At 43.4% G+C, this 288,358-nt stretch overlaps 1 protein-coding gene across 1 annotated transcript in view; it reads left to right on the forward strand.

Annotated features, from left to right (window-relative positions):
- Positions 1-279,370: 279,370 nt before the first annotated feature.
- Positions 279,371-288,358, forward strand: part of ATXN1 (ataxin 1) — a gene marked incomplete at both ends in the record, with an annotated part of 16,964 nt that continues 7,976 nt past the window's right edge. Inside the window, one exon of the mRNA XM_079713314.1 lies at positions 279,371-281,263. Coding sequence (XP_079569440.1) covers positions 279,371-281,263 — 1,893 coding nt within the window. The remainder of the gene's footprint in view (positions 281,264-288,358) is intronic.

Genomic DNA, 288,358 nt, shown 5'->3' on the forward strand with positions numbered 1-288,358 from the left:
AAAGACAATGAGTATGACTTTTCCAATCAAGTTGTATGTCATTATAATGCGGGAGGTTATTGGTGCTGAAGAGTATCACACAGCTTGTAGGAATAAAGCTAGGATTCAAACCCTGGACTCTCCCCCACCCCTTGCCTGGACTCTGCCATCACCCCCTCCCTCTGTCGAGCCACTTCTGATTTCCAGTCTCCACTAGGGTTGTCTCTTCCGCTGGTTTAAAGGGCACTCTGTTAGCACTCTGCTGCTTTCAGAGAAACCAAAGCCCTACAAGGACCTAATCTACTTTGTTGGAGTTGATAGGAAAGAATTTATTTTCAACTGTCCTCAGGACCAGCATCCTTCTAAATGACACTGCTAGCAGGTGGTCATTTCTAGGAGCCCATCAAATTAGCCACTTGTGTAAGAGCCTGGTGTCCTCTGTTGGGTTGCTGTGTCGAGTGAACTTGTCCTTCACAGTAAAATAGAGTTTGGGAGTGAGTACATTGCAAGAGCCTTAAATGCTTTGCTTCTTCCACCTGATTGAAACCAAATTTATGATACTAAAAACACTTAGCAACTGGCCCAGAGCAGCGTTTGCTTCCAAATGCTGCCTGGAATTTGGAGTGACATTTAGTGAAAGGGAAAGTTCAATTCCGACTATCAAAGGTAATGGCCAGTGAACCTACGAGCGCATATTATGCAAATTCAACCTAAATCTGTATTTATTAACTTGACAAATTTTGGAGCGGTTATCTGCTTTGTGAAATTGAGTAAGATCCTGCAAAGTATCAGATCATCCACTTAATGCATTTAAATCAGGACTTCTGAATATTTGGCACCCATGCTGGTGCCGACGTTCAGAAGTTTAAGCTCAGCTGCGGCTCTACCCCCTTTGCAGGAGTGGACATTTATTTCCTGGTGAGCATCCACACTGGTCTCACCCCTTTCCTTGCCTGTACGACTCTCATCCACTTGGGAGAGTCAGTGAACCAGCACTACTCTGACTTGGGGACCCAGCCATCAATCCAGCACGTGTCCTGAATTTTATTTTTAAATATATATATATGTATATATTTAATTGCAGTAAGTATATATAGCGTAAAATTGGCCACTTTAAACAATTTTAAGTGTACAATTCAGTGGTATTAAGTACATTCACAATATTATGCAACTCTCACCACTGTCCATTTCCAGAGCTTTCTCATCTTCCCAAACAGAAACTCTGTACCTATTAACCACTAACTCCCTGTTCCTCCCTCTCTCCAGCTCCTAGTAACATCTACTCTACTTTCTACCTCTGTGAGTTTGCCTACTTTGGGTACCACTTATACCTGGAAATCATACAATATTTGTCCCTTTGTGTCTGACCCCTAATCTGAGTTTTAGCACAGTGTTTCAGATTTCTTTTTGTGTGTATTTATTTTCAATACTATATTGTATCCATAATCATCGGTAAGATATAATTATTCTAATTTCAGAACCTAGATCCTATAAGAATATGGGTAAATAGAAAATATGGAAAAAATGTTTTTCTCATTAGTAACTGAAGAAAATAACATATCTAAGACAAAAATCAAACTCCTGTTAGTTTCACATGCCCTCTTTGCACAGATTCTTCCTCACTTTGGTTTTAGCCCCTCTTGGGCCTGATGAATCCTTTGCAGAATTTCTGCAAGCAGGCTTGCATTTCTGTAATGCCTACTAAGAAGAGTTCAGAATGTTTTAGATTCCGTCTTTTTTTTTTTTTTTTTTTTTTTTTTGCTATACGCGGGCCTCTCACTGTTGTGGTCTCTCCTGTTGCGGAGCACAGGTCCCGGACGCGCAGGCTCAGCGGCCATGGCTCACGGGCCCAGCCGCTCCGCGGCATGTGGGATCTTCCCGGACCGGGGCATGAACCCATGTCCCCTGCATCGGCAGGCGGACCCTCAACCACTGCGCCACCAGGAAAGCCCCTAGATTCCGTCTTTTGACCGACTTGCCTTTTCTTCTTCTTTTGGGCGATTTTTAAATTACTCATTCTGTCTACCTGCCTCTGTCCAACAACAGGCAGAAACACGTGACGGCTGCTCTTGGAAAAACTGGTGAATCGTAGCCCTCCACTTGCGGTGATATTACGCAAAGCACAAGTATTCCTTTTTGCATAGAAGCAGAAGCAGTGTCATTTTACTGCAGCAATGGAATTGTAGTAGAGGTGAACGTAATTCATCTTCTATTTACATCTTTAATGAGCCACAATTAAAAGTAGTGAGTTGACGTGTCAGAGCGATTGGTTTATTTTCAGATTTCTATTCTAGCCGCGGCTGCTGATCTAAGCGGTACTCCACTGGCACCCTGGAGCTCGGAGAGCCTTCAGAAAGAAAGCCCGGAAGGGGCTAATCTACTTCCTGAAAGTTAATGAAACAGTAATGACTTTCTGCTGGCCTAAGGTAGACATTTGCCTCTAATCCCAGAGGCCTGTGATTCTCGAATCTTCTTTCAGGGTACATTTTTTTTCTTCTGGGGCAGGGGCTCTGTGGATTGATTTCAAGTTGAGGTGCTCAGAGATTTTTCTCTCTTCTCATTTTCTCCGGCCGTAAGTAAGATGCTCTGGAGGGCTCTCCCTGCACTGGGTTCCTGGCGCAGGGCAGACCGTGTTGTAAATGGCCCTTTCACCAGCCGTGCCTGAGCCCAAACCTAAGCTCGTTGATTTCAGGGACACCGTTCCTCCCCCTGTCATCCACATTTCATTGTAACCACTGAGTTTAGTTACATGGTGACACTGATCTGAGATGCCCTCTCAGAAACCTTTAGATGGGTTTCCAGAGAATAGGCATCACTGCATAATCAATTACTGTGGATGACAGGTTTTCCTGCCACGGTAGTAAAGCCACATACTGGAATTCTTTTAACAGCTCATCTAAAACATACTGTTTAAACATTTCTGCTGTGGCCACCTGAACTCAGCAAAAATGTGTGCAGAAGTATTTATGATACACTTGATGTTGAAGAGGACTGTAATGAACTGTGTAGAGCTTGGCCATTTACAAGTGTCCCCACCCTTGTGATGGTCGCATATGTGCCAAGTGTATTACGGACCAGGCACAGTTGTCTCGAAGCTAATGCCACTTCAGCTTCAAAGCCTCTCACTTGTACAGGCCCCTTCTAAGGCCTGGTATCTAATTTTATGAACTCTTTTTTTAAAAGACCCACTCCTCCCCCTATTCACCCCTCCATCCCTTGCCTAACTTTATACGCTTCAGACCCTGCAAACTAGATCCACCTCTGATTAGGAACATATATAAATGTGCTTATGTGTATATTATTTAAATATATTCATTTCTCCTTCATACTAATATATGAAATTCCTCTGAATCTGCCAGTCCACAAAATAGGAAAATTAAGAGGCTGGGCATAGCCTTTCATACCTTCACCAGTTGTTTCCAAGGAAATTTATATCTTGGACACTTAGCAAATAATGATATGTTTAACTGATAGGAACTGTTTCCTAAATTCCCCAAACTGATGACTAACAATTATGATTCACATATTCCTGGGAATCTCTGTCCCCGCTGGCTTGCCATTTGCCTGGAGCGTGTACAGTGTATCAGAGTTTCTTAGGAGTTTTTAGTAAAATTGAACTATATCGCTTTTTTCTTGTTCCCCACGCCACCTAAAGAAAAATTAATTTAATGGCTATTTTGTGAAACTTTTTCCTAGCTTGACATGAAGGTAAATTATTTTCCCTACTAAGCAGGTACTTGTTCCTGGTAACTTTGATTTGAGAAGCAGCTGTTGATTTCTAGTGTGCTAAATTAGGTTCTTCCTTTTGCAAAGAGTTCTTTTATTGTTCCCAGTCTGTTGTTAGGTGTAAAAGCTGATTTACTTTAGGTTATTTTTTTAATGCACCTGGCATTCAAGGCATGACATTGCCTGCTGAATTAGCACTGTTATGACCTGGGGAGGAAAAGACCCCCAGAAAATATACCCATTTTTTAAAAAAAGAATAAAGTATCTGTCTATAAAAAGGGTTTTAAATTCATCGTGATATTATTTATTAGCCATTTAACTTTCTTATTAGTCAAGAATCCTAGGGAGATGTGGTGTCATAGACTATTAAGGGTGACTGACCGTTGGTGTAGGCAGAAGGTGGCTATGTGTGATGCAGAGCAGAGTGACCGCAGGGTAGAAAGAGCCAAGTGTATTTTGTCCTTCCAAAGCAAGGAGGCCTGTTCCAGTGGCCTGCTTGACAACAAAACTTACCTTGATGACTTAGCAGCCACAGTGAAGGGCTGGGAAGGGAGAGAAGCGAGCAGGCAGGATGCTGCAGAGTTGAAAACTCGATTGCTTTGGGAGGAGGGGACTGGTCACACAGTCCAGGTCTCAGTTCCTGCAATGCCACTACTTTTGTGACCTTTGGAGAATTACTAACGTCTCTGGAACAGTTTCCTCCTCTATAAGAGGAGGGCAGTAGTAGCCTGGATAATCCTTGGAAGTTCCCCTTTGCCTGGGACATTCTGTATCTGAAGATTAAGAGACATCTGACTTACAGGGGAAATGAAAATGGTACGAACAGAAGTGGAACAGGTGGAAGGAAGGCAGGAGTGCAGTGGTGGTCTAGAACACAGGTTGGAAATACCCCCAGTGTAATTCAGGTGGATGTCTCTCTCCATGGGCAGGTGGCTTTTACTGGGTGAACTGAGCACTGCCTGAGGTTCGAGTTGAGACCTGGGGTAACTAACTTGCACCTGGAAAACACCTTTCAAGGAACCGTATTTCCCTTGCATGGCCTGAGCTCCTTGCCCTTCCCCCAGCACAGAAGGCTTAGGTTTGTCTTAGTGCTCAGGGCTGGGCTGGCTTCCTTGCTATCTTCTGGCCTTTTCTTCAGTCATATCTTCAAGACGCTTCTGGAGATGTTCATAGGCCACAGTAGATTTTCTTTCTTGTTCTGAAGCCCTCTTACAATTCATTTCTCTGCAGGTTCAGACGTATTTATTTATCTTACCACTTCCCTGCTTAAAGAATCAGATACAATTGTATTTGCTTTTGCCTGAACTCACACATATGAATGAGCTTTTGTAATCAGCAGTGTAGGTTGAGTCTGAACTACCTGAGTCCTTGCCAAGTCGCTACTTAGTTGTTCAGTTAACACTTACTGAACTTCTGTCACGTCGTTAGTTTCAGGGCCCTGTGTAAAAATAGCTCCTTCTCAAGAATCTAGTAATCAAGTGGTGGAGACCAATAGGAACATAAGCACAAGTAACAGAGTAACAGTAATAATAGTCATGCTGTTGAAAGCAGGAGACATTGTCTGAGTACTTACTGCATACCCCACTACTGAATACTATGCTAAGCTCTTTGCGTGCCCTAAGTGCGTGTGTCCACGTACACACACACACACATTAAAAATAAATGTTTCATTCTCACAGCATAGGGATTCTTGTTATCTGCCTTCTACAGATGAGGAAACGGAGGCCCAGAAAAGAGCAGTAACTTGCCCAAAGTTACACATTAGTCATGAGTTGGATTAACATTTTCACTATAGAGACATCTGTGTCCATGGGAAATAAGATCTAAGTCTGTTGTTTGCGTGGATGCCAGAAGTATACAGGGTTGACTTGGATGGGATTAAGGGAGAAGGTGGTTTAAACTGTGTTTTATAGGAAGAAAGAGTCATGATGGTGTGAAGTGGAGGACAAAGGGGCATTTCAAGCCGGAGATGATTGCTTGTGAGGATTGGACATACAGAAGCTGGACAACAAATAGGTTTGTTTAGTTGGAGTGAAGAACATCCTTCCCTATGATGGCAGCTGGGTGATCCGAATCCAAAGAGTGAAGAGGTATTTTGTGAGCCGTGGTGTAGGCACTGCCGGAATTGGTAGCAGGTCAACACCTTATAAAGTCTCTCCAGAGAGTAGAGACATGTTTCTAAACGAAATGTGTTAGTCTGCAAAGCAAAGTGCAAGCATTAATGTCCTACCCTTAGGAGATTTCTCCTGGGGTTCTCTCTACCAGATGACATGAGCTTCACACCCTGGCTTTGAGCTGTCACCATCTTTGCTTCAGTTTCCATGAATTAGCTCCGAGTCTTAGGTCTGATCGCTTGAAGCTGCTCAGGATACTTGTTCCAACCCCCAGGACAGCGTGGGATATTTGCCTTTTCCGACATGTCCGTCTTGCCCTGGCAGCCACATTACACACTCTGGTGAGGCAGGTGCCTCTCGGGGAGGGGTGTGTCACAGCATCTGTTGGCAAACACAGAACACAGTGGCAGCCCCTTGAGGGCTCCGGATGGTAGGCTTTGGGTCAGGGATTTAAACTTGGGTGACCTGGATTTGTGGGTGCTTGGGGAAAATAATTAAAATGAGGAATTGTAGGTGTAGTAGGTCATGTTTGTTTCCAAGGTTTTTCCCTCCAAAACTGGAAAAAGAGGAAAAAAAAAAAAGCATTGGGAAGGATTTCCCCAGGCTTGTCAATGGCTGGTTTGTCTAATTAATTAATTAACTAATTACTTTGTTTATAATCTTCCTTGTTTGGAAAAGATTTATGGCAGTGCCTTAAATCTCTAAATCTGTCAAACAAGAAAATCTTATGAAGTGGCCAAGTTAGCTATACATGCCTCTTTTTTTTTTTTTTTTTTTTTTTTTTGTGGTACGCGGGCCTCTCACTGTTGTGGCCTCTCCCGTTGCGGAGCACAGGCTCCGGACGCGCAGGCTCAGCGGCCATGGCTCACGGGCCCAGCCGCTCCGCGGCATATGGGATCCTCCCAGACCGGGGCACGAACCCGTATCCCCTGCATCGGCAGGCGGACTCTCAACCACTGTGCCACCAGGGAGGCCCACATGCCTCTTTTTAAATGTTTCTTTATAACAAAATGACCGTCTATCAATAAGAGATTCTAAAAATGAGTATTTAATGTACTGACAGTTCTCATCTATTTTCCACTTTAAAAAAAATATGCTTTTCCTTTAACCTTCAGATTGTCTAGCAATTTCACATCTTCTGGTTTCTGTAGAGGTTGGTGTTTGTGAAACTCTAGTGCTGACATGGTAACTCTCGGTTTTTGTTTTTCTTAAAGCCCCTCCCGCCTTTTGGAGCGCTGTGAATGCAGCACTGCTGTGCAGCACAGCAATGCACACCTCTGACTGTGGGACTCTTACTGCCTCCCCGGGCTTCATTATCTAGTCTTGGTCTGCTTTGTTGCTTGGTTCCCTGGAAGCTTAAGTGGTTCTGGGTCATTGACAAAAATCTTGCCAGTAGGAATTCAGTTCAGAAGAAATTCAGCAGAGCAAAGACTCAGTGTCTTCCTCCTACCCACCAATCTCATGGAAATAATAGTGTAACCTAGCATTTTCCTCCTGCCTTAATTTATCAGGCATGTTGCCACGTGCATCCTGTTAACAGCTGTCTGTGTGCCTGTGGCAATATTCACAGAGGAGCAAATTTTGCAGGCCACCCTTACGGGGTGACAGGACCGACTCAATCCCTCCCCCACTGCCCCAGGAGGGATGCCTCCAGCCTGTGGGACACAGGCCAGGGGCTGGGGCTTATGTGAGGAGGCAGTGAGGGAAGAACAGTGATTAGGGGAAGTACACTCTTGGGCGACCAAAGAAAGCAGAAAAGGAAGGAACTTTACCCTTTCCTAGGCACCCCACTAGGAGCAGTACCTGTAACCTCCTATTTAAACCTCAAAACCACCCCAGGAGATGAGCGTTACTGCCTTTGTTTTACAGATGATACAAGACAAAGGTTAAATAATAAGATTAATAGCTACTGTGTGAGATATAGAACAAGGATTCGAAACCAGCTCTGTCTGACGTTAAACTCAGACTCTATTTTCAAGCATTAGAGGTTTTCATCTCTTCTTCTTTCCTCCTGATGTCAATTTCTAGTTATTTGATGGAGAATTCCTCAAAGGATGTATAGGGGAAATGAGTAAAGGTAGCTGAAACAAAACTGTTATCGATTGACCATTCTAATGAAGGTGTGTGGCTGAGATGGGAGTTTTACAGTCAATCACCCTGGGATTTCAGAGCACTGATTTTAATAATTGAGAACTAAGGAAGGGAGAGTCCTGTAGAAATGTAGATCATGAAACCAAGAATCTGACCGAGGAGTGGTGAGGAGGGAATCCAGTTGACTTCAGAGATTGATGGACTGTCCAGTGAGACCTCCGGGGTACGTAGGACAGATGATTTAGCTTTGGACTGATTTGGGATTTCGACTAGTGACACCCGTGTGATTTGAATACTTTGCACCATTTCAAGAGCTGGAGAGTGTGGCACCGATATCCAGGGGTCTCAGGTGGCAAATGTAGGTGCCACTGAGTGGGAGCAGATAGTGACATTTACACACAGGGGTTGCCAGATGTACCCACCTTTCTAGACCCATCTCTGCCTACACAGGCACTGTATACCTTCTGAAGCATCATGGTCGTGATACTGCCAGAGTTTGGACCATTTGATGTTCAGGGCTTGGGGTCCAGGAGGGAGACGAGAATTCAAATCCAGCCTCCACTTGTTAATAACCACGAGAACCCGGGGCAAGCGACTTCATTCTCTCAGCAATGAACCTGGGATAATAATCATGCCTCATAGGACTTCTACATGTAAAGTAGTCAGCACATAAATGTGCCTAATTATTATCATCATCTAAGAGTATATATTATTATAATCTAAGAGGAACTAAGGGCACAGGTGGTCTTTTTTATTGAGATCCTAAAAGCTATGGTATCCCAATGAAAGGGTCCCTCATAATTCAGTGAGAGAAATCCTTGACATTTCTGCTACTGCAAACATGCAAATGACTGCTTGGGGCATTTCAGGCGGACATAGAAGTCATTGCCATTAATTGCCATTTACATAATGAAACCTCCCTAATGTTATTTCTATTAAAAGCCATACTTCTAAGTATCAGTCTGACCGTTTTGTATTTAGAATCATTCTATGAACAGATCCCTTTTATTGGCTTGTCTTCTTAATATCTTCTGACAAGTATCATCTCCTTCTTACTTTCTATTCGAGTGTTTCGGATTTCATAAACTCTTAGAATGTTAGTTTTCTACCTAAGAAGCTAATTTTTAATAATGCATTATTTTAATGTCAGAACTTGGGAGGTGTGATCCTTGCTTGTTTTCTCTGGTGCAGATTTACAGATGAGCATATAGTACTCTGCCCAGCATGGTACTTGGAGATCTAGGCTCTCTATACCTTTATGCATTGAAGTGATTGCTTCTATCAGCTTTTCTCTAACAAATCCCCTGAGTCAACCTGTACAGTACTTCAGCATATGTTTGTGTGTACATTTGGCCCACACTGTCCTGTACTCACTTAGGCCCTTGGATTTCTTTATCTGTATGTGAGATATATTGTTAAGTGATAAGACTGATTCTTTAAATTGGCCTCACAACTTCAGCTTAACGACAGAGTGGCTTGTGTCCTCCTTTGGGAAGAACTCCTTTTGGGGCATATGTGGTTTTCTCCTGTTTGCCTCTGACCCCCAGGAGGAGAGTCACAAAATACAGAGGGGCTGAAATGCTTACTGAAGGAATGAATGAGTGAGAGAGACCTGGTGTTTGCCCATAGTTGGAAGGAAGTTGCCCCAGTAAGAGGAGTTCTAAGACCCAGTCTAGGTCCGTGATTCTATCAGTATGGACATGGCTTATCGGACAGGAACGTGGAAGGCACCCTCCCAGGAAACATTCTCATCTTCACCTTGATAATATCCAGTAAATGGTCAGGATATTTTAAAAAATTGCTTTTTCCACTAGAGGTTATAGAGGCTCTAAGCAGGCAACATTGATAAACATTTTTTTAAAACTAGGTTTTTATTTTAAAGAAAATCTTCCTGCTTGTCTGTTTTTGAAATATGGCTTTACTAATTAGTACTCTTTTTATTGCCTCATCAGAGGCAGCTTCAGAGAAACAGGGATTTTGATAAGAACATGAGGGTGTCTCATGGACTTTAGCAGAGGGTGGGGCAGCTGGGCCTTCTGTACTGGAAGACAAAACAAAACAAAGAAACCAAAACCCAGAATCAACAACCCACGGTGTATCTGGGGTTTGAATCATATAGTATGAACAGGACTGCTCCCACCTGTGTGTTTAGGCAATTTCCAGAAAAACAGATGCTGAACAGACAGTCCAGTGTGTGTCTGTACTGAGGCTGTACCAAGGGTGTGTGATTGTGTCTTTATCTTTACTTGTACTGCTGTTGAAGATTTTGTGATCATTAGTGTCAATATTGCTGGAGGAGAAGAATCATTTAAGATGTCTATCATTCTGTTGTGGTAATTTCTGCTTGCAGGGCTCATTAGCATCTTTGCTCAGAATGATCAGTTCCTTTCTGGTTAGAATATGCTAAAATCACCCTATGTGTGGAGCCATTCGTCAGCCTTTTCTTGTTTCTTCTTCACCTCTCTTCAGCTTGCTTCCACGAGTTGATCTTCCCCACATGCTGGGTGGTCCAGTGGAGCTGAGTGGCAGTGTCTGTCCCTTTTGTGATAGGAGATTTGCTGGGAGAGGATCTTGTACTTGGATGTTGGGTGATGTTAATGCAGTGGTTCAAGAAGCAGATGTAAAGTGATAGAGGAGCCCCCTGTACTGGCTGAATGTCGTGAAGGAAAAACAGACACACCTCCCTGTGGTTTCTGTCATATCCTAGAAGGCTGCCTTGAGTTCATCACATGGCTTCATACAGTTCTAGGTCACCTGAAACTTAGAGCTTGTGTGATCTCAACTGCTACCGTAAAAGGAGGAAACAGACCTGAAGAAGGAAAATGGCTTGACCAAGAGTTCAGACTGGAACCAGAAATGCGTAAATGGGCTCCTGGTTCCTGTCCTAGCACTCTCTTTCTGCTACTTCACATTGTCTTTCCAAAATGACTGTTCACAGGGCAATAGCTCTGTCCCTAGCAGGTACTCAGCATCTCTCATCGTCTGCCAGGGCTGCCATAACAAAGTACCCCAGACTGGGTGGCTTAAACAACAGACATTTATTTTCTCACAGTGCTAGAGGCTGGAAGTTCGAGATGAAGGTTTCAGCAGGGTGGTTTTTCCTGAGGCCTCTCTCCTTGTCTTGTAGACGGCCATCTTCTCCCTGTGTCTTCCCATGGTTTTCCCTCCCTGTCTGTGTGTTCTGATCTCCTCTAATGACACCAATTATATTGGACTAGGACCCTACCCATGTGACCTCATTTTACCTTAATTATCTCTTTAAAGGCCCTCTCTCCAAATACAGTCCCATTCTGAGGAACTGGGAGTTAGGACTTCAACCTAGCAAATTGGCGGGGAGGGGTGGGAGGGTTGGGGGGCAGGGGGGGTGCACAACACAGTTCAGCCCATAACAGTATCTGTAAATGGACTTGATTCATTCCTTGAATTCGTAATTGATTCATTATGGATTATATTCATCACCCAGTCTTTAAATGACCCTTTCAACAGGCTTTTCAGAGGTCAGTTTTACCATAATATGCAGCCAGCGAATCTAAAATGCTAATGTCATAAATGTTTTTAATAACTCACTCTGCAACAGGCATTGTGCACACAAGACTCTCTCCCTGCCTTTTTTGAGGTTAGGGTCTGTCAGGGAAGGCAGATTCCTTTCAAATATTCCATGGGGGCAAATTTGCATTAGGGTCGGCTGGTCATTTGCCTTTCAGTGGGTATTGGAGAATTCGTGTGTCTGGGACGCGCTGGTTCTAAGGAGGAAAGCATCAGAAGGTATCACTGTGTTCATTCCAAATATGTTTTCGTGGCCAGAATGCTCACTCAGTAATTGGATTACTTCTGTGTGCTCAGTACATTTTTTTTTTTTTTTTTTTTGGAGAGGGAAAATCTGCTATTTTTACCACCTAGTAGTGTTCTGAAGGCTCCATGATAAAACGGTTCTACACTGAACCCCATCTGTCTCTCTCCTGGGCCCACGTCTTAGTCATATTTTTGTCCTGAATGTCTGGGTGGAATGCCTGGCATTTAGTAGGTCTTCAGTAACTATTTGCTGAATAAATGTGTGTAAATTGAAAAATCGCCTACTATTACTAGCTTTCTGCACGTGATACGTGCCTTGCCTCCCCAGAAAGATTGTGGGCTTCTGAGCAGGAACACGGTGAGTCACACGCACTGTTTGTGTGACTCAGTGCCTTGTAATTGACAGGTAGGCTATGGTAACTCCTCAAGCCCCTTGAGAGTGGCTGGTCATCCCTGCATCAGGGACCATGGAAGATTCTTAGAGCAAAGATGGAAAAAACGGATACAAGTTATTGCACAGACATACATTAAAAACGTAATCTGTGCAAGATAGACTGACAGACATAGAAAACAAACCTACGGTTACCAAAGGGGAAAGTGGGGTAAGGGATAAATTTGGAATTTGGGATTGACAGATACACACTACTATATACAAAAGAGATAACAAGGAGTTACTGTATAGCACAGGGAACTATAGTGAATATCCTATAATAACCTATAATGGGAAAGAATCTGAAAAAGAATATATATAGTATATTATATATATATAATATATATAACTGACTATATATATATATAACTGAATCACTTTGCTATACACCTGAAACATTGTAAATCAATGATACTTCAATAAAAAAAATAAAAATTTAATTAAAAAATCATCTCGAGGAAAAAAAATGTAATCTGTGCAATTTACACTCTTTTAGATTTATGGACAGAAATTAACACTCCTTCCTTGCCCCCCGGGGGTAGACAGGATTCTCTTCTCCACTTCTGCTGTTATCACAGCTGTCTTCATTACAGAATCCCAGAGAAGTGAATTAAGGTGAACTTTGAAAGAAGGAAGAGATGTAGCTCACTTGATGGACGTGGGAGTGGGAGTGGGAAGGTTGTTCTAGGCATAAAGATGGCATCAAAAAAGGCTGGGCTGTTTTTCCATTTCCAGTCCCCGTTGACAGTTTTTATCGTTTAACATTTTTCAAAGTGTCCTCTGAACCTCAGTGCTGTTCAAAAACAAGTATTGCCTGGTAGAGATTATGTCAGACAATAAGAGATGCATTATATGATCAGTGGCAGAAACAAAGGTTGAAGCTGCAGTGTGATGAGAATTTAAACATACAGAAAGTCAAAAAATTCAGGAGTTAAACTGCAGGCGTGACTCAGTCCCCTCGGGCATATGGTAGTAGCATTTTCTGAATCGTGGCATATTTTGTTAAATTTAAGTCCTTGTTTTTGCAAAGTTGTCGTGTCAAGGGTGTAATGTGAGCAGTAACTTTAGACTCGATTTTTTTAAACCTTCTTCTCACCCACAGTATATGCTGCTGTACATTTGTGCACTGGAATTTGGTATTGCGTATGAAAATAAAAAAAGTGATGCAGTGCTCAATCTGTGGTGCACAGTCTCTGTGACTTTATGCAAAAATAACTTATATCTTTGCTTGAACATGACCTGATACTGAAACAAAAACAGCCACCTCCACTTCTGAGATATATATATACATATACATATATATATATATATATATATATATGGTAAAATACACACAACATAAAATGTACCGTCTTAACCATTTTAGAATGTAAAGTTCATTGGCATAAAACACGTTCACAGTGTCGTGCAACCATCACCACCATCCGTCTCCAGAACTCTTTCCATTTTGTAAAACCGAAACTCTGTACCCTTTAAACAATAACCCCCATTCCCTCCTCCCCCAGCCCCTGGCAACCACCATCCTACTTCCTGTCTCTATGAATTTGACTGCTCTAGGTACCTCATGTAAGTGGAATCATACAGTATTTGTCCTTTTGTGACTGGCTTATTTCACTTAGCTGCTATACTTTTAGCAACAGCTTTATTAAGATATTATTCACGGGGCTTCCCTGTTGGCGCAGTGGTTGAGAGTCCGCCTGCCGATGCAGGGGACACGGGTTCGTGCCCCGGTCCGGGAAGATCCCACATGCCGCGGAGCGGCTGGGCCTGTGAGCTATGGCCGCTGAGCCTGCGCATCCGGAGCCTGTGCTCTGCAACGGGAGAGGCCACAACAGTGAGAGGCCCGCGTACCACAAAAAAAAAAAAAAAAAAAAAAAGATATTATTCACATGCCATAAATTCATCCCTTAAAAGTATACAGTTCTATGGCTTTTAGTATATTCATAACTGATATATTTTTGAAGAGAGTAAATTCAATACTTTTTTTCCTTAAGGCACCCATGTTTTTTGTCTGGCAAGTCCAGTTATAAAAATGCCATGAAATAAAGGCACCTTTCTTTAATAAAGGGTTAGGCACAAATATCTAGATTATGCTTAGTTTGGTTCAGATCAATTCAGATACCCAAAATATTTTTGTAAGCATGTTTGCGTTAATTGAAACATCTTCATTTTGCATCCTGGCACCAGCAATATGTGATTATTTATTATTGTTCTTGTGGGGATATTGTTTGCTTGCAGAGTTGATGGTGATGAGTTAGCCAGAAATTCAACAGAACTGAAATTTCTTTAAGTCTGGATTTGTTCAAAGACCAGTTTTGAATTGACTGAGGCTATAGATGGAACTGGCACTTGAGTTATTTGAGGTCTGGAATCCCCTGTGGCAAAGAGGATATTTTGGTCTAAGTTAGAAAAATGACATTTCATGCTTATCTACTTCTGGTGGGAGTGTTAATTGGTACAAACATTTAGGAAAACAGTTAAGCATTATCCAGTAAAGATGAGTATATATACCCGATGACTAGGCTGTTTTCATTTTTAAATCTCTTCCCTAGGAAATCTTCTGTATATGTGTACCAGAAAACATGTATGCTGTCCACCACAGCTTTTCTGATATTAATAATGGTTTACAGAATAAACCCAAACCACCCAAATGTTTATCAGAGTAGAATGGATAAGTAAATTATAATATAATCAAATAATAGAATACCATGCAGCAGCGAAAATGAAATGATCTAAAACTTGGTAGAGCAATACAAATAAATCTCGACAACCTGATATTAAGCAAAAAAAAAAAAAAAGTTAGGTTGCAGAAAAATTCTTACCATATGAGTAAATCTGTTTGTAAAGTTTCAAAAATATCCATAACTAAAAAAGTAAAGTAGAATTTCATCCTGAGACAGTTGAGAAAAAGCTAAAAGCCTAGAAAGACATGTATTCAAACTCTTTCCCTCTGTCAGAGAGTATATGTGGAAATGAAAGCTAGCAGCATTTTCTGCCGTTTAAATGCTCCTATGAAATTTCTAAGTGCCCTGCATAGTAACTCTTTAAAATACCACATACACGCTACACTAGCAGACTAAAAACCAACAGGAAGATGGCTGGGTAGAAAACAAATCATGCATAAAGAATATTTTTATTAAAAAAATTTTACATTCCTGAAATAGAATTTTCAGAGAGAAGCTTTTCTAGAATGAAGTCAGATTAAAGGATAGAAGTAAAAATAGAGCTGCAATTTTTAATAACTGAATGTTAGTCTAGATTCTAATCAGTACTCCTGTGTTCAATACTAATTTTGTCACTCTGTTCCTTTAGTTAACATGGGCTGTGCCTATTCTCACATCCCTTGTGCTCTGTTGTTGGGTTATCGTTATGATGATCACCATCACCACCACCATCACCACCATCACCATCACTACCACCATCACCATCATCACCGTCATCGCTGTCATCATCACCATCATCATCTGCAGCACATGCTTTTTTGAGCCCTGAGCTAAAAAGCTTCTTACAAATATCCCATTGAATGCAAGCTTCTTCCTGCCTCAGAGTCTTTGCCTTACTGCTCTCTCTACTTGATTTCTTCCCCCTCCTGATGACTCTCTCTCTCTTGATTGAGGTGTCTGCTCAGGTGTCACTTTAACTGAAGTAACACCCCCATCACCTTCCATCCCTGTAGCTGGGTTAATGTTTCCTTATTGCCCTTACATATATTTCTTTGATTCTCTTCTTCCACTAAAATCTAAGAAAGACTTAGAGTCTATATACGTGGAGGCTATGGCTGTCTCTCTCACTCTTGTCGCTTCAGCATTTGGCACTGGGCCTGGCACATCTAGAAGCTCAGTAATTATGCACTGAGTGAATGAATGACTGAATCACTTCAGTAATTCTTTGAGATAGATATTGCTGCTACCATTCTCCACGTTTAATAAAATGGAGGTTCAGACAGCTTAAACTTCCTGCCCCTATTCATTCAGCTGGTGAGTGGTGAGGGCTGGAATTTAAAGCCAGAGTGTCTGACACCAAAGCCTATTCTAACGGCTCCACTCTTCCGCCTTCTGTCATCTGTCGCTGATTCTGATGTGACTTTTTTTTTTGCATAGAGCATCTTTCCTTCTTTTCAGATGAATGCCCCTGAATGCATCTTCATAACAAATAATTATGTCCCCTTTTAGGCCTACTTTTGTTTTGCATGTGCAAAGATCCCCCCCGCCCCATTTCAGATTCAGCCAATTTTGGGGGTTTTTTTTGGTCATCTTGCCTTTTGCAGCTAACATCCTATGCCCCGTTCAGCACCATTGTCTAGGCTCAGTGACCACAGTGGTTGTGTGAGAGCAGTAGATGAGACTTCGGGTGGGAACGATTCATAGATAACCCGCTGAGCTGTGTTATCTCCCAAATGCATGTGTCATTAGACCGTTTCTGATGGCATCTAATGACCTCGTCCTGAACATGTGCTGCCTTGTAATCTGCACTCATTTGTCACTTTTCTACCCCTGCTAGATTTACTGAAATAACACGGATGGAGAAAGCGAAATAAATATTATGGATGCCTGGAATGCTTTATTTATTCTTTTAATTTTCTTTGGCTTGTTTTGGGATACAGGAGCCGGCTTTGAAGTTACAAATAAAACAACTAATGTTCGAGGGTGTCACCCTTTTTAATAGAACCCCAGATCTTGATGGGGGCTCTGGAGAGTCCTCATTTGGTCACTGAGGAGAATGTATGGTCCTAGAACCTAGGTTGGTGGGGGTCCTAGAACCTGGGTGTCCTGACTCCATGTCTGGGGCTCCTTCCCCAGTGCTTTACTCACCCAGCTGTAAAGTCATGTGTGCCACGGAACAATAAAAGCCTTTTCTTGGATCACATGTTGGCCAGTTGGTTATCAGCAGCCTCTGTTCTCCTAGGTTATCTGGCTTCTTTATCAAAGCCATCTCTTTCTGACCTTGGTTGACCATGGTGGACTGCTGGCAGAGCTCAAATGATCTCCATTAAGGCTGCATATTAGTTGTTGCCCAAAACTTCTCAGGATTCTAGGACATGAGGACCTTAATCTTGGTGTGTGTGTGTGTTTGAGAGAGAGAGAGAGAGAGAGACAGGCAGGGAGAGAGAAAAAAGGGGAAAGGGAGTAAATATGAATATTTAACAATTTGGAGACTATACAACCTTTGAAGACTTCTAGTTTTCCTCTGGCATAGGAATAAATTCAAAGTTTCTTCTATTATAAAAGTGTTTTTGAAAGGGGAAGTGTGTAATTGTTGTTCTATAACCAAAATGATATTGGCTTGGCCAAAAAGTGCCTTCGGTTTTTAAGTAAAAATAAAAGACACATTTTTCATTTTCACCAAGAACTTTTGTTGAACAATGTATTCACCCTTTTGTTCCACTACCTTCTGCCATTTTTCAGGCAACTTCATAATTCCATCTTCCCAAAACTTTTAATATTTCTGAGCAAGGTACTGTTCCAGGTGCCTTTTACAGTCTTCCAGGGAATTGACATTTTTTCCATTAAGAGAATTTTGTAAAGACCGAAATAAATGGAAATTCGAAGGTGCAGTGTCTGGTGAATACGGCGGATGAATCAGAACTTCCCAGCCAAGCTCTAACGGTTTTTGCCTGGTCATCAAAGAAACATGCAGTCTTGCGTTATCCTGATGGAACATTATGCATTTTCTGTTTTCTAATTCTGGACACTTTTCTTCAAGTGCTGCTTTCAGTTGGTCTAATTGGGAGCAGTACTTGTTGGAATTAATCGTTTGGTTTTCCAGAAGGAGCTCATAATAGAGGACTTCTTCCAATCCCACCATATACACAACATCACCTTCTTTGGATGAAGACTGGCGTTTAGTGTGGTTGGTGGTGTTTCATTTTGCTTGCCCCACAGTCTCTTCCATTCCACCTTGTTGTACAGTATCCACTTTTCATCACCTGTCATAATTGTTTTAAAAACTGAACGTTTTCATATGTTTAAGTAGAGAATCGCATGCGGAAATACAGTCAAGAAGGTTTTTTTCACTTAGCTTATGTGGAACCCAAACATCAAAGCGACGAACATAACCAAGCTGGTGCAAATGATTTTCAGCACTTGATCTGGATATTCTGAGTATGTCAGCTATCTCCTGCGTGGTATAACATTGTTTGTTCTCAGTTAATGTCGCGATTTGATTGCTATCGACTTCAACTTGTCTACCTGACCATGGAGCATCGTCCAGTGAGAAATATCCAGCATGAAACTTCGAAAACCACTTTTGACACGTTCTATCAGTCACAGCACCTTCTCCATGCACTGCACAAAGCTTTTTTTGCATTTCGGTTGCATTTTTACCTTTCTTGAAATAATAAAGCGTAATATGCCAAAAATGTTGCTTTTTTTCCTGGCATCTCCAATATTAAAATGGCTGCACAAAAATTCTAAATTTTGATAAGTCTTTTTTTAAACGCACACTGATATGACAGCTGTCAGATACAATCTAACAAAATGGTTTTGAATGAAGTTAAAGACAACTAAGTGCTATTAGAGCCATCTTATGGAAGAAAACGAATGAACCTTTTGGCCAGCCCAATACTAATATTCATTGAGCATTTATTATGTTCCAGATACTGTACTAAGTGCACTATGGACACTGCTCCATCTCTTGTTCCCCTGATCACAGAAGTGAAGTATATTCATTTAGAAAGAAAAAAGACTGGAAATACAAAAGAGAATGAAGGGCAAATCACCCACAAGATAACCATGGACATTTTTAGTGTTTCTAGACATTATACATTTTTCAACAAAGGGATCACACTGATTGGACTGTTTGTGAGCCATCTTTATCACTGGTCCATATATTATGAACATGTTGCATTGCCATTTCAATCCCACATAGCATGATTTTATTGCCTGTATCATTTCATATTTGTAATAGATACTATAATTTACATACGTAACCTAATGTGCTGAACATTTAGTTCTCTAGACTTTTTGCTATTGTTAGTAAGGCTGTGCTGGATTTTCTTGAACGTCTGTCTTTTTTGGACATTTCTGATTGTTTCCTTAGGATTCCTTTCTAGAACTAGGACTGTTGGCCCAAACAGTAAGAGCCTTTATACAATTTTTGATATATATTATTCAAGTACTGCATTTTAGCCTTCAACAACCTGGAAAAAGAGTGTCCATGTGTCTGCACTCTTGGACGATACCAAGTACTATAATTAAAAAACAGAAACAAAGAAAAACCTTGCCGGGTGCTCTCATCTTCTGAGATGGCCCACACTTTGTCTGTGGAGTGTGTTTCTCTCTAAATAAATCCACTTCTTACCTAAAAAAAAAAAAAAGAAAAACCTTGCCAATTTGATAAGTTAAAAATTACATCTTGTTTTTTTTACTATTTGATATCACTGACTTTTTTTAAAAAATTGGGGTATAGTTGCTTTACAATGTTGTGTTAGTTTCTGCTGTACAACAAAGTGAATCAGCTATATGTATACATATAACCCCTCCCTCTTGGACCTCCCTCCCTGCCCCCATCCCACCCACCTAGGTCACCACTGAGCACTGAGCTGAGCTCCCTGCGCTATACAGCAGGTTCCCACTAGCTATCTGTTTTACACCTGGTAGTGTATATATGTCAGTCCCAATCTCCCAGTTCATCCCCTCCTTCCCCCACCCCGTGTCCACACATCCATTCTCTACATCTGTGCCTCTATTCATGCCCTGCAAATAGGTTCATCTGTACCATTTTTCTAGATTCCACATATATGCGTTAATATATGATATTTGTTTTTCTCTTTCTGACTTACTTCACTCTGTGTGACAGACTCTAGGTCCATCCACGTCTCTACAAATGAGCCAATTTCGTTCCTTTCTGTGGCTGAGTAATACTCCATTGTATGTATGTACCACATCTTCTTTATCCATTCATCTGTCGATGGACATTTAGGCTGCTTCCATGTCCTGGCTATTGTAAATAGTGCTGCAATGAACATTGTGGTACATGACTCTTTTTGAATTATGGTTTTCTCAGGGTACATGCCCAGTAGTGGGATTGCTGGGTCATATGGTAGTTCTATTTTTAGTTTTTTAAGGAACCTTCATACTGTTCTCCATAGTGGCTGTATCAATTTACATGCCCACCAACAGTGCAAGAGGGTTCCCTTTTCTCCACACCCTCTCCAGCATTTATTGTTTGTAGATTTTTGATGATGGCTATTCTGACTGGTGTGAGGTGATATCTCTAATGATTAGTGATGTTGAACACCTTTTCACGTGCCTCTTGTTTTAATTTGCTTTTCTTTTTGGTGTGGTTTTGAATGAGGTTGGACATTTATTCTTATGTTTTCTGTTTTTTATATTTCTTTCTTTTTTTTTTTTTTTTCTGCGGTACGTGGGCCTCTCACCGTTGCGGCCTCTCCCGCTGCAGAGCACAGGCTCCGGACGCGCAGGCTCAGCGGCCATGGCCCACGGGCCCAGCCGCTCCGCGGCATGCGGGATCCTCCCGGACCGGGGCACGAACCCATGTCCCCTGCATTGGCAGGCAGACTCTCAACCACTGCGCCACCAGGGAAGCCCTATATTTCTGTTTAAACTATGTTCTTTGCTTATTTTTGTGTTAGGACATATATCTTGAACTCATTATATGCATACTCATTTTATATATATATAAATTTCATTTCATAAATTTCATATATATACATTTCATATTAAGGCTATTAACTCTTCCTCAATGACATTACAAGCATTTTCTCACTTTGATATTTTCCTTTGAATTTTATTTATGGTGATTTTGATGTACAAATATTCAAAGCGTTTGTGTAGTGAAATGTGTTAATGATTTTTTTTGGCTTTTATACCTTAGAAAAGCATTCCATTCACTAGGATCAGATAAATAATCACCTATAATTTCTTCTAGTCTTTTATTTCTCCATAGTTTATATTTAGAGTTTATTTTGATGTGTGATCTCAGACATGAGAATCAAATGAACTTGTGCCAAACAGTTTATCAGTTCTTCTCATGCCATTTATTTCATACTCTTCCGCACTGATAGGAAACGCCACCTTTATCATGTACTAAATACTTTTATAAACTTGAGTATATTTTTGAGCTTTATATTCTGTTCTCTTGATCTTTGTGATTTTGCACATTAGGTATGGTTCTATAGTTTTAATAGTTTTTAACATAAGCAATCTTAGATTCTTGCGTATAATTTTTTTGCCCCAAATGAATCTCTCAGCTATTTTTAGACTATTCATTTATTCTTCCATGTGAACATAAGACTAATTTGGTCAGATTTTAAAACATTTTTTCAAAATAAACTTTAGTTGTCATAGATTACATGTTAAACTGGAGAGAATTCAAGTCTTTACACCCCTACTACTTTTTTTTTTTTTTTTTTTTTTTTTTTTTTGCGGTACGCGGGCCTCTCACTGTTGTGGCCTCTCCCGTTGCGGAGCACAGGCTCCGGACGCGCAGGCTCAGCAGCCATGGCTCACGGGCCCAGCCGCTCCGCGGCATGTGGGATCTTCCCGGATTGGGGCACGAACCCGTGTCCCCTGCATCGGCAGGCGGACTCTCAACCACTGCGCCACCAGGGAAGCCCACCCCTACTACTTTTGATCCATGTATTTACATAGTCGTATTCAAGACTTTCATTGTCCCTTCGTTTACATTCCTGTTTTCATAGGATATGAGTTCTTAAGTTTTCCTTAGAGATTTTACAGTGTTGGTTATGATTGTGTATTTGATCTTTATTTCACTTATATTTTTAGCTTATGGATGGTTTATAGAAAAACTGTGTGTGTGTGTGTGTGTGTGTATGTGTATGTCAGCGTGCATGCATGCACACTTGTGAATCTTCTAATAACTGGCCATCTTATTAACTTCACTAAGTTCTAGAAGTCTTGTGGCTAACTCCCTTAGATGTTCTAATTAGGCAATAATAGCATTTCTAATAATGAAAATATTGTCTCTTACATTTTATTTTATTTTATTTTTTATTTATTTTTTTTTTTTCGGTACGCGGGCCTCTCACTGCTGTGGCGGCCTCTCCCGTTGCGGAGCACAGGCTCCGGACGCGCAGGCTCAGCGGCCATGGCTCACGGACCCAGCTGCTCCGCGGCATGTGGGATCTTCCCAGACCGGGGCACGAACCCGTGTCCCCTGCATCGGCAAGCGGACTCTCAACCACTGCGCCACCAGGGAGGCCCTGTCTCTTACATTTTAATGCTTTTAGCTTTCATTTCTTCTAAAACATTCCAATGCCATGTCAAAGATTTTAATTTTTCTAGAAAATCTGCCATTTCTATATTTAAAATTTTACTAACAGAGTGTCAGATATTATACATTCTTAAAATTGAAAGTATCCTCAATATTTTTAGTTTTAGCCTACTTTTCATTTTTAAATTTGATTTCATTGTTCTTTTTTTGGAGCAGTCGTTTAGTTAACAGTAAATCTATTTTACTTAGGGATATTTTTAAGGACTGTCTTTTGAAATCTGTTTAAAATTTTGAACTTGTTTCTGTCATTATTTTTGTGTTTTTTACCTTCATTTTGCTTTGCCTAGGTTCATTTCCCTTTTCTAATTTCCTGAGTTGATTGTTCTTTTATTTTGAGCTTTTTTCCTTTTTTTTTAAATTTTTAAAGTCTTTGTTGAATTTGTTACAATGTTGCTTCTGCTTTGGCTTTTTGGCCATGAGGCACATGGGATCTTAGCTCCCAGGATGGAACCCTCACCCCCTGCATTGGAAGGCAAAGTCTCAACCACTGGACCACCAAGGAAGTACCAAGTTTTTCTTCATGATGAGAATATTTCAAGTCTTTGCCTCTGAGCATTGGTTGCCTACACTTTGATACATCATGTTCTCTTTATCTTTATTGTCTCAATCTGCAATTGCATAATTTAGTGTTTCTCAGACTCTAAACCTCTTTAAAAGAATATTTTTAAAATGTATATGTTTATTTGAATTGTTTTTGCTTTTGTTTATTATTGTGGAGGTTTTTTTTTACTGCATTGTGGTCACAGAACATCAAGACGTTGTAAAGTTTCTTTGACGTCCTGACACATGCTTAGTTTTTATTAGTGTTCCATGAGTCCCAGTACAGAAGATGCATGCTCTAATTACCAGGTTTATCTAGTCATCAGAAGAGCCTTATTTATTATTTTACCCTACTTCTCTGTATCTTTATTAAATTTTCATCTGCTTACTTTTCCAAGGACTAAAAGCAGTGGGGTAATTCAACAACTCTACTGGGTGTCTTTCAATCTCTGCTTATTTTCCTTTATATAGTTCTAAGCTATGTGATCTTGGCACATACAATTTTAACTTTTCTTTAGAATGTACCCCTTGTCAGGAAAAATGACATTCCTGTTTAATGCTTTCAGTGTTTAATTCTGATTTTATATTAACATTGTAACTCTTGCTTTTTAAATTTTTTTAAATAAATTTATTTATTTTGTTTATTTTTGGTTGTGTTGGGTCTTCGTTGCTGCGCACGGGCTTTCTCTAGTTGTGGCGAGCAGGGGCTACTCTTCGTTGCGGTGTGCAGGCTTCTCATCGTGGTGGATTCTCTTGTTACAGAGCACGAGCCCTAGGCGTGCAGGCTTCAGTAGTTGTGGCACATGGGCTCAGTAGTTGTGGCTTGCGGGCTCTAGAGCACAGGCTCAGTAGCTGTGGCACACGGGCTTAGTTGCTCTGCAGCATGTGGGATCTTCCTGGACCAGGGCTCAAACCCATGTCCCCTGCATTGGCAGGCGGATTCTTAACCACTGCGCCACCAGGGAAGCCCAGTAACTCTCTATTTTAAATGTTCGAGTTTCCTAGTATTCCTTTGCTCCAGTCCTTTTTCTTTTGACTTTTTTTTTTTTTTTTGGCCATGCCACCCAGCATGTGGGATCTTATTCCCCTGACCAGGGATCCAACCCATGCCCCCTGCAATGGAAGCATGGAGTCTTAACCACTAGACCACCAGGGAAGTCCCTTGGTGCTTTCTGTTTTTGTTTTTGTTTTTTTAATATTTATTTAATTTATTTATTATTTATTTTGGCTGCACTGGGTTTTAGTTGCAGCACATGGACTTCTTAGTTGCAGCATACAGGCTTCTTAGATGTGGCATATGGACTTATTAGTTGTGTGTGACATGCATGTGGGATCTAGTTCCCCGACCAGGGGTCGAACGTGGGCCCCCTGCATTGGGAGCGTGGAGTCTTACCCACTGGACCACGGGGGAAGTCCCTCTTTTAAATTTCATAGGTTTCTTGCAGACAGCATACAGGTCAATTTATGACTCTACCTGAGATTTTTAAAAAGAGAATTTAAACCTATCTTCCATGTTGATATCCTTGTTTGAATTTCTGTCATCATTTTATTCTTTTTGCTTTTATGATTCCTTGATGTTTCCATCATTTTCCACTTTGTGTGATATGGTTTATTCTCTAACAATTTTCAAGTTATACATTGTTTAACTTACTAGATATTTTCTTAAATTCGAAAAAAATAACCTGTATTTCTGAATGAACAATGTCAAGAAGTTTGCTGACCATACCTCCTCCTTGTGTAAGATGAGTTTAGCACATTTTCATTCGCCTTTGTGATTCTCCTTTCCTTTTCCATGATAGATATATAGATATTTGATCCATTTTATTATTATTTTGAAATATTATGCAGATTTTCTTATAAGAGTTATCTAGATCACCTACTGTCTGTTTTCTAGCTGTATTTAGTTGTTTGTAGTTTATATGGTTTGGTTATATACCATAAACTATTTTAAAGCACCTTTTGCTTTATTTTTTTTTAATTAAATTTTTTGGTTGACTAGAAACTTCTTCAAATAATGTTTTTATGACGTACATTTTCTTATTAATCCTTTACATCCCAGAATGCCTTGTTCATTTTTTAACTCTCACACCTCAACAGAAAAATTTAGTTTAGAATTCTTGTATCAAATCCCTTTTCCATCAGAACTGTACAGTTGTTGTTTTATTTCTTCCGTTGTCAAACGGAAGTCTGAAGTGAGCCTGATTTTTCTCAGTGACCTGGGTACTTCTATTTTGTCCCTTCCTCATTTGATACGATCTTACTTTGACCTCAAAATTCAAAAGTTGCACCAGAAGGTAAACAGAGGACAGTTTTCATTAATTTATGTACGTATATATATGTGTGTAAATGTCAGTTTTCATTAATTTTTTTCTTGTACAGAGTGAGGGTTTGTTTTGGTCTGTGAATTTCTTTAGGTCAGTTTAGAAAAGTTTTCTTACATCTTTAATGATTGCTTCTGTGGTGTTTGCTCTGATTCCTTCAGGAACCACAGATATCTGTATCCTGGCTTCCTACTCTGTCTTCAGTATCCATTACCATTTATCTTATTTTGTTATCCTTTTTGTCTTTTTGCTCGCCATTTTGGTATAGTTTTTTTACGTTTGTTCTTCACTGATATGATTTTCCAGAGTGTTGTCTTTCCTTTCCATTGGTCCTAATGTACTTGTAAATTATACTTTTGAAACATGAGCATTGAAGACATTCCTAATTTTTTTGTAACTCACTGTCTTCTTGGTTTCGTCCACTTGTCTTATCCTTCATGTCTTGTTACAGAGTCTGTATTTTCTTCTTCTTTCTCTTCCTCCTCCTCTTCTTCTTTTTGCAAAGCACAAATCAGATCTTCTCTGAAACTTATTTCTATTTCCAGTAGTAAATCTTTTTCAAAATTATCTTCTTCCTTCATTTCTTGGACTTTTAAAAAAAATGCTTGCATGTTTTGTCACCAAGTTCTTTTTTTGGGAGGGGGCCGTGCCTTGCAGCTTGCAGGATCTTAGTTTCCCAACCAGGGATTGAACCTGGGCCCCCTGCAGGGAAGCATGGAGTCCTAACCACGGGACTGCCAGGGAGTTTCCACCAAGTCTTTATAGGCCTGAGGTTGCCTATTCCTGGTATACTCATCATTGAATTGTGAAAGGTCTAGCCGAGCCTGGAATTTGTTCTTAAATGATCTCTGAACCTTCTGGAATAAACAGATTCCTCCTCTCCATCTGAAGCTGGAGGCTTGGTTCTTTACAATTTACCAGGCCTGGTGTGTGTTCCAGCAGCTGTACAGATGGGGAGGGAGCTGGAGCCATGGCAGTGTCTCTTGGGGTTCCTCTTTGCATGGTTTGTGCTTTGTGTTGGGTGAAACCACTGTACATGAGACAGTTTTGTAATCCTGGATTTCTCCCTGACCCTGACTTCACTCCAAGCCTCCTGTGTAATGATGAATGATTTCTTCTCATGTCCGAGCCCTGCTGTATAGGGAGACATCTCACAATACACTGGGTAACCACGGGCATGGTGGTGCTTATGCCTGGTTCTCCTATACCCTTGTGCCTTCTGCGTGCCAGTGACCTGGAGCCCAGAGAGTATCTTTATTTCCTAGCCAGTCCTCACCTCCTGCTTTCCCTCATCCAGTTTAGGACTATTACTCACTATTTTTCCATCAGCATCTCTTGTTTTCTTCTCATGATCCTACACCACTGTTTCAAGAAGGAGAATCACAAGTCACACCTCTGCATCAGCCTTTTATGTTATGCGTTCTGTGGTCTATCCAGCAAAAATGTCTGAACGATGATGGCTTATGCCTGATGCCCTTCCAGCACTGGGCATATTTCCCCCTATATTTGCATTCTTTTGTTACTAATATTGAGATTGATGATGTGCTCTAAAGGCAGAGAGAGTGGGGTGGACGGGGGAGATTTCTTGAAGAAAATCTGGTATTCAGAGATCTAAATTTCCAAAGCACAAATGGAGATGACTGAATTTTACCAAACATTGATGGGGTTCTTTGAAATAATGAACTCCCTCAGGGCACTCAGCACATACAGTAACGTCTAAAAGTTAGGCTTACACATAAGTACATCGTCAGACATGCAGTCTTTGTATATCCTAAGCTACACCTGTATCCTTTATCCTGTAATGGTCCTCACTAGGCTCAGGCTGCATGGTCCAATTAGATGCAGAACACCTGAGTAGCAACCAGTCGCTTCACCTTCAGTGATGTTGATGATTCCAAGAGATGCCCGTTTCACCCTGTGCACTTTTCCTGGCAGGGAGTGGCAGCTAGGTTCTGTTTTTTCAGCCTAGCAGATGATTGCTTCAGCCCAGAAGCTTCAGTGATCCTTGAAGTCCCTCTCCTAGAAGGAAGAGCAAGAATGCCAACGTGTTTTAAAGAAACAACAATAGTGTCATGTCTTTGAATAAGAGTGAAAAAAATAGTTTTCTCCACATCGGAACACAATATAGTCAGAAGCAACAAAAGTGAAGTGCACACGGGCAGAGGATGGGCCGGGGCTTAATGGATCCAGAGGAGCCTTATTTATTGGCTTGGGTTTTCTCCCCTTTCGCTGGTTCAGCTTCAATTATTGGCAACAAAGGTGACTCAGGAAAGAAAAACCTTGGAGAGAGAGAGAGAGTGTGTGTGTGTGAGAGAGAGAAGACAGAGGTAGAGCTGGTTTGCTTACTTGCTTGCCAGAACATCTAGGTCACAGACAGTTCTAGAACAGAGGGAAGGCAGTATTGCTGGGAGTGTGGGAACAGACCTGGACTAATGTTCAGGCCTGCAGACAGAATCAGAGGCTTCTGCTGAAATGTCACTGTGCATGTAGCAGTGTCAGCTGGGGATTTGTTGATAGCGTAAGACACAGACTCCTGATTTTTTTCCCTGAGACTTTAATCTCTCATTTACTGATAGAATTATATGTGGGGAGGAGATGTGATAAGAAGACAGACATAGAATCTTGTTGGCTCACTATGGGTTGAGAGGCCTTTCTCTGTGGACGGGGCAGTGCCTTACTCTTCTGCAGCCTTGGACGTTTCAAACCAGTTCATGGATCCTCAGAAGGACATGTTGTGAGCTGCCTTCCTGTGGTTAACCACGTTAAGATGTGTGATTGATTTTTTAGAGGACTTTGGATGTGAAAATGAGCAAGGATTCCCATCAGGGATTAAGAAGGCATAATTTGGGGATACCCTTAAACTGTGGTATCTTTGTTTTCTACAAGGACATTTTAGTGGAAAGCAAGAGGAGGTTCCTAATGGTTGATCAGGGTTGCCTGTGTTGTGACATTTCACAAGCCAGATGGAAACAGGCTTGGCTTTTACAACTCTCCCTTAAAGTTTCCATGCTGACATTCTAGTTTGAAGTTATCCATGAATATAACACTGACACTTTGGAACAAGGTTTACAAAGTTATCTGTGAAATAACATATACCTGGCCTTGGTCATCCAGTTATCCACCCAGTATGTTCAAAGGTGAGACTTTCTTAGTGGCACCAGGCAAGGAGACTATAGTAAAGAAATACTGAGAGGGCTTCCCTGGTGGCGCAGTGGTTGAGAGTCTGCCTGCCGATGCAGGGGACATGGGTTCGTGCCCCAGTCCGGGAAGATCCCACACGCTGCGGAGCGGCTGGGCCCGTGAGCCATGGCCGCTGAGCCTGCGCGTCCGGAGCCTGTGCTCCGCAACGGGAGAGGCCACAACAGTGAGAGGCCCGCGTACCGCAAAAAAAAATAAAAATAAAAAAAAGAAATACTGATAGAATGTTGAATATTGGTTGAGCACATGTGCTGTGCTAGATGTTCTTAATATATAATTTCATCTAATCTCACAACTCTTTGAATAAGTACCATTATTGCCCATTTTATGGCTGGAGGAATATAGGCTTGGAAAGTTTCTATAACTTGTCCTAGACCACACAGCTAGTAAGCTTTGCGGCTCATCCCGGGGTCTTTGACTGGTTAACCTCCGTTTTTCCTACTGTCCCACAGTGACCCTCCTCTTGATTTTCTTAACAGAGAGAGACTGTAAATTCTTCTAACGATCATGTCATCCAAAAGTCTCTTAACTGAAAGCTCCAACATCTCTATTCCTGAGCTTATCCCATTCCCTCAAGCATCCTGCCTCTTTTTCCAAGCTCCTTGAATAATTCTGAATTGTGAGCAAATGGTGTTGCAGAATGTGGGGAAAGGGGTTGTGTCCCTGCCGTGTTGTCCAGGCGCACAGCGTTTTAAGGATAGCCCCGGAGCGGGGCAGGGATCACGAGCAGCTCTTGTATCCCCTGCTCTAACCAAGTCCTCCTGTGGCCTTGGGAAAGCCGTACCCTCTCTAAACCCTGGCTTCTTCATCTCCGTTTCATCTTAAATGAAAGGGTTAGAGTCAGGGATGTCCCTAAGGTCCGTTCTAGCTCCCAGACACTGCAGTTATATGCGTCACAAAATCAGAAGCCTGAACATATAAAACAGAATTTAGTATTGTCATAAAATGTAACTTACACAAGTGAGTTAATCCAGTACACAGTTCATGATACATTTCATTGATATTGTGCTGCATGGTCATTGGGCATTAGTAGAAGCAGTTCACGTAAATGACTCTAATCTGTATTACTGTTTGTTTGTTTTTTTTTTTTGCGGTATGTGGACCTCTCACTGTTGTGGCCTCTCCCATTGCGGAGCACAGGCTCCGGATGCGCAGGCTCAGGGGCCATGGCTCACGGGCCCAGCCGCTCCGTGGCATGTGGGATCTTCCCAGACCGGGGCACGAACCTGTGTCCCCTGCATCGGCAGGCGGACTCTCAACCACTGCGCTACCAGGGAAGCCCTAATCTGTATTACTTTTACACAATTAAAATAATTTTGATCATTTTTCACTCCTTGATTTGCTTTCTGATGTCTATAATTAGTGCAGTTTTCTTTCTCCAGATACAGTATATAATATGATACATACACATGCATGGATGTAATCCACCTAGTATCACATATACCCGTCCCGGGTCCCACCTGTAACAGCTGGGGCTCCCCGTATCCACCTCTTCTCAAACCCAAGGGTGCAGCATTTTCTTGACGCTGCTCTTCTTTCTCTCTTTATTGAGGGGTTCTTGGGAAGCACTTGCAGCTGTTCCCCATTGTCTTGCCATATTCAGACCTGGTTAAAGGGCCTTGAGCAGTCTCCCTTCCGCAAGGTCTTATCCCAGGAGAGGACCAGACGAGGAGACCCCTGGTTTGTGGATTCTGCTTCCGTAGCCCTTCCCACCAAGTCCTGCTGCTGCTCCTAAAGGAGGCTGTGCTTCCAGATGCTGAGCTGGAAAACCCTTGCAGAGACACATCCCTCATGCTGCCGCCGACGTTGTGACTGAGAGCTCCCGGGGCGCTTCTTCCAAGCATCCCCTGCATTGCCTTCCGTGAATCTCGCCTTGGGGTGCCCTCCCTACCCCGACCTCTGCCCCAGTCCGGTTATTTCTCTCCCTTCACTGCTGCTTCCAGGCCAGTCTCTGCCCGGCAGCCTGTTTGCCCTACTCGGCATCCATGCCTCCCCTGTTTCTGGTCGAAGCCTCCCAGCTCTTTTGTGGTTTCGTCCTCTCCTGCCTCTCCAAACCTCGGCAAAATGGTGATATTTGATTTGTAAAATTTAGCTCAGACCTCCTCAAGAAGGCTGAGCCAAACCCAGTGCTTTGCAAGCCCCCCCACCCCCCGCCACCCCGCCCCGACTCCCATTCACCGTGCTGGGTCATCTGCTCATCTCGAAACGTGCCTTTCCTCGTGGGAAATTTGTTTTAAATCAGGCTCTGGCTGCCAGGGGCTCAAGGCTGTGTAAACTCAACTCGGGGGGCTCTTGGAGGTCTCCCCGTGAAAAATCCATTACAGGCAGACCTCAGAGATTCTGCGGGTTCGGTCCCAGACTTCCCCAATAAAGCGAGTATTGCAGTAAAGCCAGTCACACAAATTTAGAGGTTTCCCAGTGCATGTTGAATTTATGTCTATACTGCTACAGGGTAGAGGGTGGGGCCTGGGAAGGGGGTGGCACAGTGAGGAATGGCACGGTATCTCTAGGCTTTGGGACCAGGGGCGTGGGGAGGAGAGGAGTGGGAAAGGGCTGAGATGCTCTCAGGCAGGAAAAGAGCCGGATAAAAGAACAGTAACGGAGAAGGACTAACCCCAGGCCTGCCTTTAGGGGGCGCCTGGCTCCATGGCCTGAGGCCAGAAGCTTTGAGAAACCGGTAAGAATGATTGAGTTCCCAGGGATTCTGGCCCTTAGCAGATGTGGCTGGATCAACCCGGGGCTGCATTTAGCTGCACTTGGGAACCACTGTGTCCTTTCCGAGGATAGTTTAGCCTTTAGGATAGCAATGTGCCAGCTACTTTATATTCATTGACTCATAATTGTTATATTATATTCTGTGATAATAATTCCTATTTTATACATGAGTAACTGAGGCTGAGTAACAGAGTTTTTGCCCACGGTCAGAGTGGTGTATGAACCCCGCCTGCGATTTCAATGGATTCCCATCTTTACGGCAGGCCTGCACATGAAACAAAATAAGCTTTAAAAATAGGGGAGTTACCTTATCCTGTCTCCCAATTCAGAAGGCTGGCTGCTAGCTGATGCTGGAATTTAAAGGCAAGTAAAGCTTTTGATTCCTCAATTTAAAAATGAAAAGGTTTAAACGAATATTTTTTAGGAGGCAAAACAATGAATGACGTATATTCGTATTGAAACAATACGATGCCTCACTGGTGTTACCGTCCACAGCGTAGGGGTGGAAAAGGCTACGGACAGAGCAGAAACCCCTGGGGCCTAAGGGGAGGCACCTTAGGGGATGAGAGGGAACGGATCCTGTGACAGACTTTACCTACTTTACGATTTGAGTCTGGACAGCTCTGTTTCACCTTCCTCTGGGACCAGAAAAATAGATACTGGGGCACGTGCTTTGCTGCTTATGCTTAGCTCACCAAGGATAGCTTAGCATGGGGGTAATATTCATTCCCTTGGCATGAATTTTGAAAACTTCAAGATTTACGATTTGAGAACCCTTCCTCTGAAATGCATGAGAATTTTCTCATAGAAACAGATTCTGCTTGCCAAACAGATTCCACTTGCAAAAAATCTTCTGGTTACATTTCTCCTCTGAGTTATTGAAACAAATAGATTTTAAGTGTCTAGCTGGCTCACGGATTGCATCCTGTTAGAAGGTCACAATGGAAAAAAGATGGGTGTTACCAATGTTTCTGGAAGAATAAACTTGAAGCCCCCTGGGGAAACTCCAGGTTCCACCTCTCATCCAGTATCCTGCAGGCTCATTTTTTTTTCTCAATTCCAGCCCTGAGTAATTTACTCTAGGTGTCTCATTAGAGTGAAGACATTAATATTAAGAATTTCATCTTTAATTTTAGCGTTTTGATGGGGCTTTTCCTTTTTCTGTGTGTGTGACTACCTGTAATAATTTCAGGAACAAGCCCGGCTTTGTTATGCTTCCTTCATCTTACCTCACCTGGCCTAGATAACATGCATTCCCAATTGTATTGAGAGTTTGCAGTGAGGCAGCCAAGCAACAGGCCCTAACAGCTGGGTCATTTTCTAAGAATCAAAGGACATGAGTTCAGTTTCCAGGTCTGGCTTTGGCCTGGTTGGTGAGAGCCGACATTTAACCTGTCTTAGCCTGTGCGCTTGGGGATGATTAAAATTGCTTTGCCTGATTCATAACTTAGAGGCAATTAAACTTGCATTTTGAGGCCTTTTCTTTCACTCATTTATTCAAACAAACATTTATCATTGGATGAATGGTGACTTTGACTTAAAAACACTATACAGACATAAAACACTGGCAGCTTGTAGATGGCAGGTTTTTTTATTTGCTCTCTTAAAGGAATTTCATTACCAAATCCTCGTGCATCTTGAACCTCAAGAAGAATAATCCTTGCCTTTGTTGGAGTTTTAAATTTAGACTAATCAGACAATCGTGAAGCATTCTGTTCAAAGCATTCCATTTAGGCTACCCACTTATTATACTCTGCTCTTAAGAAGAGATGAATGTGATTAGCGTTGAACATTCAGTTGGTGTTTTTGCATATCTAATACCAGGGAGAAATTTTCAAAAAGTTGTGCCTGCTGTTTAATATTATTCTATAGTCAACTTTTAATTATCTCTGCTGATGGAATGTAATCAGTGATGTGTATACTCCAAAATCATTTCCTTTGGCTTTGGGAAGCATTGTATGTATGAAGCTTTTATTTACCTTCCATAATGGTTTTGCTCAACTAGTATTAAAATGATGCCAGATTCTTTGCGCACACAACTCATCAAAGGAAGGAAGGAGGGAATGGTCCAAAAGTATACTGGGGGTTAGGGAAAGGTTAACTGGAATTTTCACATTTGTAATAGATAATACACAGAATGAATCAACCCAAAGTTATTCATCTTGATTATTAGATAGAAAATAATGGCCAATAATTCACTACAGTTGCATAAAGAAAAACACAATAAACCACTTACAAGATTTCCACACACGTATATTGTTGTTTCCCACGTCTGTATTTTGAAATTTTCTAAAAGTGAATCTGCTGAAGTCACACTCCAGTAACCACTACAGCAGTAAACACTGTCAGTTTACTGATCTCCAAAATGTGGTCTGCAGATTACCAATGCTCCAAGGAGGCCTTTTGGGGAAACAGAAGGGCTGGTATCCGGACCTATTAATGTTTCTAAATAATGTTCCTGTTACTTGTATTAGCTATTACTGTTTATTGTTAAAAATCCCTCTCTCCTTCCTATTTGTTCAGGTTAAGCGTTATTTATTTATTTATTTATTTTTTGTGGCACGAGGGCCTCTCACTGTTGTGGCCTCTCCCGTTGCGGAGCACAGGCTCCGGACACGCAGGCTCAGCAGCCATGGCTCAGGGGCCCAGCCGCTCCACGGTATGTGGGATCTTCCCAGACTGGGGCACGAACCCGTGTCCCCTGCATCGGCAAGTGGACTCTCAACCACTGCGCCACCAGGGAAGCCCAGGTTAAGCTTATTTTTACGGGCAGCAATTAGAGAAGGAAATTTGGGGAAGATTTATCTTCTGCGTAGAAGCGTTTTAGATTTCGAAACTCTTCTCAGCCTAAAAATATATTTCTGCCTCAGCCTGCTCTAGAGCCCCTCCCCCCCTACCATTTTTAGCCCTCTCTGTTTGGTCCATTCACCTGAGAGACTGGTGAGATTGCTTAGCTCATGCCTTGGAAGTCAAGGATGGCTGGCTCTCCAGGGTGAGCTAAGGGGTGATCCCTAAGTGTGGAGATACTGATGCCTAGGAAAAGAAAACCATCTCTGGCTACACACTGTGGTGTGGGGCCTGTCCTTGGTAAGTTGGTAGGAAAGTCTCCAGTCCCACTGACCTGGCCTGTGGGTCAGTGGGGTCTGATTGACATCACTGGGCTTCAGCAAGTTGGAAGCTACATTTAGTCTCTGCTACTGGCTTGCCTGCCTGCCACCCGCTCATAGCTTCACCTAATCCACGCCCTTGCAGGTGACCCCGTAGGACAGCTGTTCAGATGCTCCCCAATGCTTCATTTCCCCAGCTGGACACCAAGCATGGGAGAGCCTTGGGAGGCGCTAGGCATGGCTCTTTGGCGAAGGCCAGTTTCTAAGTTCACAGCTTGCCAGCCAGTCTACATTGCAAATAAATGTCAGCCTGCAGCCACCATGTGCCCTTGAGCAGAAGCTGACCTCAGCACATTTGTGAAACAGATTCTGTCACTGGGTCCCAGGTGGCCCTTTCTCCTGCCACCGCCATCTCCATCTCTGCTGACCTCCTCATCATTTCCACATCAGGAAGCCAGCGTCCTCATGTTGTCCTCACTTGTTCCCCTATTATGACCTCTTCTGTAAAAAAGCAGAGGAAAACTAGTGTCTGAATGTCTGCTATGAGTGGGCCACATACTTTTATGTACATAATTGAACTTCAACTTTGCACCAACCTTCTGAGACAGGTGTTTGTCTCATTTCACAGCTGATGAACTTAAGAGTCAAGCCAGTAAATAACTTCCCCAAAGTTACAGAGCTGGGAAGTGGTAAAGCTCAGCTTTAATTCAAAACCTGTCCTCTTTCCATATATGTTTGTGTGTGTGTTTCTTTCTTTGGATGTCTGGATATTCCACTTCCAAGATAGCATATTATTCTGAAATTTAAAGAGAGAGAGAGAGGGAATCTTTAAACCAAAGGAAAGACTCTAATTTGGAATTTCAGGTATCCATGACTTTTTGGAGGGCTGTGATTTTAAAGCCACACCCCCTGGCAACCAGCCCCTGCAAGGTGTTGACAAGCTGTGTAACATGCATCAAAGCATAGTTCATAATTGACTGCTGCTTTTAGTTAATCCTAGACTGCTCCCTTGCTTCTATTTCCAGCACAATTTAGAACTCAACTGTTTCTCTTTGCTGTCGCTTGGCCAGGGATGTGTGCTTTCCTGGTTTTCTAATAAAACTTTAACCCGTGTTGGGAGCAAAATAGTCTACTTCCGGCCACGTCTCTCAAAGTGAATTTGGCAACACTGCATTTAGGAATCTGCTTTACCTACATTGAAAATAGCTTTATGTTGCTTATCTGGGGGCCCACAGTGACCTGGAACATGAGAGACATTCTTCCCCAAGAAATGTTTTCCTGCCCTGCTGCCTTGATTGTAACCAACAGAAGGGGCGGACCACACATGCCAGCGGGGTTAAGGGGCTTGGGTGAGCACATCTGTCTTCTACCGTGGAGACACTCACCGCTGACGAAGTTCCCTTACAAAGCCCAAAGGAATTTTCCTCCTTCCATCAGAGGAGGTGTTTATAACGTCTAATTTGCTTGCCATGGTTCTTGTAGAAATGAGTAGGAGCTCAAACCACTGGCACGCTGCCACGGAGCCACCGTGGGCCGGTGTCCCAGAGCGGTGGCACTCCCCTGTGGGTGCTGGGATGCAGATGGGGAGGAGGAAGGATTGGGGTTGGAGCAGCAGCCCCTGGGTCCCAACTTCCGCCCTGCTCCCTGGAGGTGTGCGCCTGGGCCAAGGGGACAGCCAATCAGGGAGCGGGAAGGGGCCGCGTGGCAGTAAGTAGAGGAGAGGGGATGAACTCGTGGGCGGGTGGTCCAGCGTCAGAACAGGTCCTTTGCAAGATCTTATACTAAAAGCTTAGCTTATTTATTTATTTATTTATTTGCGGTACGCGGGCCTCTCACTGCTGTGGCCTCTCCCGTTGCGGAGCACAGGCTCCGGACGCGCAGGCTCAGCGGCCATGGCTCATGGGCCCAGCCGCTCCGCGGCATGTGGGATCTTCCCGGACCGGGGCACGAACCCGTGTCCCCTGCATCGGCAGGCGGATCCTCAACCACTGCACCACCAGGGAAGCCCCAAAGCTTAGCTTTTTTGTTCTCCGGGCCTGCCAGTGAAGAACATAGCCCTGGCGGAAGATTTGTCCTCATACCTGTTTTGCCTCGGGAAAGCGCTGCCCTTTGCGCTGCTGTAGTGTTTGATGAGACCTCCACCTGGTGCTTTGAGCATGACCTCATTCCCCATAGGAATTTAAAGGGCCCGGGGTGGGGGGTGGGGTGGCGGGGAGGACTAATTAGTCCCTCCTTAAGCACTTACAACGAAGTACAGTAATTCTCCTGAAAAGATCATCTAGTCGCTGAATAGAAAGCCAGACACACTTTTAACATAACCTCGGAATACAAAGTCATTTTAAATAAAAGCTTTTTGTAGGTGTGGCAGATGACTGTGTTTTAATAGGATCTTTACATATCAGTGTTACAAAGGGATCCTGTAAAATGGGATGATCTTAGTACCTTTTTCTTTTAGATTTTTTTTTTGATGTCCATTTTAAATTCTCTATTCAATGTGTTAACAATATTGCTTCCGTTTTATGTTTTGGTTTTTTGGCCACGAGGCATGTAGGATCTTAGCTCCCCACCAGGGATGGAGCCCACACCCCCTGCATTGGAAGGTGAAGTCTTAACCACTGGACCGCCAGGGAAGTCCCTGATTTTAGTGTTTTTGCCAATCTTGAAAGCTGTCTCATAATCTGGAATTTCACCTGAGGTTACAGACACCTTTTTTTTTTTTTTCCTCATCTTATTTGGGGGCATCCAGCACCAGATACCAAATATCAAAATTTTGTTTACCATGCTCTTAGTAGAAAGTCAATGGGAGAGGAAGGAAGGAAAGAAAGGCTGATCAAGAAGGAAAGGCTGTTCTCTTAACACTGCCTGAGTAGGTTCCAGCTCTCTGGCCTAAACAGAGAGGGTATGACTGGTATGATTAAAATAAGGCCCCTTGGGGGCTTCCCTGGTGGCACAGTGGTTGAGAGTCCGCCTGCCGATGCAGGGGACACGGGTTCGTGCCCCGGTCCGGGAAGATCCCACATGCCGCGGAGCAGCTGGGCCCGTAAGCCATGGCCGCTGAGCCTGCGCGTCTGGAGCCTGTGCTCCACAACGGGAGAGGCCACAACAGTGAGAGGCCCGCGTACCACAAAAAAAAAAAAAAAAATAAGGCCATTTGGCCCTGCTTAATTAAAGCAGTGTGGGAGTCTAATAAGCATAATACCTCACTGATAGACAACGAAAAATCTCAAATAGGTGACTTAAGGCATTAATACCATTTGCTTGTCTGTTTGACTTTTTATCACATCTGGATGTTCAGAGACACCCATTGTATAGGTGAAGGTGCCCAACTGTACCTTCTCCCCTCACTGTCTGCTTTTCACAGATCTGTCTGCTTGTCGGGGTTAACCAGTAAGAAAGAGACCAGAATGGAGAAGGGATGCGAAAACATGGTCAAGATAATTTAAAATTCGGAGAGTGGTTACTACCAATAATAAATGGCTGTGGGGAAGAAAGTTGAAACTGTTGACAACAGTACTGGGTGAAGCTGACCAGGTTTCACAGACTGTTGCCTTGGTCTCTGTTCCTATTAGTCAAAGAAGGCAGACTAGTTATAGTTACTCTCCCAATTAACTTCAGGGTCTGCTATGGTGCTGTCCTGCAGTTGTTACCATTGTACCAGGAAGAGGTTCTGTTCATTGTATTCTTTGCCCTTCCTCATGCCCTTTATTTGCTAAATCTACACTCAGACCCAGCCAGGTCTGTAGATACCTGGGGGAAAGATGTAGAACTAGATGATTTGGACCTCACACTTGCAGTAGAGTAGCCTCCAGCTTTGACCTTGATTTTTTGGGAGGGAAGAAGCCTTTTCCTCTAAAACTGGCAAAACCTAATTACAAAGGTTTTTAAAACAATTTTGCTGTTTTAAAATAAAAGCTCATAAGGCTTTTCTTCATCTACTTCAGTTATTTATTCTTCTGTTTCTCTCTTTTTTTTTCTTCCACGTCTTTATTGGAGTCTAAATGCTTTACAATGATGTGTTAGTTTCCGGTGTACAACAAAGTGAATCAGCTATATGTATACGTATATCCCCATATCCCCTCCCTCTTGTGTCTCCCTCCCACCCTCCCTATCCCATCCCTCTAGGTGGTCACAAAGCACCGAGCTGATTTCCCTGTGCTATGCAGCAGCTTCCCACTAGTCATCCATTTTACACTTGGTAGTGTATATACGTCAATTCTACTCTCTCACTTCATCCCAGCTTCCCCTCCCCCCTTCCTGTGCTCTCAAGTCTGTTCTCTACGTCTGCATCTTTATTCCTGTCCTGCCACTAGGTTCATCAGTACCACTTTTAAAAATTCCATATGTATGCATTAGCATACGGTATTCGTTTTTCTCTTTCTGACTTACTTCACTCTGTATGACAGATTGTAGGTCCATCCACCTCACTACAAATAACCCAATTTCGTTCCTTTTTATGGCTGAGTAATATTCCATTGTATATATGTGCCACATCTTCTTTATCCATTCGTCTGTTAATGGACACTTAGGTTGCTTCCATGTCCTGGCTATTGTACATAGTGCTGCAGTGAACGTTGTGGTACATGTCTCTTTTTGAATTATGGTTTTCTCAGGGTATATGCCCAGTAGTGGGATTGCTGGGTCATATGGTAGTTCTATTTTTAGTTTTTTAAGGAACCTCCATACTGTTCTCCATAGTGGCTGTATGAATTTACATTCCCACCAACAATGTAGGAGGGTTCCCTTTTCTCCACACCCTCGCTGGCATTTATTGTTTGTAGATTTTTTGATGATGGCCCTTCTGACCGGTGTGAGGTGATACCTCATTGTGGTTTTGATTTGCATTTCTCTAATGATTAATGATATTGAGCATCTTTTCAGTTGAGCATCTTTTCATGCATTTGTTGGCCATCTGTATATCTTCTTTGGAGAAATGTCTGTTTAGGTCTTCTGCCCATTTTTGGATTGGGTTGTTTGTTTTTGTGATATTGAGCTGCATGAGCTGCTTGTATATTTAGAAATTAATCCTTTGTCAGTTGCAGCATTTGCAAATATTTTCTCCCATTCTGAGGGTTGTTGTTTCGTCTTGTTTATGGTTTCCTTTGCTGTGTAAAAGCTTTGAAGTTTCATTAGGTCCCACTTGTTTATTTTTGTTTTTATTTCCATTTCTTTTTTTTTTTTTTAAGGAACTCCTTTATTTATTTATTTATTTATTTATTTATTTATTTATTTATTTATTTATGGCTGTGTTGGGTCTTCGTTTCTGCGCGAGGGCTTTCTCCAGTTGCGGTGAGCGGGGGCCACTCTTCATCGCGGTGCGCGGGCCTCTCACTATTGCGGCCTCTCTTGTTGCGGAGCACAGGCTCCAGATGTGCAGGCTCAGTAGTTGTGGCTCACGGGCCTAGTTGCTCCGTGGCATGTGGGATCTTCCCAGACCAGGGCTCGAACCCGTGTCCCCTGCATTGGCAGGCAGATTCTCAACCACTGCACCACCAGGGAAGCCCTATTTCCATTTCTCTAGGAGATGGGTCAAAAAGGATCTTGCTGTGATTTATGCCATAGAGTGTTCTGCCTATGTTTTCCTCTAAGGGTTTTATAGTATCCGGCCTTACATTTAGGTCTTTAATCCGTTTTGAGTTTATTTTTGTGTATGGTGTTAGGGTGTGTTTTAATTTCATTCTTTTGCATGTAGCTGTCCATTTTTCCCAGCACCACTTATTGAAGAGGCTGTCTCTTCTCCATTGTATATTCTTGCCTCCTTTGTCAAAGATAAGGTGACCATATGTGTGTGGGTTTATCTCTGGGCTTTCTATCCTGTTCCATTGATCTATATTTCTGTTTTTGCCAGTACCATACTGTCTTGATTACTGTAGCTTTGTAGTATAGTCTGAAGTCATGGAGCCTGATTCCTGCAGCTCTGTTTTACTTTCCCAAGATTGCTTTTGCTATTTGGGGTCTTTTGTGTTTCTATACAAGTTGTAAAATTTCTTGTTCTAGTTCCGTGAAAAATGCCATTGGTTATTTGATAGGGATTGCATTAAACCTGTAGATTGCTTTGGGTAGTATAGTAATTTTTGCAATATTGATTCTTCCAATCCAGAAGCATGGTATATCTCCTCATCTGTTTATATTATCTTTGTTTTCTTTCATCAGTGTTTTATAATTTTCTGAGTACAGGTCCACTGTTTCTCTCTTAATATTGAAGGAAATTAAAGAATTCTCTCAATTTGCCATACTTTTGTGTAGTTTAAGTTTGTACATGACTTCCTGTTCCAAGTGGGCAGTTTTGGTCCCTGGGACCCTTAGTATTCTATATCATTCTTTGACACCTTTGGTAGCCGCCTTGCTTAAGAATTGAATGATTGGGAAATAAAGCCATGTGGAGCCTTCAAATCATTTATCCTCAGTCTAGTCTAAGTGGTTAGTTAATGCCCCATTTGAAGGTGGAAAAATAAACATCCTTAGGAAGTAGTTCTCATTTGCTGTGTTTAGTGAGGAACAAAATATAAACTCACCAGTGTGAGAGAGAGGTATACTATATTTATTTCTTTATGAATATTCATAACTTGGGCCAATAAAATAAGAACACTAGCTTTAAATCACATAGCTCTCCTTGATTTTAAAATGTTTTCACAGTTTAAAAAATGACGGATTGTACTGCTGGCAGGAGTGTAGATTGGCATAGCCATTTTGGAAAACAATATGGCAGCATTGTGTAAGAGTGAATATTTATATACCATGACCCAATCAATCCATTCCTAAGCAGTACCCCAGAGAAACTTTGCTTATGTGTATTGTTTCTACTGGAAACAACATTGTTTCTAGTAAAATAATTAAATAAAATGAACACTAGAAACTAAAAATCCATTAGCAGAACACTGAAAAATTCACACAATGAATATTATATAGCAGTGAAAATGAATGACCCACAGCTGCTACCAACAGCATAGTTAAATCTTAGAAGCAACATTATGTGCAAAAAAACTAACCACAGAAGTCTATATATAATAAGATAGAATGATTTATAAAGTTCAGAATCAAGCAAAATTAAATGATATATTTTAGGGAATGATACAAAGTTCAGGATTGTGGTTACCTCTGGAGAAGAGGTCGGGGAGAGCTTAGGGAAGTAGCAGATAGGTATATGCATCGTTATTGGTAATGTCTTAAATGAGATGGTACGTTTATGGGTGTTCATTTTATTGCTATGCTTCATAGATTATATACATGTCGTGTGCATCCTTTTGTAGATTTCAAATTTTGCATAATACAAAACATTTTTTTGGATTAAAAAATTTTTTACAGCTTTATTGAAGTACGCTCAGCTCTGCGGAAGTTTAGGGTGTACAGCATAATGATTTGACTTTACATGTATTGTGAAATGATTACCTCAATGTTTAGTTAACATTCATCATCTCATATGCATACAAAAAAGAAAAAGAAAGAATTATTTTTTCCTTGTGATGAAAACTCTTAGGATTTACTCTCTTAATAACTTTCATCTATATCATACAGCTGTGTTAAGTATAGTCATCATGTTGTACATTATTACATTTGTAAAATACAAATATTTTAAGGTGATGGCATAAACCAGAATTTCCCCTTGTTGCTCCCATATTCTACCTATTTCCTATCATAGTCCCTTTTTTTTAAAGTAATTTTATTTTAATTAATTAATTAATTTATTTTTTGGCTGCATTGGGTCTTCATTGCTGTGCACGGGCTTTCTCTCGTTGTGCTGAGCAAATGCTACTCTTTGTTGTGGTGCACGGGCTTCTCATTGTGGTGGCTTCTCTTGTTGCGGAGCCTGGGCTTTTCGCACGCGGGCTTCGGTAGCTGTGGAGTGTGGACTCAGTAGTTGTGGCTCGTGGTCTCTAAAACACAGGCTCAGTAGTTGTGGTGCACGGGCTTAGTTGCTTTGCGGCATGTGGGATCTTCCTGGACCAGGGCTCGAACCCGTGTCCTCTGCATTGGCAGGTGGATTCTTAACCAGTGCACCACCAGGGAAGTCCCTATAGTCCCTTTTCATAGTCCCCAGTGTCTTGACATTACACCTGAGTGTTTAAAAGATGTGGTATGACAGGGAAATCCTTGGGGTCCTTTGGGTGGCTGAGGATATAGGGTGAAGCTGACAATAACCCCGAAGTGGGATGAGATAGGAGACACAGAAGCCCTTTACTCCTCTTCCTACGGAATGCTTAGAGAATCTTCGGTCAGGGAGAAAAGAGAGCCCATTAAATAAGGCTTGGCGTGACCTTCTGGAAACTCCATATTTATTGTCCCAATGGTGATGAATAGTTCCGAATGTGGACAATCAGCTTGGATAGCTTATTAGGAGAAACTTGTTCTTTTGTTGCCCACTGTTCTTTTCTGAGCAGAACGTGGCCTTGAGTGAGGAGGGATTTGGCATGTGTATAATGATGTCATAGGTGACGCAGCCAGGCAAATTATCACAGAGGCTCAATCTTGAAAAATTGAAAGGCGATATGTGAGAGATTGGTCCATGCGGGAATAAGAATGACAGTGAAAGTGGAAAACATATGCCAGGACTGGTGTGGTGCCCCTCTGGGTACCAGAGTTCTCTCCTGCTCAGATGCATCATCATTAAAGTGCTGGCCCGTCTTGGAAGGCGAGGGCAGACGTCTCCAGGGGGTCCTCAGCTTACTTTTGAGCAGCTGCATAGAGTAATGTGTGGCATGCCCGTGTGGTGGAGGTTGAATCTTCCTCTGGATTTCCATTGAAGGAGTGTGTGGAATCAATACCCAACTGCACGTTTGTCCTGAGAACACCCAGAGGCCCCTGTGTGGCTTGGTATTTTTCAGACTAATTCTCCAAGAGGAAAATGTGCAGAATGTCTGTTTTCTAAAATAGTTTCAGCATCTTTTATGCAATGCTGATGCATCTGGAAGTGAAAATGCTAAGAGTTTCATTTCACTAAAAATGGATTTTTTTTCTTTAACCTTTAACTTTAGATCACAAGTAGCGACATTTTCACCATAGTCTTAAGGGTATCAAAATGTGTGTGTTCGTTGACACATTGAACCAGTCTTTACTGAGAATATTAATGTGCAAAGGAATGTGCAGTTTGTTACGAAAAATGCAGAGACCTGATAATGACTCTTAGGATCTCACAGTGTAGAGAGGGAAATGGGTCATTCATTACATGATAGGACAAATAACAGTATATGTGGAAGCATGTCACAGAGGAGGTGACATCTGAGCTGAATCTTAAAGGAAGAGTAACATTTGAATTAGTAAGAAGGGCATTCCCTATTGAGGGACCAGCATAAATAAAGAGGAATTTTGCCTTGTCAATTTCTAAGATTTCACCAGATTTTATGACGCAAACACAAGCATCATGATAATGAAATTAATAGGAAATTCAGAGAAATATTATCTAAGTAAATTAAAACTTTTTCTTTGCTAAATTTGTTTGTCCTACCTTTTCATCTTAATTATGTTGCAAAGCACAGATTTGCATTATGTTAAACTGGTTAATAGTTGTGCCCAATGCATAGAATTATAATTCAGTTTAAAAGTAGTTTAATATCCTACTGGTAAAACAGTTAAGAATTTAGCATTTAAGTAAATTTAGATAATTTAGAGTTTAGATAAATTTAGACAAATTTGAAGTTTGGGGTTAACAGATACACACTACTATATATAAAATAGATAAACAACAAGGACCTACTGTATAGCCCAGGGAACTATATTTAATATCTTGTAATAACCTATAATGGAAAAGAATCTGAAAAAGAGTATATATATACACACACACATATATGTATACATATAGATGAATCACTTTTCTGTATACCTGAAACTAACACAACATTGTAAATCCATTATACTTCAATAAGAAAAAGAAAAAAAAGAAGTTAGCATTTTTATATTTCCCCTTCGTAACTCTATTACTTCTCAGAAAATGGTTAAGCCCCAATTAGAAATCTAACTTGCTTTGGGTTTTATCATTTATCACAGAGATAAAGATGAATTGAGAATAGAAATCTCAAAATGCAATAATGATAGTACCTTATATTTCAGTAGCACACAGTATATATAAAATAGTTCAGTATTTGTTATTTAAATTCAGCAAGCGTGCAACAGAAAGAGCAATATAAGACTAAATTATAAGTTTGCTTTGCAGAATAAACTATTGCCAGTATATTCTGCTCAACTGTGTATTGGTAGCATTTGTAAACAGTTCATTCTTACATTATTTTTCCTAAAAAACCTGTTGAGGAATTATCTTGCTTCTTTCTCCCTCTTTGTTAAATTTTAGCAATTCTAAATCATAACAGCATCTAATAGACAATACGTGGAATGTGTTGGCTGTTAATTCAAACATTTTTATGGCATATTCATTAGACAAATACATAATATGTATAAAGTCTGTCCAGTAATTAAAAGAAATGGATGAATATGTATCACTCTCTTGTTTTTTTAGCAAAAGAAATAATTCACAGTAAGCATTTCTAATTATTTCAGCTAAACGTTTATAGTGCTTGAATGATAATATTTGTTGTTTCTATCATTTAGATTTTATAGATAATTTTTGGACAGAAATGCTTCTTTCGTGTTGAAGTGTCTGTGCCTTTACACATTCATTGCAGATTACTGAAACAATAATTTGCCCTTCCGCTGTAGTGAATAAAACTCTGCTTTATCCTTAGTTTGCTGAGGACCTCTCTGATCACCTTTCTATGTATGACCTTACAGAGATGCTAATGCTAATTAATGTTTTAATAGGAAAAAATGTTGGCAAATAAAACTGTTAAATTTGAAGCATGAATTACAAATTCATCTTGGTTGCCCTAATAATAATGTTTATAGAGTGCTTCCAGTATGCTGAACTCTGTACTAAATATTTTACTTATAGAGACTTCCCTGGCGGTCCAGTGGTTAAGGCTCTGCGCTTCCACTGCAGGGGGCACGGGTTTGATCCCTGGTTGGGGAACTAAGATCTCGCATGCCGTGCAGCCAAATAAAAAAATTTTTTTTTTACTTATATATAATTATATATATATATATATATATATATATACTTATATATATTATTATATGTATGATAATATATATACTTATATATTATTTGAATATAAATATTTTACATATATATGCTTATATATTATTATATGCATATGGTAATATATATACATATATATTATTTAATTTTCCCAATTACTGTGTGAGGTGGGTGTTATTATGCCCATTTTACAGATGAATTTGTAACCATTATGCCTCACAACATTTAATAATAATTTAAATATACTATATTAATAATATATTGATATTTTAGATATGCAACTCTGGAGCTTTACACATATTTCATATATCTATAAACTTTCTTTTGTTCATTCAACAGATATTTATTTACTGACTATTTATGTGCCAGGCTGCTATGCTAAACTCTGGGGAGAGTGGGATGAGGCAGGACCCACCCCCTCTTGCCTTTAAGGGACTTAACACTGTACTGGGAGAGATGAACTTGCCTAAGACACAAGTACAAGAAAATATGATAATTGCTTTAATAGGAGTAGGTACAGGGTATTGTAGAAAAATGGGAGAAGGGGACCTTAGCTCCCCAGAAGGTTTAAGAGAGGTCTTCACAGACAATCAGCCCTAGCTCTGAAACTTGAAGAGTGAGTCTGAGTTTGAAAAGATGATCAGAGGGAACAGAATAGACCAGGGTGTGGGCAGGAGCCGGAGCCAGGCAGGCTTGGTCAGCGAGCTACAGGGATTCAGAGGGGCTGAGTGTCAAGTGCAGCTGGAGGAGGGCCATCGTGGCTGAGGTCAGATCACAAGGAGGCTGGCCTGCTGTTCTAAGGAGGGCGGACCTTGTGCTCTGTGTGTTGAACAGCCATCAGCAGATTGATTCAACAAACACTCATTAAATTATGATAAGGGATGTCCTTCTCCCCTCCCTCCCTCCTCTTCTCATTTATTCATTCAGCAGATTTTTAGTGAGTGCCTATAACATGCCTAGCCTTGTGTTGAACAATGAGGATAAAAGCATGAGCAAGAACTTGACACAGTTCTGCCTTCCTGGAACTTACTAATTAGTGGGGGAAACAAGCATTCATCGTGAATTTAGCAAAAAAAAAAAAAGTAAAATTACAGAGGTGACCAGTGTAACAGGGAGAGAGTGATTCTGTAAAAGCATGCGGTGGGGGGTAGTGACCTGGCCGAGGAGATCAGGAAAGGCTCCCTTGAGGAGAAGAGGACTGAGCTAAAGGAGGAAGGAGTACAAGGTCATTTGATGAAGAAGGTGGGTGATTCGGGGAGAAGTCTCAGCAAGGAGGAGGTCATGTGCAAAGGGTCTGAGGCCTAGAAGAGCTAGGTGCTTTTCAGGAATGAAAAGTAAGGCAGAGGCACTGCATGCAGGCTGGAAAAGAAAGCAAGGGCTGGATCACACTGGGCCCTGGGAGCCGTGGTCAGAATCCGAGCTCTGTGGAAAGCCACTGCAGTGCTTTGGGCAGGTGCTGAGGATGGGCTGTAGGGTGGCAGGGAAGGAAGCAGGGAGACTAAATGGGAGGCCAGCAGAATAGTCCAGATGAGTCGGGATGATGGGCAGCCTGGAGCGGAGGTGGTGGTCGGGAGAGAAGGGGAAGGGTGTGTGCTGGTGGCAGACTCAGTGACTGGATGGTTGGGAATGGGGCATAGTTTGGAAAGGACAAGGTCAGGGTGACGTCAGTGCCATTGCTGAGCTAGGGAAACATAGGACGGGGGAAAACGCCCTCTGCTTGGATTCCCAGAAAGCGTCAGGAGAGCTGGAGAAAGACATCAAAAGGAATTGAGATTGGAGGTTGGCCTTGAAGAATGAGTAGGCATTTTCTAGTTGGCAGGGAGGGAAAAGGCATGCTAATCAGAGGGAGTGGCAGGTTCAGAGGCACAGAGGCATAACCAGAATAGCGCAAACAAAGAATGGCCTCCGCACACAGGTACAAAAGGGAGATTAATATGTGACCCATAAATAACTGTTGATTTCTTGATACGCTCATGTCTATTTTGTGCGCAGTCATCCTAAGACCTATAGTAGGTAGAGTTTGTAAATAGGTTAAAATGTTTAAGTGTTCTTTTTTATTCCATGGACATAATATAGAAATGCCTCTCTTTACTTCCATATTTTAAAGTAAGGATTCACATATGGCTCTTGATTTTATTATCTGCCTTCTTTCTAATGAAATTTAGCCATTTGGGTAGGACTTCGACTTTAGGTTTTTCCTTAGTGTTTTGGCATCTGCATTTGGGATTAATCAACATTTTAAATTTACTGAAATAACTATAAATTGACTCCTGATGGAAATATGATCATGTTGATTTCAGTTTAGCTTGGAAACTAAAATCAAAGGACAATCAAATCCAAAAAGAGTTAGTAATGCTAAGATGTAGGTGACATATTGACTCTGGGGAAAAATAAGGTGACATTGAATTAATATTTAACTTTTTTATAATAAGTACAAGAGTGTTGATAATCAGATCAATTTTGGAGACGTGATATAGCACTGAAATTATGAGCATAGCTTGCGTGAAAGATAGTGGCTTAAATACCGCCTTTAACGTCTGCTAGCCCTACAAATGCCCAGTTTTCTTGTCAATAAGAGAGATAACAATGATTACTAGCTACCTCACAGGGTGCAGTGGAGTGGAGTATTGTATGTAAAGCATTCGCACAGTGCCAGGAGCATAGTCAGTGTTCAATAAATGTCCGTGATGACTTTGAGTATCAGTGATACTGTGCTTCACCTGAGTCATCAACAGAGGGGCATGTACAGTTTCTAAAAGTGAAAGTCAGGGGCTTCCCTGGTGGTGCAGTGGTTGAGAGTCTGCCTGCCAATGCAGGGGACACGGGTTCGTGCCCCAGTCCGGAAAGATCCCACATGCTGCGGAGCGGCTGGGCCCGTGAGCCATGGCCACTGAGCCTGTGCGTCCGGAGCCTGTGCTCCACAACAAGAGAGGCCATGATAGTGAGAGGCCCGCGCACCGCGATGAAGAGTGGCCCCCACTCGCCGCAACTAGAGAAAGCCCTCGCACAGAAACGAAGACCCAACACAGCCCAAAATAAATAAATTAATTAATAAAATTAAAAAAAAATAAAGTGAAAGTCAGGCTGTTATGGTAAATACATGTACCAAACTTGCTTACCTTTGTGGCTAGAAAGAATCTTAGAAAGCGTCAGATTCAGTAATGTTTCTGACATTTTCTGGGAAAACTTCTCAGAAGTTTTGGGATCAGGAGGCAGAGGAGGGGAAGGAATAGGGTTATTTTGATGGTGTTAATTCCTAAGGTCAGGAGATGGGCTGGGAAGCAACCCCCCTGGCAGGCAGAGCCCTCTCATCCTCAGAGATGAGGACCTGCTATGTGTCTGCTTGCTGAGTTTTTGGTATTCTGAATTGTCTCGTGTGTGTTATCTCTCTCTGTGTGTGTGTATGTGTGTGTACATGTGTGACAGAGAGAAAGAGAGAGAGATAGGGAGGGAGAGCAATTATTCAAATATGTTTTTCTTCTCTGAGAATTCAGCTAATGTGAATGAGGACCACAGAAAACTGCCTAACTCAGTGGGAATATTGTTTTTGTAATTACAGGTCTAGGCGTTTTGTACTGAGTTTCTCTACTGTCTCCCCTTCTGCTCAAGCAAAATCTGTGTGAAAAGATCTGCTGGGAAGGAGCTGACTGCTTATGATTCTCCATTGTGATGAAAGCACATGGTACAGGTAAATATCTCCGAAATCTTTAGCCGAAAGTAACTATCATTTGATTGTAAAATCTCCAAGATAGTGGTGGGGATGTTTACATGTCTATTCACACACACACACAACATAAACATACATCTGTAGATTCATGTGTCCTCCATCTGTTTATTCTCTCCATCTCTTTATAAAAATGGAACCCTTGCTTTTTTGTGGGAAAGAAATTAACTTCTATTCATTTTGAGCTCACTGACTTGGATGATGACAAGGCATTAATAAGAAAGGGATAACTCTGATCATTGTGTTTATAACTTCAGCTAGAGAGACTACCATCAGATGGTAGTGGTGAACAAGGCAACATATGCTATCACCTAACCTTTTTCTTCCTCTTAGCAATGCAATAATGAACATCTTTTCATTACAAGTTATTTATCTACAAATATATAGCATACCACTGAATACATATTCAGTATGTATTACATACTGAATACATTTAATTGATCTTCTCTAGTTGGACATTTAAGTTGTTTCTAATTCTGTTTTTTTTTTTTTGCTTTTATGCTACCAAGAATGTTCTTATGGCTTCATGTCGGTTGCCATTATTAATGGTTTCCTTGGGATAGTTCCTTAGCAGTAAATTGCTGAATTTAAGAGCTTTCAAGTTTTAAGACTCTTGCTACTTGTTGCCAAATTACTTTCCAATAAAGTCAGACCAGTTTATATTTCCAGAGGCGCAGTATATGAGAGACCTACTTCCATATAGTTTTGCCAGTGCTGAGAATTTGGAAAACAAAAAGAGTCTTTGCCAGTTGATTCTGAGAAATGGTGCCTCTACGTGTCCCTTTTTTGGGGGTGGTGGTTGTGAGGGAGGGGGCATTTATTTGTAAATAATACTATTTTGAAGAACCTTTCTTCTGTAGACAGTAGCATGCTTGAAACTTACCAATAGTTAACATTTGAGAAATAATACTAAATCAAGAAGCATGGAAGGGTCCTAGACAACCATGAGATCACATACTTTTTCAATGGAAAACATAATTTTTTATTTTTTAATAAGAATAAAAAGGTATTTAATAAAAAGCAGCCATCATTAAACATGGATCTGAAGTTAATATACATGTATGTGTGTGTATATATATATATGTACATATGCAGGTGTGTATATGTATGTGTGCGTGTATATGTACGCACACACATACATATGTGTGTATGTATAACACTACACACATGTGTGTGTCTGTATACATACACATATACCCATTGAACATTGGGAGTAGGATGAAATATAATTATGGTCGTACCGTGTGATTCAGGGGCTGTGGATCACAGTCGATAAGACGGCAGACTCCAGACTGCCTCGGCTCAAACTCCAGCTCTGCTATTTTCTTGAAGTATGACCTTGGGCAACTTACTATACAGCTCAAAGTCTAAGTTTATAAAATTTAGATAATACTAGTACCCATCTCATAGGGTGTTTTTACAAGGAACTCTATGTGAGATCATTTAAAAGTCCTATTCCAAAAGAGTATTTAATGCTGTGAGAAGATGGTCACGATCAAAGTAAAAAAAGCAAAGTACGACACTAACCATGGTACAATCCCATTCTTGTAAAACTGTTTTTTCCCTTCCTCCTCCTTTGTTTCATCCTCCTCTGGGATCCAAAAAAGGTATAATATATTTCTGAATGGCTTTTATTAGAATTAATGGAGTAATCCCAGTTCTGGAGAAACTGGCTGACTGAAGTCTGCAAGTCAGAGACCCATTCGCCACAGAGCTATGAAGTCAAAACTGTCTGTGACACTGACCAGTGGGTCCCTTGGAGCAGCCCTTATGTGAGAACAGAGCCTCATCCCCACCCCCGGCTGCCTGACTCCTGAGATACAGCAAGGACCTTGGATAAGGCCAGCTTCCTGGCCCCTTGGAGCTGCACTGAATCTCTTAACGGTCCAGCTCCACATATGAGCTGCCCTGCTAGGCTCATCTTGTTCTCCCATTACTAAATAAGCTTCCTTTCACCAGGGCGAGTCCCTCAACCCTTGAACCACATCATAAGGTTGCAATGTAGAAGGAAAAAGAGTCAGAGCGTGATTTGGCATCAAGGAGACAAACCCACGGCGACTTGTCTGGTTTCAGCTAATGCTTTTCACCGGAGACTCTGCAAGTCTTGTGTGTGTACATTTGTTTTGGCCCAAATTTCCAGTCTAATTTGAACAGCTCTGTACTTTTCAGTAAAAGAGGAACATCTGAATTCCCAATTAAGACAGTTTAGCTTAAGAATTCCTCTTTAGTGGACCATAAATTATTCTCCTCGTAATGATTACGAGGACGCATAAGAAAATGAAACTTGTGTTTATGCACGTACATATGTTATTTCAACAAAATTAATAAGTTCACAAAGGGAGAGAGGACAGTGAATGTGTCAGCAAAAGAGTGCGTTGTGTTCTGCCAGACTCCAGCGAGCTGAGGTAGAAAGGCCGAGCATCTCTGTAGTAAGGGCGGTGATAACACCGCCATATGGGATGTTTGGTATTTGGATAGCACTTTGATTCCTCCCCAACTACAGAATCAATAGGGACTCAAACAGAGAGGAAGAAAGGATTCTCTAGCTGTGCATGCTGGTGTGCAGAAATGCAGACACGTTGATTAGTAGGGGCTTACCAGGATGAAATTTCTTTAGGGAGGCAGAAGAGTGGGGCATATTTAACCACATTTCACAGCAGTTTTGGGTTGTCTCCATAACCAGACCATTGTTGCAATCATGTGGGAAACTCCTCTGCAAGACCAGGCCAAATCATTCTTGAGAACTCAATTCAGGGTTGATTTGAGAACTCAAATCATTCTTGAGAACTCAACCCATAGGGCCTTTGGGGTGCCTTCGGGCTTTGCCAGAACAGAGTGAGAGCACAAATTTTGAATTGGAAGAAACTGAGATGATGTCTTTAAATTCTGATCTCATTTAGTCATTCATCCCTCATTTATTCATTCAGCAAATACCTCTTTGGGGGCTACTATGTGCTCACACAGTTCTAAACACTGGAGATATGGAATGGGACAAGGTAGACAAGGGGCCTGCCCTGATGGAGCTTTCATTTCTAAGGCAGATACCGTCGGCAGCATCAGAACCTGGTTTGGGTGAACAGGGGAGATGATCTGGACCATTCTAAAAGGAGGTTTAGAGTGCATCTGAAATGCGAGAGTGGAGAAACCAGTGGAGAAAAAGACCTGTTGATCTGGAAGGCTCAGGCAGAAAGAACCAGAGGAGGGGGACTAGCAGTGAGGTTGTGGTTACTGAAAGCAGGACCAGATTGGGATGCGAAGAAGGTACCGAGAGAAGACAAGTGTGAAACTTGACTTGAATGCACAATTGTCAGAGCCCATAAAAATCATGCAGCCATTGATCTCTCAATTTAGGTAATAGAAATAAAACTTGCTATCGATAATCTGTCTTTTAACAAATTGTGAAATGGGTGTTTTATTCTATGACTGTATAAACGTGAGACAGGAGAGTGGATGGCTCATGGTATAGGGTGGTGCTTTCTTTTTTCAACCACACCCAAAAGAAGAACTGAGGTGGTGGCTTCACCAGAACACATTGACCTTACTCTAACTTGGACTAATGACATCCCTATTCTTACCTTATCCACCATCCTTCACGTTGGAGAGCGAGATTAGTTCTATGATCAATTTTCCCTTCTGTGGGCAACCACAGTTAACTTTATTTAGTTAATTTTAAACAGATTTAACTTCTGGATCGAAATAATCTCTCCAGTTGTCACCTCTTGGCCTCTTTAGCATTTTGGTACCCTTCCACTCAGCTTGTTTGTGGGATTGTGGTTCTTCTTACCTTCCTCCCTCCATTCCTGGTTGCTTTTAGTGGTCTCTTAAATAATAAAATCCACTTAGAGGTTTATTTTATCTCCTTTGACCTTCAACATGGGTTTGGTAAAGGCTACATTTTTGGCTTTGGCTTTACTATCATTGAGGGACCCTTTTCTTCTGTATTATTGCTCCCTAGTCAGCTGCTTTATTCTGGGGCTCAAACTTCTACCATATATTTTACTCAAATACTTTTCCTTTCTTTGACAAGCCCAGTTCGTTTAGTTTAGTTGTCCATCCCACTCCCAACCTATTCCACCCAAGCCCCAACACACACACTGGGATTTGCAATGTACATTTCTACGGTTGAGAAAACCCAATTGATATTCATTAAATCTTTAAAATAGAGATCTTCTCCAAAATCATCTTTTAGCATAAATATGTTCTTTTCTTTTCCACTCTAGTTCCTTCAGTCTGAAGGTAGTCTGCATAACTCATAGCTAGTTTGGGGGAAGGTATTATTTTGAGACACTTTAATGATGTTTTTCATGGCAAAATGAAAAACGTAGAGACAGAGACTCCAGGGTGCATAGTGTTTTATATGTAGGCATAGCTTTTCAAAACTGTTTTGGAGTGTATTCGAATATCTAAAATAATTTACCAGACTTCTGTATAAAGCATTTTATTCTTTGAAAAATCTTATAAATAATATAATTTACTGTGTCAGTGTGCAAACATTCCCATAGTTCTCTTACCTTTCATAAAATGAGGTAGAATATTTTGTCATCTGACAGTAAAACACATGAGAAAATGGTTGATACCGAAGCCTACTGTTTTATTTATTTATTTTTTTTCTTTTCCACGCTGCGATGCTGAAGCATAATGCTGCGGAGATTTCCCCTCTCCTAATACACTAATGCTGCTGTCAGTGTTGGCAAACTGTACTATTCAAAGTGTGAGTGATGACTAGATGAAGAAATATCAAAGTGTCAGTGTTCTGTGGTACTTTTTAAATGACTCTCTTTTTTTCTCTTAGAGTTTATCAAATGAGATGAAGTATTTGAATATGTTTTCTAAATTCTAGAATATTACCTATTATAGCCGTTGGTGTTATAGTATTTAGTTGGTGTTATAGTATTTAGAGGTTGAAGGGAACATGAAGATCATTTAGTCCCCTTTTCCCCCAACTCAAGACCCCCTCAGATATCATTAGTGCCTTCCATTTCACCAGGGTTCAGATAGCGAGTCATTGATTGTTCATTGATTATTGAAAGAACCATTATCACTGTAAGATTTAGAAATAGTATATAGAAATTCGTGGGAGTAGTATACTCCTCTGTTTGAGTTAGCAAGAAACAAAAGATGCATGCCTCTAGATGCCAAGCGGTATCAAGGATTATGTCTTTAGATTAAATGAGAAGCGTATCATTGATATTTATTTAGATTTTCACTAAGTGTTTTGAGTAAAATTTGGGAAGGTTGTTTCTCTGACCTGTCAATTTACTCTGCCTCCTGTTTTCTCTTTGGAAGTATTCTTTCTTCTGTATCTTTCATTTTTCTTTTCTTTAAAGTGAGAACAACAGGTCACTGTGAAGATTACATGCATAATCAACTTTTAGAACATTTCCTGGCCTGGCACATGGTTAAAGCATCTGCTACTACTAATTCTATTCTGTTGTTTCTCCCTGCTACTTCACACTCTGTTTTTTCTGGTAGAGATTTTTCTTGAGTATCAAAAATAACTCAATATAACCAAACAAAACAAGAAATTAAGTACTGATATCATATGCTTTAGAAGCTGGCGTTGTGTTTGGTTCCCCTGGTGGAGATGTGACCCTCTGAGTGCATCCATGGCTGAACCCAAGTTCAAGTGGAACGCCCTGGGTCTGGGGATCAGGAGAGCTTTGAACAAGGTACTCATTTTGTGCCTCCAAGTTTTATATCTGTAACATGAGCGGACTACGCTCTGAGGCTTCTTCTGCTTCTGAAAAACATCATCATCTTACATCCTTGATGTTTTAAGGCTTTGAAGTCCCCATAGAAAAGAACCCATGAAAAGTCCCAGTCACCGTTTGTATTCTCTCCATGCATTTGTGTATATGTGTGGAGTGTTTTTTGGTTTGTTTCCTCCTTCATGTTCAGGTGGAGCTAATGACCTGCCCTCGAGTGATGATGGTAAAACAAAACAAAACACTTCTTTCCTGCACCAAGTCAAGGCGACCCCCTCCAGATGCTGAAGCTCTTAAGCTAGTATTCAGATGGCACAGAGAGAGCATCACTTCACTTGCCACTGAAGTACAGCCATCTCTGGAGTGAAATTTGGCAGCTGTGTAATAGTCAAGCTGCAGTACTTATATGACAGTTTGGGGAAAGGAGTGAGACAGAAATAGCAGATTCCAAAATAATCCAATTAAAAGAGCTGGGAAAGCAGAGCTGGGCAACAGGAAGGGAGGATGGGATGCCCTGAAGTTGGATTATCTCTTCGGGTTAGACAATGTGGACTTCGGCTCCTGAAGCTCGGTGGTGACCAATCACCTACACACACTAGAGAGGGGGCTTGTCTGATAGCCCATTTGGCTATAATCTTGTGAGTTTTCTCTCTCTTTTCCCAGTGATCTAATTATCAGGCTGTGTTGGCACATGACTAGATCTGTCTTTCAGAGCCACTTCCTCCTTTTGCTCCCTGCATAGGATAATATCATGGTGTAGTATTTATGACATCAGGATATACTACGCTGAGAAGTTGTTATGTTAAAGCACCTTTTTTAAATGGCTCAGGCAGGATGAACTTGCAGATAAGAAAGGACAACCCCTCCCCCCCCAAAAAAGAAAGGACAACCCTACTGTTTAATTCAAAGATCTTGGCAATAACAGTGACTGGGGAGGAAGATTCAAGAAATGTACCTGGTAGACAAATGCAGTTGAATAAAAATGGAGAATTCTTTAAGTTTTCTAGAATGGAAGTTACCATTGTGATTAATATTAGAGCAAGATCATGGATGTTGTAGTGGATAAAATTGAAACATACTAAGCAATGTGCACAGCGACAATTTTTTAAAAAGCACAGACGGAAGAGTTGTCAACACAGAAATAATCAGATCATCAGATAATAGGACATCAGATCTCTCAAAAGGGAGATTCCAGAGAATAATGGAAGCAGATACTAAAGGAACCAGGGCATTTCAATTTAACCAGAAAGGAGAGAATTTAAAATATATATGGGGAAAATTTTAAAATACATAGTTTCATTTAGAAGCATATAAAATTTTTAGGTAAGAAGCAGAGTTCGTATAGTCTACTATTATAAAATAGAACCAAAATGAAGTCAAGGAAAATTGAATTCATGTTGTGGAAAAAAAAAAAAGGAGATTTGGTAACAGAGATCCTGGTTTTGAGTTTCAGTTGTACAATTTATTTGCTTTGTAACCTTGGGGAAATCACTTAAAATCTGAGGTTTTTTTTTTTTTCTAAATCTGTAAAATAGAGATAATTATATCTAACAGGGGTGCTGTGAGGATCAAGTGTAGGAATGCATAAAAAATGTATGGTGAATTGTAAGGCCCTCCACATATGTTATTTCTGTAAATATGCACTGTTTATGGAGAAGCTCTTAGGGACAGTGATCACCTGTGTGTGTGAGGATAGCTTAGAGGACCAATCACATAGAGGAAAAATCTATTGTGAATAATTTTTAAATATACGTGAATTTTTTTTTCAGCTCCTCGTTTTTCTGGCCCAGAAATTCTTCTATGTTAATGGGATTTTTCTAAAAATTTTCCAGCCAGCTCTGTTAACAGAGTTGTCCACTATCTCTTGAGCTAGAAACCCCATGATTTTATAGTAAATATTGCTTCTGAGTAAACCTTGAATAACAGATTAAAGAAAAGAATGTTGTCTTGTTTTATTTAATAATCCTCATTTCAGGAGGTTTAGGCAGAAATAGGAGGGGGTCTGTGCGAGGGACAAGAGTCAAATAAGTAAGATGCTAAATGATGAAGACTTTGCAACGGAAAAGGTGAAGCACAGTAAATCTGTACAGAGTGTGGGCTGGCGCACTGAAATTCCTTTTGTGCGGCAGCCCATCTGTCTCATTAGCTTCTGTGCTTCTTAATCACAGACTCCATGAAGTGTCTACTTGGCTTTTTTTTTTTTTTTTTTTAGTATTTAATCTTAATCTCCTACAAAAGTTAATGAAAGGAAATCAACTGGATTAGATGCTGTTTGTGTGTATTCCCATGCAAGTCGGGGACTGCAACAAGCTCTATTTATAAGTGGATACTAACATACAGACTGGGGGCCAGTCCGTATGCGTATGAGTGTAGTTGCATGTTGCACTCATGAATATGTGTGCATTTGTGTGGATATCCACAGATATAGCACATATGTGCATCTGTTGTATGTACCCTCCCATGGAAAAGACACATCGACATTAATTAGAAAGGGTGATATGAAATAATGAAAGTAGAATTCCTTTCGGCAGCATTTACTATTAGAATTAAAGTGTTTGATGTAACATTGTGTGTGCTGGAGAGTTTGCTTATTCCTCCTTTAGAACAGTAGTAGGAGTTAAATATTAACAGATTTAAGTGTCAATAAGGGTCTAAAAATACACATTCTCTATTGTGTGCAGGTCTTGCGATACAGACGTGTCTCTGCTTGCTTGGAATTCAAAATGCTTCGGATAAAGAATATTGCAGAGTGAAATTTGTGGCAGAAAATGTGCCTGATTGTTTGTTTATTATTCCTGAGGGTGTTTGCAGGGCTGAACTATCACATGTAGAAAAGAACAGCTTTGTTTGGAAAATACAGTAGGAACAGTACAAGAAAATTGAATTAAGTAAAGAAACTTAGGGCGTCCATCTTTGATGGATGATGCTTCTTATTTGCTCTTCGTTATTTCCTGTGAAGGAATAAAAACTATGAAATTGGATTTGAAAACTGGATTAAGACAAATGGCTTCTCAGATTTTTTTTTTACCTAAACCGTTTGCAAATTTTCTAGTGAAGCACATAGTCACTATATAAAGAGTCTATGTTTACTACATTAAATCTTCCTAAAAAGTGTGCCCTTGAGGTGTTTGATTTTAGGAATTAGTTTAGAAGATTCAGAGGCAGAGTGTACCCGCTAACTGTATGATAGGATTTGTCTCTAGATATTTTATATGCCCACTATTTTTATAGAGTGAGCAATGGATTAAAAAGGAGAACAAAATGCTGTTTTTCTTAAGACAGTCTTTCCTGCCTGCCTGTCACCCTGCGTTTTCTTCTCCAGGTAAAATTTACAGTCTTGCCATTTGACCCATCACTGTACAGGTTTCCCTGCTATCCGAAAGTAGAGTGTTCCTGTGAAACCTTTCGTAAGCCGAAATGGCTTAAAGCGAAGAAGCAATTACCTTAGGACACATCTTGCTAACGGCTGCACAAAACAAATGGAGATAAAGCACAGATGCTCACAGACACAGTTCAAACCTGTGGTGTCTTGATGCTGAGATGCTTCCTGTAGTTCCAGGAAGGAGCTTGGTGGTGCCACTCTTCTGCTGGGGGTGTGTGCTGCCACTGTAACAGCTGCTGCAAAACCAGTGCTAAAACCATTTCCCCTTTTCACCTGCTTTCATAAAAGCCAAAATCCTCTTCAGATTTCTTTCCATTAGCAAAAATAGGTGCTGATATAGGTCTTTTGTAAAAGCAAAGTGCCATGAAGTGAACTTTTGAAAACTGGAGTATACTTGTACTCTCCAAATACTTTTATCAAGGACTTCTAGACATTCACATGAATTTCTAGTAACTAGGCTGTTAACATCTTGAAAAAAGGAACTGTTTTTTTTTTTTTTTTGCGGTACACGGGCCTCTCACTGCCGTGGCCTCTCCCGCCGCGGAGCACAGGCTCCGGACGCGCAGGCCCAGCAGCCATGGCTCACGGGCCCAGCCGCTCCACGGCACGTGGGATCTTCCCAGACTGGGGCAGGAACCCGCGCCCCCTGCATTGGCAGGCGGACTCCCAACCACTGCGCCACCAGGGGAAGCCCAAGGAACTGTTTTATTTGTTGTCAGTCTAGCACCTAAGACAAAGCCCTAAACATCATTTGTTTAATGAATGAATCAGTGACTCAATCAATCAATGAATCAGACACCTACTTTTCAAAAGTGTCAAGGTTCTTTAAAGATCAGGAAGGACTGAGGAATGGCCACAGATTGGAAGAGATGAAAGAGACATGGCAACTAAATGCAAGGTGAAATCCGAGATTGGATCCTGAAATAGAGGAAGACATTAGTGGAAAAACTGGTGACATCCTAGTACATTCTATAGTTTAGTTAGCAGTACTGACCAAGGTTAATTTTCTAGTTTTGATCATTGTTCTTTGGTTATGTAAGATGTTGACTTAAGGGGAAGCTGGATGAAGGGTACAAAGGAACATTCCTGCTTTTGCAGCTCTCTGTAAATCTAAAATTATCTTTATGAAAATCTTGCTGAAGGGTGCAATACCAATCCATGAGAAGCAAGTACAGAGCCATACATGACAGTATACAGCTAAGAACTTGTGATGGAGGGGCCAGCTCTGGGCTGAGTGGGTATTGAGGGGAAGGAGAGACGGCTGGGGACTGAAGTGGCCAGGAAGAGTTTCATTCGAGAAGGAAAACCCGATTTGCACCTTGAAAGGAGGGCTAGATATGATGGATGGGGCACACTGAGAAGTTGTTCTAGTTGCAGGGACAGCAGGGACAAAGGCACGAGGGAGGGATGCAGGTGACCTGTGTGGCTGAGTGATGTGTGTATTTTTGCTGGAGATCAGTGTGAAAGAAAGTTGGGCAGCTTTGGGGAAGACAGGAGGAGAGGAGAAGACCTGGCAGAGGAGTTGGAAGTTAATAGGGCAGGTGATGCAGAGTTGCAAGTTCTTGTTCAAGGAAATGACTCAGTGACACGATATATATCGTGCAACAAATGCATATATATATATATATATGGAGTTGGTGACAGGGTATCCAGGGTGGCTGGAGTTGGGAAAGATGGAGGTCGGAGGGTTAAGAGTTAGAAGTAGGTAATGAGAGCCTATTCATTTGAGGCCTGGGTTGGGAAGGATGGGGGGTCAGAAAAGGAAGAGCAAGCAACATATCCAAAAGCCTTTGAGGAGGTAGAATCATAGAATGTAGTGATTGATGAATATGGGAATGGAGGAGGAATCGTCGATGAAAATCCCTGGGTCAAGCTTACAGACAGGTGGTGCTGATGTCAGTAATTGAAGTCCTTCATTCTGCAGATATTTGAGTGCCTACATTGGAGAATTATGTATTCTAGGTGAAGAAGGAGGATTAAATAGAGTATAAACACAATGTCTGCCTACAGTGAGACTTGGAGCAGGAAGGTCCATGGCTTGAGCCGGACTGAATGAATTTATATGTGACCAGGTCAGACCCACCGAAGCGGTCCCTGTCTTGCAAATAAAAAGAAGGGAGAGGATTATTACTCTGTTTTTTAACAGCAGCCATGAACAATGGTAGAGTATTTTTCAAGTTGGCATTTCTCTCTGCTCGATAAAGATGTCAAGCCTACTGTTCAGACTCAATTCACAGAAAACCTCTCTATCAAATCACCATTTTATTGAGGAAAAGCCCACACGTACTCCTTTAACTCTGCCAGGGTAGAGGTCCCTGGGTCCCAGGGGTCCCAAACATAAAAGCTAAAATACCATAAAAGTACAATGAACTTTATGGAAGAAGAAATAGAAAAGGTAGGCTTGTGTGCTTAATTGAAGCTCCTCATCTTCAGGCTCTGTGTCTTTTTCACTTGTTGCTATAATGAGTGGGCTCATAATGAATGCTCTTCCGGTTGGGTTTAGTCATGTCATTCTTCTCTTCTCTTGGGCTTGTCCCTCAATCTGTGTAATTTAGGAAAGAGTTTCGGTAGTGTTCATTTCCTTGTTTTCCTCGGTTATTACATACATGTCCACAGATAGCTCAAAGATGACACTATTTTTGTATCTCTGCAGCAAGCTGGTAGCCTCCAAATCAGCAGTTGTGACCTGTTACCCCTACAGTCGGGAGTTAGTCTTGGGGCTTGGGTAACATCAGGGTAGGGGCACAATCGTCGGTGTCTTTCCCTTTTTCATACTTGGACTTACACATTTGATCATGGCTGGCAGTCATCAGATTTGTGTCTTAAAGGAAGGTCTCTGAAGGTTTCCATTCCTCTCTTAGTCAACATTTCAAGTTATGTTTCTAACACAGCCTTCTTTGATAGCAATCAAGGATTAGGCTAAATACATACTTTATTGACAATAGGCTACTGAAGAGAAGGTTAACCCCTTTTATGATTAACTATAAATGGAAGTTGCTTGATATTCTTGAAAAAACATAAAATTGTGGTTCTGATTCAAGCCCAGAATTGAGTATCACTTTTACAGCACGTAAACTTAATTTTCAAATATCTTTTTAATGATGAGAACTCTCCATGGAATGTGAGTTTGCCTACGGTGGGTTTAAAACATGGTTTAAATGGCAGTGTGTTTCATAATATGAATAGATGTTTTGTGGAGAATGTAAAAAGAAATGACATCTTTTGTAGAGTGGACTTTGGCAATGGCAGAACACTTGGGAAAGTGACTACGGGGCCCCCTTTGTGGGCCTGCGGTGGAGGCACATATGTTCAAACTGGCAGGATAAAGAAGCTTTTTATGTCCTTTTTAACTAATGTATTAACTTCAGGATTTTTTCGTAGGGAACTTATTTCAAAATTGTAATTGTAGAGACTTCCCTGGCGGTCCAGTGGTTAAGACTTCGCCTTCCATTGCAGGGGGTGCGGATTCGATCCCTGGTCGGGGAGCTAGGATCCCACATGCCTCACAGCCAAAAAAAAAAAAAAAAAAGAAAAAAGAAAAAAAAACAGAAAAAAACCAAAACATAAAACAGAAGCAATATTGTAACAAATTCAATAAAGACTATAAAAATGGTCCACATCAAAAAAATCTTTAAAAACATTGTAATCGTAGTCAATGGTTCTATGTAAAGATTCCATAGAAAAATACTTACTTTGTCCAGTGGGTCTTTCCACAGTCCCATAGAGGCCAGTCACTTTTCTGCCCTTTTCAGAGCGCCTGAAGCTTTTAAGTGCCTTTACCACAGTGAATGACTCGTTTTCTTTTGGCAGCAGAAGTGGAAGTCACATGCTGACCTTGGAGCACCATTTTGAACTTATTCTCAAAAAAGTTGCAAGGTAAAGGCAGATGGAATGTCTGCTCTGTAACCCTCAGGCGAGTTCCATAAGGATTGGGAAATCCATCAGGTCATCCTTTGTCAAAGACGTGGTGCACACACATCAAACAGGTTAATTCATTATTTCTTAAGATGTCACGTGGGAAGTGCATGACCATTCAACCTCGTGGGCCTTTCAGAGATGCAACAAAGAGATGAGGGTGGAAAGTGCCAGAAAATTGCTGCTGGAAGGAGTAAGGATAGAAATCCAAGTTTTAGGATTAGACAAAATCTGTTTAAATTTATATTAGAGTTTTACTGTACCTTATAACAACTCAATAATGAAATACGGGGGAGGTTTACAGAGCAAGAGGTGGGGGATGTTTATAGATTCTTTCCCTTTTCCACTCTCATCTTTCCTTCTTTAGTCTTTTTTCTCCCCTTTCCCATTAAAAGTAAACTGAATGAATGAATATATAAGAGGACGAAGTGAGCAAGCTGCTTTTAACAGAATTCAAGTGATGTCACTTCTGTGAATTTTGTCATAAATATGATACAATCCTAGCTTTCTTATCCAGCAGACATACTTCCACGACCCTAATCTACTTATGAGATCAGGAAATAATAAGAAAAAGCCTTCTCGGCAAAGAGAAAAATGAAAGACCCAAAATCCTGTACTTGACCCTGTAGGTGAGGCTCTGAGTATCTCAGGGTTGGCTTAGAAGGACACTCAAATGAAGGTTAATGATTTAACAAGTTTACTTATCTAGTTCTCCAAGCAGACTAAAAGGAGTAAGAAGGCTCTCTAGTGTTAAATATATAGACCACAGTGAAGGAAGAAGGAAAACTAGAAAAACTAGAAGCATAATAAAAATCTCAGCGGGGTGAGGCCATTTAGTTTGGAGACAGACCAGCTTAATGGATTATTCAGGGTAGGCGAACATAAAGGACTTTTCCTGAGATGCAACAAAAAGGTGATGGTGCAAGGGCAAGGATGTCGCAGTAAAAAACAACCCAACCCTCAGGGAGGAACACAATAGAAGTTTCTTTTTCAATCATGTTATAGTTAACTTGGGTTCCACAGTTGGGGGTGGAGGTCTCCACATGGTGGTGGTTCCCAGACCCAGAGTACTTCCATCTCACAGCTCAGCTGTTCCCTAGGGTCACTGGGAGAACATCGCGATCTTTTGTGGCAATTTGGCCAGCAGTTGGGGGGGAAAGAGAGAGAGTGAATGTTTTCATTGGAGGTTTGTTAGTGGACGTGGCGCACATCGTTCTCTTTCACGTTCCCTGGACCAGAATTTAGTCCCATGGACATACCTAATTGCAGGTAAAGCTGGGAAATGTCAACCTATATGTCAGGGAAGCTGGTTTGTTGAAACACAAACCAGCCTCTGCTTCAACTGGATACCTTCCCGAGCCGGGTGTCATCCTCTGCCTCCATCCCAGCTGCACCCTGGGTGTGTACGTGGGTGAATACCCAGTTATTTGCAGGATATCACAATACATCCGTCCTCGGAAAATCAGGATCCCACTGAGTCGATGTATCAGGACTCTGCCTCCTTCAAACCCTCTTGATCTGAACGTGCATTCCCTGATGTTATCTTCAGTGGGAAGAAGAGCAAGCAGTCGTGTGGCTTCACAAGGAAAGGCAAGGACCTTTGTACATGGTGCTCCTAGGAGATGGCGCCTCCACCGCCATCCCAGGCTTTTATTTGTGCCTGTTGGTCAGGAACCTACTTCTACTCTGTACGTCCCAGGAGCTGGGTCCTCTTCCTGTTAACATTACTAAGTAGCAAAGGAATTCCTGAAACTACCCCAGTCCTTCCAGATGGCTCACTGTCTGTGTTCTGTTCTCAGAATGTGGTGGTTTTCCCCACTCCGCTCTCCCAAGATTATATCTCCTGTGAAAACTCTGAAAACAACTGTTGGTTGAACTGAACTATTTATTGGCCTTTGATGGTCAGATGGCCGGACACAAGAAGGGGAGTTTGGGTAGAGGGGTTGAGGGTTACCTATATAAAATCATTTTCATGCTCTATTACATGGGCTCGGGTGAAGCATTTAGACAGAAGGTGGGGGTGTGTGTGGGGAGCACATAAAGAAAGGCAGGCAGATGCCAGAAAGAACTTAAAAGTTCCAGGTAAGGAAGAAGAAACCCTCTTCTCCCCCACCTCCTCCTGATTCTGGTACCTGTTGTTCCCTGCTTAGCATAGAGGCAGCTTGCCTGAGAGCTGTCAGTACTAGAATTTGTCTACATTATGGGCTTAATAGCTCTTGTTTGCCTTCCTATAAGATCAATCCTTATTTATAACATCGTTTCTCTGAGAAAATGAGTTTGGAGTTCCAAACAACTGACTTACAAATGAACTTTCTGTACGCAACTCATTTATAAGTTGAGGACTGCCTGTACTAGGCATATAACCCAGAGATAACATTTATCTGCACTTTATCAGTATGGGCTTGTCAAGTTAACTTGTGTTTACTTTTCTGTGCCTTCATTTTGATAATAGCCTCGCTCTTAAAATTTAATACTGTCTTTATGTGTGGAGAAACATTTCCTTTGGAGTAGCCTCAAATATTCTGTGAATTGGGATAGTGATTTTATTTTATCTCCCAATTTATCTTTAGTAGGATTCATAGCTATGAAAATCTTTTGCTCAGGCAGTCTTTAAATTGTAGAAAAATTGAGAGCTATTTAAAGGAAGTGGGGAAGAAAGGAATTCTCTTCTCATATTACCCTGGGCTGTCAGATATCTTGCAATATAATTATTGTGTTGGTTTGTAAAGGTTAGAGAACTGTGAAGTTTGTAATTCTCTTGTGTGTGTGTTTCACACATAAAGGGAAAAATCCAACTGATCACAGCAGAATGCCTTGTTAATGTAAAAGTTCTAAGCAGTTTATAGTTTGTCAGCACAGAGACATAATTCATGGATTTTATATTTGCTTTTACAAATATGTGACGAATCAGTTATTTGCTCCAGGGAGCCCATTTGCCAATTACGAACCTTGTTTATTTCTAATCCGTATGTTCGTGTAATGTGTGCACAGAAATATTCTTGCTAGCATTGTATTGTGAAGCAAAAAGATGGAACCCTGGTCTTAGAAATGCCCCTTCTTGGGGAACTTACTATCCATATACAAGTAAAAATTTCTGCTGTTAGCAGAGCAGCTGACAGAATATGATCATGAATGTTACTGATGTTGTTCTGTTCAGAGGTAGAATGCTGAGGACTGTGTAAGCTTGTCATAGTTACATTGTCAGGGTGAAGTGCTTCCATATTAAAAAGAATGCATTGTTCCCTGCCTTGAACATGCATGCGCCCCTGCAATGTTAAGAAACTGTTTCAGCTATTATTCTGACTTGTACTTGCAGGCTCAGATTTTGATTCTAGTGTAGTTAACACTTAGTGAATAGCAGGCATGTGTAATGATCTTTCCCTTCTGTTTAAAACCGTACTGCAGCCCATGTAAGAAACATTTCCTTTTGGTTTTAAGTTTGTCGTGTCTCTTGATGGTTTCTCTTTACTGTCAAAACTATGAGAATAATTTTGATGTCATGATCTTTCTGCCGTCTCCAGGCTGCAATCCCTTTCCCCCGAGCTGTCCTCATAGATTCCAGATCACCTTTATGTTAAATGTTCATTAATTGACTAATACTTTTGAAAGCATTTTATAGATATCGAACGGCAAAGCTGTAGCTGTGGTTTCGTACAAAGAAGCCCTTTATGAACGGTAGAGTACTATATAAAAGTGAGGCATTACAGTCAAACACTCTCAGGTTCTTACTGAGCATTGGCTGTCAAAACATATAAAAGACATATATATTTTCCCATAAGTACACTGTTGTTAATGTTACAAGAGTAGCTAGAAGTTATTCCAATATTGCAAGAGGATGTTTAGGGGAATTGAAGAGTTCTAAAATGCCAACAGAAATCATTAATTAAGAGGGAACTCTTGAAGCCACCTTTTTAAGACCCCACAAGAAACATGGTACCATCTGAATTTTTCAACCTTACCCAAGCAAAAGCAGAATAGGGTGCTGTACTTCTTAACATTTAGATGCAAAAACATGAAATGCCAAGTGTAGACTATAAATCATTGTTGAATGGATTTATGTTTTATGTGCAGCTCCAGTTTACAGATTTCTAGATACCTAGAGATACATGACAGATTTATTCTTGTTATTTGACTTAAATCTTATATAAACTTCTCTTAATTTCCAATGTCATGAAAAATCCTTTTTCTTGCTTCCTAGACACTCCCTCCCATCCCGCTACCCCCCATCTAGAGTCATGCATGCAGTTACCAGCTCCCATAGCTCTTGGATTCATTTGTAGGTTGTATACACCTAATGGGGTTGGCACCTCTTCGTGGGAATTGGGCCCAGTGGGCTACTTTACAGTTTCCTAATGTGCTTGTCTCAGTAGAAGTTTACATCTTATAGCTGGCATACCACTGACCAGAGTAACTTGTTATAAAACATGATGCTTTATCATTTGTTTCATATATTCAGCCTTGAACATTGAAGCTGAGACATGAAGAGACTAACATTTAAAAAGACTTCATTATGTTTTAAAATGGTTTACATGGAAATTCCTTGAGCAGTGCTTCCATATTTGATTCCTGGACTGTTCAAATAATAAAGGCATTTTGTGTGTGTGGACAAAAGCCAGCATTACCCAGAGACCCTCAGAGTCATGTGGAAATATATAATAATCATTATTATTGTTGTGATGGTTATTGTTGCAAAGGAATAAATTGGCCTTCTGATTTTTTAACATCAGTATTCCCTTAAAAACACTTGTGGACGTTTATGAAAAAGCTTGGTTTCCTGGAACCAATATTATTATGAGGTTACTTTTTAGGTAATTATTGGCATGTTTATCAGATAAATCAAACATCAAATGCACTGTGGGGAATGGTTTTTCAATACTTTCTCCTTGGAGTTTGTTCCCCAAAGAAAATGATGTTGGCTGTTCAGTGGAGTAGTTTGGAGGAAGTGCTGCTTTTAGGGACTCTGTCCTCATGGCGTGGGGAAGCCAAGAACCAATGCTTCAGAGCGCCCGCTCGGTATTTTTCAGGAGCTTTAAACTGTGTATAAAAGGCCTGTCCACCTTAAAGCTTTTGCCTGTGAAAGATCACGAAGATATTGATTTTTACCCACTGTACACCTGGGGAAAACAGAATGCAGTAGCCAAGATTGGAAGAAGCAGAGAGAAAGGAGAAGAGAAATAACCTCCCTGACACCTACCTGAGAATGTCTCTAGGAGGAGGATCAATATCTTCTGAGATTTATAAGGAAAGGAACTGCTGGAATGGTGCATTTCATATGCTCTGCCCATCAGGACCTCTCACCCGGGGAAGACGAAGAGTCTTTATTCAGGAGATGGGAAGCAGGAAGCATTCAGAACCATGTAGCTAACGTTTTTCTTTTTAAACTGTACACAGTGCTTTTTACTGTATTCAGAGAATTGTGCCACTTTCTAACCACAGTAAATTTTAGAACATTTTCGTCACCCCCAAAAGGAACCCTGTATCCGTTAGCAGTGAATTCCATTTTCCTCTGACCTTTCACCCCCAGCTCCTGGCAACCACAAATCTGTTTTCTTTACGTATAGATTTGACTGTTCTAGACATTTCATATAAATGGAATCATACAATATGTGGACTTTTGTGCCTGGCTCCTTTCACTTAGCATATTGTTTTCAAGGTCTGTCCACACTGTAGCTTGTTATCAGTACTCAGCGCTTGTTATGATAATGATATTCCATTGTATGGAGAGGCCACATTTTGTTTATCCATTCGTGAGTTGATGGTCACTTGAGTTGTTTCTGCTTTTTGGCTGTGATGAATAATGCCGCTATGAACATTCCTGAACAAGCTTTTGTGGGGACATGTTTTCATTTCTCTGGGTAGCTTACTTTTAAGCAGTTAGGAATTAAGATAATGATTTTTTCTCCTTTTCATACATTTGTTTGCTTCACTACTGTTTCTTCTCTTTTCTTACCTATCTCACTCTCTTAAAAATAATTGTCCTTGAGTACGTAGTTGTGTAAGAGTAAGAACATCAATTAACTACTAATCACAGACCACTAGCCTCTCTTCTTTTCTGAACCTACTTTTTATTTATTTATTTATATTTTATTTTATTATTTTATTTCTTTTTCTCTTTTTTTAAAATAAATTTATTTATTTTATTTTTGGCTGTGTTGGGTCTTCGTTGGTGCATGCAGGCTTTCTCTAGTTGCGGCGAGCGGGCTTCTCATTGCGGTGGCTTCTCTTGTTGCGGAGCACGGGCTCTAGGCGCGTGGGCTTCAGTAGTTGTGGCACGCGGGCTCAGTAGTTGTGGCTCACAGGCTCTAGAGCACAGGCTCAGTAGTTGTGGCGCATGGGCTTAGTTGCCCCATGGCACGTGGGATCTTCCCGGACCAGGGCTCAAACCCATGTCCCCTGCATTGGCAGGCGGATTCTTAACCACTGCACCACCAGGGAAGCCCTTCTCTTTTTTTTTGAATTTTATTTTGTTATTTATTTTATACAGCAGGTTCTTACTAGTTATCTATTTTATACATATTAGTGTGTTTTATGTCAATCCCAATCTCCCAATTCATCCCACCATCACCTCCCCACCCCGCTTTTCCCCCTTGGTGTCCATACGTTTGTTCTCTACATCTGTGTCTCTATTTCTGCCTTGCAAACCATTGAACCTACTTTTTAAAATTTAAGTGTAGTTGATTTACAATGTTGTGTTAGTTTCTAGTGTATGGCAAAGTAATTCAGTTATACATTCATATATATGTACATATATATTATTTTTCAGGTTCTTTTCCATTATAGTTTATTACAAGATACTGAATATAGTTCCCTGTCACCAGCCTCTCTTCTAAGCATCATGCATGTGTTGCAGTGTTTCTGCTTTACACATGTGATGGCTAAGGTTTAAAGAGGCTCCATAAAGCCTGAAGTGTCCAGCTTGGCAGTTGGAGGAGCTAGGATTTGGATCCACATCTATATACTCTTTTTTTTTTTTCTTTTTGCGCTACGTGGGCCTCTCACCGCTGTGGCCTCTCCCGTTGCCGAGCACAGGCTCCGGATGCGCAGGCCCAGCGGCCATGGCTCACGGGCCCAGCTGCTCCACGGCACGTGGGATCTTCCCAGACCGGGGCACGAACCCGTGTCCCCTCTATCGGCAGGCGGACTCTCAACCACTGCGCCACCAGGGAAGCCCCACATCTATATACTCTTAATCGCGCTGCTCTCTGTTGCCTCCATCATGATAATGTTTACCCAGGTCATGTACCTGCTCGTCTCTCAGAGAATTCTCTTCTGTTTAAGAGCCTTTCTCTGATTTGATTGTGAAAAGTCAGGGACATGGTTCCAATACTCTTCATCATGTGCCCTTGGACCTGGAGTAGCATTTGTGTTCCCCCTGACAAAAGGATGATGAAATATTCCCATTTGTTTGAGTGAGGGCGCATCATCGAAGCCTGGTGCTGACTGGCGTCAGGTCAACCTGACTCTTAACTCTCTGCCCTCCCGTTGCTCAGTCTCTTCATCTTGAGATTTGGTCTCTCCTTCACTTCAGCCACCTGCAGACACTGCCACGCCTACTACCTGTGTCTCAACTTGAAGCAGTATCCTTTGGACCTTTCTAAACCTTGAAACCTCCAACTCTGCAATTCGCCTCTCTGGTCACAGCCTCCGGACCCCCGCTTCCCCTCCCTTTTGCTGAATCCCGCAATCGCCCTCATATTCCAGCTGCCTTCAGGCTCACTGTCTCCATCCCCAGCCCAGGTCTCATGGCTTGTAAGTTTCACTGTGCTTTCCCAATAGTTGTGTCACACAGTCCTTTCCAGACACCAACCCTGGGTGATCCCCGCCACTTACACAGCTTCTCAGAGGTCCCCAAACCCAGTGTATTGGTCCTGATGTCAATCCTTGCTCTTCTATTTGGGACGGGTCCCCATGGCTTCATCTCTAGCAGATGCACTGTCACACTTCCCATGGAACCCGTTCCAAACTTTTCCTCTCTCTTCAAAACTTACCATGACTCTCGCTTTCTGTGGAGGAACATTTATTCCTCTTGCTTTTTGAAAATCTCGAGGGACCCCCGACGTGACTCCTCCACCTCTCTCCTTTTCCCTTGAATTTTGTGCATTGCCCCCGCCGACCCGCAGTCTTAGACCTACAAGTGGATCTGGTCCCTAGTATCCGATGTACTGCTAGATGTGCTAGATAACCGGGGCACCAAGGATTCAGAGGAATTTTCCCTGAAGCCCAGCTGGCTGGAAAGCCTGAGTTTTGTAGAATGTTTCTCAAACTTCTTTCAATTTTATTTCTTCAGCAGTTTCTCTAAGCTGCGTACAAGCCTCACTAATCACTCACCCCATTCTCTGCTCTGTGAACACAAGAGAAGGGAACATGAAAGGTGTTAATTTTCTAATCTACAAAAGAGGATGTTGGCACTTTTGACTAAACTAAAGTTGGGGTTTACCTGTGAATTTCAGCCACCCCTGCCCTCCATCCTATCCCATGGACAATGGAAAATCAGCTGTAATGGTTTAGGAAGGGCATAAAGGGGGGGAAAGTAAGCCTTGCCAGCTCTTTTGCCATGATAGATGTGCGTCTTCAAGGGAATCCAAAAAGTTCTGCTTGATAGGTGAGGTTAAAAATACACAGATATGCTGTACTCTCTGTGAGAGGGTTAATATGAAAAGTTTTGAATCCAGGATCCTGTATTTTTGATGACCCATTACCATGGACCAGTCTATTCTGCCTGAGCACCCAGGACTCCTTCCAAGGAGAGTCAGAGAGTAGCTGGGCGGAGCAGCGGGGTCTCCATCCTTTCATCTTTACACCTCCTCCCTCCACCCCCCTTAGAATAAGCACTTAAGGGAATGTCTGATGAATTCACTGTAGTGTTGGTCAGGACGTTTTTACAGCTATTTTGTTCTCAATTCAACTCATGGCCAATGGGAGACCTAACAATTCAGTGAGTAGAAATAGGCAAATTGGTCTTTTTCTTTGTGTCCTAAGGATAAATCTAAACGAACCTGTCTACTTGGCACATCTCCAGCTGCAGCAGAGGCCAAGTTTAAGTGAATTATGAAGAATGAATTAGACACGTGGTCTTGGAGGCAGCCCTGCCCACTCTGGAGGGGTGTATGTTGGTGGAGGTGGGAGTCTTACCTAAGGCCCATGTATAGGAAGCTTAGCTGAATGCATCTGTTTTGCGCAAGTCGAATCAGTCTCCTGGGTGATCCCTTGTAAGGGATTTTTAAAAGTTATTGATTTCTGGGGCTTCCCTGGTGGCGCAGTGGTTGAGAGTCCGCCTGCCGATGCAGGGGACACGGGTTCGTGCCCTGGTCCAGGAAGATCCCACATGCCGCGGAGCGGCTGGGCCCGTGAGCCATGGCCGCTGAGCCTGCGCGTCCGGAGCCTGTGCTCCGCAACGGGAGAGGCCACAGCAGTGAGAGGCCTGCGTACCGCAAAAAAAAAAAAAAAAAAAAAGTTATTGATTTCTTTCTTGAGTATACCTATGTTAAAAATAACCAAAAGAACTGTCCAGAATTAGACCACATATTTTGTTCACTTCATATTTCAGTATCCCTGTCATATTTGTTTCTCTTTTCTTTCTTTTAACTAAAAGAATTAACTGATTTGTTTTAAATCACTAAAAGCACAAAAGGGGTACAAAGAAAAATTAGTCTCTTATTTCTGTTCCCAAGTCACCCAAATTCACTCCTAGTGGCAAGCTTCATTACCATTTTCTTGTGGACCTGTTTAGGGATATTTTATAACAATAAAATATAAACTATAACTATAAAAATAGAAATAAAATAAAAAACATAAATATATGTATAAATAAAATATAAATATAGGGATATTTTGTAACTATAAAAACTTTAGGAGCAAAAATATGGGTTTTTTTAAACACATTTGTTTACACCATACACACTGTTCTGTTTTTTACCTTTTTTCACCTAACCATGTATCCTTGAAAACTTTTCTTGTCAGAACATAGGGAACAGCCTTATTCTTTTTAGTACCCAAATAGTATTCCATTGTAGGGTTTTGTCATAATTTACTCAGCCCCACATTGGTGGACTTTTGCTTGTTTCCAATCATTTTATACTATGCACGATGCTCTAGTGAATTACTCTCTGTAAATAACATTTTCTATATCAGTGAGGCTCTCTGGAGGAGAAATTGCTACAGTAGAATTGTTGGATCAGAAGGAATGTGCAGTTTTAATTTTGGTGAGCCTTGCCAAATTGCCCTCCGTTTTGGCATTTGTACTAATGTGCGCTCCCACTAGCGCTGTGGGCTTGTGCCTTTTCTCCACAGACAGTGTTATTAAACTTCATGATCTTTGCCAATCTAAGAGGTGCAAACTACTATCTTTTAGTAGCTTTAATATGAGTTTTGTTTGTTAGGGTGATGATCGAACATCTTTTCATATGTTTAAGAACCATTCCTATTTTCTTTTCTGAGAAATGTGTATTGACTTTCATTGCCCATTTTTTACTGGGTTTTTGGGCCTTTTCCAGCTAATTCATTTTTAGGAGCACAAAGTAGCTCAAAAAAACTAGTCCTTTTGTCTTGAATTTTTTTATTTTTCCATTTCTTTTTTGACTTCATATGCTTCTTTCTTGTAGGATTTGTTTTCAAAATTATATAGTCTTACTCATCAGACCTTTTTTTTTTTTTTGCTTTTAACTTTTTGACATACTTATGCCTTCTCCACTCAAACATTATGTTTTAAAGATTGTCTCATTTTTTCTTAGTACTTTTAAAATCATAGCGTTATTGAGATGTAATTTACATACCATAATTCATCCTTTTCATGTGTACAATTTAGTGGTTTTAGTATAGTTCCAGGATTGCACAACCATCACCACAATCTAATTTCAGAACATTTTCATCACCCCAAAAAGAAACCCCGTACTCATTAAATAGTCACACTCCTTTCCGTCTACCCCAAAGCCCCTGGTAACCACTAATCTGCTTTCTCTATGGATTTGCCTATTCTGGACATTTCATGTAAATAGAATCATACAATGTGTAATCCCATGTGACTGGCTTCTTTCACTTAATGTCAAGTTTTCAAGCTTTATCCTAATAACTTTTACATTTTCATTTTTCACATTTAAATCTTTGGTCGCTCTGGAATTTTAGTGTAGGATGTGAACTAGGGATCGGACTTTATTTCTTCCAGGAGGCCATCCAGTTATTTAAAGTCCTTCTTTCTTCCGCTAAAATGCACTGCCAACTTTGTCATGCACTGAATTCCAGTATGTATTTAGGTCTATTCCTTTTCTATTGATCTTGCTTTCTACTTGTGTGCCAGTGCATACTGATTTAATTTCTGGAACTTTATAGTATTTTAAATATCTGGTATGCTAGTCTTTCCTTATTTCTCGTTGCATCATTTTTTATGGCTATTCCTTCCTGTTTATTTTTCCATATGAACTTCAGAGTTAGCTTTCTCGTGGTGTTTTTGGACATCGTATCAAGTTTATTGATTACTTTGGGAAGAATTAGTGATTTCTTCTTCAAGGACAAGCAGGGTAGAGCTTTCCAGTTGACATATGTTCTCTGTCCTTCAGCAGTGTGAAACTTTTTTCTTTATCTAGATCTTGCATGTTTCTCATCAAGTTTATCTCTAGCCATTTTACATTTGTATCTCTGTTGTAAAAAATGGGATGTCTTCTTACTGGTCATCGCTTAGGAAGGCTATTGACTTTTGTATATTATTTTTGTTAGTTACCTTACAGAATTCTCTAATTGTCTATAACAGTTGTTTAGCCGACTCTTTCAGATTTGCAGTCACAGCCTATGCAAATAATGATCATTTTACTGCCTCTTTCCCAATTTTTAGACCTCTTATTTCTTTCTCTTATTCAATTGGCTACTTCCACCAGAATGCCTTTAATAGCAATGATGGCGGACAGCCTTGCGTGGGTCCCCAGTTTGACGGAACACTTCTTATGTTTCGCCATGTACAAGGACGCTGTCTTTGGGGTTTGGCATGTTTTATGTTCATTGGGCATTTACAGGGCTTTATCTTGAGCAGAAAGCCTTTTGGAAATGCTAGATGTGACTGAATGGTCTGCAGAGACAGAGGCCTGCTCTGCCAGCTCTTCTGCCGTGATAAAAGAGTAGACTGATTTTCCTCACTAGCACTGACAGGAGTTTGAGTGGGAAGTCCATGCTTAGAGGAAGAAGGCAGCAATTATACTCGAATCTCCTGCTATTTTTCTTTGTCAATCAAGTGAAAAGACTAAGAAGCCATACAAGGAGGTAGAACCAGGAGGATTAAGTAAAGGCTAAAGGGGAAAAGAAAGAAAGGAAGGGAGAATGGATGGAAAGAAAGAAGAGGTAAAAATATATACGACTTTTCTCACTCCCAAAGCAAGCCATGTGATAAACCAAAATACTTCTAGGGTAGTTTCCCCCCCCCCAAAATATTATTACCCAAAGAAAGGCACCAAACGCTAATTGTCTGGAAATATAGTAGTCTCAGAAAAGGCTTAGAAGAAATAGGGAAGTATTTTACCATTTGTAAGCAAAGCAGACTAATACAGTGTTCCAAATATTGAGAAATCACTGAAGGGAGAAAGAATGCCTGTTGAAACATGTTTACATGTTGATTCTTTTTGATGTTGCCATAAAAAAAAAGTGTTTTGATCTTTTGCAAAGAAACTGGAGAGGTATTTTATGTGCTAACCCCGAGCATGACATTACTCTAGTAGTAATAAATATGAGGACAGGCCGTCCCTTACATTAACAGAACTAGAAACCAAAACAAAAGATGGTAACAATTGAGGATTTGATGCTTGTTGGAAACATCTACCATGCAGAATTGGCGCAGTTGTGGTTAAAAACCAAAGAAATTTAGTCCGACTCCATAAAGCAGAGAGCTTGATGGATGCTGTTTGGGATTCACTACAAAATCGTCTCTATGACATGCAGGAAAGAGAAAATCCTGGGAAGCGCACAGACTGCCTGGGTGTGCCCACCCGGTTGATTTTGCACATGCACACCTTCAACTTGCACCTGCTGGTCCCATGTCAAAACCATGTGTGTGATTTTTCAGGTTGCAAGAAACACGAGGGTCTGGGCGGGAATCTTGGGCGAGTCTTCTCACCTTCTTGTGAGTTGGTGTGTTGAGAAGGAAGGAACAAGGGCTTGGAGCAGAAGCACCTGACTCTGCCACTGGCTGGCTGTGTGAACTTGACCGGGTTACTGAACCTTTCTGAGCTTAGTTTCTCATCTGCAAGTCACGTCTACAATTCAAGGGTCTCGTGTGGATTTATTAAGAGATGTTGTACCCAAAGCACCTAGCATAGCTCAGGGCCTGGTAGAGAGCAATTGCTAAGTAAGCATTCGTAGGTGGACCAGAGGAAGCAAGGGCGGAGGGAAGGAGGGGGAATTGCATGCGTCAAGTGCTACGACCCTGATATACAGAGGGTTCTGGGGAAACTCGTAAAGGCGATCACATGAGGACCAGGGATGAAGGGGTGTTTATAGGAAAGACTTCTCAGAGGGATGAGTTATGAAGACTAGGCAGGCAAGATGTTCTTGGGAAGTGCCTCTAGGTAGAAAAGGACAGCATTTTCAAAGGCATAGACTTGAAGGAGTCAAGGAGGCTTAAACCCAAGGAAGTGTGGGTAAGAGAGTATGGCGGAGTCCCAGGTTATGGGTGGGGAGTTGTGAGTGAAAGACAGGAGAGGTTTTCAGCCCTGGGACCGAGTAGGGTCCTGTCTGTCATGTTGGATTATGGTTACGATGGTGGTAGATGTAAACCTGAAGGGCCCTATTGCATTTGCATTTTGGAAACATGGCAGCAGCGTCAGTGGGGGGTGGGTTTAGAGACCAGCGAGAGGGAATGAGCTCCGGGCCATGGAGGTGATTCCTTCCACATTCTCTACAAATCCTGCACAGTGCTGAGTACATAGTAGGTTTTCAGGAAAAACTACATGATGGACTTGAACAAAAGCGGTTCTTTTGCCAAGATCGTCTTTTCCGTGATTCATTTGTTTTATCATTCATAGATTATTCTCCTGTGGATTTGATCATTTCCCCCCCAGTTATTTTTGACCCTCGATTAAATTATCGTAAATGACTGTGTGTTGTGGCATAAACTTACCCTAATCTATTTATAACTTATTGTGCAAGCATCTGTCTCATAAAAGATGTCTTCTTTTTTTTTTTTGCGGTACGCAGGCCTGTCACTGCTGTGGCCTCTCCCGTTGCGGAGCACAGGCTCCAGACGCACAGGCTCAGCGGCCATGGCTCACGGGCCCAGCCGCTCCGCGGCACGTGGGATCCTCCCAGACCGGGGCACGTACCCGTGTCCCCTGCATCGGCAGGCGGACTCTCAACCACTGCGCCACCAGGGAAGCCCAAGATGTCTTCTTATTTAAAGGGCGTTAGCCTAGAACCGCATGAGAATTGCCACTCATGGTGGTACCCCCTCCTCCCCAGAAATGGTTTCTGTGTTCCCAGCCCCAAGCGCTTTTGGCTTTGCCCAGACTCTCTTTTAAAGCGTTCCCTGTTTTAAGATTCTTTCAGGCCTCCAGGCGCTTTAGAAGGAGAAAAGCTCTAACAGCTTTGGGCTCCTGATTGACTTGAAGCAGAGCCAGCTCAGTGCCTTACTTTGGAGTAAGGACACTCTCCTAATTAAGGTGGCAAAAGCAGTAACCGTGATGGTGGGCCACGGGTAACTGTTGAGGGCCCTGGTTAGTGCTGAATGGAGTAAGAGGTAATTGTACCGATCGTGTACTGGATGGATAAATAGCAGTTATTCAGAGCATGCATTGTGTTTTCAGTCAGTCATTCAACTAACATTCTTTGAGATTCCACTAAGTGCCAAGTAGGGTGCTAAGTACTGAAATACTAAAGTAGGGCCAAAGGAAAAGGGTCCCTACCCCATGGTGCTAGGTTATAGTTATTTTAGTACAGTAGATTAAAAAGGAACTAGTCAATTACAAGCCATTGTGATAAGCATCATGAGAGGGAAACACAGGAAGTGGTGGAAGCATCTAGGAGGGGCACCTGACCCCCACTTGGGAGGCCAGGGAAGACTGTCATGAAGATCCAGAGTTTCCTGAACAGGAAGAGGAGTAAGATAGCCCTTAGAGAGTTTGCGGTGACAGTTTTTATCTATAAGGAAAAAAACAGGAGCCTCATGGATTTTATTATGGATTTATTACAGATATTTAATAAATCCATCAAAATAGCCTTTGAGCTGTACCATATTTGGAATGTATATTTGGCCGTTGTCATGTAGGTCTGTAGGGTCAGGTCTCTTATCAGACCCATAGTTTTCTTTACTGTGTGTCTCAGCACTGCCAATTGACCAAGAAGCACAGATCCTAGAGGTCAGTGGCCTGAAAGAAAGTAGAATCTGAATACTATCTCTGAGGAGTCTACAAGTCAGGGTATATGTGCAGCTGCCCACAGCAGCTTCTGCAGTTGAAGCCATTTTGCTGTCTGTGGTTTTAGCGATTTAGTATTACATCCTCTGGGATACACAGAGCAGCCCCACCCTTGAACAGAAGGGCCCAGGTCAAGTTACTGTCAGTGAGAATTCAGTGTACGATCAAGGTGCTCTGCTGAGTTGAATAGCTCGGGTGTGGACCAGCAGGTACAGAGGCATCAAGGTGACAGCACCCCAGGAGACCATGTTCTGGCCGGATCCTCTGGTCAAGACTGGACAGTGAGTAACGATGGTTTCTGTCCCAGCCAAGCTGAATGTTGGATGTGGGCCCATGGAGGTAGGCTTGTGAAAAGTGTATCTTTTATAAATTCAGAGTATGGCGTGGCAGCCCACCTACACTCTTAATTTTTGCTTTTGGAAGCTATGTCCAGAAAAGAGAAACGAAATTTCTCTGCCTTATAAACTGCACCTTATTCAAAACACACTGTGTGAGTTAGTGTGCCACTTCTGCTCTCTGCTAAAGGGAGGGTTTTCACAATATTGTTTCTTTGGCAGCAACAGAGGGAAAGTTTAACAGGTAAACACATTTACTCCTTGTATAGGGGCATCTTGAAGGCTCTTTACCCATGTTTTGGGGGAAACTCCCTACCACAGAGCCTCCTAGAAATTCAGGGGCTACTTGCTCCTTAGAAATGGTGTGAGTTGGCTAGAGATGAGCATGAGTTGTTTTGTGTCTAGAAGCATGGAATGCTTAAAATAGTTAGCAATGCAGGATTCATATTCTGTACTTGAATTGTTTCTAGAACCAGCCTCTCCAGGTGCAAGGGAGCAGCTTTGAGTGGCAAGAAAGCCATCCTGGCTTGTCATTGAGAGCATGTGTCCTTGGAGAATGCTTTAGTTCTGCCTCCTGGATACCCTCACCATGGACGCACGTGGCGTGTTCTCACACACGCTCAGATGTATTACTTAGTTAAGAGCCTGGGCACAGAGAGAGATGACGAACAGATTTTTTTTTTTTCTTCAGTTGAAGGACATTGCTCTTTTCCCCCTGCCTGTTGAATATGACTTCTCTGTTTTCTGTTTATTTTCAGTGTCCCCAAGGGAAAATGTCAATTTTAACTAGACTCATAGACTGTTAGGTCTGGAAGGAGCCGTAGAGTCCTAACATGCCCAGTTGGAAGTGCCAGCAGGACCCATCTAGAGATGCCCAGCAGGCGTTCTGAAAAACACATCTGGATCTCGGAAGAGAGGGCAGGGCTAGACTTGTGGCTTGGAGAGTCATTCACATAAAGGCAGTAGACACCGTGCCTCTGGATGAGGTCATTCCCCTGCTCCAACCCTTCTTAAACTCCTTCAGATTTTACGGAACCATCTCAGTTACTCAGAAAGACCTTTGAGATCCTCCATAACGTGGCTGCCACTTTTCTTTCCCGCCTCTTCTCCCACTGCCATGTCTCTACACACACCTCTCCAACTGCAATGGTCCATTGGCCATATTGGGACACATATGTCTGTTACCTCTCTTTTCTAAAACTGTTTATTCTTCTAGAATTAGCTCAGATTCCCTTCCTTCTGGAAGCCTTCTGTTATGAATTCAGGTGGTGAAAAACCAAAAGGAATCCTGGGTCCTGTGATGAACTAGAAAAAATATTTTCCCTCCTTCACCAGTCACAAGTCTCGTGTGACCTGCTTAGAACAGCCTTGTACTCGTTCTCAGGGGCATCAGTCATCATCTGGAATGGCCTCTCTCATGGCGCAGGGATCCGTCCCGACATCCACGACATATACATGTGCTGCTTCTGCCTGCACACGTATATATATGGAAATGTATCTGATTTTCTACTTTTTATCCTTCATTTACATTATTTTCTTTCCAGATGTTTCCTTTCCAAGGAAGTTGTATTGAATTTTCCTGTTTGTAAAATCATGCCAATTTTTGGGTTAGAATGCAGAGATTCTTACTCCAGCTCCTTGGTCAGCTCATTGGTTCATTTAGGCAAATTACATAACTTCTACCTTCATTTATCATCTGTAAAATGGGCCTAAGAATAACACACCTTGTTTTTATAAGGATACAAAAACCTAACATTGAAACATTTTGGAACATGTTTTAAATCGTGGAATATACAGAAGGCTTTATTCTTGCTACCATACTGCTTAGAGTCAAAAAAAAAAGAAAACTTTTAGTCCTTCTTGATAATTTAATATAGACTGTGTTATATTATGTATCATATAACATTGCAGAACCTGACATCAAAAGAGATGAATCCATATTTTGGTTCTGATATATGAGCGGTGAGTCCATTACTGAATTTCTTAACCTTTTTGAGCTTCACTTTCCTCCTCTGTAAATTGGGACTAATGATGCTGTTGCTATCAGAGTTGTTGAATAATTATGTTCTGCAACTATCATGCTTGAAAAACACTTTTAAAACTGCCAAAGAGCGTATTCAGCAATAACCTTCATGGTTTGTCTGGTGGCCTGATAATTGTGCTGGCTATAGAAAGAGGTCAAAAATATGTCCTGATTCCCTTTTCGGAGATACCTGTTGGCTTGCCCCAAATGTGCAAGGGATAAAAGGAGGAGGAACAAAAGCATGCTGAACACGTAGAAGAGGATGCAAAGTTGGCCGAAGCCTCTGATTGACTTCTCTCCTATCCTGAAGTTGAAGGGGGTCAAGTTGATAGGCAGATTGCATGGGAGCCACGTGACCAAAGCTGAGAATGGGTGCAGGAGGGAAGGCAGTGGAAAGGAGCCAAGATGGCATGTTAAAGCCAAGTGATGGTTTGCTAGGGTGTGTCCATGGGCATTGCATGCATATTCCTGAGTGTTCCTTCTCAGCGGTGGTGGGCCTCTTAGGGCACTGGTGGCATATTCAGTAGGACAGCAGGAACCTCCATGGGCGGTGGCTCAGCTTCCCCAATTACCTCCCTTAAGTTGGGTGGGGATGAAGCGGTGTTATATGTTGAACTGTGTCCCTCCAAAAAGATATGGAAGTCCTCACCCACAGTATCTGTGAGTGTGGCCTTATTTGGAAGTAGGGTCTTTGCAGATGACCAAGTTACGATGAGGTCACTGTGATGGGCTCCAATCCAGTATGACCGGTGTCCTTATAAAAAGAGGAAATTTGGACACCAAGACAGAGATGCTGGGAGAATGCCATATTAAGACTGGAGTTAGTCTGTCACAAGCCAGTGAACGCCAAGGATGGCTTGTGAACCACAAGAAGCTAGGATAGAGAGAGGCACGGGACAGATCCTTCCCTCACAGCCCTCAGAAGGAACCAGCCCTGCCTGATCTTGGACTTCTAGCCTTCAGAATGTGAGACCATAAATTTCTGTTGTTTAAGGGCCCCCATCTGTGGTACTTCGTTATGGCAGCCCCAGGAAACTAACACAGGCGGGTGGGCCGTTTCCCCAGACCCAACTGCTTCTGCATGACACTTGGTCCACAGTTTGGATTTTATGGTGAGGCTACATACAGCATGCATTTGTTGCCAGCCTATATTAAAAATGACAAGATACCCTGCGGCTTGGCTTTTGACAGCAAGTGCATTTAAAGTCTAATCTCAAGGTTTGGAGTTGACTTAGAATGGGGTTTCTTAAAAGTTACAATGACCTCACTCCCATCATCTCCTCAAATACAGTACCTTTCTGTGTGTTTGAGAAGGGAAAAGGGTGCCATCGAGTTGTATATTTCAGTCACTTACTCAAAACCCTGCGTTCTGTTATTATTTTTCCAGCATTGGGCACTTTCTTGGGAATATTTTGTGTTCTATTGTAAGTCTGCTTTGGTTAGAGTTTTGGCAAGCCCATGACAAAGAAAGGGAATGTTTCTTTTTTCTTTTCACTTTCCTTGGGCTTGCCTGTTTCTTCTCTAAAAGGTGCTGGACCTACCCTCCCCTCCTCTCCTGGGGCTGGAGTGGGGTAGGGGAAGGACTGCCTCTTTCCTCGCTGGGAAATGTTGATTCATATTATATGAAACACTTGTTTTTTCTAGAAACTTCCACTATGTTGAAATCGTTGGTTCTAATTTATATGTGAAAAATAAATAAACTTGTCATGGAAAGGCGCTGAGGGTACAGTTACATAATAATTATGTATCTGCCCGCCCCAACTTATTAACATAGGAGACCTCACCTCACAGTAGTTTTCTAAACTTTCATGGCTTCTAGCAACTTTTCCCAAACTCCATGAAAACATACTAAAAATAACTGTTATAAGTTGAAAGTCCACGATTTTTGTAAGTATGTCATAAGTAATTGTATCTCTTAGTGGCAATTTCATATCCCTACTTAATAGTTGGGGCAGTTAAGGTTCAGAAAAACAGCAAAGCTGAGATTAAAATTCAGGATTTCCTGATTTCCAACCAGTGTACTGCTTGTTTTCTGTGCTAACATTATGGCAGGCCAGGGTTCAGTTAAAACAGGTGGTAGGTGTTGTAAGGGCAGGAGGGACAGAGGGGCTCGGAGGAGAGACCACTCAGCCTCCAGTGAGAAGACCTGGGTTCCAGGCCGGCCTCTGTCACTGTCTGACAGCATGGCGCTGGGGCATTTGGCTTCTCAGGGACCTCAGGACAATGACGGAGCTTGAAAACTCTATACTTCGTACTGAAATATTTAGGGATTAAGTGATTTGTCTGGGATTTGCTTGAAGATGTAAGGGACCATGAGTTGATGATTCTTGATGCTGGGTAATGAATAGCCGGTGTTCTATTGAAAGTCTTTTGTACTGTGACATTTTCCATAAACAACTTCAGAAGAAATTTTATGCTTCTAAAACGTGTACCTTTGATTCTTCCCATCTCCTTTCCTACCCGACGCTATTGTTTAGTTCACTGATTTCTCCTGAACACAAACTCCTCTGAAAGAAAGCAAGCCCTTTCCTTTGGTCTGATCCTAATATGTATATTAATAAAGACGTTCTGACTCCTTCCTCATTTTTTCATTTTTTAGCAGATAATACGATGCCTGTGCTTTCATAATAAATTCCAAATCTGCTCTCTGTTCCTCACCAGTGTGAATTGTAGAAAAGAGTACAAAGGATTAGCGTACTTTAAAATAAATCTCGGCTAATTATACATACAGCCGCATTCACTGAATGTGAATATTTTCAGGGCTTTCTTTGCTACCAAGTGCCGCTTGCTCATGATGTAAATGAGAACAAATTTAGTTCCATTAAACAAAACACAGCAACTCTTCTCCTATAGCAAAAACTTCTTCAGGTCCTATTTTGGAAGTGGGAACCTAATTCTAGTGTTCCCTTGTTAGCGCTGGGCCTGTGTAAGCTCTGGGCCACAAGGTTGATGACTTGAATATTCGGCAATCTTGCTTTCAGAATTTTAGCAGGCAAACAGGTTGTGATGAAGTGGTTTGTGTTTTATAAGGATCCTTATGAACTCAATGGCATTTGAACTTGTGGTGCCAGCAATTTACCAGGCGGCCTGAATTGAGGGGTGCATGCCTTGGCTTTTGCAGTTCTTTGAGATACTTTACTATCTATTGCAAAGAAAAAAAGAGAGAGAGAAGAAGAAGGAGGAGGAGAAGGAGAAGGAGAGGAAGAAGAGAAAGAGGAGGGAGAAGAAGAAAAAGGAAATCTCAAAATGGTATGTTCTTGGCCCATACCATGGTCTCCCCAGAAGCTGCTGGACTCCACCTTGCTATCTTTTAAAGTTACAAGGTCATTTAAGAGGAATTCATTCATCTCCTATTAATCTGGAACATTCATGATCTCTGTAGGTCCAAAGAGGCTGTTTCTTTGGGATCTATGAAAGTTAAAACAGCATTCAAATCCAACGTGAATGACCAAACTCTTTCCCAAGAAAGCTTCTATGAGTGGCCTCATCTGTTACGTTTAGAAAGTGAAAAATCCCAGGGTATGGAGGGCACATTTTCCACACTCAGAGGAAAAGGATTTCCTTCCAACAGCCTCTTTGTCTCCAGCTATCTGGACCCCAAATCCTTGATGCTGTAGCCAGTATATTAAGAAAGGAGGAGGAAGCTGCTTATCTCTCCTGAAAGTCTTTATTTCTCCTAATCTTTTCTTCTCCCTCCACCCTTGCCCTAAATTCCTTTCCATTTTGCCCTTTCAAAAACTCCTCCCTCCTACAAAAGCTAAAAATAATGGTAATGCTTTCCAGTGATCCTCCCTTAATAGTAGCTCAGATGCAGGCTGCAGGCAACAAGGGAACCCTTCATGGTTGGTCCTGCTCAGAAGTGCATGTTTACAGACCTTGGCTCACCCCGAGATTTCCAGATGAGAATGTCATCTGAGATTTTCACTCTCACTTGAATCCCAGGATCTTTGCCTTAGTGTCAGAACGTGCCAGCATGCTTGGAAAATACCTACTAATTCTAGGTGACACCGACCCCATAGCACCCCAGAGAAGAGGTGCATAGACCCAGGAAGGTAAAGATATACCTGAATCCTCTAACTGTGATTAGGGGAAGTCCCAAATGGTGGTGGCTACACTCCAGATTTTAAACCCTCAGATGTTATTTAATAAAGATCACAGGCCTGTTCTGTGTGTGTGTGTGTGTGTGTGTGTGTGTGTGTGTTTGCGGTACGCGGGCCTCTCATTGTTGTGGCCTCTCCAGCTGCGGAGCACAGGTTCCGGACGCGCAGGCTCAGTGGCCATGGCTCATGGGCCCAGCCGCTCCGCAGCACGTGGGATCTTCCCAGACCGGGGCACGCACCCGCGTCCCCCGCATCGGCAGGCAGACTCTCAACCACTGCGCCACCAGGGAAGCCCACAGACCCTTTCTTATGTTCCCAGGATTGTGCCGACCTGCAGACAAGGGCCCTGAGGAAGGTGGGGAATCTGGAGACCCAGTCCTCCCAGTGGAGTTCCCAGTTGTGTGCGATCTTGCGCCCTAACTTGGCCGGCCGGCCTGGACAGCTGGCTCTGGTTACTGTGGGAACAGCGCAAGGAAGGCCGTTGTCACATTCCTCCGGGGCCAAAGGCACAACCTTCCTAAGACGCTCAGTCCCTGCTGGCAAAGGGAAAGCGGAGGAGCATGGAAGCTGAGGCTGGGAGTCTGTGACAGATTTTAGAAGTCCGTTAACCCCGTTGTTTTACTGATTGAGAAGCTGAGACCCAGAGAAGTTCTGTGACTTTCCATTGTCAAGTTGATGGCAGACCCAGGACTGGAGTTATCTAACTCAAGGTCCAGTGCTCTAATGCTTCTCTGAGCATCTTGTTTCAGACTCATAATGGAAAGGAATTATTGGTAAAGACATTAAATTTTGTGGTGTTTTCACATCCCGTAACTGAGTCAGCTTCAGGAGTGACCGTCTCTGTTACTTTTGGCCCAAGATGTTAAAGCACCACCAAGATGAGTCTAACCAGCAAGCAGCATCTTCGGTGACCCTAGTGGATGTCGTTGGCTTCTAGCCCCAAGCCCAGAAGTTAGGGTTAATTTTTAAGAGTTCATCTTTAACTCAAGCATGAAGCTCTAAAAGCACTCAAGTAGTAATGCTTGAAAACAGCTCAATTCCTCTGAGCTCTGACCACACTTGAACTCTTTCTTTAGAAAATAGCTGAAATTGTAGTGGTTAGGACATAGGAAAACAGAATGACTGGATAAAATTTGTCACATATGCCCTGGTTGGAGGGACATTGGAGAGTTGAATTTATAGGTAATTGAAGATCCTTTTTCTTTCAGCATGCTTTCCTTTACAGAGTCTCACGGGACCTTCCTTTAGCATAGGTGCAAGCTGATAAAAGATTTGCATTTAGGAAGATTTTTACTATTTTAAAAATACACAGGAGAAAAAAAAAATATCTGATCCCAAAGTGCGAAGAATTAGAAACGGCACTTTTACATATAAACTTCTAGATGATGGGATCAATTTTCCTTTCATGGGAAAAGGCACCATAAATCACTTTTCATCAGGAAAAGTGGTGCTCGGGTGACAGGCTGCTTCCCCAACAGAACGAGGGGTGGCCATAGTGGGAAGGAACAAGCAGAAACTGCTGTGGCCCCACGTGCTTGGCGTGTCCTATGTGTTTGAACGTCATTCCCAAAAGATCATGTGTGGACATGCCGTATTTTAATGCCTCTCTTTCTGTAAAGAATTTGTTGTTTGTTTCCCAGCGACCTCTTCCAGGTTCTGACACATGACTGTAGCCTTAAAATAAAAAAATTGTAGGCTTTTTCCTCCTTGTGAGTTATATTTGGCTGCTGTGAAGGCGCCAGGGTTCACCTAGAGTAGGACTTAGCAGAGGCTCCTGAGGTATTTGGGGCTGTGGAGGGCTACCATGTTTCCTTCTCACCGAGAGCCCTGCCATGAAACAACCAAGAGTCCCGTGAGGGGCAGGGCAGGTGTACGGGAGGGAAAAGATGAAGCTGCGGCACTTCCCTTGCCATGATCTTTTCTTTCCCCTTACTGAGGCAGAGTGCTCTGCTATATGAAGGGAGCGATTTAGATCTATATCGAGGAATGAACAAACAGGAGGCAGTGATGAAATCTCACCTGGAGCGAATGCAAATCGGGTATGCTAATGATGGCGTGGCCGTGTCACACATTCGAGCAGAAACAGGGAGCCCATCAGAAGCCTGGGTGCTTCTCCCGTCTCCCCCGTTCACCCACTAGATATTCCAGAGTGATGGAGGCCGTGGGAGAAGGTTATTTTTTTTGTTTTGAATGTGTCTCCACGTTGCACCTCACATTATAGGGCCTTAAAGCACTTGACGAGGCTTCAAGTAATTCTGAGTGGCGCAGTTTAGTTTTCCCAGATCTTAGAGATGGTTTCCACAGATGCGTACGTGAATTCAGTCCGATCCTGAGTGTTTTACTGCCTCTTATTATTTGACATGGCGAGAAAGTCCTTTTGGTTCCATCTGCGAGTCACCTCCTACTGTCAGAAGTCCCTAGTGGGAGCCATGCCTGTGTCTAGCTTTGGCCAAGTCACCTTACATGAGTGAGAGGCAGTTTGCCTGTTTGTTAAGTGGGAGGCTGGACCCACGGCTTTCCGAGGTCCCGTCCAGCTCAGACATTCTGCCTGCTGAGATTCCGCATGACAGGATGCAGGTCCGCCTGCAGCACTGTCCTTGAAAACTTGCTCCCTTCTCCCTGACCAACTTTCCCTCCACTGTGGAGTGAAGTCTGCCGTGGAAGAATTCCAGGTCTGCTCGAAGATGTTCAGTCCTCAGGAGCAGCTTGCAAAAGCCCTGAGCATGGGGCTTCCCTGGTGGCACAGTGGTTGAGAGTCCGCCTGCCGATGCAGGGGACACGGGTTCGTGCCCCGGTCCGGGAAGATCCCACATGCCGCGGAGCGGCTGGGCCCGTGAGCCATGGCCGCTGAGCCTGCGCGTCCGGAGCCTGTGCTCCGCAACAGGAGAGGCCACAACAGTGAGAGGCCTGCGTACCGCAAAAAAAAAAAAAAAAAAGCCCTGAGCATGCTTTGCCTTCTCCTGCTCTGGTTGGTGATAAAAAACTAGGTCACAAGAGGTTGCCCCCTTTCCAGTTACCAGTAGGGGAAACCCCCAGGGCTGCAACAGGAACAGATACAGAACAGCTCCAAAGAAGGAAACAGAAAGAGATGCATGAGAGGCGAAGAGTGGGTGAGCCTCGCCCTGTTGAGGGGGAAAGGAAGCGAACCCTGATGCTTAGGAAGGAGAAGGAATGCCATCCTGGGCCTCCTTCCGTGAGTCAGAAGATTTGTGGAACTTGAGGGAAAAGGTGGGTCACGCTCTCTAGGAGTTTAGGGGGCTTTGGGCAGAGTCCCCACTTCTCCCGTGCTTTGTTCTGGGTCGGGTGTCCTGGCAGCACTGCACGATGCTGTACTGCTTCTCCAAGTGCGTTCTGCAAAGCCCTGCAGGCTCCAGAGAGACCAGGCCCGTGCGCTGCACTTGGCCTCTCTCCTTTATCTCTGTTACATTTTGAGGTTATATAGATCTTGTTTTCTTAAAAAATGTCCCATGGGGGCTTCTCTGGTGGCGCAGTGGTTAGGAATCTGCCTGCCAATGCAGGGAACACGGGTTCGAGCCCTGGTCTAGGAGGATCCCACATGCCGCGGAGCAACTAAGCCTGTGAGCCACAACTGCTGAGCCTGCGCGTCTGGAGCCTGTGCTCCGGAACGGGAGAGGCCACGACAGTAAGAGGCCCACGCACCGTGATGAAGAGTGGCCCCCGCTCGCCACAACTGGAGAAAGCCCTCACACAGAAACGAAAACCCAACAGAGCAAAAAAAAAATAACTTAATTAATAAATTAAAAAATACTTTATCAGAAAAAAAAAGTCCCATGGTTTTTAAAATTTAAAAACCACTGGTAAATTGTGGAAGAGGGCATATTCTAGGCAATCTGACCTTGGACAAGTTGCTTGATTTCCCTGAGCCTCACTCTCCTTATCTGAAAACAAGGTGAATCGTAAGTTCTCCGTCTGTCTCACAGAATGAATGAAGGATTAATTAGAATCAGTGATTTGTCCCTTCATTCCACAAACATGCATTGAACATCTCCCCTGTGGAAGGCTCTGCTGGGAGAGAAATTCATAAGTAAATGTTTGTGACAGTTATTCCAAGAAGAGAGACAAAGCACGTGCAGAAAAAGCACAAAGATAACTTCTTGGTGCTGGTGCTGGTGGTGATGGTGTTAACTAGACAGTTTAATATAGTGACTCCAGAGCCTAACCGCTTGGGTTTGAATCCCAACTCCAACCACATACCAATGTGACTTCAGGCCCCATATTTAACTTCCTTGTGCCTCAGTGTTCCCATCTGTACAATGGGGATGATAATAGACCCTATGGCATTGGGTTGTGAGCGAGCTAAATTTAGAGCTAATATTTGTAAACTAACTAGAACAATGACTAATACATGGTGAGCAGTCTCCCACATTTATTATTGTTACTGTTATTGATTATTTCACCATGCCTTGTGAAATTGGTGCTGTAAGGCACGTTGTTAATGGATGTGCCAGGTGTGCTGTTTCTTGGCCCTCAGTATCACAGTCCCTTGTAATCGTACTTCCATTCTTATCTTCCCTCCTGCCTCGTGAGCCCCCAGAAGATGCATCCTGTGTTCGAGAGGAAAGACAAGAGAAACATCATGTCAAAGATTCTCTTTTCCCTCTCTTCTTTCTCCCTTTTTTTGAGGTTGGATTGGCGCTCCTCTCACACCGAACAAAGGCTTTGCCTTACAGAAAGGATCTTTCTGTGTTCCGTGTGTCATCTGCCTTTAAGGGTGTAATTTGTTTCTGATGTGTATGCAGGGCGCTCCCTGGAGAAGGCTTTGTTGACAATGTGCAGAGGCCTCCTGTATTGATCGGTGATATAACGGTTCTATAGTGGGTGAATGAGGTCATTCTCATCGTGTTACTCAAGTCGGTGACCTTGAGGCCCATCGGATGACTAAGCCACATAGGTGGATCCCTGGTTACAGAATGTTCTTGTTTAAAGATAAATCGGTGTGAGGGTGACATAGCTTTAAGGAAACTACTGCAAGCGAATTACATGCCCCTTGCTGAGAGGCAGTCCGTATTAATAAGCTCTCAGGCCACCCAGGCCTTCGTGGGACTGTTGGGGCTGATTTTTCAAGAATTCTTTTATCTGTGCTTCTCTCTTATCTCTTCTCATTAGACTTCATTTCTCTGTTAAACTGCCATGACAGTGTATAATACTGTCCATGTGAGGTCCAGAGCAAGATACTTAGTTCTGAGCTAGTTGGCTAGTGTGCTTTTTCTTTCCTTTTTTAAAAATTCAACGTGGGGTGGGATAGAGCAGAAGATGAAAAGATTTTTTAATACAAGGGAAGAGAGGAAGTAAGCATGATGATAAAATCTGCACGCAAAAAACCCTTGTTTAAAAAAGGAGAAGTGGGGCTTCCCTGGTGATGCAGTGGTTGAGAATCTGCCTGCTAATGCAGGGGACACGGGTTCGAGCCCTGGTCTGGGAAGATCCCACATGCCACGGAGCAACTAGGCCCATGAGCCACAGCTACTGAGCCTGCGCGTCTGGAGCCTGTGCTCCGCAACAAGAGAGGCCGTGATAGTGAGAGGCCCGCGCACCACGATGAAGAGTGGCCCCCGCTTGCCGCAACTAGAGAAAACCCTCACACAGAAACAAAGACCCAACACAGCCAAAAGTAAATTACTTAATTCAAAAAAAAAAAAAAAAAAGAATACGACTGTAAGCTGTTAAAAAAATAAAAAAGGAGAAGTAAACTCTATAGTTTTAGCTATACATTTAATCTGGATAAACACTTTAGCCTGGCAAATAAGAGTCTCTGTCTGCCAGCATCCCTGTGGTTGCAGACCAGGCCTTATGACATTGGAATAGGTGCAGGTCTTCAATGAACAGACTTTGAGCATGTAGGCAGGGGAAGGGCAGTAGGGGGTGGCGCAGGTAGTGGGGAGAGGGTAGGTTATAATACTTGTTTTGGAATCATTAGGTAGCCATTAGCTGTTTTGTTGTGTATGTTTATACAAATGCTTGTATAGTACTTATTATGTGCCAATACTGTTCTTAGTGCGTTTTAATGTATTAATCCTTTAATCCTTACAACCATTAATATGCAAATTCAGCGCCTGAGAACAATGAGGTTAAATAACTTGTCCAAGGTCATTCAAACCCAGGCTTAGGCTCCAGAGTTGGTGCCCTGACCACTTACAGCCTCTCACTGTCAGGGTATCAGGAGCACAGAGAAGGGGATTCCTGTCCCCAGGAGGTATATTTCTTGTGCAGGTAGAAGGAGCTTAATTCTTTCAAAGCGTTTCATCAAATGTCCTAATCTGGGAAGTTGCCTTTAAACTCATTGTAATCAGATTGGGAGAATGTGGAGAGTCTCAGCATCACTCCTGGGAAGTAAGACTTTTCCCTTCCTATACCAAGCGTCTATTTTTTTGCCTGTACCATGGTTGTATTCTGATTAGGAAGTCACTGCTAACGTACATACTCTTATGCACGAGAGCCCTTTTCTGAGGGTAAGCAGAGAGCTGGCTTTCGCCCTTGGTGGCATCACTTGGCAGAATAGAAATACTTTTTTTCCTGTGGCAGTTGGCGAGGCCATCGGTTTGCAGAGCAGGGAAATGTTCTAGGCAGCTTTACCATTTGCCGGCGCTAATGAATTTGTCAAGCATCTAAGCTCAGGACGGTGCACACTTAAAATGATCTGGAATAGACTTTAACTTTCATAAAAGATCATAACAATCTGGTATTGGAGTCAGAAGAGGCACATTTTCCCTAAATCATTTAGTTAACTCCTGTCTCTCAAGAAAAACTTCATGTGAAACAAAAAAAGTCCTAAAGTAGCGAAGATCAAGTAAGAATTGAAGGCCAAGTGAGTAAATAACCAAGTTCATGGAAATTATCAAAGAAATAGATATGTTTATTATGAATGCACTAGTTAAGATGTTTATTGACCAGAGCAGTAAGGATGTGTTTTTGATCTGTGATAAGGACAAGTGTTGAAATCCATCCAAGCCACAAACACGAGTTGGAGGGTCCGTGTGGAATATAAAACTCTGCAGTCTAGAGCTCATATCCTATATGGCTTTTTTGCTAATAAACATTGGTCTCATGTCTGTTACTTAACAGCCTAATTTGCAGCACGTTGGCAAAAGTGCCGTCTTTCACTGCTGATGGGGGAGGGGGTGGGATTTTCTGTGAAAGAGGTTAAAAGGAGAAATCATGAAACTAACTTTTTTTAATGAGATGCTCCAAAATAATCAGATACATTTGTATTTGGGTCAGATAAGCAATTTCTGAGAAACCTTTTTATGATGATCAGCCTCGGCGGTGCAACCCTGAACAATTCACCTTGCCTCTCTGAGCTTCAGTGTCCTCACCAGGAAGGGGAATAATAATAGTCCTGCTCGCTTTATTGTGCTGTTGTGAGGATTAATGAGTTAAAACTTCTAAAGCTCTTAGAACAATTCAACATGAGTTTTAACTTGAATTCCACCCATCGCTAACTCTGTTATCTTGGGCAAAATAGTTATATCTTTTTTTTCCTCCTCATTGTCCTCATCTGTAAAATGGGAATGAAAGCATTGATCAGCATTTGGGGGATTAAGCAAAATGATATATGTAAATCACTTAACAGAGTACCTGGCAGAAATTTTAAAAATCATCGTTAACTAAAGTCCATCGTTTATTCAGATTTCCTTAGTTTTTACCTGATGTCCTTTTCCTGTTTCAGGATCCCATCCAGAACACCATGATACATTTAGTTGTCATCTCTCCTGAGGATCCTCTAAAATGTGACAATTTTTCGGACTTGACATGACCTTGACAATTCTGAGGAGTGCTGATCATTTTTGCGGAATGTCCCTCACTTGGGGTTTTTCCTATGTTTTTGTTATGACTAGAAAAACCCTAGCTGAAGGACATTCAACAAAATGATCAGTACTCCTCAAAATTGGTAAGTTGCCATTTTCATCACGTCAGATATATCAGGGGCATGCGCTGTCAACGTGACTCACCACTGTCAATGTTGACCTTGATCACCTGGCTGAGGTGATGTTTGTCCTGTTTCTGCACTTCAGAGTTACTCTTTTCACCCACACGGCCCCCTCCCCACACCTGTCATACCACACTCCTTGGAAGGCACCACACCACACAGCAGGGAGCTGCCTTCTACCTCCTTGAGGGTGTATATCTACTGACACATGAATTATTCCAAGTTCTTCTGCACAGCAGATTTGTCTAGTCTCCCCCATTTACTTATTTACTCAGTCATTTCTTTATATCAGTATAAACTCATGAGTGTTTATTTTATACTTCAGATTATAATCTTATACCATGTTATTTATCTTGTTTCTTAAATTGTTCCAGTTTTGGCCATTGGTAGGTCTTTTGGGAATATTAGGAATATTGTCTCCTGTTTTCCTTTGATATGCCCCCATCATTGTGTTTTTGGTTTTTTTGTTTTGCTTTGTTTTTTTCCTTCCTCCCTCCCTTCCTTCCTTTCTTCCTCTCTTCCTTCCTCTTCCTTCCTTCCTTCCTTCCTCCCTCCCTCTTTACTCCCTCCCTCCCTCCCTCTTTCCTTCCTTCCTTCCTTCGTCCCTCCCTCCCTTCCTCTTTACTCCCTCCCTTCCCCCTCCCTCTTTCCTTACTTCCTCCTCTTTTCCTCCTTCCATCCTCCCTCCCTCCCTCTTTACTCCCTCCCTTCCCCCTCCCTCTTTCCTTACTTCCTCCTCTTTTCCTCCTTCCATCCTCCCTCCCTCCCTCTTTACTCCCTCCCTTCCCCCTCCCTCTTTCCTTACTTCCTCCTCTTTTCCTCCTTCCATCCTCCCTCCCTCCCTCTTTCCTTCCCTCCTTCCTTCCTTCACATCCCCTTCACACTCATCTTGAATATTCCCTGCCCCAGTTCTACAATCTGCCATTTCTCCAAAGAGCCCTGGTTCCATTTACTGGGAAACGGTGTTAGAAACTAAGATCTGGGCACTGGGGCTTGCAGAAATTTCCTGCTCAACAAATATTAGTCTCCCTCCCTGCTGTGGAAGTTAGGTGTGTAGAGTAGTGAGCACCCTTGTGCCAACAGGTCCTCCTCCATTGCTCATCGGGTCCTAGCTGGTGAGCCTCGCTCACTGGGGCCCACTGGACAGTGTCAGCCCAGCTGGTCAAGTCAGTGGGTTTCATTCAGCTCAATCCAGGTCAGACTCTGTGCCGGGCTAAGCGCTGTGAGACCCATCTCTGCCCTCATGGAACCCAACCCTCTAGAATCCAAGAGGGGACAGTATTGTAAAAGTGCCATAGAAAATTAGAACAGAGAAAAGCTACTGCAATCGAAGGGCATTGGAGGCTTCGTATACACGATTGGGCTTGAGCTGGGTTCATTCCGGATGGGGAGACTGGAAGGAAAGATGTGCAAGTGTGAACAGATGTCTTTTAGTGCCTGAGAAGAGGCCTGGAGTTAAGGAAGGACTTTAGCTTTGGGTTCATTTCAGATATGAAACAGGGTTTGTTGTTCTTGGTGGGATGAAGGAAATGGGCTTCAGCCAAGGATGTGTTGGAGCCAGCTTGCACTGGTTCTCACGAGGAATATTGAGCACAAGCTGGCATCATGTTGCTAGCTTGAAGTCGGTCATGGTGGGAGCGTTTACAGAAATCTGCAAACGCTACAAACCAGGGCTCCTCTCTTCCCTCCGGCTGGTTATTAAACATTTCCCTGTTTACCAATGGCTTTAGCTATCTAAAACTCTGGTATATACCCTTGCCCTGAATTTATTTTTTTCCTCCAGCAGTTTTTTGTTCCTATGTACACATTTCCCTTCAGTGCTTTGAATTCTCTGACAGGAACTGTCAAAAAAAAAAAAATGGTTACAATAGAGATGTGTGCCCTTGAACGAAAATTGCATTTTATATCATGTTGGCTGAAACTCTGATAGTCAGAAAATGCTGTGGTTAGTTGGGATATTTGGGACCCTCTAATGGCCATTCTGGATAACCGAGTTAGAAAATGACCTAGCCTTCCTCCTTGTTTCGGATAGGAGAAGATCCGTCATCACCTGAGGGTGGTCGTCAATGTCGTATACAAGCAATGTGGCTGTAGGACTTTCCTCCTTCCTCATGGTTGGGTCGACTTGAAAGAATCTTCCTATTTCTTATCAAGAATATGGGAAGAAGTGGTATCATCTTCCTTCAGTTGAGAAGCCATGACTCAGCATCATCCTGCTTGTAGTAGGTAATGCAGCCCTCTATTAGCTTGACTTCTGCAAGGATGTAAGGATACCTGAGTAATCCCTGGAAGAGTGCTATGCAAATACAGACAGTTTTCATGAGGTCACCTCTTGTGCATGGTCTATGGTATTGAGCGTTGTGCAGAATTAGACTCAGAGAAGCTTACGTTTCAAGAGAGTCAACTAAAAGTGGTCAGACACCTGTGACCAAGGAGAGTGGGGTTAGGGAGGCCAACTTCTCTTATCATAGCTGGAGATTGTAGGTTTTCACCGTCATCCTAAAAGACAGAGTGGTGGGCTTCCCTGGTGGTGCAGTGGTTGAGAGTCCGCCTGCCGATAGAGGGGACAGGGGTTCGTGCCCCGGTCCGGGAGGATCCCACATGCCATGGAGCGGCTGGGCCCGTGAGCCATGGCTGCTGAGCCTGCGCGTCCGGAGCCTGTGCTCCGCAATGGGAGAGGCCACAGCGGTGAGAGGCCCGCGTACCGCAAAAAAAAAAAAAAAAAGACAGAGTGACTTTGCCTTACTTACAGGGATTTCTTTTACTTTCTTTGCTCTTTCCCATGTCCCTCCATCGAGTAGGTCAACTTTCCTTTTATTCTTACCTGTCATTGACTCTACTCCGGATTCACGGTCATCTTGAATCTCTGAGGTTGTAGCATTCAGAAGAGAATAGTGCAGGTATTCTGGCCATATAACAGATCTTAGGTGCCGAGTTCACTCTGAGTCAGAGTTACCGAAAGTGGGGTCAGGCTGTTTGCAGCCACTCAAAAGCCAATAAAGAGTCAAGGTTGGTGGAAAGGAAAGTTTGCTTTATTTCGGAGGCCAGCAACCGGGGTGGGGGGCGGGGCTGGATTCGTGTCCAAAAGGCCGACTGTCGACCCTGCCCTTGACAGTCAGTGGGCAAGAGCTTTTAAAGGATAGTTTCAGGGGTGTGTAAGCAGAAGGAGGGGGCTGATCAGCATCCTCATGATTGTTTTAAGTACAGTTAATCTTCAGTTCCAGGGTTGGTCTGTTCCATTTCCTTGAGGCCAGTTCTTGGAATGGTGGCAGCATATGTCATGGCTACAGGCTGGTCATCATGTAGTTAAACTTCTTCCACCTGGTGGGGTTTCAGTATCTACAAAACAGCTCAAAGGATATGGCTCAGAATATTATCTGTAGCCCTTGAGGAGGAACTAAAGGCCCTTGACTTTGCTTAACGACTAAACTATTATTATTTGGTCCTATTTGACTGTTTGCCTTTGCTTCTGCATTTTCTCACTTCTCTGATTAAACTTATTCTTTGGCTAAAGTTTTTCAACAGACAAAAGGCAGGCGGAGGACATGGGGGAGGGAAGGACCGTTGGGTCCTGCCCTGTTTCAATAGGAGCCCTCATATTCTCTTCTAGACCAAATGATCCCTAGATGTGGAGGCTGTCAAATTGTAATTTTCAAGCCTGGTCGAAATTCCTCAGCTGCCTCCTGTAAACGAGCCCTCTCATCATGGCTGACTTGGACCTCCTTGGGATAATCTGGTCCAAAGAGATAACCTGAAAATCTCCCTTAAAGGGCCGAGTGATCACGACGAGGCTCTTCTTTTTTTTAAATCGTGGTAAAATAGACATAAAATGAAATGTATTATTATTTTGTTTATTTTTATACAGCAGATTCTTATTAGTCATCAATTAAAATTTATTATTTTTTAGTGTACAGTTCACTGACATTAAGTACATTCACATTGTTGTGCAGCCATCTGCACCATCCATCTGCAGAATGCTTTCTATCCTCCCAGGCTCAAGCTCTGTACCCGTTAAGCACGAACTCCCCACATTACCCCTCCTCTGAGCCCCAGCAGCTGTTCTACTTTCTGTCTATGAATTTGATGACTCTAGGTACCTCATATATAAGTGGAATCATACAGTGTATGTCCCTTTGTGACTGGTGTATTTCACGTAGCATAATGTCCTCGAGGTTCATCCATTTGTAGCATGCGTCAGAATTTCCTTCTTTTTTAAGGCCACATAATATTCCATTGTGTGTACAGACCACATTTTGTTCATTCACACTGGAGTGTTTCCACCTTTTGGTTTTTGTGAATAAGGCTGTTGTAAACATGGATGTATAAATGTATGTTCAAGTTCTTGCTTTCAGTTCTGTTGGGTGTGTACCCGGAAGTGGGATTGCTGGATCATATGGTAATTCTATATTTAATTTTTTAAGGGACCATCACACTGTTTTCCACAGTAGCTGTATCTGCATTATTTTATGTTCCCACCAGTAATGCACAAGCGTTGCAGTTTCTCCACATCTTGGCCAGTGAGTGTTGTTTTCTGGTTTTCTTTGTTTGTTTGTTGTTTTTATAATAGCCATCCTAAGAGGTGTGAAGTGGTATCTCATTATGGTTTTGATTTGCCTTTCCTTCATGATTAGTGATGCTAAGCATTGTTTCGTATGTTTGTCGGCCATTTGTGTATCTTCTTTGGAGAAACGTCAGTTCAAGTCCTTTGCCTGTCTTTAATCAGGTGGTTTGTTTCTTGCCCTTGCACAGGTGTCTCCCTGCTTGCCTAGATAGGGCACTGCTTCAGGAGACTATGAGCACTTACGCAGGGTTCTCTGGGGCAGCCTATTCCCTTTGCGAGTGTGTCATGCAGAGATAAATGCACAGGGACTTGCCACTCTGGAAAACTCCATCTGACATTGAAAGATTTGCCCTTCCTGCTTATTGTGAAGGAAGTTCAATGGTGAATGCTGCAGAAATAAGCCAGTCATTGTTTTTGGATAGCGTGTGATATTGTCATCTGACTTTTTAATAAGTAAAAATAAAATCTCTTTTGGGGAAAAGGAGGAAACAGAGACTCTGTCTTTTATGTTCCCAGTGTAACGATATTCTAGACCAGGGGTTGACAAACTCTGGCCCATGGGCCATATCCCATTTCCATCTGTTTTTATAAATAAAGTTTTATTGGCACACAGCCATGCCCATATGTATAGTATTGTCTATGGCTGCTTTTGTGGTACAATGGCAGAGCTGAGTGGTCTTGACAGGTTGCCAGACCCTCAAAGGCTAAAACATTTGCTGTTTGGCCCTTTACCAGAAAAGTTTGCTAGCCCTTGACTATTCTGGACATTTAAGAGGTACCATTTTTTAATTTTTTTTTAAACCAACTGGAATTCCTGTTTTGTTTTTTTTTTAAAAGAGGTACCATTTTAAAAACATAGCATAGTGATGTTGATGGCTGACCGTTCACTCTATACTGGAGCAGTTTGAGAGCTGTAAAGCTCACATAGCTATAAGATAGTATGGCTTTTGAGAATTTACTGAATTCCAACTTTGTGTCCACAACTGTGTTCTTTAATTAAGCCTTTTTTTTTTTTTTTTTTTTTGCGGTACGCGGGCCTCTCACTGTTGCGGCCTCTCCCGTTGCGGAGCACAGGCTCCGGACGCGCAGGCTCCGCGGCCACGGCTCACGGCCCAGCCGCTCCGTGGCATGTGGGATCTTCCCGGACCAGGGCACGAACCCGCGTCCCCTGCATCGGCAGGCGGACTCTCAACCACTGCGCCACCAGGGAAGCCCAAGCCTTTGTTTTTGATTGGGGCAGTAACTTTCGCATCCCGCATCACCAGGGCTGCTTGCCCAATGTGACTGAGATGTTTCTAACAGAGGCAGCACTTTTTAAAGTCATAGTGTCTGACACTTGCCTTTCCCCTGTGATAGTCCCTATTGATACTGAACCTTGGTGAAGTAGCTCTGATCTTTAGCTGCAGTGAGAAGAGTTAGACTGCTGGCACATGGCCCTGAAGTGTAGAACACAGAAAACTTGCTGCTTTCACCCTAAAAATAGCATCCTGCTTCTTTTACCCCTCCCTCCAAGCCAGAGGTGCAGCCTTGCTAAGGCAGTGATGGCCAGTTTTGGAATTTAGAGGTACTGTTGGTTTGCTGATTTTGTTCTGCCTTCTCTTGAACCTTTTGGCCGTTCATGCAATGAACTTACACTGATTGCTAGAAGAATGGTGAAGGTGTATGGGTGCTGACTCTGAGGGGTTTATACAGTGTGTTTTGGCAATTCAAGAATATTAAATTTGAACGATTATATATAAAACCCTTTGAGATCATTGGAAATTCTAGACCTGCACACACACATACACTCATACTCACCCAAGAACACAGACACCCAGGAAATCATAAAGCCAGGAGTGACATCTACCTAAAGTGACATCTGCATCTACCTGTGTCACTTTCTCACACAGAGTGGCAGGGTAACCATTTTGTACAATCCAAATAGGATCTCAATAATGGATGAATCTGGTGAGACCCAGTAATGGATGAATCTGGTGAAGTTTTTCACATTTTGCTGTAGATACAATATTTATCTAAAGGCAAAATAGGGTCCTTATCCCATTTCATAGAGTCTTACTGCCCTGACTGTTCGTGAAGTGATGGGCGTTGGTTGTAATAGTGCCGATCTGTTGAAAACTTTGTAGTCATTTTCCTTTACTTTTTGAGAAGGAAGCTGACTTCTTTTTTCCCCCTGTAATCTACTAATTAGTATTTCTCTTCCAGATCTGGTTCTCTAACCTGTAGTGATTTTAATTACTCCCCTTGGAAACCACTCCCCAAATACTCTCTCCTCCTTAAGTTACAGGTCTTAATGTTGAACGTGGTCTGGTGAGAATCCCTTTGCAAATGATTTTCTTCAGTTGATATGAGGGCAGTATTTCCTTATTTTTGTATTCGTATGTTTTTACTCCCTATGAACAGATATCTACTGAGTTTCGTGGTATCTATTTACAATCATCTTTTCAATTGGTAGACAAGTTTTGGAATTCAGATATTGCCCTTAGAACAACTTTGGGGGTCATTCATGCCCTCAGTAAGCATGCCTTCTTATTTATGGTCTGACGAGAATTCATTAATTTCTGCCTATTTTGATTGTCTACTATATATGCCAGGGCTAGATGTTGGGAATACAGAAATAAATGACATAAATTGCTTGCTCTCAGAGCTGGGCCACAACTGAGTGGAGGAGATGCATACCCACAAAAATTTACAATGGTATTTGATTGTAGAGATGTGTACAACATGCAATATTAAGTCTGGGGAATTTGTACGCCTACCTAAGTCTTTCTATTGAGTTAGACTGTGGACAAATGTATCAAATGAGAAACACATCAATAATATTTATTCACTCTGAGGTAGTAAATGGAAACGTTGAATGAAATAAAGTGCATTTATCATAACCAATGGCACGCCGCAAGGCCACTGCCCTTGTGCCACTGTTGTTCCTGCACATGCTTTGTGTTTGGGTCATTAACACTGCATTTAGGTCAGATGAGAGTATGTTCCATCTACCATGCTTTGATAGCTGAAGTAAAGTGCTGATGGAGATAATTTAAGATCATCTCTGTGCTGTTGATTGCATGCTTGTGGCTCATAATCACAATGATGCGAAGTAATTGTTCGAGCGACTTGCCGAGGCTACATTTTGTGTCACTCAACTGTCAGCACTTCGGTCCTGCTGCTCTGCCTGAAGCATGCTTGCCCAGCACCTGTTGGATGGCTAAAGCAGGACCTGTCACTCAGTGTTGTGGGTCACTTTCGTTCTAACATCCTCACTTGCCGCCCCTGTATATTTTACGATCTGAAAAAGAAATATCTGCTTATTTAGTGGAAGCAAGTGCTGTCTTTTCTGTTTGACAGAATGTTATGTACTGGGACTTTCATGTAGTTATCCACATGCTCATTGCTACGGTGCTCATCTCTTTTCTCTTTGGCCTTGAAACCCAGACAGACCTCGCTTCGAATTCTTGCCTGGTCACCTCCTGGTTATATGACCTTGGCTAGGTCACTTGTCTTGAACCTTGTTTTCATTACCTGCACAGTGGGACTGATAGAACCTGTTTTACGGAGATTTTATGAGGATTAGAGATAATAGATAAAAACTTGTCAGCATAATTAGCCACCCACTTAGTGTAGTAGGTAATATTAAGGAATCCAGTGCTTACTTAGGATGACATTTTACAATGGCAAGACAGAATTTTGCAAAGTCAGTAGTCCAAATATATATTGTAAGTGTGGAATGGAGAGTTATCAGTCCAGTTTTCCTGGCTAGGTCATATTTACCAGACACACACAATCAGATGGGGATGTTAGAATCTAAACCATCATCTTCCATGGCTGGGTCTGCTATACAGAATGTGCTCCGGGCCATCCCATGTACGTCATCAAGGGATGCAAAAGCAAATTTGAAAGCAAATTTAAGAATGTGTATCATTAGGTTTCCCTGTATAAAAGAGACGTCATATAGCACATAGCACAGCCTGACCATGTGGTTCTCTCTCATGGAGAAAGCAGTGACCACAAGAGAGCGAAGCAAAGCAAAAATTCTGTCCCTGTAAGAAGTTCATGGTTAGATCTAGGAACATCTCACAGACTCCTGAATTGTACCATAAAAAGAGATCTGTTAAAAGTAGCTCAGTCCATATTCCTTGATACAGTAAAGTCCCTAGTGGAAGTTGTTGAAGAGATGCTTTCTCTGATTGCATCCAGTGCTAAAATTTAAGGTCTGAGTTCTTACCTCCCAATGTTGATTCTATTTCTCATGGTCAAAATAGAACTGTAGAAATCTCTTCTAAGAGCATGAGCCCCACCACAAATTGTCACTTCTTTTAAAAATTGCGTAAGCTGGACAAGGCATGAACTTTTGTTGGAAGGTAGCACGTGGAGGAGTTATCAACCGGTTTCACAAATCAAACTCCATGTTTCTCCACTTTCGTTATCTCCAGGATTTTCCACTGGTATCTGATTTGGCATTTCTCTGCTGCCACAGTATGTCCTGTCTTTCTTTCTCTGCTGCTCCCTGGCAATCCCCCACCTCCTGCCTGCTAGTAGGAGCAGTGCTGGCAATACTTTCAAGGGTTACATTCATAACTGGAGGAAGAATTCGCTCTAAACATTTTGCCGATTGTGGGGATACATTCACTTCCGTAGCCTCCCCTCAAAAGTAGTATTTTCCTGAAATGATGCTAGTCAGTCACAGTTATAGGTATGACACAATTTTCTCAATCAAGGACAACGATGTGGCTGTCATACGACTCAGTTAAGCTGTATCACATATGTTTTTACCAAACCAACCGTTCTCTTTGAGAAGGAAGTTAGATTAGAAATGTTGTTGAGACTACATAAGCATTCCAGCTCTTGATATCTTCTAAATATGGTAAATTCTGATTTTTTTAAAATTTTCAAGCTCATATAGCATGATTATAATTTTTGGGTTCACTCAAGGGTTTACAGTTTTCAGTTTACTTTTCTCTGTATCATTAAGTCACTCCACCATAATCAGACTGAAAAACAGGGACACTTCTTGCACTTCAGACTTATCATTTCACACTTGAAATAAGCATTTCTATCCACCAGTAGCCCTAGTCTTTAAAATTTTGTCCCCTTTCAATATACTGGATACTCACTGAATATTGTGATTTGTGATATTATTGTTCTGTGGTATATGTACTAGTTTGTATTCTTCTCAGCTACACGCACTCAAACCAAAACAATTTTCTGTTATGACTTCTGATATGTCTTTAAAAATATTTATTTATTTGTTTGTTTGTTTATTTTGGCTGCGCCGGGTCTTAGTTGTGGCATGCGGGATCTAGTTCCCCAACCAGGGATCCCTGCATTGGGAGCGCAGAGTCTTACCCACTGGACCACCAGGGAAGTCCCCAAGACTTCTGATATTTATACAAGCTGCCTTTCTTCCTTTTTTTTTTTTAACATCTTTATTGGAGTTTAATTGCTTTACAATGGCATGTTAGTTTCTGCTTTATAACAAAGTGAATCAGCTGTATATATACATATGTCCCCATATCTCTTCCCTCTTGCGTCTCCCTCCCTCCCACCCCACCCTCCGTATCCCACCCTCCCTATCCCACCCCTCTAGGTGGTAACAACAAGCTGTCTTTCTGACTCTTAACGAAAATATAGAAGTAAAAGAACCCCACACTACCCCAGGTGTAGTCATTTCTCACAAATGTGGGACGCTGATAGATTCGGTAAATTCAGCACACATGCGTTTAGTGGTTCATTCTTTCAGCGTGATACTCTTGGCAGCTCTTAAACAATTACGATGGAAATGGATTTATTCATGTTAAAAGAGGTTTACAATATAACAGGTAAAATATCATTAGACTGCAAAACAATATGAATGCTATCATAGAATGTTATGAATAAATTGTATGTATGTATATAATTTTATTTATGTAAGTATATGCATAATATACTCTGTACACTTGAGCATAGGAGAGAGCCTGGAGTCGTAGAAGCCAAAACGTTCAAAGTGATTATTGGTGGGACTTTTGCTGATTTGTATTATTTGGGGGTTTTTCCTCCCTTATCTGTATTATCTAAGTGTTCACAGTAAATGGTTTTACTTTGTTCTCATTTTTCTCACCTCATTTTGGTGGGTGGAGAAAGGGAACACAAGCTCCCACATCTTTGATACATCATGAAATTATAAAAAAGCCGTGCTCTGTCTTGTCGGTTGTCACAGATCTGTAGACGTGTTGTGCCACACGGCGTGAAAGCGTTTTCTTTTTATTGAGTCTCTCCTGCACGCCAAGCACCGCACTAAGAACCTGAAACATGATGTGAAGTCGGTATTATTGCCACCATCATGCAAATGAGGAAAGGGTTCTGAGAGTTTATGTTACTTGCGTCGCACGGCTGGTGGGTGACGGAGCGGAGACTCAGGCTCAGATCTGACTCTCAGATCAGCGTTTGGGGTCTTGGTGAATCTCACTGTAGACCTCTTGTCTGCCTTAAGGATGAAAAGGTTAATGTACGCGAGTGGATTATAAAGCGTTGCTTTCAAAAGAAGGTGCTCAGAGGTTTTACCAGCGTGGACCATCTTTCACCGCTTGCGGTGTTTCCCTGCAGTGTTTTCAGTTAGAGTGTAAACTTCTCAGGGCAGGATCACGTGGTCTCAGTAGCCCTTAATTCTCCTCTCACAGGCTGGCGGTAGGGTAGGTGAGCTTCCCCCTGGGACTCTGCAGAAGATTGCCTAGAAGATTCTGAGACGCTGGGTCTGGGAATCTCTGGCCAGTGGACACATCCTGAGGAGGAGACTCTGCATACAGCCCTAGAGGCCTCGGGGTGCTCTTTTCCTTTTAGGGAAAAGGAAGGAAAAGCCTTCTTAGAGCCGGAGGCTGAATCCCCCATGCTCTGGGATTGTGTGAAATTTGCTAGTCTCCGGAGCTAGACTAGCACTGCCTCACCCCCTGCTGAACCTGCAAAGGCATCTTTAAAGCAGTCTCTGGAATTTTTTTAAAACTTGGATCTTGAGTGTAGTCCCTTATGTGATGCCGATTAAACGGTCCGTGGCTGTCACACTGCCTTATCTCCCTTTGTCTTCCAGGCTTCCTCTTCCAGTATGCACATCATCTCGGTTCTTTCCCACACTTTATCTCAGACACTGTGGCTTCCTCACGAGATTACTCCGTCCGCCTGATATGTGGCCCCCAGTGCCTCTCTGCCAGTCCACGTTCCCGTAGGAGCTTGATTATGGATCCCCTTGGGATCGTGGACTTCAGTGGGGGATGCATGGAGTTGTGGGTGCCCCATTTTGGGAGAAGGCAAAGTGACATGATGGGATGCTCTGGTTACTATGAAGACTTTTCATTTAGCTCCACTGTGGAGGTGCAGACACGACATTTTTAAAGATCCGCCTAAAAAATGATTTCCCAGGCACCACAGTATATGTGGCGTATGTATTGTACGGTCAGGCCATTCAAGATGGCTGTTCCCTTGCTCTCTGCATCCCGTGCTCGACCAGGTTCGGCTTCACTCACATGACTATCCAATGCTCCTAATTATAGGCCTTAATCAGTAACTGCCTACATGCTTGCCCCCGCCCTAGCTGCTGGTTTCCCTGGTAACCGATGAGCCCACCTGGCCTCAATTCCCCCTATAAATGGTAGCCTCCCTCCGCCCTGAGGAGCTAGGAGTATCGCCATGTCCCGCTCACCGTGGGCCGTACACAGTGGGGGTGTCTCTCCAGGTTTTTTGTGTAGGACCCCCCTGCCCAGTAAATCAGGTGTCTCTGTCGCCGTCTGTGGGCTCTTCCTTCCCTCTGGAGGCTGGGTAACTACAAGGCTTGCAGATCTCCGGTGTCACGGCGCTCCTTTGTCAAAGGTTCACGCACCTCGAGATAAGAGAACCATGCATGTGATTATTTTCTACATATTAATTGTTCAGAGCTCCGTCTTTAAAATTCAAGTAGTCAGCCAAGCAGTGGGCCGTCCACGTTCGTCAGACATTAATTGTGCACCTCGTAAGTATCAGAGGGCCAGGCGCTGGGATTTCTTACCTCTCCGGCCTGCATACCTGTGCTGATTTATGGGATGGATTTAATGTTTTATTTAATTAACTTATTTATTTTTTGCGGTATACGGGCCTCTCACTGTTGTGGCCTCTCCCGTCGCGGAGCACAGGCTCCAGACGCGCACGCTCAGCGGCCATGGCTCACGGGCCCAGCCGCTCCGCGGCATGTGGGATCCTCCCAGCCTGGGGCACGAACCCGTGTCTCCTCTATCGGCAGGCGGACTCTCAACCACTGCGCCACCAGGGAAGCCCTAATGTTTTATTTTTAATCTCTTTCTCTTTCAGTTTTCCAAAGAAATTAGTCCGTTTTCTGGGTGAAGAGAAACCAATCTGTTTTCACAGGGTGAGTAATCCTTTGACTCCTTTATATATATTTTTTTACTCACGTTACTTAGTAAGCACTCATTCTCTGGGAGTTTTCTCCTACCTGGAACCAAGAGACTCTGTACTCATTACATTTCCTCTTCCCTTTGGAGGGGAGGGTTTCCCCTGGTGTTTTTCTGCCATTTCTTTTGGCTGTTCACAGGTTTTGTCTCTTCTGAGTTGTTACCACCGTTACTATTACCTTGCTCAGCTTGCAGAGGGGATGAGATAGGCAGTTTCTTTTTTTTTCCCCCAGTGGCTGATGATGCACAGAAACACGGCTGTGGGCAAGGAGAACCCATTCGTTTTGTTCATGTGACATACTGTTTTGTTTTAACACCACGACAGAGAATCATAAGATGTGAGCACTAGATGGGATGTTATAGCTCATCTAGCAAAGCCCCTGTGTACAGATGGGACAGCTGAGGCCCTGAGGGCTTCCCCCAACCCCGGCATCTGAGCCTAGATTATGAGAGAGGCATTTAACTCTCAGCTGCGTGAGGTCATGCCCTCCCCCATCACAACTCCACACAGAGCTGTCCTTTGAATCCCAGCACCTTCTGGGGATACAGAGTTACAGGCAGTTCAACCTGATGTAATCCTGATAAACTAATGCTAACGTCCCTCTAAGGCAAGTGTCAGGAGTGATGCTCGTTGCTACTTAACTTTCTAATAATCACACTTGGTTACTGCCAAGAAAGGTTGGTTGCATGGAGGTACCCAGAACGTTTCCATTTTGGACCTCATCTGAGAGGGCCTATTTTTTGTTTCCTTTGCGCCTTTCCCAAACCACCGCATTTGCAATGCCCCGTCACGTGCTGAGACTCGGTGGTCCACCTGCTTTGCAGCTAGACGCCGAGGTGCACCTGCAGGTGCGTGCTGGCCAACTGCAGAGCGGCACGCACCCCACTCAGGACTGTCTGCACCTGCAGAGCGAGGCTTAACAGGTTTCTTGCATTGCTGTGCAAATTTGGCCCACAGTCATAGACTCTCGGAGAAACATTTCTTCACTAAAAAAAAAACAAAACAGCGCTTTGTACATGAGGGTGCAGTTGTGGGGTATTATGGCGAATATACAAATATGGGATCCCAGAGGTGAACCTAGCTGTGGTTCCTTCGAGATGCCTGTGCCAGACCTGGCTCTGGATCATGTTCATTTAGGTTGATGATCTAGGTGCACTTATTTCCAAAACGTTCCGTCTCCTCTAGAGATTGGTCTAAGTGTAGTATTGAGAGCCTGTGTCCATTATTTTATCCCACTTGTCAACTTAATCACTTTACCTTAACAAATGGGGGCTTCTCTTCTGCCCTTACTGGAGTCCTTGTAAAGGAACTTGACTTTCCTGCTTATCAGGGTACAGAGATAGTCTGCTTTCTACCAACGCACTGTATGGAATTTAGAACATGGATTGCTGATTCGCCGAGACCGTCCACCTGCTTATTACTCTAAAATTGATCTCTCCTGTCTCCACATACTCCGTGTGCATGAATTGTGCATTATTAGAAGTGTGAGTGTGAGGGTTTCCATTTCCTCATCTTAGCCAAGAAAAGCCCAGAAGGTTTATCCCCAGGGCACACCAAAGTATAACATGGGATACTGAGGTCTCCTGCTCCCTAGGGAAATCAAAGTGTCTCTGTGGAACTAAGAGATTGATAAAGACTAAAACAGGACACAGTTCAGGGCCTTAGGAAAGGGGGAAAGTGCTAAATTCCTTGCCTATTTTGTGCTCTTCTTTAAGTAAAGACTAAACTGGTAGAGAGGGGTGTGAGGTAAGAAATGGTAAAGCGATAAAATAAGGACCACCTGAACTCACGCTGACCACTTGTGGCAACTTTGGTTTCCTGCTGGGTTGTAAGTAGTTTGAAGTCGACAGTCAGGAGGCATCAAATCATTATCCCAATTACTACAAGCTGTTTGCTTTTACCAGTTGGGGGAAAACTAAACACACACCGAAGCCGTGAGTTTTCAAAAAGCAACTCAGAGGCTGATCCCCACACCTTGGGTTTGTACCACACAGGTCCACATGCTGCACGCGTGTCCGCCTTGTAAAAACGTGTCACTGGGCTCCAGCTCATGGTATGCGGGGTGGCTGGACCCGGGAACAAGGCTGCTGTTGTTTCCAAGCTCAAACAGTGCTCGGCCTCGATGGTGTCCCTTTAAGGGAAATCTAGGGAAATGCTCTTGCCAGCGCTGGGATTTTATTTGCTAGAGGCCAAGTAGCAATGGCATGTGTTGGTTCCATAGCAACATGTCTGTGCAGCCAGAAAAAATATAATGACTACGGCAGCCAGTGTATCCTGGGCAGGTTGAGCACAGCCCCGATGCCTCCTTTTATTTTCCACCTTATCCTGGCCTGCCTTTCCCGTCCTGTAGAGAGTGTGGGCTGCTATCTCTGCTTTAACACTTGCCTCCTGCCCCCACCGAGCTGGGGACTCGAGGAGGAGGAAGGCGGTGTCTGTAGTAGGATTCTGCAGGGCCCCGAGTGTGCCAGCAGAGCTGGCAGCACCCCCCTGCCTCAGCAAAGCCAAGTTGGTGGAGAATCGGTCCTTTTCATCATCCCTGTGACCAAGCAGCCCTGGCAGGGTGGCTCAGTGGGCAGAGTACTTCTTGTATATTGCGGTCAGCTGCTCCTGGCTGGAAAGTGGGCAGGGAAACAGAGCGGTGTGAGATCTAGGGAAACAGAGGACCCGTTTAATGTGCTCCACAAGGATTGAGGAGACTCCTCCCGGGGCAGAGTGCAATGCCAGGTACGGTAGGGCTGCACCCAGAAATCAGTGCACATGGCACACCTTCTAGGAGCTTCCACCAGAGATGCAGTTTCCAATTGCAGTCTCTCCAGTGTGTGGGGTTGAGGTTTTAACATTTCTCTGATGTTTTCTCTAAAATCCTCCATGAAACCATTATAATCACTCTTGATATCAACAGATGCTTTTTTTCCCCCAAACTCCTGAAACATTTAAAAAATCTTTACCATCTATTCGACATTTGGTTTGTATTTCCTTTTTTTTTTTTTTTTTTTTTTTTTTTGTGGTATGCGGGCCTCTCACTGCTGTGGCCTCTCCCGTTGCGGAGCACAGGCTCCGGACGCGCAGGCTCAGCAGCCATGGCTCACGGGCCCAGCCGCTCCGCGGCACATGGGACCCTCCCAGACCGGGACACGAACCCGCATCCCCTGCATCGGCAGGCGGACTCCCAACCACTGCGCCACCAGGGAGGCCCTGTATTTCCTTTTTTAATACATAATGCTTTGTGGGCCTGAACTCTCTTTCTAGTTAGAGGGTAAGGCCTTCAAGGTCAGGAACCATCTATCTTTCTCTTCATCTGTTTTTTATTTTTATCTCTAAGGCTCAGAACTGAGCGCTGTAGATAGTAACCATACATTAATATTTCTTCATGATAACATTATAGTCTCATCCAGTCTCATAAGGAAGCTTTGAGGCAAGTGTGTAAATATACTAAATTCTTTTAAATTCTTCAGAGAAAAGATAAATTCAAGAAATTCTTTAACTGCTGTGGTTTTAAAAAAAACCACGTAGATATGAAATCACAAGGTAAGAATATCTCAAGACTTCACATTTCCTCTTTGTGGCTACTGACCATGACCTGTGTACTGTAGGGTTTCACAGTGGCACTGAAGTCATCCCCCCCACCCGCCTTCTTCTCCCCCAGTATTCACTACTTTGGTTGAATTAGCCTTATTATACCTTTTGGGCCAGGCCTCTCAGTCAAACCCCTAGTCATGTCTCTGGAGCTATTAAGAGATTGGAAGGATTTTTCATTCAGGTGACAGGTTTGATAGATTAGGATAGCGGTTCCTAATTTAGTTTTGAGGTCTGTTGGAGGAGGGAGGGTTTTGATTGTATAAAAACCTTTATCTTCAAAGAGTACTCTTCCCTTCCCGGGTCCTGAGCCAACTGAGAACCAAGATAGGTGTAATCGTAAGGCAGATGGAGCCAGGGTGCACCTCGGTGGCTGATGACAGTTAACTGAGTTAGAAGTTGTATCTTAGGTTGAGAACCAAAAAGAGCTTCCCAGCTCATTCTCTAGTCTGGGCCTGAGCACAGTCTACCCGCAGGAAAGTTTTGGGTCTGCAGGCCACTGTCTGTGTGAAGAAGGAAGGAAAAAGAGACCCCAGTTCTGTGCACCTCCCACCCCCACCCCTGTGCTCAACATTGTAACTCTACCCAGTGGTGGGTTAACCCTACCCAGTGGAGTTAGTTTCCCAAGGAGAGGCATGGTCCACGCCGGGTTTAGCCTCCAGCCAGCTACCTCACTCCACATCCTTGGGAAAGAAAAAGGATGAAGTAAAAGGCCAGGAGGGCTTCCAGAAAATCCTTCCCATAGAAAACAGAGGAATGGAGTGTGCTGTTGGCCTCTGGCTCTGCTTTCATCTCTCACTCTCCACACTTTGGTCCCCAGTCTCCCTCTCACCATCTCACCCACTGGGTTTTCTTCGTAGCTCCTTGGCTCGTGCATCTGTTTACTGGTTTATTGTTAGTCTCCTCTTTTAGAACGTGAGTGAAAGCAGAAACCTCATCAGTATCATTAACTGCTGAATCGCAGTACTTAAAGCTATACGCGCACATAGGAGGCATTTGATTAAACCTTTGGATACATTAAATGTTTTTATGCCTCTTCTCACATTTAATTGCCTGGATGTCCTTGTGCTCCATCTTGCCTGGCACATACCTATTCATATCATAACACTCAGTTCATCTGTCAGTTCTCTATGGAATCTGCCAGTTTCCCTTCTTCCAAGGGGAAGGAGCACCATTTTGTTTGTAACCAGTTGCCAGGAGAGTGTGTGTGTGTGTGTGTGTTTGTGTGTGTGTGTGTGTGTGCTCACACCTGTCTGCATCTTTGAGTGTGTACACCTGTGTGTGCTCTCTTTCTGGATCTGGTTCTGTAACACTTCAGTTCACTTATTTGTTTATATATTTATCACCTTTACTGGATTTTAAACTCCTTGGGAACTGGGAAACCTTATTTGTCCCTGTTTCTGTACTATCTGCCATGTAGTAGGTGCTCAGTAAATGTAAATGATATTAGCACTCTTTACCACATGCCAGGTACTGCTGTGTCTTAGTGCTTAAAACAACTTTCTAAGTACTTCCATGTATTAATGTATGTAATCCTCACAACAAGCTTACCAGATACATTTTTAACTCTCACAGATAAGGAAACTGGGGCATAGAGAGTTGAGGTGACTAGCCTATGGTCTCACAGCTAGTCTGTTTCTATAGCTGTTACTGTCTGCTGATTCTCAGAGAAGGACCATATAGACGGATGAATGAATGACTAAATGGGAACCCTAGAAGCCCAGATGCATATCGTTAAACAGGGCCACAGTAAGAAATGATCACCAAGCCGACCTGTGATTAGCCATGGTTGATGTAGGTCCCTGGATGAATCCCTAAAGTTTTATAGTAGCTGTTGTGCTTAATTCCTAATTATCCATGCCAGCAGAGTGGTATTAGTTAATGAAAGTAAATAATTGTCATTATATTGGGGGGATTATTTCTTAATGAGAAAATTATTAAATCATCAATTATGAGTTACAGTTGCTCTGTGTAAGGCTCACTGCTAAATTTGGGGAGAAATGGGAGGTCAGAGAAAGTGAGTTGGAGAGTGAAAAGGAGAACCCAGGAGTATAAACTAAAGTTGTCATGTTTAACAGGCTCTTGCTTAGTTGAAGAGGTGTGATGACAGGTAAAGTTAAGGAAATCAAAAGAAGTAAAGGGCAGTCAATTTGAGAATGATCACAAGGCGTTATTACACATGATTAATTGCCAAAAGGTGATAGTAGAGAAAATGAAAGCCATCGTGTTAGGATAGGATGGGCCTCATGCTTCAGAGAGTCAATCCTAAACTCTCACTGGCTTAACCAAGTAGAAGTTTCCTTCTCCCTGATCCAGCATGTGCTGTGAATCTGGTGTCTCTGCAGGGCACTGTCCTCCACGCATGGCTCCCCGATGCAGGCTGCATGGATCTTTTTATCCTACCATCTAGAGACCTCCCTGTGATCACAGGGGGAGAGAGAACTTGGAGAATTACACCAGCAATGAAATGCTTCAAAGCTTTGCCCTGGAAAGGGCATGTGCCACCTGCTATGTCCTAGACGAGGCATTCAGTCTTTTATACATAAGCTCCCACCTTTCCAATCCTCTCATTCCTTCTTGTGTTTCTTCCACCCAGCACACTGTAGGTGCTCCATGAATATCTGTAGGGTGAAGGAATGAGTGAACGTAGCGATGAATTGTCACTCGTGACTGATTGTGTTTATAATAGGAATGCACGTGACAGCCCCCGAACCCAGACTTGGAAAAACTAAGCCTGGCTTGAAGATGTTGATTAAAATTAAAAGAGCATTATTTTAAAAAAAATAATAACAACAGAGCTGACATTGATTAGCCACGGTGAGTGGAAAATCATGAAGACATGAACAGATTAAATCCAGTCTAGCTGGTGGTAGAGCTCCTGATAAAGCCCAGCCTTTCATGCTTCAGCCCTGTCTCGGCCCTGTCACTGTCTGTCCCCTGCGCGAAGTCACAGTTCATGTGTTATCTGGTGCCAGCTGCCCTTCTAGCCTTGTTCCTCCTGAACCAGGTAGAGGTTACTGTCCTCATTTTAAAATGAAGAAACTGAATTAAGGAGAGGTTAACCTGTCCAGGATGCTGCCGTGATTCCAGCCCAGGTGTTTTTGACTGCACTGCACCGTCTCTCCCCTGCGTCAGGCTCTCTCACACGTGCACCTGCTGCCTTCAGTCCTGGGGTCTGGCAGACGGCAGCATCCACCTCCAGATCAATGGAGAAGGGGGTTCCAGACAGGGGCAAAGCATGGCTGAGCCAAGCATAGCAGCCAAATGTGAAAAATAAGTTGGAAGCTCTGTGTGTGAATCAATATGGAAAGCAGTATGCTCATAGAGAGTGGGGCAGGTCGCACTGGAAAGGTAGGGAGGGGTCACAGCACATGTGTCAGACCAGAGAACGGGGCCTCTCAGCCACGTCTCCATGTGTCATATTTGATCAAGAGAAACCTGAATGCTGGGAGTACCAGTGATCACAGCCACTAACAGATTCCTAGAAAATGGGGCTTGTTTCTGGTTCGGGGGGGTGGTAGGTGGAGACGGAGGGGCCCTGCCTGTCATTGTTTTAATGTGGGCAGGGCAGTGCTGTGGAGAGGATCCTGAACTGAGGGTTCGTAATCACTGGAGATCTTTCAGCAAGCTGGTGATGGGACCAGCCGTGTTTCAGTGAGATTAGCTTTACAACTGTGTTCACGGCCTAGGAGATGGTGGGGAGAAGACCAGAGACGGTGGCCCTGGTTGGGAGGTTATTACAGGTAAAAGGAGATAAGACTTTGAAAACTTGGGAGCATTATGAAGGGACAGGTGTGGTTGACACTACAAGGAAAGAATTGGCCAAAACAGAATGATTGTGTGGACGTAAGAAACAAGGAGAGGAGTTGGAGATAACTGACTTTTTGAGCCCAGGTGGCTATTGAAGGTGTCCTATGTTGTATATTTTTTGAGCTTTTTTTTTTTTTTTTTTTTTTTTTTGCGGTACACGGGCCTCTCACTGCTGTGGCCTCTCCTGTTGCGGAGCACAGGCTCCGGATGCGCAGGCTCAGCGGCCATGGCTCACGGGGCCAGTCACTCCGTGGCATGTGGGATCTTCCCGGACCGGGGCACGAACCCGTGTCCTCTGCATCGGCAGGAGGACTCCCAACCACTGCGCCACCAGGGAAGCCCTTGAGCTTATTTTAGTAACAGTGTTGTTCTATGAGTTGAGCCTTCTTGGGTAGAATTGGGGGTAGCCTTAGACCAAGATAAGCCCCCTTTGCATAACTGTATTGTCTTAACCACAACCTTATCTCTTCCTGCCCTGCCCTCCCCAAGGTTTAGGATCAATTCTTAAATCAGCAGCAAAGTCATCAGGCTGCAATTTCATCTCCGTCCTGGCCCTCTAGTGGAGATAATGGCTTAAACGTGGGCCGTTTAAACGTATAATTAAAAACGTTGCAGCATCTAGCCCCTGATGAGAGAGGGCTCACCGTCCACGCCATGAGAACTGTCTTTCTCTCCTGCTGGTTTGCCTCGTTACCAGACTCAAGCTCCCCATGGCTCTGGGAAACACGTGGCAACATTTTACTGGTTGGTCAAGGTTTTGCAAGCTGACAATTCATCTGAGCTTCACGAGGCCGCTGTACATTGCTTTCTTGGTTGTTTTAGTCGGACAGGAGAGTGCCAGTTTTGATAGAAGGGAGAAAGAAGGCTGGTGTGACAGAGGGGGAATGTTTTGCATTCCCATTTTACTTTCTGGGGCTAGTCGTATCACATTTCATAGGCGCCTGTCTCTAGTGGCAGAGGACAGTCTAATGAGAGAAGCTAAATTGTATGCAGTTCACACACCTCAAGTCTTAGCTCCCAAGAACCAGAGTGAGTGCTGAGTCCCTGGGATTCAGAAGTCCATCAGCCCCAGGTCTCTTTTCCTTGAATATAGGCTGGAGTTGGAGAGATGCTAGCAGGGGAGAAGAAAACTCCTAACCTCCTGCCTTCTTTTTCTCTGCTTTCTTTGTGGGTCTGGGAAGCTGGCATCTCTGGCCAGAGGTGCAGAAAGTGTGATAGAGGAGGAGGGCTTCAGGTCGCCGTCCCTCTCCCTGGAAGGCCCTTGGCCCTTCTGACACTGCCCTTGGTGGGTGGGCCTTCCTGCGTGCCCTAGTTGGCAAGTGAACTCCTCCTCTCTATGAAAGCTTTGCCCCTTCTCCAATCTGAGCAAGGAGTAGAGCCCTGCTTCGAGTGGGAGACACTTGGCATTCTCCATCATTTCAAGCCCTCTTACTAGCCCATAAAATCACCACAATTTGTTAGATTGATTCTTAAGATTCCTTTGAAATAGCAAGATGATCGGAAACCTCAATCATGTTTGGGATGGGGGAGGGTGTACATTTAAACAGAAAGGCTGAACTATTTATAGATTGTGATGTATTATGTTTCAGGGAGAAGGTGGCAGTCAGCTTTGTTCCCCATCTTGTATAGTTTCAAGAGTAGTTTCTCACTTGTTACTAGAAGACTGTAAACATTTCGAATCTCCAGTGATATCTATATTCTTTTGATGTACTTTGCAGAGAAACTCAAGCAGGAACAGGCTTCAGAGTAAGCTAACTAAAGCATCTTGGGCTTTTGATCACTTTCCATTAGCATGAACAGTAATCTCTGTCCTGTCGGATTTTGTTTGAAAGGGCGTTTGCTGTTTAATGAAGATAAACACGTTGCTGGGTATTTAATATGTCTTCTCAACTCAGGGACTGAAAAATTCATACGTGAGATTAGCCCTGTTGCCAGAGAGGGGATTTTCAATGTCCCAAACATTTCTCTAGCCATTGGCTGAACTTTTGAAGTGTGCTTGTGCTAAAAAGAACAGATACTGAACAGATATGTCATTTACAAAGCCTTCTGTTTCAATGGTGGGTCCCAGGGGCCTTTCAACCACGTTGTTGCTCTGTAATATTTGGTCAAAGGAAACCTGAGTGTAAGGAGGACACGTGATCACAGCCACTAGCAAATTCCTAGAAAGTGATGCTTGTTGTTTGTTGCTGGTTAGATGGTGGCCGTGTGGGGCAGGGGGTCTGAGCCGCTTTTCTTGTCACTGTTTTAATGCATATTCTGCTGTTGCTACTGACTCCGGCTTTGGCTCTTGCTCTGACTTGCAGGAGGGAGAGTATAACTGCTCTTCTTGGTGTCTGAAAACCTATGGGGAGAAATCTGAGAAGGCAGGTCGCAGGGCCAGCCATAGGCTTTGCTCAGCGCATTCTGTTGCTCTTTGCTTGCTGACATATTGGGAGAAAAAAAAACGCTTGGGTTCTAAAGTTGATTCTGTCTTAAGAGAAGAGTGCCTTTTACATGTTTAGAACTTGGAAATGCTGTTTTTAAAATAAATTTAGTATTTGAAAAGCAGGTGTCCAAGGAGTACAGATTCCTAATTGAAAGAGAACAGTAAACAAAGCAGTTGCTTCCCTGTTAATGTAAAATGCATTCCTTTCCCATCGAGTTGAGGGGCAGATTGGAGATGTGCCTATGGTCACATGCAGCTGTCTGTAGGTTCTGTGACCATTGTAGATTCCATGGCTCCACATCAGAGTCACTTGTGTCTTCTGCAGGAGTTATTTAGGGCCACGCAAACAAGTGGTGCTTTCTGAGGGAGGGGGACAGTGTATTAAAATTCTGTGCTAACACCTTTCCTCTCAGCCCGGGTGGCAGAACTTCTGAGGGTGAGAACATTCCTGTCGCTGTGAGGCTGAGTGGAGGGGGTGCCCCGTGTGTTCTGCTGCCGGCTCACACCTGGCTGCCTCGGGGCATGCTGTCCTGTCACTAGACTTACCCTCGAGTCTGCACAGAGATCAGAGGGACCTGGTGAGGAGAAAGATGGGAGCAAGGTCAGAGCTGCACACTTAGCAGCTCAGGTGCAGGAGGAAGCCGGGCCACCTGGGAGGGTCCTCTGGCGGTGGGTCAGCCCCTCAGGCAGCGTGGTGGCCTGAGACGGACCTTCTCACCCCTGCTGATGCCCCACAGAGTCCATCCTGTTTGCTCCAAGCCTCCGCAGCCTCACTTCTCTGTTCCCTGCTCCCTGAAGGCCACTTGTGCAGTGGGTGTATTAACTTGAATTTCTGAGATCATGAGTGAGCAGTTTGGAGAAGGTGGTAGATGCTCCAGGCTTCTACCCCTAGTCCTGCAATAGACTCGAGCTTATTCACTTAGTGTCTCTTGTGTTACAAGACAAAGGAGGTTAGGGATAAGTCCTATTATGGAAGTTGTTTGCTGCCTGTCCATTTATGAGGGGGAGTGGAAGATAGAGGCGGGGGCCCTGTAAATTCCCATGCACGTTTTCTCCTGTTTGAAGTATGAAGTCAGGATAATTGGATTCGCGTGCGGATGCCCCCTAGTGGCCAGCATGGGGCCCTTGAAGAAGGCCGGTCCCAACTGCCACGGCCTCCCATCCCCAAGGAAACGCAACACCCACTTCACAGGAGTTGAGTGTCACATCAACTCTGTATTTCCTTACTGCGCTTTGTCTACCACGTAGGAAAAAAATCCAAAGCATTGTTACAGAACAGAGAAAGAAGTGCTCTTGCTACACTAAAGGAGGAGAACTCTTAGGTCTGTAGCATATCTGTATAATAAGTCTACTGGATGTGACAGAAGACTCTTTAAAGCTCTGATGTAAATATGTTTATGGCCAACTGATGCACTAAAGGCGAATTATACTATTGGCAATAGTGGGCAAGTCCTCTGCTGGCTTCCTACCCTTAAGTAGACAAGCTTTATAAAACTTCAAAATTTTCTCAGCCGTTTAGTTGGCCAAGGCAAAATTTGTTTTCCTCACGCAGAAGGTTGATATATATAGTTAACCTTCTGCTTGCTGACTATAGAGCTTTCATATAGTCTTATATAACGAAAGCTTTATTCACTCATGATTATCTTTTGAATGAATTGTGCAAATTCTGTTTCTGATGGATTTTTTTTTCTAGTCAGTTCAACCAGTCAAGTATGAAATGAGGGGCTAGTGTGAGCTTGATCAAGTGCATAGGAATCACCTTGGGGTCTTGTTAAAATGCAGTTTCTGAGCTTCTAGGGCTGAGGTGAGGCCTGATATTCCGGATTTCTAAGAAGCTTCCAGGTGATGCCAAAGACCGCACTTAGAGAAACAAAATAATAGTTGAGTAGTAAGGTGGTAGGTGATGCAGTCTGTGTCCTCCAGAATCTTATGAGCTAAAAAGGGACTTGAAAAAGTATTCAAGTAATTAGGGCATAAGACAGAACATAATGAAGTGTACAATGAAAGTAAAAACATGCTTTAGGGAGTTAAGAGATGGAAATGATCACTTCTGATTGGGAAGATCTGGAAGTTTTTCATGGAGAAGGTGGTTTTTGAAATTGGAGTTGAGATTTGGGTTAGTCTGCAGCAGCGGTGGGTAGGAGTGGTGAAGGCAGATGAGTCAAAAAGCATAGATTCTGGAAAATGAAGAGTATGTCCAAGGAACAAGCAGGAGCCCATTTGCCTGGGGTGGGGAAGGTATGAGATACAGTTGGAAAAGTAAGTAGAAGTGATACTATGGACTGTCAGGCAGTGTAGGATGAAAACTCTGGACTAAAATCAAGTAGACTTTAGTTTGTTTGTAGATTTTCTGATGATGCCCATTCTAACTGGTGTGAGGTGATAACTGCATTGTAGTTTTGTTTTGCATTTCTCTAATAATTAGTGATGTTGAGCAGCTTTTCATGTGCCTCTTGGCCATCTGTATGTCTTCTGTGGAGAAATGTCTATTCAGGTCTTCTGCCCATTTTTTGATTGGGTTGTTTGTTTTTTTGATATTGAACTGCATGATATGTTTGTAAATTTTGGAGATTAATCCTTTGTCCGTTATTTGTTTGCAAATATTTTCTCCCATTTTGAGGGTTGTCTTTTTGCCTTGTAGTTTTCTTTGCAAAGGCTTTGAAGTTTCATTAGGTCCCATTCATTTATTTTTGTTTTTATTTCCATTACTCTAGGAGGTGGATCAAAAAAGACCTTGCTGTGATTTATGTCAAAGAGTGTTCTTCCTATGTTTTCCTCTAAGAGTTTTATAGTGTCTGGTCTTACATTTAGGTCTCTAATCCATTTTGAGTTTATTTTTGTGTATGGTGTTAGGGAGTGTTCTAATTTCATTCTTTTACATGTAGCTGTCCAGTTTTCCCAGCACCACTTATTGAAGAGACTGTCTTTTCTCCATTCTATATCTTTGCCTCCTTATAAATTAGTTGACCATAGGTGTGTGGCTTTATCTCTGGACTTTCTACCCTGTTCCATTGATCTATATTTCTTTTTTTGTGCCAGTACCGTATCATATTGTCTTGATTACTGTAGCTTTGTAGTATAGTCTGAAGTCAGGGAGTCTGATTCCTCCAGCTCCGTTTTTTTCCCTCAAGACTGCTTTGGCTATTTGGGGTCTTCTTTTGTGTCTTCATACAAATTTTAAGATTTTTTGTTCTAGTTATGTTTAAAAAAAAATGCCACTGGTAATTTGATAGGGATTGCATTGAATCTGTATATTGCTTTGGGTAGTATAGTCATCTTCACAATATTGTTTCTTCCAATCCAAGAACGTGATATGTCTCTCCATCTGTTTGTGTCATCTTTGATTTCTTTCATCAGTGTCTTATAGTTTTCTGAGTACAGGTCTTTTACCTCCCTAGGTAGGTTTATTCCTAGGTATTTTATTCTTTTTGTTGCAGTGGTGAATGGGATTGTTTCCTTAATTTCTCTTTCTGATCTTTCATTGTTAGTGTATAGGAATGCAAGAGATTTCTGTGCATTAATTTTGTATCCTGCAACTTTACAAAATTCATTGATTAGCTCTAATAGTTTTCTGGTGGCATCTTTAGGACTCTCTATGTATAGTATCATGTCAACTGGAAACAGTGACAGTTTTACTTCTTTTCCAATTTGTATTCCTTTTATTTCTTCTCTGATTGCCGTGGCTAGGACTTCCAAAACTATGTTGAATAATAGTGGTGAGAGTGGTCATCCTTGTTTTGTTCCTGATGTTAGAGGAAGTGCTTTCAGTTTCTCATCACTGAGAATGATGTTTGCTGTGGGTTTGTCGTATATGGCCTTTGTTATGTTGAAGTAGGTTCCCTCTATGCCCACTTTCTGGAGAGTTTTTATCATAAATGGGTGTTGAATTTTGTCAAAAGTTTTTTCTGCATCTATTGAGATGATCATGTGGTTTTTATTCTTCAATTTGTTAATATGGTGTATCACATTGATTGATTTACATATATTGAAGAATCCTTGCATCCCTGGGATAAATCCCACTTGATCATGGTTTATGATCCTTTTAATGTGTTGTTGGATTCCGTTTGCTAGTATTTTGTTGAGGATTTTTGCATCTATATTCATCAGTGATACTGGTCTGTAATTTTCTTTTTTTGTAGTATCTTTGTCAGGTTTTGATATCAGGGTGATGGTGGCCTCATAGAATGAGTTTGGTAGCGTTCCTTCCTCTGCAATTTTTTTGGAAGCATTTTAGAAGGATGGTGGGTGTTAGCTCTTCTCTAAATGTTTGATAGAATTCACCTGTGAAGCCATCTGGTCCTGGAATTTTGTTTGTTGGAAGAATTTTAATCACAGTTTCAATTTCATTACTTGTGGTTTGTCTGTTTATATTTTCTGTTTCTTCCTGGTTCAGTCTTGGAAGGTTATATCTTTCTAAGAATTTGTCCATTTCTTCCAGGTTGTCCATTTTATTGGCATAGAGTTGCTTGTAGTAGTCTCTTAGGATTTGTATTCTTTGTATTTCTTTGGTGTCCATTGTAACTTCTCCTTTTTCATTTCTAATTTTATTGATTTGAGTCCTCTCCCCCTTTTTCTTGATGAGTCTGGCTAAAGGTTTATCTTCTCAAAGAACCAGCTTTTAGTTTTATTGATCTTTGCTATTGTTTTCTTTGTTTCTATTTCATTCATTTCTGCTCTGATCTTTATGACTTCTTTCCTTCTGCTAACTTTGGGTTTTGTTTGTTCTTCTTTCTCTAGTTCCTTTAGGTGTAAAGTTAGACTTTTTGAGATTTTTCTTATTTCTTGAGGTAGGCTTGTATTGCTATAAACTTCCCTCTTAGAACTACTTTTGCTGCATCCCATAGGTTTTGGATCATCGTGTTTTGTTGTAATTTGTCTCTGGGTATAAGTGTTCTCCAGTTTGTGAGTCACCCACCCAGCAGTTATGGGATTTGATTTTACTGAGATTGCACCCCTCCTACCGCCTCATTGTGGCTTCTCCTTTGTCTTTGGATGTGGGGTATGTTTTTTGGTGAGTTCCAGTGTCTTCCTGTTGATGATTGTTCAGCAGTTAGTTGTGATTCTGGTGCTCTTGCAAGAGGGAGTGAGCGCATGTCCTTCTACTCTGCCATCTTGAACCAATCTCCATCCTTGTGCTTCGTCTAAAATAGCTTCTTACCCTGCTTTGCTCTTTTCGTAACACTTTTTGCTATCTGACATTATGATTTTTTATTTGTGCCAAGTATGGCAAGTAGGGCCAAGCCTTGCCCTCAAGGAGCTTATAGTCAACTGGAAGAGGTAGACAATAAATATGTAAACGAATATATATAATGAGAAATGAAGGAAAAATGAGAAAAAATAACGAGGGGGAGGGATGGAGCCACTTTAGCTTGGGTGGGCAGGAAAAGCCTGGCTTAGGAGATGACATTAACCTGAAGATAGGCAGAGCAACCGGCATATGCAAAAGCCTTGAGATGAGAAGTGCTTGGCACATTCAGAGAACCTGATCTTGAACCCATGTGGCTGAAGACCAGGGTGAGTTAGAGGGCTGTGAGGTTAGAGTTGGCAAGCCACAGAAGTGAAGAGCCTTGGAATTGACAAGGAGGTTCGAGTCTGTTAAGTACCTGGAAAGTCACGTGAGGGCTTAAACACTCAGGGTGGATTAGAGGATGGCAAGGAAGCAGGGAATGGGGAAGGAAAACCTGTAGTTGGCCTGAGAGGAAGTGATAGTGGTTTGGACTTGAATGGTGGTAGCAACCTCAGAGAGAGGTAGGTGAGTTCAAGACGCATGTATTCTCAAGGTCTGCTGTGCAGGACTTGTAGTTTTCTGCTGTGGATGAAGGATAGGGACGTGGTCACCGGGCTAATTCCTAGGTTTCTGGCTTGAGCAAGTAAGGAAATGAATGTGTCGCTCACAGAGATGGGGAGAACAGGCACAGAACAGAATTTTGAAAATGTTGAGTTTAAGGTGTACATGAGACATTCTTTTTTTAAAAAAAAAAAATGTGGTGGAATACAGAATTTGCCATTTTAATCGTTTTAAGCTGTTCAGTTCAGTAGTGTTAAGTATGTACATGTTGTGCCCCCAATCTCCAGAACTCTTTTCATCTTGTAAAACTGAAACTCCATATTCATTAAACAATAACTTCCCATTTGTCTCCCCCAGCCCCTGGCAAGCACCGTTTAACTTCCTGTCTCTATGAAGTTGAGTACTCTCAATATATCATATAAGTGGATTCTAGATACCATATAAGTATTTGTCCTTTTGGGACTGACTTATTTCACTTAGCACAGCTTTCCTAAGGTTCAGCCATACTGTAGCGTATGTCAGAATTTCCTTCCTTTTTAAGGCTCAATAATATTCCACTGTATGTATATACATTTTGTTTATTCACACTTGGGTTGCTTTCACCTTTTGGTTTTTGTGAATAATGCTGCTGTGAACATGCGTGTACAAATATCTGTTCAAGTTCCTGCTTTCAATTCTTTGGGAAAATACCCAGAAGTACAACTGCTGGATTGTATGGTAATTCTATTTTTAATTTTTTGAGGAGCCATTGTACTGTTTTCCACAATGGCGTCACCATTTCACATTCCTACCAACTGTGCACAAAGGTTCCATTTTCTCTACAGCCTTGCCAGTGCTTGTTTTCTGTGTTTTTGATAGTAGCTGTCTTAAGGGGTGTGAGGTGGTGAGACATTCTTTTTAGTAGATATTTCAGGTAGGGTGTTCTGTCTTCAGATCTACAGATCAAGAAGAGGTTTGGATGTGAGATACAGGTTCAGATTTAAGCTATCACCCATCCTTTCAGTGAGTTTTTTTTGCCAACTTGACTGTAAACATTTTTTTAAAATATATTTATTTATTTATTTCTGGCTGCATTGGGTCTTTGTTGCTGTGTGGCCTTCTCATTGTGGTGGCTTCTCTTGTTGTGGATCATGGGCTCTAGGCACGCAGGCTTCGGTAGTTGTGGCTCACTGGCTTCAGTAGTTGTGGCTTGCCGGCTCTATAGCACAGGCTTAGTAGTTCTGGCACTACAGGCTTAGTTGCTCCACAGCATGTGGGATCTTCCCATATCAGGAATCGAACCCATGTCCCCTACATTGGCAGGCGGATTCTTAATCACTGCACCACCAGGGAAGCCCGACTGTAAACATTTTAAGAAGTTAGAGATTCAGCTCAAAGAATCAGATTGGTACTTAAACTATTTAGCCTCACAAGCATTTTTTTTTTTTTTTTTTTAATTTTTGGCTCTGTTGGGTCTTTGTTGCTGCGCGCGGGCTTTCTCTAGTTGCGGCGAGCGGGGGCTACTCTTTGTTGCAGTGTGCGGGCTTCTCATTGTGGTGGCTTCTCTTGTTGCAGAGCATGGGCTCTAGGTGCATGGGCTTCAGTAGTTGTGGCTCGCGGGCTCTAGAGTGCAGGCTCAGTACGTGTGGTGCACGGGCTTAGTTGCTCCGCGGCATGTGGTATCTTCCCAGACCAGGGCTTGAACCCGTGTCCCCTGCATTGGCAGGTGGATTCTTAACCACTGCGCCACCAGGGAAGCCCACAAGCATGTTTTGAAGTCATAGTAGATTAACTTAAAAACATTCCTTTTTTTCTACTTCATATTAGTTTTGTAAAAAAAAAAATAATAATTTGTTTACAACTTCATAGTGCTAGTGTCTTTGTCATCTTTTGAACCACTTTATAAGTCATCTGATATAGCGTTCCAGGGCAGATTATCTTGACTTCCATCTAAGTCCTTTGAGATGCAAATATGTTTTGAATCTGTGTGTGATGCTGTCACCAAGAATTTTATCCCAAGCCACAAGTACCCATGTCTATATCTATTGATTACATTTTAAATACCTTTCCAGCCAAAACAGATCACATAGCCAAGCTCAGTTAATGTGCACATGGATACAAGGAGGTATGATATATTGGGGACCATTACTATAACAATGTGGGTACCAAACAATATTGAGTTTTTTCTATCCTTCCAGTGAGGATGTATTTACAAACTATACAGCATAACCACTTACTGTGTTGCTTTAGAAAGCAGTCTTTAAAATCCTTTTTTAGGGCTTCCCTGGTGGCGCGGTGGTTGAGAGTCCGCCTGCCGATGCAGGGGACATGGGTTCGTGCCCTGGTCCGGGAGGGTCCCGCATGCCACGGAGCGGCTGGGCCCGTGAGCCGTGGCCGCTGAGCCTGCGCGCCTGGAGCCCGTGCTCCGCAAAGGGAGAGGCCGCTACAGTGAGAGGCCCGCGTACCAAAAAAAAAAAAATAAATAAATAAATAAATAAAAATCCTTTTTTATTTATGTGACATTCATTCTTTTCAACTGTAAAGTCATACTCCCAAGAATAATTACTAGCTAAATCTGTTTTCTTCCTTTAAAAGAAAAAAACAAAAAAAACCCCAGCAATGCTGCTAGGTGACTTTGTAAGCATGCAAAACTAGCTTTGACGGAGGGGGTTTCAAGAGAATGTTTTCTATAGAGAGTACTTTGTTGTTTAAAATAATGTTTAAGAGAGCAACAAATAATAGGATAAACTTTCTGTGGACTCAAGAATTAAGGGAACTCAGTCTTTTCTGAGGGATACATTTGTGAAGAACCTTCCCTTCGCCTTATACTCAGGCATACATTGTCAATTATAAACCTGGCTTTGGAGACTTCAGTGTAAGGAAGTTTCCATACAGTGAAAGTCCTTAAACACTCAAGTAGTGATTGAGCCCATTTCTCATAAAGGTTTGCTAGGAAAAATACTTGTCCTGCCTATTTGAAGTTCAGTCTTTCCTAGAGGCATAAGAAACCATTCAGCGTTCACTCTGACTTTGCAAAGCTGACCCATCTGTCCATCCATTTATTTCTTCATTAATTTCAAGCACCTTCTATAGTTTAGAGAATTTCTAAGCACAATGTAATAGAAAAGCTTTATTTTTATCAGTTTGGGCAAGAAAGGGAGGAATAGCAACAAATATTAAACCAAAAAGATTTGTATTGCTATTACCTCAAAAATTGGACAAATCCGTATTGAAAGTTCTTAACCACATCTCATAGATTTGATTTAGGAATTCCATTATATTTTAAGACTCAAAGCATGATGATCTGTTTCTGCAGTGATAATTTGGGTAAGGAAGAGAGGGTTCTAAAGAAGCAGCCTTAATATATAATATGGGAGGAATATATGTATTTGGTTGCCAGCTGGTCATTTGTCTACCCATCCATCCATCGTTTCATTTATTTTTACCATTATCAACTTAATACAGTGTTATCAGTAATCACAAGCATGCCCTTTACTCTCTTAGCATGGAAGAGAATTAGGTAAAAATAAGTACTGCAAAAAATTTTTTCCTCTTACCTTTAAGCTACAAGCTTTGTATCCTCATTAGGCCCACTGGGCGGAGTTCATCACTTTGACTTCCCTAAAACAAATACTGATATTGTTCATTTCACATCTTTGACCTGGGAATTGCAAAGTGATTTACCAATGATAACTCATCAATCCTCCTAACACTTCTGAACAAGACATCAGAATTCTTGAACTCAGCATAAAACTGGGTTCTTTGTTTTCCAGAGAATCTAAATGGTTTGCTACCATTAAATAAGAAGTGAGGAGAAGAATTAAAGCTAAAATTGTCCTTTTCTATACTGCTTCATGACCTGACCTACAGAAAATGTCTTATTTTCTGTAAATTAAAAAAGGGGGAGGGGTGGGCAAGCATCAGCTTTGCTCATGTAAAAGTATTAAATAAGACCATACTAGAGAAAAATCATTAGAACCTCCAAATGACCATTTTCCTTAAAACACTTTCTTCATTGGATTCGGTTCTTAATAAAATGATGAACTTGAAAATGATACAGCCTGCTTGCTGTCACCCAAAGGATGAATCACAGCATGTGAACAAATGAAAACAAATCACCAGCTAAAAGGTCCAACCTCTCTGTTACCCTGGTAATAGTTCTCATTTTTCCAGGGCTTCCAGTGGTCTTCCATTCCTGTGTTACTCAGTTTATAATAAACCCTGATGCCAAGATTTTTCAGTCAGTTCCCTGCCCAAACCACGATGCTCTCAGCCTGGGAGTAGGCACTGTCCACAGATGAAGTGAAAAGGAGAATCACAAAAAGAGGATTATTTCTTCCAGGAGGAAAAGGGATAGCGTACTGCTCATTGTGACATTCACAGTGCCTGGGTCTGTGGAGGCTTTTATGAGAAAGCAGAGATTTTTATAATTCACTTAGTCTGGCAAGTGAAGTAACAATAAAATTCCTTAAATGTCTAAAAGATAGAAGCATAGCAGTTTGTTCTCACTCATCTGAAGTTATCAGCGAGACCCTAATTTGCTTTCTCTGTGACCGTGCTTTTGGAATGAGGGCCTCGTGACAATGCACACGGGTTGGTTATAGTACAATATTTCAGGAAATTTAAATACTCTGTAGACAGTCAGCTGCAGTTTTGTTAAGGAACAAAGCCTACTTTTTCAGCAAATCTGGCTTGTGTTCATATTAAATGCCACCTTCCCCCCTTTTTTTGCAAGGAGAAATCTCCAGATCTCATTGCTGTGTCTAACTTCCTATTTTAGTAGGCTGCTGGTGCCCTTATCCCTTCCTATGAAGCCCACAGGTGTTCTTTACCTTATTAACTTTAACATTTGGGATGTCCAGCCTACCCTAATGATAGAAACTCAAAAATAGGACTGATACCAGCATCCTAGGCACACCTGATAGGGACCTTTTCCACGCTGTTTACTTATTTCTTGGTAAAAACAAAATCTGGTAGTATCGGTGCTGGCTTGTTAAACTTGATACATCGTAGGCATACTTGATGAGTCAAGGTTGACATGTGGGTTGTGATGTGCTTCTTGCCTTCTTTCAGTCAGGGCCGGTTGCCCACCTCGTGTGTATCTAGATATCCAAGCTGATCACAGCCGAGAGGGAGAACTTTAGGTTGTTTCTGGCTTGAGCTTTGGCCCCATGCTCAGGGATCTAGGCTCCCCAGAAGGTGTACGTAGTTCACTGATATGAAGTGGAAGGTAGTAACTGTGATCCAAGTTGGAAAATAGAACAAGAGCTACAAAAGTGGAAGCGGGGGAGGTGGACACAGGAAGAGGTGGGCTCTTCCCCTCAACTGGCCCCAGCCAGCCGTGCAGAGTGGGTGGTGTCTCAGCACTTCCCCTTGAGGACTCTAGTCAGAGAGGTATTGAATGTTGGTGCAGGAAGGAGGTCAGGAATATCTTAACCCTGTTTGAATGTTAATTTGCCCTGTGTAATTTACACATGGTGAACCTGAGGCCAGAGCAGTGGAGACTTTTAGGGGGTAGCAGTTAGCATGGGATCTCAGCCTGGCGTCCGGGTCACCTGCTGGCCTCTACCAGCCACCAGAATGACTTGTCACCCTTTTTAAGTGCTTCTACTTTCCTTTGCTTCATAGTCCTTTAAGTGTAAGATCAAAAATGTGATCATGAGATGCAATCATTTTAAACTAGAAATCTAACTGTACAAATACAAAATACGTACCAGCTTTCTCTAATTTCTCTGATCCACTGATGATAAGATGCTCCATAGATTTAACCATTAGTTTCCTGGGGGAATAAAAGACATGCTCTCACTTTTTTTATGTGCTCATGATATATAAAACCAGTCCTAAGTTCAGAAATGTTAAAATATGGAACATAAAATCATATGGGTATCACATATAAGCTATGTGTATTAGATATAGGCTCTTTGACACACATGCATCTGTTTCTTAAAGGCATGCATTCCATGGAGCCCCAAACAGTCCTGGGGTGAAAGCTGACTCCTAACAGCTCCTGTTAATAGGGATCAGTGAGGGCTTAAGAGAAAAATCCAGAAAACTCATTTCTAGCAACCTAAACTGCTAGCTAGTAGCTAGGAGTTTCACTGACCATATGTCTTGACCACATTTCGCACTAAGGGAGGTCCTAAGTGTGGATGAAAAGGCGTGAGATACACAGCAGGTGGGGCAAAGGGGAAGTGAAGAAGCTGGGTATTCCAAGCCCTAGATCATTAAACTTCATTCTTAAGAATTTTTAAAAAATATATTTATATACAGAATTTCAGTTTTGCAAACTGAAGAGTCTGGAGATGGATGATGGTGGTGGTCACACACAGTGTGAATGTACTTAATGCCACTGAACTGTACACTTAAAAAAGGTTAAGATGGTACAATTTATGCTCTGGGTATTTTGCCATAATTTTTAAAGTATGTACCTATACATGTCTATGTATACTTATATAAATGTTTTCCACGGGTTGGATGAAAATGGTTCAACCCATGTCACTCATCCATCCATTCATCCATCTTCATTCATTCACTCAACAAACATTTATTAAGCCCCTACTATGTGCTAAGACCTGTGCTAAATTGTATTGTACAATTGAAAATACAATATACTCTCTGTCCTTGACTTATTTACAAGTTAGTGTACATGAATGCCACATGAACAATAACCACCACCCATCATGGTGAGGCAAAAATGAATGTATATACGGAGTTAAGACGGTATCCAGCTATGCAGAGTTGTGGTGTCTTGGCACTTGTCATGTAGGTGAAGGACATGAAGGGCTCACGTGCTGAGGGACAGCTTGGACAAAGCATGGGGAACAAACAGGTGGTGCATAATGCATGCAGTGAACAGTTGACACTCCATTATGGATGACTTGACGATGTGTCATGTGGCTGGTGGAGTGGTGAGCTCATAAGGCTGTGAAAGAAAGGAGTGAAGTGTAGAGGGTGCCATATGCCATGTTAAGGACTTCATACTCCCCAGACCAGTGGCCTAAGGATTTCTCAAAGCCTCCCAGACACCTCCAGAAGTCCTTGGTGGTGATGCGGGGCAGGTAGCGGGTGGAGAAACCAATAGGTCAATGTGAATAGTCTGTTTTATTTATTTTATGTATTAGGTTTCCATTGATATATAAGATTTCATTTGAAGGCACTGTTCTGACTTAAAAAAACACATTTGAAGGGCTTCCCTGGTGGCGCAGTGGTTGAGAGTCCGCCTGCCGATGCAAGGGACACAGGTTCGTGCCCCAGTCCGGGAAGATCCCACATGCCGCGGAGCGGCTGGGCCCGTGAGCCATGGCTGCTGAGCCTGTGCGTCTGGAGCCTCTGCTCCGCAAGGGGAGAGGCCACAACAGTGAGAGGCCCGCGTAACGCAAAAAAAAACAACAAAAAACACACATTTGAAAATCACTGTTGGTGATGAAGAATCACCAAAAATTATTAGAGTTGGTAACAATTATTTTATGTTTTTTATATTTATTTTTGGCTGTGTTGGGTCTTCGTTTCTGTGCGAGGGCTTTCTCTAGTTGCGGCAAGCGGGGGCCACTCTTCATCGCGGTGCGCGGGCCTCTTCACGATGGCGGCCTCTGTTGTTGTGGAGTACAGGCTCCAGACGCGCAGGCTCAGTAGTTGTGGCTCACGGACCTAGTTGCTCTGCAGCATGTAGGATTTTCCCAGACCAGGGCTTGAACCCATGTCCCCTGCATTAGCAGGCAGATTCTCAACCACTGCGCCACCAGGGAAGCCCCTATTTTATGTTTTAAAAAGCAGTATTCAGAGAGATGAACATGTTTTCTCCATTTCTGAACCTCACCTAGCAGCACTTTGCACATGATAAATATTCAATAAAATGTTCAGTGGGAATATTTTAGGGATATGACTTGTGTACTGTTGCCATAAGGGTGAATTTAAATAACATATTGCTCAGTAACTCAAAAGGAATTTGTAGAAATATAAACTCACTTTCCTCTCATTCTCTTTTTCCTTATGTAAAATTGTACTGCAGTCATTTTTTTTTTGAGTTTCCTGTCTGTTGTTGAGACATTAGCTTTTATAGTTTGATACCTTGGACCTGGTTGACAATCTGATTCTGTATGTGGGATTCAAGTTGGTGGAAAATAATAGTTAATTGTATTTTTTAATGCTTATAATGATATTCTGGGCAAGTTTTGTTTCTTTCTGGATGAAAGCCAGAATCCTACTGTTTTTCAATTTGTTTAAATGCAACAGCTTATACAACATATGTACATGTTCAGTGGAAGATAAAGGATATCATTATTTTTAGCCTATTACAAAGAAAACCACATTTTTCTCTTAAATCTCTTGATAAAAAGTAATTTGAACACAATTTCTGCACAAGTCATTTTCAAGAGATTGGCTGTCAAGTGTATTTTTTTAAAGTAGCACTCTCGTAAGAGCCAATGAGACTGTGCAAATTTAGACATATTCTAAGCCTGGGATATGGTTGAAGATGTCAGTTTTTAAACAGCACTTTGAGAAGTAGTTAGCTTAAAAGTATAGCAATTCAGGGCACGCAGAGAATGATTTTGAAGAGTAAAGTCTTGATACACTGGAAAGAAAGTTGACAGATTCACTACAATTAAGAGACAAGCAGCTACAACTCCCACTTGTGAAAACTTTTCTCATCAAACCAACTTCTGACACTGGCCTAAGAAAACCTCCAGCAAATTCTTACTCCTTTCCAGCTCCCAATCTGTTGTATAGAAATTCTCCCAGTTTCCTTACATAGTAATACACAGAGACAGAATTAAAGCATTGCAGCCCACTGCCCCCAGTCTTTCAGATCTATGCAAAATGAACAGACTGAAATCTGTTTTCCTACAGGCCTGGTATGTATGTGTATGTGTGTAGTTGCACACACATTCATGCATGGACCCACACATTTGTTTGAGTGCACCAATTAGAAAGAGGAGGGGAAAGTGACTTGAAATTCACTTCCCAGCTTCTCCTACCATAACCAATATGTTTTATCAATTCTTTTTTCTACTTTCCTACTATGGTGGAAAGGCTTGTGAATGTGTCCTGTGCTTTGACAGGCAGGATGATATCATGTAGATGTTGTGTCTTCTCTACTCTAAGAATAGGAATATTTAAGTACGGGCATTTTTGCCTGATATCCTTGGGTCTTTCTGTTTCCCACTGATTGAGCTTGATAATCATATTTAGGCATGAGACTGAATTCACAAGTGAACAAAGTGTTAGTTTCCTCTGTGTTCGTTGTTTTTGTACCACAATAAAGGTGTCTCATGGCCTGTTGCCAGTCTTATCCCATACTGGAGAGAATTACTGTTGTCCCACCATCTCTGAAAACCCTACCCTACCCAGCTACAGTTTTGGAGTCATGTCATACCTTCCTGAATTCGGGTGTACCCCTGAGGCCCACTTCCCTTGTATGGAGACACACACACACACACACACACACACTCACACTCATTCACACACCCACGTACATGCAACAGAGAGAAAGAACAGTAAGTAGCAGGGACAGTGCCCACCATTCTTTTCTGTATGTATTCCCCAGCCCCATCTTGCAAAATGGGTGCTGGACGGAAGATGTACAGTTGCTGTTTCCCCCATGGGCCCCAGTACCAAATTATATGACCACATTCATAACTTTTGGCCCCTTTAAAATTACTGAGAGAGACAGCATAAATGATAGACTTTGGGGTTGGAAGAATTGCACTGAAAATCCCTTCCCTGCCACTTCAAATGCTGTGATCTGGGGCTGTTGCTTAATCTGTCAGAGTGTGATTCCTCAACAGCTGTTGATAATAATAATAATAATAATAATAATAATAATAATAAAAAATCTCCTGGGCTTCCCTGGTGGCGCAGTGGTTGAGAGTCCGCCTGCCGATGCAGGGGACACGGGTTCATGCCCCGGTCCGGGAAGATCCCACATGCCGTGGAGCGGCTGGGCCCGTGAGCCATGGCCGCTGAGCCTACGCGTCTGGAGCCTGTGCTCCGCAACGGGAGAGGCCACAGCGGTGAGAGGCCTGCGTACTGCAGAAAAAAAAACAAAAACTCCTTTCCCACGGTCTTTGGGAAGATTAAATGAGAATGACTATAGAGAACTGTGTTTGTTAGTTTTAATCTGAAATTATAAAACTTAAAAAAAAAATGGAGGAGTGTACATCCCTAACTGCCTGCGAGCAGTGGCAGGAAGAGCTGACTTAGACACCTGGAGGAGTAAGTAGCAACCTCAGATACCTGACTGCAGGGCGCGGGCTCCCTCCTCGCCTGCACATCAGAATCCTGTTGCCTGGGCTGCACCCCAGACCAATTAAGTGAGGAGTTCTGCTGGTGGATCCCAGGCAGCAGTGTTTTTAGAGCTTCCCAGGTGATCTCAATGTGCAGCCAAGTTTGAGAAATGATGATTTAGAGGGATTTGGAAGTCTCCAGTTCTTCTACTGGCTGACTGGATGATACCTAGAATTCTACAACCTATACTTTATTCTTTTTGCTTAAACAAAACAAGGACTTAAACATCATGCTAGAAGAATATTATACCTGACTCACTGTGAGTTAGATGACTAAATTCTCTGCAAAGAGCCAATATTAATAAGCAGGTATTGGGGTGGGAACAAGAACAGAGGTCTCTAGAAAGCTGAGGACAGGAGCAGCTCACTAGAGCAGAAGAAACAAGGCAACAAATGGAACGAAAATAATGGAAACACCAGCAATTTCAAGCTACTTGTTGCTTTTGGAAATTAGTCCTTGCAAAAGCACCACCAAGAGCTTGTTGACTTCCCTAAAGCTCAGGATTATGGCCCTGGTGAGTCAAGGTTCTTGAAAACTTGCTACATTCTCAAAATGGGGGATGAGGAAAACAAGTAGATTCACTTGTATTCACTGTAACCAAAAGTCAGTTAAGTAAATTTGCAAAATGATATATATTTTTGGAAGAAAACTTTTTAAACAATGAACTAAAATCACTCCATATTCAAACCTCTGTGACCTCTATTCAACAAGTGGTGCTGGGACAGCTGGAAAAGACACATGGGACACATGCAAAATAATGAAGTTAGAGCCTTCACACCATATGCAAAAAATTAGCTCTTCCATTTAGGTTGTTAATCCATTTAAACTATATAACTGTTAGAATAAAACATAGGAATAGATCTTCATGACATTGGATTTGACAGTGGATTCTTAGATATGATGCTAAAAGCACAAGTAACATAAGAAAGTAAACTGGACTTCATCAAAAAAAAAAAAAAACTCTTGTGAATCAAAGGGCACTGTCAAGAAAGTCAAAAGACAACCCACAAATGGGAGAAAATATTTGCAAATCATGTATCTGATAAGAGTCTAGTTTCTGGAATATGTAAAGACCTCTTAGAACTTCACAACCAAAAGACAACTCAATTTTTAAATGGACAAAGGACTTGAATAGACATTTCTCCAAAAAAGATGTACAAATGATCAATAAGCACGTTGAAAAGATGCTCAACATCTTTAGTGGTTAGGGAAATACAAATCAAGACCACAGTGAGATACCACATTATGTCCATCAGGGTGGCCATAATAAAAAGTTAGGAAGATAACAAATATTGGCAAGGATATGGAGAAATTGGAACCCTCATAAATTGCTTTAAAATTGTGTAGCCACTGTGGAAAAGAGTTTGGCATTTCCTCAAAAGGTTAAACACAGAATTACCATGACCCAGCAGTTCCACTCCTTGGTATATACCCAAGAGAATTGAAAACAGTCATTCAAACAAAAACATCTACAAGAATGTTCATAGCAGCATTCTTCATAATGGCCAGAAAGTGGAAACAAACCAAATGTCCATCAACTGATGAATGGATAAACAAACTATGGTATATATGTGCAGTGCAGCCAGTATTCAGCCAAAAAAGGACTGAAGTACTGATCCTGGAAACGTTATGCTCCGTGAAAAGAGCCAGGCACAAAAGGCCATGTATCGTATGATTCCGTTTAGATGCATCATCCAGAATAGGCAAATCCATAGACCCAGAAAGCAGATCAGTGGTTGCAAGGGGCTGGAAGGAGGAGGGAATGGGGGGTGACTGATGGGTATGGGGTTTCTTTGGGGGAGGATGAAAATCTTCTGGAATTAGATAATGGTGATGGTTGTACAACATTGTGCATGTAATGAAAACCACTGAATTGTATACTTTAAAAAGGATTTAAATGGTGAATTTTATGTTATGTGAATTTTACCTCAATTAAAAACTCTCTCTCTGACCCCATCTGTTCTTCAGTTTTTCACTTTTGGTCTTAAACCAACCCCTTAGCCATTACTAAAGGATCTTGTTCTATCATTTATCCTTTGTGATTCCACTCTCATCCTCGACTTTTTCCCGTCCAATGTCAGCTTCTGCAGAGAGTCATCTATACTGGTCTTCACTTCTTACCAGCACCGCATTCATCACTCCTCCTCAGGCTTTGGTCCCCAGCAGAGCCAGGGGAACATGGCAGCCATGTAAAAGGTCCCTGTGCAGATTCCACACCTGAGCCGGAAAGTTCTGCATCTGCCCACGCAGCAGCTCAGGTGCCTCCCCCTTTACCCAAGAGGGCTTCCAGTTTCTAAAATTTGAAATTGGGTTTCAATGGACTCATCCATCACAGCATCACCACGGAATGTAAACTTTTCGGGACAGATGGGAGAACCCGCATAGCCTCTCCTGGCAGGCCCAGGTGACTCCTGCAAGCTCAGGACAGTGAAAATCACTGGTACGAACATGTAAATTTGTATGAGAAGATGTTAGGCTGTTACAGAGCTGAAGTCCCTTTCATTCTGGGTAATAGTCAGCTCTGATAGCCTTGGAGGTTGATCTCTGAGCCTGCAGAGTGGTCTTAAAGTGGAAGGAAGCTGTATTCAACATTCTCTTAATTTCTTTCTTTCCACCCCCTCTTTTTCTGCTGGGGTCAGCAGAAATTGGGAGGCTTTTTTTCCTTTTAGATCAGTATTAGTATGATTATACTGAAAGACCTGTATGGGAGGAATGCTGAGATCTGAATTAAAAATAGCATTTTCTGTCCTCCCACGCACAGCACTTGAGTGCTCTGAATGCCTTTTATAAATGCAGACTTTCTGCCTGGCTAGATAAAAGAAGCTGTCACTTCATTTCCATAACGAAGTCATTCCCAGGAGAATTCCATTGTTTTAGCAATAGAATTTTTGTAAAAGGCCTCTTATTTTGCCTGAAAAAGGTAACAAAAATGAACTTCGGAGAGCTTATTCGACAAAACAATTAAGGAGTGAGATTTTTCTCCTCTTTTGATAGGCGAGGAGTTCTAAGTGTGAGAATCCCCTAGAGCCATGATATTAGGATAAACCCCCTAAACCTGGAAGACGAAGATGGTGGGGAGAAAGTCTGTTATTCATTCTTCAAGTAGGAATGGGGGTGCGCCGTTCCCTACCATATGAGTTCCAGAGGCATGTGACAAACAGGTGTTGCTAATTCTAAAGAGTTTTAAGTTTGTTTTTAAAGTGATGCAGGAAACTTTTAAGATCCTCATTATGTAAGGAATTTCCTTGTGATTTTTAATGAAATGTGATCAGGTATTTTAATTGAGTTTCAGGACTCTGCAGGCCAACTGTGGCTGTATCTTGCTGGGGTCCTGTGCTAGTTGATATTGCCCTTTATTTGACCTTAAAACATTGTCGCAAGTGGCTTTGTTACTGAGTCCAAGCTCCTTCAGCTTGCTGCAGGACAGGCCAATAAATTGAGAGACAAGTTGTTGAGGCCAGGAATAGCAACCTTATTCAGAGAGCCTGCAGACCAAGAAGATGGTGGACGGTGTCCCAGAGAACCATCTTGCCTGAGTTAGAATGCAGGCTTCTTTTCTACTACAAGGGGAGGGAGTAAAGTCAAACATTTTCTGGTTATGGTCAGCCTCCCGATGTGTTAATTTCTTCCTTCCTGCAGTCTTTCTTCTTCTTCTTTTTTTTTTTTTAAAGTGTTTTCAGCCATTCTCTAATGTGGTTTTATTTATTTATTTATTTATTTTTGCTGTGTTGGGTCTTCGTTTCTGTGCGAGGGCTTTCTCCAGCTGTGGCAAACGGGGGCCACTCTTCATTGCAGTGCGCAGGCCTCTCTTGTTGCGGAGCACAGGCTCCAGACGCGCAGGCTCAGTAGTTGTGGCTCACGGGCCTACCTGCTCCGTGGCATGTGGAATCCTCCCAGACCAGGGCTCGAACCCGTGTCCCCTGCATTGGCAGGCAGATTCTCAACCACTGCACCACCAGGGTAAGCCCCCTTCCTGCAGTCTTCCACAGGTGGGTGTGGTGAGGATGTTTCCCATGAGCTAAACAAAGGTACTTTAGCTTAATGCTCATTACCTGGGAGGCAGGGTTCCCAGGAATGGGCCATTATGTGTAACTTAAGCTTATAGGCAACCTTCCTTTGGTGATTAACTTGTAATAGAATATACAGAGTTTCTTCCCTATTAGGGAATAGGAGGTACTTTGTTATACAGCATTACTTGTATGTGGTTCAAGCAGGTATGTGTGTGTGTGCCTGCTCCCAGCCTCCCTCCCTCCACACCCCCGACACAGCAAATCTTTGCTCCAAATACAGTATCAAATCTTCAACTCCATATTCATAAAAAAAGAATAATTGTATTTCTTGGTACTTTCCCGGCACCAAGTAACCCACATCAAAGTCTACCTGCCTTTGGTGTTTCAACAGGTAATCCCTAGATTTAATGCCAAGTGGCATTTCTGTTCCTTGGTCTTCGCAGCTGAGACCATTGAAATCTCAGTTTTAAGCTAGAATAGTTTTGTTAAGCCTCCTCCAAAAGAGAAGTTTTAAATAGTGCCTTTGTCTTCTAATGCTTTTGTTCTGATTGCATCAGAAAGTTGTGATATTTAAACAAGGAGGCAGCGACCTGGAATAGTATGAAAAAAAGGGATAAAATACAGTCATTATATTTTTTGGCTTTCAATTTAATAAAACGTACAAAAGACAAATGAGGTTGATTTAATGTAATTATGGAAATCCTGTTGATCCAAACATTATGCAACGTTGGATAGTTAAACTGTTGCTGATTTTGAATTTGGGGAAATAATTCTGTTTTTCAAAAGATGTTTGAATAGCCTTTAATCACGTAAGATACGATAACTTTTTTTTTTTTTTTTTTTTTTTGCGGTACGCGGGCCTCTCACTGTTGTGGCCTCTCCCGTTGCGGAGCACAGGCTCCGGACGCTCAGGCTCAGCGGCCATGGCTCACGGGCCCAGCCGCTCCGCGGCATGTGGGATCTTCCCGGACCGGGGCACGAACCCGTGTCCCCTGCATCAGCAGGCGGACTCTCAACCACTGCACCACCAGGGAATCCCAATACTATAACTTTTAAAGCATGGTTGAAGGTCCTGGTTGAAGCCATGCTTTTACGTAGAAACATTTCATTAAGTAAAAAGGAAGTCATGGCTTTGATAGGATGCTTCCAAAGTTCTGCTTTTAATACCTTTGAGTTCTGCATCTGTCCAAAAGCATTGGGCTGGAGAGTGTATGGGGATTCTGTCTTGTTATTTTATAATACTTTGACTTACCATTTGGTATTTTGTGAAGTCAGGCCAAACAGAATACTTGAGGATACTATCATACAACTCCTAATATTATGGCAGGAAGAGAATGAGAGGCACATATTCAAATTTTTTTCTTAGGATTTTTACTAATTTTGTTATAAAAAGGAGAGAAAAATAGAGCAGACACAGAATGAAATGTAAAGCCAGGGGATTCCTTGCAGAGGCTACTCAGGAACCGTAACAGCTCATGATTTGTAAACACTTTATAAGTGATCAAGGCATGAAGCACAGGCTCAGTCACCACCGTCTCCATTTTTACCACGCACTTCTGCAACACCCAGACTAATCAGTGACCTTCTCCATCAGGCATGAATAAAACTCTCCTCCCAGGAGAAGGTGTGTGATGGCTCCTGGCAGCCTGAAAGGGACTTGTAACCCAGGGGATGTAGAGCCGCAGTGTGGTCTCTAAGCTTCTTGATCCAGATTGTTCTGTCTCCTGAGCCACAGTGCCTCCTGTTGGGCTTTAGCAATCTCCTTTGGAATCAGAGTATTAAACAGGGCCAGGGAGAAATTGTCAATTAGGAACACAAGCCATCTTGGTCTTTAAAATCCTAATTTCCTGGAGATGTCATTCTATGGCTGTTCAGTGCAGATTAGGTATATCTTGTTTATTTTTTTCCTTTTCTTCTTGATATGCAGACATACTTTTCTCTGAGTGCATAATTGTATTTCTTAGCAAACTTTGCTTTATAGCAGTAAGGAGATATAACCAGCATACAAATACAGACACCTGCCGCGTCTATATGTGTGTGGATAAAGCCTTACCTTTTGTGATAAGCTGTGCTAATCCTAGGAAACAGTGGCATGGATCAACATGAATTAATTTTTATTTTAACGTTTCATCATAGGATTTTTTTTCTAGCATGTTTATCTCTGATGATATGTTCTTTCGGCAGATGCTACTTTTAGTTTTCATTACCTAAGCACAAACCAGTGAATATCAGTAGAGAATGTCCCAAGTGCATGCTTACATATTCAGGGACTGCCAGTTTGGAATAAGATTTTACAATGGATAAATCACACAAATTACTGATTTGTTGATTGAAGAGGGATGGCATGATGTGATGAACAAGTCACGTTCTTCAGAATACCCTAGGTTTGGGCTTCATCCCACTGGTCAACTCCCTCTAGCTCCTCTTGAAGTCTTACTGGACATCTATACTTTCAGGAAGTTCTGTGTTGCCGTTCCCGGGAAAGGGGAGTTACCCCCGCCCCGATGGCCATGGATGCTCCCTTGTGAGCAGGGTGGAGACAGAGGCTCTGGACCCTCTGGGCTGAGCTGATCCACAGGAGGCATTTCTGAACTCTACAGTTGGCAGCAACCTTGGCTGCTCCTTTCTCCCTCAGAAAGAAAATACGAAGAGTCAGCTTTGGGCCTGAGTTGGAAAAAAAAAAAAAAAAAAAAGGCTTTTACAGAGCATTTCATCAGTTGACTGAGCAGTTTCCATATTGGCTCATGTCATGATTTTTCTCCAAGCCACCAGCAAGGAGCTCACAGAGTAAGGAGACTTGAGGACACGTCAGAGGGAAGAAAGGAAAATACCATATTCTCGGTCAGGTAATCAACAAGTATTCGTCAAAGGGTTACCCTTTGCAGAAGCACTATGGCACTTACAAAGAGAAGACAGACACAGACCCTGCCTTTGCAGAGTTCACTACAGTCTGGAGAAATGGTGCCTGTTGGAGGGTAAAAGGAATAAAATGATTAGTATCCTCGGGAAAAGGAATAAAAACCATAGGAGTTCACATCCAGGGGAAAAAGAAAGTACTTCTGATTGAGAAAGTTGTAGCACAGGAGGATGAAGGAAAGACTGATTGGAAAAAGCAGGACTTGAGCTGGTCCTAGTAGGTACAGCTTGAATGTTTACATAGAGAGTAGAAACGTGAGAGATGAAGAGATGAGCTCAGTTTGGCTAGTACAACACGCATAAGGGGAGAAGTGGGAAATGAAGTTGGAAAAGCACGTTGGGGTTACATGGTAAAGGTCTTTTTTTTTCTTTTTTTTTTTTTGCGGTACACGGGCCTCTCACTTTTGTGGCCTCTCCCGTTGTGGAGCACAGGCTCCAGACGCGCAGGCTCAGCGGCCATGGCTCACGGGCCTAGCCGCTCTGCAACATGTGGGATCTTCCCGGACCGGGGCACGAACCCGTGTCTCCTGCATCGGCAGGCGGACTCTCAACCACTGCACCACCAGGGAAGCCCGATGGTAAAGGTCTTCAACATCAGATTTTAGGAGATTTTCAGCAAGCTGCAGGAACCCGTGAAGGTGTGGCATGGAGAAGTTGTATAATCGACTTCAGGATCCAACAGGGATGGCTCAGAGGTTTGCAGGGAGCGTATTGAAGGCAGGAAAACCATTAGCAGGCTGCCGTGAGAGGACACAGTCTGAGCCAGCGTGGCAGCGTGGGTGTAGAGTGCATGCTTAATGGGACTTGACAACTGGTAGACTCTGGGAGAAAAGAGAAGACAACTGTGCCATTAGCATGAATCAGAAATAAAAGGAGGACTGGTTTGGGGGAAAAAAATAGACGTTTTGAAACAGACATAATTTATTTATACTGCATATATCCAACAGCTTATTGAGGGAGAAGCCAGGATACAGATTTAAGAATCATATGCAATACAAGGAAATTATTATAGAAGGAGAAGAGAGTCGAGAATGTCACCTTGGAGGGTACATATCCTAGGGTTAGAAGGAATAACAGGAAGGGGCAAAACCCAAGAAAGAGGAGTGGCAGTCAGTGCTGTAAGGAACATCAGAATAGTACTGTTTCAGAAATCAAGAGTAGTACTGGGACATTTTGGTTGCAAGAGACAAGTAAAACTCAGAGTGATTTAAACAAACAAACAAGAAAAGAATTTATTGTATCACCTATGTATTAGTTTTCTATTGCTGCAGAGCAGATTATCATAAACATAGTGATTTAAAACCACCATTTCTGTAGGTCAGAAGTCTAGCCATGGCTTAGCTGGATTTTCTACTCAGGGTTTCCTAAGGCTGAAATCAAGGTGTTAGCTGGGCTGCATTCTCATCTGGGGCTTGCCGTCCTTTTTCAAGCTCCTGCGGTTATTGGCAGAATTTACTTCCTTGTGGTTGTAGGACTGAGGCCCTTATTCTTTTGCTGGCTGTGGGATGGACACCCCTCTTAGCTCCTGGTGAGAGCCATGCCCCCTCCCACCCCCAAATGTGTTCTTTCATGTTTTGAATCTCATTCCTGGAAGAGCTTGTCCCTTGGAAGGGCTCGCCTTATTAGGTCAGGCCCACCAAGGCTGGGCTTTCTGTTTTAAGGTCACTTGATTTGGGATGTTAATTTTATCTGCAAAATCTTTCACAGCAGCAGCAGCACCCAGATTGTGTTTGATTGAATAACTAGGAGAGAGGGTGTGTGGGCACCAGGGGACAGGGCAATCTTGGGAGCCACTTTAGAATTTTGTCTATCACAATGTAACTAAAAAATACAGGAATGAATGTAACTTCTAGCATGGCTGGATCCAAGGGACCTCACTGTCATCAGGACTCAGATGTTCTGTCTTTCAGCCTCGTTCCCTGCTGCAGAGCTTCATCCTCATGTGGGCTTTCCTCACAAGGTGGGAAAAATAGCTCTGAGTAGACCATGCTTCCATGGAGAGGGCATCTCATTCCTCTTAGTTCCAGCCAGTCTGAGAGAGGCCTTTGATTGGTGTGGCTTTGGTTACATGCCCATCCCTACATCCTGTCATCATGGCAAGAAGGATATGTATTCTGATTCTCCAAGCCTAGATCATATGCCCATCTTTATTTATTTATTTTTGAAATTTTATTGAAGTATAATTGATTCATTATGTTGAGTTGATTTCTGCTGTACGGCAAAGTTACTCAGTTATACATACATGCTCTTTTTATATTCTTTTCCATTATGGTTTATCACACGATATTGAATATAGTTCCCTGTGCTGTACAGTAGGACCTTGTTGTTTATCCATCCTATATATAATAGTTTGCATATGCCCATCTTTGGGCCCAAGGTATGAGGTCAACCCAGCCCAAATAACAAAGAAAATGGGGGAGAGGTCATTCCAGAAAGATGCTGTCCAGGCAAAAATGCTAGTTCACTAAATAAAAAGAAAATTTAAGGAACTACCTTATCAAGTATTATAGGAGAGTCAGTTAGGAAAAGGCCACTACATTTAGAAGACAGGAAGCCATTCCTGACCTTTAAAAGAGAAGGAAGTTTACTTAAAAAAAAAAAAAGTGTTGAAATCAAACTCTAAGGGTTTTAAGAGGTACCCAATGAAATACAGTGTTGAATTTATACTACACTTTAACATGTTTTATGGTGAACAGGAGAGCGGTGACAGCCATTTGGGAATGTATTAGGGTCTGGGGAAGATCTTTCAGGGATAGCAATGATTACGTTTTAGGCTGCGAAGAAGTTTCTGGTGGTGGGGGGAAGATTGAAGGAGAGACAGAGGGCAGAATTGATCCCAACAGGACTTGGAGCCAGTAGGAGACAGACTTAAGAGCCACAAAAAGTTTTCACAGATTATAAAGTGGTGTAGGCTTTTTGGGTTGTTTGGTCATTTGTCACTTCTTTGGAAGGAATGATACCTGTTTATTCCCATGTACCCATCTTAAAGTGATTAAATATACTCAAGATCCTTAGCCTCTGTCTGGCCACGTAATTGACAGAAAGACTTTACACTTAGAGCAGTGGTTCCCAAAGTGTGATCCCTGGACCAGAAGCCTCAGCATCACCTGGGAACCTGTTAAAAGTGCAGGCTCTTTGGCCTCGCCTCAGACCTCCTAGATCAGACATTCTGGGGGTGGGACCCAGCAACATGGTTTCGCAAGACCTCCAGGTGTTTCTGATGACGGTTCAGGTTTGCGAGCCACTGCCTCAGAGCATCCGCATCTCTCCTCCATGTACCACGAGGGTTTCCTTAATGGTGGCTTTTGAAAAGCTAGGAGGATCAAGGATAAAGGCTCCTGGTGATGGAGGGAGGGCTTGTAAATCTTGAAAGGAGATGGCAAGTGCTCAAAAGCCATTAGTGACCAAAAATATAATGGATCGGAAGAACAGGAGAGAGAAGGGTGAGTTATAACTTAATTGTTCTCGAGTTCACGCAGCACTTTCATTCGGATGATAGGCATACAGGACCTCCAAGTCCCTGGAGGGCAGAAAAGTGAGAAGGGCTTAAATTCTAGCTGTAGAGCAGTGCTTCGTTTGCCATAAAGGTTAAGTCGTAGAACTGGTTTGGGATATGGATCATTTAAGTTAAGTGCAGGCTCTTCTGCTCAACACTACCAGGAGGCTGCAAAAGAAGGGCATGGCAAGGTTTCTTTCATCGAGGAGCTTGTAAACTTTTGGAGCCTTTGAAGACGTACATTGTCTTTTTATACTCCACTGGATTTATATAACAGTGCTGAATTGAAAAGAACCTCGGGTCAGAATGCTCGGTAAAGGCTGTAAGTGCTGTGGGCAGTCAGGGGAAGGAGAAATTGGCATCGTGTCATTTTCATCTCTGGACGGAGGATGAAACCGTCAGCCTGGCATAGTTTCCCAGGTCTCATGACAGGGTTTTGGACAACTTGGCTTCAAAAAGGTTTTCTTCTTGCTCTTTCTTCCTGAGTGTGCTAAAGCTTGTCAGAACTCCTAAGTCAAAGTGAGGGTTTGGATTTCACGACTTTGAACTTGGAGGATTCTTAATATTTTGGGTTATATGAGGAACCAAATATGTAGGAGATACTACATTTTATCCAGTGTCTTAAATGAAAACAGGCTCAAATAGAAGTTTGGCTTATTCATTTCAGACAGACTTTCAAACTTACTCCATTCGCGGGAGAACATGAATGAGCCTGTCTGAGGATGCCTTCGTTTTGTAGGATGAAGAAAGCAAATTCCTGATTTTCCTTAGTGGAAAAATTAAGTTGTACCGGCTCTGGGATGGTAGGGAACAAGAAGACAGTTCAGATGAACACAACATTTCCGTCGCTTTTTATTTCTGTGCATCATGCTGCTTACCTGGGTAAATAAACAGATACCAAACCAAGAACCAAAAGAGAAGGTGCACAGGACAGTCTAGAAAGTGAGGAAAAATACCATTTCAGTCCAGGAGAGAAATAATAAAAACATCCTAATAGTCAAGAGGAAGCCAGCAAATTTGGAACCTAATAGAAGGTACTAAGAAGTGGGGTTTTTTGTTGTTGTTTTGTTTTTAGAACTTTACGTGTAATATGATGTGTTTTTAGCCCTTTCAGGGGAGGGTTTTAAGAGGAAGCTTCGTTTTATTTCATTGTGATGATGGGGTTATTCTTGATGCATTAGGAAGCCAGAGTCTTCCTTTTCTGTCACATCAAGTGTAATGCCTGCACTGAATAATGTTCCTCTAGCAGAAATTACTAGTTTGTTGTTCTGATGGCCCAGTAGTTGGAAAGAATCATTTCTTATTTCAAGGTATTGAGAACAGTTCTGTTACTCATTTCTTTCTTTTTTTAAATTTTATTTACTTATTATTTATGGCTGTGTTGGGTCTTTGTTTCTGTGCGAGGGCTTTCTCAGTTGTGGCGAGCGGGGGCCACCCTTCATCGCGGTGCACCGGCCTCTCACTGTCGCGGCCTCTCTTGTTGCGGAGCACAGGCTCCAGACGCACAGGCTCAGTAGTTGTGGCTCACGGGCCTAGTTGCTCCGCGGCATGTGGGATCCTCCCAGACCAGGGCTCGAACCCGTGTCCCCTGCATTGGCAGGCAGATTCTCAACCACTGCACCACCAGGGAAGCCCTGTTGCTCATTTCTTGATCAAGAAGACCCAATTGAAAAAAAAGGGGAAAAAGATGAAATAACAGAAATTAATTGTACAGGTCTAGTCAGCTCACATAATGCAGAGGCAGTTTCCTCTGCCTGGAAACTTGATGAGCAGGTTAACTCCTGCTCATCGTTTACTTCCCTGTTTAAGTGTTACTTTTGTAAGAAAGACCTTCCTTCTAAATGACGTTACCCCATTATGGGGTGATTGCAAATCACAGTGTTTATTTGTCCTTCTTAATGCCTATCTGCTTTTCGAATTTTATGCAAATATTAAAAATAGTATGCTCTGATTCTTGAATATCTGTTCCTCTTGCAGCAATGAGCTTCTTAAAGGCACAGTCCTTTGTCTGTTTTGTTCACCATTATGAACATAGAACCTGGTGGATATAGTAAGCACCAAGTAAAAATGTGTCCAGTGAATGAATGAATAAGAAAGCAATTGGTGCACTTGAAACTAATATAATGTTTTATGTCAGTTATACCTCGATTAAAAAAAAAAGCACTTTATAAACTGAATTCACTATAAAAGTCATGGTTAATTGTATTAATAGCAGACACCTTTCTCCCTTTCATCCTAATTTATTTCTCTGCATTTAAAAAAATTCCTTATTTTGAGGTCTATTTGTCAGTTTTTTGCCAGTTCCAAATCTAAGATTTGATATTATTCATTCTTGCCTTTTTTTGAGATAAGAGATCACATTTTTCCATCGAAAATATTCCTATACCCACAGTGCTAATTCTGGGATTCCCATTTTTGTTCAATGTACGCTTATGACTTTGAAAGAAAAACATGACTGGTACTTGTGGATGATTTATTTGGGAAGCAAACAAGATTCTAGCGTAGCATTGAAATTCTGTTTCTTGTCATCCCCAAAGCCACTCGTGTAAGCTTCCATACCTCAAGCATGCTCCTCAAAAGTACACAAGTCAAAATACCTTGATAATATTGGCCCAGGAAAAGTTTTTCCTGGCCCTGTCTTACAAGAGGGAAAAAAAAAAAATCAAGAAATCCAGGTGTGGAAAATATTAGTGAGATATTGAGAGTAAACTTAATCAGGGTATGAATAGGTCTTTTCTTTAAAAGCAACAAACAAACAAAAATCACCCAGTCCTTTTCCATCAGGGCCTCAGTGTGCCACTTCGGTGGGTGGAAATGGCAAATGGCCAAGTGGAAAATTTCACAGCCCTGCAAATGTCCAGTGCACTCAACACTGCAGAACAGCGATCCGAGGGAGGGGTGTGGACCAAATCATCATGTTCCTGCACATGCCTCTCTCACCAGTTTTCATCTCCTCTTCCTCTTCACTTCCTGATCCAGGCCTTTACTTTTCTTCTCCCTGAGATTCTAGATGCCTCTGTTTCCAGTCCCCTGCTTCCCTTGACCCCTTGGTGGAAGAAGAAACATTTGGACATTTGGGTGCCCCAGGGATGGTTGATTATGGGTGCCTTGCCAAAGCTGGCTTTTATATTCTGGCTCCAAGCTCAGTAACAGGCTTCTGACTACTAATAATCCTTTGTGTTTACGTGGCGCCTTTCTTCTCGGGAACTGTGAGTGCTTTGCCAGAGTGATCTTACTGGTCTTCCCAACCACCCAGTGAGGTATGAAAATGGCAGAAGGTGACAGCCCTACCTCCCTCCTTTTTTGAAAGAGAGCAAACTCAAGTAACTTATTTTGAGGCTGTGTTGCAAGTGTGCATCTCAGCTGGGTTGCGTCTGAAGTCTCCCAGAATTGGCTTCAACTTGGGGTGGGGATGGGGGTGGGGGAGAGGCTTGGCCGCACCGTGCTGTCTCCTGGGACAAGAGCAAAAATACTGCATTTCCTTTTTAAGCAAAGCGTACTGGAGAATGGTCTTTGGTGAATTATCCATCAGTCTCATTGATCGTGAACTTCATTTGTTGAGATAACAAGGGATTTGACGATGCATTCACCTTTGTCTTTTTCTTTTGTTCTGTTCCTATGCTAGGTACTTCTCCCTTCCCTGTGAAAGGAAGAAAGAACACGCCTGGGCCCAGGAGCGCTCCAACTTCTTCTGGGAAGTCTCCATGGTGAAGGACAGGTTGGGGCTACCTGTGAACCGTGCACAGTGAATGTTGTAAGTTAACAAGATTTGCTTCTGCAGCGACTTGCCTTGTAACGATTTGTGAATCATTGGATGCAGGAGCCAGGGTGCTGAAGTGGTATTAGCATTAACTCTAGGTGATCCTCCAATTCATTTCGTTTTTTTTAAGGGGAGAGGTTCTGTTTTTATTTGCCATGAACTTGACTTTCTCTCAGCTTCTGTGGGCCACTGCTCATTATCTTCTTATGGATCAAGTGTGGAAGACAGTGACTCTTTCAGTGTAGGAACGCCCTTTCTCCCGGTGCAGTTAAAATAGTATCAAGTTCAGAGCAGCCTCTTTAAACTGGGCTCTGGCAGTTCTTTTAGGTTGGTGGGTAGGAGGTAAACTCTTCCAGGCTAAGGTTTCCCAACCAGGATTTGCACCCTGCAATTATTTTATTTATGTGAAGTTTTTGATTGGAATGAAATGTTTTTCGGGCTTTCAAAAATCTGAGGTATGCAAGTACAGTCAGCTGTTCGGTGCTTCTCTTGCTTAAAATTGGCTGATTTATTGCTTTTTATCAGGCTACTGGGTTGGGATTTTGAGATTAGCAGTTTTTGTGTGTCAGCTGCTGGTCACCTTTCATGAGGAGGTTGAGGATCCAGTAATTGAAGAGAAGGCACACTATAGGCTTCGAGAAACTTATCCAGCACAAAACTTACGGGTTTGCCCAGCTCTGCTGCTTTCTGGAGGTTTTACCTCATTGCTAGACTGCGTCATAAAAGAAAAAAAGCTTAGAAGAGATTTGACCAGGAAAGAGTAAAACTACAGGAAACCCAGGCTGGCCTATGAACATATTACCTTCAAATTTTAGAAAATGAAGAGCCAACTTCAACTTGGTTTTTGTGTGTGTGTGTGTAAATATATATTTTATATATATAATATATATATAGACACAATATATACTGTGTCTATATGTATTTTATACATTATATATGCAAATATGTATATATATAATATACATATACATATATGTATGTATATGTGTGTGTGTATATATAAAAATAACTTTATATTAAGTTTTCAGCTTCTTAATAATTTGGTCAAGAAACTTTTCCAGGCATATATTACCATATTTTTCAGTTATGGGAGCTATTTTGAATGAGCAAAATGCAATAATATGAGGGCATATATCAGGGGGGAAAAGCATTGAAAAGAAAGATTTCCACTGAGTTTTTATTTATTGGTTTTCTAAAAATTTGTATTAAATACGCATATTTCTCCATACTTCCTGAGGGTTGAATCGTCATATTAAAATAAGCTTATTGAACTCAAAATCTCCCAGTGCCTCAGAGTAAATGGATGAAGGAAGATGCGGTTTTTTCATGTGCTTTCATTTTGTACATATGATCACATTGGTTCTGGTAGAAAGTATACAGCTCCTGGAATTATTGACCTAAATTCTATTCCTGGTCCTGTGGTCCAGTAAGTCTGCAACCTTGGGCAAGTCACTGATGCCCATGAAGTGTTGGTTTCTGAGTCTGTATATTGCTCTATGCTACTTGTTTATTGATGTTGCCATCTTGGTGTGGGCTCCCCAGAAAGAGCAGAGCCTCTTGTAACACACTTTAATCTTACTCAAAAAAATCTCATGTTCTAAAGGTTGCTACCACTATTGAAGAATAATTTGTGGGTCCTGTTGGATCTGGGTGCTACAGTAGCAGTGGGCTTTTCTTGAAAGTGTTTTCCCAGTCAGGCAGCTGGTAGAATGCACTTCTGGTAATGTTTTTTAAAGCATTTTTATCCTAGGAAACAAGTGTCTTATGGAAAAGTGCTTTAGGTTTCAGGTTACATTTAAAAGAACACTGCAGTTACTATAATCAAGATAGCTTTCGTTTCGAATTTGGTGTTTTGTTTTTTTTTTCCTTTAAGCCATAGCTTTGAGCTGCTTATGTGATAACCCTGTCAGATCTCAAACATGAAGTGAGGTTTTCAAAGATGTTCCAAAGTGTAAACCTTAAGATGCCACATGGCCAACTTGGAGTCATTTTAAAATCCTTCTTTAAATGGAGTGGGTTGAGAGAGAGGAAGAAAATGCTAGATTCTTTGGAACTCCTAAAAACTTTTTCTTCCAAATTGCGTTCACTTGGGGAGGTGGGGAAGGTTCCAGTTTTCTTAGTAACTTTTGAAATTAGTAACCTTTTGTAATCTTGGTGCATTTTTACAACACTAAATTCACAGTCTCCTCTTACTTGGGTGTCCTGGGTACCCCAAAGCTGTGCCATTTTAATTGGGAAGGCAAGAGATTTTCAAAGGATGTGTGCTTGCACGTAGATGGGGTATGATAGTGGGTAGAAGAACATTTGAGTAATAATCATGGCAGCCATTGGAATTACTGGTGTCCATCCTCAGCAGCCCTTGCACACTGTGCCCCAGACTCACTACCTGTGTGGTTCTCCTCTGTTTGCCCCATTAACCACCTTTCAAATCTGCCACCATCTTTCTAGCAGATGAACTTTGGTCCTGAAAGTGTCTCATATTGGCTCTAAGGTGCGGTATCTCATGCAGAGAGGAGTGGCAAGAAGACTGACCTAGGAGTCGGGACACCTGGGTTTTACCCATGATGCTGCAGTTGCCTGTATAACCTGGGGCCCCCTAAAGCCCTGGGGACCCATTTTATCCTGAGTAACATGAGAAAGTTGAGTTTAATGAGCTCTGGTGATTCTTCTGAGTGTCTAACATTGCTTCAAGTATCAGCCTAGATGAGGCCGACTGGACCTTCATTTTCCCGTTTGGCTTCTAAGGGTCAATGATGTGGTACAACTTCAATTTACAAGTGCTTTTAAAACATTGAGCACAGTCTTGTGGTTAAAAAAAAAAACAAAAGAGAATTATTATGTCTGTCACCATCCCACTACCCTTTACAGAGGACCCTGCCAGGGACCATGTGACAATTGAAAGGTGTTTGAGTGCTTTCTGAGAATAGAGTTTTAGTCACTTAAATTTAGGATCCATACTCGCTGGTCTTGAAAGTTAAATATGAACCACTTTTGAAATTTAACTTCTTAAAAATAGTCCACCTCTGTACTCAAATATTAGTATATAGGTAAGGAGGCAGCGATCTATAATTCTTTCCTAAGCTTCTCTTAAGCTTCCTTAAGTAGGTCTTCTCCATGTTGCCTCTTTAATGCAGCCTTCCCTGGCCTCTATTAAATAACACCCACCCCATCCCTCTCATCCTCTAGCCTACTTTATTTTTCTTTTAAGCACCTTACATATTATACATGCATTTGTTAATCATCCGTCTCTTCAGTTAGACTGTAAGCTCCATGAAAGCAGGGGTATCATCATCATCATCATGATTCCTGGTGAATCCACAACACCTAAAATACTGTTTGTCCTGTAGTGGGCATTCAGTAAATATTTGTTGAGCAACCTAGAGCAGAATAAACATATGCCCGGGCTTCTCACGTGTGGGCCTAAGCCATTCAGAAAAGGACCATAAACATGGTTCTGATGAGAACTGCTTCAATCTCATAGTAGTTTGGTCAGGTAGAGGCAGGCAGACGTGGAGAGACTAGTTCATTGTATTTTCCTTAGAAGTAAATGTTAAATGTTTATGATGTGTATAAGTCAATGTGGGAAAGGAAACCGTTTGTTTAAAAAAAAACGGCGGGGGGGAGCTTTATAGAACTATCAGTAGAGTTTGGGGATTTTCTGATGCTTGAATTCTACACTGTGTGTATTTCCTCTCCTTTTCCATTTGGGTACTTTGCTGTATGGGTTGTTTGTGAACGGCCTGCCCTGGCATTCTGTGAAGGGTCGGGGTGTTGCCTTATAATCCTGTCACTTTATCACTGTTCATGTTTACATCTATTTTCAAAGTGGCAGATGGACTTGGAGTGCCAACCCTACCTAGAAACTCACCGTTTACTGAATAGCATCATTTTCATTTTCTTTTGGTTGATGCATACTTTGGAATAAAAAAAAAAAAATAGTGCACCGGTACAAACTGAGTCCATTGAGTGTTTCTCTGGTATGCAGGGAGAAGTTGACAAACACTTTTTTAGGGAGGCATCATCCTATGTGGCTTTTGAGGATCACGGGGATCAAGGTTTCTTGAATTTTCTGTGTTTATTGACCCCTTTTCAGAGTAACTGCTCTGAGAGCAGGAGTTACATTATTCCTATGAAGAAATGGAAAGACTCAAATAAACACCTCTGTGCCTATTTAGACAGCATTATGCTGTCTTTATAAGCTTTGAAAAATGGGAGCTGAATTTCTAGTCTCCAGAGTGAGAGAATTACACATACACACTCTAATCAGAGCGATTTGGGAATTTCCCTATGTGTCTGTCAATTTGTACCTTTTAGATTTGCCATCTGTGATAACAAATTTTTTTTATGATCTCTAGCGCTATCATAGAAAAACAAAAACTTAAGTAGATAAGGGGATCAGAAGGAAAGGGGAGATTTTACTATTAGATAAATGAGGGGGGGAAAGTCTCATTTTTTTAAAATCCTTGCTTGTAATGGCCCTGTCAGTGGGCCTGCGTGTTATAAAGGCAAAGAGGCTCTCATATTTCATGCAGGTACTCTGGGTGTTCTTTGTGTAACCTCAAGTCTTCTGGAATATTCTCTTTCACCCATGTCTTTCCCTTTCCCAGACTTCCTCCAATTGCTTCTTACCGACGGCGTCACTCATTCCCGGCCATTGCTGCCTTGCAGTTGGGTGGGGGGCCTTGCATGAGCTGCCACTTCTGAGAGTTGATGTCAGCCCTACTTCCTGAGTCTCGGCAGAGGGCAGCCCATCGCAGGCACCCCCGTTCCCCTCGTGTCATCTTCCCCTCGTGCTCAGCCTCCTCCCCTCAGCATCTCGGAGGGGCAAAGGGATATACTTGGAACCCTCAGAAGTTGTGAAAGGACAAATGTTCTTGTATCTTCTACAATATCCGTGTCCTGTGGGGGAAGAGAAGGCGTCCACAGCCTGGTCAGACTGCTTTCTAACTGAGTAGTTGCTGTTACGTAAAAAGGGTTTATGTTCTATTTAAGTTTTGAATTCACTGAATGAATCCTATGTGTGAAAAGGTGGTTGTGTGCCCAGGCGTGCTCAGGTCTGTTAGGGATGCAGGGATGGGTGGTCTGTGTTCACTGGGATTTTCCTCTCTCCAATCACTTCCGGGGGGGCAGAGTCGGGTGCTCCGAAAGGCCTGATGAGTAAGATTCTTCAGATTTGGGCTTTCAGGGAAGGAAGACTTCACAGAGTGCTGAGCGCCTGAATTAGGCCTTGAAACAGAGGCTGGATTTCAACGCCATATATGTGTGTGTGCGTGTGTTGAGAAGGCGAGGGAGGGAGGGAGAGATGATAAACCTAGTCTTGTCTTTAACTGCTTCTTCATCTGGGCAGACAAGACCTCAGAGCCAGAAATGTCTTTCTATCAGGAGTGATGAGCCGTGACCACTGACAAAGACATAGAGTGGGGACTTGGAGGACATGGGAACCATTCTTCTTTAGGGTCATTTTATATAAATATCTAGAGGCAAAAGCTGAAGCAAGAACTTGGGCCACTTAAAGGAATGGTGCCTCCCCAACCTGTGTAAAATGTAGTGTTTTCAGCTGAGCTTCGGACAGAAACCACACCCGAAACTAAAAATGTGTTTCTCAAGTGATGTGGCTTTGAAGCACTTGCTGTGGAAGAATCGGTACACACAGAAAGAAGGAAGGGCAAGGATGACTGGGTGGGAGTGCTGCCCTGGAAGGGGAATCTGAAGCCACGGAAAATTCTTCCAGACAGAGATCAGAGATTGATCAGCTCTACCATCTTTGTTATAAATATAAATGAATAGCACTGTATAGAAATGACTGATGTAAGTCTTTTCTCTCCAAGTATAGCATATCATAGTATTTAAATTATTTTCATTGTTCCTCTAAAAGATTGTTGTTTCTCCTTTGCTTTCTTAGAGAAAAAGTAAGGCACAGATAGGAACTAAATGACACTTTGTCATGAAGCCAAAACAAAATCTGATAGTTCTTATCAGCAAATAAATTGTTCTTTGGGACTAACGTATAAAGAGAAACAGATAATTTCGTTCTTTTAATTTCCCACGTTTTCACTTTTGTAAAATAATCATTTTTTTAAGACCAGAAAATCATTTAACCCCTCCTTCCCTCAACATATATTCACATTAAATTTCCAGTGCTTACTATGTAATAAATTCTGGGAGAGGGACTCTTAGATTGAAAGAATTAACCTGTCTTCTCTATGTCCTGAGGATTATGTTAACCTTTTGCAGACACCTGAATAAGAATGTTACATGATTCAAAAAAGTCACTTTCTACAAGCATAAAATGCTTTTTAGGTGAGATAGGTTTCAAGCAGCTAATTTCACTATGTTGGGGGATTTTAGTGTTTCAACGTCTGTTTTCTTTTTTTTTTTAATTAATTTATTTATTTTTGGCTGTGTTGGGTCTTCGTTGCTGTGCACGGGCTTTCTCTAGTTGCGGCGAGAGGGGGTACCCTTCGTTGTGGTGAGCGGGCTTCTCACTGCAGTGGCTTCTCTTGTTGCGGAGCATGGGCTCTAGGTGCACGGGCTTCAGTAGTTGTGACATGTGGGCTCCATAGTTGTGGCTCACGGGCTCTAGAGCACAGGCTCAGGAGTTGTGGCGCATGGGCTTAGTTGCATCACAGCATGTGGGATCTTCCCGGACCAGGACTCGAACCCGTGTCCCCTGCATTGGCAGGCAGATTCTTAACCACTGCGCCACCAGGGAGGTCCAATGTCAGTTTTCTATTTGTGCTTATGTTCTGAAACAACTTCCTTAATTAGAATTCCCCAAAGTGGAAATATTAATGGGATACAAACGGCAACCTCCTTCAGAATCTTTTTGTTTCCAAAACTCAAGTTCCTGTCATGCGCTTTGGACTCTTCACCAGCTTCTTCCACCTGTAAATCTTATTTCTTTCCCAATACCTTTATCACACACGTATCACACACGTGACCATCTCCCTTCCGGCCACGACTGTCTAGCACTAGGACTTGTCCACAGTGCCAACAGAATTTGCTGCTTGGGACCCCTACACGGGTACTGGGCTGTGCTGCATCTTTCATTCTGTACATCAGCCATCCTTACAGACATTGGGACATCGATGTTTTGCATATCTGGAAATGAAAATGCTCTTGCTAAAATTGTTTTCTAAAAATTTCCATTAGGTTGCTCTTCATTTCATTTTTCTTTTTTTTTTTTCCCCCCTGCAGTCTTTGCAGCTTGCATAGAACTGAAAAATTGTAATTTCTCCAGGGCTAAAATCCAAGACTTTCATAGGCAGTCTTAATGTCTGGGTCTCCTACAAGTTGCTATCCACTGTAAGCATTGTAAACCTTACCCTGCAGAACAAAGAGAAGTGGACACAAAGATTGTTCCCTTCTCCTACCGTGGCAAGCCCTAGTTTCTCAGTGTCTTTTGTCTTTTCTTCCTTGTTCTCCAAGAAGAGGGAGTATGAGATTAGGATGCAGTTGTTCAGAACAGGGACAGCTATTGCCTATGCAAACAGGTTTTTTCCCTTCCCTTTCTTTGGCAACCTCAGTTGTTCTGCCTGTTTCTGGCTCTCCTGTTTCTGCTTTGAACAACCTCCCTCCCCCCACTTTCAGGAGACTAATAACTATATAAATGTCAGCTGGTTCCTGCATATCTACAAGCTCACGTAATTCAGAATAGTCATTCAGCCTGTGTCTTCAGTGAGTCTCTTGCCCCTTCTCTGTCACCACCACACCAAGTACAAGTGCAGATTAAAGGATAGTATGTCAAGGCGAGAGCTATCCGCTGGGTAATGTTAGTCTGTCATTCCTTTAGCGGAGCAGATTAGCTGCCAATTGGTTTCTTGTTGCTGTCATCAGAATTTACAGTCCAGGTTGCCCACTCTGCTGGCAATCTATTTCTGAGCCCCAGCAAGGACGCCCGTTGTCCTAGCAACCTGCTGGCTGGCACTTCCCTAAAGGCAAGCAGAGGAATGGCAGTGGAAGAGAGAGGCCTCCAGAGGGTCAGAAGGGAGGTGGCAGTCACCTTGCTCAAAGAGGATTTTTCCCTTTCCTTCCTCTGGGCAGGCCTCCAGGAAGAGTATGTCAGTATCATGGGAGTGTCACTTACTAAGGATCGTGGACCCACATGGTCTCTCTGGTGCAGATAGCATCCCATGGAGAATAACAAACTGATGAATGGATAGTCCAGGCAGAATGTGGGGATTGCCGGGCCAGGATGTTAGGTGATCTCAGAACATGAGATGGTATCAGTTTTTCTTGTGAATTGGGTTAATGTTCCCGTTGCTTATCAGCACTGGTGTTCAGAGTTGGGGACATGGGTAGATATTTGGGAGGAATCAGTGGTTAAGGGAGGAGGATAAAGGGAAACACCCCAGTCAATCTTGGCTCCTTTTCCTGTGGACAGGTGTGGCCTGAAAGCAGTTGAGTGTAACTAGAGTTCTCTGACTGGGCTCTAGTGATTATCGGTGTTCGCAGCATTGCAAAGGAACACCCCTTGTCCTCTGCTCTTGCATTACCCTCCTCCGCCGTTGATGTCAAATTGAATTGGCATTAAATGACTTTTTCCCCCTCTTCTGATTTGGATCCAAAAGAACATAGAAGCCTTCTGTCTTAAAGCCCCTAACTTAGTTGGCGTTGCCTAGATTAAGTCTAGCATTGGGCAGTCAACGGACCGTGGATACCTTGGGGACTTAACTCCATAGCCGTTTCATCAGAGAAGCCCCTAGCCAGTGCCTTTGACTGACATTTTTTCCTAGGCACTGCCTCTGTCTCTCTTGGCATGGAGATGTCAGGACATTTTTCACAAAAAAAAAGGGTGCTGGGGAGCCAGGGAATCTGGTGAAGGGGACGTCCCCAGAACATTTGAAGCCCACCAGTGACATAAAATATCATTAGTACCTTTCATGACTAAAAGAATTTTTGTATTTGCAGAGACCTTTTAGTATTTGCTCCACAGAATGACCAGACTTAGCTGAGATAACAGCATGTACCTGTGTCTTCAGGATGGGGAAGCCGGGTAGGGTGTAACCGAGCATTTCTAGTACATTCGGTATACTCAAGCAATGGTGTGCACTCCTATCTAGTACCTTTTATATACTCAGCATATATTAATGCCCCGTTTCATACCTAGAATAAGGATAGATAATATATGCAACTGGAACTAAGAGAAATAATACTTGGACAAAAAAGAAACTCCAAGGGAGTTGTTTGTACTTTCAGAGCATCCTATGTTTCCAAGATGTTTCTTAAATAAATCAGTTTTGTGTGACAAGCATGTGGTATGCCCAACAGGTCACTATGTTAAGTCGTTGAAATGGTTTAAACTGTGGAAGACATTGTGTGTTTCTAGAATGGTAAATATCTCAGGTACATTTTGAGATGGTGGAGAAGCGGAGTTGATTTTTTTTAAAGGATCATTATGTAACTCTTAATTCAATATTTAATGCTAAGTGTTCATTGTTCTTCATGGTACACAGACAAGGAAATCAATTCTCTCATATTGATATGAATAGTAGATACAGACTGTGAATTACATTAAAGTTGGAAGACTCAAGTCCTTCTCTAGGTTGTTGCTTTTTTAAAAGAAATCTGGTAAAGCAGATGATAACCCAGTTAGGACTCATGAGCTTCACGCTTCATACTGTTTTCTTTTTTCACAACCTATCTAGATATACAGTAATTGGAAGCACATCTAGTAGAGAAAGAACCTGTTATATCTCCCTGTTGAATTTGTTGTTGTCAGTCACAGAGGTAGGGGTGAATCTAACTGTTAACAACTAAGGAGACAGTGGGGGTTCCTTGGGCTTGGTCCAGTAGCAGGAGCATCAGGCTAAGGATGGACGCCTGGGTTTTCTTCTCCTTCCCAGCCCTCTGAGACCATGGGCAAGCTACTTTCTTTCTCAGTGCCTCTATTTCCATGTCTTCCGAAGGAAGGTAGTTCTTACTTCCATTTGCCAGCATTGAGATTTAAAGGCATTCGTCCAAATAAGGGCTTTTGGACACATCTGTGGGTTCAGATCCTAGACCTGCCACTCATTAGTTGTGTGTCCTTGGGTAGATTGCCCCCCGCTTCTCTGAGTCTTATTTGCCTCATCTGTAAAATAGGGCTGGTCATACCTATGCTGCAGGACTGTTGAGAGAATTAAATGAGATAATGTGAGTGAAATTTTAGCCCAGGGATTGCTCCCTTGTCACTGTGGCAGCTATAATGCTGTTAGGATAATAAATTTCACAAAACAAAATTTGTCATGATGTGTTGCTGAAATGAACAGGTGAACAGTTGCCACTCGCTAGTCTCTTTGTTGTAGAGATGTTTCCTCTGTAATAGGAATTGTCATTAACTGTCAGTGTCATTGCATCGCCAGCGAAGGCAGTTATGTATTGTCAAAGTCTTCTGCTTCTTTGACATACATGGTAGAGTAATTATGATGGTGAAGGTGGGAGCATTTGTCAGAATTATCCATGTGCATACTCTAAGGGGCCTTGGAATTTTAGGTGAATTTTTTCGTATTAGTCAAACTGAAAGGTACAGTGAGTTTGGAAGATACAATAGTCTCATCTATAAAAAGAGTAGGGAAATTCCCAAAGGCTATTGATATGAGTGGAACTCTAAAAAAAAAAAAAAAAAGAAAAACTATAATATTTTGATGTAGTTACCATATCTAGGTGGTGATAGGTGAAAGTTACCTGGTCTAATTCTTTGAAATTAAAGATAGAAAAAACCAGAAGATAGAGGTGTACATTCCTGTGTCTTCTTTCAGCAAGTATTTACTAGGTGTATGCACTAGGGAAGGCATCCACAACAGCTAAAAAGAGCTTCCAGTCACTGGGAAAAGAGATGAGAAAATAGGCAACTCCTTTACACTGTGGCTGGGGCTCTTTTAGTGGTACCCAGAGGATGCCATGGATGGAAACCAGTGTGGCATCTTCTGGAGTCAGAGAACTTTTCATTCCCAGACCTGAAGGACCAACAGGTGTTAACCTGGAAACAAAGTGGGTGTATCAGTTGTCATGTATATGTAACAAGCCACCCCAATGTTTAGTGGCTTTAAAACAACAAGCATGTATTATTTCTTATGATTCTGTGAGTCAGCTGGGCTATTCTAGGCTAGCCAGCTTGGCTGTGACTGGTTGGTCCTTGATGGCCTCACTCGTATGTCCAGCTGTAAGGCTGGTGAGGGGAGCTTCCACTGGGACTGCTGGCCCCTGCCCCACGTGGTCGCTCATCCTCCAGGAGGCTAGTCTGAGCTTTCATATTGCGATCTCAGGGCTCCTGGGAGCAGCAAGAGAGGATAAACTCCAGCACACAGGTGCTTTTTAACCACTCCTTGCAACATCTTTGCTAATTTCCCTGTGGCTAAAGCAAGTCACCCAATAAGTCCAGGTTCAAGGGATGGGGGAAATGCCAGCTTTAGTTGGTCACATGATGGACAGTGTGTGCCCAGCTCAGAGAGGAGTGAGAACATGACATGTTGGAAAAGTGCAAATAGTCCAGAGCCGCCAGAGCAGAGCAGGTGAGAAGTGTCAAAGGAGGGGCTGGATCACCAAGTGTCTTTTCAGAAAGCTCTGCGGAGGAGTTTGCAGTGTATCTTGAAGACAGGAGAGAGTCCTTGAAAGGTTTTAAGCAGGATGTTGACATCATCAATTCATTATGTAAAAACTCGGTTAATGGCAAAAGCCTAAAAGCATTTGTTAGCCTAGGCAATTCAGGAAAGTTTCCAAAGTGACGTCCCAGGGATCATTGGAGAAAACAGAAACACTACAACTGAGAGGTGGTTCCAGGTTGATGTGGGCTTTCTAAACAGTGGAACCAGAAAAGAGGATGGTGAGCCTCCAAGGAAAGGCAGAGGCGCTCAGGTCATGCGCAGTGTCTATGTGAAGTCTGCCGGGAGGGCCCAGAACACATTAAGGGAGTCAGACCTTGCAGGCAATGTTTATTGCATCACTTCCTGGTGGGGTCCTGCCCGCTCTCGTGTACTGGGGTTTCTGAACAAATACCTACCGATGGGCTGATTGAAAGACCCATAAAGCAAGTGTCTTTGGCTGACAGGTAATATTACAACGCCAGCGCAGCTGAAGACTTGTTTCCAACAGGTTTCCCTGTGACACCTCAAAATAGGCAGTGTGTTCCAGGGGCCCTCAGACCCTCTAAAAAAATCCTTCTTTACCCTCGGATGGGACCAGGGCTCACTCGTTAATGTTAAGAAGTGACCTTTTAACTGTGCTATTAAGTGTCACTCTTCAAAAATACTAAAATAGAAATGACTGTTTCATTTCACTAAATTCAACTCACCGAGACTGAGAACTTGTGGTTTTCACTGGTCCGTTTGGGACCCAGTTTGTTGTCACCGAAACTGCACGATATCGAGTGGGAGTTGGCAGGGTCCTGTTCAGGCTTTGGGGTTATAACTCCGATGTGCTAAGTGCTATCTTTTATAGATCAAAAAAAAATGGGGGCGGGGGACACCTAAATGTGCATTAAGCAGATAATAATTTGCCTTGTTTTCTTTTTAATTTTCCAGTAAAAAAAATAGGAAGTACAGAGAGCGTAGACAGGGTGGTGCAGGCTCCTGCGGTGGCCTGAGTTGTGCTCTTTGCTTTGAGGGCCACCTTCCCTGACCATGAAGTTGACAGCAAGTAAAAATCAAGGGGATAGAGGGAAGACAAGTCAAGGGGGACTAAAAGCCCAGAACATGGTCCTCTGGGAGCAGGCAGGCCAACTTTGTAGCTCAGAGTCCTACAGTTCTCCACTTACAGAGTTTAAAAACCAACCTCTGGTGAGGATACTTGATGGTATTAGCTGTTCATTTTGTGCTCACTGATACAAGTGTTGGGTTAGCTCTGAAATCAGTCGGGGGAATGGCTCTGACCCTTTGGGGCTAGAGGCTTGGCCCCTATGCCTGGCAGGGTGATCGCCAGGTACTGCTACTTGGTTGGGGACACATTTTCAGACAGGAGAGGATTCGAGAAACCCCAATGCTGGGTCAGAAGCTAAAGGCATTTGTTTGCTGCTGAGAAACAGCAAGCATTTTAGACATTTTTAGCAGAAAGTCTCAAACAGTTACGTGAAGGACGGATCGATGTGTGGAAGGGGACCTCATAATTTAAAATGTCCCTATGTGGTGAGCTTCATTGTCCTGTGAAATGGAAATGAAAACACGGCGTGTTTGGGAGTTCTCAATTCTGCTTATTTGCTTTACTAGCAGATGACTGCACAAACACTGACTCACTGCATCTGATCTTGAAAGGAAAATACGGTTTGCTGTGTTCCACCTGGTCTGGTTTCCAGCACAGAGTCTAGAACAGTGGCAGGTGAAGGAGAGAGCCCAGCCATATAGGTGAAGGAAGGTCCAACTCCCATATTCTTTCTGTACAATAAGAGGTTTTACATGAAATATTAATCAAAATAATATATGTCTCTTTACAAATACTTATTCAATCTGTTCGAGAACGTGTAGAGTATAGAGGAGAAAAATAGAATCTTATTTTTGAAAAGCGGGTGAAGATGCAGGTGTGTGTATGCTGCCACCTGTGTATTATTTCACTGGGTTTTGTCACCTTATTTTCTCACCCACCTGTGCTTTCGGTGGTACCTGAAGCAGTGTAACCAGGCTAATAAATCCACAAGGGACGTGAGTACACAATTAAAATTAACACTGTGATCAAAACCACCTCCTGACATTGCCAACAAACACATGAAAGGATGCTCGACATCACTAATCATTAGAGAAATGCAAATCAAAACTACAGTGAGGTAGCACCTCAACACCAGTCAGAATGGCCATCTTCAAAAAATCTACAAACAATAAATGCTGGAGAGGGTGTGGAGAAAAGGGAACCCCCTTGCACTGTTGGTGGGAATGTGAATTGATACAGCCACTATGGAGAACAGTATGGAGGTTCCTTAAAAAACTACAAATAGAACTACCATATGACCCAGCAATCCCACTACTGGGCATATACCTTGAGAAAACCATAATTCAAAAAGAGTCATGTACCATAATGTTCATTGCAGCTCTATTTACAATAGCCAGGACGTGGAAGCAACCTAAGTGTCCATCGACAGATGAGTGGATAAAGAAGATGTGGCACATATATGCAATGGAATATTACTCAGCCATAAAAAGAAATGAAGTTGAGTTATTTGTAGTGAGGTGAATGGACCTAGAGTCTGTCATACAGAGTGAAGTAAGTCAGAAAGAGAAAACAAATACCATATGCTAACATATAAATATGGAATCTAAAAAAAAAAAGTTCTGAAGAACCTAGGGGCAGGACAGGAATAAAGACGCAGACGTAGAGAATGGACTTGAGGACACGGGGAGGTGGAAGGGTAAGCTGTGACGAAGTGAGAGAGTGGCATGGACATATATGCACTACCAAATGTAAAGTAGCTAGTGGGAAGCAGCCGCATAGCACAGGGAGATCAGCTTGTTGCTTTGTGACCACCTAGAGGGGTGGACGAAGGAGGCTGGGAGGGAGACGCAAGAGGGAGGGGATATGGGGATATATGTATATGTATAGCTGATTCACTTTGTTATACAGCAGAAATTAACACACCACTGTAAAGCAATTATACTCCAGTAAGGATGTTTAAAAAAAAACAAACAGCCCACCTCCTGTACTTTTTGAGAAGTTTTAATAATACGCTGAAGTCTGAGTGGAACTTCCTTTGAAGCTACCCTTGATCACCTCCGTTATTAATGTACAGAGGCAGTCACGTCAGCTAAGGTCTGACAGATGGTGTGGAGACCGTAACGCCTGCTAAGTATTCTGAGGATCTTATAATGAGAGAGAGGCTCTCCCGGTTCCGAATACTGTTGCTTCTCCCCCTTTTTAAGTAAACTCTCCTGATATCACAGTAGATCTCTCTCTGTCTCTCTAACATGCACACAGACACCCACGCCCCTGGTGTGCTCTCCTGAAGGCAACCCAGCTACAGAGGAGCAGCGTGACTCCAGAAAGCTTGGAAGCCTTGCATTCAGCTGGCTCTCTAGCCCCAGATTCTAGGATAAGGGGCATAAAGTCATAGCTCACATTAAAGCCCGTCTGATCCACTCTTATCTCTTATACCGCTCGCATATCTAGATCCTTTGAACCTAACCTTTTCATTGCAGCTGACTCAGAAATGCAGAGTTCTGAAGCCTGTGTGTTTACTTATTCTTTCTCACTCTTCGATTTGCTGACCATACTTCAGTTCATGAAACTGGAAACCCCAAATTAGTTTCCATGATGAAATACGTAGCCGCAGTTGAAAATTGTTGAGCAGAAGCCGTGTTGATTTTAGGATTAAACTCCTTCCAAGTTTTGCCTTGTGACTTTTTGTATTGCTGGGAGCCTTTCAGGTAGAAGGGAGGGGTCAGGATGGAGAGCAGAGCCAGGCTTCTGTGAAAACCTGTGGCGAAAGGTCATCAGTGGCGTGGAGAGAATTTCCAAGGAGCACAGTTTGATTTCACCAGTTCCTGCAGAGTTGTTTTTTTTCACTGTCTGGACTTCCTCTTCTCCTCTTGGACCTCATCTTTCCCCTCCCCCAAATACTTCACATCAGTTCATGCACCTTGGTTGACCTGTGGAGAACCAGTCTAATAAAGACATATGAAGCTGATAGGGACCTTAGCCAGGATAGTTGCACTTGGCAAAAGCTCGGGGACCCAAGGATTGAATTTTTTTAATGGTGGAATTGCAGCTGATCCTGGAGGAGGTCTTCTGGGTGTCATTTTTTCGAACATATTAGGAAGCAAGCAGCTGCCCATCTAATCAACACATGCTATCTGTTCTGTCATCTTTGCAATAGCTTTCCGTATATAATAACTAATAACAATCGTTATAATACTCTAAAAACTTTGCATATCAATTTCAAAGCTATGGTGTACTTCACCAACTTCCTTTTTTTTTTTTTTTGCTGTACTTGGGCCTCTCACTGCTGTGGCCTCTCCCGTTGCGGAGCACAGGCTCCGGACGTGCAGGCCCAGCGGCCATGGCTCACGGGCCCAGCCGCTCCACGGCATGTGGGATCCTCCCGGACCGGGGCACGAACCCGTGTCCCCTGTATCGGCAGGCGGACTCTCAACCACTGCGCCACCAGGGAAGCCCCTCACCAGCTCTCCTTTATATGCTTGCTGGATACAGTTGTTTGAAGAAGACATGCACTTACCCTCTTTGAGCCTCTTTCATGATAGAACTAGGTAGACTTTCTGCCCAGTAGTGTTATTTGAAGTATCTTCTCTGCCATCTCTCACCTGATACCTGAAATGCCACTAATAGCAGTTCAGTCCTCTAGAATTGAGCAAACCTTCCTCTTGTTTTGCATTAAAATGCAAATGACCCTGGGACAGAAGCTATAGGTAAGATTTTAGTGCCTTGGTGTGAATTAGTTTAATCAAATCCTGTCTTAGAAGCTTTATCTGTCCCTCTCCCTTGTTCTTAACTGTTGGCTCCCTGTTATGTCTGTTTTATTTTAATTTATATTAGACATATATTACTATATTTATAGCCTTGCCTTATTACTACTACAAGCATCACACTGTATTAAAATTGCTCATTTATATTTTGCATCTCCTGATAGATTAGAAGCTTCTAAAGGACAGGACCCTTGTACAATTTATGTTGGTTTTTCAGGCCCTAGTAAATGTTACACACAGACAGCTCTAAATAAACATTCATTCATTTATTCGTCAGGCATTTATTGAGTGCCCACCCTGTGTCTGCAAGTGAATCTTAAAATTCTGCCTTTCTAGTTTTGGGTGGCTGAAGAGCAGCTCTGTCCACTGTACAGTTTTGGAAGATTTTAGAAACCTTCAAATCTGCCTTCCTATATTTCTAGGTGCAGAGACCTGATCCAGATGAGTCACTCAACCTCTCAAATAGTTTTCTATCACAAATCTACCCACTGTTTTGTGCTTCTGTTCAGAAGCAGCATTGATCTAAGTAAGTGTACATTCTTCCATTCAAAATTAAGACCACAAGGCAGGAGACTATGTCCCTTTTACCTTCTGGACATGACTTCTAATGTACTGTTTTTCTCCCTTTGCTGCTGAGGGATGATTCAGTGTACATTCTCAAGCAGCACTGAGAACTTCTGGCGGTTCTAAATCTCAGTATCTCCAATATCAGGCATGGACATTTTATAAATGCATACATTAACTTAGCACATCGTTAAGGGGCTGGGGTTTGATAGCTTTGGTTAGTATGATGCGTGTTGAGTTGTAACTGTGTACCTCACTGTGTACTCAGAACCCAGGGATAACATACACTCCCTAACAGTATGTCCCCCCTTTTCAGGTAGTGGTTATTACCTTGTAAATGAGTTTATTTTTCCCAAACTAAATGATTAGGCTCTAGCCTCAGAGTGTGTTAGTTCTCAGTGATGTTACTATATCAAGGTTAATAGGAGACAAATTATCAATTTGGTTTATATTGTTGTTCCCACTGTCATCCTGTGATTATTGCTACAGTTCCCTGTTTGGTAGGTAAACAGAGTTAAATATTCAGTGGTCACTAGATTGAAACAGAAATTGGATAGCTTTAACCAAGAGCAGATCCATGTTTTATAAGGAACAGAAAAAAACAGGAATAAATGGAATCTCCAGACAATCTTTTAGTCGTCTTTTAGAAAATAGTTTGGCTTTTTCCCCCACTAAAATTTGGACAGGGTTGTTAGCAGGTAATAAAGTTTAAAGTCAACTGTTCTTAAAACGTTTTCCCTTCTGGCTCCCTCATACTCCTACTTTAAGGCAATAGAAATGAAAGTTACAGGAAAGATAATTGCAATATGCCTAAAAACTGAACTACAGTAAATAGCTGTAGTGAATTTATGCCCATAGAAAGGGAGAATTCAAAACAGATGGCTTTTGGTTAAAGGTATTTCCTGGAACAGATTTCAAGATGAAACTGTCAGCTTAGGAAAGATGATAAAGATAATCTTTTAAAGGTATCCCAGCACTGGTGCTGGGATACCTGTTTCGCTATACCATTCCTCCCTACCCTGAGGACCACTACCATCACCACTCCCCCCTCTGTATGTAAAGCAACAGTTCTGATGGATAAGAACAAACATCGAAATCCAGCACTGGTGATTGGACCATGCGTCCCTCAGGTTTGTGGTTGGGAAACCCATCTCAACTGAGGAGAAACTGTGAGTCATGCTAATTCCTGGTCACGTTGCTACATTATCTCCATAAATAATTTGCATCATGGGGTATTTCTGCATATCTTGTGCATTTTACTGTTATTTTTAGCCAGGATTTTTTTTTTTTTTTTTTTTTTTTACAATAACAATGTTTTAAATAGACTAATCAAGAAACCCTCCTCCAGAGTCCAGGAAACAAGTGCTGGGACTATGTGGAGGTCTGTCTCCTTCCCTCTCCAGACATTTCTCTTTGCTGCCGCTGTCGCTGCTTCTGCGCTTACGTTTCTTAACTTTAGTTCTTTGGAATTTCCATTGCTTTTTTCCCTTAGGCATCAGACATGGCTGTTGACGTAATTTGTATCACGAGAGGCTGCACCACAGTGATCTAAAGCGAGCACTGGCTTTTGTGTAAGGCACTGGCTATTCTACCCTTAACAAGGAGAACCTTATTGGAGGCTTGAGTTACGAGCTGGAAAGAGCGTTACCTCTTCCAGTTGAAAAAATTAGTCTCTTAGAAGTAATCTCTGCCATAGCTTTTAGAGGAGTTAGGAAACTACAGAGAAGCAACATAAAAAACCTACCTAGTTGCTGTCGCCCGTAAATGTTGGCATTTGAGTGTTTTCTTCCAGAATATTTTCTATGCATACATATACAAATAAATGGAGGCAGCTTTACAAAAATGGCATCATAATTGATAGACTCTTCTGAACCTTCTTTTCTCACTTTGGAATCTGTTGTGAACGTCTTTCCTTGTTAATGAATATAGGTCTTTAAAACATCTGTGGCTTCTGAGTTTTTCAGTGCATGGATATAAGAGTGAAGATTCTCTGGCTTCACCAATTGCAGGTGCCCTTTCTCCTCCCTCTCGTTTTCTCTTTCCTCCTGGGATCCACTGTAGACCTCTTGCTCTGCCCTTAACTATGGTAAGATGAGAAACCTGAATGAGGAGAAGATCTAGGACCCTGCTTGATAGGGAGCTACGCTCTTGGGTTCCCTCCTCCTGGTCAGGACTTTTGAGAAAGTATTACTCTTCCGCCTTGGCCTCCTTAACATAACTCAGCATGTCTTTTCTTGGAAATTTTACTTTCCCTTAGATTCCCAGTATCTTCTGTTGACTTTCCCTCAGGGCTGATGACTGATAGCCTCACATGTAGTGGGGTTCCCTTTCTCTCATGTCTCTCGGCCTAAACCTAACAGATGCTTCCTTGTACCTCATTTTGACTCCGTCATGTCCCTTCCCAGTTGTCCAGAGTGACCTCACTCACCTTTCAGATCCCTTTTTTTTTTTTTTTTTTTTTTTTGCAGTACGCGGGCCTCTCACTGCTGTGGCCTCTCCCGTTGCGGAGCACAGGCTCCGGACGCGCAGGCTCAGCAGCCATGGCTCACGGGCCCAGCCGCTCTGCAGCATGTGGGATCCTCCCGGACCGGGGCACGAACCCGTGTCCCCTGCATCGGCAGGCAGACTCTCAACCACTGCACCACCAGGGAAGCCCTCAGATCCCATTTTGAACTCCTAAGTACAGTCCAGCACCTCCACTCTTACCTCCAGTTACTTGTCAACTTGTGACCTTTGTCTTGTGGTCAAGTGCAGTGCTCTGCTGACCACTCTCCCCAGTGGGTTCTACCTCTAAGCCTTGCCCATCACCTCCATCTGAAACACCATGTCCTCCCAGTTCTTGACTCACAAACCAGTCCCTGCTGGTCTTTCAAAGCCTGGCCGGGAGTCATCTTGATGGCATCTTCTCTGATGAATTCCACTGGGCCCCAGCCAGTATCTGGAAAGTCATCTGGAGGGAAAAATCTCAAACAGCTGACAGTACAGTTTTGTTTTTTTTAATTAACAGACTTTAATTTTTTTAGAGCAGTTTTAGGTTTACAGAAAAGTTGTTGGGAAAGTACAGAGAGTTCCCACATTCCCTGCCTTGCCCTTCCGCCAAGCACAGTGTCCCCTGTTATTAACCAATAGTAATATATTGTTATTAACTGAAGTCCAAGGTTTACAGTTGAGTTCATTCTTTCTGTTGTACATTCTATGGGTTTTGACAAAGGTATAATGATATATGGTATCATTGGTATCAATGGTATATGATACTGTACCCACCATTACAGTATCATACAGAATAGTTTCACCACCTTAAAAATCCCATGCTCCACCTATTCATGGAGCACAACCCCCTGCCTCCCAACCCCCAAACCCTTAATCTTTATACTGTCATCATAGTTCTGCCTTTTCCAGAATGTCAGATCATTGGACCAGTACATACAGTATGTAGTCTTTTTACATTGGCTTCTTTCACTTAGTAATGTACATTTAAGGATCATCCATATCTTTTCATGACTTGATAACTCACTTCTTTTTATCGCTGAATAATATTCCGTTGCACGGATGTACTACAGTTTATCCGTTCACCTACTGAAGGACATCTGGGTTGCTTCCAAGTTTTGGCAATTATTAACAAAGCTGCTATAAACATCCACATAAAATTTTTTATATGGACATAAGTTTTCACCTCCTCTGGGTAAATACCATGGAGTGTGATTGCTGGATCACGTGGTAAGAGTATGTTTCATTTTGTAAGAAACTGCCAAACTCTCCACCAAAGTGGCTGTACCATTTTGCATTCCCTTCAGCAATGAATGAGAGTTCCTGTCTCTTCAAGTTACCAGCATTTAGTGGTGTTAGTGTTCTGGATTTTGGTCATTCTGGTAGGTGAGTAGTGGTATCTCGTTGTTTTAACTTGAAGTTCCCTAATGACATGTGATTTGGAGCATCTTTTCATATACTTATTTTGCCACCTACAGATCTTTTGTAGTAAGGTGTCTGTTCAAGTTTTTTGCCTATTTTTGTAACTGGATGGTCTATTTTCTAATAGTATCATTTTTCCTATAGCTTTATTTTTGTGGTTATTTCTTCGTTAGATCAGGCTGGTTCTTACTGCTTGTTAGATTGTGTGCTACTTGAAGGCATGCTCTCCTTCCTTGATAAACCCCTGTGTCTCCCACAGTGATGTTCACTTCTGAGTCCTCCTGAATGTGAGGTTATCTACATCTTTATGTATCCAGGACGCTTCTTTGTTATAATATCCAAGACAAGAGCAAGAATCAAGAATGTAGCATAACATGGATCACCATGTTTAGGTCCATTTCTGAATCTGGTGTTAAGTTTCAGAAATTCCTTGGTCCCTTTGCATTAATTCCTAAATTTGACTCTATGCTTTAAATTTTTTAATAGCATATTTTTAAAATGTTGTTTCTGATGCCTGTTTAGTTTTCCCTACTGACTATGAAAGTCTTTTCTTTTGTTTTAAATAGGGGTATAGTTGCTTTACAATGTTGTGTTAGTTTCTACTGTACAACGAAATGAATCAGCTATATGTATACATACATCCCCTCCCTCTTGGGCCTCCCTCCCACGGCCCCCCCTAATCCCACCCATCTAGGTCACCACAGAGCACTGAGCTGAGCTCCGTGTGCTATACAGCAGGTTCCCACTAGCTATATTTATGGTAGTTATAAATACGTCAATCCCAGTCTCCCAAGTCATCACCCCCCCTCCCGTGTCCACACGTCTGTTTTCTGCATCTGCCCTGCGAATAGGTTCATCTGTACCATTTTTCTAGGTTCCACATACATACGTTAATATACAATGTTTGTTTTTCTCTTTCTGATGTACTTCACTCTGTATGACAGACACTAGGTCCAACCATGTCTCTACATATGAGCCAATTTTGTTCCTTTTTTTTTTTTTTAACTTTTTATATCGGAGTATAGCTGACTAACAATATTGTGATAGTTTCAGGTGCACAGCAAAGAGACTCAGCCATACATATGTATGTATCCATTCTCCCCCAAACTCCCCTCCCATCCAGGCCACCACATAACACTGAGCAGAGTTCCCTGTGCTATACAGTAGGTCCTTGTTGGTTATCCATTTTAAATACAGCAGTGTGTACATGTTGATCCCAAACTCCCTGACTATCCCTTCCGCCCATCCTTCCCCACTGGTAACCATAAGTTTGTTCTCTAAGTCTGTGAGTCTGTTTCTGTTTTGTAAATAGGTTCATTTATAGCATTTCTTTTTAGATTCCACATATACGGGATATCATACGATATTTCTCTTTGTCTGACTTACTTCACTCAGTATGATGATCTCTAGTTGCATCCATGTTGCTGCAAATGGCATTATTTCATTCTTTTTAATGGCTGAGTAATATCCCAATATATATATCCAGAAATATTTAATTTTTTTTTCTCTGAAGACTGGGACATGATATGGATACCCCTAAATCTTCCTGTTTTGTTAGCTGGGTTTACTTTTACACTATTTACAAAACCCGGAAAGGTTATCCCATAAGGTACAATTCACTAGCAGTTCTGGACATCCCATATTCATTCCTGCATTTAGTAATTCTCCAAATATTTATTGAATGCCAGCCTCAGGCCCTGTACCGGGAGAAGGAAATAGAAGCTTTGGCCTGAAGAAGCTCACAGTCTTGACTCTGGTTCTTGGCTCACCAAACACCTTGTTTCTCTTCCACCAAATTCCATGCTTTCTGTTTGTGGATACAGTTGAATGCTGTTTGCAGAATTCTCCCTGCTTGTAGTAAGCAGCCATCTTACTCGTTAACCACATTACAAGCTCATGAGTTAGAGAAAAAAAAAAAGGGGATCAGTGAGTAGTGTGCTGTTTGGTTTCCTGGGAAGAGGACTTGCCCCAGTGATGCTAGGAGAGCCATTGCCAATGCCACTCCCCATGTGTGCTTGCATTTTCTGTACATTCAGCAAACATCTTCAACATCTTAGAAAGACAAAGCAAGGCCAAAGATAGGACCCAGGGGAGTGACAACTTTTTAACCTTTTAAATAACCAAGTTTCAGTTCAGTTTGTTCCTGTTGGCTTTGAGAAGGGGGAAGAAAAAGAACTCAGGCCATGTTTCTTTCAGCTATACTATTTTCAGTCCTATATGATTTGAACAGCTGAAGTGGCAAGTGCTTGCTTTTAAATGTGGAGAGAAGGTGCCCCCATTTAATGCTTAGAAAACGTTGGCTTCTATTTAGACAAAAGGAAACTTCTCCGCGCCTTTTTGTTCTGTCCGGTATTAGCCCTTGGAGGAGTCCGCTCCTCTCCTGCCCTTTTTGTTTGTTTGTTTGTTTATTTGTTTTCTCCTCTTGGATCAGGCATGTTCACAGACTACCACCAAAGTGGGGCTCAAAGAGGTTCGAATGAGTCCCATGGCTGGATTTCTGGAAGGGCCTCCTCGTGACGCTCAGGAACAGGGTGGGCTGCATCTCTCGCCTGGAAATCCATTCCCAAGATAGAACTTTGATCCCTGTGGCTGCAGCAGGCTGGTCGGCATTCCTACAAGGTCCCAAGAACAGGGCAGAAGCTATTTATTGAACACTGCGTCTGGGGCTAGGTGACTTTCATGTGTTATTTCTTGTAAGATGTAGAGGTATCTCGACAAGGTGGATATTGCCATCTCCATGTTGCAGATAAGAGGCTGGACAAAACGGAAGTGAGTCAGCTCAGAGTTACCCTACTAATAATAAACATGCTGGTTTTAACCTAAGTCAGTCTGAGTAATAAAACCCGTGCCCTCTCCAGCACAGCGCATTCCTTCCCTTGAATCAGAAAGTACCCAATGGGAAAGGTGATGGCAGGGGCCACAGTATCACAGGCAGATGAAACTCTTTCTACCCCCGTCCCTCTGTTCTCCGAGAACTGTTCACGTGTGCAAACACGTTGCATCCATGATGCCTCCAGCCCTTTGCCTGCTTAACTCCAAACATGAAAAAGAAGATTAAACAGACCATGGAGACATTACTTGCATCCAAGTGTTTGCTATCATGTGGGAGGAAAGTTGCCCAAGAACTCTGTTTTTTTCTTTTTCTTTTCTTGCCCGTATTTAGGCAACAGCTACAGCAATAATCACCCACAGGTACAAATATCATCCACTGCCTTTACTTGACGATTTACAAATATTTTTAGTACCAGCTCTTTTCTTTTCTTTTTTTTTTCTTTTTTGCAGTTGAGTCCAACATATTTATTTTAAGGCATTGACTTGATATTTTCCATGGTATAGTATATTATGTGCAGTGATGAATCATTTAAAAAAATATATAGAATTTAATATTATAATAAACAGGTCAGCAAACATTATTCTCTTCTTCACTTTCCAAATTCTAAGATATTACCCCCCCTGCAGGGTCCTGTTCACTTTATTGTTATTTTTTAGTATCAGTTCCTTTTTCAAACACAATCTTAGGTGAAACCTCAATATATAAAGCTAATAAAGGAAAAATTTGTTAGATTTCAATGTATAATGCTGACTTATAAAACCCAGAAAAAGAACAAGGAGGCTTTGTGGATGAACACAGAAATTTGATATCAGTGTTATGGATGACAGCTGTAGGCTTTTCTAACTTCAGTTTCTAATTTATTCCCTTTTGTTGTTGACGATTTTTTTTTAATATTGTTGCACAGTATTGAGAAAATCTTGGTTCCCTAAAATAAGGACTTGCAAGTAATGACAGGGTATTGTATTTTTTTTTTTATTAGTTTCTGCTTTATAACAAAGTGAATCAGTCATACATATACATCTGTTCCCACATCCCCTCCCTCATGCATCTCCCTCCCTCCCACCCTCCCCATCCCACCCCTCCAGGCGGTCACAAAGCACCGAGCTGATCTCCCTGTGCTCTGCGGCTGCTTCCCACTATCTATCTACCTTACGTTTGGTAGTGTATATATGTCCATGCCTCTCTTTCCCTTTGTCACAGCTTACCCTTCCCCTTCCCCATATCCTCAAGTCCATTCTCAAGTAGGTCTGTGTCTTTATTCCCGTTTTACCCCTAGGTTCTTCATGACATTTTTTTTTTTTAAATTCCATATATATGTGTTAGCATACGGTATTTGTCTTTCTCTTTCTGACTTACTTCACTCTGTATGACAGACTCTAGGTCTATCCACCTCATTACAAATAGCTCAGTTTCGTTTCTTTTTATGGCTGAGTAATATTCCATTGTATATATGTGCCACATCTTCTTTATCCATTCATCCGATGATGGACACTTAGGTTGTTTCCAGCTCCGGGCTATTGTGAATAGAGCTGCAATGAACATTTTGGTACATGTCTCTTTTTGAATTATGGTTTTCTCAGGGTATATGCCTAGTAGTGGGATTGCTGGGTCATATGGTAGTTCTATTTGTAGTTTTTTAAGGAACCTCCATACTGTTCTCCATAGTGGCTGTACCAATTCACATTCCCACCAGCAGTGCAAGAGTGTTCCCTTTTCTCCACACCCTCTCCAGCATTTATTGTTTCTAGATTTCTTGATGATGGCCATTCTGACTGGTGTGAGATGATATCTCATTGTAGTTTTGATTTGCATTTCTCTAATGATTAATGATGTTGAGCATTCTTTCATGTGTTTGTTGGCAGTCTGTATATCTTCTTTGGAGAAATGCCTATTTAAGTCTTCTGCCCATTTTTGGATTGGGTTGTTTGTTTTTTTGCTATTGAGCTGCATGAGCTGTTTATAAATTTTGGAGATTAATCCTTTGTCAGTTGCTTCATTTGCAAATATTTTCTCCCATTCTGAGGGTTGTCTTTTGGTCTTGTTTATGGTTTCCTTTGCTGTGCAAAAGCTTTGAAGTTTCATTAGGTCCCATTTGTTTATCTTTGTTTTTATTTCCATTTCTCTAGGAGGTGGGTCCAAAAGGATCTTGCTGTGATTTATGTCATAGAGTGTTCTACCTATGTTTTCCTCTAAGAGTTTGATAGTTTCTGGCCTTACATTTAGGTCTTTAATCCATTTTGAGCTTATTTTTGTGTATGGTGTTAGGGAATGATCTAATCTCATACTTTTACATGTCCCTGTCCAGTTTTCCCAGCACCACTTATTGAAGAGGCTGTCCTTTCTCCACTGTACATTCCTGCCTCCTTTATCAAAGATAAGTTGGCCATATGTGCGTGGGTTTATCTCTGGGCTTTCTATCCTGATCCACTGATCTATCTTTCTGTTTTTATGCCAGTACCACACTGTCTTAATTACTGTAGCTTTGTAGTATAGTCTGAAGTCAGGCAGCCTGATTCCTCCAGCTCCGTTTTTCGTTCTCAAGATTGCTTTGGCTATTCGGGGTCTTTTGTTTTTCCAAACAAATTTTGAAATTTTTTGTTCTACTTCTGTGAAAAATGCCAGTGGTAGTTTGATAGGGATTGCATTGAATCTGTAGATTGCTTTGGGTAGTAGAGTCATTTTCACAATATTGATTCTTCCAATCCAGGAGCATGGTATATCTCTCCATCTATTTATATCATCTTTAATTTCTTTCATCAGTGTCTTATAATTTTCTGCATACAGGTCTTTTGTCTCCTTAGGTAGGTTTATTCCTAGGTATTTTATTCTTTTTGTTGCAATGGTAAATGGGAGTGTTTTCTTGATTTCATTTTCAGATTTTTCATCATTAGTGTACAGGAATGCCAGAGATTTCTGTGCATTAATTTTGTATCCTGCTACTTTACCAAATTCATTGATTAGCTCTAGTAGTTTTTCGGTAGCATCTTTAGGATTCTCTATGTATAGTATCATGTCATCTGCAAACAGTGACAGCTTTACTTCTTCTTTTCCAATTTGGATTCCTTTTATTTCCTTTTCTTCTCTGATTGCTGTGGCTAAAACTTCCAAAACTATGTTGAATAAGAGTGGTGAGAGTGGGCAGCCTTGTCTTGTTCCTGATCTTAGTGGAAATGGTTTCAGTTTTTCACCATTGAGGACAATGTTGGCTGTGGGTTTGTCATATATGGCCTTTATTATGTTGAGGAAAGTTCCCTCTATGCCTACTTTCTGGAGGGTTTTTATCATAAATGGGTGTTGAATTTTGTCGAAAGCTTTCTCTGCATCTATTGAGATGATCATATGGTTTTTCTCCTTCAACTTGTTAATATGGTGTATCACATTGATTGATTTGCGTATATTGAAGAATCCTTGCATTCCTGGAATAAACCCCACTTGATCATGGTGTATGATCCTTTTAATGTGCTGTTGGATTCTGTTTGCTAGTATTTTGTTGAGGATTTTTGCATCTATGTTCATCAGTGATATTGGCCTGTAGTTTTCTTTCTTTGTGACATCCTTGCCTGGTTTTGGTATCAAGGTGATGGTGGCCTCGTAGAATGAGTTTGGGAGTGTTCCTTCCTCTGAAATTGTTTGGAAGAGTTTGAGAAGGATGGGTGTTAGCTCTTCTCTAAATGTTTGATAGAATTCGCCTGTGAAGCCATCTGGTCCTGGGCTTTTGTTTGATGGAAGATTTTTAATCACAGTTTCAATTTCAGTGCTTGTGATTGGTCTATTCATATTTTCTATTTCTTCCTGAGTCAGTCTTGGTAGGTTGTGCATTTCTAAGAATTTGTCCATTTCTTCCAGGTTGTCCATTTTATTGGAATAGAGTTGCTTATAGTAATCTCTCATGATCTTTTGTATTTCTGCAGTGTCAGTTGTTACTTCTCCTTTTTCATTTCTAATTCTACTGATTTGAGCCTTCTCCCTTCTTTTCTTGATGAGTCTGGCTAATGGTTTGTCAATTTTGTTTATCTTCTCAAAGAACCAGCTTTTAGTTTGGTTGATCTTTGCTATCGTTTCCTTCATTTCTTTTTCATTTATTTCTGATCTGATCTTTATGATTTCTTTCCTTCTGCTAACTTTGGGGGTTTTTTGTTCTTCTTTCTCTAATTGCTTTAGGTGCAGGGTCAGGTTGTTTACTCGAAATGTTTCCTGTTTCTTAAGGTGGGATTGTATTGCTATAAACTTCCCCCTTAGAACTGCTTTTGCTGCGTCCCATAGGTTTTGGGTCGTCGTGTCTCCATTGTCATTTGTTTCTAAGTATTTCTTAATTTCCTCTTTGATTTCTTCAGTGATCACTTCATTATTGAGTAGTGTATTGTTTAGCCTCCATGTGTTTGTATTTTTTACAGATCTTTTCCTGTAATTGATGTCTAGTCTCATAGCATTATGGTCGGAAAAGATACTTGATACAATTTCAATTTTCTTAAATTTACCAAGGCTTGATTTGTGACCCAAGATATGATCTATCCTGGAGAATGTTCCATGAGCACTTGAGAAAAATGTGTATTCTGTTGTTTTTGGGTGGAATGTCCTATAAATATCAATTAAGTCCATCTTGTTTAATGTATCATTTAAAGCTTGTGTTTCCTTATTTATTTTCATTTTGGATGATCTGTCCATTGGTGAAAGTGGGGTGTTAAAGTCCCCTACTATGATTGTGTTACTGTCGATTTCCCCTTTTATGGCTGTTAGTATTTGCCTTATGTATTGAGGTGCTCCTATGTTGGGTGCATAAATATTTACAATTGTTATATCTTCTTCTTGGATCGATCCCTTTATCGTTATGTAGTGTCCTTCTTTGTCTCTTCTAATAGTCTTTATTTTAAAGTCTATTTTGTCTGATATAAGAATTGCTACTCCAGCTTTCTTTTGATTTCCATTTGCATGGAATATCTTTTTCCATCCCCTTACTTTCAATCTGTATGTGTCTCTAGGTCTGAAGTGGGTCTCTTGTAGACAGCATATATATGGGTCTTGTTTTTGTATCCATTCAGCCACTCTGTGTCTTTTGGTGGGAGCATTTAGTCCATTTACATTTAAGGTAATTATTGATATGTATGTTCCTATTCCCATTTCCTTAATGGCTTTGGGTTCGTTATTGTAGGTATATTCCTTCTGTTGTGTTTCTTGCCTAGAGAAGTTCCTTTAGCATTTGTTGTAAAGCTGGTTTGGTGGTGCTGAACTCTCTCAGCTTTTGCTTGTCTGTAAAGGTTTTAATTTCTCCATCAAATCTGAATGAGATCCTTGCTGGGTAGAGTAATCTTGGTTGCAGGTTTCTCTCCTTCATCACTTTAATTATGTCCTGCCACTCCCTTCTGGCTTGTAGAGTTTCTGCTGAGAGATCAGCTGTTAACCTGATGGGGATTCCCTTGTGTGTTATTTGTTGTTTTTCCCTTGCTGCTTTTAATATGATTTCTTTGTGTTTAATTTTTGACAGTTTGATTAATATGTGTCTTGGCGTATTTCTTCTTGGATTTATTCTGTATGGGACTCTCTGTGCCTCCTGGACTTGATTAACTATTTCCTTTCCCATATTAGGGAAGTTTTCAACTATAATCTCTTCAAATATTTTCTCAGTCCCTTTCTTTTTCTCTTCTTCTTCTGGAACCCCTATAATTCGAATGTTGGTGGGTTTAATGTTGTCCCAGAGGTCTCTGAGACTGTCCTCTGTTCTTTTCATTCTTTTTTCTTTATTTTTCTCTGCATCAGTTATTTCCACTATTTTATCTTCCACCTCACTTATCCGTTCTTCTGCCTCAGTTATTCTGCTATTGATCCCATCTAGAGTATTTTTCATTTCATTTATTGTGTTTTTAATCGATGCTTGATTCATCTTTAGTTCTTCTAGGTCCTTGTTAACTGTTTCTTGCATATTGTCTATTCTATTTCCAAGATTTTGGATCTGGGAAATAGAATCTTGGATCAGCTTTACTATCATTATTCTGAATTCTTTTTCAGGTAGACTGCCTATTACCTCTTCATTTGTTAGGTCTGGTACGTTTTTATCTTGCTCCTTCACCTGCTGTGTGTTTTTCTGCTTTCTCATTTTGCTTATGTTACTGTGTTTGGGGTCTCCTTTTTGCAGGCTGCAGATTCGTAGTTCCCGTTGTTTTTGGTGTCTGTCCCCCGTGGCTAAGGTTGTTTCAGTAGGTTGTGTAGGCTTCCTGGTGGGGGGGACTAATGCCTGTGTTCTGGTGGTTGAAGCTCGATCTTGTCTTTCTGGTGGACAGGTCCACGTCTGGTGGTGTGTTTTGGGGTGCCTGTGGCCTTATTATGTTTTTAGGTAGCCTCTCTGCTAATGGGTGGGGTTGTGTTCCTGCCTTGCTAGTTGCTTGGCATAGAGTGACCAGCACTGTAGCTTGCTGGTCGTTGACTGAAGCTGGGTGCTGGTGTTGAGATGGAGATCCCTGGGAGATTTTCGCTGCTTGATATTATGTGGAGCTGGGAGGTCTCTTGTGGACCCGTGTCCTGAAGTTGGCTCTCCCACTTCAGAGGCACAGCACTAACTCCTGGCTGCAGCACCAAGAGCCTTTCATCCACCCGGCTCAGAATAACAGTGAGAAAAAGTAGAAAGAAATAATTAGTAGAAGAAAGAAAGAGAGATTGAAAGAAAGGAAGAAGGGAAGTAAGGAAGGAAGGAAGAAAGAAAGAAAGGAGGGAGGGAGGAAGGATGGAAAGAAAGGAAAGAAAGGAGGGAGGGAGGAATGAAAGCAAAAGGAAGAGTGAATGGAAGAAGAGAGGGAGGGAGTGAGGAAGGAAAGAAAGAAAGAAAGACAGGAGGGAGGGAGGGAGGGAGGAAGGAAAGAAAAAGAAAGTGGAAAGAAGGGTGGGAGGGAGGGAGGGATGGAGGAAAGAAAAAGAAAGAAGGAAAGGAGGAGCGGAGGGAGGGAGGGAGGAAGGGAAGGGAGGAAAAAAAGAAAGAGCAGGTAAAGTAAAATAGAATAAAGTATGAAATATAGTAGCGTTATTAAAATTAAAAAGTAATTATTGAAAAAAAACACGGACCGAAAGAGCCCTGGGACATATGGTGGAAGCAAAGCTATACAGAGAGAATCTTACACAGAAGATTACACATACACATTCACAAAAAGAGAGCAGGGGGAAAAATCAAAAATCTTGCTCTCCAAGTCCACCTCCTCGATTTGGGATAATTCGTTGTAAAAAGAGGAAAAGGGCGAAAAGTCTGAAATCTTGCTAAGTCCACCTCCTTAATTTGAGATAATTCGTTGTAAAAAGAGGAAAAAAAAAGGGGGGGAAAGTCTTAAATCTTGTCCTCAAGGTCCACTTCCTCAATTTGGGATGATTCGCTGTCCATTCATGCACTCCACAGACGCAGGGCACATCAAATGGACCGTGGAGCTTTAATCCGCTGCCTCGGAGGCTGCACAGAGAGATTTCCCTGTCTCTGCTCTCACAGCTCCCGGGTCTCAGCCTTGGACCTGGCCCCGCCTCTGCGCGTAGGTCGCCGGAGGGCGTCCGTTCTTCGCTCAGACAGGACGGGTTTAAAGGAGCCGCTGATTCGGGGGCTCTGGCTCACTCAGGCAGAGGGGAGGGAGGGGAATGCCCTCTCCTCGCGCACCAGGCAACAAAAGGGAAAAAAGTCTCTTGCCTCTCCGGTAGCTCCAGACCCTTTCCCCGGACTCCCTCCGGGCTAGCACTAACCCCTTCAGGCTCTCTTCCTGCCGCCAGCCCCAGACCTCTCCCTGCGCTCCGACTGAAAGCCGATACCCGAGCCTCAGCTCCCAGCCCCGCCCGCCCTGGCGGCCGAGCAGACAAGTCTCTCGGGCTGGTGTGTGCCTGAGGGCACCGATCCTCTGTGCCAAAATCTCTCTGCTTTGCCCTCCACACCCCTGTTGCTGTGCTCTCCTCCGCTACTCCGAAGCTTTCCCCCTCCGCCACCTGCAGTCTCCGCCCTCGAAGGGGCTTGTAGTGTGTAGAAACCTTCCCTCCTTCACGGCTCCCTCCCACTGGTGCAGGTCCCGTCCATATCCTATTGTCTCTGTTTATTCTTTTTTTCTTTTGACCTACCCAGGTATGTGGGGAGTTTCTTGCCTTTTGGGGGGTCTGAGGTCTTCTGTCAGCGTTCAGTAGGTGTTCTGTTGGAGTTGTTCCACGTGTAGATGAATTTCTGATGTATCTGTGGGGCGGAACGTGATCTCCGCGTCTTACTCTTCCGCCATCTTCCTCCGGCTCCCTCTGTATTTTTTAAAAACAGCTACCTTGCAATCTCAGGATATTTTTTTCACTTAAACTTAGCCACTTAAAACTTACTTAAAAGGAAGAGTAGAAGTGGCTTCTTTCAAAGTTGAAATCATTAACAATATGAAACAATTTGCATTTTTTAATTGGTAAGGCTGTAATTTGGGAAACCAGTGATAGTTTCCTCAGCTAGTCTAAATCTTCCGTTAGAGGCAGAAAACACCTTTCAAATTATAACATTAATGAGATTCTCAATGATGTCTTTAAAAAGAGAAAAAGAAGAAGAAACTTACAAGCCTGGGGACCCATCTCTGTCTATTCCATTTCAGAAGGCACCACTTACCTTGTTTTGCATGGCGAGTCCAATCTTTGATTTCCATGCTGACATTTTGCTATACCATAAGCATGGTTACCTAGGTCACTCCAGTGCCAATATCTCAATTTTGTTACACCATTTTCTACCACACACTTACTTCTTATGCCAAAATTCACTGAAGACAAGAACTCGGGCTGTGTGGTTTGGCCTTAGTAATTGAATGTCATGCACCCATGCTATGCTAGGATGCTTACTTGTGAACTTACATGTAAATGGCCATAGGAAGATCTTAAGTTTCTATGTTAAGAAAGGGAAAAATAAGGGTAGAGCTACAACCTTTCTAATGAAAGGACGGCAGTATATGTGCTGCAATGACAGGAGAAACATTTTGAGATATGCAGAAACCTGGCAGTGTGCCGATCCATCGGTAATCTCCAGCACGTCAGAATGGAAGTTACCTTTCATTATCAGGGTGACTAAGAATCTCACTTCTGGAGAACTCTGCTATCATCTCCTTTAACCCTCACAATAACAATAACAGCAAAATCAACTAAATATTTAAGATAGAGACTTACTATCAAAGTGGGATTAAGGAAATGCTTCATGCTAGCAAGAATGCTTTAGAATTCTCTCCACCAGGGATGTTCGAGGCACAGCGGTTTGGACGCCCACACACACACCTGCTACAGACTTTCCCCTCATGCCTTAGCCTAGCTCAGTGGTTTCTAAACTTCAGTGTTTGAGGTAATTATTGCACATGGTGGTATAAACAAAAACCTTCTAGACTATCCTTGATGCACGGTCTAGGCCCTAGACTCTGGGGGACTTCTGTTCATTCAGTAATACTTAGTGCCTTCCCTGTGCCAGCATTCTTATGGGTGCTGGGTCAGCGCAGTGAACAAAGTCCCTGCCTCTCAGGAGCTTCATTCTAGAGTGGAAGATAAACAGCAAGCAAACAGGGAATATATGCTGCAAGGTCAGCTGTGATGAATGCTCTGATTGCAACATAAAGTAAGCTAAGAAGAATCAGAATGGCGGGGGAAAGGGTAGGGCTGTGCCTCAGACAGAGAGAGAAAACATTTGAGCAAGACTCCAATGAAGGGAACACACTGTGTGATTTGCCAGAGGAGAAGAAATCTGGGTCGGAACAGGATTGTGTCTGGCTTGTGGTACAGAACATGGAGGCCAGGAGGCCAGAGCAGAGCAAGGGAGGGCGATGGGCAGGAAATAAGGGAGTATCACACAGCTGCAGTCAGATCATACATGGCCTTCTAAGCCTTGACGAGGACCAGGACTGTAGATTTCTCCGTACATGTGGAGGAAGCCACTGAAACATTTGAGTGGAAGAGTGTAAGGATCTGCTTGACGCCTTAAAATCTCAAAATCTTAAGGCTAATTTTGATCCCACACACACTTTGTGTTGGGTGGGAACTTTAGAACTAACCCCTGTGTTAAGTGCTAGTCTACTGTATGACACATGGAAGGCTTAATTTAATTAGTTGCTAAACAGTGAGAAATTCAGTTTAAAGATGTGGATGCTCTGAAGCCCCTTGGTAAAATGCTTGGCGTTTTAAAACAAGTATAATAGCTACGTGCTTCAGGAAACATTAAATTAGAAAACTTATACAAAGCTTCTAAGACTGCCACTAGCACCTTAGTGATGCTTAGTAAGTGTTGATCGTGTCCCTTTCTACTCTCTATTCTTTGTCCACACCTTTGCTATTGCTGTCTGGTTGCGATTGTTCATCATCCTGGTAAACTGTTTGCTCACAGAAGAAACCGAGTCATTCAACGAATTGCTAGCTTCTAATGATAAGTACTGTCGTCAGAAGTGCGTTTTTTGTGTTAAGGACGGTGGCCCCGCTTTTTGAAAAACAGCTCTTGTGACTCTAGGGACAGTTGTTGAACTGATGATATAGCTGGATAGGGATCACGTTTTTTTATTTTTTAGGGTTTTGCTCATCTTTTCTGTCGCTAAGCTTGTCCATAAAAGAGGCACATTTCTGTGACTTCATCCAAGTTATATTAGGCTCTTTGCTCTAGTTTATTAACCCCCAGTGCTCAGCAGGCTTTAAAAAGTATGATCTGATACCGTACTCCCATAATAGGTGGTTAAAATCACTGGCTTGTTGATATGTGACATGGAGAGGAAATACTTTATTGAAATTAAACAATGTGTGAAGGATATTTCAGGTTACTCTAAGGTTTTTTAGTAGGAAAAAATTTTGAGACTTCATTGTTTAAAACTCTTTGAATGTAGAAATAATTTATTTCATGCAAATAAGTAAAGTAAAATGGGATGTGCAGAAGACCCACCTGCATATATGCAATTTTCAGAGCTTCACACCTAGGAATTGTGCTTCAGAAATCAGGGTGGGCAGACTTTTACTGCTATTAAGTACCCCAAGTAGACTAACATGCAGAATACAAAATTTAATAAGTACCCCAAGTGACAGCTGTGGGAAACCACACTTGAGAAACACTGTTGACTTCCTGAAGGAACATTAATCTTGTGTTATAGAAAATATCAAACCTATCCAAAAGTAGAGAGATCATAAAATGAACTCCCATGCCCCATCACCTCACTTCAACAGCCATCAGCACAGTTTCACCCCTATACCCAGACTGTTTTGAGGCAAATTCCCAACATCATACCATCTGTGAATATTTTAGTATGTATATAAACCATTGGGATTCTTTTTCTCATACAAAGCCACAATACCATCATCATACCTAAAACATAATAAACAATAATTCCTTAATATCATCAAATATCCAGTGTTTATATTTCTCTAATTGTCTTACAAATCTTTTTGCTATGTTGTAGGATTTTTTTTTTTTTAACAGTTTACATGGATCAGGATACAAGTAGTCTATTTATGTCCCTTAAGCTTCTTCTTTTAAGCTACTGGTTCCATCTCTATCTTTTTTATTTTAGTTTTTTTCTGTCCAAGAAACCAGATCATCTGTCCAGTAGAATATCCACCATCTGGATTTTGATGGTTGTATCCCTGTGGTGGTATTAGGCACGTTCCTTTGTCTCCTGCACTTCCTGGGAACTGCTAGGAAGTCCTCCAGGCATTGTTTGGTTTGCTTTGCTGTGTTTTGCCTGACAGCTTCATAGTTGGTCTTGTGTATTTCCGTCTGGACTTCACTGGTTTGTAGTATATCCTTTTGCAATGAGATGTTTGTTTAAATTCATAAATTTACAGGGGATTGCAAAATGGTGCTAGTCTAATTCTGTTATTCTTTGTTCATTTATTAGCAGGAATCATTGTTCATGAAGAGAAACTTACCCTCATCTACTATTTGTTTACTCAGTGCTTCAGGTTTTGTACAAAAAGCAACCTAAATACTTGATTCTTGGGGCTTCCCTGGTGGCGCAGTGGTTGAGAGTCCACCTGCCGATGTAGGGCACAAGGGTTTGTACCCCGGTCCGGGAGGATCCCACGTGCCGCGGAGCGGCTGGGCCCGTGAGCCATGGACGCTGAGCCTGCGCGTCCGGAGCCTGTGCTCCGCAATGGGAGAGGCCACAACAGTGAGAGGCCCGCGTACAGCAAAAAAAAAACAAAAACAAAACAAAACAAAATACTTGATTGTTTGCCTTTTTTCAACATAAAGTTTTTTCATAGTCCTCCCAGTTACCATTTCTTTTTCAGTACGCGGGCCTCTCACTGTTGTGGTCTCTCCCACTGCGGAGCACAGGCTCCGGACGCGCAGGCTCAGCGTCCATGGCTCACGGGCCCAGCCGCTCCACGGCATGTGGGATCCTCGCGGACCGGGGCACGAACCTACGTCCCCTGCATCAGCAGGCGGACTCTCAACCACTGCGCCACCAGGGAAGCCTGCAGTTACCATTTCTTAAAAGCATTACTGTAAGCTCATAAATTTAAATAAGATATATCTAATGTGTTTCAATCCATTGTAGTTTTTACCCTTACTGATACTCAAATGGCCTCATTGTGACTATTGATTGGCAACCTGTTCAGTTTGGCGGCTGATTCCTTTTCAGACAGTACTAGTTGGTTTTTGATAGTTGTCTTGCTTTCTAACATGACAGTGTGTTCCAGGCTCACCTTGTACATTTCCTGCCTCAGACCTGGGATCAGCTTTTTTCCAAGGAAACCTGTTTCCTGTCAGCAAGCAATGGTGTTTGGAGACCCACAATCTGGGCTCAGGGGTGCTCATTATGACTGGGTTTGTCATTGTTTCTCAGCCTTTTCAGTGGGCACAGCCAGAGCTAGGAAATTAATCAATTTCTCTCTCTCTCTCTATATATATATCTATCTATAAATTTATATACAGAGTATGTTTGAGTATGTGTATATATATATATATATTGTTAAGGTGAAATACATCATGAGTTTATACTGGTGTGTACCACAAAACTCTTCTGGATCTCATTCATCTTACACCAGTATTTGCTTATTTTTCAAGCTGAAAATAGCAGTTCTCAATCACACCAACACAAGTTACTCATTTACTTTACCCCACACTACACTCACCACAATTTTTGAATAAAAATGCCAGTGATACTCCAACAGTATGCTTACTAAAACCTTCTCACTTTTTTTGTTTAGTTTTGTTTTGGTTTTCAGTCCATTGGGCTAGGGATATACAGTTACCTTACATTGTGTTGGGATCAGTTGGAATAGTTCCTCTCCGTATGTTTATGCCAGTAACTGGATATACACTTAAGTTCATTGATTTTATTTTATTTGAAGTTTTTAAAAGAGGCTTTTAGAAAATTATTTTTGTTCAATAATTATGTAAACATTTTTATAAATATTTCTAAAATTGAACCTATAAAACAAGTGAAGTTTTGAAGTCTGTCTTTCCTCTCTGTCCCATCTATTTTCTCCTTTCTCTGTACATAATCATTTTAATGCCTAGCCTTTGTTTTTCAATATAAGTAATTAAATTATTTAGGTAGGTTTTTATTTTTTGCTGTAATGGATATATTTATATTAATTCCTTAATATTATACCCTTAATGCCCCCCCTTTAAGGGTATTGCTCCTACTATGAGTAATGTTGAAATTCCATATTATTCAGCCATTAAAATGAAGGAAATCTTGCCATTTGTGACAATGTAGATGGCCCTCGAGGGAATTATGCTAAATGAAATAAGCCAGAGAAGGACAGATGCTGTATGATCTCATGTAATATGTGGAATCTTAAAAACAAACAAACAAAAAACCAAACTCTTAGAAAAAGAGATCAGATTTGTGGTTACCAGAGGTGGGAGCTAGCAGGTGGGGGAATTGGATGAAGATGGTCAAAACTTACAAACTTCCATGTATAAGACTGAAGTAAGTCCTGGGGATGTAATAGACAATATGATGATTGTAGTTAACACTGCTGCATGGTATACCTGAAAGTTAAGAGAGTAGGTCCCAGGAGTTCTCATCACAAGGAAAAGAGCTTTTTCTCTTTTTTCTTTTTTTCTTGGTATCTGTATGACATGATGGATGTTAACTGACCCTATCATGGTGCTCATTTCCCAGTATTATGGAGGTCAGGTCATTATGCTGAACACCCTAAACTTACACTGTGCTGTGTGTTGACTATATCTCAGTAAGCTGGGAAAAAATATTGAAATTCCAGGTAACCCTTTCTTCCTCTTCCCTCTTCTCCCCATAATTTGATTGAGTGTAATATCCTTTTACTGCCACTCAGATGCACATCAGTGAGTTTATTCCTTTCTCTAGTATTCTCCCCCCTCTTTTTTTTAATCATCGTACACAGACCTTATCAGGGTCTAAAAAGAACACATCAGGCTTCCCTGGTGGCACAGTGGTTGAGAATCTGCCTGCCAATGCAGGGGACATGGGTTCGAGCCCTGGTCCCGGAAGATTCCACATGCCATGGAGCAACTAAGCCCACGAGCTACAACTACTGAGCCTGCGCTCTAGAGCCCGCGTGCCACAACTACTGGATCCCACACGCCTAGAGCCCGTGCCCTGCAACAAGAGAAGCCACCCAATGAGAAGCCCGTGCACCGCAACGAAGAGTAGCCCCCCCTCGCCGCAACTAGAGAAAGCCCGCGTGCAGCAATGAAAACCCTACATAGCCCCCAAAAAATAAAATTAAAAAGAAAAAACAAAACAACCCACATCAGTGAGCACGTCCACCTCTGACTTTGTTTCCTACTCTCTCGTCCCCACTTGTTCTGTCTCAGCCTTAAGGCCTCCCTCCTCTCTCCTCCTACCCCAGGACCTTTGTACCTTCCATTCCTTCAACCTGAAATGCTCTTCCCTAAATCACCACATTGCTTTCTTCTTTGCTTTCTTCAGGCTTTTGCTTGAACATCACTGTCTCTATCAGGCCTTTCTTGACAAACTTTAAAAAATGGCAATCTAGACCACTGCCCTAACCCCCTCTTCTGCTGTGTTTTTTCTGCTTAACATTTATCACCATTTAGTAGAAAATATCTCACTAGGAAACTTTTTGCTTATCTCCATGAGGACCAATAATGGGTTTTTTGTTGTTGTTCTTTCCCAGAGTCTAGTATGGTGCCTGACAGGTAGCTGCCCAATAAATATCGACTCAGTTGGTTAAGAGAGTGTCAGTAATAATAAAGGACTAGCATTTATTGAGCAGCTAATATATGTCAGGCACTGCACTGAGTGGTTTACATTTATTAGTCCCCCAAGGACGTTATTACTCACCTTTTGCAGGTGAGAAAATTGAGCCCCAGAGAAAGTAAGTAACGTACGTTAGGTCTCATAGCTGAGTGGAGGAGCCAGAACATCAGCTCTGACAGTCTGTCTTCGGAGCCTGCATCCTTGTCCACGATGCTCTAATGCCTCTGTTAGGAGATGGCATTTCTCAGCAGCTCCAGTTTGGCCTTTGCCCCCCTGCCAGTCCACACTCCCATCTCCTGCTGGGGTAGTCAGTGACTTCCATGTCATTGGATCTTCTTGTGAGTCTTTAAAATAATAGTCTCCTCTTACTTGATATCTCAGCAGCTTTGCCATGCTGCTCACGCCCTCCTTTCTAAAACACCTTCTTTCCTTGGTTGCTTGAACACCATTCTTTTCTGATTTCCATCCTGCCTTTCTGGTCCTGCCTCCTTAATGAAGTTTTCAGCTGTTCCTTCTCTACCTGCTCTCTCTGTACCCCTAAGTGCTGGTGTTCCTCACAGCTTAGTCCTCAGTAACGCTCCACTTCTCAAGTTACGTTTTTCCCCTAGATGATGTCATCCCAACCCACAGCTTCTTGATGGCCCCAAGACTCCCACATTTATATCTACAGATTTCTCCTCAATCTTGGACCTGTACATCCAGCTGCCTGCTCAGCAGCACCATTTGGAAATCACAGAGGCACACCCTAACATGTTCAAAGCCAAGGTTATAAGCCCCTCCATCCCACCAAACCTCAACTTCCTCCAGTGGGCCGCGTCCCAGTTATTGGCATCATCTACTTTCCCAAGACAGATGCGACTAAAAGTCATCCTTGAGGTATTTCTCTCTCCCCCTTCCTCTACATCTGTCACCAAGTCCTACTGATCCCATATCTTGAATCCACCCACTTCTCTCCATTTCCACTGCCACCATGCTAGTCCCCTCATCTCTCTCTAGGATCCCCAATTTCCTGGCCTTCTTATACCACTTTCAACTGTTCCCCATCATCCTATACTTTTCTCTGAGAGCTGTTTTCACATACAAGCGTATGTATTTGTGTAATTATGTCGTTAATGTCTTTTCTCCCCAAATAGAATGTAATCTGTCCAAGAGTAGGCACAACTCCTGTTTTCCTCATTCAGTCCTTAGCTTCTAGTAGCATAGTGCCTGACATATAGGAGACACTGTGTAAGTATTTGATTTGTTGAATGAAAATATAACTGAGATATATCACATGTTAGGCTGAGATCAAAGGAAGAAGAACGAATGTTCAAAAGCAGATAGAAAATTATGCTGTGCGGTATAGCATCATAATGAATGGATGATTATTGATAACGCTGAGTCATCAAATAAACGTTAAAATTTATTTTTCTTTATTTTAAAAGGCAGCTACTTAGATGTAGCGCTATGAAAGAAACAGATCTTAGAAAAATTTCCATTTGCTAAGTAAATTTTTAGAAAGTGAAGAGCAATTAAGTTAATTTATGTGCATACTTCATTTCCCAATAGTGCAGATAAATGTTTACATCTAACTGTGGGCACACTTATAAGGCCTTCTCACTTATTTCTGCCAATTGAGGCTGAGGGGGCATAGATCATTGAAATTACATTGACTAAGGAAAGGGATTTATTGATTTACATGCCATCTCTTTTCCTTGATCACAGAAGAATTGCCAGAGAGGCTAAAAAATGGGCAACAGGAAAAAGGAGAAACAGTAAGAATCTTGGATAGTCCTCCACCAGATAATTAAGATTAACTGGGTCTGTTTTGATGTGTGCACATGTTTCTGTACACGGCAAAGGATGAACCCACAAATATTATAAATGCCAATTTTTGAAGGCTGTTGGAAAATGCAGCCCATAGCATATGGTATCAAACTAATTTGGGGTTTCGCTTGTCTCCGTCTGATTTGGGCACATTGAATTATGAGATAATAGTTTGGCATCCGTGTTTGCAGTGCTTTTTGTAAGCTTCTCAATTTCACAAAAATTCTCTGAGGTCAAAGGATGTGTGGTGACCCTTTAGCAGATGAGGAAATAGAGGCATAGAGCTCATTACTGGCTTGCCTGAGCTTTGGAAATAACTCATCAGTAGAGCCAGTGAGACCTAGGTCTGTGGACTGTGGCTGAAGCATCACCATTTCTGCCTTTACTTTGAGTGCTTTTCTTGCCCGCTTTCTTTCATGCTGTTGAATGCAACCTGTTTCATTCTGCTGCCATCACCATTAAGAGGGAGGAAGGAATTTAAAACAGGATGGATTTTCTTTGACAGTAAGGAGCTGTACAACTGCATTTCATCAAGACATAAATGTGCCTGTAGCCCCAGTGGTATTAAAGCTTTCCAGTGATGTTTTATCACAGATTCACTTGGGCTCCAGGTGGCAAGGAGATGCTTAACCTGGAAAAACCTCTCTGTTTGTAGTGGCAGATTGCTGTTTTCTGCCCACCTCCAGAATCTCCTAAGCATGTTTGGCTTTTCTTTTCTTAAAGCCAACCATAAAATTTAATTTAAGGTTGAATAGTTGTTTCTCCTGTAGCCCATGTGAAATTTGGGGTATCAGCTAACTGTTTTAAAGTTGCCAGTAAAGAAGTATTCCAAAGGTGTGGACCACCAATTACTTCTTGGCAGAGCTGTTGAACTAAGGACTAATAGCAGTAGGTACTGTACTCAGCTTCCATATTTGAAGTACAAAAGATTCTACACTTGATTCCATAAAGTATGTCTATAAGATACTGCTTCCTATTTAGGTGCTGACTTTAAAAATATTTATAGACATTGCCAAGGTTTCTCCAAACCTTCACCCAGTTCCTAAGTCTGACACACAAGGCAAAATGGGTTCTGGTTCAGAACCCATCATGTATTTGTTGCACTGATGCTGTAGATAAATGCTACGTGGGAAAGGCCTTCTTTGCACTTCTTCACAGGAGAATATTATTGCTATATATTCACTCTGAACTGAGAGGTGAGGACTGAGCTCTGTGGTGCCTCAGAAAATATCAAAAGAGTTTAAAAATATTATTTTGAGGAATCAGAATACATAGAAACTCAGAATGCCCAGATGTTGGCAGACTTTGTCATGAGTAAAATGTGTACTCAGTGACTAGGTTCAAGCCCTTGGTCGTTTATAAGCAAATCTCTCTACTTTTTCTAAATCATTGCAAAAAAAAAAAAAAAAAAAAAAAAGTAAAGCAAATTTTGTGGTGGTGCTTATGCATGCACAGACATGCATGAGGTCTCTGCATCTTCCAGACTTGGAAAGCATATTTTAACAGCACAAGTACATCTCTGCGTTTGATCTACATCAGAGCCTCTTTTTTCCTCTTCCTCACATGCTTTTTAATTATATAGTTTAAATGTTTTAGCTATTAAATCTGTTTGGTCTTCAAACTGTAAACATCACAAACAGCTAATAAGCTTTAGGAAAGAAAAGGAAATTGACATTTAGTATAGAGGTTCCACAAAGCCAATGAAAGGCTATGCAAATGAGCTAGAACAGACAGATTTGCATATCCTTGTTGGTTTCATGATGATATTCTCAGCATGAGCCTGGCAGACTCGCCTTTTTACCTCTTGGGATGATGCATGTACTAGTGGTAGAGCGCCCTGCAGGGTCAATTTAACAAATGTAACATTGCGATTTTCTATGAGGTTTCTCAGGATCACTGAGCAAAATGCGGCAATGAGTGGTGACAGGGAAAATCGATTTGTGAAGTAAATGCTTTTGGCGGACGGGGGTAGGGAGGGATATTCTGTCCGTCTTTAATGTTGCCAGGGTAGGGTGAACAAGTTTGGGTATTGGTGCCATCAGCATTTTGAAATAAATATATACCCACCAATTCCTCTGCTGTTTTGATAGCCCTACACACCTACCACCAAAACTTCTGCCCAGAGACTGGACAAATTTTGCAAGCCTCCTTTGGCTGCATCAACACCAGAAAAGCAGGCTGAGGAATCTCCCTGTGCCACCATCCTGTTAGAATAATAGATAGTAGCCTCATGGCTGAGTTTGTATATTTATTTAATTAAATGTATGTATTGCCAGACATTGATACCTGGAAGCATAATTACATGGTGACCAAGAAGGATTTGATATTGTCAAGATCGGGATTTGAATTCAGCTCTGGCATCCCTTCCTGCCTTGGCTTCTCACGCATATGTGAGAGAGAGCTGTGAGCATTAAATGAGAGAGAGAAGGCAAATTGTTACCCTTGCCTGGCTCAGAGTAAATGCCTAATAGATAGTATCGTTATTTTGAAATGCTTTCCAAATTATAGTCAAGTTTTCCTTTGTAACAAAATTTTTAAAAAACCAAGGTAGCTTTCTGAAGAAAAAGGAAATGAAATTCACCCCTGAAATGGACTTGAAGGATTTTAGAGGGTCTTTTCCAAGTTGTTATAAAACACCTCCGAAGTAAATTTGCCCATTTCTGCCCACACCAATCCTATAACATTCCAGGAATAAAATCTGCACTTGAGTTTAAAAATAAAACGGTGGAACAAACTGAATTAGAAGTCCTTGGCAGACATCCCCCCCAGCAGAATGTTCTCTCAATTGGTGGTATGGCAATAAAAAAGAAGATGTATATTTTTTAATCTGCCTTTCTTCCTCTTCTCTTCAGCCAGTCGTATTTCTTTATCTTAAAAACCCAGTATGCTTGGATTTGACCTCACCCCTCCCTCTGATAACTACACTCCCCCCCCCACCTCAGATATAAACCACATGCACAGGGACCTTCCTTCCCAAGAAAGCATGGAGCAGAGACGTTCTCTGATACCGTATATGTGCATATTGGACGGTGCCGAGCAAGGTCAGAGAAACATGAGAGGACTCTGCTGTCCTCAGTTGCAAAGACTGCCAAGAAAGAAAGAAAAAAAATCTCAAATGTATTCACATCTCTCCCGCCTCTTTTTTGTTCTGTAAATATTCAAACCCTTTTTAGAGAGGCTTTTGATAATGTGTTATCCCAGCCAATGCCATGAACCTTGTATGTACTGAGTACTCCCAGATCCCATCGGAATGACTCAGTAAAGAGAGTCAGATAAAGCGCGGTTGGCAGGATTGGGTAGAGAATCTTGTTACTATACACACACACACACACACTCACACACACACTCTCTCTCTCTCTCTCACACACACACACACACACACACCCCATCATCACCATAGAAATTATGTAAAAACTAGACATCCTCCTCTCCCTCACGCAGGCAGTTGCATCTTTCCCAAAAATGGAAGGGGGAAAAGCTTTCTTTGGCTGAGCCATATGCAAAAAATTATGGAACATCTGTGTAAGTAACAACATACAACAAGACAAATTATTGATGGTAAAAGGCAGAGCCCTTGTTTCAAAAACATGTCTGGAGATAGTGTGTATATACAGAACCTTGCTTTGTGCTAATTATGCATAATAACTGTCAGCTTTGGGGACCGCAGGCTGGGCTTTTTAATAACTCGTGGCCTCTGCAGGGTGTGCCTTTTCTTTTTCTTCTCTTTTCTGTCCTATCTTCTTTCCCTCCTTCCTTTATTCTTTTTGGTTCTTGTTGAACAAACTGCATAGCTTTATTTCAGTAGCCACTGTGATCTGGAAAACTAAATCAGAAACGTGGGCGCTTTGGTGACTCATCTTGAAATGTACTAGCGGACAGTTGCTCCCCCACCCATGACCCCTTATCTGACCATTTCCGTCCAATGGTAGTCCGAGGAGTGCGGGAATGGGGGTCTGAGCAACTCATCAGTGGGGGGGGGAGGGTCTGAGCAACTGACTCATGAGTCAGCTTCAGGAATTCTTTCCCTTTCAACATTTAACTATTTTCGTGGCGGGTGTTGAGACTGAGAACAATGTCATTCCAGGCGAATTCGGTTGCTTTACTTATTCGGAGACTCATTGTGACTTTGCCTGAGTGGTAAGCCTTTCAGGCACGTGTACTTAAAAACGTGATGGGGTAGTGCCACTGAGAAATCTGGGGAGTCTCCCGTCAATAAAGAAAAAGGAGTTTGGAAGAACAGGGGGATGTCTCTTTATGGGGAAGAAGTAGTAGAGGAGAATATGGGCTTCTTAGGAAGAGAGACAGCTCAGACGTGCTGCCCCTCTCCTCAGAAACCCCTAAGCTCTCAGCACACAGCAAAGACGGAACAGGGGCAGTGACTGGTGGCCAGGGTGACCTCTGCCAGCCTTCCCAGCCCTTACCCCTCTGCTTGCCATCAGTAGCCCACATTCCTGACCCCCATCATAATTCCACCATTCCCTGCACATTCACCTCCAAGTTCCCCTCATTCTAACCCAGCCCATCAGAATCCTCCCCAGGCTTCAGGACCCAGCGCACACCCCGTCTCCTCCACAAACCCTTCCAACTGCAAAGCCAGTTAGTCTGTCCATTTGGGGGGCTCCTAGACCCCTCTATTATTTCTACTCCTTTGCTGTTTATAATGCTTAGCACAGCCTGCCTGATCGTGTAGTTTGCTGCGTAGCTGTTTTAGCAGAAGAGGCAGCCCAGAATGCTGGTTAGACGTGCAGGCGCTGGCGTGAGCCTGCCTGGGTTCAGATGCCCCCTCTACTGGGCCATCTATTTTAGCGCTGTAACTGGGATATGTACTTAACCTCTCTGTCTAGTTTCCTCATTTGCAAACGTGGCTTACTAATGGCTCCCTCACAAAGGCGTAGTGAGGGTTGAGTGCATGTACAGCTCTTACAGTACTGCGTAAGCACTTAAATACTGGTAGCAGTAGCCCCGATTGGCCAGAAAACAGAGACCACGTTTTGTTCACGCTCTGAGCTCTCACAACCTTTTCTACACTTTACGTGTAGAAAAGACCCAGTCCATACATGTCAAGTCAGTTCAGGTGCATCTAGCCACGTACAGATCTGTTCCGTTGAGTCAGCTAAATCATTCAGAGTGCAGCAAACCCTGCGTCCCACAGACCCATCCCTCCAGTCACTGAAAATCTGTGAGGAATCAGAGTATTTCAAAACAACCTCAGAGCCCTGTGGAAAATCTCTCCAATCATCTTTAGGCGTCTGCTTTCTCTTTTGGGTGCAGACACTCAGCAGAGCCCGATTATAAGGCATGCATATGTATGCAGCATTATTTTGCAGAAGCTGAGGGAAAGAATGGGCGTTTATCCTGCCTGAAGTTTCCCTCCCAGTTTCTAGGGCTCAGTGCTCTAAACACTGAAAGGCACTTTGAAAATGGAGCCCTTGAAGTTCTTCTCAAGCTTTGGAAGCATTTACAACAAATCAGGTGGATAAAAGTATGAAAAAAATCAGAAATGAGAACCACCTGTCCTTACAGTCTTTAATAATATTGTGTGAGCTTATGTTTATGAATTTGTGTGTGTTTAACCTTCATGCAAAGAACGAGACGGTATCTCCACTTGGAACCAACCAACCCTGTATAAGGTTCGTCTCCGTGGTTCCCATCTCAGCTCCGCCCCCCAGGAGGCATGTTGTCTGGAGACATTTTTGGTCGTCACAACTTGGGGAGGTGCTTCCAGCATCTAGTGAGTAGAGACCAGGGTTGCTGTTCAACACCCATAATGTACAGGACAACCGCCCTGCACAGTGGAATAATCCAGTACAAAATATATCAACAGCGCTGAGGTTGAGAAGCCTGGTTTACTTTTTTGTTTTTTGGCTGCGCGGCTAGTCGAATCTTAGCTCCCAGATCAGGGGTTGAACCCTGGCCCTGGCAGCGAAAGCGCTGAGTCCACCAAGGAATTCCCAAGAAACCTGGTGTACCTTAGCCTCAAAAAAACAATAAGAATTCCTGGTGAGGAATGACATCTGCCCAGGAGAGAGCCATGGACCTCACTGAAGGCCACGTGGGGCTCCACCTTTGGACCCAGACTGTGCACTTCCACAAAAACCCTTCCTACTCTACCTCCCCAGGAAATCCAGTCCACGAGGACAGGCTTTATGGGGAGAGAAGGGCTTGTTCTGACTTTGTCCTTTGCTGGCAGATTATTTCTGGCCCCTTCATCTCAATCCTGCCTTTTTTTTTTTTAATATTATTTATTTTATTTGGCCGTGCCAGGTCTTAGTTGCGGCACGCAGGACCTTCGTTGTGGCATGCAGGATTTTTTTGGGGCGTGTGCAGGCTTCTCTCTACTTGCAGCACGCAAGTGGGCTAGTTGCCGCATGTGGGCTCCAGAGCGCATGTGCTCGGTAGTTGAGACATGTGGACTTAGTTCCCCCATGGCATGTGGGATCTTAGTTCCCCGACCAGGGATCAAACCTGCGTCCCCTGCATTGGAAGGCAGATTCTTAACCACTGGACCACCAGGGAAGTCCCTCGATCCTGCCTTGTATTTGAGTTTTGACTTGCAGTTTCTTAGTTTTGTTGTTCCGTGAGAGGAGATACGTGTAGAAGATGGAGAAGGGTTAAAGAAGCAGGAGGGTGCTGGGTGGGTGGAGGGAGAGGGAATCGCGTGCACGAGAGGGAGATGTACACATGGAGACTCACTTAGTTTAATGGTCCTGGAGTTTTCAGCTAGAGGTTTTGCTGCCAATGTCTCTGCATCCTTCACACACACACACACACACACACACCCCACCACCACACACAGGCCAGGTGGCTCCTGCTTACATACATGGCTTGGCACTTTTACTCTTTGGCTAAGACCATTTCACACATGAACAACACAGCCTCCTCCCAGAGATTTGTCATCCATCTGCTTGCAGAAGGGCTGTCTGTTTCCCTCTGAAAACGGGTCCAATCAACATTTTCCTTTGGCCAGAGTAGCTTCCCAGCAGCTCCTCCATAAGGTCCATAATTGCAATTTCTCATTCCCATTTGCCTGGCTGGCTTCACCCTCCTGTCCTCTCTCTGTGTCTCCCCGCCCATCCCGCACGCTCAGCCCTCTCCTTTCCCGTTAAGGAGCCCTGTCAGAATGAATGACAGAGTCAGCTTCCTTCCCCCTAAGCGGCTCATTACTCATAACTTTCAAGCCATGTTGCCCTCTGTCCTTCCGGGGTTTATAGATGCCCCTCCACACACATGATCCCCCTTCCAGGGTGAAGTACTGGATGCATGCCTTGCCTCACACTCCTTCCAAGCTATGCCACTGTAGCAGGACTGTGGGCAAATATGCCACTGAGTCTTTGCTCGTGATCTGCTCCAGCCTGTCTTTTTCCATATGCTTGTAGCCGACCATGGTTAATAGCAGTCTGTGAGCATCTTGAGGCCAGCCCTGAAGTCTGATTCCAGTGTCAGTGTGCTGAAACGGTGCACACCCCTCATTCTGGAACACAGGGTCAGCTCTCACGGGCAAACTTGGTATGGGACGTGGACCACTGACTCCGCTGTTGCAGCCACATTTGTGGTTGAGTTAGGGAGCATCTGATGGGCGCAGGAGGGACCTTCTCCCAAATGACTTCTCATTCCTAAATTTTGAAAAAGCGAATAGCACACGTAGGGAGGGCTATCGCGAGACCCAAAAAGTATATCTAATAATAAACTCTTTGGTGTTTACAAGATAGATGTCCAAGCAGAAGCCTTAGGGAGTCAGATTATTAGGGAAAGCTGAAATCTGCTGTTTTGAAGGAAAAGGGAAAAGTCTGAAGGATGATTAAGAAGGTAGGGAAAATCTGCAGAATCCAGGGGGTGAGAATGATGCTTTTTTGTGACCTATAACTAGACTTTTTGTTTCAGTAAAATATATTCGGAGCATTTCTAGACAGTAAGTTAAGGAGTAATCACTCTTAAAATGCAGCTGTACAAAAAGGCATCTTAAACTAATACACTTGAGTAAGGAATGCGAGTGCCTGATGGGTCACTTTGGGTAAACAGCTTGGCACAGTGAAGTGGGGTCCCCGTTTTCCCAGTTGTGAAGTCTGTGAGTTCAGGGAGGTCCTGAGACAGCAGCACCTGTAGATACTTGTTCTTGCTCTGTTCCATGGAACCCTGAAGTCAAACATATCTGTATGCTTTAAAATATGAAAGAATTAAGGAGAGCTAATACTTGGTAGCATTTTAGAGAGAAGAAAATAGCTAGAATATTGCTCTGCTTTTGGTTGATTACGTTTATACGTAGTGGGCACACTCTGAAATAGCCTGCAGAGGCACCAGAAACAGCCATTCATAGAAGAGCCCAGGTGCACAATGCAGCGGAGAGCCCCCAGCCCAGACCCAACACCATCAGATGGTTCTGGAAGGTCCTCAGAAGAGATACAGCACCAGGGATAGGGTTGCTTCCAGCTCGACCAGAGCTGCTCTGAATCTTCCCAAAGGTTCTGAATGGCTCCTAAAGCGTCATGGAGCACCCACGCTCCCGTGGCGCCTAGAACACTTCCCTCCTCTTGACTCCTAACCCTGTCAGAGATGCCAGACAATCCTCTCTATATGAAAGCCACACCCAGCAAGATCTTCCAGAGGCTTCCTTCAACATCCCTCTAACCACCATTCTAAGTGGGGAGGGGGGTAATGACAGCAAGGAGAATTCTGGTTTATTCTTCATGAGATGACCACTTTCTTAGGAGGCATGAGCTGACGTGTGCTTGTGCCTGGAACACGGGGCAGACCCTGGAAGTTAGCCGACTTGATACTGAGGTTAAATAGCCAGGGTTTGCCGATACAACCCCTGCAGGTCGTAGAGGGAGGTGTAGTCAACAGTCAGGCTCCCAACAGGGTTCAAAAGTCACCTTCCTGCCACTGTGATTTTCCAGATGAGCCGAGTGGATAGTTCCAAATCATGGGATGATGGCGTGTGCAGCCCACTCCTACACACTTGCACACACATGTGTGTATGCCTCTTTCCTGCCTTCATTTGAACCCATACCTCTGCTTTGGCTTCTAGGAGCAATTATAGTGTAGCAGCAATTACAAAAGGAACTGAAGGTCAGAACCCCTGAGTTCCAGGCTGGTCTCACCACTGGCTTTCAGGACTGTTGATCATACTTGAACAGGTAATAGATCAGAGGCAGTGCTCCAGTCCTCAGACTTGTGGATGAACAAGGGAAATATTATTCAGAGATTCATTGATGTGTGATGATGATCAACTCACACATGTTGATTTGATCCACGTGTATATTGCGGTATGATCGCCACTGTAGTGTTAGCTAACGCTTCTGTCTCATCACGTAATTATCATTTCTTCTTCATGGTGAGAACAGTTAAGACAGGCAGAGAGTAGAATGTGGTTACCAGGGGCTTGATGAGGGTGGAACTGGGGAGATGTTTAAGATGCAAACCTGCAACTAGAAGATAAATAAGTCCTGAAGATCTAGTGCACAGCACAGTGATTATAGTCAACAGTACTCTGTTATGAACTTCAAAATGCTAAGGCAATAATTTTTTAATCACTTTACTGAAGATGAAGTATTTTTCAGTAGGAAACCTTTAACATTCCTAGTTTCCCTCTGCCTTAGAAAAATATGAAAAAACATGTGACCTCATTGGCCAAGGTTAAGAACTGCAGAGCTCAGGGATAAATACAAGTGAAAGAAACATCTCTACCCCATCCCCTGCTGTTGCCATGTGTTCATTTCCGGTAGCATGTGCCCACCTGAGGAGGCTTTCTTGGAAGGAAAAGATTCACAACCGGCTCTTTTTTTTTTTTTTTTTTTTTTTTTTTTTTTTGCGGTACGCGGGCCTCTCACTGCTGTGGCCTCTCCCATCATGGAGCACAGGCTCCGGACGCGCAGGCTCAGCGGCCATGGCTCACGGACCCAGGCGCTCCGCGGCATGTGGGATCTTCCCGGACCAGCGCACGAACCCGTGTCCCCTGCACCGGCAGGCAGACTCGCAACCACTGTGCCACCAGGGAAGCCCAAAACTGGCTCTTTACAATGAGAAATAAAGACGTGCCTGGTTGAGTGAATTCCATTTCTGATTTGTTTGGCGGCTGGCAGGACCTCTTACTATTGCTGCTGCTCATTTTTTATAATTTACATAAATCCAAATATTTTACTCTCTGAAAGCTTAATTAAATTTTATTAAGTAACTTTAAAAAACTGAAGTATAGTTGATTTGCAATATTATGTTAGTTTCAGGTGTACAGCATAGTGATTCATTAGGGTTTTTTGCAGATTATATTTCATTAGAAGTTATTACAGGATGTTGGGTGTAATTCCCTGTGCTGTGTAGTAAATCCTTGCTGCTTATCTATTTATAGTAGTTTGTATCTGTTAATCCCATACTCCTAATTTCTCTCACCCCCACTCCCTTTCCCCTTTGGTAACCATAAGTTTGTTTTCTGTATCTGTGAGTCTGTTTCTGTTTTGCATGTAGATTCGTTTGCATTATATTTTAGATTTCCGCAATACAAGCGACGTCATATAGTATCTGTCTTTCTCTGTCTGACTTACTTCACCAAGCATAATATTCTCCAGGTCCATCCACGTTGCTGCAAATGGCAATATTTCATTCTTTTTTATTGTTGCCCCTCGATTTGTTAGGGAGATTTCACTGTAGAATTAGGAATAGGATTCACTGACGCAGAATTGCCAGGTGGAGGGACTTAAAACCCCTCTCTGCTAAGTCTCACTCCAAGAAGGGGGGACCTTCTCAAGTCAAAGAGTAAGAACCTCAGCAAACAAGGTTATAGGTGTCTTGGAGCTTCCATTCATTGAAGGCAAAGGTTTTTTGGGTTTTTTTTTGCGCGGTACGCGGGCCTCTCACTGTTGTGGCCTCTCCCATTGCGGAGCACAGGCTCCAGACGCGCAGGGTCAGCGGCCGTGGCGCACAGGCCCAGCCGTTCCGCGGCATGTGGGATCTTCCCGGACCGGGGCACGAACCCGTGTCCCTTGCATCGGCAGGCGGACTCTCAACCACTGCGCTACCAGGGAAGCCCAAAAGCAAAGGTTTTGAAGGTGTCAGAAGAGGAGGGAGAACAGGAGCTATGGTGACACCAGTGGGTGGAGGAGAGGGGTGTGATCTGGACTTTGCTTGTTCCCACTTACCATGCACGGCCCCCTCCAGCTCACCCACGCTGTGAGCCCACTGAAGCCCCTCTGTTGGCAGAAACATTCGCTCAGTGCGTTGCCAAAGGACTGTGCGTCTGATACATCTTGATGCAGAGTCTCCCCGCCGCCCGTCTCCAACTGTGTGGCGTCTCTAAGGAGAATCCTTGCTAGGAGCTGAGACAGCTCTGCTGCAACTTGGAACGAGTAGGAATATGGCTTCACCATTCTTTCTTGCACACAGAGGCAAAAAGCAAACCCCCACGTCCTTCAGAAGTTGAATATCCTGTGTAAACACTGTCTTTGCAACAGGCGCTGAGATTCAAGTATTAGAAGAAATAAATGTACAATAGCCATGAAGTGGGCTTAAAAGTCAATCTTGGCTAAACTTCGTGTTCTCTCTGTTTATTTCCATAGAAAATCATGAGTTTGGGACTTAACTGTGGTTGGTTTGCATTTGTCATAGTGTGGTTGTCCTGATCGCTGCCTTGGTATGCAGGAATGTGTGTGTATGTGTGCACACTCACGCCCCTCCCCGGCACACGTATGAAGCTTTGCGTGTGTCTGCCCTGGCCTTCCCCTCGGGCCTGCGTATAACCTTATAAAGTCGGAGGCAGCCAGTGTTTAACCCTGTAGCTTCTCACGTTCAAAATATTTTTGAAAAGTGCCCATTCAGAAGAAAAGGAAAGACTCCAACCCTCACAAGTCTGAGCATTTATACATTACTTTCCATCCTCTGATCTGAGAGCTGTACTAATCCATTCTTTAAACATTACTTATTTTAGTCATTGTTTCTCCAAGGAGAGGTGGGCAAAAGTAACTGTTAGTGCAGTAACTGATTTTGCTTCTTTTCTTTTTTCTTCTGTGTCCTTGCCACTGTTAAAGTGACACCACTGACTGCTCTGTGGGGGCCGTGTGCTGTGTTTGTTTTCCTGTGAATAATCGCACCCTTAGATGCATGTGGACTTCTGTATTAGATAAAAACCTTTAAAACAGGAAGGCCTGAAACACCAGTGGATAAACAGCTCATGCTACCCTGGCAACTTGAGTTGCATGAACCTAATACAAAGCTGTCCCCTCTCCTAATGTGCTTCTACTGAATTCCAACTGGGAACCTTATGGTTTCCTGTGCAAGTCAAAAAGAGGACCGCTGATACCCAGCCAGAGCGTTTTTTATGCCACAAGCCCGTAAATGTGCGTATATCACATGTAAATCAGGGTCACACAGGGTGACAATCCGCTCCGCAGCTAATGAGAAATTATGCAAAATTAGATGGATTATGTACACATTTTCAGTTTTTGTCTCTTCACAGTTGAAATCTTTAATTAAAATACACAGAAGAGAGGCACAGTCTGTAGCTGTTAGATATTACATGCTCTGGTTGTAAGGTAATAGCCTTCCAAGTTATTTTTATGGGTCATTCTATCCCGTGGCAGCTTAGAAAGTCATCTTTCAGCTTCCCGAAAGGAATGTCCGTTTTCTCGCTTTCTAATAATGCCTTCAGGTCTGAGAGGAAGGGCTTGCACAGTGAATACAAATTCGGCAATGTCAGGGTACTCCTAAATGTGGATTGTTTGGGTCTGAGTTTTCTCCATTTGGGACAGTAACAAGACCATTTATGGGCGGCCACCTCCATGCACGCTGTGTAGACATGCTCAGAACACCAGCATAACTCTAAGACCGTCTTCCTAATTCTCTAGGTGGTCTGATAGCTGAGCTGTTGTTAAATAAAACCATATGCAAGTCTTTCAAATCATGCCCCGCTCTTCCTCCACCTCTTAAGTGACGCAGACAATAAATGCATTTTAATATTTATTTAGAAAGTTGGCATCCTGGAACTGTTTCACAAGATAGCTCATCTGTTGGAAGGTCCCAGGGACAGTGACAGTTATACCAGCATGTCTCTAGCCACCTTCACACCACAGAAACAAAATGCCGCGTAGGACACTCCAACTCAGCGTTTATAGAGAACCTTGATGCAGTTGTAATTTTCATTTGATTCAAGTTCCTTAGTGAGGATTTACATAATTTGCATTAATGTGTGACTTTCTATCATTTGAAGAGTGCATTTATGTTCCAACAGAGTATTTGCGGGCTCCATCCTCAGAGGCAGTGATGTGGTTGTGTGTACATGTGTGTGTGTTGTATAAAAAGTTGCTGTCCCCCCCAAGCCGTCCTCCGTCCTTGCATCTCTCTGCAGCAGAATAAATCTGCTCTGATCAGGGCCAAGTAGGCCAAAGAATGAGGGCTCACCCTTTAGAAGCAGATAAGAGCACGAGCAGTGACTTGTCTGTCACCATCCCCACACACGGCCCGCTGCCCTCCGCTGGCGTAGAAGAGTGGACTTTGCCCAACGCTGGCAGACAGCCACGAGATTCCTTCATGTGTCACCGGCTTTTTCCCTCCCAGCCTAACCTTGCTTGCCCCTAGCACCCTCAACCCGTAGCAGCCTTGGAAATCTGCTCACCACACACATCCAGCTGTGCTTCCTTCGTATACCTTTCTCCTCAAGGCTCCCCTTGCACCCTTGGTTGTCATATTTGCTGATTTCTCCAAAGAATGAGGTCCACCTTGGGCCTCACTCCTCTGAGAATGGCACCCCTGAGGCCCAGGTCCTCTCCCAGGCACACCACTACACCCCACCATGGAGGAGAGTATCTCTTTTTATTGCAAGTCATTTGGACGTTTTGATTCATTCATTCAAAATATTATTTTAAAAATTCTAGCGGTGATCATTTTGTAATGTGTAAAAATATTGAATCACTATGTTGTACACCTGAAGCTAATATAAGTCAATTATACTTCAATGAAAAAGATAAAAATTTATAAAATATACTTATAAAAATTGGATTATTACTGGGCAAGTGAGTAGATAGTAATGGAATGATCATACGAATAGGCTTGGTTATTAATTACAGCAATAATGACTACAATAGATAACATTTATTGATCATTTCTTTTTTTTAACATCTTTATTAGAGTATAATTGCTTTACAGTGGTGTGTTAGTTTCTGCTTTATAACAGTGAATCAGCGATATATATACATATGTCCCCATATCTCCTCCCTCGTGCGTCTCCCTCCCACCCTCCCTATCCTACCCCTCTAGGTGGTCACAGAGCAGTGAGCTGATCTCCCTGTGCTATGTGGCTGCTTCCCACTAGCTATTTTACATTTGGTAGTGTATATATGTCCATATATACACTACCACTCTCTCACTTTGTCCCAGCTTACCCTTCCCCCATCCGTGTGTCCTCAAGTCCATTCTCTAGTAGGTCTGCGTCTTTATTCCTGTCTTGCCCCTACACTCTTCATGACCTTTTTTTTTTTTTAGATTCCATATATATGTGTTAGCATACGATATTTGTTTTTCTGACTTACTTCACTCTGTATGACAGACTCTAGGTCCATCCACCTCACTACAAATAACTCAATTTCATTTCTTTTTATGGCTGAGTAATATTCCATTGTATATATATGCCACATCTTCTTGGCAGAAGACCTAAATAGACATTTCTCCAAAGAAGGTTTACAGATTGCCAACAAACACATGGAAGAATGCTCAACATCATTAATCATTAGAGAAATGCAAATCGAAACTACAATGCGATATCATCTCACACTGGTCAGAATGGCCATCATCAAAAAATCTACAAACAATAAATGCTGGAGAGGGTATGGAGAAAAGGGAACCCTCATACACTGTTGGTGGGAATGTAAATTCATATAGCCACTATGGAGAACAGTATGGAGGTTCCTTAAAAAACTAAAAATAGAACTGCCATATGACCCAGCAGTCCCACTACTGAGCATATACCCTGAGAAAACCATAATTCAAAAAGAGTCATGGGGCTTCCCTGGTGGCGCAGTGGTTGAGAGTCCGCCTGCCGATGCAGGGGACACGGGTTCGTGCCCCGGTCCGGGAAGATCCCACATGCCGCGGAGAGGCTAGGCCCGTGAGCCATGGCCACTGAGCCTGCGCGTCTGGAGCCTGTGCTCCGCAACGGGAGAGGCCACAACAGTGAGAGGCCCGCATACCGCAAAAAAAAAAAAAAAAAAAAAGAGTCATGTACCACAGTGTTCATTGCAGCTCTATTTACAAAAGCCAGGACATGGAAGCAACCTAAGTGTCCTCATTGTAGTTTTGATTTGCATTTCTCTAATGATAAGTGATGCTGAGCATCCTTTCATGTGTTTATTGACAGTCTGTATATCTTCTTTGGAGGAATGTCTATTTAGGTCTTCTGCCCATTTTTGGATTGGGTTGTTTGTTGTTTTGATATTGAGCTGCACGAACTGCTTGTAAATTTTGGAGATTAATCCTTTGTCAGTTGCTTCATTTGCAAATATTTTCTCCCATTCTGAGTGTCCTCTTTCGTCTTGTTTATGGTTTCCTTTGCTGTGCAAAAGCTTTTAAGTTTCATTAGGTCCCACTTGTTTATTTTTGTCTTTATTTCCATTTCTCTAGGAGGTGGGTCAAAAAGGATCTTGCTGTGATTTATGTCAGCGTGTTCTGCCTATGTTTTCCTCTAGGAGTTTTATAGTGTCTATAGAGTTCATGTGTCTACAGAGAGATGTACCACTTAGTACGACCCCCCCCAGTTCCATTTTTGTACAACTACAAGAACTTTTCACAGGGAACCAGGGATTCAAAGATTAGAGGAAGAAAATAATAGCACAGGGAATAGTGTCTACTTTGACAGTGACAATAATTTGAGGAAGTGTACCTCCTACATAAAAACAGTTCAACAAAGAATTATTCATTTTTCCATTTAATGAACATTTTAAGCACCTGTTATGTGCCAGATATCTTTTGGACAGTGTTCACTTCTCAATCTTTTGCTGTATTAGGGTAATTGGACACAGACTCCCATTAATCACCTAGCTCACTACTCCTTCTCGTCCATTATTCATTCATTCATTCACACACTTTTTAACCTCAAGAGCCCTGAGGTTAAAGATGGAATTAATATGGTGGGCTTCTGAGAAGTTGACTTTTAAACCAAGTCTTTAAAGGAAGAATTATATTCTTAACTGGAGAATCATATTCTAAACATGGAAGTCCCACGTTGCTCCAATTTGTCTTTTCTTGATAAAAAGGTAAAACTTAGAAATCCCACACCAGTTGCTGTCAGTCATCCCATGCTAGACTTACGTAGTCCTGCCCTTCTATAGTAGTCTGTAAATTGTCAAGAAGTACACATTTATATAAGTTATTGTTACTGAATATAATTTGACTTGAATTGATCATCATTGCTGGTGTACTTTTCAATAACATTGTATAGAGTTTGATAAGTATATGTTCAGTAGAACAATATAATTTGGCTCAGGTCTCAAAGTACAGAGTACTATTGCATGGAATGGCAATATCCTTAAAGGATGAGATGTTGATAATTTATGATTAGCCTTCTTAGGGACAGAGTCATGGATCTGTTTTTTGAACCCAAATGGCATCAATTGTTTGGTAGCTAGATATAGTATTCATAAAGCAAAAAGCAGGGTGGGCCATTAAAAAAGGGTGTAATTCCCTCTATTTGTTAAAGTAGGCGTATAGTCAAATGCTTTCTATTCTGATTTCCCTTAAGAACTATGGCTTAGAAATTATTGTTGGTGTTTGCCTTGCCTTCATGACAAAAAATTTCCCAAAATCCCAGCAAATGTTATCTATGAAACAAACTGGGGATGGGGCCACTAATATTAGTAAAAATTCAGTCAAGATGGGATGGACCTTTTCCTTTTAACAGACAACCTTTTTCTTTTTTTTTTAAGTGTATTCTAGAGAATTAACAATTTGGGACGTGTGAAAGGAACAGTAAATGTTCAAAAAGATTAAAATATCGGTGGGGTAGTTGCCTGTTGGACCCTAGGGTTTATGTCATTGTGTATTTCTTTGTTCACTAATGCATCCATTTATTCATTCAATAAATGCTTGCTAAAAACCTATACTATACATTGTGCTAAGCCATATTCTACTGAGCATACAATGATAAATGAAATAGGGTTTCTGCTTTCCAGAAACTAAAGGTCTGTGAGAGGAATTCAGCTATGTCCATGACCTAATAAAAGGAGAAAGAGGTAGGAACTAAGAAAGAAATACATTGGAAATGGGATGTCTCAGAGAGGGGTCTGAGGTTATTTTATGTAGAGTAATTATTTTAAAATTTATGGTGTGCAAGATAAGTTGGAGATTTCTTTAGAAAACATCTCTTTATTAAATAGAAATTTATACATTGAGAAGAAGAATAATTATAGTTGACATATATGGAACACTTAATATGTACCAGGCATTATATTAAGTGCTTTTCATGAACTGTCTCATTAAATCCCCACAACAACCCTGTAAGGTAGGCATTATTCTTTCTTATATTTTTTAGATTGCTCTATTGTATACTCCATGGTTATAGCAAAAGCTTTGTCTATATTAAAAGGCCATAGGGGTAGAGGGTACAAGAGAAAGTAGATGTGTAATGCAGTGTTACTTATTGGGCCAGTAAAACCTCTCTAGTTTAGGTTTTGGGGGAGAAAGTCATTTTACATTAATTTGATCTAAATGATGGGATCCTTGTAAGAAAATAAGTTGTGTTACTTTAAGTACTCCCAGACACATACATTATTGACTAAAGTTTTTTCTCAATTCATAAACACTGCTTTACAGAAACAAGATAAATGACCATTTGTTATTAGCACACTAAATGCAAAAATGGATGCTCAAGAAAGCCTGATATTTTTTTCCCACGAATAAATTAAACACTTACCTACAATCCTATTTACATTATTGACCCAGGTACTGATTCTGTTTCCCCTCACTGGGCATAATTCTCCTCACTCATTTGAGGGGAGGAAAAAAACAATTTAAAATGTCCTCACCTTATTTTTCCTGCCTTGAGGTAATTCTTGCTTCCAGAAGAGATGGGGAGGGGTGCTCTCAGAGCCCCATTTTGTTCCATACTTGAAGCAGGAAGGCTCTAGATAACAGCAGAACAGTATTTATTTTGGCTATAACTAAGGGTTTTTTTTCCCATTAATAAAAATGTTACTTTAGTGGTTACCAGTGGGGAGAAGGAAGTGGGGAGGGGCAAGAGAGGGGTGAGGGGTTAAGAGGTACAAACTACTAGTATAAAATAAATAAGCTACAAGGATATATTATAAAGCGCAGGGAATCTAGCCAATATTTTATAATAACTATAAATGGAGTATAACCTTTAAAAATTGTGACTGTCTATGTTACACACCTGAAACTTTCATAATATTGTAAATCAACTATACCTCAACTAAAAAATATATACAATTTAAAAAATGAAAAACACAAACAAAAATAAAAGCAGTAAGCTGGGGATTAAAAAAAAAAAAGTTATTTAACTGTACCTTGACTTCATCAAACAGGCAAAGGGTAAATTAAAGTTGTCACATGTGGTGTCCTGGGTCCTCCCCAAGGCTGGAGTCGTGGGCACAGCTCACTCACGGAGGCTTTTCTCAGCTGCTTCTGCTTTTGCTTCCTACCAAGCTCTACTTCCCACCTGCCTGGGGAAAACTAGGACTTAGATGTTGAAATAACTTCTCTGAAACCTACAGTTTTACAATAAAAATATTTGTGCAAAAGAGATATATAATACACTTGAATCGTCACTTTTCTTAGTGAATTTTATTTCCTTGCATAATGAAAGGTAAATGTTAAAGAAACCCCCCTGCATGCATCAATACATTCCATTGGGATACAAATCAATGAGGCCTTCCGTGTCAATATCTAACCTCTGTTGAAGTGATCTCCAAAGTTCGAATTCAGTTTTTACTTTCATTAGAAATTAAGTTTTAAGAGGTACCTTGACAAAGACATAAAAATGAATTATGTATATTAAAATTACATATGCCTATATACCAACTGTTGTTTTGGTGCTTCACATGAATTAATTGGCCACCTTTTTATTCCATATAATCCTTCCTATTTTAAAGTTATAATTTCTGTTGGAGAAACCAAGGTGTAAGGTAATTTGCCAGAGGACGCAGTTAGTATCCTAGGTAGGAAATTGGGTCCCTCGGAGAGCTGTTATAGAAATGAAATGAGGCTCCTGGTAAAATGTCTGAGATGTAATGACATCATCATTCTAGAACCCAGAGAGCCATACTTTCAGTCCATTGTACTGAACAAAATTCCGCAGATCTTTAAATTGTACAACTTTATTAATTTAACTTTAAGGAGGCAGAAAAAGTGACTTCTCAGGAAATATTCCAATCTAGCAATATATTTAGTAAATGGAAGGACAAAGGTCATCATCTCTTTCAGAGGCTGCAAACTGTATATTATTTTCAATAAGCTGCTATCAGCTTAAGAAGGCAGTTACTGTGTCCGGATAGATAAACACAGACTAACTCAAATCAAGAGGCCCAAGTGAAGAGGTTCCACTGGATTTAGCTCTTTATTTTCATTCAGCTGTGTGTTTTTAAACCAGTTTACACTTCCTAAGCTGATAAAGCCTTGAGTACAAGTTTGAACTCCGAGAAGCAGGTTTGAATAAGTCTAGACATTTGGTTATCTTCTGTCTAGCATTCATTTGTGTCGTGGGCGTCACACTCTGGGGATTAGCGTTTCATTATGCAGAAGCTGTTTTATCTTTGGCTTCCTTATAATAGCTTAGCGTGAATGCTGAGTGGAGAGAGAATGAAGGCCAGGGCTTTAGTCACTTCGGGGATCATACCTAAACGGGTTGGATGGATATGCATTAGAGCCTCACTCTCTTGATAGATAGTTCAGTTGGTTAGAAGCGTCTTGCCACCTCATTTAATGTGCAGTATACCAAGGACTTGACCAGGATTGCCTGAACAGTGAGATGATACGGTAGAAATCCATTTCTGTACCAAGTATCCGACACCTGGTATAAATGATAGCCGCGAGTGAGATTATCTGAGCTGTGGAAATCTAAGGGCCTGTGGGACACCTCTGAGTATATAATCACTGCCTGGTCACATTTTAATTAGCTTCTTTAGGCTCCAGAAAGCAGTTCAATTTTTATCCCCTGAATTAAGCATGTCTTCTATAAACAGTCAGCATTTTATTTTCAAAACTCAAAATGAAACAGTGTTTGATTTTCCTGACTCTCTGATTTTTTGAGGATGTGTTTCACCTTTAGAATGTATACAGGAATTTGAATTGTTTGCCCAAATAACCATCTCTTTAATATCTATTTCCTTAAGCTACATCCTTCCAAAGGACATCTTGGCTTCAGGCTAAGTTCAGTGGCTCATAGAAATCAGCATTGTTTCAGGTGGGCTGCTGTGTCAGTGAAAAAGGCCGGACCAGCATCATCCATGCCGGCTTTTTCTTCAGACACCAAAATGTAATGTCACGTGGATTAAAAAAAAAAAATAGCGATTAAGATGCACTGAAGACCAAGGTTACCGATTCAGTCCCAGTATGGACTTGTCAGATTCATTCATTCATTTTTTCTCTCACCCACTGGCTCCCATTCATTCAGCCATTCATTAAACATCTGTTGCATAAGATATAACTGCTAGATAGGCTTCCATTATTAGGTTCCCATTTCATGGACATGAACCCACAGTACAAGAAGGTCAGACTAAGAATAAGTGGACATGATAATCCAAGTCTATAACAAAAAGGATGAGTCGAGAGTCTCACTTTCTACAAAATGAACACACTACATTTTGCACCTAAAAACCAGTTTTTCCTTTTGAAAAGGCAGTGTGGTATGTGGTAAGAACAGGAGTTTAAGAACTCTACAGGCCTGGGTTTGAATCCTGCATCTGTAATACACGAGCTGTGTCATTTTGAGGACGTCCTTTTGAGCTTCGGATGGTCTTTGTGGAGCAGTGGTTCCTACTTTGTAGGGCCCTGTGAAAATGGAAGATAAAACACGTGGCCTGATCACTGGCACATTTGAACCATTTCAGCAAGTGCTATTTACCTTCCCTTTTCTTCCATTTCAAGCTGGTTTGGGTAGGAATTGGGAGAATCCTTTTCCCCCTGTGAATAGACAGATACCTTATCACCCCAATACTTGAGAACCGTAGGACTTTGCTTTGCAGATGGCCCCCAGAGGGCAGCACCTCGATGCCAGAAGGTCTGGTTTGGTGCCTGTCCCACTGGGTGGCAGGTACCCAGTTTTCCACCATCACCCCAGAGACTGAGTTTCCCACCATGCCCGCTGTTCATTCACTCTGATGGTGCCTGTAGCTCCCAAGAGAGACGACAGCACCACGGAGTGGCCTTGAGAGAAGCGAACTCTCACCAAGGCTCTCCCCCTTAGGATGCCGTTGTTGCATTGCCAAATTCATGACCTTTGGGGAATTTGGAAATTTACTACTCTGTGGGGGGAGAGAGACAAAGAAATTCAAGATGAAGCTTTATCTAAAGTAAAGGGCTTTTATTATGAGCATTGAATTGGGTTTGGATTTTGCACACCCTTCAAATTGCTTAGGGTGTGGGTGAGGGCGTCCTAGGAGATTTAGTTATTTCCTTGAGAGGTGCCGAAGTTTGTGACACTGAGGCCCATTTTCTTCTGTTGTCCCTGGAGGTGGCGGATGCTGGAAATTGAATTTCTGAGAGATGGAGACTGTTGCCATAGATAGGATTATATGGATATTTGAATATAGTTAAGTACTTGGTGGAGTTTGATTTTGTTATTTTGTTTTTGGAAAGGGAAAATTAAAGTAGTGTACGTGTGGGTAGAGAGGAGGGTGGGCAGTGCAGTTATAATGCTGTAATGGGCTCCTGAGTTAAGGAAGACTGGATTACAGTATTAGTATACCCTTAGGAGATAAGGGCACATAGGGGGCTGCCCAAGGCAGTGTATTCATCTTAATAGTCTCTCACGATTAAGACCTGACTTACTTCAAACTAAATTTCTTACCTTTGAGTGTTTGCATGCAGGGTCTGGACTGGATGCCTGGGAGCATGCACAGCAAAAGGGAAAGCTTTTAGAAAGTTGCGTGCTACTTGGCAGAGTTTGTATTCTATAGTTCACAATTCCTGGAATCAACATTTACATTAACTTAGATGATAACATCTCAGAATTTGCATCCAAGATCCAACCGCATCTTCACTGCCTTGATTTAGCAAACCTCTATTTCCTGCATTTAGTCATATGTTCAACTAACACGTAATATCTCCCCAAGCAAGCTCCTGGGCGATAGAGAAATGAATTAAAACGTACAAGCGGACCTCAAGAAGGCTGACAGTCTATTCAGGCAGGTAAGACAATAACGTAAACACAGGGACCACATGGAATCATGTTATGAATCGAGATTGGATTCTAGTGGGTGGAGAAATGACTTCCTTCGGAGGAAATCGGAGAAAGGCATGAGGCATATCTGAGCCAGGATTTTGAATGACTAGAAACCGGGTCCCCTCTTTTCACATCATGAACCAGCAGCCTCCACACTACGATGACATTCATTTCTCTCCCAGGTCGGTTATGGGCAAGAGTTTTATCATCCTGGAACCTTGTCATTGATCTGCACCCTTCCTCGAGTTCTATCCTTACCTTACCCCCTCCCTGACTTCTTAAATCCTGATGCAGTCAGCAGGGGTTGTCTTGTTTTGTTTTTTACCTTCAAGAACAATCTGGGTGAGGGTTCCTGGATTCCTGCTTGTCTTCATAGGAAAATATCAGGTCCGTGTTGCTACAACTGGGTGTAAACTTGCTCCAGTTTGCAGCAATAACCAGATTGTCAAGGGCTTTCCCTGAGCATCACCCATGAGTAGGACCCTGAATTTCCCTTTTTTTTTGCATACTTATTAATTTATTACAAGATCTACCACTGACTTTAATTCAATATCCATGTTGAAGTAACACACAGTATTCGTAAGATTAATAGAGGCAGCCAGACCTAGAGTCAATAAGACAGGAAAATTAGTAATATATAACTATTATTGATTATGCCTAAGTTATTTTCAAGAGCATAGACTGTGGCTAACATCAGGAAGCATCCTTTAGACTTTTATTTTCTAAGTATTTCACATCTTTTAGCATTGGCCCTTCTCATTCAAGATGAGCACTGTTACGCATGAGAGAACACTTAAATTCACTTGGTTCCACAGATGATGCGTTTGACCTGAATATATGTGATTCTGATATACTTGTCATTCACTGGAGGTTTCCAATTTAAAGGACGCTCATGATGAAGCCTTTAATTTGTTTTACTTACTGATTTTTGGCTGCGTTGGGTCTTCCTTGCTGTGCGCAGACTTTCTCTAGTTGCGGCGAGCGGGGGCTGCTCTTCGTTGTGGTGCACGGGCTTCTCATTGTGGTGGCTTCTCTTACTGCGGAGCACAGGCTCTAGGCGCGTGGGCTTCAGTAGTTGTGGCACACGGGCTCAGTAGTCGTGGCTTGCGGGCTCTAGAGCGCAGGCTCAGTAGTTGTGGTGCACGGGCTTAGTTGCTCCACGGCATGTGGGATCCTCGCAGACCAGGTCTCGAACCCGTGTCCCCTGCATTGGCAGGCGGATTCTTAACCACTGAGCCACCAGGGAGGCCCTAAGCCTTTAGAAAATGAAGAAACATTAGTAAAAATTAGAAAAATTAGTAAAGCAAAGGATTGCATCATTTTATATCTCTGAATTTTGTGTCTATTAACCCTGCTTAAAGCAGGGGACTTCATGTAGAAGGCATCCCCTTACATGGGTTTAGACAAACCACTGGCTAAAACATCATCTCCCAAATATTACTACATGAAAAAATGCCAGACAGAGCCTGTGAAGGAAGTCTTAGAAATCCCAAAGCAAGATCAGCAAGGCATGTCTTCCTGTGCCTCACCTTTGTAAATCAGATTTATTCTTCAGAGGTCATCTCAGCTGCTTCTCCTCCATGAAAGGCCTTTCAGCACTTGTTTGGTTCTCTAATTGGCTTAGGATATTAGGCCTTGTATCATCCACTGGATTATAAATTCCTTCAGGGAAGAGACCTCAATTAAGCACACAGTGGAGTCGCAGTATTTCAAAATCGAAAGTATAATCAGGGGAGAGGAAGGTGGCTTGGGGCTGTGACTTGTCCAGGGTCACAGAAGATAAGAGGCTGAAGCAGCGTAAGAACCCAGGTCTCCCTATACCTGCCCCCAATGTCATCTTCTATCTCACAGCTGCCATTTGGGTCACGCTCTTCATGCGTTTTTGGTAATTTGATACCCATCCTCTCCAGCCAAAGAACATGAACCCAAGCTCAGTTATTGAAGGGTTCATTGTAAAGCACGCTTTAGAGCCAGCTTAAACCTGCTCTTTGCTTTACTTTGCGCATCCAGCCTCAGTCAGCCGAGACATCGCTTCCACAGAAGGCCAGCAGGGGGAGTCCACTTGTGTGGAGCTTCTGTAAAACCAACTGTTTTTTAAAAACCGCAGACCAGGATATGTGAGGTGAAGGGGCCAGGAAGGACCTGGCTTCTGCATGTCTGGGAGCTTTTTTTTTTTTTTTTTGTGGTACGCGGGCCTCTCACTGTTGTGGCCTCTCCCGTTGCGGAGCACAGGCTCCGGATGCGCAGGCTCAGCAGCCATGGCTCACGGGCCCAGCCGCTCCGCGGCATATGGGATCCTCCCAGACCGGGGCACGAACCCGTATCCCCTGCATCGGCAGGCGGACTCTCAACCACTGCGCCACCAGGGAGGCCCTGTCTGGGAGCTTTTTAAAATGGTCTTGAAACAACCCTAGACCTCCATCAACTGGCTTTTTAAATTACACAAACTGCAAGTCAGATTCTTAACTAGGTTTAAAGAGTAGGTACACATAACAACTACGATTACCGTTTTTTTTTTTTTTTTTAATTTGCGTTTATTATGGTTGTGCTTTGCATAGAGAAGACAAAAGGAGAGGCAATTCTGCAGAACAGGCAACCGCTCAGGGTAACTGTCTCCTGCTGATGTGTAAATGTCGGGGCAAAGCGGAGTTCGTTTTTTTGGGAAATAAATGTCAAAGCAAGTCAGAGTCATTTATTCCTTAGCAGGAAATATCGATCTGGTGACATTGTTCAATTATAATGACTGTTTCTATTGTGTTAAGTGACTGAGGTATATTTAACCAATTTCTGTGAAGAATGAAGCGCATTGTGTCATTTGATTGGCTAAATGTTAGAAGCCCTGTATTGTTTTAGCCAGTTCATTTGTTCCATCACCAATATTTATTAAGCACCTACCGTGTGCCAGACATTCTTCTGGCGGCCAGGATAAGAAGTAGGTTTTGGAATTGGACACAGTGGGGTTCAAATCCCACTTCCGCTACCTGCCCTTGAGAATTCAGACAATTTAGTTAACTATATTGTCCTCATTTTCCTTACATTAAAGCCATAGAGGTTATTCTGAAAATTACAAAATACATGTCATGAATTTAGACAGTGCCGATCAGATGGCATGGCCTAAGTTATCATTAACTTTTATGATCGTCCTCGTCGTATTCTTTCTTCTCATGATAGTCCTCCTTCTCATCTTCAGGGTACCTATTTGGTGAAAGAAATGTTTAACTCAGCAGCTTAACATGAACAAATTTAACAGCAAACTGGATTTAGAAATGGGGGGCAGGGAACAAATGGGAAAGCCAGCTTTGGTGATGACATTATATAAAATAACTACTGCTTGGGGGCTTCCCTGGTGGCGCAGTGGTTGAGAGTCCGCCTGCCGATGCAGGGGACACGGGTTCGTGCCCCGGTCCGGGAAGATCCCACATGCCGCGGAGCGGCTGGGCCCGTGAGCCATAGCCGCTGAGCCTGCGCGTCAGGAGCCTGTGCTCCGCAACGGGAGAGGCCACAATGGTGAGAGGCCCGCGTACTGCAAAAAAAAAAACAAAACAAACAAAAAAAACTACTGTTTATTTAAAAAATTAAGAGACACTAAGTTACATTTCACAAGGCTATACCATCCTAAGGGTACATTCGAGGAGTACGCATTAAGGTACCTATAAGACAATACTTTCTTCCTCAAACTCCCAGCCACCCCCCAGCCTATTTGTCCTCTTGCCTATTCCTGAGATGTCACCAAGGTTCTCCCAAGCGCCTTCCAGCCCTGCTTCTTCCAGGCTTGTGGTGACCCCCCTCCTCCCTCCATCCCTCCCTATGTTCATGGTATGACCCCCAGACACCCTTCTGGAATGTTTCATCAGCTCCTGTTTCTGCCCTTTGATGTCAAAAGGCTTGGTGATCGGTCATTCTTTTACTCTTTTACCAAAGCAGAGATAGGGAAAGGTGTCCCTTCCCTCCTGAGTGTTAAAAATTCTCTTTTCAGACCATAAAACATGGCAGAGTCGCATTCACTATGACCCCACTGTCCCTCCCCACTGCCTTCCCAAGAGGCTGAGTTGGTAGATGCTCCCACTGTTACGTCTCTTTTTTTTTTTTTTTTGTGGTACGCGGGCCTCTCACTGTTGTGGCCTCTCCCGTTGCGGAGCACAGGCTCCGGATGCGCAGGCTCAGCAGCCATGGCTCACGGGCCCAGCCGCTCCGCGGCATATGGGATCCTCCCAGACCGGGGCACGAACCCGTATCCCCTGCATCGGCAGGCGGACTCTCAACCACTGCGCCACCAGGGAGGCCCGTTACGTCTCTTTTTATCAACATCACTCTGCCCCCCTCCAGCATCCCCCCCAGTTACACCAGACCCTCTACTCAGAGTCAGTTCCTTCCTTAGACTGCCAGCTGCTGAGAAGGTCCAAGAAATACTGACCTTCAGATACCATGTGTCAGCTACTGTTGGTTTGCTGCCATAAGTCTCATCAAACAGGCCTCTATACAGATATAACGTCTCTCCCCTTACGTCACAGGCCACCCAGACTAACCCAGATTCACAGTGGGTGTGCAGCAGCTCATACCCTCCAGCTGGGCTTCTAGCTACACATGATCCAATGATGAGAAACTACTGACCCAGGATTTCAGAGCACAGGTTTCTAGCCTGATTCCTCGACTCCCTAACAGTATCGTGCCCTCGGGCATTTTAGTCTCTTCTTGCTTCTCCACTTCTTTAACTAAAGTATGGTTTTTTTGTTGTTGGTTTTTTTTTGTTTGTTTGTTTTTGTTTTGTTTTTGCGGTATGCGGGCCTCTCACTGTTGTGGCCTCTCCCGTTGCGGGGCACAGGCTCCGGACGTGCAGGCTCAGCGGCCATGGCTCACGGGCCCAACCTTTCCGCGTCATGAGGGATCTTCCCAGACCAGGGCACGAACCCATGTCCCCTGCATCGGCAGGTGGACTCTCAACCACTGCGCCACCAGGGAAGCCCTAAAGTATGGTTTTTACTAAACACCTTGCAGTATCTAACTGAAAGTGATGTATAAGCAAACAAGATATTGTAAATGAAACCATCCTCAGCATCCAAAGGGCGATACAGATACTTTGGAGGAACATGTGTCGACATATTCTTAGGACAGACTGACCGTGAGAAGGTCATCTCTTGGTGACCTCCGAGTGCCCCAGGGAGAGGAGTTACTGCCATTCCAGTGCCCACCTAGGCATTGGTTTGCATGCAGTATCTGACTCCAGTCATTCCATCCATATTATTTTGCATCATAAAGGCATAGCCTTAGGGGAGAATGTTTTTTAAAAAACATTTTAATAATGTGTTTCTGTCCTTAATCTAAAGTTAAAACTTTAGGTAAGAGTGTAGTGCCTTAGAATGTGATCTTTTAAACTTAAGACATCATTGCTACTTCCTCTGTGACCTTGGCCATGTCTCATCATCTCCCTGAGCCACAGCTTCCCATGGATGATGACCTCTGACCTCCTCCTGCCGTGAACTTTCACCAGTCTAATTCCATATGGCAGACATGAAGGAAGTAGGACATCTAGTAAAGCCTTCAGAGGTTATGAATGCAGTACGTGTGTTAAGTTCAAGCTCATTCATCTTCGCAGTACCTTGAAACTAGAGATGGCTCCATTAGTAGCTGACTGGGAGTGAATCACAGTAGGGCTTGCTCAAAGTTTCCTTTAGTTTCTTGAAAAGCTATTTCACTTGGGTTCTTCTGGGTATGATTAACTTAGAGAGAAAAGGAATCCAAAAATTCTAGCCACCTCACCATTCCTCCAAGGGTTCCACTTCTTTAGTGTCCTGTTGTTTTAATTTAATGAAGGCAAATTACAGAGGGTGGAAAGAAAGAGAAAACGAGGCTGTGGGCCATCAACTTCGTCTGCATTTAAAGTAGAAGAAAACATCCCAAACACATTTACGGTCTTTCCCTTCCAAAAATGGAGAGCACGGGGTAGTTCATGCACCGTGCTAGTTAATGCACTGCCGTTTCACGAAGAAGTGGAGAGCAGGGTTAAATCCCCAAAGCCCAGATTCCCTTCCCAGCCCCCAGCGCCATCGCCTCTCCCCATTTGCCGCCTCTTCTTTCACCTCCAGTAAACGTACCGTCTTCATTGGAGCACTGATTGCCTGAGTGTTCTGTAAAGGACATTAGCAGACTTTGCACATGAGATGCATGAATATTAGCCAAGACGGAGGGACAGGATGTGCTGTAAGTGATCTGTGGGAGGAGTGGCGGGCAGGAGTTGTGGTTGAAAACTGGGTCTCCTCCAATCGACCGTGGCAACCGGGAGCCTGGTGCTTCAGCTGTCAAAAGGAGAGCTTGGCATGGTTCACCTCTGAGATGGCTTCTCATGTAGTGCTAACGATTTATGAAACCCAGGCTGTGTAAAGCAGATTGTTTTATTGCTTCCTGCATGACCAGTCTGTTGCATTTCTGGGCCCAGCTCCCTGAGAGCATTTTGAATTATAGCTCAGGTAGTTTCCATCCACAAGGTGCATGACGTCATAGTGGACACTGGGGAAAATTGAAAGGAGGTAGGCTGGGGAATAAAGGTGTGTCAGGATAAAATAAAAAATATCACGTAGGTCCTGACTCTCACCATATAGTCGTTTATAGCTCACAGCTATTACTTTTGGCTTTTATGAGTATGATGTAAGTAGACAACTCCCTAAGAGACTAGACTGTCTTTAGTCAAAAGTTGACTAGTAAGTTTTGTGTGCCTGCGCTATACTTATTTACAGAGCAGATTTATCTGCTGACATGTGACACGCGGGGGAACACTGATACAAATGCACTTCACACGTGGATCCCACTCTTATTCCAGGGCAGGGCAAGGGGTTGGAATGTGGATTCCTGTGTCCAGGTCGCATTTGATATTCCGAGAGCTCCAAATGCAAAAAGCTTGCTTTTGAGAAATTAGACAAATATCAGGACATCTTCCAAGCCAAGCGTGGTGGACGAATGTTTTAGATGCTCAATAAATATTGTTAAATGAAGGAAGAAAGTTTCCCAGACTAAAAGCGGGTGACTGGAAAAGTGATTATTATGCATATAAAATAAGAGTGTGTGCTTCTCGGCTGGATGGTCTTTCCAGCCTGTACTGGCAGCCCCTTGCTTGGAGTCACACCCCTGTGGCTGAAAGATGAGCTGCTTGAGAGGGAGCGCTGGCATTTCACGGGATGTGGATCAGAAAATGGCCCTCTTGGAGTGTATGTACCCGTGCGTATGGGTTGGGGGTTGGAGACACAGCTTGACTACAACCCGAGGATGTGAACCCAAGGGCAGGACTGCACTAGGTGGGCTCTCCCTGCTCCAGTGAGCTTGGACTTTAAAGTCAAGTAGGAGGCTGAGCCTGAGAGACCCCCAGCGTGTTGGAATGGCCCTAACCCAATATCTCGCGTGGCCTGTCGGATCAGGGCTTGTTGTGTCTAGTTGGGTCTGGCCCCCAGGGAAGATGTGGGCCAGATGTCCTTTCATCACTGGGGGCTTTGGGAGAGCACGGGTGGAACTAGAAGGCACATTCCTCCCAAAGCATCTTCTCCTGGAAAATGGGAAACAAAACATGCCCAGTTTCAACAAGTTTCACTTTCTCTGATCCTTCTCTTGTTATTTTCCCCTGTCTCTTAAATACCGTTGATTAAAAGAGCTCTCCAAGAAAAGATTTCCAGGGAATGCTTTTTAGAGGTTATGTGGAAGCCAAGAATAATTGGCCTCCTTTTTTGGCCAAGAACTCTGAAGTTAAGGAGAGTTTGATTTGCTCCCCCCCAGGCCCCCGCCGTGCACACACTTTGTTCATATCATTAACCATCAGCTGCTCTGGATCCCTATCAAGGATGGACACACGGACCAGCAAAAGCCAGGATTCGGCTCAATATCAATCCCCTAAATATGAATGTCTCTTCTAAATTTTAGACTATGTAATTTCAACATTTTTTTTTCTACCTCTAGACATTTAGAGCTCCCTCCAGTGTCACTGTGTTGTCATATTTAAGTTTTTTTGTTTGTTTTTAAGATAAATACTTCTTTAACCATAGCAGGAAGAGCATTTTATTTTTTTACACTTATTTCAAGAGTTGCACATGGGGCTTCCCTGGTGGCGCAGTGGTTGAGAGTCCACCTGCCGATGCAGGGGACGCGGGTTCGTGCCCCGGCCCGGGAAGATCCCACATGCCGTGGAGCGGCTGGGCCCGTGAGCCATGGCCACTGAGCCTGCGCGTCCGGAGCCTGTGCTCCGCAACGGGAGAGGCCGCAACAGTGAGAGGCCCGCGTACCACTCCCCCCCTGCCGCCAAAAGAAAGAGTTGCACATGAAGCCCAGAAATGTCGCATGAATTCCTAGTACCCATAGACTGGCCGTTGCTGATACCTGTGCTGCTTTCAGGACCAGGAGAGTTTGGGGGGCGGCGGTGGAGGAGGATGGAGAAACGGTTAGAGGACGGCACTGAGAAGGAGCAGCATGATAAATGTGCTAGAAAAGTGGCTTAGCCTAGAGAGCCAGTCAGCCCCTCTGCTTTAGGAAACGGCAGAAGCCCGATCTTCCAGCTGGGAAGCCAGGGCCCTGGGATTCCATCCTCTTGCCTGCCATCGTATGAAGCAGCATGAAATGCCTTGTACGTTTGATCCTGCTGTGAAGGCAGTGGCGCATGTCCACAGTTGGATGTGTTCTCCTGGGTTTGGGATCTGGCAGACTTCTACTTCCTGCTAGAGTCCCAGTCTTTCCGAGTGTTGTGTGCGCGTTGCAGGGGGCGGGGTGGATTTATATTTATATGTTTATGGATAGACACACCCGTACAGCTGTGTATGTATATGCATATGTAATCAACAAGACGTTCAAAATCCAAAGCGTTGTTTTAACAGTTATTAAAAAATCTTTATCAACAAATCTGAATTCAGCCTGGGGTAAAACCGCCTGCCTCATTTGGCTGGCGAGAAAAAGGTTTTGGGTATTGTAAAACCTTTCTAGAGACGTAAGACACCATTTGTTGCTGGGGGGAGAGAAGATAGTTCTCATGTGTAATTGCACCAAAGCTTAGCAACTTCGAGGGCCGCAAGCTCCACGTGCAGTGGCGTCCTCTTCATTTTCTGCAGTGGGGAGACTCTAGCCTGGGGCTGGCAGGAGGCGGCTCTGACATCGGATGTTCTCTGTTCCTGCTTAATGTCAGTGAGAGCTGGAAGTTAGATAAACGAGAACAGGAGAGGTCTGGGCGCGTGGAAATGGTTCTCACTTGAAAGGAGACCCAGCTTTCCTAATTTGTTGCAGCTAAGCCTTGCATGCGTTATAGCCCTGATCCTGGGCGGTAAGGATCTCAGAAGCAATGTGTCCTGTCTCTCTTCTTCTGTCGTTCTTAGCTTGTGAGTTGGCGTGTCTGTTGTCACCCAGAACACTGCTATAAGCCAGTTATCTCTAATTTTTAAAAACCAGTTTGGAATTAACAGATACATACTACTATACATAAAATAGATAAACAAGGACCTACTGTATAGCACAAGGAACTATATTCAATATCTTGTAATAACCTATAATGGAAAAGAATATTAGAATATGTATAGTATATGATATATGTAACTGAGTCACTTTGCCGTACACCTGAAACATTGTAAATCAACTATATGACAATTTAAAAAAACAAGTTAGAAAACCCATAAAATCCTCCTGACCAATATACACTGTCCCTGTTTTATGAAACTACATTAAAAGGGCAAATAAAAAGAAAGGGGGAACAGTCTGAAACGTGCTTAGAGAATACTCTAAATTCTAGGGAAATAAGTGACCAGCAAGTGACAGGCCTAGAAACAAATAATGGGCAACATAGGAAGATCTTATTTTCTTTAATCACACGGATCAACTAGTGACTGAGAAAATGTAGCAGCTGAGATTTCAGAATCAAGAGATCCCTGGGGCAAGGCTGTTGACCCTACAGGGGGAAAAATACCCAGTTACACTTATGAGATTTAAACATGGTACAGCCGACCCTCAGTATCCATGGAGGGTTGGTTCTAGGACCCACCGTGGATACCAAAATCCAGGGATGCTCACGTCCTGTGGTCCACCCTCCAGTATCCACAGGTTCCACATCTGCAGATTCAGCCGACCTCAAATAGTGTATAGGTTAGTCAAATCCAAGGATATAGGGGGCTGGCTGCATATTTGTTGAAAAAAAATCTGCGTGTAAGTGGAACCACGCAATTCAAACCCATGTTGTTCAAGGGTCAATTGCACTTCTGTTGCAACTGCTAAGAACTGAACAGTTAAAAGTCAATATTGATTATTTTTCTCTTTAACCAGAGACTCACAGGGTTTCCACCAGTGGGCACTCCTTCTCCTAGAGGCAAAATCTGTAGTGGTTGTTCTTATTGATGATTTAACCTTTTTTGACACCGTCTCATCTGCTCTGAGATCAAAGTCTCAGCCACAGCTCTCCCTGTTTCCACGCTTTCAAGCTTTGCAACAGCACCAGCGTCATATCCTAGAAGCCAGCTTACTGGTGGATAAGTAGTTTATACTGGCTCGTAAAGTGTTACACGCTTGTCAGAGTAAGTTCCACATCCTCACCAGCTGCTTGACTTGAGGAGGTGGTAACTGTCCAGACTATGACAACATGTTTTCACATGCCTAGTAAAAGAGAAATTGACCCCCTGTTCACAAAAGTACAATATTAATGAAATAAGCTTCCTGTTTAGCTAACCAGACTTATTGACCTAATAACTTAGCAGCGATTTCCTGGTCCTTTTTAAACCAGTTTTTATGCTTTTAAGAGAATCTGGCAAAGGTGTTAGAGAGAGAGAATGCAGAAGTTCACGTCGTCCTCTGTGCTTCATCCTAGCATTTTCTTTCCTTCTTCCCTTCTCTGTTTGATACCTTGCTTCTAATGAGCTCAGGGACGAGATGCTAGATTAGATGCTAGTTAGAAAATCGAATTTCTATAAAGTGTGCATCCAGAGAGGAAAATGCATTCATGTATCCAACATTAGGCAGATAGATAAATAGATGAATATAGATATTGAGCACCTTGACTTTTCAGTTGTTTTTCAAAAATTCTCTTTTGGCTTACCTGATTTCTTTGTAAACTTAATGATTTTGCCTTCTGAGATCTTTCTACAAATGGCATGCTCCTCGACTAATAAAAGCATAATGAAGATGTAAGAAGTAAAGTGGATGAAGCAAGTTTGGAGAGGAAGATGCTGAGCTCTGTTTTGGACGTTTCTGGGCTTTGTAGAGACAGCCCGCCAGGTGAGATATAAGGAGCTGGAGGTTAGTGAACGTGGGCGTCTTCAGAGCGGAGCGGTCAAGTTCTGAGTGGACGAGGCACCCAGAGAAAACACAGAGCAAGGAGAGATGTAAACCAGGGACAGGATTCGTGTTATAGCAGAGGAGGAAACAGCAAGGGAGATGAAGGAAGAGAGGGGTCAGTGAGCTCGAAAATTCAGTAGAGTCTCTCCCATCAAAACACAAGGAGACAGGTAGCAGGAGGGGACCTGCAGGGACTCAGCCCTAAGGCCGTCACTAAAATCCAGCCCTCCCAGCTGCCCTTGCCAGAGACTCATCCTCCCATCCCTGCCCGCAACTTAGAATCACCTTATTGGGAGGAGAAGTGGAAAGATAAACCTAAGGAAAAGAGCGCCCACGGGAAGCTTGCTCTCTGAGGCCAAGATCAGAAATCACCCACGCTGACCATTCTTGGGCCTACTTGGGACAGAGACATCCTCCATCTCAGAGGCAGCCTCAGGCTTGCATGCAAATTCCTACAGGAAGGAGCGTTCCAAAGAGGAAAAGCACCCTCTTCAAAAAAAAAAAAAAAAAAAAGCCATATGGTTTCAAGGGCTTTTAACCTCTCAACTCGGCCCATTGAAACTTCAACCACTGTCCCCAAGGTCTGGAGCTCCCCTGTCTCTAGGAAAGGGGGTGAGAAGAACTTCTTGAATTCATGGAGAGATGTACACAGTCGCTCTCAGACATTTTATTCCATTAGTGGTGATAACAAAGGGGTGGCATAAGGACATATAAGCATTCTTGTAATGTCCATCAGTCCTCCTTTTTTTTAATGAAGAAAATTGGTGATTTCTCTGTCTTGTGTAAAGAGCCATGCAAATGTGGCTTCAAAGCAAGTCTATCTAACCCACTCCGCCTGGACTGTTCCCCATGGAAGCAGGCCCTTCTGTGCAGACCGTGAGAGCTGCTGCTAGCTTTCAACGATGAGTTTTGTGAAATTGATGGGGAACTAATATAGGTATGTCAAGTCTTTGTTTTAATATAAGGACATTTAAAAATAACTTTTCTAATCTTTTCAAAAAGGAAAGGACATTTTAACGTCCCCAAAGTAAGAATACTATGATCTCAGAATGAATCATAGAAATTTGGTGTTAGGACAAACTCGCCATACCACCTTTTCATTTCTGTGCGTTGGCCCTGGTTCTCAGACCGGCATGTGGGCTAGAGGGTTAGCCAGCAAAGATGGCCAAAATATCCCATCCCAGCAAGGGTAGACCGTGACGTTCTTTGAGCCTTTCTCTGACTTGGAATTCTTGAAGCCCCTCGCTAGTGCCAAAATCGAAGACTTTCCCTGCCCCCTCTCCTTATTTTTTTATTTTTTATTTTTTTTTTTCCCGGTACGCGGGCCTCTCACTGCCGTGGCCTCTCCCGTTGCGGAGCACAGGCTCCGGACGCACAGGCTCAGCGGCCATGGCTCACGGGCCCAGCCGCTCCGCGGCATGTGGGATCTTCCCGGACCGGGGCACGAACCCGTGTCCCCTGCATCGGCAGGCGGACTCCCAACCACTGCGCCACCAGGGAAGCCCGCCCCCTCTCTCTTCTAGACTGAAAGCTCTTTGGGGACAAGGACAGTATGGTATTCTTAATAATCTTTAGCACAGAGTCAGGTATGAAAGAGGTGCACCCTAAATGTGTGATGAATGAGTGCATGAATGTTCTGAAGTGGGGGTGGGGACTGCTGTTGTCGAAAAGATCAAAGAACCAGCAGCCCTCGTGTAAGATGTCCATCCATGTGGTCCCTGAAGAATTCCATGGATGGGGTGAGACCAAATCGGAATGCCAGTCAGCCAGGTACCCAGAACACCTGTAAAGGCTGAACGCAACTTGCAAACTGGTACCTTGAAGCCATAAATGTAAGCAGATGGCCCTGTCATCTGGGCCTGGCTGTGTCATCAGAAGAGAAGGGATTTTTGAACGAGGATAGAGGAAGCGGTGGTGGAGCCCGCTCGGAGTTGTCGGGGGTGAGCTACCTTCTCCTGGAAGGGCCGTCGCATGAACTGGTGTCTGCAGGGAGCTGAGCGAGCCTCTGCTGGAGGGGACATTTTGGAAAAAATGTTGGAGAGGATAGCCGCTTTTACTAGATCTGCGTAATCGGAGGGCAGAGTGGAGAGAGTTAACGCTGAGTGAGCAGGAGAAGGACAAACAGCCCTGTGGGGAAGGACTGGAGGATGGGTGAAAGGGATGCTTCCACAGTGCTTCTCAGACTGTAAAGTGTATAGGAGTCCCCTGACGTTCTTGGTGGAATGCACATTCTGGTTCTGTTGTCCTCTGTGAGGCGTGAGGTTCTGCATCTCTAGGAAGCTCGCTGGTGGTGCTGGTACTGCTGGTCTGTGGACCACACTATGAGTAGCAAGCATGTAGGTCATGGAAGAGAAGGGTGTTGAGGGGGTCCAGGAACCAGTTAGAATGTCGATGAAGAATCGACATTAGAAGTTAGAAGAATGAAGATTCTGTGGCTGATCACTTCTGCTTCCTGTGAGACCAGGGAATCTCAGCAGCAGCACTCTTGACATTTGGGGCCTGACAAGTCTTTGCTGGAGGTGGGAGGATGGGGGCAGGAGGCTGTCCTGTGCGCGGTAGGATGTTTAGCAGCATCCCCGGCCTCTACCCACTGCATGCTTGGTAGCTCCATCCCACCGTCCACTCCCATGTTTGTGACAACAAAGACGTTTCCAGACATTGCCAAGTGTCCCTTGGGGGACAGAATTTTTCCCCAGTTGAGATCTAGTGGGTTAGAGGGAGAGTTAGAGGGCCTCCCGTACACATCCACCTCCTGTTTTCTGAAACCATGAGGCAGAAATGACTTAACTGATACTTAGAAGGCGACGCACTTTTCACTATTTCAGTCTTCAGAAATGCTGAGAAAGTGTTTGCTTTTAATTTGACAGCCTGATTACTTTAAAGTGTCCTCAGCACAGACCAGCGCCTCAGCCCCATTTACTTACAGTTTGAGTAAAACAGTAGGGAAATTTCTTTCCAAGAAAATGTTGGCTCAGTAACCTGACATCATTTTAAGTCATCACCACACACCCACCAAAATTGTGAGATAAAATGGAAACTCCATAATCTATTCTCAGGATCCCAGTATTAGTGATTCACTCCGGACCGCTAAGAATTTCTTTGTATCCATCCATGGCCACATTTAACTTTTCTTCCACTGCCTCTAAAATGCTTTCCAGCTCCGAGGTCAGTCAGTTGAGCCTCAAAAATCCTGACAAGGGGACAGATGGACATGCTTTTTTCCTGTTGTTAGAGTTATTGCTGCTCAACGTGTTGAGAAAACATCTCAAGGTTTTAACCCTGGCTTGGTCTTAGAACAAGAGGCACTTTAACAGGCTAGCACTTCATTTGGCCCTGGGGGGTGAACATGCCCTGTAGGGCCCTAGGGCCTATCTTGTACAATCGGTTAAACTTTCTCTTCAAGCCAAAGAAAACTTAGAACCAAACAGGATTTAGTCTCAGGCTAAAACAAAAATGTACATCATGTCAAAAAGCCTTCTCCAAATGCTGCTGTTAATAAGCAATGCTGTGTTTTTACTGGAAAAGCGTGTATCTAGCCAGGCATTCTTCACATTTTTCCCAGGATTTAGTCATAAAATCATTTTAGACATATTGCAAGGATAAAATGTGTACATATCTGATAAAGGGCAGTGATTTTCTTTTTTTTTCTTTTCTGCTGTATTGCTCCCTAAGAATGGGGAAAAACAAACTATGGGGAAAAACATGTATATGTATATGTATATATGCCCATGTGTACACATACACGTGTATATGTATGTGTATAGAGTTTTCTCCCCCCGATGGAGAATGTACGTGTGTGTGTAAAATAAACTATATATAGGGCTTCCCTGGTGGCGCAGTGGTTGAGAGTCCGCCTGCCGTTGCAGGGGACACGGGTTCGTGCCCCGGTCCAGGAAGATCCCACATGCCGCGGAGCGGCTGGGCCCGTGAGCCATGGCTGCTGAGCCTGCGCGTCCGGAGCCTGTGCTCCGCAACGGGAGAGGCCACAACAGTGAGAGGCCCGCATACCACAAAAAAATAAATAAATAAAATAAACTATATAAAACAAACTATACACACATACACACATGCATATATATCCATTTTTACCACTGAATGCAAGAACCTGGCTTTTTAATTCACTATTATGATTCGATTTAAATTGGATACCGCAGATCTTTCCCCTGGGTGTGAATAAGTTAGTTCCAAAGCATAGAAACACTCCCTTATCATGCTCACATGCCTACAACATCTTTAGGAATTCACGATGAGTGTGTTTGGATCTGATTTATCTAGGCCATTGCAGTGTGGACATAGTTTCTGTGTGTGGTCGGGAAGGGAACAGGGCTGTTGGGGGTCATTATCTATCCATGTAGACATGGGTGCATCGTCATTGGCTGCATTGCTAACCAAAGGAAGGAGAAAAGTGAACCCAGATGTTGATCATTTGAAAAAAAAAATCCCATTTTTGAAACAGACTGACATAAAAAGCAGTAATCTGTGGTGGAAACTAAGGAACATTGACTGGACTTGGATTTCTGGGTTTGAGTCCTGGCTGTGCAACTTACTAGATTGTGACCTTGGATGGGTCACCTGACCTAACATTTCTTATCTGCTAAATGTGGATAATGAAACTCAACATAGAAGTAGTTATGAGGACTCAGTGATGGGCTCATCCATCAAACTCTGTGAGCCTGGTGAAGGTCCATACAAATGTCAAGTGGCCTTTTTTTTTCTTGCAGATATGAGTCTTGTGTGAGTTCTTGGTGATGCACACACAATTACGTTTCTGAGTCAGACTAATTTCCATCGCAGATCATAGAAATAGTAAATCAGTAATAGATTAATTGGAAACTCTAGACTGACAGTGATCTGGTGGTAGGTGGTTTGGTGGTATGTGCCTGTGCCTGTAGTGATGGAAAGTCCCCTAACCCTACTCTTCTCATCTTCAGAATTCTAGTTCTAGTCCCATTAAGAAAAAGCTGGAATGAATGCCATAGTTGCTGTTAAAAGTTTAGCTACTGGCTTGGGGATGACAGGGATTCTGATTTGTAGCATTTGCTGACTCCTGTGATGTAAATACTCCCACAGTGACCAATTTCACACCATCAACAGGACATCATCCATTGTGAGGTTGGGAACAGATGTGTAGTAACTCACTATTACATAGCGTTGGGTTGGCCCAAAAGTTCGTTCGGGTTTTTCCGTAAGACGTTATAGAAAAACCTGAACGAACTTTTGGGCCAACCCAATATTTCCACTATGCAAGTAGATGGAATTAACCTCAACCATATAGATAATAGTAAAATTGAGTAAAATAATTATGGAGTGATGATTTTTGAATATAACTTGTTTAATTGTAAGTTTATATAGTTTAATTTTTAATAATGGTTGTGTTTGACACTCGGCTTGCATATTTAGCGATCAGCTGGTACAAGCTGGCTCCAACACACCACTATTTCTCTTTGATTACGTTAAAGCACAAACTTACACCATGTGTCAGCAAGTTCAGGACCATCCTGGAAAACCAGCATGGAAAATGCAGCCATAAATGGATTTTTATTTTTGTGGACTTTGGATGAGCCAGCTATTCATGGTCCCACATTTTCTACTGTATTTTCCTCTGGCTAACAAAGTGGGTATTGGTTTATGAGAATGCTTTATGGATCTAGTTATTGGGGCTTGTATTTGAAAGTTTCAACTTTTTAACTATTTGAAAGACAGTGAACACTTAGAGCCAGGATCTCTTTGTTGGTGATTAAGAGAAGAATCTAGAAACTATTCCTAAGGAGAGAATAGTAATTTTTCTTCTTCTTCTAGCTATCCTAAAAGGTCCAGGAGGAAATGGCCATTGGGGAACAAAGGATTAAAATTTTAGCCCATTCATGATGTCCATGCTTAGGAAAGGGACCTTCAGGTGACATGTACCTCCTTCTTTAATCAGAAGGTGATGTGATGGAGGCCGCATGTTTGACCAGTCATGTTGTGACTGTGGAGAATTTGAGAAGCCAGGCTAGAAACACAGAGAAAAAATGTTTAAAGGCAGCTTTTATTCAACACCATCAAAAGGACCTACAAGCCAACGAAACCAGTATTTCAGATACTAGATTATTAACTTACTTCTAGATGTGTTTCAGGAATTGGGTTTATTTTGAAGCCTAAGAAGACCACACAAATGTATAGACCCATGACATTTGGGCCAAGCATAGGTTTAATATGGCAGGGGATGGGGGGTTTAACAGGAAAAGAGGCAGTGGTTCCATGTTAGAAATGTATTTTATGAAAATGTATTATACTTACTGTAGACTAATTGCAAAAAAGCATATTTTAAAATTCAGTCCCATCTGAAATATTGCATTTTGTTTTCTTGAGCAGGACTTAAAACATTAATGCCATTAGGACCAGGATTTTCAAACACATGGGTCACCTATCATGAATTTGGTAAACATATTTGCAGGCAAATAACGTGGTGGTCGTGTGTTTTAAGACAAAACAACTCACCATAATTCTCCTGAGAATTTGTAAGTCATACACTGTTTTTGTGTTGGGGAAATGTGTGATCTTTTAGTAGTTCTAAAAAAAAAAAAATAGTCTTCATCAAGCAAAAATATCAACATGTTATTGTTTTGCTTATGAATTCACTCAGATAAACTAAGATTTTGAAGATTCTTGAAAGAAAATGATTCTTATTTTTGGTGTGTTTAGGGGACATTAAGGGGACTTCTATGGTAATGGCTCTCAAATTTCTAGTGGGTCAGCATCACCTGGAGAGTTGTTAAAACTCAGATTGCTGGACCCCACCCCTGAGTTTCTGATTCAGTAGGTCCAAAGTGAAACCTGAGACCTGGCATTTCTTTCTTTCTTCTTTTTTTTAAAATTTATTTTTTATATTATTTTTTGGGGCTGTCTTGGGTCTTAGTTGCTGCACGTGGGATCTTCGTTGAGGCATGTGGGATCTTTCGCTGTGGTGCGCGGGTTCTTCGTTGCAGCGCACAGGCTTCTCCCTAGTTGTGGCACGCAGGCTTCTCTAGTTGTGGTGTGCAGGTTTTCTCTTCTCTAATTGTGGTGCGCAGGCTCCAGGGCACGTGAGCTCTGTAGTTTGCAACATGCAGGCTCTCTAGTTGAGGCACGCGAGCTTGGTAATTGTGGCGCGTGGACTTAGTTGCCCCGTGGCATGTGGGATCTTAGTTCCCTGACTAGGGGTCAAACCCGCATCCCCTGCATTGGAAGGCGGATTCTTCACCACTGGACCACCAGGGAAGTCCCTCTTTTTCTTTTTTTTTTTTTTTTTTTAATTCTTTTTTTATATGGCTGCATTGGGTCTTAGTTGCGACATGTGGGATCTTCGTTTTGCCACGTGCGGGATCTTTAGTTGCAGCATTCAAACTCTTAGTTGCAGCATGTTGGGATCTAGTTCCCAGACCAGGGATCAAACCCAGGCCGCCGGGAATTGGGAGCACGAAGTCTTAGCCACTGGACCACCAGGAGAGTTCCGAGAATTGGCATTTCTAACACGCTTCCAGGTGATCATGATCTTTCTTCCTGGTCCTGAGGATCACACTTTGAGAACCACTGACTAGTGATTTGAGAGATAAAGAATGGGTTGGGGAAAATGTCTAGCAAATCAGTAAGCATAAAATTAATTATTTATTTAACTATTAATTTGACCATTAATAGTTCGTCAGATATTCAGAATTCTGAGGAGGAAGGGAGGGAATTAGGCTATTTTAGAAACAGTTTATTATAACTGGCAGTTATCCAGTTTACAGCTGCTACTAAGCTCAATTCTAAGGGACTTTTAAGACTGCCCGTTTCTGCATCCTTGGGTATCAGCTGGGGAGCCCGAATTCTGTCTTTGCTCTTAGCACCCCTCCGCACATGTCCTGTCTCTGATGGTAGCATTGGAATTTCCCCCAAATTGAACAGACTGGCAGAATAGCCATCTGAAAAGGAGAAGGCAGCAGGGTTTTTGATGATTACTAGCCAGCATCATTTCTGTTGCCAACCAGGCAGGCAAAGCTTTCTGGCATGGTTTTTTTTTTTTTTTTGCGGTACACGGGCCTCTCACTGTTGTGGCCTCTCCCGTTGCAGAGCACAGGCTCCGGATGCACAGGCTCAGCGGCCATGGCTCACGGGCCCAGGCGCTCCGCGGCATGTGGGATCTTCCCGGACTGGGGCACGAACCCGCGTCCCCTGCATCGGCAGGTGGACCCTCAACCACTGTGCCACCAGGGAAGCCCCCGGCATGTTCTTGATCACCTCTGGAAAGAGTTGCATGTTTCCTCTGGGGGATCAGAGAGTTTTCTGCCACTGAGCTCTGCTTCTCCCCCTCCCAGCTTCTTACTCTAAAATCATCTTGCAAATACCACTAATCCTGGTGACTGGCTGCTGAGTTTTCACTCCAAGAATCAATCCTTGGACAACTGGGAGGGGGCAGGTGAAAGCATCAGATTGTGACAAAGGATGTGGACTTCTCCTCTCTGGGCTGCTGGGCCTGGAGGGCAGAGAAGGAACGAATCTGAAAGGGATGCAAGGCCTGGAGGCCTCAGTAAAGCCCCTGTAGCCATCTGCCGCCATGTACACCCTCCTCCTACCATACCTGTAGATCAAGGTCTGGTTCATAGGACACATTGCTTTTCCAGAGCCTTCCAGAGCCAGCATGCTTGTGAAAACTCTTTTGCCAGGGAAGTTGTCAGACTCTAGAGTTCCAGTTAAAAAGCCTACATCTAGAGGCTTCCCTGGTGGCACAGTGGTTGAGAGTCCGCCTGCCGATGCAGGAGACATGGGTTCGTGCCCCGGTCCGGGAAGATCCCACATGCCGCGGAGTGGCTGGGCCCGTGAGCCATGGCCACTGAGCCTGCGCGTCTGGAGCCTGTGCTCCGCAACGGGAGAGGCCACAACAGTGAGAGGCCCGCACACCACAAAACAAAACAAAACAAAACAAAAAACCCTACATTTAAACAGATACCCTCTGTAAGAAGGAATAAATAACAAATTCATGAGTCATAGTTATACTTAAATTTCCTTTGTCACAGAGAAACTTATTTTTAAAAAGTGGATCCCAAATCTAATTGATCAGAATCTTTGAGGAATTTTTAAAAATAAAATTCCTTTGCACCAACCCAGAATATTCACATTCCATAGGTGCTTGAAGCGGTTTGAGCATCTGTGTTTCCTGCAAGGCATAGTGCTGATTCTGAAGGGTAGCCATGCCTGAGAACGTCTCACTGAGCAGTGCTCAGTTTTGATGGTGATAGTGATGCTGCATTATAGGAAATTCAAAGAAAAAAGCTTTCTTTAGGAAAGACCGGAATCCATTACTATCATAGTTTTGATCTGGATCGTGTTCTCTTGCTTTTGAAAGACCTCCATAACGATTATTTTATGTTCCTTACAATGCTCCTGGGAGGTAGAGGACAGGACATGTGTTATTGGCACCATTTTATATCTGAGATGCCACTACAGAGCGGAGCCAGAATGAGACAGGAACCCTGCTGCTTCCTGTCTCGTGTGCTTTCCACGATCCCAGCTTTGTTGCTTGCTTTTGCAGGTGTTTGTTTTTGATACCTTGAGTCTGTCATCTTGCTTTTCATGAATGAATGACTGCCATTAACGTGGATAATCAGGGCATAGATAGAGGTGGAGAAGCCAAACTGAAAACAGAGCCAGAAGCTAAGGTACACCCAAGGGTCTCACCGCCCATGTTCTAAACCAGGGAGCAAGGCCAGAGTTCATCTGTTGCACAGCCAGGCGGTTGCAGTTGTGGATATAGGATAAAATCAAGCATCAAAAAGGCAGATCGGGGCTTCCCTGGTGGTGCAGTGGTTGAGTGTCCGCCTGCCGATGCAGGGGACACGGGTTCGTGCCCTGGTCCGGGAGGATCCCACATGCCACGGAGCGGCTGGGCCCGTGAGCCATGGCCGCTGAGCCTGCGCGTCCGGAGCCTGTGCTCCGCAACGGGAGAGGCCACAACAGAGAGAGGCCCGCGTACCGCAAAAAAAAAAAAAAAAAAAAAGGCAGATCGGTCTGTGAAAGGAACTTATTTGCATGCATACCGTACAAGGAAATGTACAAGAAAAATGTATGCACGCATAAAACTGAAGTCCAGTGAGGTCCAAGATCCAGGCCACCGAGGGTAATAGAGCTTAGCGAGGAAGGTGATAGCGCAACAGATATTGAAGACATAGTAGTGAGAACACCAGAGTTCAGAGATAAGGATTTCAATTGCCAACACTTGGGAGGTAAAACAAGAGTGCGGGGTAATGGGTCAAGGATCTCATACTTAAAGGAGTAGCACAAGGGTGGTCCTGAGCCTGCAGGTTGGGACCAGCTGCGAATTTAAAGTCCAGGAAGCTCAGGTTAGCCAGACGTTACATACACTTTGTTATATCACCTTGAACAAGCCTCGCTTTCCTTAGCTGCAAAATAAAGAGTTGGCAAATTAATAGTCCATATACATGCCTTGCAGGGAGGAAGTCTACCTTTGGCAAATGAATAGCAAGAACGTGGCTTAGTGCAGTGAGTGGATGAGGGAGGTTGACAGAAGGTGAGTGTGTAGCACTGTTCCTGGGTCAGTGACATTATTGCAAGTGCCACCTCCTTTCACGGGGAACAGATTGAACGGTTAGTTGCAGCACAGTGAATACACTGCCAGCCCAGCCAGATACACAACATGAGTAACGCACCATTGCTGCTGATGGGATTCTTCCCAGGACTGCAGCTGGCAGCATTGCCCAGGGACCTATAATCCCTTTCACCTTGGTTGAAGGTTCTTTGGTTATGAGATTCCTTCAGTGGTCAGGGCTCTGCCCCGGCCCCTGGGCATCTACATGCTCCCCTGTGTATACCAGGCTTTGGGTTATTGCCTGATCTCAAAACCAGGATGGTTGTTTAATGGCCGAATATATGAACTTGGTGGTTAGAGGAACCTGGGTTCACACCTTGGTCTCCTCCACTTATTGCTAAGTTGAGTTTTTCTCTCTGAATGAGTTTACTCATCTGGGAATTAAAAAATAGTATCCAGGGGCTTCCCTGGTGGCGCAGTGGTTGAGAGTCCCCCTGCCAATGCAGGGGGCACAGGTTCGTGCCCCGGTCTGGGAAGATCCCACATGCCGCAGAGCGGCTAGTCCCTTGAGCCATGGCCGCTGAGCCTGTGCGTCCAGAGCCTGTGCTCCGCAGCGGGAGAGGCCACAATGGTGAGAGGCCCGCGTAACACACGCACACACACACAAAATAGTATCCACCAAATTTGTTGTTGTGAAGATTCAGCACCTGGCATGCAGTGATGCTCAACAAATGTTGTCTATCAATATTACTATTGTCGATATCCTCAGACAGAAGACCCTGACAGAGGATGTCTGATAACCCGATTAGATATTTTATGCAGAGAGAATTAAATACAGAAGGACCCTAGGACAACGCCATCTATTCTAGAGAATGTTTGAACGGTCAGTGTTTCACAAGGAAGCAGGCAGGACGGTCCTCAGCAACGAACACTCTCTTGCTGCTTTCAGTGCAGTTAGCACCCCTGGTGTGTCCCTGCCCACTACACTCTAGTCATGTCTCCAAGTTACTATAACAATCCAGAATGCCCTCATTCCTTTTCAGATGTCCGTGGGAGGGTATCACCCTCCTTGGTTGAGAATCACTGACGAAGCACAGCCTGAGCTTGACTCTGAACCCTTCAAAGGAGCATGGCACCACCTCCACCCTGTGGCCAGTGGAGAGGTCTTACATTCTGAGTGTACAAGGGAAGAAGTTCTGGTCTCTCTAAGTTGTCTAGTTTATTCCGTGCCTCCAGAGGGGCTGTGGCTAAGCTTTCTGATGATCCTGCAGAGAAGAGTGGCAGTTGAGTGCAGTGGCGGCGGCGGGGGGGGGGAGGACAGCAGGAGGACCTTACTTGGGCTTCAGCTGGATACACACACTCTGAGCAGGATTCTTGGTTAGTTTAAGTGCTAGTCCTTGACTATCATGGAGCCATTACTCTTTCTAATCAATCTGTAATTCAGAGATTTGCTTGATCCCTTGTTCCAGGTGCATTTATTACCCATCTATTATATATGAGGTGCTATTAAACATGTCATACTTATAATGATTAAGATGTGACCTTTGTCCTTAAGGAAATAGTGGGAAAACAGACATCTTGGAAACGATGAAAGGGAGTGGTGTCCTGTTCCTGTTTGTAGGCATTCAGTCTGTCAGCCTGAGGAGTTATGCTAATTGCTCTATATGTACCTCTTTTAGTCGTGATGTGCATTTCTTTGTTCCTTTTTATTTTTGTCTCCCAGTGTACTCCTTACAAAGGGTATTTCTCCTTCACCAGGGAGCTGATGATATCCAGGTGGCCTGAGGCAGCAGGTCAGGAAAGCTCAGGGAGCTCCCGTGTGCTCTCTTGACTTTCTAGAGGAACACAACATCCCTGCCCATTTGTTGTTTTATCATCCATGTCTCCTTTTATGTAAAAGTTTTAAGTTGAGGACTCAGTCGGATCTGAAAGGGAATGTTGAAGTTCTCAGCATAACTATTCTAACTCTGTGGTGTCTTTGCCAATATGTTAAAATGTTCTCAGCCACCTCCAGTCCTGAACTTGCATTTTTCGTGGTGAGCAGGCTGTCACCCCTCCCCGGCAGTCTACAGAGCAGCTGCAGAAGCAAGGCGAAGACCTTGCTGCAGACATGCGTACAAGCAGGCTGACACGTCGTCATCTCAGCAAGGGCAGGATGGGAGGGGAGGCATGATGGATGGGAACTTTGAGGGGCAACCTTTGCTTAATGATTTTTGCATAGATTCCTGAATTATGGCTTCTTTGCCAGAAAAAAAAAAAGATCCAATAATGCAAGCTGCCGTAGAGCCTGGGATGTGTCATTGTGTTTGGGAATAATGGCTTGTTCTCTGAGAACGAGCATCTGTCTCTGCCTGGAAATTCTTTACCTTGTGGAAGATGAATAGCTTTCAGGGTGAAGGAGAGGACAGACAGAGACCCTACCCAGGAGCAAGACTGGAGCAGTTGTTGGGGATAATCAGATGAATGGACTGGAATCCTGTATCAGGAGGGAAAATGTGTTAGAGATTAGCAGGTTATCAGAGAAATGTTTGCACTTATTCTTTGAATAAGTTCCAAGCTGTTTCACTTCTTTCACGAAGGCAAAGTAGTCATTCAGAAAATGCGGATGTGCTGTCAGATGGAGAAAATTATGCTGGTGTGTCTGTTCAAGTTACCAAATCAGCTGATGTGTATCGAGTACCCACTGTGTGTGGAGGATTGGAGAGAGCCTTTGATGCTAAGTTAAAATTTTTTAACTTTATCCTAGGGTCAAAATGGGAAATTAAAGCCCTGGGTTAGAAAGAAGCTGTTACATTATTTCTCCTGCATCCCCTGTGTGAATGGCAGTGGCCAAGCCAGAAGCCCCCATCCTGCTCGTACATGTTCCCACCTCCATCTGTTCAGTACCCGTGGTGTGCACTCTGCCTGCACAGTCTCTCTCCTCCTGGCTCCTCTTCACCATCCACGCTGCCCCGCACCAGTCTGGACCTCTTGATATCCCAGTGGCCCTGGAGCAAGATCCTCCCAGCCTGTAGAACTCGGTGCCTTCCCACCATCCTCCACCCTGTGAACCAGAGTGACCTTTTTAATATGAAAATGACCCTGCTTAGCCCTTCGGAGATTTTCCATGGCCTTCAGGAGACATATTGGGTAGGGAAGGGCCCTGCCTACTTCCTTCCTCCCCTCCTGACACTCCATGTTTGTACCTCCCTCCACGGACCATGTTGCCTCATGTGACTCCACGCGCCTTTGCACACGTTCCTTCATTGGCTTAGAGCTGTTCTCTTTAGTTTCATATATGACAATTTCTATGTATTCTTCACACTCATTAGTGCTGTCTCCTCCAAGAAGTCCACCCTGACTGCCCCCTTGTGGTCTTACTGAGCCATGCTGTGCTTCCTGCCCATGTAGGATTTTTACTGTCTGTTCTCTTGAGAGTGTCTGCATAGTAGGTACTATGAACTTGGGAACAAGAATATGTCTTTTAGATCTTCTGTTTCCTGTGTCTGGAACAGAGAGGCAGTCAGTGAGCACTTGCTTCTTCAGTGAATGGATGGAGTCTTGAGACTGAATAGAAGTGACAGTGGACACGAAGAGATATCACACATTTATGTTCCTTGCCATCTGTGCCATTTGTTCTATCTCATACTCACTCCATCCAAAGGAAGGTCACACACTATTTTTAGAGAACCTTCTGGGACTCACCCCATGTTGAATTTTTTTTTTTTTAATCACAAGTCTCTATAGGGGGTCCCTGTCTCAAACAGTCAATGGGAGAGTATTTTTGAAAGCTTTGACTGTCTTGGATACATGGAGAAAGTCAGAAAAAGCAGGTGTATCTGAAGCAGCATAGGTACAACTTTCTGATAGTGAAAGAGGTGGAATCATCTTGCCATTCAAAAAGTGGTATCACTTGTATTGTTATATAAATAATAAAAATATTGTTATATAAACAATAAAAGTATTGTTATATAAATTGCAGTGGGGTCCATGGGTCCCTTGAATTACCTGGAAGTACAAAATAGAATTTAAGACAGAGTACAGAGAGAATACAGTCCACATACTTCGTGTAACCTTGGCATGACCATTTGAAAATTGTAGGTATAAAGTGGCATTGACTAACTTTCTGTTCACAGATTAGCGAAGTTGCCCCAGGTTTTCCCTTTAAATGGAGAATTCCTTTTTTTTGTGGTACGCGGGCCTCTCACTGCTGTGGCCTCTCCCGTTGCGGAGCACGGGCTCCGGACGCGCAGGCTCAGCGGCCATGGCTCACGGGCCCAGCCGCTCCGCGGCATGTGGGATCTTCCCGGACCGGGGTATGAACCTGTGTCCCCTGCATCGGCAGGTGCACTCTCAACCACTGCGCCACAGGGAAGCCTGAGAATTCCTTTTTTGACCCAAGTTCATGATAGTAAAGTGAAGTATACTGTAGTTGGCATTGCATTCATAACCTTTCAAAAGCAGGTTACTCTCTTCTGTATATGCTAGCACACTGGCCTTTACCTTGTTGGCGAAAAGAGAGCCCCAACTCAAATTTCCTTGTGTACCAACCCTGTCATCCATGGGGGACAGGATGATGGTATCTTAGCCATCTCTGTCTCCAGGTTACTAGTGAAGTGCCTGAAATGACTATTGTTCAGGGGCTTCCCTGGTGGCGCAGTGGTTGAGAGTCCGCCTGCCGATGCAGGGGACATGGGTTCGTGCCCCGGTCCAGGAAGATCCCACATGCCGCGGAGCAGCTGGGCCTGTGAGCCATGGCCGCTGAGCCTGCGCGTCCGGAGCCTGTGCCCCGCAACGGGAGAGGCCACAACAGTGAGAGGCCCGCGTACTGGGGAAAAAAAAAAAAAAAGACTATTGTTCAGGCAAAGCTATTAGCGGGATGATCTAATGACCATAAATAAGAAAGTGTGCGTGGGCAACTTATATTTTAAGAATTATGTTTTAATAAGTGGTGAATTATTGGGGTATAAACCCAGTATTAATTGTCATCAATAATGGATGAAATATATTGAGCATTTACTGTGAGTACTAAGCCTTACTGCCTCTCCCATTAAGTGAAAGACTAAATTTTATAGTTTGGAAAAAGAAAAGGACATATAATTTAAAAGTGCATTTAGTAGCATAAAGAGCTCAAGTGGAAATAAGTTTGGTTTGACAAAGTATTCCTAAGTAGGCGGCCTCCCAATTCCACGTGCATTAATATGGAATGTGCCGCGAATAAAAGAAAAAAATTACATATCATAAACATCTGCAATCCCCTCCCTCCTTCCCTCCCCATCTGGGGACTAGTTCTCAGCTTGTCTAGCCTGCTCTTTGTTGTTAGATCAGAAAGGTGAATGATTAACCTGAGATTAGGCCAAAGTGCCCCTCAAGAGAAATGCAGTGGCCAGTGGCGGAGGGGCATGAGACCAGCCGGGGGGGCCTCTAAGAGAGAGTAAGGTGAGGTGGGAGGCCAGAGGAGCAGTTGCCACGTGAACTGCAGCTTGGGGAAGAGAGGTGTAAAAGGGCTCTTTAGGAAGTCTTCCTGTGCCTGGCACCATAGAGTGGTTCACCCTAAACCCCACCCTCCTATCCACCCCTGCTTTCCATGCCACCTCTGAAAATGCTGGCCAAGACCCAAAAACTTGACGCCAGCTCTTCCTGGTGTCAGATTTATGTTTCCTTTAAATGGGACACACATCGTGGAAAGCCAGCCTCCGTCTCTACATTGGTTACGGTCACAAACATTGAAAGTCAGCACCTTCCCTGGATTCCATGGAGGAATGGAAATTGGAAAACTGCTATAAAAGAGGTGTGGATTTTTTAAAATGTATAGTTCTATAGTTAAACATCCCGTCCTCTCATCCTACCCCACCCTTACCCCCTAGCTTCCTTGCATTATTAATTTTCTCAGCTAATCCAATTTCCAGAAAAAGCAAAAACTTCCAAGGGAATTCTTAGTTCCACAATGGGTAAAATTACTAATAACAGCCAGTTATCAATGAGTGGAGACTTAATTCAGGCTGTTTGATCTATTTTGAATAAACTTCCGTTCTGTATGACTCAGTGTTTTAAAGCACTGTGTTTAAAACTCAGTGTTTTAAAGTGTAGACATGTATCAACACAGAAATGTCAGTGGCTCTTAGATTGAATATGTTAATAATAGTACTCTATTATATCTGTCTGACCATCGGGAACTTCTCAAACAGGCGGGAGGTTTGGTACCTACCTGAGAAATTGTAGACTGCTTTGTAATGCCCAGTGTGGATAACCTGGGTGATAGAGTTGTCCATTCTGGAAGAGCAGCAGCTCAGGTCACTGTATAATATAATGCACCTGTCTTTAGCGTTCAGTAAGAATTCTGTGGTTTGGGGCTTCCCTGGTGGCACAGTGGTTGGGAGTCCGCCTGCCGATGCAGGGGATACGGGTTCGTGCCCCGGTCCGGGAAGATCCCACATGCCGCGGAGCGGCTGGGCCCGTGAGCCATGGCAGCTGGGCCTGCGCGTCTGGAGCCTGTGCTCCGCAACGGGAGAGGCCATAAAAAAATTCTGTGGTTTGGGTGCATAGGCACAATATAAGCTGAGAGGACTTCAGTGGCGCTGTTATTTCCTGACAACTGAATTCCAGTCGCTAGATGATAAAGTCATTCCTTCACACACAAAGGACATCATCTGCCTGTATTAGTTTGCCAGGGGTCCTATAACAAAGCACCACAAACTGAGTGGCTTCAACAACAGAAATGTATTCTCTCACAGCCCTGGTGACTAGAAATCCCAAATCAAGGCGGTGTCAGGGCCATGCTCCCTCTGAAGGTGCTGGGGAAGGATCTGTTTCAGGCCTCCCTGTTCCTTGGCTTATGGCAGCATAACTCCAGACTTCCCCTTTTTATAAGGACACCAGCCACACTGGATCAGGGGCCCACCCCACTCTGGTCTGACCCCATTTTAACCAGTTATATGCGCAACAATGCTAATTCTGAATACAGTCCCATTCTGAGATACTAGGGGTCAGCACTTCAACGTATGAATTTAAGGGGGGCACAATTTAACCCCTAACAATGCTCACGAGTGCTGGTTTTGAGGGGTCAGGCTGAGTCCAGCGGCCCTTCATTCAGCAGAGTGCCCTTTTAGGGAGAAGAGTGTCAAGCATTCATTGATTGCAGGTAACAAGTCCCTCTCGAGTCTGTGATGTAATCTCACACTCCCCTAAGAGCTATTTATGGCCTACGAGCCTGTGAACACTGGAATGCGCATGTGCAGAAAAGACAATCCGCCAGACAGGCTTCTACACCCACTTAGAGCCCTCACATGGATCAGTCACCCACCCGGAGCGTCACATTAGATTTGACATCTGAAATGTGTCTGGCATTTTCAGGTAGAGAAGCCTTGAAAAAAACATCACGTGGATTCCTACGCTCTCCCTGCAAGAGCCCAAACACAGAGATCCAGACACAGGGACTCGCAGGGCTATTAGACCAGAATCAAGCTTCTGAATAAGCCTGGAATGAGAGCACAGTGCCTGCAGCCTCATAATATTTAAGGACTGTTAGGCTTAGCTTTATCGTACTATTAGTCCACCTGGCATGCAGTGGGCACCCACTGAAAGTTTGTGAACAGATGAGAGATGGAGTCTCTGTCCCTTGGGCTTGGATCGTAAAGGTCCCTGCATTTGTCTCCTCCTCCGGCCTCTCTTCTAAGGCGGGGAGAGCCTAATGCCTTGTTCCCAGGGCCCCATCGCACTGTGCACACAATCTGGGCCTATCGGGGTGCTCACGAGTCCGTGATGGACAACTGGATTGCATCCTGAACGAAGTCAGAAATACATGTCCTGCTTGGCAGAAATCCTACAGCTCAACCAATGCATGCCTTCGGAAAGCAGAAACATTCCGCGCCCCCCACCAGGCCGACATGCACTGTCCATACTGGCCCTCCTGTATTTTCTGACTTTGTTCCTTCTTTCTTATTTTCCCTTCCTCTCTCTTTCCTTACTTCCTAAGCCAATTATTAAGTATATCCTTTGAAGCCCCATTTTGAGGAGATCTTCAGAAATGACCCATCTTTATCTGCCCATATACATGTGGGCAGTGAGTTGCTGCTGCCTTCTTTCCTACCAGCATCTCGTAGACGCCTGTGTTAGATAGAGCCTTTTATTAACCTTCACTATACTGACCTCTACATATGCCTGACTCCCAATAAGACGTGGAGTCTTCATTTTTCTGGTCTTTGTTTTCCTAATACCTACCACCATGCCTGGCTAGCACAAAGTAGGTGTTTAGTATACGGGCATTGATAAACTGACCAAATGAATGAATGAGTCCCTACTATGTGCTTGTGGTGCATTATGTCATGGAAGACACAAAGAAATACATTGGATGGGAAGGCATTCTTCCAAATCACTTACATTGTGAAAGATAAAACATATACTTATTCCAAACAAATAGCATCCTAATAATAGGTTGATAGGAGGGCCCAGTAGTATAATGGAAAGAGCAATGCTCATAGGCTCAGGAGATTCGGAGCCCAGTCTTGGCTCCACAAGTTACATTTTCTATGACCATGGGCTGTAACCTCTCTGACCCTCAGTTTACTGATCTGGAAAATGGGCCTAATGCCAATCTTAAAGGATTGCTATGGATATTAGAGGGAATGATGTATGTGACCTTTGTGAGTGATAAAGTGATATGTAAATTTAAGGTATTTTGTTGTCGTGACACAAAGCGCCATCTGAGTTAGCACAGGCCGGCAGAGAGGTATGGGCAGTAAATAGTCTGAGCTTCTAGGCAGGAGTGGGCAAGTAATTCATAGGCAGGAGAAAAATTGAACCTGAGCTTTCTAAGGCCGTCATGGATGGGCAGAAGGAAGGAGAGTGGCCTGCGTAGCAGCACACAGCATGCAATGGGTAGGGAGTGTGTGCGTGTGTGAGGGGCCAGCAGGGAAGCCTAGTCGCCAGAGCCAAGGGTCCGCGAGATTACCCTCCCCATCAGGGAGTAGGTGGAAGGTGTTTAGGGCTTCACCGTCTCCAAGTGAGCTAAATCGCTTGTCCTTTTCCATATACACACTGTGATTTATGATGATGCTTCCTTTCAACAGAGCTGTAACTCACCTAGCCCTAGGAACTCCCATACCGTTCTCCAAGCCTAATGCACCCTCTTCTGCCGTCACTGTTTTACATGCATTCCTCCCTGGTTGTGGAAATGCCGTCCTCTCTCTCGTGAGACTGCTCATCTTCCCAGATTCAGGTATAGATCTTGTCTTCTCTGTTCCCAGCGGCAGCCCCTCTCGCTGCCGGTTCCTGCACAGTCTTTTCCCTCTCTCCACTCAGAGCACTGTTCCCCCTGCCCTGGAGTAGCATTGCCGGCAGTGTGCTGGGACAGTTTTTTTTGGTGCCTGTCTCCCCGACACGACTGCAGGCTCCTGGAGAACAGGAAGTGTAACCTGTCCACCTGTGACCCTCCAGCACCTCGGAAGCCAGTATAATCTGACTCCAGTAGGTTGTTGGTGATTAGAGGGAGAGTGGGAGGTAGGAAGCTCTTTTCAAACTCTGTACTTAATTTTCAAGAAAGGCAGGTCCTTTGGCTTTAGATCTTTGCCGATAGGAAGAGCAGTATCGGGAAAGGAGCGATTGTGCAAATTGAATGTGATCACATGGACCAGTCAGCTGACTTGTCCACAGAAGCCTTTTGAGCCGGTGCCTTGTTCAGTCCAGTCCAGTGGAATGGCTTCACACTTACTTCATTTGAGGTCGACATATTATTTGGCTTTTGGCAGAAATAGTGATCATGTTGCTTTTTTTATTTGCAGTTATAAATATGGCCTCTATTGATTTTATTTATTTAAATATGTGGGCATTTTTATGGTATAATTCTTGAGGATACTGGAAATCAATTGATGGGAGCACTGGTGTGAGTGAATGAATGCATGAATGAATGAAACAATTTGGAAACGAGCTGACTAGGTCCCTAGCCTAGATGGCAGGTATTTCTGGGTTCGTTTTTCACCTTTCAGGAATGTCAACCATTCCCTGTGCACAGTAACTTCCTTGAGTGAATGTAACTACAGTATGACAATGCTTTTAAATTGAACAATTCTAAAGACAGGTTATTTTGAGACCAAAAAGTAGAATTTGGTGTCAATATCTGGTTTAAACAAAAAGGGGGGGAGGGCGGAATTCAGAGTTTGCCAACAGTTATTCAAGTGGTAGAAAACATAATGTGACTGGCATTCTTAAAAAATGTATTTTTGTATCCTTGGTTTTTAAGAAATAAAGGGAAAGTGTCTGGAAGAGCGATAGTTTTTAAATTAAAAGGAAAGTAATACACTGGTGTGGTTTACTTGTTTACCTTTGAAGAAACTCAGTGTAGGGGGGTCTCCCTCCAGCCCTTCCTCATCCACAAGCTCTGCGTTGGCTGTTTCCTTCATGTCACTGCAATGTGGGTTATTTTTGTTGGAGGGCACACGGTGGTCGGCTTAACCTACAGTCTATTCAGATTCATAAAAAATTGGCCGATCGATAACGAGTTCTGCTGGATTAAGTGAAATCCTGTGGGTAGACAGACTAGTCCAAATACAATCCCCACAGACCCCAAGTGAATATTCCTTTTCATTTCCAATATGCTGTGGGCACGAAGGAAGGATTTAGTCCAAAGTGCCTTGGGGTTTTGTTCCGTCCAGGGTGTAATTTTTTCCTCTTTTGTCTATAGCCATTTCCTTGACATTACTGAAAGGACTTTTTCTCCTAATGAAGCATGAAAATTGATTGTATCTTGCCAGGAGGGTTCTTTCTAAGTCTTAAGATATTAAAGATTTCATGAGAACCACATGAAGAATATCTTCCGGAATCATTTACATTTTCCCCTTTTGTAGGCTTATGTAACCATGCAGAAAATCTAATAATAAGTGTGCTATTAGCGTTCCATGTGCCGTCCTGCAGGCAGCCGTGCTGCGGAGGCAGGAAACACCAATGCCCAGGGGTTGTGGAGAGCACTAAATTGCACAGTGTCTGAAGTAAAACCCTGTTGGAAACTCTGTAGCTAATTGGACAGAGAGTCCATTTTGGTCAGGCTTTTTTTTTTTCTTTCTTTCTTTCTCTAGTCAGTCTTTTCTCTTGTAGCAGAAGGAAACATAGAGGCCGTGGAATATATTCAAAAGGGAGTATATTTTCCTAAGCAAGTAGCTTGAACTATTTTGATTCTCGAATCACTGTTGGTCTGATATGAGTGAGGCCGACCCATATCAGAACAGGGCACAGATGGCTAAACCGGGGTTAGAGAGAGTCCTTAAATTATTAACAATCATAGGAGGGCAATAAACAGGAAAAAAAAAAAAAAAAGGTACAAACATTATCAGGGGGATTTACGTAGCATTTATTTACAAATCACAAGGAGTTCATACTGCCCAGCATTTCTCAGGATCCAAAACCGAATAAAGGGTTCCTCCCCAGAAACTGCCGTGATCATCAGGGTGAGAGAATGAAGAATAAAGAATTTTTTAATTCTCCTATTTTTGTAACCAGGCACGAGGGACATTTGGTGGGCTGGGGATACACATTAGCATCTGTAGTAGATAAAAGGAATTGCAGAATCTTTGACAGCTGTGTCCTTAGAGACACTTTTCCTGCAGATATTTCCTTTGGACCCTAAGTAACAGGGCTGTAGTTCTTAAAGTTTATTTGTGCTTGGGGGAAAAAAAAAAAAGAGTTTTCTGTTGAAGATGGCTTAGTCATGGGAATCAGAGAAGTTGAACCTGGGCAATAATGTAGCCTTTCCAAGTCCTCCTGCCTTCCTGATAATCCAGGAGCTTTCCTTAGGACCCCTTTCTCCTTGGTGTTCTTTCGATGTGGTGTTGGGCTCTGAGCACATCTGGGCTCTGTTTACTGGGGGCAGGGAGCTGTCCTGGCTTGATCAGCCTTTCTCATCCTCTGTGGCACTTCTGCCACGTCGCCAGGTATGCGGGAGAGTGGGTGCCTTTTCTCTGCCCGCCCAAGAAGTGTTCTCGGGAAGCAGAGTTAGCAGGGCTCACTGCTGCCACGCAGGCGGTCAGGCTGTTTGCATTTCTGCAAAATTCGGCAGTTTTCAGGGGTTCTGGCTAATGCTCTGCTCTTTGCCTTGGAAGAATAGAAGAAAACATGCAGGTTTCACCAAAGGTATTCTATGTTGAACAGATGTATTTCTCTTCTTTCGGAGTTTCTTCTCCAGCAGTATTCCCGTAATATTTGTGTGCTGGGGTGTCCTCCTTTTATCCCATGCAGCAGCTTATCTCCATGTCAGACAGAGGTGGGAGCTGCTGGTCTTTAGGGCACATTTACCTTCCGACCTCACAGCATCCTTTCAACACTGCTAACCCGCAGTAGCGTGCCATTGTTGATGCATCACCATGTATACCTCTTGAGACGTTTTCTCTTTAATTGATGCTCACTTGGACCTGTGATATTTCATTAAGGTCCAGAGGTGCTCATTAAAACAGGCATCGAAGAACATGCTAGAGGTGCCTCATCACTATGAATCCAAGGAAGGGCTCTGTGGAACTTATTATAGGAGGCATTTATAGATTGTTAAAGGATTAGTGTTGTGCTAAACCATTTTCAGGTTAATCAGTTGTGGGAAACCAGATTTGATGTTTAAGCCGACTTGCACTATGGGTTTATAGTAAGAAAAGTTGTTAAGCTACTGTTTCTTCTAATACACCTTCTACCTTGCTAATTGACTGTACTCTGCAATTTTGCACTTAACCGAATATGATTTTGTCCTCTAATTTTTTTTTTTTTTTTCGGTACGCGGGCCTCTCACTGTTGTGGCCTCTCCCGTTGTGGAGCACAGGCTCCGGACGCTCAGGCTCAGCGGCCATGGCTCACGGGCCCAGCCGCTCCGCGGCATGTGGGATCTTCCCGGACCGGGGCACAAACCCGTGTCCCCTGCCTCGGCAGGCGGACTCTCAACCACCGAGCCACCATGGAAGCCCTGTCCTCTAATTTTGTTATGTGTGAGCCTTACTTTTTCCAACTGGTCGTAAAGTCCTTTTTAACAGGGACACGGTCTTTTTTTTTTTTTCCCCTGCCCCCACCCTAAAAGCTTCTGGTGTCTTCTAGGTGCAGAGCAACTTCTAAGGAATTTGTTTATCGAGTAATTGCTACATCGTTCAAATGTCATTTCGATGTTATCACATGGTTTACGTCATTGCGATTCATGTGCAGTGTTGTCTATTTGTAGACAAACACTGATATTACATGTCGATGTGTAACTAGGTTGTTATCAGCAATAGGAAAAGCGCTACAAAGTTCATATGGACATAGAGGGGATAAGCAGGCCTAACCTGGGTATGTTGCCATTAACCTCATAAAGAAGTGGCTTCCAAACCGCCTCCCAGAATGGGCTGGATTCACCAACCCAGAAATGTGGGTAGGACTGATCAAATGGTCTCTTTGTCATTTACCTTTCACTTACCTGTTGCTAATAATTGCCTTTTGCTGGTGCACATCAACATTCCCATGAGGCAGATAGAAAATAAAATAACAGTTGTATAAATGGAAAAACCAAGGCACAAACAAGTAATGTTAGATCCTTTGTAAGTGGTGGCCGGATCATCTGTAAGTAGAACTGTACTGTCAAGCCGTAGTGGATATAAGAATACAAGTGATGGTTGCAGATTTCCAGGACTAGATTGCGCCTTAAACAGAAGTGGCTTAGGTGGCAAGACCAGGACATGCACTTGGGCCTCTTGTCCAACATCATATCACATGACCCCTTCCTGCCATAGAAAGCTCTCGTCCCTACCTTCTCCACTCTACCCCAGCCACATTTTCAGAGTCTTGGCTATTAAGTACTACCATAAAAGAGTGAATGGGGGGCTTCCCTGGTGGCGGAGTGGTTGAGAGTCCGCCTGCCGATGCAGGGGACACGGGTTCGTGCCCCGGTCTGGAAGGATCCCACATGCCGCGGAGCGGCTGGGCCCGTGAGCCATAGCCGCTGAGCCTGCGCGTCCGGAGCCTGTGCTCCGCAACGGGAGAGGCCACAACAGTGAGAGGCCCGTGAACCACACACAAAAAAAAGAGTGAATGGGTTGCATACATGGGCCCTCAGCATCTCAGAAATGACAGTTACTGCCAGCCATTGCCAAATGGAATCCCCTTTCTCCAAATGGGCAGGTTTGGGGCTAAATGTATGAAGGACTAAATGGAGTTACTGCATTTCTGTGTTGGAAGGATTTACCTCTTGCAGTTGCTTCCTAGCTCACCCATCTCTTTCACCTGTGAGTTTCTCTCTTGTTCTCTCTCAACTTCTTTTTCATTCTCTTCTTTCTCTCCGTATCTTCTGCTTCTCTTAATTGCCTTTCTCTTCTTTCTCACTGGTATGGCCCTGGCTCTGAGGAGGCCAGGGACGTGGGAAGATCCAGGCTCCATGCCAACCTTTCTTCCAAAGCACAGTCTTCTTCTTGGCATTCATTGAGATGCTCAACTTTCTGTTTTCCTAATATTCCTTCCAGTTTTATAAAAGAGAAGTAGGTCAAGTTTGCCAAATGCCTTGACGGGTTGACTTTAAGAAAATGTGATTTAAGAAAATGTGTATCAACAATATCATGTAGAGATAACTGGCTACTGAATCTGGCCTGCCCTGGATTTAATCAAACAGTCATTGTATTACAGGAATTTTGCAATATCACGTGGTCCAGCAGAGAAAGGAGTCAAAGAAATGTGTAAATTTCTGGGACCTCTTTAGGCACCTGGGATTAAACCAAATTAAAACACTTCTGTCACTTCAGTTTAAATACTGGTGCATTGAAGAACAGATCAGCATATTGTATATCTTTTGCTATCACGTTTCCTCTTACCCGACCAGCTGAAATGGGACTAATGTTAATTAGAAATATTAACATCTGCAAAGATCATAAGTGTTTTTGGTGCAGCAAATCCTCACTTATTCACACATGCTTAGAGAAAGTCAGAAGCATAAAAGGAATGTAACTCCGTCATTTTTAGTTCCCGTATTAGCTCATATTTAGCATATATAGGTGCCTGAGTGACATTCACTTGTAATTAATGAAATATTTGTGTGCAGTTGGATACTTTTAAAGTGATTGTGGTTCCTTCTTGTGAGTGAGTGTTGTTCTTAGAGTGTGGTTTAGACCATTCATTTGCTTTGCAAAACCATTCTTTCCAGGTAGTGTGAATGCAAATCGAGCCCAGTTCACTCAAATTTGCAGTATTTCCCTGATTTCTGAGACTCTAGAATGTAATCTCCCAGCATCAGGGACTCTGCCTTACCTGCCATCACATCCCCAAGCCTGCCTCTCTGAAAGATTCCAGCTGCTTTGGATTCAGTCAGTACTTGCTGATTAAGACTTAGCTCCATTAACTTATATGCCAAAATTACTTACCAAGGGCTTTCGACAATTCGTTGCAAACTGTACTGTTAGGTTTTTCCAGTTTTATTTGGTCTTTAACTAGTTTTAAAAAATAGTTGATTCCATCCTGTAATTCGGATTACGATACAGTGTTGAGTGAAAGAAAGTAGAATTTAAAACTATGTATTCGGAATTATTCTAATTCTGTAAATATACATGGATAAATGTGAGCTTTAAATATGTATATTCATTATATATATTATATATTATGTATACACATTTTATATTTTATGCGTGTACGTGCCAAAAATAATCAAAATGTACATAATGGGTATATCAGGTTGGTGGGGTTATGAGCCATTTTTATATTTTTTAAGTTTCTGTATTTCTAAATAGGAGCACATTTTATTTTTAGGTCAGAAAAAACAAAAATATTTTAGTTCTACATTACAAATATTAGTTTTGGTGATAACCTAGCCATCTGAAAAAAAACTTATTTCTTCTCTCATGGCTGTCTCAACTTTTCTTAAGACCATCTTTGTGTGCTCGTTCTTTTTAGGACATGACTCAGTTTTTAATGTTTGCTTTGTTACTCAGTTTTTAATGTTTGCTCTTGAAACTTTATAAAACCAATAGGAAAGCAGTTTCAGCAGCTTCTGTTCTTTAATAGAGCTTTGATTGTTATTAGTGAAGAAAAGAGCGGACCCAGATGAAAACCAGTTGCAGTTAAAAACTATGTCCGGCGGGGGTAGAGGGGTCGGTAAGTGATTAACGTGGAAAGAACGGCTCCTCCGGAACTTGACCGTGGAAGCAGCAGCCCTGCTCTTCTGCATCTGGGTTGCCTGGAGCATATCATTTAACCTTCTGCATCCGTTCTCACTTCTGGACATTATAGTATTCATAATACCCACCTCGTGCAGGATTCCTGCAAGGAGCAAGTCAGATAATCACGTGAAAGTGCTTTGAATGGCCATTACGACACCGTTATCACCACTGACATTATTTCCCCGTCTAAAAAGGTAGAAGAGGTGAGATGCAGATGGTTTCTTTATCTTGGCACAGAAGTCAGGGAAATCCAGGGTTTTTCTGCTTTGCCCTCCAGCATGACAAGTCAGAAGGTAAATATCAATATTGCTGTTCATAACTAATAGCCTCATAGTTCATGACAGGTGATTTCTTGGTTTCCGTTAGCATTTCAGAGACCATTATACACAGCAGTCATCCTTTGCAGAAGTAGGGAAAACTCATTTTCCAAAGCAAAGAGCCTCCAGTAAAGGATTCAGTCCTGGTGGAATGAAATAAAGAAGGACAGTTTATCTTTAAGGTCAGCCAGAATTTAAGCAGACGTTGGAGATGTCTGTAGTTGCTCAGAAGCCAAGAGTGAAACAGTAGCTGCACCCAAATGTTAGAGGTTAACCCCACCTATGGGCATTCACCAAGTAAGTAAAATTGATCACGCAGTGCAAGATTATGACTGCTACTCCATGGCGCATGCCTTTTATTTGCAAGGATGCACATTGTTCTTCCAAACTTTGGGGCCATATCTAGGGGACAAAAGAACTCTGTTGGATATTGGGTTTATTTGTCCTTGGGAGTAGGCAGAGATATTACTGGAGGGGGAGCAGAATAGGGGAAACCACATATTGCCCATCCCTCTGTTACAATTTTTGTTTTGAATATTTTAAACTAAGAGGAGTTTTAGAAGACTAGGTAGACAATTTGAAATTACTGTAACAGAAAGGGGGAAAGCTTCCTTCTATTTTTAATGACCATAGCGTGATTTGTAGAAGTGAAGATTGTAGGCTGGGGGTATGCGGCTTCCCCAGGTAAAAGCAGTTAGTTTATTTTTTCTCATTGATTGAATTTACTGAGTTTTGTCAGTTTAGTAATATCCGTTAGTTTCAGAGGGTTATTCTGTAAAAGCACCTGGGAGTGTGTTTTACAGCTACAGTATATTGATTGTCTTGCATGCATATTGAAATAAAGATACTTTTTTTTTTTAACTTTCAAAAAGACTTTATTGTTTCACTTTGTGTAGATGCATAGAAAGCAGTTAAGCTTATAGAGTCCAGACTGCACAATAGCTACATAAACCCCTTGGAGCCAACAAATATTCACATTCTTATTCCCCAAAGGAGCTAGTGATTCAACACTAATCTGAGGCTGTGGGCCTCATGGATGCCATTAAAGACAGACTTTTTAGGGCCTGTCCTAATATTCTCCCAAATTAGGGAAGCCTCTCATCTCCAGCATAAACTGTACTTTATTTATTTTTTTAACATCTTTATTGCAGTATAATTGCTTTACAACGGTGTGTTAGTTTCTGCTGTATAACAAAGTGAATCAGCTATACATAAACACATATCCCCATATCTCCTCCCTCTTGCGTCTCCCTCCCACCCCCCCATCCCACCCCTCTAGGTGGTCACAGAGCCCTGAGCTGATCTCCCTGTGCTATGTGGCTGCTTCCCACTAGCTAGCTGTTTCACATTTGGTAGGGCATATATGTCCATGCCACTCTCTCACTTTGTTCCAGCTTCCCCTTCCCCCTCCCCGGGTCCTCAAGTGCATTCTCTACGTCTGCATCTGAAATAAAGATACTTTTTTAACATTTCAGATACTGACTCATCCCCCAAATTTGAAAATCTTCATTTAGCCCTCTCTAAAACATCAGTGCAAATTAATATAGTTTTATAGGTTTATGTACTAAGATGCAGATTAAGACATGTGCCAGTTAATGAACATAACAGGAAAGAAAATTTTCTCAAATCTATTCATTCCTATGCCTCTTTACATTTTTTTTTTTTTTTTTTTGGTGGTACGCAGGCCTCTCACTGCTGTGGCCTCTCCCGTCTCGGAGCACAGGCTCCAGATGCGCAGGCTCAGCGGCCATGGCTCATGGGCCCAGCCGCTCCGCGGCATGTGGGATCCTCGTGGACCGGGGCACGAACCCGTGTCCCCCGCATCGGCAGGTGGACTCCCAACCACTGCGCCACCAGGGAAGCCCCTCTTTACATTTTTTTTTAATTATTTAATTTATTTATTTTTGGCTGCATTGGGTCTTCGTTGCTGCGCGCAGGCTTTCTCTAGTTGCGGAGAGCAGGGGCTACTCTTCATTGCAGTGTGTGGGCTTCTCATTGCGGTGGCTTCTCTTACTGTGGAGCACGGGCTCTAGGCACGCGGGCTTCAGTAGTTGTGGCAGGCAGGCTCAGTAATTGTGGTGCGCAGGCTCAGTAGTTGTGGCACACGGGCTTAGTTGCACCACGGCATGTGGGATCTTCCCAGACCAGGGCTTGAACCCGTGTCCCCTGCATTGGCAGGCGGATTCTTAACCACTGCACCACCAGGGAAGCCCTCTCTTTACATTTTGTATTGTTTAATATCTTATTCCTTGAGTATGTGTGATTTGGGATTAGATGTGCCAATTGGAAAACCTTGGAGGTTCAGAAATTCAGATGTGAAATGTAAAACTACTTTCATTTAACAGATACTGATGGGCATATAAAATAGAACTTCCATCATCTATCTTTAGAAGTAGAAGATTAAACAGAAGTGTAATTAATTTGCCAACACTGCTTCCCTGATTGAGACATTTATCAGTGTTGATCTTTAATCATTAGTTTCCTTATCTGTAAAATGAAGTCTGTTATGACCTCTAAGGTCTGTTTGTAACAGGATTAGGTGCAGTTCCATGCCATCCCCCCAGTACACACACACAAAGTCTAAGAAAATTAGACATTTATTTTTCTGTCACATAAAAGAGGTTGGGAGGTAGGATTCCAGGCCAGATATGGCAGCTAACCAGGCACGGGGACCCAATCCTGTCTTTTCTGTTTTGCCATCCTTTGTGTATCTCTCATGTATAAAATGGCTGCCTAAGCTCCAGCCTTTACATTAGCATTCCAGGAAGAAGGAAGGGAAAAGAAAGGCCACCTTTTCAAAGATACTTGCAAGAGGTATCATACCACATTTTTGTTTACTTCATGTCAGCTAGAATCGAGTCTCAGTACACCTAACTGCAAGGGATGATGAAGATAAGCCTTTCAGCTGAGCAGAGAGATGTCCATTCAAAATCAAGGTTTCTACTTCTAAGAAAAGTGAGGAGAACGGATATTGGGACAAGCAATGATTAGCCACGAGTTTTGAGCTCAGAAGGGCATGATTTCACATTTCTGGGAAAATTTGACCTATGCAGTCAAATTTTAGTGTATACCAAGTGTATAAAATCAGGCAACTTGAACTATATGCCTTCATTGGCTTTGCCCCATTTTTTTAGACCTGAGATTGTGTTTGCAGGCCTAGATCAGAATCCTTCGGTTGATGTGTGTGTGTGCATCAGAAACGAAATCTTTCCTGCAAGGTGCGATGTATATAAACACAGTCACTCAGCAATGTAGAGCTGCCGCATCTCTCCCCCCACCTCCCTCCCCAGGGTCAACATACACGATGTTATCCCACATTGTCAACACTTCACATGATTAATAGTGACAAGGAAATGTATGCTCTCCATGAGAGTTGCGTGCACCTGCTAAGGTTACTAATAATTGCAGCACTGTTGTGTTATGCTACATGGCTTGTCTGTTAAAATAGGCATGGTGGCCGAGGAGGGCAGGAAGACTCCCCCAGGATAACTGAGAGAGAAAGTCACTAAGAGTTACAACTCTCTGGTTTGGGCTGTATGCGTAAGATCATTCTTGAAAGTCAAAGCGAAAAAAGAAATCACACGTTTGTACTTTTTAAAGTCAGTCCTCCATTTTAGTAGCTCATTAAAACCAGGACTCTTCTATTCTGAGCCAGAATCTCCACAGGATGTTTGTGAATATATTACACGTGGGATGCTTGGAGGTTTGGGTCTGTTTTATTCAGTGCATTTATATTTTTAAGTGTCTCTGAGATTCTTGATCAACCCACAACATCCAGGAGTCGCTTTTGTTATATTCCAAGTCCGTTTGTGCTCCTGATTATAGCAAAGAGGTCAGCTCATAGGATGCCAGAGCCCGAGTTTAGCTAGGTGGAGGGTTCTGAATTAATGTGGTATTGCTGTGTGGTATAATGTTGTTTCCTAGGAAACTGCCAGTATCTGGCTAGCCTCCAGGAAGACATGTGGTCAGGCAGGTGGAGGTGGTGGTAGAATTGTCATTATTGCTGTTGTTGTTGGGGTTTTTTTATAGATCTTTATTGAAGTATAATTGCTTCACAATACTGTGTTAGTTTCTGTCGTATACCAAAGTGAATCAGCCATATGTATACATACGTCCCCATATCCCCTCCCTTTGGAGCCTCCCTCCCACCCTCCCTATCCCACCCCGCTAGGTCATCACAGAGCACCGAGTTGATCTCCCTGTGCTATGCTGCTGCTTCCCACTAGCTAACTGTTTTACATTCAGTAGTGTATATATGTCGATGCTACTGTTTTTAACAGGCAGACATGTCATGAAAACTCACCGCAAAGGTCCCCTTTCCATATCAACAAGGCTTCATAGGGAATAAAAGGTAGACATCTGAGTTTTGTTTTTTTTTTAATGTTGCTATTGGTCCGACCAAGCTTTAGCTACAAAAATAAACATAATCCCTGATGCTGAGAAGAGGTCAGAATGAGCTGTAAGTCAGGGGAACAAATAAGTAAGCAGACAATATTTTTTTTTTCACTTTGGTGTAGATGGGGATGGTGCATAGGGGGACTCTGCATGGACCCATCACAGGCAGGTATGTAAGTGGAGATGATTAATATCTAGACTCAGACAGAGGTAATTCTACACCAGTGTAGAGAAGCAGCAGGAAGTTTCTACAGCAGGAGGAAGGGAAGGAAAAGAAAAGGTAATTATTAAATATGAGATCATTTCAGGTTTTTTGGATGCAGTAGGATTTCCATTGTCTTACCTAAACGCTGCTTGTCAACAGTTTGCAAGTTTGAATGTACTCTTTGACTGTAGTCAGTGCTATGAATTGATTAGAATTGGAAAACCGATGAGAAATAAAATACTTTGTCAAGAGGTTTTCTAATTATGTTGTAATTTTCTTCCAGTAACAGATCTAGGGAGGTTAAGCCCCTGTAATGTCATTTTGATGTTTCTCTAGTATAAAGCAGAAGGGAGAATAAGCACTTTGAAAACCAATAGTGCAGTGTTAGTCCTCCTTGTTATACTGTTTTTAAAAACTCTGTGCTGGGCTTCCCTGGTGGCGCAGTGGTTGAGAGTCCGCCTGCCGATGCAGGGGACGCGGGTTCGTGCCCCGGTCCGGGAAGATCCCACATGCCGCGGAGAGGCTGGGCCCGTGAGCCATGGCCGCTGAGCCTGCGCGTCCGGAGCCTGTGCTCCGCAACGGGAGAGGCCACAGCAGTGAGAGGCCCGCATACCGCAAAAAAAAACAAAAAAACAAAAAAACAAAACTCTGTGCTGATTTATGACACACCTGTGTTTTCGATCCACAACATGCACACCCCTAGCTTCGCACCATCGTGCTGGGAAGATTCGGGCAGTAATCATCAGTCGTGCCCTCTGTCCCCGCTTCCTGATGGGAAGCTCTTTGAAGGAGACAAGGCACCAGGTCATATTCTACTTCATATCCCATGACCCTATTGTTCTTCCCGGTCCATACAGTGTTTGTTGAATGATCTCAGTGAATGGATCACTTTCTAATGAATAGTGGGGTGTAAGTAGAAGATTATACTCATGAACAGCATGGTATTCATGCAGTGCCACACTTTTTGTTGGGCTATTGGGGGATAACCATGCCTTTGTCTTACAACCTAAAAATATCCAGAACCTTGGCATGAAATCATTTCAAAAATGGTGCCCGCCCCCCGCGACTTCATCAAATACAAGGAATTCAACTTGGGGAGTTATTTTTTGTAAATAAGGTACTTCTGATAGTCTGACTTCAGTTTTATCAGCTGCCCAAGGGCCAATGTGTTGAGTGTAATTAAAATACCAGGAGGTCTTCAGTCATCATTCGAGATCCACCTTTAATAGACTCTAGGTGGTGGATTTAGTAAACTGAACAGTTTTAAGCCCTAAGCTCGGAAATTAAAGCCATCTCCTGCTGCCAAATGCGTTGTCTCATAATCAAAATGATTTCTAGGGCCTGCTTGATGTAGATGCCCCGAGAAACTCCCACTGACGTGGCCGTATCAGGTTGTTAGTGTATTTCACAGTCACTTAATAGAGAGATTTCACCAGATGTCATGACCCTAATATTTATCCGTTAACTCTTGTTCTGGTACTTATCTCAGCAGGCCCCCCAATTACATCATGTCACCCTTTGCCTGGGGAGAAATGAAAAGTTTACAAACTCACTCCCCACCCCAAGTGAATCCACTAAACAAACTAGAATGGAGAAAGGAGTGGCTAAGAGGAGGGAAAAATGGGTAAAATTTGAGAATGCAGTGAAAACCAGCTAGTTTTAAATGGTGGAGGTGGAAACATACCCGCCGGTTTTGCTCCACTTTAAAAATCTCAGAAAGAACTCAATTCTCTGTGTGGAGGAGAAACTTTGCCTTCTTCTGTGGTTAGACTGACCGTGTTGAATAGATCAATTCACATCAAAGAGCATTAATTTTTGCTAATTTAAACCCTGGCTTAAGTCCCATTTCAAACTTTATTTACTCATCGTGGAACCTTGAATTGACCCCGAATTTTGTTTCGCATCTTTCAGTGGCATGTGGGGCACCAGAATAGCCCAGTCAGCAAATATTATTAAATGCTCAGGATTATTATGAGACATGATGCTTAGCACATCATGGAATTGATTTCTGTAACAAATATTTAGCGTGTGCCTATCGAGTATGTGTCAGGCCCTGTGCCAGGGCATTAGGGTTGGGGAAAAGGAAGACATCTGCTTGCCCTCAGGGATCTTAGAGTCTTGAGGTTTTCTGTGTCTTTCCACCTGTAATTCTGAAGCTGAATGGCCAACCGACATCTAATAAGCATCCATTTTTCCAGAAAAACTCTGTTAAGGATGAAATAATGTAGTAAGGGTGATGAGAAAAATAGGCAGGGGTGGGACGGAAATGGGGGAGATAGCAGTTACAAAGGAATTACACACATATATGTTATATAGCTCTGTACTTGTACCTATGAATCATCTCATTTAATCAAATATGATAATGGCAACTGGGGGAGTGCTTACTTAAATGAGACTTTCTATATAAAACACTAGCATGTAGTAAGTGCTTTATACATATTAGCTATTATTCCTACTTCTTGTTAATACATTGTAGACACTCAATAAAGGTTTGTTAGTGAATGAATAGGGGATGAAATTAAGTGCTAGAATTTAAGCCTGTCCATAAACTGGGTATAATATCTATATGAGTAGAGAACCTTGTATAGTATGAGTGAGAGTAAGATTTTCACGTTATATCCTGACAAAAGTGATCTGAAATCTTAGTTGAACTGCATAGGCTTCAGACATGTTTCTCTATCCAGCATCACCCTCCATTTAAAAAAAAAAAAAAATGCCAGCAGCATCTCCAAGATACTGCTGGCAGGAAGAGGCAAGAAAAGTGTTGTTCTGTTTCACTCCAGAGGGGAAAGGTGATCATAGGAGAGGGACCAGGCAGGAGTGAAGTGATGATGGTGGTGATGGAGGCCAAGGCAGTGGGAGGGGAGGGTGGCAACCAGGACCAGGACGAGAGAGTGTGAGCCTGTGAAGACAGGGCTAACAGGTGGACACTTGAGTGACTTCCCGGGAATGTCTCCCGATGGCAGCGCTATCCTTTATCTGAAGTGCCCAGACTAGAGCTAGCTTCTTGCTTTAGGGGCGTAATGCTCCAGATGTTTACAAATAGTTTTGAGAGCCGGGCCTCGGATCCTGTCCACTCAGGAGATCTAGTTGCATTGTTTCTCCATCACAAGCTGATTAATGATGGGGGGTGGGGCGCGGGTGGGCAAGAACGGCCTCCGTTGCCTTCAGTTTGTGCATTGGTTTGAAGCAAGCTTTAGCAGTTCTGCAGGGCATGAGGTACTGAAAGTCTGCAGGAAGGCTGACTTGGCCAGCTTATTACAGGGAACCTAAGGGCATCCACAAGTCAGACCAGGAAGGTGCAGGGTAAAGGAAGCCATTGAATTTTCTAGAGTCACCCAAATTCACCAGGTAATGATGCAGTGTGATACTGCTTTCTTATGGCTGTGGGCACACAGCATCAGTAAGGTGAAACACTTTAAGTGAATGATTCCTAGGAGTCCAGAAACATTGATCCTTTAGGATCAGAAGACCCTCACTCAAGTATGGCCTCACAGGAAATTCCAATATACGGATTCGTGCAATGAGTTCAAACTGGACAGCTGAATTGTGGGTCTGACATTAAGACAACAGGAGGAATGGAGGAGGAGAAATTTGGGAGGAGAGAGAACAGTGGAATCTTCTGGGAGTAAAATTTATTCCTGAATGTTAAAAAAAAAATCTACAAGTTAAAGTCAAGAGGCATCTTGTTTATACCCTCAATGCTGTAATGTCCTTTTCGTTAATTTGTTTATACAAGTTTTAGGGGCCAGTTACATTTTTTAGCCTGAAATCCACATTTACTCCCACAGTGCTGCCCTTGAGACAATCCATCAGAAATTTCCTCAAGGCTCTGCAAAAGGGGTTAAAAGGCTTAATTTAAAAGGTGGGTGTGTATGTGCAAACTATGTTTGTTTTAAAGAGATCTTAAATGCTGTAGAAATAATTATCCATGTGCACGAACCAAAATAATTAATACCAAATGGTGCAGTATTCTTTTTGTGTCCTGTTTCAGAACAGAACTTGAGTGAAACATTAAGTTCTATCCCCTCTCTTTTTCCCCCACGTTACTCCGGATTTTATAATCATCACTAGTACCCTATTGGCTGTGAAGTTAATGTCCCTGTATAGAGCCATCTTCCTAACTTTTCTTGCCTCTCGGATGCTTCATGGCTTTGGGTATGACACTACTTGCTTTCCATAGGGGCCCAGAGAAATATTAACTATTGATCATTTTAATTACCTAAAATAACTGCCTGTTGTAAATGTACAACAACATGGAAGAAGCTGCTAGCTACATGCAGCCTGGTCCCTGGGAGTCATTTATCTTAGAATAGGTAAAGACAGTCTCACCTGCTGGATTCAAACTTCTTACCTTGGTGGGTTGGTCCATCACAAATTGACAGGGCTATTCTAGAATCCAGTTTTCGACTTTAGGGAAGGACTCCGGTGATGTGTTCGGATGATGGAGGCAGGACTGTGTGTGCCTGTGTGTGTGTAGCGGGGAGGGTGTGGTCCTCCACTGCCTCTCTTCAAATGTAAACCTGGCGATCATGTTACTAATAACGGTTTGCATTACCTCTCACTGAGTTTACCATCAGAGGAGTTTGAGATTGGCTAAAGGGCTCCCATGAATGAGCCTTAGGCTTAAAAATCCGTTCAAGAGGGAGCAAACCGCAAGAACAGCATTTTCCAAGAGGTTTACTTCCTTGAATTGAAACCTAATCATGTTCCCTGGCTCTCAGGGCACTTGTACAAAGCCCATCTGTTTATTCAAGCACTTGCTTGATGATGTGGGAGGCTCAGCCAGTATAATCCAAGGCATGAGGTTTCCAAATGCTGAATATGTTATTCAAGGACATTATTTCCTACTGACATACATAAATTTAAAATAAGATCATCAATAATGCAAATGTAGCCATTAAGTATAGGACCTGGAGAACACATTCAAGATGTCACCTAGTACATATATCCACTCTCCTCCTTTAAAGTAGGACTATAAAACAGTTCTTTTTGAATTCATCTGTGGTCATACAGTTTAATCCCATGGTCATTAACCCGGATTCTGAGTCAGTATCTTTTAGAAGCTCACCCGTGCTTCTAATGTTCAGCATGGACCGAGAACCACTGGTCTCATCAGTGGCCTTTCTTAGTTCTTGTCTTACTCAGTTTCTCAGCTCCATTTAATAGAGTTAATGTCTTAGTTTTCTTCCACCTTCTTGACCACTTTTCCTCTGTTGAGGAAAAGTGGTCAAGAAGGTGTTTGCTCTCCTTCCTTTTTTTTTTTTTTTTTTTTTTTGTGGTACGCGGGCCTCTCACTGTTGTGGTCTCTCCCGTTGCGGAGCACAGGCTCCGGACGCGCAGGCTCAGCGGCCATGGCTCACGGGCCCAGCCTCTCTGCGGCATGTGGGATCTTCCCGGACCGGGGCACGAACCCGTGTCCCCTGCATCGGCAGGCGGACTCTCAACCACTGCGCCACCAGAAAAGCCCCCTCCTTCCTTTTTTACTGTCCTCCTTGATGTACCTCTCTCAGCCTCAGCTCCCCTCTTGGGATATTAATTAGCTTCTGAAACCCTGGTCCCCTCACCCGCTCTCTGTCCTCCCGGTTGAGCCTTGGCGGGCAGGGAGCCGTGGAAAGCTGAAGGAGCCTCTCCTCCTCCAGGGTAACAGCCTTCCTGTTTCATTCATCCGACGGCATTGTGCCCTTCTTATTCCCTCTTGAGCGCTCTGGATTCCTTTGGCTTAATTCAGTCAATCAGTAAGCCTAGCTAATTCTTCTCACCTCTCTTCCACACTCACCATTGCTCCTTTAGCCTAGACCCCAGGAACCTCCTGCACAGGGAGATGGGTGTGGAGGGAAAAGTGTAATGGCGTAGGAGTTGGAGGGACTGAATTCTTGTCCTGATTCTGTGTTTCATTAAAACACACAACAAGGGGGGCTTCCCTGGTGGCACAGTGGTGGAGAATCCGCCTGCCGATGCAGGGGACACGGGTTCGAGCCCCGGTCTGGGAGGTTCCCACATGCTGCGGAGCAACTAGGCCCGTGAGCCACAACTACTGAGCCTGTGCGTCTAGAGCCCGTGCTCCGCAACAAGAGAGGCCACGACAGTGAGAGGCCTGCACACCGCGATGAAGAGTGGCCCCCGCTCGCCGCAACTAGAGAAAGCCCTCGCACAGAAACAAAGACCCAACACAGCCAAAATAAATAAATTAATTAATAAACTCCTACCCCCAACATCTTCTTTAAAAGAAAACAAAAAAACAACACACACACAACAAGGTTATATGACCTTGGTAATACCCATGATGTCTCTGGGGGTCAGTTTTGCCACCTATAAGATAAGAAGTGTATAAATGGAATAACTATAAAAAAATATACACCTATGTGGAATTTGTATAAATTCCATATTGATTTGGGTTTCTTGGCTTTAGGCTGAAACTAGCATTTAAGGATGCTGCTGAAAAAAGTAAAAAGAGACGGTATTATACACCATTTCACAGTCGCACACAACCCTTTATATTAGTGGATTCCATGATTCCTGCTCTCTGAATCTAGACCTCCGGAATAACAACACTAAATGCATATATTTTTGTGTTTTTTTAGTGTGCTTCCTGAATACGGTCAAAATTTTGTTTCCTTAAATTTATCTTCTCCAAAATGTTTGACAAATACTTAATTTAAAAACCAGCTTGCTGTCTTTGAGCTACTGTTAGAAGAGAAACCTGCTCCAAAAGAAGTTTGTACATAGTTAGTATGCTAGGATTTAAAAAAATCAGATAATCTAGGGTAATCTGCATAAGTTATGTGCTTTCCCCCGAAGAATGACAAGCAGCTTTCTTGGTCTCCTGATGATTCTTTAGTTTCAGAACAGTTCACAGTGTTCTCGGTAGTTTACAAAATGAGAAACTGAGGCCTTGTTATGTAATCCACGTCTCTGCCAAGGAAAATTGAAAAGCGCTATGGGGAAAATACCAACAATTATCTGGGCCTTGACTACAGAGTCTAAAAAAAGTATTCATTGAAGGGCAAAATATATCACTATTCCCAGAACACTGCCAACAGCGAAGAGATGATGCTGGGAATTAAATACAGCCCTGTTTCGGTTCACCTTAGCTTTGAAACTCAATGAGAGAGAACAGTGGAACCTTTTTTCCACTGAAGGCCAAGTTAGGTCAGAAAAACATATATGTTGAAACTTCTAAGTCAAGAGGACGAGGAAGGAAGAGGTAAAAAAATCCATGACCTGTGCATTTGGTCATGGCTTGGTCCCCGATTCTTTTGTCCAAAGTGTGGACACTGTGGGCAAGAAACATAGGAGGGGGGGGGGAATCACTTCTTGGGTGTCTCCGTGTGTCCAGAGATAAGAAATCGAGCCATTTGCTTTATTTGCTCTGTCTAATTTGGCATAGGTGTAAGCACGAGGTTTCGAGGCAGCGTGCCTGTTAGTTATTTGGACGTGGTGATGGTCGGAGCTCTCAGGAAGGAGAGACGGAGGGGCTCCCGAGGAAGGAGTGCGCCTGATCAGTGGCACACCCAGGGTCAGCCCTTCATCTGCTGTTTCTAAGGAGTGGTGTTTGGAGCTTGGGGTGCTTATCGTCCCAGGAGAAGGCAAGACAGGGTAGCTCTAGTGGTCAGTCTAAAGGATGGGTGAGGACTCGTGAGCAGAGAGGGAAAAGCCGTGCCCTTCTTTTTTTTTTTTTTTTTTTTTTTTTTTTTTTTTTTTTTTGTGGTATGCGGGCCTCTCACTGTTGTGGCCTCTCCCGTTGCGGAGCACAGGCTCCGGACGCGCAGGCCCAGCAGCCATGGCCCACGGGCCCAGCCGCTCCGCGGCATATGGGATCCTCCCAGACCGGGGCACGAACCCGTATCCCCCGCACCGGCAGGCGGACTCTCAACCACTGCGCCACCAGGGAGGCCCCTCGTGCCCTTCTTTCTCATCAGCTGAGGCTCCTCTTTGCCACCAAGCTCAGCCATCAGGGTTGAAACTGCTCTTTTTTGTTTCCTCACTTAGAAGAGGCTGCTAGGAGAGCAGCAGATGCGTCACCTGTCACTAAGAGTAGGTGTTCCTAGCCCTGAGCAGTGTGGAAGGCGACAGCAAAGCACCACTGCGGTTGTCCGTGCGGTTGAATTACCACTGCTTGGTGCCCTGATACAGGGACTTCGTGTCAAGGTCATGTAGAAGGACAGTGGCATCCATGGACAGCAAAGTGGACTGGATTCTGCTCTTAGCCACCTGAAGCAAGCCTGGATCAGGCCAAGGGAAAAAGCTGTGGACCTGCCTTCTCTTTTATGCAGCCAGTTAGAGGCAGTGACGCTATGCACAACAGAGGTCTTTGCCGAAGGAAGGGAGAAGGAGGAAAGCCGTGCACAAGGGGATTTGGAGACTCAGGGTGTGCCGAAGTCAGATGTGTTACAGGCCAGGGGAGCATGCAGCTGGCAGGGTGTGGCGACGGAGGCTGTCTGTGCTCCTGACTGTAAGATGTAAGCTGAGCAACACGGCCGTGGCTGCACGGAGCTTCCTGCTTATAGGAACTGGGGGCCTGACGTGGATGAGTATTTCTTGTCCCTGTCACAGGCCAGACAACGTCAGGCCCCAGCCAGCCAGGCTTTCCTCTTGACCTAGAGGCTGGCCTTTGAGCAACTCAGGGCTTCTTGCAGCACTCTGCCCCCCAAATCATAGGAAATTATCCTCTAAACATCTCAAAAAAAAAAAAAAAAAACGCTAGATTTTGTTTTCTGGGAAAAGCATGGTTTAATAAAAGCAAATTCCATATAAGCTGACAAATAAATTTGGAGCTCAGTACATTCATAGATTGTTCTGGAACTCAGCATTTCATTTGTGTTTTTCTATAGTTGGAACGTCTGTAGGCTTTAGGAACGGCATGCGTCTGGCTTTATGGTGGAGGCCCTGCTGTGTGTCAGGTACCGGGGTGGCGGGTACGTTAATGAACGTGAACTTAGGGTCTAAGTGGTGATTCTCAACCTAGGATGAAATTTTGGATGCCTGGTCCCACCCTAGGCTTTATGACATGGTGGGCTTGGGATTTAGCCTGACCAGCAGGATTTAAAAAAAATTTCCCCAGATGTTTCTCATGTGCTGCCAGTGGGTCTGGTGTAGTAGGTTCCCAGACTTAGCTGCTCATCAGAATCACCAGAGGAGTTTTTAAAAATATAGATTCTTGGGTCCCAGCACGGATCTGCTGAATCTTGGACAACTACAGGGAATGTGTATTTTTAGAGTCACAAGTGTTTCTGATAACTGGCTCAGGAGCCCTCACTGTTATGTATTCATGTACAGTTGTGATCTAGAAACGTAATGCTTAGAACGGTTTTAATTTCTTTTTTCTCATAGACAAAGCCATTTTTCACTCATTTGGATAATGGCCAAGCGTGTTTGTGGTTGTTTTTAATGAGACTTTCACAGCGTTCTAAAGCTGCCCCCCCGCAACAGCTCTCCCCATTCTCTGAGCTCTTTTCCCTGCCACGTTTCTGTCAGGGAACTTGTTTTCTACCTTGTTAAAATAATCCCTTTTGAGGGGTATATTTTCTTAGATCCCCACATCTAGACACACCTACCGCCCTCCTCTGTTACTGAATCTGACTGTAACTTTCCCATCATGCTTCTGTTGAACCACAAAGCCAGTCTTCGGGATGTGTCTGGCTATGGTCACTTATGGTCATCTAAAGATCTCCCACCATCCTGAGCTGCATTCACCACGAAGTGGTCCTGGCAGTCAGTGTGGGCAAGCTTGTAAATTCATGCATTTAATTAAACATCTTCCACACTGTCCTTGAGGAAAATTTCAAATCAGCTGTGAAACAGAAAACAAAACCCATCCGACTAAAGCTTTAACTCCTACCTGACTGTTTGCGGCTTGGGGAAGCCTCCCAGGCTGCACCCTTTCTGATCGCCTGTTGAGAGCTTTCTGTGAAGCTCTCAGGAGCTAACACTTTGTATATTTTACTAACTAGGTTTATGATGGGTTCATTATATCATAGACTCAGTCACTGCTTTCCTGCTGGTTTTCACCAGGCTTCCCACCACCCCATGAGGTAACCAGAGCAAAATGGAAGCAAACTATAGATTTTTCAAACCTACAGAGCAGAGAAAGATCCCAATTTTTGAGACATGTTCTTATGAAAAAAATGAGTGTATCAGACAGGGAGATCATATGTCTGAAAATCAAAGGGGTGCATTTTTTCTACTTAACACTAAGACATTTCTAATGGGAGCCTCTTTTATTTATATTTTTGCTTATTTTAGGAAAAGCCTAACTAACTTATTTTAAGAAATTATCTCATAGTGAAATAAAAGCCTTTTTTTTTTTCCCCATTTCCCCATCTAAAGTACACTCCATGAGAGACCAGGAAAGAAGTGGTCCTCAGCACACATCTGGGACTGTCTGTAGCCCACATCGTGAAATCAGGGGGTGCTGATGGATAGGAGCTGAAAACACTGAAATGACGCCTAGTTTCCATTCGCTCTGTTGGAATTACATTGTAAGGAAAGTGCATTGATCCTACATACTTCAGTCTGAAGCAGAACTTTAAAAAAAAATCAATCGGGAAAAATAATAGATTTCCTAGAAAAAGAACACCAGCAAAACTCAAAATGACAATGCTTTGTGGCAAATAAGGCAACTACTGAATATGTTGACAGAATTCTCAGAGTATTCTGACCATTTCCATTATCTTCTCATAATTATAAAGGAAAAGAAGTTACTATGGATATAGTTCCTACTGAATACGAGGAACATTTCTTAGCTAACGTATTGCATGCGTACCCTGTGCTTGGGCACTGCACTAAGTGCTTAATATATTTAATCTCATTTAGTAGTCACCATAACCCTGCAGGGTAGATACTCTTATTATTATCATTTTAAGATGAGGCTGCAGAGCCCTGGGTTAAGTCACTTGCTGTGACTCAAGGCCCCCCACCCTATACTCCCCTATTAGGTATAACATTGATTATCTCCCAGAAGCCAAAGGCAAAGTCTAGTCCTTTTTTTTTTGGGAGGGGGACAAGGCCAAATTCCTTACTCTGTGGTGGGATAGGGAAAAAAAAGGGACAGGTGTGAGGCTTTTTTCCCTAATGGTTGAGACATTTTGAAGAAAGACCGATACCTCTAGGGGAGTGGTAGTGGTTAAGTGGTAAGGAGTCATCAAAATCAATGCTGCTTTAGACCTGGGAAGATGGTGGAAAACAATGGCCCCGGTATGGAAGCAGAGTGGATGCTGGTTTGAGAGGGAGGATAAGGGGAGGTTTGAGAGGGGTGATAAGGGGAGCAGCATGTACGTGAAGGTTCCCGACAGGCAGTTGGAGCTGACGTTCAGGAAAAAGAACATATTCGGATTTTCTGTGATAGACGTTGCGCTTTCTCCCCATACATCATCTTATTTCATCTCACAGCAATCGTTTGAAAACATTATCATCGTCATTCACATGTTATAGATGAGGAGACAAGGAGACGGAGGCTCAGAGAGGTGAACTGTCTTTCGAGGCCACAGCGCTAGTGAAGAAAATGAGCTTAGTTGTCAACAGGGCACCACCTTACTTTTTAGCATTTGTTTTTTGTTTGTTTGTTTGTTTGTTTGTTTGTGGTACGCGGGCCTCTCACTGTTGTGGCCTCTCCCGTCGCGGAGCACAGGCTCCGGACGCGCAGCCTCAGTGGCCATGGCTCACGGGCCCAGCTGCTCCGCGGCACGTGGGATCTTCCCGGACCAGGGCACGAACCCGTGTCCCCTGAATCGGCAGGCAGACTCTCAACCACTGTGCCACCAGGGAAGCCCTGCATTTCTGTTTGTCCATTAAACATTTTATTGACTGTTATAGATTATAGTTATTCGATGCCTGCAGCCTCCAGCAGCATTATTTGTTGCCTTTCATTTGCTATTAGGGTCTTAAATAAAATAGCTGGCCATTTTTTGTGCATTTATAATGTTGCAGAGATTCTCATTAGGGCATGGGTATTCCGAAGAGGTTAAATAGAAAAAGGATTGATTTAATTTGTGATGAGTAATTGTGTCTAAAATGGGTACCATGCTCCACGTTCGAATAAGCCAGAAGGCTTCTATTGATACTGCAGGAAGACACAACAGATAATACGAACAACTCCAAATTTAAAACATGAGTGCATTTGAATTTTATTTTGGAATGTAGATGTGATTGATCATTTGTTCTGCAGGTAAGGCTTTAGTCCAGTTAGGGGGAAAAATATCAATGCACTAGTATGGATTATTTTCTAGAAGAAATTTTAGAGACTTAGTAAACTTTCTGAGCTGCTGAGACTTAAAATTCCTCATTAGTGGAGGTGAAGCAAGGAACCTTTTAGAGACTGTTGTACCCAGCGTCTTCATTACAGTTGACTGGCACGTGTGTTGCATGAATTAACCCAGGAAAGAACTCAAGGGAGGCAAGTGTGTGGTTTTTGTTTGTTTGTTTGTTTGTTTAACCTCAGAAGCAGTTATTATATTTATTATACTGGGCAGCAAACAAACCTGCCCTTAGCTCTGGAGGAAGAGATCTTCTAAGGCTAGAACCTATACAAACATCCTTAAAAAGATAATCCAGGAAGAGGCGGGGGACAAATTAGGAGTATGCAATTAACAGATACAAACTACTGTACATAAAATAGATAAACAACAAAGATTTACTGTATAGCACAGGGAATTATACCCAATATCTTAATAATAACCTATAATTGAATATTATCTGCAAAAAAGTGGAATCACTATGCTGTACACCTGAAACTAACACAATAGTGTAACTTAGCTATACTTCAATTAAAAGAAAAAGACAGCCTAGAACAAAGAGAGTCAGTGCCTCTACTCACAAGATATGCAGCAACAAGGAAGACCCATAGAGGGTTGCCTCCCTGAAAATGACATACACATTCATTGCCGATTACACAGGTACTAATATCCGCTAAGAACACTAAGGCACTGCTTGTTTAGTGATGGGTCAGGGAATTGCTTGGAGTCGCAGGGTCTTCCAAGTGTGTGTTTTTAATACAGGTGAAAATATGACCCAAGTGAAGGAAGTGAGGGAGGGAGGGCCCTTCTCGGGAGAGAATCGTAACGTCAGCGGCCAATATTTATAGGTCGTGCGGTGGGCCAGGCCCTGGTCTGTGTTCTTCGAAGGTGTGAACTCCCAACAAGCCTCCATGGGCTGAGTACTGGTATTATTCTCACTGTAGACATAGGGAAACTGAGGCACGGCTGGTGGGCGAAGGAGCCAGGATTCCAACTCTGGCAACTAGAATCCCAATCCTGTGCCCTCAGCAACCTTAAGAGGGGAGGTCATTTGATGCCTGGAAGCGGTTCATTGCTGGGGCAACTTTCTATGAGGTTCTCCAGCCAGCTTGCTGGGCAGTGCATTGTCGCACGCCGTTCCCTAAGAATCCCATGAAATAGAGCTTATTATTATCTCTATTTTCTTAAAGAGGAAACTGAAGATTAGAAAGTGGAATACCTCCCCTAAAGTCACCAAATGCCAAAAGCCACCACCAGTCTCTCCCAGGTCTCTGTGACATCAAAGTCAACCATCTGTTGACTGCCCAGCAGGAAGAGCTATGGCATAAAGTGTGGGCTGTCTCTAAGTGTATAGAATAAGCAAAGCCTGTCTTCTCCTTAGTCTTCGACCAGCTTTTCATCCTGGCCTCCCTGCATTGCGTAGGCAAGAAGTCCTGCCTGGAGGGGGATTCCCTTCTTCCCAGACCCGAAATTAAATACAAGAATCTAAAACCATCCCTGACATTTCCTGCTGAGTGCTGTCTGCTTGACAGTGTGCCACATTCGGAGGGCAGCGGCATCCTTCCAGGGAGAGTGTAAAATGGTCTTATTGAATGAATACCTGATTAAGTGAATGGCTCTGAGCCAAGGTGAGGAGGAGTGATTTGGCAGCCAAATCTCTGGCAGCTCATTCAGCGTCCTTAATGTCCCACCAGCTTCGTGCTGGGCTGCCTGTGAGCCCCGGGAGGGGCCGTGGTAATTAACTCAGCGTTTTGATTGAAAACAGCTGCAGGGAAGCAAGTCATCCCATTGTCCGTTTTGCTGGTGATTGGAAACGACTCGGGGCATCTTGGGCTCCACTGCGCAGCCTCCCTCTGGAGGAAAAAAAATCGAGGTAGAGTGTAGGTTTCCCACTTGCTCTGCTTTTCAAAATGAACCATTCATCTTTGGAGGGTCAGAACTCAGCCACCCATTCAGCGAGTATGAGTCATACCCCTAATTTTAAAACAAACATTTATTTCAGAGAAAATTCTTATCTTGGCTCATCTTTATAAGCTCATCTCTCTGTTCTTTCTAGGCTTGATTTAGGCTGGTTTCAGTAAAATTGTTGTCTTTGTAAATACGTATTCCTTCCAGTAAATCCAAAGACGATCATCAGCCTTTCCTTGGGATTAATGCGAGGACAATCTGGATATAGTTTTGGATAATGGGATGTGGATTTTTAGAGGTTAAAGATGTGTAGCCCGCATCTTTAAAAACATCTCATAGGGTGTGCTTTTACTTCTTGCTACGGGCATTATCCGGGGTTCATAATCTCACATGAGAATCTGTGCTAGAAATGGAATCTCTAAGTGCAGATGCTTTTCAGATACACAGTATTTTATGTCTCTCTGTCATGAGTTCCACTTTTGATCCAGCACTGCACGATCACATCCAAAAATTTAGAAGATGATCCAGAAACACTTTGCCTTTTAGTAGCCAACTTCTAAGGGAGACAGCACAGCAACAGACAGACACAGGATGAGAACCGTCAACCGACAAAGAAAGGACAGCTGCCCTAGGATCCCACAGGGTTATAAAATTCAGTCTGTATCCAGCACGGGGAGTTTACAGTCTAATGAGAACAAGGCATGAAAATAAGTATAGAATACAATGAACACATTATATAAGTGCTGGTGAGCCTGAGAGAAGGAAGGGCTGTGCAGCATTGCAGTGGTCTTGAGTGGCTTTGTCAAGATGTTAGGAATGATTACAAAAGAAAGTCGCAGTCAGGGGGGCCGTTATGGGCAAAGGCATGGAGCCAGCGGCAGTGTTAGCCTAGGTGGGGATTGCAGACAGTTACAGGATGGTGTGTATGTGATAAGATAAAGCATGGTCTTAAGTAGCACAGAGGAGAGGGCATGGGATTGGGGTGGGGAGAACCTAAAATAAGTGACCTGGGGGGCTTCCCTGGCGGTCCACTAGTTAAGACTACACCTTCCAACGCAGAGGGTGTGGGTTCTGTCCCTGGTCGGAGAGCTAAGATCCCACATGCCACATATGTTTTATGTGGCTAAAAACATAAAAACAAACCAACCGAGAAGCAATATTGTAACAAATTCAATAAAGACTTAAAAAAAAAATGATCCACAGCAAAAAAAGAAAGAAAAGAAAAGAAAAAGACCTGGAAGATAGGTTAGAGCCATGGTTCTCAAAGTATGGTCCCCAGACAGGCAGCCTCCACGTCATCTGGGAAGTCTGGGTAGGAGAACCTCTGGGTTAGAAAACAAGCAGGAATGGGCATTGTGCAGGGGTGGTGGCTGGAGTGGAGAGTGTTCAGATAGAGCTGAGGTAATCCACATACCCAAAGGGCTTGAGCCAAGTGTGTTTGAGCTGGAACAGGACACAGCTGCACCCATCTGTTTATGGATGATCTAGGGTGCCTTTCGTGCTGCGCCGGCAGAGTGGAGGCCTTCCGATAGACTGTACTGCCTGCAGAGCTGAAAATATCTACCGGGCAGCCCTTCACCAAAGTTTACTGACCCCTGATTTAGCACGTGGGACTGACAGTACCTGGTGATGGAGCCAAGGCGAGAACACAAGGGCAGCGATATTGGCCAGCCTTCTGTGTTGAGTGGGCAGGGATGGGATAGTTTCAGGGTGGGGTGCTGCCTTCAGTGGAAGTTTTTTAACTTTTTTTCAAGTATAGTTGATTTACAATGTTGTGTTACTTTGTATACAGCAAAGTGATTCAGCTGTACATATATATACATTCTTTTTCAGATTCCTTTCCATTATGGTTTATCATAGGATATTGAATATAATTCCGTGTGCTATGCAGTAGGACCTTGTTGTTTATCCATTCTATATATAATAGTTTGCATCTGCTCATCCCAAACTCCCAATCCATCCCTCCCTCATCCCACCCTCCTTGGCAACCACAAGTCTGTTCTCCATGTCTGAGCCTGTTTCTGTTTTGTAGATAAGTTCATCTGTGTCATATTTTAGATTCCACATATAAGTGATATCATATGGTATTTGTCTTTTTCTGACTGACTTCACTTAGTATGATAATCTCTAGGTCTATCCATGTTGCTGCAAATGGCATTATTTCATGCTTTTTTATGGCTAAGTAATATTCCATTGTATATATGTACCAGATCTTCTTTATCCATGCATCTGTTAATGGACATTTAGGTTGTTTCCATGTTTTGGCTGTTGTAAATAGTACTGCAACGAACACTGGGGTGCGTGTATCTTTTCAAGTTACAGTGTTTCTGGATACATGCCCAGGAGTGGGATTGCTGGGTCGTATGGTAGCTCTATTTTTAGTTTTTTGAGGAACCTCCATACTGTTCTCCCTAGTGGCTGCACCAAGTTACATTGCCACCAGCAGTGCAGGAGGGTTCCCTTTTCTCCACACCCTCTACAGATGCTTCTTAACTTCTTATGGTTCCTAGTTCTCATTGTGAATGTGAGAAAATGCACACAAGTTTAAGGGCTTAGAGACACCCCAAAGTCTAGCCATGGAAAGCGGGCTAACTCTAGCAGGTATTTGGGGAGATCCACGTAGCTCCAAGCAGAACTTTGGGGGAGGGGGCACTGTGAAGTTTAAAAACAAAATTGAAGTTGGTTTGCAAACTTTTAAAATCATGATATGTAATTTAAGATTTTTTAATTGAGATAAAATATAACATAAAATTTACCATTTTAACCATTTTTAAGTCTATATTTCCGTGGCATTAGGTACATTCGCATTTTTGTGCAATCATCACCACTATCCATCTCCAGAACTTTTTCATCATCCCAAACTAACTATATACACACTCAACAGTAACTCCCCATTACCCCTCCCCCCAGCCCCTGGTAACCTCTATTTACTTTCTGTCTCTGTGAATTTGCCTGCTCTAGGTGTACCACACACAAGTGGAATCGTATAATATTTGTCATTTTGTGTCTGGCTTCTTCCACTTAGCATAATGTTTTGTAAAGATTTATCCAGCTTAGAGCCCATATCAGAATTTCATTCCACGGTAAGGCTGAATCATAGTCCACTGTATGGATATACCCCATTTTCTTTATCCCTTTCTCTGTTGAGGAACACAGCAAAACCAGCTTGGACTATCCCAGGCATGCACACAGCATCCTCTGTGATCTGGAGGAAGTACTTCCTCAAAACTCTGGAGAGGGACTTTCCTGGTGGCACAGCGGTTAAGAATCTGCCTGCCAATGCAGGGGACACGGGTTCGAGCCCTGGTCCAGGAAGATCTCACATGCCGCGGAGCAAGTAAGCACATGCACCACAGCTGCTGAGCCTGCGCTCTAGAGCCCAAGAGCCAGAACTACTGAGCCCACATGCCACCATTACTGAAGCCCGTGTGCCTAGAGCCCGTGCTCTGCAACAAGAGAAGCCACCGCAGTGAGAAGCCCGCGCACCACACTGAAGAGTAGCCCCTGCTTGCCGCAACTAGAGAAAGCATGCGCAGCAACGAAGACCCAATGCAGCCAAAAATAAATAAATAAAAAGTAAATTTGTTTAAAAAAAAACAAAACTGGAGAGCCAGATGATGGAGCCCAGCCCTGTATTTGGTCTGTTGGAATGTTCATCATCCATGGGGCCTTGGGAGATTTCTAGTGAGTCAGTTCCACACAGCAGACTGAGAATATTGAGACACCAGCAAGTAGCTGATGGGTTGCCCCCATTGCTCCAACACCTAGAGCTCTGTACGCAGAAAAGTGACACACTCAGTGCTGCTTACATGTGTGTACCACTGGGTAACTGCCACAGGGAGACTTTCCCTATGGGGCCCTAAACCAGATCAGATTGTACCAGGCAGTGTTTTCCTCCCTCATTCTGTTCCATTCATCTGCCTGGCCACAGGCCACTGTTTGGAATATAGAGATTTGGATTTATCTGGTCCTTGGTGCATGATACATTCTTTTCCATGAACCCCGATGAACTTCATTTATTATGCTTATTTTATTACTTGATCTATTTATTTTAAGTGTATAATCATCATGTGCTATAAGAAGGAGTTTATGAGCCAATTACAAAGTTAGAGAACAGTTCCCACAAGACTGCCCTCACTTCTCACACCACTTATAGGTTCTGGGGTGGGGGGAGTGTCCCCCAACCACCCTCAGATTCATCCATTGACTAGAAGCACAGAGCTCCCTGAAAGCTGCTATACTCACGTTTACAGTTTACTACAGAGAAAGGATACAGACTAAAATCAACCAAGGAGGAGGCATATAGGGCAGAGGTCTGGAGGGGTCCAAACACGGGGCTTCCAGGTGTCCTCTCCTCGTGGGGTCATGGAGAGCATTACCTTCTCCGAGTCCTGCAGTGTGACACTACACACACAGTACTGCCACCCATCGAGGCTCATCCGAGCCCCAGTGTCTAGAGATTTTCTTGGAGCTCAGTCTCCTACCACCCACGTGGCTGATCTTTTATCCTCAGTCCTCCCGGAGGTTGGGTGCGTACCTTTAGTCTTTAATTCCTCCAGAGGTTGGCACTGATATCGCATGAGGCCCAAAGTCCCCCTCATAAATTATATTTTAGACTGGTGGTCAAAGCCCCCAGGCAAACAGAGATACTTCTATAGGCAGGACCTCCCAGTAGCCAAAGACAAAGGCCAGACGTCTGTTTGGGTAAGGTTAATCCTGCACTATATACCAGCAGATCTACTGCATAATCCAAGAACTGGAACCCAGGTGTTTGTAACAGATGAATCAAGATTTTCATCTTATTTCTGCCATTTATGAGCCATGTAACCTTAGGGGGGTCCCTTAACACGCTAAGCCTCAGTATGCTGGTCTTTACAATGGGATGATAATACACTGATCGTTGCTTGTATGAAAAGCATTGCTATCTATAGTCTACACAAAGAAAGCCCCAGTGGCTTCTGCCATTCCTGCTCTGCTGGGTCCCAGGAGGTCTCAGGGCCTTTGTAGCCAAGAGGGTGGTAGAGTTGTATAGTGTCCCAGAGACTGGAAGACAACCACAGAAGGGACCCCAACATGGAACTCCCAGGAGGAATGACTTGTTAGTTCAAGATTATACAGAACCTTCCACCCGGCCACATCAAGGGCAACAAATGCCTCAAGACTGACTCAGACCGCCTCAGTTCCAGAAAGGCATTTTTCTGACTGGATGGAGATTTTCATGTTCTCTGTTTGTAAACTTGGGCCATCTAATCTCCTGGAACCCCAGCACCCTGGTGGTTGATAGAATCTGACTAAGCCTCCTCCAGCTACCACTGGCCCCTTGCTGTGTGGTGTGTAGCAGAGCTTATGAGAGTGTGTGTGTGAGAAGACAGCTGGCAGCCTTCCCTGTGGGATGTGGAAAGAAGATTCTGCATTTCCCCACCATGCCTTTGGGGAATTACTCATCTAAGTGCTGTGGAAGAGCAGGCAGAGTGGAACCATTCTGGAGCCATTACACTTAACCCTTACAGAGACACGCCAAGCTCGAGTTTAGCATCTTACCTTTCTGTTGATTCTACTTGTACCTGTGGAGTGGCTTTCATGCTTTTGGGTGTGAATGGGGGCCTGTGCATTGGGAGCTATTATAACTATAATCCCTTCTACCAGCTGAAGAAAGAAAATAAATTCTCAAACATCCATGGCTTTTTCTTTTGTGTAAATCACAGGTGTGAGAAAAAAACCCAGATGCTGGAAAGGATTGAGAGTTTGAAGGTATTGAGTTGATTTGATCACGGAACCAGGAGAGATTAGTGATACATCAGTGTGGGTGAAAACAAGGGATTCAGGAAGAAGCATTTGCTGAGTTACAATTAGGATGGTGAGCATTTATTGAGTGTGTGCATTATGCCAGGCACTGTGCATATTAATTCCTCCCCATTTTACAGGCAGAGATATTACCTATAAGATTACACACTGGTGAGATACTTACTCTCTAAACTGGACACATGTATAATTTGGAGTAAAATAAAAATTACAAGAAAGAGAAAGATTCCATAGGCAGTAGGAGTGAGGCCAGGGTTGTTGTTGTTGTTGTTTTTTTCTTTTTTAATTTTTATACAATTTGTAAAGGTTACTTCCCATTTACGGTTACTACAAAATATTGGCTCTATTTCCCGTGTTGTACAAGACATCCTTGAGCCTATCTTACACCCAAAAGTTTGTACCTCCCCTTCCTCCACCCCTGTATTGCCTCTCTCTCCTTTGCACTGGTAACCACCAGTTTGTTCTCTGTATCTGTGAGCCTGCTTCTTTTATGTTGTATTCACTAGTTTGTTGTATTTTTAGATTCCACATATAAGCAGTATCATTCTGTATTTATCTTTCTCTGTCTTACCTCACTTAGCATAATGCGCCCCCCAAGTCTGTCCATGTTGCGGCAAGTGACAAAGTTTCGTTCTTTTTCAGGGCCAAGTAGTATTCCATTGTGTAAATATACCACATCTTCTTTATCCATTCATCTGTTGATGGACACTTAGGTTGTTTCCATATCTTGGCTATTGTAAATAACGCTGCTATGAACATTGGGGTGCGTATATCTTTCCAAATGAGTGTTTTGGGTTTTTTTTTCAGATATATGCCCAGGAATGGGATTGTTGGATCATATGGTAGTTCTATTTTTAGTTTTTTGAGAAACCTGCATACTGTTTTCCACAGTGGCTGCACCAGTTTACATTCCCACCAACAGTGTAGGAGGATTCCCTTTTCTCCACGTCCCCACCATCCTCGACAACATTTGTTATTTGTAGATGAAGCCAGGCTTTGAACTTGTTCTTTACCTACACCCCAGCCTATTCTTCCTACTACTCTCTGTGTCCTCCCCCTGCTAGTACTAGTAAGAATATCAATTTGTTACCTTCCTATCAGTAATAATAATGTTTTATCCTGATATTCCAACGATGCCCATGGAAGTGAGTGCTGAACGACTTCTGAAGTGAGATTTCTCACTGTTGCGCTAAGAACATTTGATCAAGAGTCAAAAATGACAGATCCTTGTCTCCCAACCCCAATTCTAACCATGTTACTGTGGCCAGTTCTTTGCACCTCGTCACAGCAGTCCCTCTGTCCTTAAAGCACTTCACTCTGGAGCGGGGTGAGAACTGCTGTGGGGTCGTGGAAAGCACCTATGGTTCCCAGCCTCCAGCCAGAGTGGTGGGTAAACAGAGATTCCTGTGTCCCGGGGTAGCTAACCTGGCACACACAGCACTTGCGAGTGGAAAGGCATTTGCTTACGTATTGAACCAGGGAAGGTCTTGACAGAAAAGCATTTCCAGCTTTTCTTAAAAACTCAAACTCGACGTCTCTTGGACAATTCATTTGGGACCGGTTTCGGTCCAGATGGTTATCCCTTCAAGTGATTATTTTTCCATCTTGAGCCTTTCCAGGAGTTCCAGCACGGGCAGGCTGCCAGGGGACACTGGCTGCTCAGATGCCGCGGCTACATCCCCCGTGAGCCAGGGACAGCCCAGCCCAGCCCAGCTGTGGGCCTTGCCCCTCTGCCCTCCTCTCTCAGGCCTGACCTCCTACGGACACAGAAGTGGGCCACATCCCCATGCGGTGGACCCACCTGGAGGACAGATCCCCCTGTTTTTTCCAGAGGTGGCAAAACCCACTAGCAACACCCCCCGGTGTCACAATCGTCACGTGGATGAGATACAATAACGGCAGAAGCCAGGAACCAAGGAAGAGCTTCGCCCAGGCTTGAGGAAGCCTGTCGCTCTATTATGCTGACAGTAGAAGCAGGTGAGGGAGCCCGACTTAGGAGGGAGACGGGGGTTAGCTGCACGCCAGGCAGAGGAGTTCAGTGGAGGACGGGCAGCAGAGCGGCTGTGCGTCTTGCAGAGTCCCCTCCAGCATCTCTCCGCCAAGGAGATGGAGGTGTAATCAGAACAGTGACTCCGAGTCAGTTTGTTGCCCTCAGAGCTTCCCTGAGCCAGGGAGTACCCAAATGCAACTGTATTCTTACAGGTGGATTTAAATTTTTTAAATTATTACATTACATTTAGTCACTGTATTCCTTGCCCCCAAATCTATAGGTGAACAGGGCCCCCCAAAACTATTATTCTTGGTGCTAATAATATAAAGAGAGGGGCTCTTTTCTCCTGCCTGTCCTCCTTCCACTAACATCTCAGCTGTAGATGGTCATGGCAGATCCCTGCCTTCCCAGCCCTGTGTGGCATGCGTCACTTCACTGACTGAAGGGTCCTGCACCCTGGGGCAGACTTGAACTTGCTTTTGGTGACCCTAGAGGGAGAGAGAGCTTGTTTACACAGCGTGGTAGCATCCGCGCTTCTCCACCTCTGACTCTGTAGGATTTTCCCTCTGGGGTTTCAGCGCTGCGGTGCCCTGGATCACCACTAGGTGGGCCCATTGAGCCTGTTGCTGGGTGATGTGCTGGGGGGGGTCCCTGCGGCAAGCCTGTGAAGTATGAAGATCTCTCTCACTTCCTTAATCAACTCCGCCTCTAACACGGTATGCCACGCCCCCTGCAGTCCCTGATTAGTGCTAGTCTGGAGTGCAGCGGGGCCCTGTACGTTTTCTCCCCCTCCCATCCCTATGATTCTGTCTCTCTTCCACATGGGACCATCAGTTCGTGTCTTCAACACTTGGGATGACACGGGGATCCCTACCTCATGAGGCAGCCCAGCTCATTTTAACAGTTCTGATTACTTTCTCATTTCCACTGTATACAGTCGTCGCTCAGTATTTGCGGGGGATTGGTTCCAGGAGCCCCCGATGCTCGAGCTCCATGGTCGACATTCCATGTAGGTGGTTCTGCATCCTCAAATTCAGCCAGCTGCAGATGATGTAGTACTGCAGGTATTTATTGAAACAAAAATCCCCGTATAAGTGGACCTGTGCAGTTCAAACCCGTGTTGTGCAAGGGTCAACTGTATATCAGTGTAATTTGGAGGTCAGTTCTGCTCTCCTGCCTTCCACGGAGGGCCCTTTATAGATCTGAGCATTGACCTCTGCTCCGGCTTTTTTCTGTCCCCCAAGCCACACATCTTCAGTTGCCTCAGCTGTTACTTACCTGTCTTGGGTCCAGACCTCCCGCTAACCCCATCGCTCCACCCTGGGCATGCCCGCCAGTGTCCCCTTGCCTCGGGACTTTGTGGCTTCACCAGTGCCGTATGCTCCTGCAGTATTCATTCCATTATTGGGAATACTGTGCTTTTTAAAATGAAGTTTATAGTTACGCCAGCTTTTAGGCACCGTCCCCAACCGTTGGTTCATGTTGAATGGATGGTCAAACAGAAAATTCCTGGGCTCTTTGATGTGCACTATTCTTAAGTCAGATTGCTCCAACCCTGCTATTAGACTAATTGAGCTATTGAAACCAAGGGCAGGGCATGTATATTTATTCTCGTTCATCTTTATTTTTTTGGTTTTGTGCCATCACTTCCAGCTTCTCAGGATATGTTTGAATATTCATTGCAGTAATATATTAAGCATCCCTTCCAGCCTTCTGTTACCTCTAAACATGATAACCAAAACACTAATAAAATGGTGAACAGAATAGAACTGAAACTAGAGCTCTGGCATACCATTTGCCCCATGCTGACACTGAATAATTAAGGTCCACTGTACATACTAGAAACAAAGTAAGTGTTTGATGAATGACTATGTGATCCACTTCCTTTGGGGCATTCTTGTTCAGTCAACCATGAAGGTATCTAATTACACTATCATCCAACCCACACTTCTCCATCCCAGAAACCTCAAGGATGTCAGAGTTGGGCCTATTTTTAATATTTAACCTAAATGAAGTGCCTTCTACCCTTGCACTACACAGATCTTCCTGTGTAATAATTTAGTAAAGCAAGAGATTTGCATGTCAGGACTTCAAGAATCCTTGCCATGTCCTAGTGACCTCTCCCATCAGGTCCAGGTGTTCTGTCTTTTAAATGGTCATATGGTTTTTCCAGAACTGTGACACAAGCTCACCAGGCTGCATTTCCTCCTCTTTAAAACCGAAACCGCGTCTCTGCTGTGCATGGACATACATGCCAGACAGTCATGGGTTTCACTCAAACTGAGAAACTCGCAGGATGGAGGGTGCTGGGCAGAGCAATCTAGTTTATTGCCCTGACCTTGGAATGCATTTTTAGGACTGTATGTATCAGATTCTAGGAGTGTCTTCCATTCAGAGCAGTTGGTTGTTATTTTACAGGACTCAGAATCAGTGGGCAGCATCTCATTTTCCTAACACTTCCGAAGCAATCTGAATCCACGTTAATGGGTGGGGGGCTCTGGGGATTTTTGAATGATATCAAAGATATAGGGCTTCCCTGGTGGCGCAGCGGTTGAGAGTCCGCCTGCCGATGCAGGGCACACGGGTTCATGCCCCGGTCTGGGAAGATCCCACATGCCGCGGAGCGGCTGGGCCCGTGAGCCATGGCCCCTGAGCCTGCGCATCCAGAGCCTGTGCTCCGCAACGGGAGAGGCCACAGCAGTGAGAGGCCCGAGTACTGACAAAAAAAAAGATATAAATATCTTCCTTTATTAAAGTCTGTTTTTTCTCCTGGAGATGATTGAATTATACATAAAATGTACAATAACAGCCTTTTTAAAGTGTATTTCCTTATAGTTCTTGAAGATGGAAAGAACCAGAAGAAAAGGAGCATCTGTTACTTAGAACTGTATTGGGTCTAGGTGACCCCAAAGTAAACAGCTGAGTTCTCCCTTAATATTACGTGCTTATCTCCAATGCTCCATCTATTCTGTTTGCTCACAGCACCTAGTTTGGTTTCCCAGCACCTACTCCATTCAGAAGCGGCTCGAGACATTTACTTTACTTAGAAGCTTATGCAGACAAGCTGAGTTTCTCACACCTTGCTGTGCATATGAATCATCTGGAAAATGCAGACTCTGAAGTCAGGTGGTTTGGGTGGGGCCTGAGATTCTGCTTTTCTAAAGCTGCGGGGGGAGCTGGTCTGAGGACCACACTTGGAATAGCAAGGTCTTATTGCCACTGAGCTAAATTTTAAGATACTGATGAGGAGAGAGATACAAATGTAGATATAAAGATGCTTAAGATGGATGTATTCAGAACAGTGATTAGCAGGCAAATTGTATGTAGTAAACCCTAAATAAATTTGTCTTGATCCATCTATTAATTCCCTGTTCACTTTCCCTTTCCTAATAATAATGTTAAAACCTATGATCTGCATGTGTGGCTCTTCGGTAACTTAGCAGTTATACAGTAGTGTGTGGCCCCGTGTCTCTGCTGTGACAGGTACATCCGGAGGTGAACTCCTCCAGGGCCCAGGTGAACCACTGATGCGTTTCAGCACTGAACAAGCAATGAGGGACATGGACACCATGTGTCTGCAGCTAGAAAGAGACCCTAAAAGCAGACATCCACTCTCCTTTTTTCTTCTCTTCTTCCTAGTCTCTTTCTCTCTCCCTTTCTTTTCCCTGCTGTACTTTGCACCTTCATAATTTACCTCTCTGTTCTTTTAATTTATGAACTATCATCCAATGTACCAGGGACATGATGGCGTCCTCTGGCGCCCTCTCGTGGTTCACTGAAAATACAGCAAGATACAGTCCCTATCCTCACGATGATTTCCCCTGATGAGAGATACAGACAGTACAGAGAGCTAATGAAACACAGAGAAAGGGACACATGCCCCAGAATTAGAGAGACCCGACTCCTCCAAGCTGCACTGGTAAATAGGAGACAAGGTCCTCCTAAATGTAGGAGGAGGGAGTGTTGAAATTTGTATCAGTTTGGCCCCGGGTGGCTCCAGTTAATCTTTGTATCTTTGATTTATCATTTGTATTATCTGGAAAAGATGTTTATCAATGGACAGCTTTTCAGAAGAGTACATTTGAATCTGTGTGGTAAGGCCGATATGTCCTAGTTGGTCCATTAACAGAAGACCGGCCATGGAATCTATACTGAGATCTTTAGGGACAACTAAGTCAGCCAGTGTCTTTCAAAAAACAACACAGTGGTAAATAAACCAAGGCACTGCTGAGAACCAAGTCAGCATTCGTATTCAAATTCGCCAAAGCTGAGTTCTTTTTTAAAAAGTACCTTTTCACCAACAAGGTAAAGGCCAGTGTGCTAGCATATACAGAAGAGAGTAACCTGCTTTTGAAAGGTTATGAATGCAATGCCAGCTACAGTATACTTCACTTTACTATCATGAACTTGGGTCAAAAAAGGAATTCTCAGGCTTCCCTGGTGGCGCAGTGGTTGAGAGTCCGCCTGCCGACTCAGGGGACACGGGTTCGTGCCCCGGTCCAGGAAGATCCTACATTCCGCAGAGCGGCTAGGCCCGTGAGCCATGGCCGCCGAGCCTGCGCGTCCGGAGCCTATGCTCCGCAACGGGAGAGGCCACCACAGTGAGGGGCCCGTGTACCGCAAAAAAAAAAAAAAAGTACCTTCAGAGGGGTTTTCTAGGTTTGTGTATGGTGCATTCGGTTGTACAGCAGTTTTACATTTGCATTGCTAATGGACCTCTTTCTGAATGCGTTTGACATTTTACTTGGCTTTGAAAGGACTTTTATGCTGCTATGTTTTCTTCCCTAGAGCTGCCTTGGGCTAATTAACCTATTGCCTTACTGGCTGGGCCTGCTATATGCAAATATTCTCATTCCAGATTCTGACATACTACTCTTGCATGAACTTCCCTAATGAAATCCTGTGGGGTTTTATTGGATCAGTGCTGCTGTGGAGCCAGCAGGGGGCGCATGGAACAGTTCACTTTGAGTCCATCTCCTAAATGACTTTCCTTTGCTCGTCAGTGTGGGAACAGAGTTTATGCAGTTCTTAGAGTGACTTAAAACCTAGAGATAAAAGATTAGTATCAGTACTTTTTAAGCAGTCAAAAGGGGCAGCTGTTTTCAGTTTTTGTGGTTTAATTTTATTCTATCATTGTTTTGAAAATAGCACTGTCATCTTAATCTATTTGCACATATTGGGTGTAAATTACATGCCATGCATTTCATAAGAGAAGGCTCTACTGAATGCAGTTATCTGAGACTTACAAAGCCCTAGGTCGGGGAGGGTAGTGCTGAAAACTGCTGCCTTAACTGTGTCTGTTTTAACATCAGACTATAGAAAAGCGGGTCTGCGTAGGAGAAATGTTAAAAACCCAGGGCCTGGAATTCCCAGAGCCTGATCCACGGCTTCCCAGGATCACAGCGCGTGACATGGCTCACGGCTGCAGCTGCTGCCTGTAGGCGGCCCTCACGACTGCCGCCTGTAAGCCTGGTCCCTGTTGGTTCCATTGATGATCTGCCTCTTGCCAGGTGGGCATCTGTCTGCCTACACAGTCATGGTAACAGAGTTCTGTGGTTCCTGAAAGACTGAGATTAGGTGTCCATGAAAACTGGCTCCGGGCTCACTACTTTTATGTCCAGGTTGAAACACTCAGGCCTGATTGGTCCAGCAGAGGTTTCATCTCTAGGGTTAAGGGTGGACTGGCCCTTCATGGAGCGTGTGGAGAGAAAATTCAAAGACCACTTGGAAAGGAAGTAACAGGCAGAGGTAAAGCGAGCATAAAGTCACCCTCATTAAGGACACCCTCAATGCATCAGCCTGATGATTGCATTTTTAAAAAACCATAACCATGTTCCTGTTTTAACTGTCAAACAGATTCCTTTTGGCTTTCTGTTACCATGTGAGTAGCTGCACTGGGAGTTGTTTGGAAACTTGTAGAGAACACGATTATTTGGGGCTCCCTCTGCTGAGTTGGCCTGTGTGTAGTGTGTGTGCACGTGCGTGCATGCGTGTGTTAGGGAAGAGAGACTTGTTGTAGATCCAGTATGGACCCAGAGTCAGTGGAGTCTCTGAGTAGCGCCTTTGGCAGATGGGGACTCAGAGACAAGGTATGCAGTCCGCTGAGGATTTCCGTTCCTAACCTTGTGCTCTCAGTGCCTGGCTCAGAGGGCTGGTCTGGCTGACCTTCACCGGTGTCACCCTCCTCGTGGGCATCATTTGATGGCCCAGCGAGGTAAAGAAGAGCTAAGGCGTGGGAGCGGCATTTCTGGAAGCGAAACTAAGAAACGCATTGTCTATCTTATGAAAAGAAAAAAAGAGAGAGAGGGTGTTGAGAGAGGTGTCTTAGGAAACTTGCTAAATCCATAAAAAAGAGGTTTTGACTTGCTGCATGTTGTAATGATCTTCCTGGTGTCCTAAACAGCGCGGCCAGCGTTTTACCTGCTCTCGTGTGGGGGCGGGCAGGGCGGGGGGGGGTGGGGGGTGTTTGGAATTCACGTTGACACCAGAAGCTTAGTCTCAGTCTCGAGGAGGACGTTCTGTTCCGGTGCTGATGTTCTGATCGCCTCTCTCCTCCCTCTCCTCTTCCCCTTGTCCCGACCCTCTTCCTTTTCCCAGATTCCAGGGCGGCTGCTGGCGGATCGCACCCACAGGGAGATGATTCCTCATGAAGAGCCTGGATCCCCTACAGAAATCAAATGTGACTTTCCGTTTATCAGACTGAAAGCAGAGCCAGCCAGAGAGTGAAACGGTCACCGTGGAGGGGGGACGGCGAAAAATGAAATCCAACCAAGAGCGCAGTAACGAATGCCTGCCTCCCAAGAAGCGCGAGATCCCCGCCACCAGCCGGCCCTCGGAGGACAAGGCCACGGCTGTGCCCAGCGACAACCACCGCGCGGAGGGCGTGGCATGGCTCCCGGGCCACGCGGGCGGCCGGGGACACGCGGGCGGGCGGCTCGGGCCGGCGGGGCCCCCGGCAGAGCTCGGTTTACAGCAGGGAATAGGTTTACACAAAGCGCTGTCCGCGGGGCTGGACTACTCCCCGCCCAGCGCGCCCCGGTCCGTCCCGGCGACCACGACGATGCCCGCGTACCCGCCCCCGCAGTCCGGGGCCCCGGTGTCGCCTGTGCAGTACGCCCACCTGCCGCATACCTTACAGTTCATCGGCTCTTCCCAGTACGGCGGGCCCTACGCCGGCTTCATTCCTTCTCAGCTGATCTCCCCCACGGCCAGCCCCGTCACCAGTGCGGTGGCCTCGGCCGCGGGGGCCGCCACTCCATCCCAGCGCTCCCAGCTGGAGGCCTATTCGACCCTGCTGGCCAACATGGGCGGTCTGAGCCAAGCCTCGGGACACAAGGCTGAGCAGCAGCAGCACTTGGGCAGGACCGCGGGGCTCCTGCCCCCCGGGTCCCCACCACCCACCCAGCAGAACCAGTACATGCACATCTCCAGCTCTCCGCAGAGCGCCGCGCGCCCGGCCTCTCCGCCGGCCATCCCCGTCCACCTGCACCCGCACCAGACGATGATGCCGCACACGCTCACCCTGGGGCCCTCCCCGCAGGTCGTCGTGCAGTACACCGACTCCGGCAGCCACTTTGTCACCCGCGAGGCCACCAAGAAAGCTGAGAGCAGCCGGCTGCAGCAGGGCGTGCAGGCCAAGGAGATCCTGAACGGGGAGATGGAGAAGGGCCGCAGGTACGGGGCGCCCACCGCGGCCGACCTGGGCCTGGTGAAGGCGGGCGGCAAGGCCGTTCCCCACCCGTACGAGTCCAGGCACGTGGTGGTCCACCCCAGCCCTGCCGACTACGGCAGCCGTGACTCCTCCGGGGTGCGGGCCTCTGTGATGGTCCTGCCCAACAGTAGCACCCCTGCCGCCGACCTGGAGGTGCAGCAGGTCACCCACCGAGAGGCCTCCCCCTCCGCCCTCAACGACAAAAGCGGCCTGCACCTAGGGAAGCCCGGGCACCGGTCCTACGCGCTGTCTCCCCAGCAGGCCCTGGGCCCCGAAAGCGTGAAGGCCGCCGCCGTCGCCACGCTGTCCCCCCACACGGTCATTCAGACGACACACAGTGCTTCGGAGCCCCTCCCGGTTGGACTGCCGGCCACAGCCTTCTACGCAGGGACTCAGCCGCCCGTCATCGGCTACCTGAGCAGCCAGCAGCAAGCGATCACCTACGCCGGCGGCCTGCCCCCGCACCTGGTCCTGCCCGGCACCCAGCCCCTGCTCATCCCTGTGGGCAGTGCTGACATGGAGGGGGCGGCGGCGGCCTCGGCCATCGTCACGTCGTCGCCCCAGTTTGCTGCAGTGCCTCACACGTTCGTCACCACCGCCCTTCCCAAGAGCGAGAACTTCAGCCCCGAGGCCCTGGTCACCCAGGCCGCCTACCCAGCCATGGTGCAGGCCCAGATCCACCTGCCCGTGGTGCGGTCGGTGGCATCCCCTGCAGCCGCGCCCCCTACGCTGCCTCCCTACTTCATGAAAGGCTCCATCATCCAGCTGGCCAACGGGGAGCTGAAGAAGGTGGAGGACTTAAAAACGGAAGACTTCATCCAGAGCGCAGAGATCAGCAACGACCTGAAGATCGACTCCAGCACTGTGGAGAGGATCGAGGACAGCCACAACCCGGGCGTCGCCGTGATACAGTTCGCTGTCGGGGATCACCGAGCACAGGTAACGTTCATCCGGACCACTCAGGTAGGGGGACACCCCGCCGCACCACCTTCATGGCTTCCCGGCACAGTGAATTTCTTCCAAGAGGCAGACCTGTCAGTGGCTGTGGGGATGATTGAGGGTTTCCATTTACACCTGGCAGTTAGACTCGTCACGTTTCCCAACCACGTTCTCTAAGAGAATTAAGCCCTCGTACACCAAAGCACTTGCTGTTTGTAATGAATTAGCGTCTCTGTGTCTAGAGTGGGGCTGGTCAGGTACCATTTTTGGGACAATTAAGAAGATCGCCACTCAGGTTATTTTTTTGTTCTGGGGTTTAGATGAGGAGCCCCGATTAAGAAAAGTCATCGGTTCCCCTCCCCCGCCGCCCTTTCCTTTGGTCAGGAAAAGACAGTGCTGGTTCAGGTGAGAACGTTAAATGCCCAGAGTGGCCACACCCCATTACACGTCTTTGTTTTTTTGTTTTCTTTTGCGGTACGCGGGCCTCTCACTGCTGCGGCCTCTCCCGTTGAGGAGCACAGCCTCCGGACGCGCAGGCTCAGCGGCCATGGCTCACGGGCCCAGCCGCTCCGCGGCATGTGGGATCTTCCCGGACCGGGGCACGAACCCGTGTCCCCTGCATCGGCAGGCGGACTCTCAACCACCGCGCCACCAGGGAAGCCCGTGTCTTTGTTTTAAAATGTAGGTTTTGTTATTATTTAGGTATGGTGAGGCCAACAGATGAGAATACAACTGCCATTGAAAAGATAGTTTGTTATACTCAGATGCCATGAGGAGGGTTTGTGCCGTGCCATGCAGGGCCACATGGGGAAGCACCAGGGTCAGTCAGGAGGCACTGGGAGTGAGGAGAAGACGTGGGCAAGAGCCTTGATTGTGGTTTCAGGGGGAAGGAGTGGGTGAGGCAGGGTAGGCAGACTTAGGATTGGCTTAGTTGGGATCATTTCAGCAGGCTCTGGGCATAGGAGCTGTCCTGGGCGTCTGGTACCTGGCCCTGGGATGATTAGGGCTGGTGGATAGTGGCCCAGAGAGTGAAAGCTCCATAGAGGAGGTGGCTGGGATGTGGGTGTTTGCTTTGCATATGAAGGACATTCTCCCAGGCAGGTGAGCTGTCAGCTATCTCTAGGAATGAGCTAACCCAGGGAGGCACTGTCCCTCCAGAGTCAACAAGGCCCCAAGATGTCAAAGCATCAGATATAGAGAATAAAAGGCGTGGTTAATATAGTCTGCAAAGTCAGGGCTGCCCCAGGTGAGCTCCTGGGCTTCTGATAAATAGGAACCCCAAGGACCAGATGTAGCCAAGCTGAGTCATGTTGAAACTAGAACTGTGATTAGCTCTCTTAATTTCCACGGGTTTCTTCAGTCCACTCTTTTCCAGTTTCTTAAATCACTTGAATGTATTTATTCTGCCCATTTGTATGAAACAGCAGTTTCACTGCCTAGTTTGCTTGGAGTCAATCAGGTTTGGCCCCCAGGCCAGGAACTGCCCCGGTGGGTGGTAGAGACTCAGTCCCTCTGGGAATGGTTTCACTGAGGCCTTTTTTTTTTTTTTTTTTTTTTGCGGTACGCGGGCCCCTCACTGTTGTGGCCTCTCCCTTGCGGAGCACAGGCTCCGGACGCACAGGCTCAGCGGCCATGGCTCACGGGCCCAGCCGCTCCGCGGCATGTGGGATCTTCCCGGACCGGGGCGCAAACCCGTCTCCCCTGCATCGGCAGGCGGACTCTTAACCACTGCGCCACCAGGGAAGCCCCTCACTGAGGACTTTGAAACACTCAGATGTGACAGCACCTCCTTCAGGTTGAAATGAGTTGAAAAATGGTCGTGGCATAGCTGGTATTTGGGACATTCAAAGAAAATAAACTAGTTAATGGTTTGAATTGTTTTTAGTATATTTAAAAGAAAAAGATCCAGTGAGGTAGGGGAGCCCGATTTTCCAAAGCATTTTCCAGAACTGCTTATGAACGTCCGGATGTGGGATTGGGCACAATATCAGGGGACCTGTGTTGCCAGGAGCTTTTAGCCCCGAAGACTTTTCTTTTTTTATGGTGAGATGTTGTTGTAGCCTTTCGTAAGGCCCAAGAAAGATTTCCCAGAGTTCTGATTTAAAAAATATATATATATATATACATATATAGCAAAAATCAGAATATTTGGAAAAGGGCATCATTATTTAGAACTCACTACCCATCTGTAGTTTCTGCTCACTCCCACTGTCCTACATGGATTAGGGGTGGATGGATACTAGTTGAAAGGACAAGCTGTCTTTAGCAAAGTTGTCTTTTAACAGACCCCAGGTGAAGCCTGGAAAATAAACAAGGAGAAGTAAACATGGTCCTTTTAATCCTTAAAGCACTGCTGTGAAGAGAGATAGGCATGGACAGGGGGGTGATTTTGAAAATGCTGTTGTCTCCGGCCTAGCATCTCTTTCTGTTAAGAGCAGCTCTGAGCTGAGGGCTCATCTCCAAGGCCCCGGCAGCCTCCGTAGTCATCAGGAGCTTCACAGACCTCTAGGTTTCACATCGACCCGACCCGGCAGTTCTGAGAGAGGAAGCATCTCTCTGTGTCTGCCCCGCTCGATCCTTTGCAGAGCGAACGCTTAAACGATGGTGAAATCAGCTTCCGTGTGTGAAGTCTCATTTCCTTCCCATCGCCAGCCCACCAGTCTCCTTGCTGACAGCCAGGGTGCAAATTAGAAGGCAGCGTGTTTGTCAGGGCCTGCGCACAGGTCTGTGGCTTCAGCTCCAAAGGGTGGCCGGAGTTTCAGGCTGTAGAAACACAAGTGCGGGCCCCCGACACCACCAGTGATTTGTCACTTTACCCCGAAGCCTATCAGAAACAGGCTGACATCATCACAGCTAAAATACTCCACCAGCTGTGTTTACCACAGTGACAGGAGCAGACAGGAGGGAATCAGAGGAAGCAAGACGGGGAGGGGGAAGGGAGAGAGCAAACGAAGGTCTGGATTTAATTTACACTGGAGGGCTGAGGGCTTCCCTCCATCCTCAGCGGCACTCGGTGGGGTTTTCTCCCCTGGTCTGTCTGCTCAGTGGATTAGAAATCACTAACACTTGCACCCACAGGGAGATTTAGAAACATGCAAAGTGTTGCACTTAATTAGCAAACTCACAAATTGGATTGGGGAAGTTGTGGAAGGAAGAGGTGGTTTGCTAGAGGACAGATGGCTTTATGACCCCAGGCGTAAATCCCGCACGGAAGCAGGACCACAGGGATGCTTGACGTCGTAACCAACCACGGGCATCCCCGGTGAATGTAGTGTGGCTGGTGGGGAGAAGCCACGAGCCTGGGGTCTGGTTGGCTGCAAGACAAGTGGTCTCACCTCTCAGAGCTGGGGGTTTTCTCATCGCTAAAATGGGCACATGATTCCTTATACAAGATCATATCTTGGGCCGCCTCTCGTTTTTGTAATCCCTTGCTTTCCTGCTGTGCAGAACAGCCTTTGTAAAATTTACTAGCATCCACTAAGCAAAAACCAAAGGGGGGACATAAAGGGAAACTTTGCTGACTTCATGCTTATAATCAGCGCGTAGACCTCGTTGGAAGGAAAGCCATCCTGATAGAGCCAAGGGAGTTTTCACTGAGGGGGTTGTTTTCAGGAGCCAAATTCCTAATTATTATTGTGTGAAAGACACCTCCAGGGTGGTCTCCAGCTGAAGCTCCAGATGAGGCAGCGTAGGAGAAAAATGCTTTTGCATGTTCGTCACCATCCATGTGGTTTTGTCCTACCCAGTGCAGTATTTCTCAGCCCAGGCAAAGCGTCCGAGCATCCCAGTTCCCCCACCCCGGTGCCGTGGGAGAACAAAAGGGGCATCCCAGGCCTTGTCTGTCAGTCTGTGTCCGCCACATGAAGCCTCTTCGTAGCCACCCGTGGTCTCCTTCGTCTGTGGCGAGTCCCTGGGATCCCCAGGTGACAGCGTCAACGTGGGAGCCAGTGTGATTCGGCTGGAGGAGGGAGCATGGTCTGCTTGGGTGGGAAGCAGGTTAGCTGGTCAGAAAATGCAGGACCTGGAGCCGAAAAGACCCAAGGCTGAATCTATACTCCACCACTCTGGAGCTTGTGCAAACCATGTACAGATTCGTGCACACATACTTCACGGTACAAATTACGTATGAGCCTTCCGTTCAGTTTACGTTGTAGTGCAAAGAAAGAAGGTTGTCAGACGAATGAAAGGAAATACGTTCGAAGGAACCAGCACAGTAGGTAGCACGTAGTAGGCCCTCGCCAATGTGAGTTTCCCTTCCCTGCTTCCACTTGGGTGACTTTGGCCCTGAGAAGAGAAAGGTTAGCTTCTGAAAAATGAATAAAAGACTTCATTCTCTCCAAAGAGTTTATGGAAGGAGAGACAGTTTAGAAAAGTCTAGAAAGAAGGCTGACCTTTTCCAGTGAGCACAGTGAGCCATTTTATGCTGCCTCTGTTCCTGTGGCACGTTCCCCTGAGTGGCCCAGGAGCACCCATCCTGCTGCTTCTCTGAGGAAGGCTCCGTGACCTCATGCTAGCCTGTGTGCCTGTAACACAATCTGCGTTTTCCTGAGCGTGAGCTGGACTGGAGGTATCGTTGGGTGGTCCAGTCCTGCACATCAGTAAGAGGACCGATGCAGAAACGGGCTCGTGCCCCTTTCTTTTGCAGAGAGGATCTAAGCATCATGCCCACTGGGGGGCCCCCTGCCCAGGATGGCCCCCCCTGGGGAGCCCTGGGCTTCCATCCGGAAAACAGTGTTCTGTCTGAGCAGCCACCCAACCCCTCCATCTCATTCTTCCCAGGCTCAACTTTTCTGAAGAGTACACAACATTTTGTCAGAACTGTAGTACATTTTATCTGTGAGTTGCTCTGGGGTGACACTTGTCGTTGACTGCGTTTTTCCTGAGTGCTGGCCTCCGTCTGTTATTAGGGCTGTCTGTCACGTCCCAGATTCAGGAAGGTGACTGCTTCCTTTTACCTCCTTGGTGGCTGCTTAGTATTCTGTGCCATTTTCTTCTCCCGACTGTCCTGTGTGTATGTGTGTGTGCGCGCACACGCACGCTTTTACAGCGTGTTATAATGACGTGATCACTGCACGTCTACTGATGGCTTTTCTTTCATTCCACTATTTTTTATTTTGACTGCTGCGTTCTGTGAGCCATCAGTGGCAGCATTATGCATTTAATGGATTAGTTGGTGCCTAAAAATAGCCAGAGCCCCCATGCAAGCCACGCAGAAGCCTGTATAGTCCCTTAGCAGCCAAGGCAAACCAACTTGCCAAACATTTTACATGTAGGGCTTGGTGGGCATGAACCCTAATGAATCAGAAAATAGGTAGTGGCTTCCCTCAAAGCAAAGCTCATCACCGGGCCTGGGGTCCAGTGATTGGTGAGAATCCGTTCAGTTCTAATGCCAGAAAGGCTCCCGCAGAGAAACGGTATCGAACACATTTTTGTGTGTGTGTCTGTGTTCCCTCCCCCTCCCCACAAAAGAAGAAAAATGCTCTCCTTTAGCCTGTGTGTGACGTAAGTGCCCCCAGCTTGGGGATCTTACATGTGTTATTTTATTTATTTATTTATTTAAAGGCAAAGAGGATTTTTTTTTTTTTTTTTTTTTTGGCTGTGTTGGGTCTTCGTTGCTGCACGCGGGCTTTCTCTAGTTGCGGTGAGCGGGGGCTACTCTTCATTGCAGTGGCTTCTCTTGTTGCAGAGCACAGGCTTTAGGCGCACGGGCTCAGTAGTTGTGGCTCACGGGCTCTAGAGCGCAGGCTCAGGAGTTGTGGCGCACGGGCTTAGTTGCTCCGCGGCATGTGGGATCTTCCCGGACCAGGGCTCGAACCCGTGTCCCCTGCATCGGCAGGCGGATTCTTAACCACTGCGCCACCAGGGAAGCCATTATATGTGTTACTGAAGCAGATTCTCTTGGACCATTGTTGTTTATAGCTTTTTAAAAAATAGACTTTATTGTTGGAAGTAGTTTCAGGTTTACAAAAAATTGAGCAGAAAGTACAGAGAGTTCCCAGATACCTGAAGTTTCCCGTTATTAAAATCTTGCATTTTTGTGGCATACTTGTGACAATTGATAAGCTAAATTGATACATGGTTATTAACTGAAGTCCATACTTCACATTAGGGTTTACTCTGTGCTGTACATTCTGTGGGTTTTCATAAATGTGTAGTATCACGCATCCAGCCCCCCAGTGTCCTAGAAACTAGTTTCCCCACCCTAAAAATCCTTCGTGCTTCACCTGTTGGTACTCCACCCCACACCCCTGGCAACCACTGATCTGTTTCCATCTCTATAGTTCTGCCTTTTCCGGAATGTCATGCAGTTGGACTCCTACAAGTATGTAGCCTTTTCAGACTGGCTTCTTTCACTTGGCAACATGCGTTTAAGGTGCTGCCGTGTCTTTTTGTGGCTTTGAGAGCTCATTTCTTTTTAGCCCTAAATAACATGCCGTAGTTCTTTCAGGCACACATTTTAAGACCCCAGGGGAGGAGGGCAAGTGGGATAGACCCACGTGCCCCAGACCTGCCCTGGTCACCTGCTGCTTGGGTCCCGTGGAGGCCCTGGGAGCCAAGCGACAGTGCGAGAAGCACCTAGCTCATCCGTCACGTGGGGTTTGTGTTTGGATGCGTCTCTGCGCGGGGATGTGGGTTCAATGAAACAGCTTCCACCAAAGACTGAGTCAGGCTTAGCGCGAATGTGATGAAATGTTTTAAATAGAACACTCACAGACGCTCTTACACGCGATTGAAGAGGTGTGACTGTTTTTATTAATGATCTTTCAACGTCGAAGTAAATGGAGCCCTCTGTCAGCCCTTCCGTCTTTGCTCCAGGGTTCTCTGATTTTCTTGACGTGTGGAATGTGGTTGTGCAAACTGGCCTTCGAGGAAAGCAGACTGGCTTTTCTCTGCAGGTGAAACGGACCAAGAACCTCACTTGCAGACAAAGTTAGGGATTCCCAATGTAATCATTTCACCAAAAGCAAGACGTCATCACTGAAACCCAGCTTCTGAGCGATGTCCTTGCTCCCAGATGCAGGCAGAATTTGTACATTTGTGATACGCTCAAGCAAAAATGTTTAGTAAAACAGATGCCCTTAGCATTTGTGAAAA

This window comes from Hyperoodon ampullatus (genome assembly GCF_949752795.1).
Source record: "Hyperoodon ampullatus genome assembly, chromosome: 10".
Lineage (NCBI taxonomy): Eukaryota > Metazoa > Chordata > Mammalia > Artiodactyla > Ziphiidae > Hyperoodon > Hyperoodon ampullatus.